Source organism: Ovis aries, chromosome 3 (genome assembly GCF_016772045.2).
Source record: "Ovis aries strain OAR_USU_Benz2616 breed Rambouillet chromosome 3, ARS-UI_Ramb_v3.0, whole genome shotgun sequence".
Taxonomy (NCBI): Eukaryota; Metazoa; Chordata; class Mammalia; order Artiodactyla; family Bovidae; genus Ovis; species Ovis aries.
This window is the reverse complement of record NC_056056.1, coordinates 32,401,507-32,631,455: the sequence shown is the minus strand read 5'-3', so window position 1 is coordinate 32,631,455 and position 229,949 is coordinate 32,401,507. Positions and strand designations below refer to the sequence as shown.

Below are 229,949 nucleotides of genomic sequence, written 5' to 3'. Positions count from 1 at the left end.
CTTCATGTACATTTTCATGCATTTTCTTTTTTAAAATGTAAAAAAATATTTTATTTTTAATTGGAGGATGATTGCTTGACAGCGGTGTGTTTGTTTTTGCCATGCAACAGCTTGAATCAGTCTCAAGCATTTTTGTATCCTGCTTCCCGTGAGCCTTCCTCCCCACCCCCTCCCCATCCCACTCATCTAACTTGTTGCTGGGCTGGGCTCCCTGTGCTCTATAGCAGCTTCCCACTAGCTGTCTATTTCACACACGGTGGTGTGTATGTCGATGCCACTCTCTGAATTTATCCCACTCTTTCCTTCCCCTACTGTGTCCACAAGCCCATTCTCTACATCTGCATCTCCATTCCTGCCCTGCAAATAGGCTCATTGTACCATTTTTCTAGATTCCATATATCTGCATTAATATACGATATTTGTTTTTCTCTCTCCGACTTTCTTCACTTTGTGCAACAGGTTCTAGGTTCATCCACCTCACTACAACTGACTCATACTCATTCCTGTTTATGGCCGAGTAATATTCCGTTGTATATAGGTACCACGACTTCTTTACCCATCCATCTGTCGACGGGCATCTAGGTTGCTTCCACGTCCTGGCTATTTCCTTAGCATAGCGTCCCAGAAGTGAGACATCTGTGGGAAGGGGCAGGCACATCGGCAGTATGGAGATGCAAAACCAGACTGATGTTCAGCCAAGCTGCTGCAACCTACTGACCCCCACCCACGCCCAGTCAACTGCAGCTGTTATTCAGTCACTAAGTCGTGTCATGAGTGAGAGTCCCTTTTTTTCCCCTCCCCCAGCCCTGGGTATCAGCACACTTGAACATTTCTGTGGATCTGGAAAGTGGGAAATAACTGTCGTTGACTCACTTTCCCACTGTGTCCAGTGTGGACGTGGTGGCCGGGACTCCGGAGGCGTCTTGGATACAGTGGTTGCACCTTGCTCTGTTTTTTGTTTCTGGTGACCTCCTTGTTCACACCCACTGGTGCTTTGGTCTCTCTGAAGCGTACTGTCAGCCCTCAGGGAACAGGCTGTCTTTCTGACCCCTTTCCTGGTCTTTACAGAGAGCCCAACTGCGTTAAACACTCAGCTCCTGCTTTGCTTTAGACTCCCCGAACCCCTCCATCCTCCTTGCTCTGCGTTTGTCCCCAGCAGCTCAGAATCTCACTCTCCTGTCACCTGTAGCCTTGAAAGACTGATGTCAGTTGAAGCCCTCTCTTCAAGGTCATGGATTAGAGTATTTCCAAAGACCAAACAGACTTTGCCCAGACCCCCTGAGCCCCACATTGAGGCTGGGCCCTTCTTCCTGTCACACCAGGGTCCGTATTGTGACCACACACTCCCTCCAGATGGTGACACATCTTTACTGAGGCGCCTCTGGGGCAGAAGACACAGGACAAAGGCCTGAGGTGTGATGAGACGGGGCTCAGCTGCACCAGCACCGACCCTTCAGGGCCCTGTCCTTCACTCCTTGGCATTGAAACATATATAACATCATATAAGAAACTAATCGCCAGTCCAGGTTCGATGCAGGATACAGGATGCTTGGGGCTGGTGCACTGGGATGACCCAGAGGGATAGAACGGGGAGGGAAGTGGGAAGGGGGTTCAGGATGGGGAACATGTGTACACCCGTGGCTGATTCATGTTGATGTATGGCAAAACCAATACAATATTGTAAAGTAATTAGCCTCCAATTAACATAAATAAATTTAAATTTAAAAAAAAAAGACAAAGTCTTGACCTGAAGGATTATTATGGGGTGGGGGGGGCTTCAGACACGACGGCAGATGTGAAAGAGGGAGCACTGTATTTATTTTGTGTGTCATTCATTTAAAATTTATTATTAATAAAATCGCTTTCTCACAAAAGGACTATATGCTCATTTTAGAGAATTTGGAAAATTTAGAGACAAGCGAAAGGAAGAAATCAAAATTTCCCGATAGTCCCTGAATAAGCACCGTCAGCATGTGCTGTGCATCCTCTGGAGCGTCTGATTCTCTTCTGTACACTCTGTCAAAACGGTGAAAATGGTGTCAAAACACCATAGCTACTGATTTATCACTTGCTGTTTATTACTTAATAACAGCTTGAATGTCTTGCCACATCATTACAGAGTTTCATATTGTGGGAGGGACTTCTGGACCCTCAGGTCTGCAGCAGCCTTCTCATCCACTTAGATTGCCGGCCCTGCCCTCTGGCCCCAGGTTCCTCCACCCCCCATTCTGGGCCATACATATGGCCAGTTTCAGGACTGGAGGAGGGTGTGTGTCCTTTTCCCTCCCCTCAAAACCTTGAGGTGTGAGTCTGTCCTTCCAGATGGCCAAGCAGACTCCCAAGTCAGGGGAGCAGGGGAGGTGGGTTGCAGAGGAGAGACCCTAGGGTCTCTGAGAACTCCTGAGAGGCACCCCCATCCCAGCCTCCCTCCTCCCTTCCTTTATCCCCAGTTGCAGGCCTCTGCTCTTCACATCCCATGACCCTGGTCTGGCCATCATTAGCGTCTAAAACATTCACAGGGCCACGAGTCACCGGGCTCCCAGGCCTTTGTCATCCATCCACTTGAGTGGAGCGCAGTGGGCTGAAGGCCGCGGACACAACAGTAAATGGCTCCCCGCCTGTGCTGATGCAGCCCCTTGGGCTCCCCTGAAAGCCTCTCCCCTCCTCCAACTCACCGCTCCTCCAGCTCCATCTGGGAAACCTGCCTCTTCAACTCAGGGCCCAGCACACCACCTCCCCTCTCAGCTCTTGAGCTTTTTAAAAGCAGCAGCAGAAGATGTACCCCTTTTGTGCTCCCCCACCCCAACCCCCCCACTGCTATGCCCCCTCCCCCCGCCCCCTCCCCATCTAGGCCTGCGGAACGGAGGCAGCAGTTGCCCAACGAGAGGCCACGTCTTTGTCAGGGGAAGGCAGGGCCTGGTGGACCCTCTCTCTCCCTCTGGCTTCAGCTGAGAAGCCAGGGCCCTTTGATGACATTTGTTTCCTCTCAGTGATGGTCCCACGGCCCGTGTCTTCAAGGCCTGGATGGCAAATGGTCCCCAGAAAGACCAAGTCATGATTAGAGCTTGGAATTTTCAACCCCACTCTTCACCCCTGAGAGAAGGGAGAGGGGCTGGAAATTGAGTTTCCTGCCTACGTGAGGAAACCTCCATAAAATCCCAACCGTGCAAGGTTTGGGAAGCTTCCAAGTGGATGAACACACCCCGACTCCATAAGGACAGAAGCTCCTGTGCTCGAGACCCTCCCAGACTTCACCCTGCGTATCCCTTCATCTGGTTGTTCATCTGTGTCCTTTATCATACCCTTTAATCAGCTGGTGAAAGTGTTTCCCTGAGTTCCGTGAGTGGCTCTAGCAAATGAATCAAACCTGAAGAGGGAGTCACCAGAATCTTCGTTTTTAGCCAAACTGGACAGAAGTTGTGGGGAACTTGGGGACCAAATGCTTACAACTGGCATCTGAAGTCGGGAGGCAGCAGTCCTGTGGGTGGGACTGAGCCTTCAGCCTGGGGGATCTGACACTGTCTCCAGGCAGCGAATCAAAGGAAACTGTAGGACACTCGGCTGTTGTAGAGAACACCACCAGCCATGTGTGGGGAGAACCCCCCACGTATTTGGTGACCGGAAGTGTTAGCAGTGAAACGTTCGGTGAGAGTAATAAAGGAAACACACAGGAAAGAGCAACAGGAGGGGAAAACTGGGTGGTTTTGCTTGCACAAAGGGATGAAAGGTCACATCTTTGTACCTGGAGGATTCCCTCCTCTTTAGCTATGTTGAAAGACGATGCATTTCTCTGTAGTCACTTCTCTTTCAAAAAATCACCCCCTTTTTAGTAACCATTTATACTGAGATGTAATTCACATCCCATACAATTCACACACTGTACAATAAAGTGACATTTGTAATATTCAGAGCTGTGCAACCACTACCACAATCAATTTTAGGACATCTTCATCACTTTACAAAGAAACCTCATACCCATTAGCAAACACTCCTTATTTTTCCCAGCATCCTCAACCCCTGGCAACTAAGAACCTACTTTTTGTTGCTACGGATTTACCTCTTCTGGGCATTTCATATAAATGGGATCTCATTGTATGTAGCTTTTACTATCTTGTCTCTTCTTCCAATTAGTATAATGTTTTTAAATATTCATCCATGTTGTAGCATCTATTTTTACTTCATTTCTTTTTGTTGCTAAATCATATTCCATTGTATGGATATACCACATTGTGCTTATTCACCAATTGATGGACTTTGGGGATGATTCCACTTTTTAGATTCTATGAATAACACAGCTATGGATATTCATGTATAAGTTTGGGGGTATATATCTGGGTTTGGATTTGCTGGGACATATGGTAACTCTATATTGTTAAAAGATAAACCAAGCCATGTTAACAATTTTAAGAGTTTACTTGAGCAAAAATTAATTCGATTAGGCAGCATCCAAATCTAGCAGATAAAGAGGACGTCTGAGGAACTGTCCAAAATAAAAGACTTTGGGAGTTCCTTGGTGGTCCAGTGGTTAAGAATCCAATTGCCACTGCAGGGGACGTGGGTTCGACTCCTGATCTGGGAAGATTCTACTTGCCTTGCAGCAAGTAGTAGTGTACTGTGACTACTGAGTAGTGTACTCAGTAACTACTAAGCCTGTGCTCTAGAGCCCATGTTCTGCAACAAGAGAAGCCACCACAATGAGAAGCCTGCAAACTGCAAAGACTCAACGCAGCCATAAATAAATAAACAAAACATAAGGCTTTTATGTCAGAAGGGGTTGGGGACAAAGAGATTACACTAGCAAAAAACAGGTTGGTTACTGCAAAGTTACTTCCCTTTAGGGGATGGCCAGGGTTCATCAGGCAGATGACCAAATTAGTGCTGGTCAGGTGATTTCTGAATTCTTGATTGACTGGTTTAAGATCCCATTTCTGGGACAGCTGAAACTAATTAAGTTTTGGTTTGGGGACATGGAGCTTAGCATAAGCAACTCCATCTTGGGCCTGTTGTCTTGTTTTTAACAAATGCTTAACTTTTGGAAGAACTGCAAACTATTTTCCAAAGAAGCTACATTATTTTGGTATGGTACGGACCTAACAGAAGCAGAAGATATTAAGAAGAGGTGGCAAGAATATACAGAAGAACTGTACAAAAAAGATCTTCATGACCCAGATAACCATGATGGTGTGATCACTCACCTAGAGCCAGACATCATGGAACGCAAAGTCAAGTGGGCCTTAGGAAGCATCACTACAAACAAAGCTAGTGGAGGTGATGGAATTCCAGTTGAGCTATTTCAGATCTTAAAAGACGACACTGTGAAAGTACCACACTCAATATGCCAACAAATTTGGAAAGTGCAGCAGTGGCCACAGGACTGGAAAAGGTCAGTTTTCATTCTGATCCCAAAGAAAGGCAATGCCAAAGAATGCTCAAACTACCACACAATTGCACTCATCTCACAAGCTAGTAAAGTAACGCTCAAAACTCTCCAAGCCAGGCTTCAACAGTACGTGAATTGTGAACTTCCAGATGTTCAAGCTGGTTTTAGAAAAGGCAGAGGAACTAGAGATCAAATTGCCAACATCCGCTGGATCATGGAAAAAGCAAGAGAGTTCCAGAAAAACATCTACTTCTGCTTTATTGACTATGCCAAAGCCTTTGACTGTGTGGATCACCACAAACTGGAAAATTCTGAAAGAGATGGGAATACAGACCACCTGACCTGCCTCTTGAGAAATCTGTATGCAGGTCAGGAAGCAACAGTTAGAACTGGACATGGAACAACAGACTCGTTCCAAATAGGAAAAGGAGTATGTCAAGGCTGTATATTGTCACCCTGCTTATTTAACTTCTATGCAGAGTACATCATGAGAAACATTTGGCTAGAAGAAGCACCAGCTGGAATCAAGATTGCCAGAAGAAATATCAATAACCTCAGATATGCAGATGACACCACCGGTATGGCAGAAAGTGAAGAGGAACTAAAGAGCCTCTTGATGAAGGTGAAAGAGGAGAGTGAAAAAGTTGGCTTAAAGCTCAACATTCAGAAAACGAAGATCATGGCATCCGGTCCCATCACTTCATGGAAAATAGATGGGGAAACAGTGGAAACAGTGGCTGGCTTTATTTTTGGGGGCTCCAAAATCACTGCAGATGGTGATTGCAGCCATGAAATTAAAAGACACTTACTCCTTGGAAGAAAAGTTATGACCAACCTAGGCAGCATATTAAAAAGTAGAGACATTGCTTTCCCAATAAAGGTCCATCTAGTCAAGGCTATGGTTTTTCCAGTAGTCATGTATGGATGTGAGAGTTGGACTATAAAGAAAGCTGAAAGCTGAAGAATTGATGCTTTTGAACTGTGGTGTTGGAGAAGACTCTTGAGAGTCTTTTGGACTGCAAGGAAATCCAACCAGTCCATCCTAAAGGAAAGTATTTCTGAATATTCATTGTAAGGACTGATGCTAAAGCTGAAATTCCAATCCTTTAGCCACCTGATGTTAAGAACTGACTCACTAGAAAAGACCCTGATGCTGGGAAAGATTGAAAGCAGGAGGAGAAGGGGACAACAGAGGATGAGATGTCTGGATGGCATCACCGATTCAATGGACACGAGTTTGAGTAAACTTTGGGAGTTGGTGATGGATAGGGAGGCCTGGTGTGCTGCAGTCCATGGGATTGCAGAGTTGGACATGACTGAGCGACTGAACGATACTGATACATTATTTTACATTCCAACCAGTCACAAAACTCCCATTTAGTAAATATACAGAACAAAGAGTAAATATACTATAAGATCTTATTTACTATCTTGAAATGAAATTTATACATAAGATAACCTTCCCACACCCATCATGAATAGAAAATATGTCAATATAAAGACCCAACTACTGTGTAAAGGAGAAATAAAAGGAACATAATAGATACATTAAAAAAATGTGATCCTGGACTCAAAGACAGGCCTTCTTGGGTGACTTAGAAACTGGCCTTGGAGGTGGCTCCCCCAGAGTGTTTGCCGAAAGCTGGAACCCCAGCCCCATATCTCTGGCGTCAAAGACACTGGCCCAGGGGACGTTTTGAAGGAAACCACTTTCATTTCATGTAAAGGTTTTGGCCAATTTGTTTAAAAAAAAAAAAACCCCAAAACCGCCTTTCAGACACCCTTGCGCGACTCAGATCACATGCTCACACGCGTGTGCAGGTGCAGATGCGGAGTCACGGACTTGCGGCCACAGCAGGGCAGGTCACGATGCACCAGCTCGGTGCGGGCCTGACGTCACTCCCTCGGGGCAACCGGACATGGGGGCTCTCTGGGGCACAGGCCGGCTGCTTGAGGATTTGCTGTCCAGGTTGCTTTGAGGAGAGCGTGGAAATGGAAGTCAGGCCCCCAGCAGGCAGGGCGCAGAGATGGCACTGAGCTGAGTGCCTGTTAAAAAGGCCACTTCAGCCCCTTCCATGCAGCCATTGTTGGCTCGGGAGGAAGAAGGACGGTTCCGGGGGCTCTGAATGCACTAATGGATGTGCATTAGCAGCGTCCTTCCTGGCCACGCAGCACTCTCCCCACCTCCACCCCTGGCTGGAGAACTCGGCATTCTTCTGGAAAAGTGGCTGTCATTCTGAAGGCCCTAACAAAGGCATTTCCCCACAAAAGGACCATTACGACCACCACTGTGTCAGGCGGTGACTGCTGGTGCCTGGGTTCTGGAGTCTGTTGTGCTCTCAGTGTCCACGACACCTTCAGCAAGACCCCACCTTCCAGAAGTCTGCTCTGGTTGCAGAGGAACAACTCCTCTGTTTGAAAAAAAGGAATTAGGGTAGGGAGCAGTTCTTTTTTAAAAAAATTACTTACTTTTTCGCTGTGCTGGATCTTCACTGCTGCACGCAGGCTTTCTCTAGTTGTGTTGAGCAGAGGCTACTCTCTAATTGCAGTGCGTGGACTTCTCATCGTGGTGGTTTCTCTTGTGGGCACAGGCTCTAGAAGTCTGGACTCAGTAGTTGTGATCCACAGGCTTACTTGCTCCGCGGAATGTGGAATCTTCCCAGACCAGGGATGGAGCCCGTGTTCCCTGCATTGGCAGGTGGATTCTTATCCAGTGGACCACCAGGAAGTCCCAGGGAACTGTTCTAAAGGAACACACACGTGGTTCCATGTAGCCATACACTCGTGAATAGAGTGCCAGGGAGGAGAGCCTGAGATTTCTAACCCAGGACTGTGAACCCAAACTCACAGACCCCTCTCCTGGGGGTGTTACAGGGTATAGAGAAGCAATTGCAGGGTGCTCTTTGCCTGGGGCTGGCCACCTGCAGGCTGCTGGACCCCCAAGGTAGCTCTGACCAGGAAGAGAGTAGATAATTAGTCAAGGGACTTCATGGGCTTCCTTTGGAATTTGGAGAGGAGAGAACAGAGAATTGACTGGCCCCTGCAAGGGGATTCAAGTAGAAATTTAGAGAAAAATAAGACATAAGGGAGACCCAAGAGACTGATGAACAGAAAGGGCTCAGCTCCTTGGCCCGGCGGCTCTGCTGTCTCCACTCTAGGCCGTGTTCTGTGAGACTAGTTATCATGCACTACAGAGTTTGACTCTAGATCTGAGCTTAAAACCACAGAACATCGGGGACTTCCCTGGTGGTCCAGCGGTTAAGACTCTCTGCTCCCAATGCAGGGGGCCCTGGATCAATCCCTGGTCAGGGAACTAGATCCCACATGCCGCAACCATGAGTTCTTAGGCTACAACTAAGACCTGGTGCAGTCAAACAAATAATTAAGTGTAAATATTAAAACAAACAAGCCAACATAGACCATCAGGCCTGGAAGGGATTGAGGGGCCCTCTTGTCCATGTCCCTAGTCCCAGGCTCTGTTCAGATAAAGAGCCTGAGACAGGGCTGGGGCTGGAACCTGGGTGGGCTGCCCTCCTGCTGCCCCTGCCTGTACTCTTGACTCCACTTTGGGCCTGAAGGGGGCTGCAGACCAGTTCCCTAGAGGGTCATGGACACTGGTTCCCCAGCGCCTCTGACCCTGCCCCCCTGCCCCCAGCATCCAGGGCATCTAGACGGAGGCCCAGGAGGTTGCAAGGGTGCAGGCATTAGCGGATAAAAGCAGTCTCAAGAGTGTCTTCATGAGCCTCCTTTGGCTGTAATAAAGCAAATTAAAACCCCATTCAAAGGTCAATTGAAATCGCTTCCATTCCCATTCTTTGCACAAATTGATTCCTCTTTGCCCTTGGGGTCAGACTGAAAGCCGTTGAAATGGTCCAGCCACAGTGCTGAATGGGGGCGTGCAGTAAGTGAAAGGGGCTCTGAGTGGGAGTGTGTTGCTGGGGATAAAGGGGGCTGGTGGGACCCTCCCCCAGTCCCTGGGCCATCTGGGGCCCAGGAGACCTTCTCTTTCATGGTGCTCCAGACTTCAGGGTCCTTTGTTAGAGACTAGCCCTACCTCTGCTCCCTGACTCCCATCAGGCTCCCCTTGGAGGAATTCATAATTAGTGTTTCTATTGACAAGAATCTAATGGTATTACAATAATAGTTAGAATGTCTTGCATTTGCTTATGAGTCTATTTACTTATAGCTGTGCCAGGTCTTAGTTGCAGCATGTGGGATATTTAATTGTGGCATGCGGGCTCTCTGGTTGAGGCACACAGGCTCAGCAGTTGTGGCAGGCAGGCTTAGATGCCTTGTGGCATATGGGATCTTAGTTCCCCAACCAGGAATTGAACATGCGTCCCCTGCATTGAATGGTAGATTCTTAACCACCAGACCACCAGGAAAGTCCCTGCTCATGAGTCTTAAGCACTGTGGGCTGAAGCTTTGGAGGTGCCCAGAGAAACTCAAAGAAGTTGAATAACTTGCCCAAAGTCACAGAGCTCGTGGTTTCTCCCTCCAAACCAAATTGCCCCTTAGGCTTCTCCAGATCACTGAATGGCCCCACACCTCATCCAGCTGCTCAAGACAGAAATCTTTGAACCATCTTTAACCTCACCTGCTCCTTTGCTTCATTTCCACATCTGCTCCAAGTCCTATTGATTCTGACCCCCCTCCCCCTCAGAGGCCATTGGTTGCTTGCTCTCTGGTTCTCGATCCATAAAAGCTGTCTTTTCAAGAAATTGTACTGGATCCTGTCATTCTGTTGTTTAAAACCCAGCAATGGTTGCCCTCTGTGCTTGGTATAAAATCTAAGTTGTCATCTGACAACCTTCACAGCTTCCAAGGCCTGGCGCCTTGTGTCCCTCATTCCAAGGATTGCTCCCCTTCCCTGCTTCCTCTCCAGCAGTGCCAGGAACCCCTTCTCTTTTCTGCCCCAGGGCCTTTGCACACTCTTCCTTCTGCTAAGAAGCCTTTCCCCTCCCCTTCTTTCATAGTCTTTATCACTGTTGTTTAGTTATTAAGTCATGTCCCACTCTTTCTCTTTTGTGACCCCATGGACTGCAGCCTGCCAGGCTTCTTTGTCTATGGGTTTCCAGACAAGAATATGTGTTTATCACAACTTGAAATTATTTGTGGACTACTTCATTATCGACTTCCCTTTAGAACTGAAGTCCTCTTGGGAGCATAGACCGGATCTCTTCTGGTACACGGAGGGGTCCATAAACATTCCTCACATGAATGAAGCCCCCAGCTTGGCTCTGAGCCACACTTTCCCCACAGCTCAGGAAGCCCCGTGTGAGCGCCCACTGGGGGCCTGGCACTGGGCAGAGGGCATGTTGAACAGCAGCTGCTTCACAGTCATGGTGTCTCAGCCATTCCCCACCTGACCCATCCCCTTTCTGGTCCTCCTGGTCCACTCCCCCAGCGCCATGCCTAAATCCTGCCTGACTTCCTCCTCTCATCCTCTCTGCCCAGCATCCAGTCAGACCCAAGGCCGGGCCTTGGTCCTTTTCTGACCCTTCCTCCCTGGGGCCCTTCAGCTTGTCTCTTCCTCTCCAGGCTCTCCGCACTGTGCCCTCCCTTCCCTCCTCCACAGCCGGAGGGTGTTGGGACCTGACCTGAGCCATGATAGGCTCGACGGACCACACTAGGCCTAGGCCTCAGGTTCTTGTAAGCATGAGTCATAATTCTGGGAAGCCCCACCAAGGTCCCCGATGACACCAAGGTCCCCGATGACACCAAGGTCCCCCCCAATGACGCCAAGGTTAAGTCAATCACCACGATGACCCAAGGTTGAGTCAATCACCACATGCCAACTACACTACTGCTGAGAAAAAAGACCACCTGTATATAAGCAGCTGTGATTCAGAGCTCAGGGCTCTCATCAAGACTCCACTGTGCTGGATGAGACTTGAGCCCTAGCTCAAGCTAGCAATAAACCCCTTTATGCTTTTGCATTGCTATGGACGTCTTATTCTCTCAGTTTTGGGGACTCGGACACTGGGCATAACATTTGGGGGCTCATCCGGGATACCTTTTAACTGAGGGGAATAACACCCTCCTGGCAGAAGGGGTTCCTTAACCTGAAAGGTCAACCTAGCTGGCATAAGGCCGAGGCCCAGCATTGTGCTGGGAAGTCGGCTGGCTCTATAAGGGGATTACACCTAGCTGACGTAAGGCCGAGGCCCAGCATCGTGCTGGGAAGGCAGCTGGCTCTGTGGACACCTTGTTGGTAAGATAACCTCAAGGGAAAGGAAGTTTCAGGGGGGCCCAGGAAGACCTAGTGCTGTGTTCTCAGCCAATGTGTATTTGTTATCTGTTTGTTGTGTCTGTGTGAGTGCCAGCATTGTCTCTGCTCTTTATGTGTTCATTTTGTCTCCTGTGTTCTTCTCTGTCATCATGGGGCAAGCAACTTCTACTCCTTTGTCCCTTATGACTAACCACTTTTCTGATTTTAAGTCTAGAGCACGAAATCTATCGGTGTTGGTGAAGAAGAACAAACTAATGATTTTTTTGTTCCACCGAGTGGCCTGCCTTTAATGTCGGCTGGCCGCGAGAGGGAACCTTCAGCCTGCCTCGTTGACCTTTTAGAAATCCATTCTTTTCACCCATAACCCCACTTGGGATGATTGTCAGCAGCTATTACAAGCGCTTTTCACTACAGAGGAACGCGAACGGATATTGTCAGAAGCACGGAAAAATGTTCCAGGGGTAGATGGGAGACCTACAACGCAACCTAATCTGATTGATGAGGGATTCCCCCTGATGCAGCCCCGATGGGACTTCGAGTGCGCTGAAGGTAGGGAGCATCTCTGAGTGTACCGCCAGACTCTCATGGCTGGTCTCCGAGCAGCCGCCAAAAAACCAACAAATTCGGCTAAGGTAAATCTGGTTAGGCAGGAGCCAAATGAGAGCCCGGCAGCCTTCCTTGAGAGATTAATGGAAGCTTTTAGGCAGTATACCCCCATGGACCCACAGGCCAATGAGTCACGCGTGGCAGTTATGCTAACATTTGTGAATCAGGCAGCCCCAGATATCAGGAGGAAACTGCAGAAAATAGAGGGATTAGGGGAACAACCCATACAAGACCTGGTGAGGGCAGCAGAGAGGGTTTTTAACCATAGGGAAACTCCAGAAGAAAGAACAGAACATGTTAGAGGGAAAGAGAGAGAGTTCAGGGCCAAGGAAAACCACAGGAATCAAAAAGAATTAGCCCAGATATTCTTTGCAGGGGTGAGACAAGGAGCTAATTCTCAGGGAACTAGTAAAGTCAGGCTGAGAGATGAAAGAAAGAGACTAAGAAAGGACCAATGTGCATATTGTCAAGAGTGAGGACACTGGAGAAGAGAGTGCCCTAAAAGAAAACCGGGGGAAAAGCCCACCAGGGAAGAAGCACCTTCCCCAGGGGCCCACGTCTTATATGCAGGAGATGATAGCGATTAGGGGGGTCAGGGCTCAGCCCCCCTCCCTGAGTCCTGGGTAACTATACATGTGGAGGGGAAACCAGTCGGCTTCATGGTGGACACGGGGGCCCAATACTCAGTCCTTACTCCTCGTCAAGTGAGAAAATTTCTTGGGACTGTTGGGTACTGCAGGCTATGGATCTTGGGGTTTGCTGAAAAGGCCCAGCCATTATATGAAGGGAGCAAAGAAAGTAAAAACTGGACTTGGACTGAGCCAATGAGACAGGCATTTCAAGAACTTCGGCAGGCTCTGCTGAAAGCCCCGGCCCTTGCTCTTCCTAACCCGTCTAAGCCCTTCCAACTGTTTGTGGATGAAAAACTGAGAGTAGAAAAGGGAGTCTTGATGCAGCAATGGGGGCCTTGGTAGCGACCTGTAGCCTACCTCTCTAAAAGACTGGACCCAGTGGCCGCAGGGTAGCCACCCTGCCTCCGAATCATTGCAGCCACTGCTCTCCTGGTCCATGATGCCGACAAGTTAACGTATGGACAACAGCTCCTGGTCTACACTCCCCATGCCATTGAAGGGATTCTCAAGCAGCCCTCAGAGACTGTAAAACCCCCATATTGACTGTGAGATTGCCACCCCCGGAAATGGGAACCCTGCCCCCGACCCCTGAGTATTCCTCTTCCGATCTAAGCTGGATTCAAGAAAATGCCAACTGTCCAGAGGGCAAAGATGGATGGTATCGAGACCAAAATGACAACTTGTTGCTTCCGGCTAACTTGGGTCGACACCTTTGCACACACCTACATCAGACCACCCATCTGGGAGAGAAAAAGACTCTAGCACTCTTACTGACAGCATGTCTGCAGTTTCCCCGACAAAAGGCAACTATACAAGACATAGTCCATGCCTGTAAGGCATGCCAGATGATGAGACCAGGAAAAGGACAGCACACAGGTGTAAGGTACCGGGGAGAAAGGCCAAGACAACACTGGGAGATAGATTTTGCAGAGGTAAGGCCAGGCAAGTATGAGTACCATTATCTGTTAGTTCTGGTCAATGCTTTATCTGGGTGGGTAGAAGCATATCCCACTAAGAGGGAAACAGCAACAATGGGAGCTAAAAAACTCCTAGAAGAGATAGTGCCTAGGTTTGGGCTGCCGATAACCATTGGCTCTGATAATGGATCTGCTTTTGTGAGTCAAATTTTTCAGGGACTGGCCTTAGCTCTGGGGACCAAATGGAAACTACATCGCGAATACAATCCCCAGAGCTCAGGACAGGTAGAAAGAATGAATCAGACTCTAAAAGAAACTTTGGCAAAACTGGCAATAGAGACTGGTGGGAACTGGGTGACTCTCCTTCCCTTCGCTCTCTTCCGAGTGCATAATACCCCCTACAAGTTAAACCTAACCCCCTTTGAAATTGTTTATGGGGGGCCCCCTCCAGTGTGTCCTATCTTCAAGGGAAGAATCCAGCTGCCTCCTTCATTGCGGCAGTTCCAAAAAGCTCTATTGGCCTTAAGCAAGGCACATGTGCACATCTGGACTTTACTCAAAGACATCCATAAAGGCCAAGAGAAGGGAACAATTCCTTCACACGACATTGGTCCAGGGGACTGGGTTTGGGTCAAACGGCATCAAGTCAAGACATTAGAGCCTAGATGGAAGGGCCCTTATGTTGTTCTTCTTACTGCCCCTGCTTCCCTGAAGGTCGACGGCATTGGACCTTGGGTGCACTGTAACCACGTGCGTTGTGCCACTCCGGAGGAACAAAAAAGGCCCAGAGAAAATGGAAGGTGACACCGCATTCTTCCAACCCTTTAAAGATGAAGCTCACCCGTCGACAGGACCCAGATGAATCACCCTGGACCCTCAGATAGAGGAAGATTCCTCTATATGATCAAAAGACAGGGGGGAATGTTGGGACCTGACCTGAGCCATGACAGGCTCGACGGGCCACACTGGGCCTAGGCCTCAGGTTCTTGTAAGCATGAGTCATAATTCTGGGAAGCCCCACCAAGGTCCCCGATGACACCAAGGTCCCCCCCGATGATGCCAAGGTTAAGTCAATCACCACGATGACCCAAGGTTGAGTCAATCACCACACGCCAACTACATTATTGCTGAGACAAAAGACCGCCTGTATATAAGCAGCTGTGATTCAGAGCTTGGGGCTCTCATCAAGACTTCACTGCGCTGGATGAGACTTGAGCCCTAGCTCGAGCTAGCAATAAACCCCTTTATGCTTTTGCATTGCTGTGGACGTCTTATTCTCTCAGTTTTGGGGACTCGGACACTGGGCATAACAGAGGGCAGAGAGCCCCTGCCCAAAGCCTGCTCACCTTCCTGCCATACTGTGTGCTTCCCATGGGCCCTCCTCTCTGCAGGGCCGGGGTGGGCTGGATCCTGTTTTCTGTCCCCATTTATCAGCCCTCCCACCCCCGTTTCCCTCATTGAGGATCCACCTCTGCTTTGCTCTCTCACCAGGAGGCCTCCCTCCCTGGCACCCATAACGCACTTGGTGTCCTCTCTTCTGAGCTCTGAAAGAGGAGTCATGGGGCGCCAGAGTTATTCCAAAGCAGCCCGTGCCCCCTGAGCCACTTGCTATAGCCAGGGAGGGTTGAGCTTCTTCCTGCTGTCCCCGCCAGACATGTTCACGAAGGGACAGGTGCTGGGCTATTTCTAATCCAGTCACATTGTGAGGAGGGAGACCACCTCTCAGGTTCAGGTTCGCGTAGCCTACAGAAGAGGTCTGGAGAGTATTTTAGAGGATTGTGAGCTTCTGCACTTAGGCTTCAGAGGGGCTCCCTTCCTCAGGCACTGCCTCCAGCCTTCTCTCTGCAAATAACTCTTGAGCACCAGTTCTGACCAGACACACTTCTCATACACTGGTTTGGGAACTGTCCCCTTGCAGGCCAGGGGCACCAGCTGAGTGGGCCTGAGGCCTCCCCACCCACCCCGTGACCCAGACCATAACAGGAATGAAGTGCTCCCTCCGGCAGAGACCCCAGAAGGGCCCAAGGAGCCCTGAGAAGGCACGGTGGTTCTGACTCGAGATGGGACTGGCAGCCTCCTTGGCTTGCCCACTGCGACTTGGAGCATAGACTTGGATTGAAGTGAAGAAGGGTGGCCAGGATGGAGGTGGGAGTCACTCTGACCCTCCAGGCTTGAGTCGATGCTTGTCCCAGAGTTTTCAAAATGCAAGCCTTGTCCCAGAGTCTTCTTTTCCCCAGTGAAATGGTCCCTATTGCCTGGCCCCAGGGGCCTGGAGGCTGGGGGGCCAGGCCACCCTCCTTGTGCCCCCTCCTGTGACGGGCTCTTGTCCACCCGGTGCTTGCTGCCTTCCGCCCAGCCCTTCCTCTCCCCGCGGAGGCTGCCTCCACACCTGTCTCTGTTACGCACTCACACCCTGGTGACATCTCTTTTCCAATTAAACCCTCAGAGGTGAGAAGCTGGGGTGACGAGAGGAGCCCTGGCCCTATGCCCACAGCCAGGTGTAGACGCATCACCCTGCCCCAGGAATCCTCACCGCAAGCCCTCCGAACAACACATCTGCTCCCCGCCAAAGACTCATGTCGGCTCCGGTCTCCTTCCATCTTTTGCTCCTTCCCTTCTTCCTTCCCTCTTCCCCTCTCTCCCTCCCTCCCGCCTCCTCCCTCCTTCCTTCCACCCAGGCAGTTTCTCTTGTCACCAGCACTTCCATGATAACAGGGATAAGGGCTAACTAACGCCAGGCCCTGCTCTACCATTTTTACTTGTATCACCTCTTTTCAGCCACATGACAGCCACATGGGCGGGAGCAGTCATTTCTCTTTTTGCAGATAGGACACCTAATACAGAGAAGCTGGGAATTTGCTCCAAGTCACCCACAGCTAGGCAGTGGGTGAGCAGAATTAGGACCAGCTGTTCTGGCTTCAGAGTTGTGCACTTTTTTTTTTTCTTTTTTGGCACCATACACACACACAAAAATCTATATTTTTATATTGGATGGGGGAGTAGAAAAGAAAGTAGCCCCTATACTGGGCCCTATTCAGTGGCAGCTTCTTGTTCCATAAGGTTAAGGAAGACTTTCAGGAAATAAAAGTTGTTTGGAAAAATCCAGGTGGAGTTGCTTTGTATGTTGTGATGGGTTGAAGGGATGAAGTGAAGTGTGAAGGACCCTCGCACCCTCCATCTTGCCTCAGACTATGTCCTGGAACCCTGGGGGCAGAGAAAGCGCCACTCTCATTCCTGCTTCTTGGGATTGTTGACGGCCACGTGGTGATAGAGAGCGACAAGCAAGAAGAGCGACACGCCCAGCATGTTGGCGAAGATGGCGAACTACACATCTGTGATCATGTTGATCAGCTGGGTTCAGCTCCCCAGAGCTGTGTTCTTAACCCTGACACCACATTGTGTCATCCACATGACCTCAGATGGGGAGAGTGTCCGTGACTTCTTCCCTGACACTGATGCCACCTCTTAAGTATTTCATGAAGCTGCCTCTGTCTGTTCTCCTGCCCCACTTTTCCCACTGCTGGCTGGACTGGTCCCCAGGCCCTGGAGCAGAGCACTGGACTCTGAATCACCCCTTGCTGGCTCCAGGCTCCCACTCCTCTGATCATCCTCCTCACTGCCACAGAAAGCTGGTCCTGCGGCTCCTTTGACCCAATCGCTGAATGGTCCCCAGCTCCTCGCCTCTGGCCTCTGACCGTTTCCAGTCTTTTCCCTCTCTCCCTCTACCACCTGTACCAGCATTCTGTGACCATAAGGCTTTTCCTGCCTTGAGGCCTTTGCACATGCTGTTCCTTCTGCCTGGAATGACTTTCCTCTCTTCATCCCGGTATCAAGACTCAACCCACCTCAGCATCCCTTTCTTGGGGAAGCCCTTGCTGACTCCCTCTAGCCAGCAGAGCAAGTCACTTCCTGATGCATGTTTGGGAGGCCTGAGGCTCTGTGGAAGCAGTCTAGCTCCCCTAAGGCATGCTGAAGAGGTCACATGGCTAGACTGCATGGAGATAGATATGTCTGAGGATCCCCAGCTCTCCTTGCCCCCAGCTGAGTCTTCCCAGTCAGGAACCAGCTACATGAGTGAGTGGCTTCAGATGACTTGTAGAAGCCAGGCTTTGAGCTGCCCAAGCTGATGCCAAGTAGAGCAGGGATGTGTAGGCCCTGCCAAACCTTGGCCATACTGCAGATTTGTGAGCGAAATAAATGTTGTTTAAAGCCATCACATTGGACTTCCTTGGAGGTTCAGTGATTAAGACTCTGCACTTCCAATGCAGGGCATGTGGGTTCAGTCCCTGGTTAGGGAAGGTCCCACATGCCATGTGGCCAAAATGTTAAAACCAAATAAATAAAATTGGGTCTCAGCAAAAACAAACAAACAAACAAAAAAACCATCAAGTTTTGAGGGTAGGTTATGATATAGTATTAAATAGCCAGAACAAATATTATTAACACTCTGGTATCTTTTCACTTTTTCTCTATTTCTATTTCTCTCTATTTATAGTCATTCCCTCCATTTCTGTGGACAATTGGTTTCAGAACCCCCTTAGATACCAAAATCCACAGATGTTTGCGTTCCACAGTCAGCTTCCCCTATCTGCAGTCCCACCGCCATTGTCTAACCACGATCACGTAGGACAGTCGCACATATTTACTTAAAAAAATAGGAGTATAAGCGGACCCGTGCAGCACAAGGGTCAACTGTATATTCATGTTTTATCATGTTTCCTCCCCTCAACATACAGTGGTTATTTTTTATGTCTAAACATCTACTTTATTTTGAGTAACTGCAAAATACTCCATTGCATAGCTTTACCATAATTTTTATAAGTATACTCTACTGTTTTTATAATTACACCCTAGATGTTTAGTGTATTTCATTGCTACTATGAACAATATTGTGTGAATAGTCTTAGACAGCATTTAAAGGATAACTGTAAGATATTTCCTCAGGAAATTTTGGGTTAAAAGGTAAAGACTTTGGTACAGAATCGCTCATCTTCCCATGGCTTTTCTTACAAGTCTCCTGTGTCTATATCTCCTCCTTTTTTGGAAGAGGAAAGCATTCCACTGCTGGGAAGCCAGGTTCTTCGTCTGAACCTCACTCTACTTAAGACTTGGATCATTTGGTTTTTCTGACTCTCATCTGCAGCATCAGTTTTCCCTTCTCGACTCTATTATTCCCATCAGCATGCAACCATGTCCTAGTAACTCTCTGCCATCTTTATCCTACGTTCTATATTAGATTTCTAGAAAGAGTCTTTTTTTAAAGCCAGGATCAAAAGTAGAAGTAGTTAAATTCACAAGATTAATGGGGAGACTTAAAAAACATATATATATTAGTAACTAATTAAGATGATAAATAATCAGAAAGAATATAGGTATAGAAAGGATATAGAATATTTGAGAAATCATATAATACATATTCTTTTGAAGTTTACATAAAGCATTAATCAAAATGGGCCATATGTTCATCCATTAAGCAGTTCCCCCGATTTCAAGGGACTAGAAGCAAAGTATGTTCTTTGACCACAGAGGAATTATGCTAAAATGTAGTTTCAAAACAGATCTAAAAAACCCCCAGTGTTTGAAAGTTAAACAGAGCACTTCTCAATAACCTACAGGTCAATTAAGATATTTCAATGAAAACAAAATATTTTAAACCAAATGGTAATAAAAATATGATATATCAAAACTTGTGAGATGCAACTGGAGCTATACTTAGAAATTTATAGCCATAAATACACAGGTCAAAAAGAATAAAAGTTGAGTATCAATTATCTAAGTAAAAGCATTTATTTATAATATCCAACTCAAGAGAATAGAAAGAGTAGTTAATTAGAAATTAGAAGATAAGAAATTATAATAAAAGTGGAAATTTTAAAAATAAAAAAGTAAATGTAACAGAATATCATCACCATTGAAATTCATTCTTTAAAAATACTAATAAAATTGTAAGCCCCTAATAAAATAAATAAAAAAGAGAGAGGATCTATTAATAAATTATCAGTATCAGAGATAAAAGAGGACCATAGAGATTCCATAGATCCTAAGATGATAATAAGAAGATATAATAAAAATTTCAAGCCAAAATATTTTAAAAATTTAAGTGAAATGGACAAATACCTAGAAGTACTAAACTTACACAAAGAGAAATAGACAATTGGAATAGTGTTATTTAAGTAATTGAATCTGTAGTTTAAAGCCACTCAACAAACAAGCAACCTTAAAGACCTAGATCCAAAACAAATGTTTCAGATAACATTTAAGGAAGAGATAAACACCATTGTATACAAACTCTTCTATTAAATTAGAAAAAATGGGAGTCAGTGGAGGGATTTCCAACTTGTTTTAGAAAGACAGCAAAATTTTGACACCAAAACCTAACAGGAATCTTACAAGAAAGGAAAATTATAGGTTGAGCTCATAAACATAGATGCAAAAATATTAGATAAAATATTAATAAACTGAACCCAATGCTACATAATGGTAGCACATCATAATCAAATTGGGCTCATAGAATAGGAATGCATGGTAGGTGCAACACTAAAAATCAACAATGTAATTTACCACATTATCGGGGAAGAGAGGGATAAATCATATTATCATCTCAGACAATCAGAAGCACCTGCTCTAGGCTTTCAAAGAGAAGCTAGTGATACAACGAAGCAAGGGCGGTGACATCCTTTCTGTGACATCAGTCAAAATGGGAATGGCAAGCGCCCAATCTGGACTTAGAAGTGTCATCTGTGTCCAATGCCTGACTTTGTGGCCTCTTGTTCCCAGAAGTGGTCTGTTTGTCTTTCTCATTGGATCCGACCAGTGGCCATGATTCCAGACACCCTTTTTCTCTGCCCAGTTTTGGATCCTGGTTGCCCAGCTTTCCCAGTGATTCTAAATGTGATTCAATAGTCTGTGAGTTTACATCCCCTAAAGTTGGTTCTGCTGCACCTAACTAAGAACCCAACTGACAGAGCAGGACAGAAGCTGGGTCAATCTGAACTTTTCCCAGTCTGGCTCTTTTGCTACCATCAGCTGCCTCTTAAAGTTATAAAAATAGTACAGAGAAAAATGAGGATCTCTGATTGAGAGGGCTCATAAGCCTGGCAGTGGCAGGGGTGGGGCAGGAGTGGCTGGAAGAGGAAAGATGGAAAACAGAGTGAATTTGTTCCAGCTGTGCAAGCTACATATACAGATAAGATGAGTGTGGGCTTCTCTGGAAAAGAGATGATCATGTTTCATGTCTTGGAAGGACAATTGACCAAGGAGATCTTCAGGGAACTGGTGATGATGGATAAGCTAAATCTTAATGCAAGAGTCTAATTTTCCCAGGTGGTTGGAAGGAGAAAGGGTGTTTTAGGAAGGAATAGCATAGACAAAGAGGTGAGGCCTTGAGAAAATAGTGTTTATGGGAATGTGAATGCTGTGAATGGTCAAAGTGCCAGGAAACAAGATAGAGAGGGAAGAGATGCCCTGGAAAGAAGCCAAGGCCAGGTAATAATACCTTATTTAACTATTAAGGAGCGTGAATCTCTCCTGACTCCAAAGAAAAGGATTGCTGAGTATAAAGCCAGTGTTGCCAACCAGAAATTCTCAAGGGTGTCCTGAAGTCCAAAAGAGCATCTGGGAATAAAGAAATTTCTTGCAAATGACACATTAAGCAAGAACCTTTTTGAAGTCCAGTTTAGTTCCAGCACTCCTGTTCACCCCCACTGCTTCCCACAATTTGCTTTTGCTTCTTTACTCCAGGTTAAGGTAGAGACTCCTCCATTGCAGTTTTGAGTGCCATTCTTTCCTCCTTGGCTTGACAGTAGGGCCCTCCAATTTGTAACAGAGGGATTGTAAGGACTCCTGACATTTTCTCATCACAGTTTCCAAACGTTGGGGAAAATCAGAGGCATCACAGACGCACTCCCTGGGTGGTGATATTTACCTCCAAATGAGAAAAAGGCAGATGCCAGCCCAAGCAGGCACACAGGTAACTTCGCCCTCTCGTTAATGATCTCAGCCGGCCGGCCAGGCCAGCCCCATACCGGGGTGCTAAGCCTCCCGCTCACCGAAACTGGAGACCCAAAACCATCCTTAATTAAGTTCTTTCCTGACGGCTGCCAGGTGTGCCCTTCAGCAAGAGAGTGTTAATTCCAGCCTCCGGGGGACAGAGATCCAGACCCCTTTCCAGGCACGTCTGCTCTCCAGCTCAGCCGCTACCTGGAAACCCCCTCCCGCGCCCCCACGCCCCCGCCCCTTCCTATGGACGGGGGAGTTGCCTGTTACGTTACAGCTGCCGGGAAGTCCACTCAACGTCTAGCGCCCACCCGGGCGGGCCCCGCAAGTATATAAAGACCGCGGAGAGCGAGTGGGACAAGACGGCGCAACGGAGGAGAACGAAAGGAAGAAAAGTGACCGAGAGGCCGCTGAACATCCTCGCCCCGGCGCAGCGGGAGCCGCCCGAGGCAGCTTCCCCGTGACAGGTAAGGGCGCAGCGGCGGGGAACTTCAATCTTATCCCCGGATCCCCTGCTCCGGGGGCCTCGGGATGCTGTCGCCCAGCTCCGATCTCAGAGGCATCTTTTGTCTCGGCGCCGTCCTGAATTCTTTGAAAACTTTCTGTGCTGAGCGCGGCGTGGGAAGCCGCTGGTAGCGGAGCGGCGAGGACCGGCCTCTCTGGACGGCCGGAGAGCCGCAGCGACGCTGAAAGTGGTGCCTTTCAGCAGCTGGCGGCCGCGTCTGTCCTGGGCAGAGGAACTCCTGAGGAGTCCTATCCGTATTCTGGGGAGATTCCAGGAGACCCAGTCTTTTGGGACTTCTGATTTGCCGGGTAGGTGTCACTTCTTAAAAGATACGGTATACCCTAGCGTAAATTGATGTTGGAAACGGGGGCAAAAGAGAAGAGGCTAAAAGTGACAACAAACTCCCTGCGTTCAGACTTCTTTGAATTCAGACTTCTGAAACTTCGTTTCCCTGCCCACCTTAGCGCCCCCGACGTGGCTGCGCTTAGAGAATGACACCGTCTGCTCTATATGAGCTGCTGGTGTTAAAAAGAGGTGGCCCCGATGGGAACTGTCCACGGTCCTGAACCACCCCGTCTCTGCTCTCAATAGGACCGCAGAACGGACCTCCAATCCCGCAGACCTTAGAGAGCAGGGCAGCAGCAGCAGCCGTAGGAGGCGGTGGAAGCTCAGGCAAGATGCAGGCTCAGGCAAGGTGGGTTCCCAGTGAGGGAGGGAGAGTCTGCAGAGCATTTGGATCCCCCAAATTCTTCCTGTATAAATGGGGAGCTGGTGGTTCTCACAGAAGTGCTGGAAGAAGCACTTGTTTGTGTTGAGATCTACAGATCACGGCTTATTTAATGATGTAATACTCCTTTGACATTGTTTTAGGACTTGATGGGTGTGTATCATGGTATCAGGACAAAACTCTGCATCTCTGTTCCTCTAATCTCTTACAGACTGGCATGGCCAGTGTGCAATATTAGAGGGCCAATTTTAGAGGGGGGTGGGGGACAGAAGGACTGGGAGTGTGGGATTAGCAGAGGCAAACTATTATATATAGGGTGGATTAAACAACAAGGTCCTCAGTATCATCCGATAAACCATAATGGAAAAGAATATTAAAAATGAAATTAAATAAAACAAAATATGTTTTCTTTAGCTCATAGAGAATTCACCAACACATATGAATTCCTAATTAGTGTAGTTCTATTATAAAGTTAATGTCAAGATTAGCAAATTACAAGTTTATATTCATTTTTCCAAGCTTTCAATTATTCAACACTCCTTACAAAAAGCACATTTGACATCTACCTATTATTTTATTGCTTTAAAAACATGCAATGTAATATTTGTTTATTGTAGAAAAATACAAAATATACATGAGCAGAAAGAAGATAAGTTGCTTTCAGGAAGCTACCTAGTTTTTTAGCAGGAGATTGCAGCTCTGAGACGTGGTGAGTGAGGATGTTATCATGTTGTATTATATAGCCCATGGGGCAAGAGAGGAAACACTGTCTGAGACTTTTCAGGAAGGTCTGATATCATGAGGTAGGTTTTTAGAAAATGGAAGTCATCTCAGACTGGCCAACTTTGAGAAGAATTGAAATATAGTTGAGGGGATTGTCAGATCTGTATGACTTTACTTTCTTCTCTACTAAGATGCTATTTTACACTTGTCCATAGTATATAAGGCCTTCCTACGTGGCACTAGTGGTTTAAAAAAAAAAAACAAACCCAATTGCCAATGCAGGAGATGCAGGAGCCTTGGGTTGGATCCCTGGATTGGTAAGATTCCCTGGAGGAGGGCATGGCAACCCACTCTAGTTATTCTTTCCTGGAGAATTCTATAGACAGAGGAGCCTGAGGGGCTACAGTCCATGAGTTTGCAAAAGAGTTGGACACAACTTAGTGGCTAAACAATAACAACAACATAGTAACATAAAACTACCACTTTTCTGCTTCTCTTTTAAACTTGGGCATTTTTTTCTGACCAAAATGTGCTGTGTGGTCTCAGAGATTTAACACAATTTACCTTGTCCATCAAATTCAGGCTTTGTACTTGAACTGGAGCACCAAAAGTCTACAACAGGAGCATCCTGTCCTCGGTCACAACTGGACACCAGGTTGACCAATGTTCTCCTAGTTACCCTGTGATGCAGATAGGCCAGCTCACTGGCTACCAGCACCATCTAATGGCTGCTCTGAAAACACTCGGGCTGCGCTTGGCAACCATTCAGAAGGGAGCCCTTTCGGCTCAGCTTTTGGGAAAAGGAGTGGGGTGGGCCAGAGAGAAGGAAGTGGCTTCCTGAAGCAGACAATGAGAGGCAGGGGAAATTTCACTTCCAAAGCTGTCTCTATAAAAAAGATTTGGCTCATGCCTTCACAGATAGGAGATTCCTTTGGGCAAATATTTTTAAATCAGAAGAGACAATTAGTCATCTACACCTTAATATAAATTTCTTATTAGATTTCTTCCATAATGGCTGGGTTGAAAAGATCTAAAATCTAGAATGACTGTGGAGTGCATGGTAACAGAGCTTAGGGTCATTTTGGAGGGGAGACCTCTGTGAGGGGTGGCAGGGCAGTATGAAAGCTAAAGGGATGGGGAAAATGTTGGGCACAGTGGGCAAAAGGCAGCATTGATTCTCCCTTTTACTGCATCTGGATCTCTTTAATTAAGCATCTGCCCAGTGGTGCTTCCTGATTTCTCTAAGAAAGTGTCTTTGGCAGGAGTTCATGATGTGATGTAGTTCCCTTCTGCTCTGTGTGATCATGTCCTTCCTTTCCACACCAACAGCATCTTCAGGTCCAGCTATTTCAGACTACATTTGAGAGACTCAGAGAACAAGAGGAAGTCTGATGTATATTGCACTCAGGAGATGAACTTGTTTCAAATGGGGATCTACTTTAAAAATAAATCTCCAAAGTCACAGGGGTCTGGGAAATAGTGATTCCCTGAGTGACTTATGTACAGGACATCAAACTAGGTTGGCTGAGGTTTTGGCTTGGTTGGACAGTTTCATTTGCCATTATGCAAACCTACTAGTCATAGGAATTGGAGTTCCTGAGGAATGATAGAATCCTGGTGGAGAGGAGTAGACCACCTCGAGGAGGAGTTTCACAGTCCTTTGTCTTTCCCAAGTTACTCCTTGAATCTGGAGTGTTAGAACTTTAGTTTCCTGAAGATGGGGAAATAGAAAAGCTCAGTGACGGAAACAAGAGAACTTGGCCATACCTCATTGTGAAAAACCCAAGTCATTTGTCTCACTCTGTCTCAGTTTCCTCATCTCTCAAATAAGGGGCCATACCAAACGACCCCCAAAATAGCTTCCAGCCCTAACATCCTTTGGTGTCTGATTTTTAATAGAAGATAAAGGGAAAATTGTGCAGTTTACCCAGGTCCCACTGCCCTCTTTATTACAACTCACACGACCACCCTGCACACCAACCTGCTCCTTGAGCTGCTCTTGTCCTCAAAAAGCCTCGAGCTCCACAAATGAGAGTATTGTTAATGTTGGCTCATGGTCCTTCCTGATGAGTGGCCAACATTGTTCTGCTCCTTGCAGGGGTCCCACTCATCTTGTTTGCCTCTGCAGAGCCTCAGCCTGCCTGGAAGATGCCGAGACTGTGCAGCAGTCGTTCGGGCGCCCTGCTGCTGGTCTTGCTGCTTCAGGCCTCCATGGAAGTGCGTGGTTGGTGCCTGGAGAGCAGCCAGTGTCAGGACCTCACCACGGAAAGTAACCTGCTGGTACGTGGGCTGTGGCCGCCATCTTGATTTGGGTATCAAATGGTACTGGGGTGGGGACAGCACAAAGAAAGGAGCATGCAAAAGGGGAGATTCATTTCCAGAGATATGGCTAACTCAATCAAGGGCAGGAATAGACCTCTAGGGCGAAGTAAGAATTGGGCCAAGGAAGGGAGGAAGCAACTTCAGGGAGATGGGTCTGGTCCATAATGTCTTCTCGATTTTCTTTACTTCCTGCCCTGTCTTCTTGTATAGAGAGCCACTCTTTTTAAACTATTTAGAGATAGTGCTATTAAAATAAACAACACTAATGATAGTAATAACCATAATTGCTCCCTCGACTGACCCTACCTATTCTTTCAATCTTTTAGCCTTCAAATTATTCCTTTTTAGATGACCTCATATCACCTTCCATTTCCATTCCATTTTTCTTTCCTTATATCTGCTACCAGTTACAAAGTCAGGAAGATAATACCACAAACCAGCTCTAGAAGGAAAAACTCAGGTGCCATTTTCCACTAACTGGTGCCAAATGCCTCCTGCTTCTCGAGGACTGACCTTCTGCAGCCTTTCCATAGCATCTCAAAGCCCTTTGTGCCAGGCTGGAACTCCCTGTAGGTCACCATAGCTTGCGTGTGTATTTGTTATTATTTATTTGTATTGGGAAGTATAAATGAGGAACAATACCAGCTCAAGGCTACAAGAAACACTTCTGGTGGCCATGACTGAGTTCCAACCTACTGCCTGTACCTGCCTGGCGAGGGTGGAATGCACACCACTACATTCTGTGTGTTTTGTCAGCAGAGAAGCTGAGTTAAGGTGGAGAAAGACTTTCTCAAAAACAGAGCAGGTTGCACGTAGAATATAAAATAGAAGTAAAGAGCCCAGGAATCCCATGAGCTCTGTTTCCGAGAGACCCAAGACACTCTTGATTAGAGACACCCACTGCACAGTCTTTCCTGTTGAGAGCTCACCAGGGAAGCAGCACTGGCGGTGGTCAGAGTCTGTGGGTTCTAGTCCCAGTCCCAGTTCTGTCAATGGGCGGTGGAACCTTACCAAGTTCCCTTCTCCTCTCTGAGAAATTGTGTATCATTATATGTCCAGGGGAGAGAAGTATGAGATAATTTGTTTCTCACTGTTACTATTCTGCAGTGTTATAATTCTAAATTTCTGGAGTATGAAGTTCCCAGCTCAACAGAGTGGGTGGGATCCTTCTTTTTCCTCCTTTGTTGTCCCGAGTATCTGAAAACTCAAGGCTACAGCCTCAAGATCATTTTCCTAAGCAAATGTGTGCCACAATTGTCTAGTCACAGAAAGCAGACAGGGCTCCACGTACAGGACTCCATGACCCCTGCGATGGAAATAATCCTGACTTCCTATCCTTCCATCCAGTTAGAAAGGCACAGGGAAGTGAGTCGCCCCCTCCCTAAGCTCACTGATTGAGGAAAAGACAGGATCAGCTTGGAAGACCTGAAAGAACCAGAGAAAGTGCCAGATGGGTGTGGGCAAGTTTGGAGGGAGATGGCTAGGGGAGGGCATGAGGTATGTTTACAGACCACTGGGGTACGGCTGACACATTGAAACTACAGACCCTGGAAGCCAGATTTCTCCCAAATTTCAACCCAATGCCCTTCCCAGACTCAAACTGAACCATATTTATTTCCTCAATATTCATTAAGTGCCAACAACTCCCACCCACCTGCCATTTATTGATGAATTCCTATATATCTGGCTTATAAAGTTTAGGACGTTTACCCTACCCACAAAGTGAAGTTGCTCAGTCGTGTCCGACTCTTTGCGACCCCATGAACTGTAGCCTACCAGGCTCCTCCGTCCATGGGATTTTCCAGGCAAGAGTACTGGAGTGGGTTGCCATTTCCTTCTCCAGGGGATCTGCCCGACCCAGGGGTCGGGCCCGGGTCTCCCGCGTTGGCAGACGCTTTACCGTCTGAGCCATGTCACTCTAAAGCAGAGATGGGGACTTCCCTGGTGGTTCAGTGGTTAAGAATCCACCTGCCAATGCAGGGAAGAGGGGCTCCATCCCTGGTCTGGGAAGATCCCACATGCGGACAAGCGACTAAGCCCATGAGCCACGACTACTGAATAGACTACCCACAAAGCTACAATGCAAGTACACCAGAAAGTGGGACGGGGATTTTGTTGTAGCTGCCGGGCAGGGGTACCAGGAGCCCAGGGGACAAAAAAGGCGCTGTCCGAGCTGAGTCTCAGACGTCTGAGGAAGCTCAGAGGTGGGAGTGGTAGATATGCTCTGCAGTTAGCCCAGTAGGCCCAAGCTCCCAAGCGCCCAGTGGGCGACCCCGCACGTGCGGAGGGAGTGGGGGGCGCAGGCGGCTAGCGTGAGCGGCGGGGGAACGCCTGGAATGGGTGGGGCCTGACGCGCTCGCCGCTCTCCCGTAGGCGTGCATCCGGGCCTGCAAGCCCGACCTCTCGGCCGAGACGCCGGTGTTCCCCGGCAACGGCGATGAGCAGCCGCTGACTGAGAACCCCCGGAAGTACGTCATGGGCCATTTCCGCTGGGACCGCTTCGGCCGTCGGAATGGTAGCAGCAGCTTCGGAGCTGGGGGCGCGGCCCAGAAGCGCGAGGAGGAAGTGGCGGTGGGCGAAGGCCCCGGGCCCCGCGGCGATGGCGCCGAGACGGGTCCGCGAGAGGACAAGCGTTCTTACTCCATGGAACACTTCCGCTGGGGCAAGCCGGTGGGCAAGAAGCGGCGCCCGGTGAAGGTGTACCCCAACGGCGCCGAGGACGAGTCGGCCCAGGCCTTTCCCCTCGAATTCAAGAGGGAGCTGACCGGGGAGAGGCTCGAGCAGGCGCGCGGCCCCGAGGCCCAGGCTGAGAGCGCGGCCGCCCGGGCTGAGCTGGAGTATGGTCTGGTGGCAGAGGCTGAGGCGGCCGAGAAGAAGGACTCGGGGCCCTATAAGATGGAACACTTCCGCTGGGGCAGCCCGCCCAAGGACAAGCGCTACGGCGGGTTCATGACCTCGGAGAAGAGCCAAACGCCCCTTGTCACGCTGTTCAAAAACGCCATCATCAAGAACGCCCACAAGAAGGGCCAGTGAGGGCGCAGCGGGCAGGGGCCTCTCTCCGCGGAAGGTTGACCCCGAAGGCCTCTCTTCTGTCCTCCTGTCGCCTCGCAGCCCGGGTGAGGACTTGCCCAGGCAGTGATGGCGCCAGGTATCCCGACTCTTAAAGCTGTCTGTAGTTAAGAAATAAAACCTTTCAAGTTTCACGAATATTGACTGGGTGAATTAAAAATGCATTTCCATCAAGTAAAGGGCAGCACGTATTGGAGGGGCTATAGTGGTTTCCATGTGACTACGTGTTAGTATGTTTAACAGGATATACTGAGAATCAAAGGAAAGTGTACTTCCTTCCCGCCCCTAGCAAATGGGTCTACTAGGGTCAAATAAGGTGATGGCTCAGTGTGCTGCGTTTCCCACTCTCCATCGAGTGCGGAAAGACTGATCAGTCAGCTGGTGATTCCTCTAAAAGACAGGATTCCTCCTGTTACCCTGGTTCCCACCTAAGTCCAAGAGCCAGTGGGACACAGATGAGCCCCCAGTGGAACTAGGAGGTCTCTGGGCTCCCAGGTGGGATGCTGTGGTTAATGCCTATGTGGATCTAGCAGTCTGTGAGAACTTGGGCAAGTCTCTGAACGTCTCCAAAGTTTAGTTCTCTCATTCCTTCCTATTATGAGTGCTATGTGATGGTTAATGAGAAACTGGAGAGGTCATCATCACTGAGAGGCTAAGTGTGAGACCTGAGGGTTGGTATGGTTCAGATTTGACTGCTCTCCCAGGCTACCCTCAGACACTGTCAAACACAGGGTCTCACCCACATAGACATATACCCATGGAGACACATCTGTAGAAATACAGTATGCACAGATGCTTCTTCCAGCCTCTGGGGCTCAAGATTGAAGTCTGTCTTGACCTGCTCGTGTCATGCCCGAGTTCTCTCCTCCCCAGGTTACCCAGTGTCAGCCTTCTCTTCATGCTCAGTGCTCTCACTCAGGCCTCAAGTAGCCTAATAGCTTCCTAACCAACTGGTATCCTGGCCTCCAGTTGCTTTTTCCCCAATCCATTGTACGAATTCTCAATATTAATGTATATGTACAAAATCTTGCTTTTGCCACGTTAGTTGGCTCAAGATACAATCACCCCACCCCGACTCTTCCATCAGTTCCAAACAACTGGGCATGACACATACAAGGGCCCTTCTCTGTCAGTTTCACTCCTTACCAAACTCCACTTCCCTGGTTTTATCACTTCTTCCATCCTTCTCCATCCTCTGCCTGGAATTCTCCACCATTCCCCTCTATTTTGAATGTTACACTGTTTTCAACGTGAATCCAGGCTCAAGTCCACCTCTGCTGGGAAAGATGGGATGTTTTGCAGCCAAGGCTGCTCATTTTCAGGGTTTCTGCAGTCAGCTCCTCTGCACTGAAGAGCGAGCGTGCTGTCCAGCTCGGATGACAAGTTTCTTACTGCAGACACATATTGTGCTCTTTTCTTTCAAGGAAACTAAGCTCCAAAAGGGCAGAGGCCAGGGGTTGTGTTTATTATGTCCCCAAGATGTTTTCACAAAGTTGGGGCCACTGGTTTGTAGTCACACGTTCACAGAGTGCACACACACAGATGCATGTTGCCATGTCAACTGCATCAGTGGGTGATACAGATCAAAACCGGCTGGGGAATATTTCTGTATGGCACTTCCATATTTATATTTTGATATGGACGTTCACAATTAAAACTGGAATACACCTGGGAAGTCCTGATATAAAGGGAACAAGAAAGCCAGACTCAAGATAAAGTCTCCCTCAATGTGGGTTCTATGAAATGGGGTTGTATCCTAGTCGCTGTAATAAAGCAATGTCCCAGGCCTTCCCATCTGAGGATGCTCCCACGCTGGGAATCCTGGGCCTCCTGTTTACATCTTTGTAGCATCCTTTCACTTACTCCCGTTCAAGGCAAGTAAAGTAATGGTAGGTGGGGGTGGCTAAATGTCAGTGGTTAATGCTGGTGGTATTTTCAGATCCTGTTTGCATCTCAAAACACCATTTACTTTAAAGAAATCAAATACACAACTGTGTGGTGACAACATTAACATTTATTTGAAAAGGGCACTGGGAATTCACAACTAATAGTCCTAAAGAATAATCTTGCTAAGAGTCCTTCTTCCTACATACCGAACGTCACCCCCCCCAATCCTTCTTCCCCTTCCTTCAAATTGGATTCAGTGAGTTCAAAATACAGAAAACTTCCACAGGCACTAATTCTGCACTCACATATAAATACATCAGCAATTATATACAAACATTGTCAACTATGAACTACATTATACACACATGCAGACACATGGGCACACACACACTCAACCAGGTCATGAAGGTCTTAAGTGGACACAGACATGTTATAATGTATGAGTAACGCTGCAGCATCTGTGGATTTACAGCTCTGCACTCCATAGGCCAGAATCAACAGCCGTGGAGGAAGAGCTCAAAAGGGGACGGTGATGGGCTGGGGCCCCAAGGTCCCCTGAAGGAGAAAAGACTTGGTCAACCTGGTTGGTGATAAAAGACAGAAAGGAAAACAGACCACAGAGCCCTCTCACAGGTCTGTGTCCCCTCCCTGCTCCCCCAGCTGGCAGGCCGCGCCACCACCGTTCTTCTGCAGACCAGTCCTAGGCCAGATTTGGGATAAAGGGCATTTTAACTAGAAGATTTCTAGGGTCATGAGATGAAGAAGTAACACGCTGCCCTAAGCCTTCTCCCCAGACATAAGGCAGATATTTTGTTTCACCACAAGCTGCCTTCCAGGGTCTGTGGGTCCAGAGAATTGGGTGTGGCCTGCCTTGAGGAGCCTCCCTCCCTTTCTACCGTCAAACTTAATATTCAGCCTAACAGCTCAGGTCTAGTTTTTTTCCCATAAGCCCCAACTGGCCAGCTGCCATTTCATGGTCATGAAAAGGAATTGGGAGAAATAGCCTCACTTCTCAATGAGACAGCTTCTACCCAGGGACAATAGAATAGTATCTGGAAAGGTTTCCTGACCCAGGGGCCCCAAGTGAAGCCAAGAGGTCTAGCCTTTTAGGCATCAAAGCAACTGCAAGGCTGTTCTGATCCTTAAGCCAGTTGAAACATACCCTTTGGGACTGAGAACACCAGGGCAAAGGGCAGCGCCTCCATGACCCCTGCACTTCAGGCACTGTAGATGGTCCCAGCCCTGCCTTTTAACTGCTCATTCATCTATACTGATGCTTGAGGTGGAGGGCTGGACAGAGGAGAATGTCTGAGGACTTTTCTATTTCTTCTTCTGATCCACCCAGGCTCCTTCTCTGGGGAGGAGGTGTTCAGAAGTCAAGAAATCATTTATTTCCACTTTTCAGAAAGAGGAAAATGGGAACAGGCACAGGCCATGGTGGATTCCTTTGCAAGGAAAACCAGAAGGAGCCTCTAGGGTCATAATGGGGCTCTCCTCTCAGCTGCTTCTGACACACTCATGTGACTCCGCCAAGTTCAGTGAACTTCCAAATCCCCAGTACATCCGTGCTACTGGGTTCTGTCAGTATTTGAGCCAATGGGCCCTACTCCTTGCCCATGAAGTCTTTAGTGGTTTGGGGGAGCAACTGGTTTGGATGGCTTTGTTAACTCAAAATCATAACACAGAAGGGTAGCAAAGAGGGCTGGTCACTTGACACAGTGTCACTAGATTCTGTAGGGTTTGGAAGGCAGGAAGAGTGATGCTAGGCTGAAGGCCTGGGTACCCACCATCCTCTGCTTGGCTTCTCTCCCAGGGCTTAGGAGGGCCAGGGGAGGGTGAAGGAGACTGCTTAATTTATCATTGAATTGTTTGAATTAATGTTCATCTCCTCTGATTCCAAGGAATCTTTGGCCAGAAGCCAGATTCTACAGCATGTCAGCAGGCAAGACAGTATTTCACTGAGTATGACTTTAAATTGAAACTGAGAAGAGGGCTACTCAAGATGCAGTCAGGTCTCCAAAAGCAGCACATCTCTGCTAGGCAGTGATGGCATAAAGAGAAAGCTGTTTCAGACAGAGGAAACAGCAGTGGAGTGTATGAAGACAGACATCCTACACCTTTTCCTTCCTCTACACCTTTCCATCCTACACTCTATTCCCAGGGTGGGGATGAGGGAGAGACAGTAGATGGACCTGGAGGTCTCTGGTTCTGGGGCTGGCACTAGAAGGAGGCTCTAGGGAATGACTCCCAAGTCCCAGAGCCAGGACCCCCAGGCAGGGCTCAGAGTACAGATGGCACAGGGTGGACCCCACAGTCAGAGAAGCATGAGAGAGAAACAGGGCCTCATGTCAAAGCCGAGCAGTGGAAGAGCCAGTGAAGACATGATTGTGGTTCAAGATTTAGATTTTCTCCAACAAGACATCTTCCAAAGGTTACTTGTCTTCAAGTTTGTTTCTAGTTATTTTAATCTTGGTTTCTTAATAAAGAGATATTAAAGTAAAGAGAGACCTCAGTCCATGCTTGTAAAGTTGGGTTGAACATTAGCCAAAAGCCATAGCGCAGAGCCAAAGGCCATGGTGGGAGCAGGGGCCACCAGCCCCCCTTGGCCCCAGAGTCGTGTAGACCCTCTGGAAGTTGCAAGCTTGCAGCACAGAGGCAGCAATCAAGGCAGGAAACTACAGGAATGAGGGTCAGACAGCCCCCCTATCCAACAAGTTTACTGCACATGCAGTAAGAAAGTACCTAGGTTCAGAGTCTCCTGGTTTGGGCAAATACACCTCTCTGTTCTGATAACCAGGCTCTCACAGTGCACCTGTGCTGGGCCATGCACAGGGGTGTGATCCGAGGGGGTCTCAAGAAGACTGCCCTCTCCTTAGCAGAAATGGCTTGCTTCTGACCTCACCTCATGCTGTCTAAAGCTGTACCCTCAAAAGGGGTTCCTTTGGGTCAAGAAATCTACTCACTCTCCCTCTTTTCAAAAGCAGTTTCTCCAGGGAGGAATCATTTGACAATTCTCCCCTTCCTGTGAGTCATATCAGCTCAAAAGTTATAGGAGGTTAGACTGGAAAAGAAGCAAAGGGCTCCCCTGGGCCAGAGGGTGCTTCCCCAGGAAGAGGCCCAGGGGAGGTTCTGCCAGAGGTGACTCACATTGGGATCTTCAGGAAGAAAGGCATCAAAGAAAGAGAATCAACTCGGGAGAACATCCCTCTGGACAAAGGAGGCGAGACGCTACAGAGGGGGACAGACTTGCCCACTTCTGCCTGCTGCTCCCCTACAGGGGGCCAGCAGTTGGGGAGCAGGAGCCCCCTCTATCAGCGGCTTCATCCTCTGCTGTCCCCCACTCCCGCCATGGGGTGTCTACCCCAGCTCCTGTTATAAGGGCTCAATATTAACCAACATTATAAAGAACCAAGGAGAGGCGCAGGGTGAGCCAGGGAGTGGAAGAGACATCAAAGATTTGGAGGCCTTTGGTCCCTCAAATGGGGAGGAGGTGGGGACGCTCTGGAGGAGATCAGCGTCCCGTTTTCCAGCTCCCACACACCACTGCTTTGCAGGAGGAGCCGGCCTCGCTTCCTCCTTATGTCTTCAGCTTCCTGTGTCTCCATCGAGTTCCCTCCTGGGGGAATGGGAACTGTGCCGCTCCCTGCCCAGGACCACCCGCCCCCCCCCACCCCCCGCGTGAAAGCCATCACTCACTACATTAAGCACAGCTTCCTGGGACCTCAGCCTCTCTCTGGAGAACCTCCCCTCCACCTCTGCCCCCTCACTTTTGGCCCCGGGCTGACAGAGGAGACAAAGGGCACAGGTGGTATGCTTTTTGGCCCCAGAGGGGCAGGTGGCCGGATCTCCCTCAGGGAAGACAAGGAGGAAGCAGGGAAGGGAGGGGCCCATATGAGGTGAGGGGGCCCGGGGCTCCACCTTGCTTCACTGGGGAGGTGCTGCTGTCCAAGGTGCTTATTCTCTGAGATCCCAGTTAAGATTTCCATATCATAGGGATGGGCTTGAAGGCGAGCTCCTCCCTCAGACCCTGCCCCTCGGAGAAGCTGTGTCTTGAATTCAGTATACGCAGAGATCAGGAAACTTCATCTCATAGACAGGGATCGAGTGGTTCTGAGGCTGGCCGTAGGCTGCAGTGATGGTTCCTGATGGGCTTGGAGGGGGCCTGGGGCAGAAACACAAGGAAGAGAAAGACATGAGGGTCCAAGGGTCCCACCTTGTGCAATAGGGCAGCTGATTGATTTCTCTTTGACTAGGGACCAGAGATTTTGTCACTCCGTGGGTTCCAAGGTTTCAAGCTGTTCTAGAATCTTCAGCTTGAAGTCAAGCTTCATAGCTGGTTCTATAGTAACTGTTGCTTTAGAAAGTAAAAGCACTAGCTTGGGACACTAAGGCCCCTGGCTCTTTTCCAGGGTTCACTGAGCTGTTTCTTTCTCCCTTCAGTCTCTGTTTCCTTACCTGGGGAGAGCTGGTGGCTGAGCCCTGGAGACAGAGGCTGGGGGCAGGGAGGGCTAAAGACAGGTGTGAAAGGAGGACTTGTGGGGAGGGGTACCTACAACTGGGCCACAGAGGTGGGGATCCCCTGCCCAGAGCTGCCACTTACCGGATAGTGATTTCAAAGATCTGATTGAGTTTGCTCTGCAGCAGTGATGCCTAGAGACAAACAGAGAAGCAAGTGAACTGGGGGCTCCCCACACCTTGACTCCCAAGCCTACTGGTCCAGCATGCACTGGAGGTACAGGGCAGCTGCAATCTTAGGAAAGAAACTGCTGTGAGCTTGTTTCCAGTGCTTATCAGTGAACCCTAACAGTGAGTACAGATCAGACAGAGGGGCCCAGCAAAGGCCTGCCGGGGACAGCACAGAGGCCAGGCAACCCCAGAAAGGACTTCAGCAGCAGTTCTGGAAGGGCCCTTAACTCCTCCAGGTGAGGCAATAGGGCCTGTTGGGAAGAGTCTGGAGGTTTGCAGCTGGTTCCAGCTCTTTCTTTAACTCCCAAGGAGCAGCTGTGCAAAGCTGGTGTGTTAGGGAAGACACTCTCTCTGGTCCCCTCTGGCTCCAACTAAGCCCATGGACACAAAGAGTGAGACTGCACTCAACTCTGAGCTCACAAAATAGGCACCTCTCAAGATAGGATAAGAACTTAGTATAATATAGATCCAGAAAAATCTGTATTATACTTACTTATATTTTTATATACCATAATGCATATTAGTATAATTATTAAAACATATGAGAGGTTTGAATATATGTATATATATATTAGAAAGTTATATGTATTTTTATGGGGAAGAAAATGTACAATAAAGTATGTTATCTGTAGACTTCAGATATTTACAATTATGTTTCATTGTTACTAAGATGGACCCTGGGTCTAACAAATCCTGGTCTATCATTTTCAAGAAATGTTTGCCCTCCTCCCTTACCCAGAGACATCAGACTGTCTTTCTACTTATCTGGTGCCCTCTCATTTAAATTTCTTTTCCAAGGCCAGGCTGTTCCATTCTACCCACCAGCGTCCCCCAGCTGGAAGCGGCCCAGTGGCGAATGCTGGCCATCTTCCCTGTGCCACAGCCCCTCCTGTCATCTCTCCATACTGTGACAGTCCTAATGGCAACCTCACAGAATTATGAGAAGGAGATAAGCTGATAAATGGAAGATGCTCTGGTGAAGAGTGAGCGCTACTTATGTTCTTCCTCTGACGATTATTATTATTATAATCTGTTCAGTACAAGAGGCACTGAGGTCAGGATTTCTCCCTTATGTGAAAATTGTGACGTCTGAAGGGGTGTATGACTAATAGGCTTTTGGTTCATGGGAAATCAATGCAGTGTTGGGCTCTAAGCCCTAGTGTCTGGTGACAATGGTACCGGGATCTCCTAGAAACTCAGTCCTGCCCTGGACACACATCCTGTGTCCAGTTGGTCCTGGGATGGGCCCCATTCCACCTCACTTACCCGGGCCCCGCAGTGCGCTGCAATCTCCTCAAAGGGCGCCTTCTGGAACTTCTCCACCACCTGTCGCCGCCGTTCCCGCTCCTGCTCCTCAACGGCCACGCTGTCCACTGTGGTGGAGAGCCAGGTCAGCACGCGGGTCCTGCCCGCTGTTGCGGCCCCAGATGGCCACCAGCTTTCCCCTCTGCCAACGAGGGGCAGGGTGGCATGGAGGGCGTGGTGCCTCCATGCCTCCATCACTTGGCCTCGGAAGGGCTGGACCCTTTCCTGATTCTGCCTGAGGGCTCAGCCCCCTTCCCTAAGAGTCTGAAAGCTAGTTAAGTAGACCCTTAATCGGGGCTAAAGCTCCATGTAGCTGCACTTGCTACTGGGACTTTCTCTCTCTCTCTTTTTTTGGTTTGTCCTATCAGAATTTTATTTTTCAAAATGATGATTCACTTCCCCACTCACATAAATGTATTGTATATTCCCACTCCTTTGAGACTTTAAATAAAATGTTTCTATCTTAATCAAGAGTTAACTGACATATAACATGGTATAATTTTAAAGTACCAGATATTATGATTTGATACAGATATGCATTGTGAAATTATTACTACAATAACATTAACTAACATATCTGCCACTGGGACTCTTAAACTAAGCTTCTGGAGCAGGAAGTACTATGGGGGTAACATGAAAAGGGACATCAACAATGGAAAAGCCAGTGAAAAACCCCTGTGGCAGAGAAGTCTGAGGCCATTTAGTTTAAGGCTTCCACATATTCCTCGTGGCCCCCAAAATGAAAAAAAAAAAAAAAGAGAGAGAGAGAGAAAGGTATGAAATGTGTTCATCACGCCCAGCTTAAGAAGACAGAGCAGTGAAACATTCAGAAAGAGCACCATGAATGACGACAAAAGTAAACACTTGTTATCAGCAGAGAAATTCTCTAATTCAGGATACTTCGTAATCCAATAATTCAGATGAGGTAATAATACTGTATTTTAAAATCCACTGCCATTATTAAATATTAATAGGATTTGGTCTTGATAGCTTTCATTGATCAACTTGCTCTTTTGTATCATACGCCACCAAAAAAATTGTCAAAGTATTTATACAAATTAAAATTCCTTTTTCACCTGTCTGATTGGCCATAACCCTCAACCAGCTACCTTTAATGGCAACCATCAGTAGAAAATGGGTTCCTGGCATAGGACACTGATCCCTGTTAAGAGAGGGGGACTATTAATTGCAGCTTCGGTAGTTGTGAAGAATTTAGAGGAAACTGCCAGCCTCTTCCCTGACATCTGTGTGAACCACGCTTGGGAGGGCAGCAGACAAGTCGCAAGCACACCCACACACACCCCAGGACCCAGCCCCATTTGCCTCTCCCCAGGGGCCTCCCACTCACCAATGGCCTTCTTCAGCGTCTCGTAGGTGATCTCCTCGGCAGGCACTCGCTGGGGGAGAAGGGACAGAAGTGCACAGAACGCTCAGGAAGGTGGAGGGGGAGGGGGGAGGCGGCAGCCTCGGCTTCCTCAGTTACCTGGTAGCCCCTTCACTTCTCAGAAGACCGTCCCAATGGGCAGAAACTCCCTCAGGATACCTGCATTCTTACCAGGGTCTCTGGAAGCTCTGTGCCTCTGAGCAGGCACAGACCCCCCAACTGAAGGGGAGCAGTGAATGATGGAGGCTAGTTCCTCAAGAGCCACAAGTCTCACCTGAAAGAACTCACCTTCCCTTCCCTCTCCCCTCCCTCCTCCCAGAGTGTCCACTTAAGTCCCCTGGGAAGAAAACACTGTGATTCAAACAAGTCTTCAGAAAAACGTCACAGAAACTATTCGAAACAAGAGAAGGCGGTTAGCAAACATAATCTCATATGAAAATTTCAAAAACTGACTAACATTTTTGTTCCCTTGTGGCTCAGCTGGTAAAGAATCATCTGCAATGCAGGAGACCTGTGTTCAATCCCTGGATTGGGAAGATGCCCTGGAGAAGGGAAAGGCTACCCACTCCAGTATTCTGGCCTGGAGAATTCTATGGACTGTATAGTCCATGGGGTTGCAAAGTCGAACATGACTGAGTGACTTTCACAACAACACGTGTAGGATTCTCGGCGAGTCACTCAATTGCAACTGCAAAGTATGCTACCATAGAGAGCAATCGTTTCACTCTGAAGACTCAGTCACTGAAGGTTTATTCTTTGTATGTACATTCATCCATCCGTTCACCCATCCATCCACTGTCAGTGCTGACCAACATCAGGTGGCGACAGGGATCCATGCGGTAGTGAGAGAGTACAGGAAGACAGATCACAGGGTAAGGGCAGGTAGAGGGAAGCTGATGGAGGAGGTGGCCACAAGCTGGGCAAGGAAGGAAGGGAGATTCATGAACGTGGAGGTGGAGAGGAAGGGTGATTGCAACATGGGATTCCATACTAGCAAAGACACGGAGATGAATGAGATAGCATGGGGAAGACTGAATACCAGCCAGACGGGAGGGGAGACGAAACGCCCAGGCACTCCTGACTCCAAATGGCTCTGAATGCCAGGCACTGGGTTGGGAATTTGACCAAATCAGCATTTGTTGATTGCCTGCTATGAGCCTGGTATTTGAGGGTTACAGGAAGTCACTGAGGGACGCTGGAGGCGTGGGGAAGGGGCATGGTGGGCTGGCTTGTAGACCTGGCTTGTGGCCCACCTCCTCCGTCAGCTTCTCTCTACCTGTCCTTACCCAGTGATCTGTCTTCCTTTACTCTCTCTCTACCGCATGGTTCCCTATCACCTCACCTGTGAATATCTGATGTTGGTCAGTACTGACAGTGGATGGATGGGTGGATGGATGGACAAAGAATAAACCTTCAGAGTGAGTGAGTCTTCAGAGTAAAAGTGGAAAAGGAAGTGAAAAGCATGGCAGAGGATGGAGGCCCCCACACTCCTGCTCTAGCTACTCAGCCATCACTGGGCTGAGCTGACTCTCAAAGAGGGGGAGGAACCCATGTTAGTGACAGGGAGGCCAGCAGGGAGCAGGTGGCTATGTACCCAGGGGAGCATTTCTCTTCCTTCTGCTGATTTACTTTATTTATCTATTTCTAAGGGTCTCTCGACTCTTAGGAAGGAAGAATTATAACTATGGAGGGGACAGCAGCCAACTACACTGTGGTCTTAACACGTGTGAGGCTTCCAGCCCTGTAGAACTGGAAGAGCCTTGGAGGACACCTGGCTCAACGTCATTCCGCTTCTTCAATTAGCCTGAGTCAGAGCTTGCTTCCTTCCAAGGGAAGCTTCCAGACAAGCCTCGAAAAGCCCAGCCCTGGAGGTGTGCCCCGGTAACTGAGGAGTTGAAGGAATGGCTGAGGGCATGGTTGGGGGAGGCTTGATCTTGACCCCATTGATTTGTCTTTGCCCCAAGCCCACTGGGGAGAGGCTAAGTGTCCAAGCTGCCCTCCACGGCTATGCCAGGCTGTTCATGCTGAAGGACTCTGCACATCTTCTTGTCCCAATTCCACCCAGATGTGTGTCCTCCTCACTTCTTGCTAAGTTCCCTCGTCTCTATTAATTCCCTTAATTGGCCGTGAAATGTGAGAGCCACTCAGTCGTGTCCAACTCTTTGCCACCCCATGACTATACACTCCATGGAATTCTCCAGGCCAGAATACTGGAGTGGGTACCCTTTCCCTTCTCCAGGGGATCTTCCCAACTCAGGGATCGAACCCAGGTCTCCCCACATTGCAGGCGGATTCTTTACCAGCTGGGCCACAAGGGAAGCCCTTAATGGACAGAGTCGCCATTAAAAGCTTCTGTACTGTGGGGAGGGGATAAATTGGGAGATTGGAACCAACATATACACACTGCTATATACGAAAGAGGAATGCAGGAGACCCTGGTTGATCCCTGGGTCGGGAAGATCCCTGGAGAAGGAAATGGCAATCCACTCCAGTACTCTTGCCTGGAGAATCCCATGGAGGGAGGAGCCTGGTAGGCTACAGTCCATGGGGTCACAAAGAGTCAGACACAACTGAGCAACTTCACACACACATATATGAAATAGAAAATAGTATAGCATGGGAACTATACTCAAGTCTCTATAAAGGCCTGTATGGGAAAAGAATCTAAAAAAGAGTGGATTTATGCATATGTACAACTGGTTAACTTGCTGTACAGCAGAAACAAATACAACATTGTAAATCAACTACACCCCAACAAAAAAAAAACTATAAGGAAAACAAGTGTACTGTGTCCCGAAGCTTCTGCTCCCTCGAGAGGCCTTTCTCCCTCCTCTCTGTCCTGCCCCCATTTCTTTCTCATTTGAGGGAAAAAAACTTGGTATTTCCACTATGACTCCTTATTCTCTCTTACTTGTGGGTACATCTGCCTCATTTTATGAGGCAGAAGTAATAATGGCAGAAGAGATACCACATGTTAATTTAAACAGAAATTAGATATTCACAGTCCTTAAGAGATGATAGAAGAAACAGTGATCTTTAAGCTACATCTTTCTCTTTAAAAAGCACCTTTCTTGACATATCTGGAAGAGACATTGTGAAAGCTATTTTTGCCTTCATCCTCTACGTGGGGCCTTCCAATTTCTAGCACAGATCAGGTTCACCTCCGTCGTGAATGGGGAATGACAACCAGAAAAACTTTCAAGACTGGTTTTTAGAACAGCCTCATGGGAGTGTATGGAGGTTCAGTTACTTTTTCCAGATGGATGGAAATGTCTAGGGTATATATGACCAGAGTCAGAAAGAAAACAGGGCTTACTTGAGAAATTTACCTTCCATGCATCCTTAAATGCATAGTGCAGTTAAGGGGGCCTGGATCACGGAGTGTCTGACCACCTGGCAAAGAGGTAGAACCAGTCCCCTCCCCCAGGGATGCTGAGCTTCTCCAGGACAGCAGATCAAGAAGGGGACACTCACCTCCTCCTTCTCTGGGCTGTTCCTTGATTCCACCTCCACCTGCAGGGAAATGGTCTCTCCAATGCTCTTCCTCTTGGATAAGCGATCCTCATCTGGGAAAAGAGAAGCCCGGAAGCTAGAGTCCCCCAGCCCTGGAGAGGGAGCCAGAAGCATGCCTCTAGCACCATCTCCCATCTTCCCACCCTCCTCCAACCCCTCCAGGCTTGGCTGGGTCCTCAGAGGGCTCAAAGGGATTATTTATACCCTGGGGGCTACAGCTGGAGTTTATAGAGGGCTTTGAGGCTTCTCTGCCCCTCTTAGGCTGGTGAGTTTTGCTCTTCAGGGCTAAGATTTTGCAATCATTGATGAGCACAAAGAAGCTGCTTATGACTAGAAAGCATGGTCGTCGCCTGCTAACAGCTCCAGCAGCATTTGCTCCTATGGACATTTTCCTCTTCCCTCTAAGGCAGGTATTGTTAACATTCCTATTTTACAGCCAAGGCAACTGAGACTCAGAGATGCCAAGGGACTCAGCTAAGAATTTTCAGGAGGGAAGTTGCAGAGAACTGGGTCTCTGACTCTGTAGTCCATGGGCGCTCTTTACAGCACAGTGGGGGCGTCTCCCACAGACAAGCCAGGCTATCTCGTGGGCCAGTTATTCCCAAGGACCCTGCACTGAGGGGAAGACACACAAGCCAGGCTATCTCATGGGCCAGTTATTCCCAAGGACTCTGCACTGAGGGGAAGAGGTGGGGATGCTGAGGATCTCATCACAGATTTCCAGTGTGATATCCAAGTTGCCGCGGAAGGTGACAGAAGGGCTCACAGGTCCCTTCCATTCTGGCCCTTACCTGGCCAAGAAAAGCCAGAGGCAGGCTTGGAAGTGCTTGAGCAGAGCTCCTACCTGTCAGCTGAGGGATGTACGGCACACAGAGCCTGTCGGCATTGTAACCGCTGCCGCCCAGGACTTCACTGATCTTGCTCTGGCGGAAGAGCAGCTCAATCACCACTCCGTCAAGGTTGTGAGTCAGCCTGGGAGACAGAAAGTGGGGAGAGGCATGTGAAGGCCCTGGGTGACCAGGCTGACTTCCGGAGGCCCTTCCGTATTATAAACGCAACGCTCAAGGGAGTGCCCTCGCGGCCCAGTGGCTTGGATTCCAGGCTTTCACTGCCGTGGCCTGGGCTCAATCCCTGGTCGGGGAACTGAGATCCTGCAAGCTGTAGCAAGGTAACACTTATTATACAAAATGACAGAGGAGCGAAAGGAAAAAAAAAAAAAACACACACACACACCTGCAGTCCCACTTCCCAGAGAGAACCATATCCACATTTTGTGTAGGTTCCCGTGATCATACACATTTATGCACACAGGCAAACATTCCCCCGCCCTCCACAGTCCTGTTCCAGGACCTATTTTATTCACCTATTATGCAGTGACTATTTCACATGAACTGCTCTTCCAAAACATTGTGGGTGGGCTACCAGTTGTCTAATGGTATGGACAGGCCATAATTTATAAAGCCATCCTCTATTATGGGATATTTTGTTTTTTCAGAATATCTTTTCCTTGAGTTCCCCTGATGTTGAAGTGACGCTGGCCGCTTGGATTGGTGGAGAGGCTTCTCCAGGATATGTTCCCCTGGGCTTGGCCAAAGTACCCAGAGGCTCTATCCCATACTCTATCATACAGCACATTGAGATAGTGCAAGGTGGGGATCACGGTCACATGAGGGGGATTAAACTTGACCCAGGACTTCTGCGTCACAGGCAGGGTCCATTTTCTGTCTGTGAGCTCACAGAAGCCCGAGTCTCTGGCCTCAGATCACCCCCACTTTCTTGCTCAGATGCCCTGAGAGTTTCCTTGACCATGTCCCCGCTGTGATGCTCACCTGGGCCTCTCCACAAACACGTCCTCTGGAAGCATGTATGGGGCCTCTTTCTTCCTGGTCTCTATCACCTGAGGTTTGGGAGGAATCAAGAGAAGAGCTGAGTTCAGTAGGGAGAGGGAGATGCAAATGGGCCAAGGAAAGAGCTCCCGCCCCAACAGAGCACTTCCTTCCTCCCACACAGTCCCTGGCAGAGCACCCAGAGCTGAGGGAGAAACTCAGACCAACCAAGACCTCGGGGCAGCTCAGGAAGCCCAGGAGGACTGCTCAAGCTGTCTCCAGTGACACACGCGCACTAAACGTCTGCCATAGGCAGGGGACTTTGCTCCCAGGAGAGTCAGCGTCTTGCTCCCATGTCCTATTCCTGTTTTCTGTTTATACATGAGAGAGGAAGCACAGATCGCACTGTTCCCCAAACCCAGAGGCACCGCAAAGCATCCTGATGGAAAGTGACACAGTGAGTTTCCCTCATCATCCTTTGCAAATTTTTAACAAGAAAAGTGACAGCTATTAAGATGGTGAGACGTGGGAGGACAGTTGGCATCAAAGTACATGCAGGAGGTGAGGAAGCCCCGAGGCGACTGTTTGTGCTGAAGAGGATGTCAGCATTGCTTTTCCTGTCCTCCTGGACCAGCCCACGGCTGGCAAGGTCCTGCTTCGTTCAGGCTGGTCTTTGGCACAGCAAAGGTGCTGTAGCACCTTCCTCCATGCCCCCCAGCGGGTCAGGTTAGCCGAGACCTAGGCTTTCTTGTTTACTTTTGTTTTGCTGGTGTAAAGTTAACCCTACATATGATATCATTCTACAGTTCAGTATGTTTTAAAATATCTTTTTGCAATAACTGAGAACATTGGATTGTAGACCGGCTATAAGATAATACCAAGGCATAATCAGTCATTTAATTAATACTTTCATTATGTAAATAGCATAGCAATTGAGCAGGAAGTTGTCCATATTTTTTTAGATATGAATACTGATGTATTTAGAGGTGAAATGACGTGATAACCAAGGTTTGTTTAAGCATATTTCAGCAGAGGAAAAGAAAGAGAGACAGATGAAGCAAATGTGGAAAAACCTTCATAAGTGTTTAATCTGTGTGATAGCTGTGTGGATGTTCACTACCCTACTCACACTGCTTTTGTGATGTAACAAAAATACTTATTAAATGTAGTTTCAGTCCCAGATGACCTGAGAGGTGTGTACATGTGTGCTTCTGGGAGTGAGGGGGGGATAGAGGGGCAGGAAGTACGGGGTGGGGGGCAGGTAGCAGGCTGGGAAGAGGTACAGGATACTGACTATGTCTGATCCCACCCTGCTATGTCATGTCCTGCAGTAGGAGATGCTCTGCTCGGAATTTCTCATCATTAGTTCTCATGCCTGGACTAAGCACGGAGCTCATACAATTCAGCAAAAGGTTTTTTGGGGAAACCCCAAGTCAAGAGCCTCCTGAGCTCTTGGGGTCATGAGGACACCAACCTCATGGATGTGCTGGCAGAAGGCAGGCACTGTCGTGAGTTGGCTGATAAGGTTCAGGTAGGCGGCGCCCAGTGCGTAGAGGGCACAGCGGTTGTAAACAGGCAGGTTCTCCTCATTGACCTGGGCCACATCCTAGGACAAGACAGAGGGGACAACCCATATGGGTGCCCACTCTCCACCAACCTCTCCCAACCTCCCTTAGAGATGACCCAACATTCTAGACGAAGTCTCTTCCCGCATTTGTCCCATAGCGTTCTGGGGGACAGAAGTCACTGAAGCAAACGGTCCCTAGAACAATCCATGAGCTGGATGCCCATAAGTACTTGAGGGGAGATGCGATAACCTCAATGCCCACTTTGCAGTTCCAGCTGTAGCGACCTTGATTGTCCAAACCCTCATGAATCCCCACTTCAAGGATGATGTTCCCTTCATTACAGACCTCGGATAATTCTTGGAGGACTGGATTCACACGTTAAATTGACAAAGCTATGAGAGTCACTAGGGGCTGGGACACAGAGGAATCTCATACTCTAGAATGAAGACTATCATAGCATCGGGGTTGGTCTTGCAGGATTTAGCACCATCAAGCAGGTAGCTAAAGAGTCTCCCTGACAGAATTCCCAGGTTCACCACCACTCAGAATATGATGCCCACTTAGCTTCAGGACTCTACAGACCCTGGCCTTTGAGGTCTTAAGAATCTGCTCCAATTCTTAGTATTCTGGGGAGTGTATTTTCACCCGGGCAGACCTTGGAAGTCTAAACCCTATCTAGCGCCACACTGGCTGCCTGGGAGTCATGACGGGGACTTGTTGAATCTCTAGGTCCCCGAACTTGGGTACAGTATGGGGATTATATATTTTTAATAAGTGTTTAAGGCAATTCTGAAAGCACAGCCAGTTTTGGGAACCAGGTGACGTTTAGATAAACAAGTTTGTTTGGGGATCACTCCTTCCCTGGGAGCTCAGCTGGTAAAGAATCCACCAGCAATGCAGGAGACCCCAGTTCAATTCCTGGGTTGGGAAGATCCCCTGGAAAGGGATAGGCTACCCACTCCAGTATTCTTGGGCTTCCCTGGTGACTAAGATGGTAAAGAATCTGCCTGCAATGAGGGAGACCTGGGTTTGATCCTTGGGTTGGGAAGATCGCCTGGAAGAGAGCATGGCAACCCACTCCAGTATTCTTGCCTAGAGAATCTCCATGGACAGAGGAGCCTGGCGGGCTACAGTCCATAGGGTCACGAGAGGGGCTAAGAGTTGGACTGAGCGACTAAGCACAGCACCAGGCTATGACTACTCTCTTGGTAATCCATGAAGCCTCATTCAGGCCTTGCAAGAATCCTGAAATACTAAGGGTGAGTGATGTTTTTGAAAGATCCTGTTCCCTGGGTCTCCTTTAGTCTGAGGATGGGTCAAAGCCATGAATTCAGCATTCTTTGGTGGTTACCCCAGCAGGACCGTGGTTTGTGGTCTTCAGAGGAATGGCCGACCAAGAATGCAACATACCTGGGCTCCAAAACATGGTAGTTAAAACAGTGGCCACTGGGCACTCTCATTAGTGCTTGGCCCAAACAGGTCCCCTCCCCTGACCCTAACCTCTGTGTCCTGCCCACACCAGGCCCCACCTGGACGGCCAGCACCAGGCGGATGAGGTCCACCACCACCTCCTCATTGGCCAGCTCGATGCTGATGAGCGCCAGCAGGCCGTAGAGCGCCTCGTAGTGCTTCCGTATGTTCGTTTCCTCCTTACAGCTCAGGTAGATGTGTCTGTAGAGCTGCTGGGAGTGCTGGAGAAGTGGGTGAAGGTGGGAGCAAGGCCACGGTGGATGGGCACAGGAGGGGCCAGGGCTACGGAAGAGCAGTCTGAAGGGGGTGGTGCAGCTCCACCTCCTTCCTCCTGTACCCTCCCTCTCCGCCCTCAGGGACAGGCTACCTTTAAAGCAGACCCCCGGGAATGGAGCACATGTAGGAATATGTGCTTAGGGAAGGCGGGGCCAGTGAAACCAGCAACAGAAGCTGCTGCCCAAACATAGGGGAAGATGGCCAAGCAATGGTCCTCCTCTGGCTTGGGATGAGTATGACCTGGGGGCTTGACCCCCTAGAGGGGTCGGCTGGTCATCCTGACGAATCATAGACAGGAGGAAGCGGGCTCTGTAGGCATGGCCAGTGGTGACTTGGGGGCTGGAAGGCTGGGGTCCACAGGGCCTGACCCACCCAGGTTTCACTGTGTCTTGAGGTCACGCTTGCTAACCTTCTTCATGAAGATGGTGTCCTGCCGGGAGCACTTGTCCACTTTCAGCTTCAGGACAGAGATGTCACTGAGGGTGCTGCAAGGGGACGTGAGGGGTCACCTGAGCCCTGGTGTGAGGCCAGCAGGGCTCACGTGGTATCCCTGAGCCCTGCCCCAGTCCTTAGTTGTATCAATGTCTCCCTGTGTCCTCCCACCCTTCTTAGCCTGATCGCCACTTTCGCTCAAGTCCTCAAGCTCCTGTCTCATTTTTTTCTTAAATACTGATCCAGATTACCTTCTTCTTCACTTTCTTTCGTCCCTTTCTGCCCCGAGTCTACTGATAACCCAGCATCCTCTTCTTCCCTTCCTACCAAAGAGCTCCCGTGAGTACCTGCTCTTTATCTCCCAAATCTCTACTCCCTCCCTTGCTCCTTTAGACGCAAGCACCCTTTCAGTCTCCTGCCCTCACAAGAACCTTGGGGCCACGTCCATGGTCAACTCCCTGGTGAGAGGTCCCCGATGAAGATCTGCACTGTCCTCCCACCTGAGTGTGAGACCCTAATGGGAGCCTTCTTCCCCATCACATACCAAATTGAGGTGGGGGGAGACCCTAAGTTCACCTGATGGTAGAGAACTTGTGACGGTTGCCATGACGATCAATGAAACTGATGAGAATCTCTAGAACGAAGAGACGGATCTCTGCGTCCTCCATGAGGGCGGTGGAGAGCAGGCGGTCAAGGAAGTTGCTGGGCAAAGCTGACATCATGTTGTTGCTCTGGAAGCCAGTGGATACCTGCAAGAGAGTCCGGGATGACATGCCTAGGAACACTGGTCCTCCTGGCAGCAGTGAGGAGATGGAGAAGCAGCCAGCAGGAGCTGGGTCCCAAGCATTCATCCTCTCTAAACATCTCCCAGTCCAGTTCCCCCTGTCCTTCACTGTAGGCAGCTTTGGGGAACCCTCCAACATCTACTGAGGCGACCTGCTCAGCTCAGTTTAGCTGAGCAGATGGGGACAGTATCCAGGGACATTAAGCTGCTAAAAGCAAGCAGAGGGTGAGCACTGGAGGGGAGCAAGAAGCCAGAGAGTATCTGAACCTAAAGTTCCAGCCCAGTAAGGCACACACGGTGAATGTTCACCATAAACACACTTCATCAGGAGCACGGACAGCCACAAACAAAAGGAGAGATAGTGGAAGAACTTACAGCTGGGCCGACGAATTAGAACCCACAGACATAGTCACAGTCAGAGAACACACATAGAGTTTGTTTACACCTCTTCTAGCTAGGCCATGATGGTGGTCTTTGGATTAAAGCCTGTTGGCATACTGAGACATCTCATCCGTGATATTGTCAAAAAGCAGCCAAACAGATTTATTGTTAAGTCCGTATCGCAAAACAATGCCTTTGATGATTCAGCAGGCCCTTGAGGCTCTGGTAAAGCCTGGTGACATCAGTGTTCACTGCAGTGGTGTGTATTTAAGGTGTGTCCCCAACCACCACCTTGGTAAGATGCTGGGTACAAATCAAAGAGGGTAAACTCAGCAAAGAAATGGCAGGAATACATAGACCAAGGAGGTAGCCAGATGCGGGTGTCAGCAGGAAAAGCCTTTATAACAAGGGGTGACATGAAAGGTGTGGGCTGGGAAGGGGGACAGTAGGCCTGATCAGGAGCGAGGGGGCTGTGCTGACTAGCATGGTTAGCGCAGAGACAGGTTGGGGGTGACATGGAAGTTCTAGGGGAGGGAATGGGTATGGAGGGTCTTCCAATTTCAATCTGAGAAGTTTGACATCTGGATGTACATCAATTGGAAACTGAGATTGACTCTTTAACAAGGAGCAACATTTCTAGAAAATTCTTGGTTGAATTTAAGATTGGTAAGGAGGGAGGGGGAGAAGGCAATGGCAACCTGCCCCAGTACTCTTGCCTGGCAAATGCCATGGATGGAGGAGCCTGGTAGGCTGCAGTCCATGGGGTCACTTTCATGCTTTGGAGAAGGAAATGGCAACTCACTCCAGTGTTCTCGCCTGGAGAATCTCAGGGACGGGGAAGCCTGGTGGGCTGCTGTCTATGGGGTCGCACAGAGTCGGACACGACTGAAGCGACTTAGCTGCAGCAGCAGTAAGGAGGGAGGGAGAAACCAAGAGAGTAATCTAGTTGTGAAATGTCCAGAGTTTAGGCCAGGGCTGTTCACAAAAATACCTGAGGCACCTGTTACAAATACACATTCTAGGACCTCACTCAAACTGATGGTTCAAAGTCTCTAGGGACTCTATATAGTAAACAAGTTGGTCACGGGAATGGCATTTGAGAACAATAAATCTAGGCTCCAGTGATGGCTGCAAAGATGGAAAGAAGACAAATGCAAAAATATTGCTAAGTGAAGGGTAGGGGCGGAGATTCCCTGGCGGTCCAATGGTTAGTTAGAACTTGGCACTTCCACTTTTGAGTCCCGGGTTCAATCCCTGGTCAGGGAACTAAAATCTTGCAAGCCACATTGCATGGCCAAAAAATTTAAAAGATAATTTTAAAATTAAATTACCTAAAATAATTATAGTTATTATTTTTAAAAAACTGATAAAGGGAAAGATGGTAACTGGGAGATTGAGGTGGGCATAAATGCCAAGGGAGAAACAGGTGGAGGGGACCTGGTGAGGTACTTGGAAGGAGAAAGGGCAGGGACCAGGAGATTCCATCTCAATCCAGAGATAAGGTTTGAGTGACAAGACCATCAGTAGCTGAGAAGGCACCTTTGTGAAAGTTAGAAACAGGTGTCCTGCCTGCTCTGGATAACCCAGCCTTGTGGGTGCCCAGCCTGCCTAGTGAGTGGAACACAGGTTAGAGTCAGTCCCCTAGTCACCCCTTTGGCTGGGCATGTTTGTGCAGTGTGCAACCTGCACAACAGAAAGTGATTGCCTTCTATTGGCCCCTTGGAAGGAGCTGCCTCCTGCAGAGGCAGAGCAGGAACGGGGACAGAAGAGGCTTACCTGAAGGAGGGATTTCAGCAGCATGATCTGGGTCAGTCGATTCCTGTTCTCCCTATAGATCAGAGATACAGACGATCACCAGGATGGTGGTGCAGATACAGACGACCCCGCACTTGTGTGCCCAGTTCTGTCTTGTGATTATATTCTCCATGAGGCTAAACTTGCTGGGTTACCCAGGACAGTGACTTCCAGAGGAAGGACGCTGACCAGCTAGTGGTAAAGTACCAGCCTCTCAGTGCAGGAGATGTAAAGAGATGCAGGTTCAATCCCTGGGTGGGGAAGATCCCCTGGAAAAGGTCATGGCAACCCACTCCAGTATTCTTGCCTGGAGAATCTCCATGGACAGAGAAGCCTGGTGGGCTACAGTCCATGGGGTCACAAAGAGTAGCACACGACCGAAGCGACTTAGCGCACACACACCCCTCAAGGTGGGCGATTGTTACTGATGGGACAGTCAGTGGAGTTACGTAGGATCCAAAGGCCCACGAAAGGCTGCGGAGGGATTTGCGAGTAGAATGAGAAAAGACGTGTGAGGGCAGAACCAGGAAAGTTGAGGTGGAAAGGGAGAGAGCCGAGAAACGTGGGAAGGGGAGTTGGTGGAGTCTAAGAAGGGAGACGAAGGCAGGGTAGACTTACCCAGTCCTCCCCGTCTCCATGGGGTGGTGCAGGGAAGGCAGTGGAACCTTGCTCATGATGAAGAGGATCACCTCGGAGCGCTGGTAAGTAGGCAATGTGCTGGCAAAGGAGCCTGCGGGGAAATGACAGAGGAGAGGGCTGGCTCTGGTAAGGCTGGCAGCTGCGGGGAAAAGGCGGGGGGGCCCTGCTCAGCCTTTCAGCCGAACAAACTACTGTGAGGAGTGCCAGCCGACTCTTCCAGGCTCCTATCCCTTGACCTGTTATTCCCGTGGCTGTGGCGACTCTTCCAGGCTCCTGTCCCTGACCTGTTATGCCCGTGGCTGTGGTGACTCTTCCAGGCTCCTGTCCCTGACCTGTTATTCCCGTGGCTGTGGTGAAGGTGTGGGACCTAGAGGGGATGCTCCAGTGGCACTGGAGCAGGGAGACTCTGAGCCCTTAAGATCACGTGTGGACTTCAGAGTGTCCATGTGCATACTATAGCTTTCTCCCTGTCCTCTTTCCTTCCTTTTGTCTTTCTTTCTCACCCCTCCCCTCCAATACTTTGGCCACCTGATGCGAAGAGCTGACTCATTTGAAAAGACCCTGATGCTGGGAAAGATTGAGGGCAGGAGGAGAAGAGGATGACAGAAGATGAGATGGTTGGATGGCATCACCGACTCAATGGACGAGTTTGGGAGTTGGTGATGGACAGGGAGGCCTGGCCTGCTGCGGTTCATGGGGTCACAAAGAGTCAGACACAACTGAGTGACTGAACTGAACTGAACTGAACCCCTCCACGTGGAAGGATCAGGTAGGCCTAATGGGGACTGGGGTGCAAGAAGAGCTCGCCTCTCTTAGCCTCTGATCTGAACTCCAGGCTGAGAAACCCAGGGAGATTGTTCTGTGATCTGACTCAGGCCTGGCCCCAGGGACGATGTGAGCTGTGAGCTGTGAGCACCGTGGGCTGACTCCACTTCTTCCAGTGTCCGTGCATTAACACCAAGTGCGAGCATGCGTGCTTAGTCGCTCAGCTGTGTCCGACTCTTTTCAACCCTGTAGACGGCAGCCTGCCAGGCTCCTCTGTCCATGGGGATTCTCCAGGCAAGAATACTGGAGTGGGCTGCCATGACCTTCTCCAGGGGATCTTCCCCAACCCAGGGATCGAACTCAGGTCTCCAGCATTGTAGGCGGATTCTTTACCAGCTGAGCTACCAGGGGAGCCCCAACGCGATGTTGAGTGGACGACAAACCTACAAAGCCAGGGACTAACATCCTTGGGGGAACGGGGACCGCCCATCTACCCCTCCTACAGCAGGTCTGGCCCGGCCGTCCCCTTCCCGGGGCCCACGCCCCTCCCGGGGCCCACCTATAGTCTTGATGACTGCCTCCTGGAACATGCGCTCTTCGTGTTCCTTGATGATCTTGGTGCCGAGGCTGATGGCCCCGTCGTAGCTCCCGGTCAGAGCGTAGTCGATACTGAGCCGCAGCTGCCTCAGCAGAGTGTTGAACATCTCCAGCACTGTGGGCCCTGGGCACAGTAGGGTGGAAGACCTGACATCTGGGGCTGGCACTCCTGGCTCATTGTTCCCTGCCCAGGCTTACCGGGCAAGCCCAGACCCACTTCCAGCCAGGGGCTTCCTCTGCCCCCCCGCCCCGCACCTTCCCTGGCTGAGTTCTCCTCCTGAGGATAACCGCTCCGACACCTCCCTACCCTTGCCCTTTTCTGGAAGGAGGGACAGCCCACCGCTAAGGGCAGTGCTTCGTCTTTGAGGGGGTTCCCAGCGCCCGTTCCGCTCAAGATCCCCCCTTACCCACAGAGCCGGTGGCAGCGATGACGGCAGCTTCCGACAGGACCTCCACGATGCCAGCCCGCACCGTGGCCGCGCTGCGGCTATTGGCATCCAGGTGGCTCAGGAGCTGCTGGATAACCAGGTGGGAGTGCTGCGGCTGGGGGGGAGGAAGACGTGCTGGTCCCCAAACAGCAACCCCCCCAACGTGGCCTCTGAGCCAGGGCAGCCCTCCAGGAGGACCCAAAGTTGTGTGGACAAAAAGTGAGGTTCCAAAGCTAGCGGGCACTAGAGGTGGCGCCCAGATACCCTGGCTCCTCTTCCTGAGTTTCTCCCCCATCCTTGGTCCAAGGAGGAGTTGAGTCAAATCCCAATGAAGACTTGGATTTCCACGTATTTCCTGGGCCCTTTCACTTCCAGTGGGTCAAAAGTCAGTTTAAAAATACTGTCTTCCTTTTCATTTCCCCCAGGTGCCAGGCCTTAAAGTAAGGGCCACAAGCACTTTAGTCCAGTGCTGCATAAAGTGTGGCCCATGGTCTGGTGCCAATTCAAGACCTGTCTGATTTACATTTACATTTACATTTACATTGAGCTGAGGACAGAAACTGAGAGCAAGTGTTGAGTGAGCAATCTGACAAAGCCACGGCAGCCAATTATGGTCTGTGGGCTTGTATTTTGCATGAGGCTTTCACTTACTTTTTCTGGGAATTCTTTTCATGTTTTATAAAGTATAAGTCTGTGACATATTAGAAATAAAATGGTTTAAACCAGTCCATCTCCACGACTAGGTCAGGCAGCACCAGTTCAGACGACTAGGGGCTGGCTTTCTCCAGGTGTGCACCATCCCGCTCCCAGGAGTACCCTTGGCCAAGGGCACAAGCTGAACCTGGAGAACCATCATACCTGAATTGAGTACATGATGATTTTAAAGCAACGGATGGCGAACACCTTGGGTTCCCAAAGAGAGTGGTTATCCAGATGGCTGTGAGGGAAAAAACGTGGAGAGTAACTATGAAATGCAGGTGATGCAAAGAAGGAGGAGAAGCTTGGTGGGAACATAACCCGTCCTGAGAGACCCAGTCCCTCTCAAAGCTTCCAGGTAAGTAGCAAGGGCTTTCAGATCAGGTTAGAGAAGCGGAGAAGGCAAGGAACAGGGGGTGGGGCAGTGGACTCAGGAATGAAGCCGAGCGCCTTCCTTTAGCCTTGGGACTCCTCCTGCCAACTCCTCTCCCCAAAACTGTGCTTGGCCACTACGTGGTAGCTTTTGATGCCACAATGCAGAGGAACATGGGCACAGAGAAGGGACCAACTTGGCTGCAGCCCCTCAACTGTGACTTCCCTCCTCCCGAGTCAGCAAGGAGGTGCTGGACCTGAAACAGTTCAAAGCTGGAGGCCGGGGGGTGGGGGGTGGGGAAGGGGAACACTCACATGAGAACAGGCTTGATGGCGTTTTTGATGTTGCCAAAGGCAGCCCGGCCCAGCAGTTCCCGGAGGCACCTCTCGGCTAGCTCTGCCGGGTTCTCTTTCTCCTTCTCTGGTGCTTGGAGAGGGGAGGGGGACCGGCTGTGGAAACACACAGCCCGTGGGTGAAGAAGGATGGAATGCACAGTCTGAGAGTCAGCTTTGTGCAGGCTTTCTGTGCTTCCCTCATGCAAACAGACCCAGGAGGACAAGCAGGAACTTGATGTAGGCTGTGTGAGGTCACAGGGGCATGGCCAGGCTCTCAGAAGTTAAATGGGGTAAAGAAGCCCAGAGTGGAGGAAGATGGCAGGAGGAGGGATAAACTTATTTTTCTGGACACCCTAGGGACAGGCCTGATGGGTCTCTGTGGGAAGGAGCACCATGGACCTGGGGAGGTGCAGACCACAGGTATCTCCATGCCCGCAAGGCTTTGGAAGGGACAAGAGATGAGATAAGAAGAGAGGGACGCAGGCAGAGTTGGAGAAAGCAAAAGAAAAGGGGAGAGAGGAGCAAGGGCAAAAAGCAGGAAGGGAAAAAGAAAGGCTCAGGAGGGAAAAACGGGTGCTAGCTTGGATGTGACTCAGTGGTACCCGAGTCACAGGGAGGGGGCTCAGATCTGGACGGGAGTCCCAGGATTCCTCATCCTTAGACCACCTGAGACCACCAAGGAGCTTGTCAGAGATAATGCTATTTCAGGAACAACCACCAGAGGGCATACTAAATTTCCCAACCAGCTCTAGTTACATAGTATCAATGGAAAGAAAGTGGGGAACTCAAAAGATCTTCACTTGGTGTCATGCACAGCAGAGGTGGACAGCACCAGCAACCTTGCTCTCCATCCCATTTCACAGAGGGGAAGAGAGCAAGTGGCATGAACAGGATGAATTCATGTCTGGGGGTTCCCAGATTAAAATCTAGTATCTGGAGCTCATGTCAAATGGCTGTTGGCTAGTGGGCATTTTTTAAGGACCTGAAACACCATTAGGAAGTGAGGGAGAAGAAGGGCCCTCCTCAGCAAATTGAATCATGTTGTTCAGTTGCTAAGCCAAGTTTGACTCTTTGCAACCCCATCAACTGCAGCATACCAGGCTCCTCTGTCCTTCACTATCTCCTGGAGTTTGCTCAAACTCACGTCCATTGAGTCAGTGATGCCATCCAACCATCTCATCCTCTGCCACCTGCTTCTCCTCTTGCCCTAACTCCCAGCATTGGGTTCTTTTGGTATTTAAAAACTTCCTTGTCCTGCTGCTTCTTGAAAGACTGAGGAAACCCGACTCTTGGTTCTTTGTGTTCAGCACACACTCACCCCAGGGAGCCCAGCACCATTGCTGCTTTTCCTTCAGGAATGCAGACCTTAAGGGGTACGGAGGGCTGGCAGAAGGCCAAAGCCAACGTTCCCAAGGAACCAGCTTTGGATGCGCTGCGGAACAAGCCACAGACGCCAAGATCCCTGGCCTTGGAGCTGGGTTTTACCAACCAGCCCCAGCTGTATGGTTGCTGAGCACCCGGGGAGGGCTGCAGACTGGCCGTGCAAGCCGCTCCCTCGCCTGCTCACCTCTCTGCCTCCTCCACGTGTTGCAGATTGAAAAGCAGTGATGGCACGATCTTGTCCATGTGCTGTGGGTCCCAGATATTGGCCTGCAGTTCGTCATTCACCGTCTTCCTCACCACCCCTTGCAGACCTTTGATGCCTGACATTCGGATTCTGTAAAGAGAAGGGAGACAGGGCCATGGTGTCTGCAAACCTTGGCAAGTCCAGCTTCTGGGACAAGGAGGGGAGCACAGCGAGGGGTTTACAGATGCCCATAAAGGCAGAGGGGAGCCCACCTTCTACTCTTTGTGTGACTGGGCCTCCTGGCTGGCTGCCTGAAAGCCATGTCTTCTAACTTGTCTTGGAGATTCCTAGACTGCCCTTGCCCTGTACCACCCAGGTTTCATCCCTAGGGTGCCAGTTTTCTCCAGGCTTCTTAATACCCAGCTGGGTTTTTTCCAGCTTGAGACTAAGACAGAAGAGCCCAAAGGGCTGCCAAGAACTGACAAGGCAGAATAGGGCTGAGGGCAACTTACAGGGGGAAGGGATCTGGAGGGGGAGGCACAGAGCTGTAAGGCTCTCGGGCACAAGAGGGTCTTGGCTGGGACCAAGCTGGCTGAGAAATCAGAGGAACATGAGTAACAGCATAGAGGGGACCCCTTTTGCACAGGTCCAGTCTCCAATGAAAGTGAAAGTCACTCAGTCGAGTCCCACTCTTTGCGACCCCATGAAATTCTCCAGGCCAGAATACTGAAATGAGTAGCCTTTCCCTTCTTCAGGGGATCTTCCCAACCCAGGGATTGAACCCAGGTCTCCATTGCAGGCGAATTCCTTACCAGCTGAGCTACAAGGGAAGCAACCGAGTAGCCATCATAGTCAACAAAAGAGTCCAGAATTTAGTACTTGGATGCAATATCAAAAACGACAGAATGATCTCTGTTCGGTTTCCAAAGCAAACCATTCAATATCACAGTAATCCAAGTCTATGCCCTGACCAGTAATGCTGAAGAAGCTGAAGTTGAACGGTTCTGTGAAGACCTACAAGACTAGAGCTAACACCAAAAAAAGATATCCTTTTCATTATAGAGGACTGGAATGCAAAAGTAGGAAATAAAGAGATACCTGGAGTCACAGGCAAATTTGGCCTTGGAGTACAAAATGAAGCAGGGTAATATTAAGAAGAGGTGGCAATAATACACAGAAGAACTGTACAAAAAAGATCTTCATGACCCAGATAACCATGATGGTGTGATCACCCACCTAGAGCCAGACATCCTGGAATGTGAAGTCAAGTGGGCCTTAGGAAACATCACTACAAACAAAGCTAGTAGAGGTGATGGAATTCCAGTTGAGCTATTTCAAATCCTGGAAGATGATGCTGTGAAAGTGCTGCACTCAACATGCCAGCAAATTTGGAAAACTCAGCAGTGGCCACAGGACTGGAAAAGGTCAGTTTTCATTCCATTTCCAAAGAAGGGCAATGCCAAAGAATGCTCAAACTACCACACAACTGCACTCATCTCACACACTAGCAAAGTAATGCTCAAAATTCTCCAAGCCAGGCTTCAACAATACGTGAACTGTGAACTTCCAGATGTTCAAGCTGGATTTAGAAAAGGCAGAGGAACCAGAGATCAAATTGCCAACATCTGCTGGATCATCGAAAAAGCAAGAGAGTTTCAGAAAAACATCTATTTCTGCTTTATTGACTATGCCAAAGCCTTTGACTGTGTGGATCACAACAAACTGGAAAATTCTGAGAGAGATGGGAATACCAGACCACCATACCTGCCTCCTGAGAAATCTGTGTGCAGGTCAAGAAGCAACAGTTAGAACCAGACATGGAACAATGGACTGGTTCCAAATAGGAAAAGGAGTACGTCAAGGCTGTATATTGTCACCCTGCTTATTTAACCTATATGCAGAGTACATCATGAGAAATGCTGGGCTGGATGAAGCACAAGCTGGATCAAGATTGCTGGGAGAAATATCAATAATTTCAGATATGCAGATGACACCACCCTTATGGCAGAAAGCAAAAAAGAACTAAAGAGGCTTTTGATGAAAGTGAAAGAGGAGAGTGAAAAAGTTGGCTTAAAGCTCAACATTCAGAAGACTAAGATCATGGTATCCAGTCTCATCACTTCATGGCAAATAGATGAGGAAACAATTTAAACAGTGAGAGACTATTTTTTTGGGCTCCAAAGTCACTGCAGATGGTGACTGAAGCCATGAAATTAAAAGACACTTGCTCCTTGGGAGAAAAGCTATGACCAACCTAGACAACATATTAAAAAGCAGAGACATTACTTTGCCGACAAAGGTCCATCTAGTCAAAGCTAGGGTTTTCCCAGTAGTCACGTATAGATGTGAGAGTTGGACTATAAAGAAAGCCGAGAGCCAAAGAATTGATGGTTTTGAACTGTGATGTTGGAGAAGACTCTTGAGAGTCCCTTGGACTGCAAGGAGATCAAACTGGTCAATCCTAAAAGATATCAGTCCTGAATATTCACTGGAAGGACTGATGCTAAAGCATCAGTTTCAACTCCAATAATTTGGACACCTGATTTGAAGAACTGACTCACTGGAAGACACTGATGCTGGGAAAGATTGAAGGCAGGAGGAGAAGGGGATGATAGAGGATAGGTGGTTGGATGGCATCACCGACTCAATGGACATGAGTTTGAGCAAGCTCCGGGAGGTGGTGATGAACGGGGAAGCCTGGCGTGCTGCAGTCCATGGGATCGCAGAGAGTTGGACACGACTGAACTGCACTGAACTGAGTAGCCACTGTGCTGAGCCAGGTGACAGGACGGCCCTGCAAGTGGGGGGGGGGCTCTTTCCTGGCTGTTTATTTCATCCTGAGGTTCCTCTTTTTAACCAAACATTTTTCTGATTATAACATAATACATGCTAATTATAGAAAAGTGCAAAGATGATTTATCTCCTGCCATCACCACTTAAAGATAATTATCACTGGCATTTTGGTGGCCTGCTTTTCTTCTGTGTATAATATGTAATAGAATAAAGAACCTGCTGCATATCTAATTTGTATTGGCTTTTTTCACCCATAGCATTCTATTACAAGCACTTTCCTATATCATAAACTCACAAACATGTTGAATGGTTACTTGATACACTGTTATGAGTTTCTAAACTAGTTTCCTATTGGTCATTGGTTGTTGGTAAACTTGCTTCTGTAATAATGCTACAGTGGACAGCCTTGTACAAAGTACTTTGTTGTTGGTGAGTTGCACAGTTGGAGTTGCTAAGCCAAGTCTGACTTCACTACATTCCAAATCATTGCCGTGAATAGAATTACTGAGTTGAAAGATAAGAAATAAAAGGCTCCCAATTTTGCCAGATTCCTCCCCCACCCCCATCATACAAGCTGCAGGAGACGGCTGTCCTTACTGTTTCTGCCTCAGCACTGGGATCTCATTTTAAACAACTGCTCTAATTTTGTAGCTCAGAAAAATCCTCCCATCTTGTAGCCATTTCAACTCCTGTACCCCTTATTGGAGTTGAGCAGTTTTTCTAAACATTTAGTTGCCATTTGTAACTTCAACTTTAGTCTTAAGTGCTGTTGCCAAGGTTCAGTCTCTGGGTAGGGATGATCCCCTGGAGAAGGGAATGGCACCCGATTCCAATACTCTTGCCTGGAAAATCCCATGGATGCAGGAGCCTGGTGGTCTACAGTCCATGGGGTTGCAAAGAGTCGGACACAACTGAGAGGCTGAGCACATGCGCACCAGGGTGCTATGCTGAGCTTTTAACCCAGAGAACATAAATGGGGAGTGGGGTTTGCCTAATGCATCAAGATGCCCTGGCCCAGGACCAGTTAGGCCGCTGGCAATGGACACAGATTCCCTAGGCAAACACTCAGCTACTCCCATCCTGACCCCCAGTCAGCACCCTGAGCCGAGGCTTTCCAGATTGGAGAAAAAATTAACTGGAATACAGTTCTGTTAACTATTGTTGGCTTCAGGTTAAAGGTTCTCCCTCGTGCAGTACAGAAATAAATCCCAGACATGCTGGACTCCTGTCCCACCCAAGAGAGTCTGGCTGGCAGGGAAACCAGGCCTTGGAGGTGGGAAATTTTCTACTCAGGGTTTCGCTCTTCATGACTATGAATTAATTTTTATTCACTCTTTCAATTTCCCCAGAATCCCTTCCACATATGAACACATTTCATTCCATGACACCCGGCGCTGACTGACTGGGACTGAAGGAGAAGCAGCTTCTTACTGCTCCTTGTAATGGGCTTAGTGGAGATCTGCCTGCATGCAGGGGACCTAGAGAGGGTGAATCCAAGGGGATTACACACACACACCCCACACCCCTATTTACGAGACCCAAGGATAGTTCTTAGAAGGGAGCTCTGGGCTCTGCAAAGGCTGCGAAGGACCAGGGGAGAGCTCCTGGAGAAGGGATGCAGGGAGGTTATGGATGGGAGACAAGAGGAAGGGAGAATCAATTCTCACCCCTCAGCCTCCCTTCCATGGGTGGCAGGTGCCAGGCTGTGGGTGCTGAGGGCACTACCCAGCTGTCAGGAGCAAACCTCAGCACCCTTCTCCCAATGTTCATTCATTGTCCACGTCATCAGGACGGGGTGTGACTGTGCCTTCTCCTCTCCTACCATGGACTGCGTATATGTGCATGGTTGCATGTGTATGGGTGTGTGATTGTGTGTGGGTTTCCCTGGTGGCTCAGACTGTAAAGAATCTGCCTGCCATGCAGGAGACCCAGGTTCAATTCCTGGGTCGGGAAGATCCCCTGGAGATGGGCATGGAAACCCACCTCAGTATTCTTGCCTGGAGAATTCCATGGACAGAGGAGCCTGGAGGGCTACAGTTCATGGGGTTGCAAAGAGCCTGACATGACTGAGCGACTAATACAACAAGACACGTGGGTTTGTGTAGTGAATGTGACTGTGTGTGTGGCTGTCATTGTATGTATGTGTGTGGTTGTGTGTGCAATTGTGTACTGTGTGATGGTGTGCATGTATGTGATTGCGTATGTGTGTGAGTGTGTGTAGAGCGGCAAGACAAGTGACCCCTGCCCTCCCTTTCCCAAAGCAGGGCTCTGCCTGTGTGATCAGCATCCCTTACAGTCACACCTGGTTACCTTTCTGCCTCTTCCTCACCTGCTTCTGGACACACCCCACCTGCACCTGCTTCTGCCTCTTCATAGCCATCTGGAGTGAGCTGGCTGCTGCGGGAATCAGCACTGGGGAGACAGGGGGCTCCTTCCTTCCCTGACCCGCACTGGCCTCACAGAGGCACTGCAGCAGCTCAGCCCCAAGGACCCCCTGGCTGATTCCAGAGAGGGGAGACTGGGGAGCCAGGATATTGCAGGCCAGTCACACGGGTCCTGCCCCAGAGCAGTCCTGAGGCTCAGAAGCTTTGGGAGCTGGCAGCCTGGGGGATGGAGGGGTTTGCGTCCTGATGTTCCTCCAACCCAGAATATCAGCCATGGTTTGCAAGCTGGTCATTAAGGGCACACGGGGCCCCCTGACCCTGCCATCACACATCATGTGGCACTCCGGGTCCCTTGGGGTGCTGACGTGATGCAGGAAGGAGCCAGCAGCTGAGTTCTGGAAAAAAGCCATGGAGAACTGGTCTCCTGTGGGCGTGTAGACCACCCAGCCTCAGCCTCCCAGCCCCTGCCTCCTCCGACTCCTGAAGCTTTGTCAAGTGAATGGCTCAGCCCTTCTCCTTCCTCCCTCCTCCTTTTCCATGGTTTCATATCACCTCCCAGAGGTGATAAAGTACTCTTCATAGGCAGGGGTTTACTTTTCATCCTTTGCACCTCTCAGTTCCAAGGATGATGCTTGGCACAAAGCACCAACGTACTGCTTCATCGGCCTGATGCTGTGTCGTGATTTGTCTATCTGTGTCAGCCTGTACTTGTGTGAATGTCTCTGTGATGTTATTTGAGGGGTTTAATTTCTATGTCAATGAGTCTATTTCTGTGAGTGAAGTATTTTTGTGTGAGTGTGTGTGCATGTGTGTGTGTAAAAGTGTGCTCTGTCATTTAAGAAGTTCATCTGAGAAGCACTTATTCCTTCATTCACTTACTCAACAAGTATTTCTTGAGTGCCTGCTGCTCTGCGGGCACTTAGCATGCTTCAGTGAATGAAAGTGATTCCTGACCTCACAGAGCTGACATTCTAGTGGGGAGAGACAGACAATGAATGAGAGACAGATGCAAATGATGAAACATGTTTGAAGGGGAAATAAAAACAGAGCAGGGTAAGGGAGAAAGGGATGGGGTATGTGGGAATTTTCAGGGGAAGGCGTTGTTGACAAGGGGGTATTTGAGCAAAGCCTGGAAGAGGTGAAGGAGTGAGCTGTACAGATCCACACAAGAAGCATTTCAGGCAGAAGAACAGACAGTGCAAAGGCCCTGTGGAATGTGCCTGGTGTGTCTCCAAGGCAGCAGGGAAGCCTGTGTGGCTGAAGGGGAACGTGCAGTGGGAGAGGGGATGAGATGAAGTCAGGAGGGCAGCAGGGATTGGCCAATGTGAGGAGTTTGGCTTTTTATTTTGGGGTGTATATTTGTGGGCTTCCCTGGTGGCTCAGACAGTAAAGAATCTGCCTTCATTGCAGGCGACCCAGATTCAATCCCTGGGTCAGGAAGATCCCCTGAAGAAAGGAATGGCAACCCATTCCAGTATTCTTGCTTGGAGAATCCAATGGACAGAGGAGCCTGGCAGGTTACAATCCACAGGGTTGCAGAGTCAGACACTACTGAGCGACTAACACTAACACACTGTTTTGATGGAGAGTGGAAAGCGGGAGTATTTCTGGGGTGTTTAAGTGCATGCACTTCTCAACAGAGAGCGTGTGTGTGTGTGTGTGTGTGTGTGTGTGTGTGTGTGTGTGTGTGTGTGTAAGCGGCTGGCTCTCAGACTGGGCTCAGAGGACCATGACCTTACACCTCACTCTGTATTCTGTCCCTTGAGGCCGTTCCTTTAGAAAACACGTACCGTACTGGGAGCACAGCTCCGCCCATGCACTCACCTAAGTCCCGCTGGGAACCTTTTCCCTGCCAGCAACACCAGAGCTGTGGTAAGTGCGGTAAAATTAGACACGCAGTAGGGGCTGGGAGCTCTGGGGACCCGCTGGTGCTCCTGCCTTATACTCACTTAGTCTTGATCTCCAAGTCCTCGTGGCTGGAGTGGCACATCTCACTGAAGCGAGACACGAAGAAATCGTAGCTCCGATGGTAGGACGGGGTGTCCTCCTCGATGTTGGCGAACTTCACAAACTGTGTGTGGAAGAGGAGAGGGAGAAATGACAGGAAGGTGACCCGCCATGCTCCCCACCTTTGGACTCTGGCACTTGGTGTCCCCAGACCCTTTGCCATAGGAAAGCCACAGGCTAACACATCTCGGGAAACACACACACCCTTGGATCCAGCTCTAGTCTGCTTCCCAGAGCACACTGTGAGATTTGAGAACCAAGTTCTGGAGATCTGAGTACCAAATTCTGCTCCCCTTTCTTTTCTATATGAGACAGGAATCCCTGGCCCTTCCCTGCTAGGTGAGCAGAGAATGGAAGAGAAAAGGGGAGCTCTGTCACTTAAACTCCTGTTCCCATTAACATCCAGAGCTGCCCCAAAAACACAGGCTGAGAGGCTTCGCAGAGCAATGCTGCAACTGAGCAAAAGCCAATCCTAAAGCATAGAGCACCTCCCTAGAAGACATTCTGGGAAATCAGGGCAAATCTGAACTTTGATTAGAAACCGTAACTACGTTTCATTGTGAAAATTTTGAGTATGTGTTGAAGATGCGCCATTTCAGTTCATTAAGTCTTGCTCAGCATTCTCAGCTGCTAGATCCCTTCTGCCATCGCTGTGCTGCGAATTTGCAGTTCTAAATAGGGACTTGATTTCTACCGAGCCCCGCAGAGAAGCGAGAATCACAGACTGAGTGGAGTTAAATTACCCAAAATGAAATATAATTCTTACAGCTTATTTTGCTTAGTACTACAAACAACTCTAAACAGATTTGATTTAGACTATATTCTCCATTATTCTGCCTTGTACTATTATTCAATTTTTACAAACTTTTGTTGGTTCAAAAAAGACATACTGTTATTACTAAAATTATCTCGTTAGTACACTCTCACAATATTCAGTATCATCAACCTGTTGTCCCCATTTAAATACTTAAAAGTTGTTAATAACTTTTTTGGGGATGAAAATTGGCAACCCACAAGCATTCTTAATTATTATAGCATTTTGTTCTTGCAGTAATAAATACACATTTATTTTCTGCTGACTCAAAGATCTCAACATGCAAAGCAAATAAGGAAATCTTTCCTTCAGAGATACATCTAAAATGTATATATGTATTTGGAAGTGATTATTCTGCTATTAGCAACAAATCCAAATGACATTGCTTGATTTATTGATGTCATAATGCAGAAGTGTAGTGTTAATCCATGTGATCACAAGATCATTGATTAGACATAAGTTCGGGAGTTCCAGAAACAACGATAAAGCTGTGGTTTGGCTATGTGATCTTCCTAAACCCTGCAGGCTAGAACACAAAGTCAGGCCGATACAGAGTGAGGGAAAGTCGCTCAGTTATGTCTGACTCTTTGTGACTGTATAGTCCATGGAATTCTCCAGGCCAGAATATTGGAGTGGGTAGCTATTTCCCTCTCCAGGGGATCTTCCCAACCCAGGAATGGAACCCAGGTCTCCGACATTGTGGGCAGATTCTTTACCAGTTGAGCTACCAGGGAAGCCCAAGAATACTGGAGTGGGTAGCCTATCCCTTCTCCAGTGGATCTTCCTGACCCAGGAATTGAACCAGGTCCTGGTGGCTCGGAGGGTCAAGTATCTGCTTGTAATGCGGGAGACCTGGGTTTGATCCCTGGGTTGAGAAGATCCCCTGAGAAGGAAATGGCAACCCACTCCAGTATTCTTGCCTGGAGAATCCTATGGACGGAGAAGTCTGGTAGGCTACAGTCCACGGGGTCGCAAAGAGTCAGACACGACTGAGCGACTTCATTTTCTTTCTTTCTCCTGCGTTGCAGGCAGATTCTTTGCCAGCTGAGCTACCAGAGTTGATACAGAGGTTGGAGCTAAATATGGGTGCATCGCTGCTCTTAACCACCACGGAGATGGTCCCAGGCTTCACTCCCCGAATCAGAAGCCTGGTTTGGTCCATCAGGTGAGAGGAGTCATGCAGCTATGCGGTTCTAACTACAGATCTGCCTCTAACTGGCAGGAGGACCTCTGAGTGAAGCATTTGTCTTCTCTTATGTCTTGGTCTTCCCATGTGAGAAATAAGCAGCCCTTCATTTATTATAGTTCTTTCTTTTACTGATACTCCATCTACTTCAGATATGATAAGGCAGTTTAAGATAAGTCTGTGTATGCAAGAGTGTGTGCCTTTCAAAATAATTGAAACAAGACTGAAGAATAAAAGAGGCCAGTAATAAAGAAGGAGACATTGTTAAAGAAAGACTTGGTCCCTGAGACTTCCCTGGTGGTCCAGTGGTTAAGAACTTGGCTTCCAGTGCAGGGGGCACTGGTTTGCTCCCTGGTCAGGGAACTAAGATCCCACGTGCCCTGGAGCAACTAGCCCACCTGCAGGCAACTACTGAGCCTGTGCACTTTAGAGCCCAAGCTCCACAACAGGAAAACCCCGAGCAGCGCAATGAAGACCCAGCACAGCCAAAATTTAAAAGAATAATAAATAACTAAAAAAAAAGAGACCTGGTCCTAAATATATATTGACTGTGTAGACCCAAATATGTATCAGGAGAATGAATAACTTCATGGTCACTGGTGTGGGAGTTGATAGGCTATGGTGTTTAGAACATAGAGGTATCATACCCTAAGCATTTTATATGTATCAGCTATTTCATTTCATAAAATGACTCTAATTTAGAGAGAGATTATTATTCTTGCTTTGAAGACAAAGAGACTGGTCTCCACAAATGTTACATAATTGCCCAGGGTCCTGCAGGAAAAACCCGGGTATCAACACAGAGGCCTCACTGCAGGTTTCTCCAGCAGAGCTCTGCCCAGAAAACCTCCGGCTTTGCTCTTGATCCTGGCTTCCTCTAGCGCCTCAGACCAAACGACCCAGGAGCATTGCTCTGGGGATGGGGGCAGCTGTCAGGGGGAATGTGCAGAGGATGAAGACACCACTGGAGAGGACCTTGTGTAAACCAAGTCACTTCAGTCATGTCCAACTCTGGGACCCCATGGACTGTAGCCCACCGGGCTCCTCTGTCCATGGGGATTCTCCAGGCAAGAATACTAGAGCGGGTTGTCATTACCTTCTCCAGGGGATCCTCCTGACCCAGGTATCAAACTCCCATTTCTTATGTCTCCTGCATTGGCAGGCGGGTTCTTTACCACTAGCACCACCTGGGACGCCCAGATGGGGATCTTTGTTGTTGTTCAGTTGCTCAGTCGTGTCTGACTCTTTGCGACCCTGTGGACTGCAGCATGCCAGGCTTCCCTGTCCTTCACTATCTCCTGGAGTTTGCTCAAACTCATGTCCACTGAGTCGGTGATGCCATCCAACCATCTCATCTTCTGTCGCCCCGTTCTCCTCATGCTCTCAATCTTTCCCAGCATCACAGTCTTTTCTAATGAGTCGGGTCTTCGCGTCAGGTGGCCAAAGTATTGGAGCTTCAGCTTCAGCATCAGTCCTTCCAATGAATATTCAGGGTTGATTTCCTTTAGGATGGACTGGTTGGATCTCCTTACAGTCCAAGGGACTCTCAAGAGTCTTCTCCAGCATCACACTTCAAAAGCATCAACTCTTTGGTGCTCAGCTTTCTTTATGGTCCAACTCTCACATCCGTACATGACTACTGGGAAAACTTCGACTATATGGACCTTTGTCAGCAAAGTGATGTCTCTGCTTTTTAATACACTGTCTAGGTTTGTCATAGCTTTTCTTCCAATGAGCAAGTGTCTCTGTCTCTGAGGCCCAGAACTGCCCAGGAGGCTACAGCCTCCCAGCTCAGGCTGATTATTCCATTGCCTTGCTCTCTAAGATTCTTGCTCTGTTACAAGATCTGGGGACGAGATTGTACTTGATGCCATCCACAGGGTGTGAGCCCCATTTATTACATTATGAGTGGCATCAGGGCTAATAAAACAGCCACTTTTTGGTACCAGGATCTCTGAGCATCCTTGGGAACCTTTGGTTTGGTAGCTTGATAGGAGGAGCTTCCCTTCCCCAAGTCTGAAAGTTGGACAACAGAGATGATATGGTCAGGGAATGCTGGCCTGAGTATCCCCATGGGTGCTGCTCCAATAAAGCCCACCTTAAGCTGCTCCTGAGTCCTCCAGCACTGATGAGAGGAGGCCAAAATGGAAACTTTGGTAATCGTGGTTCAGAGGATCAAATCGAAGGGCCCTGGTCATGGGGCCACACTCACTGTAGAAGTCCACGTGGGAAACATGCCCAAAGCTGGCTGAGACGGGGGCTGAGACTCTGGGCTTTAAAGCAGAGCCTCCATTCCTCCTATTAGAGGCAGAACAGTGTCATGATTATGAGAAGAGGTTTGAAGCCAGACTACTAGGAGGCTGATCTGAGGCTCTCTGTGCCTCAGCCACCCCATCTGTACAATGGGGCTAGCAAGAGCAGCTACCTCATAGAATTGTATGACCAGTCCATCACCGGTAACAGTTGCCACCCCATTTTTCCCACAGTGGATTTTGGGCTTGCTGTCTGTACTTAATGAGTTTCCACTGGGCCCCTGTACTTGTGTGACCCACTAATGTTTTTAAATGCCTGAAACAGCAGGAACTTCCTGTCAACTTCATGCCGATCACTGCTAGTTCATACCTTAAGAATGGCTTTCGTTAAAATGCTACTTGTCTAATGCATAAAAAATAATAAAGTAGGGCTTTTTGTTTTATTTTTTAAAGACATTGTCACGATGAGGAAGGTCTCCATAGCAACAAATTGGAGACTGTGAAGATGTGACATTTCAAAGGCCATGGGCACTGCTAGAGCCACCCTTTCATGATCAAAGTTTCAGCTCTTCATACGCAACAAAGGGTGCTATGCTTGCAGGAGTTGCTCACCCACCCTCTGGCACAGGCAGGAAAGAGCCACAGTTGAATGAAAACTGAGAGTCACTAAGCGGTTGGGTCAATAGAGAGAATGCAAGCTCCAAATATTGACATTGCAAAACCTGCCCTCCCTGGGTCTGGAAAATAGAAGCTGAGCTGCTGGTCGGCCTTACTTCAGCGCTAGCCTAGTCTCTCCAAGCACAAGCCAGCCTCCTCTTTTCTGTAGTTGGATATCTGAGCCACACAATTTCCTGCTGTCAACAACAGAACCATGGTCTAAAATACTGGGTATTGAGAAACCCCGACTCTTTGGTGGATCTAGGACTGCAGGCCTTTTTACTCTGTTCACCTTCATAAGAAGAAAGTTGTTTTGCTGCACTAAGATGAACCCTAGTTGGGAAAGATCTCATAAACCGCACTTACCTTTTTTTAAAATTAGAGGCTAATTACTTTCCAATACTGTGATGGTTTCAGCCATACATCAATATGAATTGGCCATAGGTATATATATGTCCCGTCCCTCTTGAACCCCCTACCGACCTCCCCCCCATCCCACCCCTCTAGGTTGTCAGAGAGCACCAGCTTTGGGTTCCCTGCGTCATATAGCAAACTCCCACTGGCTATCTATTTTACACATGGTAATGTGTATGTCTCAGTGCTATTTTCTCAATCATCCCACACTCTTCTCCCACTGTGTCCAAAAGCTTGTTCTTTATGTCTGTGTTTCCTTTGCTGCCCTGTGAGTAGGATCATCAGTACTATCTTTCTAGATTCCATATATATATATATATGTGTGTGTGTGTACGTGTGTGTGTGTGTTAATATGTAACATTTGCCTTTCTCTTTCTGACTTCCTTCACTCTGTATAATAGGCTCCAGGTTCATCCCCCTCATTAGAACTGACTCAAATGCATTCCTTTTTATAGCTGAGTAATATTCCACTGTGTATATGTACCACAACTTCCTTACCCATTCATCTGTCAATGGACATCTAGGTTGCTTTCATGTCCTAGCTATTGTAAATAGTGCTGCATTGAACATTGAGGTAGATGTGTCTTTTTCAATTATGGTTTCCTCAGGGTATATACCCAGTAGAACCACACAGTTTGACTTTAACATCCCCTATCCATTCTCCCATCTGCTTTTGTTTATAGCTATAAACAAAAGTCCTGGGAGAAGTTTTCCTTAAAGCCGAAGGAACAGTCGTACTGTGACATGTTGCTGCTGCTGCTGCTAAGTCGCTTCAGTCGTGTCCGACTCTATGCGACCCCATAGACAGCAGCCCACCAGGCTCCCCCGTCCCTGGGATTCTCCAGGTAAGAACACTGGAGTGGGTTGCTATTTGGTGCCCTGCAAATTGTCTGACTGCCGGCCAAGGTGAGTCCCTCCACCTAGGGCACCCTCCCCTGTGTGCATGTGTGCTAAGCCACTTCAATCGTGTCTGACTCTTTGTGACCCTATGGACTGTCCCACCAGGCTCCTCTGTCTGTGGGATTCTCCAGGCAAGAATACTGGAGTGGGGGGTAGCCATTTCCTTCTCCAGGGGATCTTCCCAACCCAGGGATTGAACTCGTGTCTCTTACATCTCCTGAAATGGCAGGCAGGTTCTTTACCACTAGCACCACCTGGGAAGCCCTAGGACACCCTCCCCTGTCTACCCATAGTACAGCTTTCCTCCTTCAAGATTCTTTGCAAAACTGACGGTGGTTTTAAAAACTCCTGGGAAAGCCCAGTGTTGCTGCCCGAAAAGGTGACCTCTCTGGTCCCAAATAGCCCCACGTGCTAGCCAGCCTCCAAGGCCTACACTTGGGAAGTACAGACCCAGGGAAGCCCGGGCTGCTTCTGCTCTGAAACCCTCATCATTTGCTGGGCCTGACCCCTGTGTCCTGAGCTGTTCCCCCAGCATCACAGTGCTGCCCCCATCTCCCTTCATGGAACCCACATTTAGCCTGCTGGTTTTTCAGCAGTGCTGATTTCTACCCTGGTGTGGGAGACAAGAGAATTTCTAGTCTATAGGTGACAGTTAAAACCACAAGAATTGATGAAATTGTCCAGAGGGAGCACACAGAGAAGAGGATAGAGCAGTAACCTTGGAGACCACAGACATTTCAGGGGGACGTGGAGGAAAAGAATCACTCAAGGAAACTGTCTTAGTTTCCTATTGCTGCCATAATAATTTAGTGCTGTAATAAATAGCACAATTTAGTGGCCTAATCTGACACAAATTTATTACTTTACAGTTCTGGAGGTCAGAAGTCTAAAATGGGGGCTTGCCTAGTGGTCCAGTGTTTAAGAATGCACCTTAATCCAGGTTAGATCCCTGGTCCAGGAAGATCCCACATGCCACAGGGCAACTACGCCAGTGTGCGATGACTGCTGAGCCAGCAGGCTTAGAGTCTGTGCTCTGCAACCAGGGAAGCCGACAGTGAGAAGCCCGAGCACAGCAACTAGAGAGAGCCCGCATGCAGCACTGAAGACCCAGTACAGCCAAAAATAAAAGTAAACGAAAAAAAAGTCTCAAATGGGTCTGTAGGGTTTCATTCCTTCTGGACGCTTCCAGGAGAGCATCTGTTTCCTTGACTTTTCTAGCTTCCAGAAGCCACCCACATTCTTTGGCTCATGGCCCCCTTCCACCATCTTCATGGCCAGCAGAGGAGCATCTTCAAACTTCTTTCTCTCTATTCCTGATCTGCTATCTGACTCTGATCCTCCTGCCTCCCTCTTAGAAAGATGGGAGCACATGGAGAATCTCCTTATCACAAGATCCTTAACTTGATCAAACCTGCCAAGTCCCTTCTGTCATCTAAGGTACATTCATGGGTGTCAGTGATTAGGATGTGGATATAGGTAGGGGACCATTATTTAGCCAACCATAGAAACTAAGAAGGATGGGCCAGGTGGGAAGAGCTGGGGTGACAGGGCCAGGAAGTCAAGGGAGTATGAAGAAGGTGCAGTCAGCAGGGAGAAATGCTACCAGAGATAGAAACATCAGCTGGAAGTTGAGTGAAGAATGGGTTGTTTGCATGGTTTCCACAGATTTCTAAGTGCAATAGATAGTAGATAGTGAAGTCACTCAGTCGTGTCCGACTATTTGCAACCCCATGGACAGTAGCCTACTAGGCTCCTCCGTCCATGGGATTTTCCAGGCAAGACTACTGGAGTGGATTGCCATTTCCTTCTCCAGGGGATCCTCCTGACCCAGGGATCGAACCCGGGTCTCCCGCACTGTAGGCAGACGCTTTACTGTCTGAGCCACCAGTGCAAAGACACACACACAAAAACTTTTACAACTGAGAGAGTTGGCTGTCACCACCCTAACTTGGGATGGCACTTAGCATCCATAGAAGTGGGCTGCCAGACACTTTTGCCCCTTTTAGATGCTCAGTGCCCAGCACTCTCCATGAAGCGTTATGCCCCAAAGGTATTTAACTGCATCCAATCAAACATTCAGACCAAATTCTAGTCTGTGGGAAGTATAGGAGACAAGAGAGCAAAACGAAGAACACCGCAAGGAGATGTCAGACAAATCCAGAATGTGGGACTTTCTACAAAGTGATGACCTGGCCAACACCATGAAAAATGAAGAGGGATGGGAGAGGGGTTGGGACAGGTTAAGAGACATAAGAGACACCGAAAACAAAATAAACATGTGATCTATACTGAATCCTGATTTGAAAGACAGTAATACAAGACAATGGGGGGACTATGAGGGAAATTTGATTTTGAATCAAATAATTTTTTAAAATCAGGGAAAGATGGCAAGTTTTGTCAGGTGAGCTGAAGGTGGTTCATAACTCTGTGGTTATGCAGAATGTAAATTTTTTTTAGTTTTCTTTCCCGTGTTTGCTTTGTTTCTTTCGTTTTATAGTGGAAGTTTTGAACTTATATTTAGACTAAGGGAAGGAATCAGAAAAAGGGGAAGAGTGGAGACATGCAGAGAAAAATCATGGATGTAGGGAGATTCCTGAGGAGAAGGGAACCTTCGGGGAAGAAAAAGATGGATACAAGTTGAGGGACCCCCAGCAGATAGTCCCCGTTTGCTCAGTGAACAGAAGAAGGCAAGACCACCTCTGAGACTGAGGAAGCAGATTCAGGATGGTGCTTGAGGAGACAACAGGAGGTCTCTAGTGACCACTGAGAAGATGAGAGAAGGCGGTGGTCAGAGAATGGATAAGGAACCGCCGTGAAAGCCCAAGTCAACTTTAAAGCATGCATCTGTAGATGCCCCAGTCCTCACATCAGGCAGTTTTCTGAGGGTGGTTCTCTGAGTGGGGCATTTGGGTGCAGAAGGCAGGGCATGACTGCAGCAGGTGGACAGGAGCCTGGTTCCTGCTGGCTCCTCCTGGCGGGGAGGCCAAGAAAGGGAGCCTCAGAGGGAGCTGACCCTGGGTAGAGGGAAGGGAAGGCGTCTGAGAGGTGAGGTCTTGAAGCGGGGAGGGTGGTTTCTTAGTGGCTCAGATGGTAAAGAATCTGCCTGCAATGCAGGAGACCCGGGTTCAATCCCTGAATTGGAAAGATACGCTGGAGAAGGGAATGGCAACCCACTCTAGCCTTCTTGCCTGGAGAATTCCATGGACAGAGGAGCCTGGTGGGCTACAGTCCATGGGGTTGCAAAGAGCCGGACATGACTAAGCGGCTTTCACATTCACAGAGCCTCCAGGCAAGTCACAGCCCCTCTGCTTTACCGGGAGGAGAGACCTCCCCGCACCGGGTCCTGACATGCTTCAAGAGCTTCCCTCCCCTCCCAAGGGACTCGCTTCTGTGCTGCCTCTGAGTGTTCTTGCCTTCAGGCTGGGGTGCAGTGTAAACACAAAGGGCTGTATGCCACAATCTGAGATGAAAGCACAATTGTTAAAAATTTGGGTAAAATTCACAAAACAAAAAGCGAACCCTTTTAAAGTGCAAAATTCAGTAGCATTCAATACATTCACAATGTTTGGCAACTAAAGCAGAACCCCAAAAGGAAACCCACATCTTGGTCATCCATCAGTCACTTTCTATTCCTGTCCCCCCACCCACCCCAGCCCCTGGCAAACACTAATCTGTCTTCTGTCTCTATGGATTCACCTATTCTGGTATCTCATTGAAATGGAAATACAATATGTGACCTTCTGGTTGTGCCCACCTTCTGGCTACTATGAATCGTGCTGCCAGAAACGTTGGTATACAAGTATTTGTTTGAGTATCTGTTTTCTGTTCTCTTTGGTACATATCCAGGGAGTATTGCTGAGTCATATGGTAATTCTGTATGTTTAACTTTTGGAGGAACCAATAAACTGTTTTCCACAGTGTCTACACTGTTTCACAGCTCTGCTAGCAAGGTACAAGGGTTCTAATTTCTACACATCCTCACCAACATGTCATTTTATAGGATTAAAAAAATATACAAACAACTTAGTGGGTGTGAGGAAGTATCTCTATGATTTCTGACCTGCATTTCTGTAGTAATTAGTGATGCTGAGCATCAGTTCATGTGCTTTTTGGACATTTGTATACCTTCTTTGGAGAAATGTCTACTCAAGTCCTTTGCCCATTTTTAACTGGGTTTTCTTTTTGTTGTTGAGTTGTAAGAGTTTTTCATACATTCTGGTTACTGAGCCCTTACTGTGTATGAAAATCACAAACATTTTCTCTCATTCTGTAGTTGTCTTTAGTTCTGTAGTGTCCTTTGATGCACAAAAGTTTTTAATTTTGAAGAAGTCAAATTTATTTATTTTTTCTTGTTGCTTTTGTTTTTACTATCATATTGAAGAATCCGCTGCAAAATTCAAGACCATAAAGATACATCCATATATTTCTTCTAAGAGTTCGTTAAGTTTAACTCTTATATTTAGGTCTTTGATCTATTTTGAGTTAATTTTTTAAAAAAATATTCATTTGTTTATTTGGCTGCATTGGGTCTTAGTTGTGACCTGAGGACATTTGGAGTCTTCCCGGACCCAGGACTGAACCTACATCTCCTGCACTGCAAGGCGGACTCCCCACCTCTGGGCCACCAGGGAAGTCCTTGAGTGAATTTTTATATATGCTGTGAGGTAAGGATGAAAGTACAAACTTTAAATCCATGATCCTTCATAGTATTTTGTTATTTATACTAGGTTCATTTATTAGATCGCTTATGTAAATAACCTCAGCATTTTCATATTTAATATTTTCAGTTTATCCTTAGAGTGACCTCAAAAGTCAGAGCGCATGGTCACTGCACTGTTCCCAGAACTTACATTTGGACCCACCAGGCAATAAGGCAGGTGTGCAGAAATAAATCTCTAAGCAAATAGTTGAGCTTAGTTGGCTCCATCATCTCCTGACTCCTGATCCCTCAACGTCACCTCAAGTTCAGATATTCTCATTAAAGACTTGAAGGCATCAAATAAATTTTAAAACCTATACTGCATATGATATGCAGGAATGGTATTAGCAAAATCAGATTTTTTGGGGGGTGATGAATTTCAGCACAGCTTCAAACCTTGGGGTGGTCAAGCACAGGCTGGATAAATATCCATTAAGAAAGAAGGAAGAAACAGAGAGAAGTCTCAGGCTTGGAGAGCTGGAAAGAGCATCTTTCTGCTAGCCAAGGTTGCCTCTGAAGCTGAACTCTGAACCTCCTGCAATTATCTGACTCATTTATAATCACCTGTCCTTATATAATCTCCACTGTCTGCAGTACACTAATCATTAGTCAACTGCTCTCTTGCTAATGCAGTGATTCACTGTGATGAGGAATTGAGGAATTTGCAGGATCTGGAATTTTCAAGGCTGTTGCTAACAAAATGCGTACCAGGGGCCAGGATGTGCTGCAGGGAACTCTGGGGCTGGCAGCCACCTGCTTCTATATCTCCCCCTGGGGAGATGCCGTGCGGACACATTGATGAGTGGTTTATCTTCCATTTAGATGTTCTTTTCCAGACTATAGTTATCTTAAACAGGACAAGTGAAATGGTATCTGAAGCAGTTGCCAGGGCAACATGACAAAAGACTTTACCCTTGCTACTGTATATGTAATTTATCAAAGGCAGCTGGTTCACAGAGAGAGGAAAGAGGGGAATAGGTGGTTAGTTTTGGTCTTTGAAAGAAGAGTTGAAAGACCATCTTCTGGTTAAATCAACTTAAGAAGAGGAAAGCAGTTGTGACCTGTGCAATAAAGATTCAGAAAAGTCAGGTTGGGAAAGCTAAGAGCACAAACCTTAAACTTTCCTTTTTTTTTCTGGTGATATCTGTAAAATAGTTGCATGTCAGGGCTTTCAACATCAAGCTGCTTGAAGGCCTAGAGCTGAAAGTATTCCCTGAAGGGAAAGGAACTGAGAGAGACAGCAAGAGATTGAAGAAAGCAACTGGGATATTCAAGCAGGACAGATGCTTAGGAAGTTGGGAGCTCGTTTTTGTTGTTGTTTAAACTTTTTATTTTGTATCAGGGTATAGCTGATGAACAGTGTTGTGACAGTTTCAGGTGAACAGCGACCAAACTCAGCCATACGTATACCTGCATCCATCCTCTCCCAAATTCCCCTCCCATCCAGGCTGCCACATAACATTGAGCAGAGTTCCATGTGCCATACAGTAGGTCCTTCTTGGTTACCTATTTTAAACACAGCAGTGTGTACATGTCCATTCCAAACTCTCAAACTATCCCTTCAAACTTGGGAATTCTTGACACAACTGATAGTTCTTCTCTCCACACACCAGAAGCAGATAGCAGCCACTTGTTCAGGGATAAGTTATGTTACAGAGCTTGGACTGAGTCCAATCCACTCATGGTATCACTGAAAAGCTAGGCTCATGAAAGATAACCTTCTCGAGGTTACCCAGCTAGGAAAGGGCAGAACTAAGCCAGAAGCCCTGCCTCCTGCTTCCCCGTGACCTTTCCACTTACCTGATGCCTCTGTCCTGTGAACATCAATGTATTCTATCTTTGAAAGAAGCACAACCTGGACAGCTTTCAAAGTATGCCCCGTGGAGTCAGGGGCCAAGCTTCGAGGGTGCTGGGCACCGCCTGCTCTCAAAGGAATACCCCCCTTTCTACTTTAATATCTACTGGGGCCCCACCTATAATTATTTAAGGGAAAAATCATTTTTAAACATCAGAAAACAAATAGGAATGGATCATAACAAAGCTGACCCAGAGGTTCTGTCCCACTCTCCCCACCATGCCCACTCTCCAGGGCCCCTCAGACCTCCTTACCGAGTTGGTGCCGAGGATCTGCAGATTGGGTTTCTCTGACTCAAGCAGCTTGGCCACCATCTTGAGGAAACTCTCCACGAAGAGATTGATGCTCTGGCAGTGACAGGCCATGAGCAGCTGGTCCAGCGCCTCCATGGCGATGCACACGTATCTGGGGAAAGCAGCGCCACCACCATCACTCAGCCTCATGCTGAGTACTCAGTGCTCATCACAAAGTATTCAGCCTCACCACTCAATCACCTGCACCACATGTCTGGGACAACCTCGATGGCAGTGCAGTGACCACCTGCGCAGCATCCAGCTAATACAGCTCTTCCCAGGTTGCCATGTCTGGACAGCTGTTCCATCAAGTACCCACTCCAGCCCAGCACTGAGAAGCAGAATGAAGCAGAGCTGCAAGGGAGCCTAGAGGTGAATTCATCAAGCCCCTTATTTTACACACGAAGAATATGAGGACAGACAAGGTATACCATTTCACGAGGAAATTTGAGCAGAAAGAAAACCTAATAACCCCTATCCTTTATTCACAATTCTACTTTCAGAAACAGCAAAAAAGAGGACTGAACCTTCTGCCTGCCAGCCCTTTAACCACTTGATAACAACAATCTCTTTTACTATGTTCTTCTCTTCTCCATGCTAAAAATACCCAGCCCTGGGAATTCCCTGGCAGTCTAGCAGTTAGGACTCTGTGCTTTCACTTCTGAGGGCCTAGGTTCAATCTCTGGTCAGGGAACTAAGATACCCACAAGCAGCATGGCATGACCAAATTAAAAAAAAATTAAATTACATTGAAAAAGTTAAAATACCCAATCCTTTCCAGGCTAGTCTTTGTAGGACAACCCCTAATTGTGATTGTCTTCAATGCCTCTCTTAAATCCCAAGAAAAATGCCACAAATCAAATTCCTACTGAGAATTAGGGATACATGCCTAAACTCAAACCCAACATTTATCCCACAATAGTGACGTAACGAGCATATGGTCAGGTAAGGCATGTCAGGAAAGATACATCCCCTACTTACAAAGTATTTGCATTCTAAAGAAAGCAAGGCAGACATACACAGAAAAAAGGGTTATTTTTAACTTCTAATAAGGCAGCCTCAGCAAAGCTAACCTGGTTAAAAATGTTATAGTTTTCATTAAGGATTTAGGTGTCTGGGGCAGAATGCTAGATGTCTCCCCTAGAAACTATTTTTGCCCTTCTCACTGGTTATTTAGAAGTTTATCTGAACTGTGGCTGCTCATTGGGAACATTTCCCAGCCTCTCCTGCTGCTAGGTGAGGCCACATGACTTAAACATTGCCATTAAAATGAGGGGGAGTGATGCAAGCGGTGTCGAGCATCATTTGCTTGAAAAACAGGCTTGCCCTGTCCTCTGAGTCCTCTCTTCTCTCTTCCTGCTGGTTGTGGAGTGGGGGCAACTGGATGGCAAGAGGTGAAAGCCCCAGATGACCTTATGGAACAGAGCCCATTGGCCCAGACTGGATTATTGCTTGAGAGAGAGAAAAAATACTTCTCTACTGCTGGTTGATTTTCAGTCTCTGTCGTGTCCAATTCTCTGCAGTCCCATGGACTGCAGCACGCCAGGCATCCCTGTCCTTCACCATCTCCCGGAGCTTGCTCAAACTCATGTCCATTGAGTCAATGATGCCATCCAACCATCTCATCTTCTGTCACTCCCTCTCATCCTGCCCTCAATCTTTCCCAGCATCGGGGTCTTTTCTGAGTCAGCCGTTTGCATCAGGTGGCCTAATTATTGGAGCTTCAACTTCAGCATCAGTCCTTCCAATGAATATTCAGGGTTGATTTCTTCTACTGCTGGAGCCAGTATATTTAAGTCTCTTTATACCTAAATAACACAAGTATCTGACAATCAGATTTAGGAGTGCTTTAGAAACCTGAGGGCACAAATAAAAGTAGAACCTGAGCAATCCAAAGCAACTCACAGGCAAGAGAAGTGAGGGCTGAACATGACTGCATCCTGCAGGAGGCGGGAGTCACTCGAGACTCTGTGGATTGCGGAGTGTGGCTCACGTGCCTATTACAGGGCGGCAATCCCTCTACCCGCAGAGTCAAACCCCATGGAACAGAAAAGTACTTCCTGATATAAACAAAATGCAGGCCAGACAGAGAGAGTGGACAACTCCAAACCTACCGGGGTGCTGAGGAATCAGGCTGATGCCTCTAAGTCAAAGCAAGTAGGAAAAGGCCTCTCTTCAAGAAGCTGCCCAGCGTCAGGTTTATAGGCCATGTATATAATAGGGGATGAATTAAAAGATTCATTCTAAGGACCTCCCTGGCAGCCCAGTGGTTAAGACTCCAGAGTTCACTGCAGGGGGCACAGGTTCAATCCCTGGTGGGAGAACTAAGATCTTACCCATGCCAAAATAAATTAGTAAAAATTGAAAACAACTTAAGATACTAGTATCTTAAGTTATTAAAATCTTAAGATCTTGCAGACCCAAGCCTGGCACATTCTGGGTCTACCGTGTAGGTCATGAAGCAGGCTGACTCTTGCAGGGTTGAGGGAGCAGCCTGGGGTGGGGCCCTTCCAAAGGGCTGGCAGGGAAACATGCACATATTCTGGCAATGAAACACGGCAGCTGAGAAATGGGAGCAGGCAGCAGCATGGAATTCTCTTCTTCTATGAATCATCCCAGAGCATGCCAGGTGACACAGTGGTAAAGAATCTGCCTGCCAATGCAGGAGCTGCAAGAGACGCAGGTTCAATTCCTGGGTTGGGAAGATCCCCTGGAGTAGGAAATGGCAACCCACTCCAGTATTCTTGCTTAAAAAATTCCATGGACAGAAGAGCCTGGCGGGCTATGGTCCATGGGAGTCACAAAGAGTCAGACATGACATGAATCATCCCAGCGTCCTTCAATATAAAGGGTTTCACCATTATTTTACAGAGTTTAAATGAGGGAAAGGAAGGGACGGGGTGGGGTTTGGCAAGAGAAGAAACTAGAAGGCCTCCCAAACCCCAGAGCTTAGATTGCTGCTTTTCCTTTTCCTGTAAAAAAATTCCCAGAAAGTCCTGATAAGGAAAACTGTCCTTTGCTAGCCAGGGGGAGAAAAAGAATTGTCTAATTACCAGGAGTGGAAATTTTGATGGAAAGTGAAAATTATGGTAGAAGTGAAACTGAAAAGTAAATGAAGTTTAAGTTCCCTTCTTTTTCTTGAAGATTTTTGTTTTCTTTTGATGTGGATCATTTTTGAAGTTTTTATTGAATTTGTTTCAATATTGCTTCTGTTTCATGTTTTGGCTTTTTGGCCAAGAGGCATGTGGGACCTTAGCTCCCTGACCAGGGGTCAAACTTGAACTCTTTGCATTGGAAGACAGAGCCTTAATCACTGGACCACTAGGGAAGTTCTAAAGCCCTGTTATTTGAATACATACATGCTGTGTGCTCAGTCACTTCAGTTGTGTCTGACTCTGTGTGACCCCATGGACTGCAGCCCGCCAGGCTCCTCTGTCCATGGAATTCTCCAGGCAAGAATATTGGAGCAGGTTGCCATTTCCTTCTCCAGCGGAGCTTTCCAATCCAAGGATCAAACCTGCATCTCTTAGGTCTCCTGCATTGGCAGGCAGGTTCTTCACCACTAGTGCTACCTGGGAAGCCCCTTTGAATACACTCTCTTTCAATCCTCATCTTTAATCCTAACACTAGGGAAGGAAGGACTGTAATTGAGAACTTAAACTTTTCAAAGTATCTCAAAAGACTAGAAGTTAGTGGGATCTTGGAACCTCCTAGTTTAATGCTCACTGCTTTGGTCCTATCTTACAATAATCTTCCTGGGTACGTCCTATGCTTTATATCCATAATCTCAAAGGGAGAGAGCACAGGCTTCTCAGGGTGATGTTCACTGAGCAGGACTGGGACCAGATCAGTCTCAGCGGAGATCTAATCTGAACTTGGGATCCTGAAAGGGATCCAGTGTAATAATAGTTCTGAGAAATGGACCTGACTGGGTTGTTGGAGCAGGGTGGGGAAGGTCGAAGGTGAAGACTAACCTAGGGGAGAAGGCCTAGGCAGAGGCCTAGGGGAGAAGGCCTAGGCAGAGGCCTAGGGGAGAAGGCCTAGGCAGAGGCCTAGGGGAGAAGGCAAGAGCGGCACACAGACCACAGCAGCAGGGGATGACCAAGGGTCTTGGATCCACTAGTAGGGCTTCCCAGCAGAAATCAAGGAATCTGGGATGGACTGGAGTTCATGGGCAGTAACTGAGGTTAAGAGTGGCCAGTTAGTAGGTTACAACAACAGGAACTCAGGGTCATGGGCCAAACAAAGCAGAAGGTGAGTTATAACAACTGAGAAAAATACGCAGGGGGCCTGGTGCTGGGGAGAGTCAGGAAGTTCCTTGAATTGAATTCTAGAATAAGCAGCTGCTTCTGCTTCCCTGGTGGCTGGGATGGCAAAGAATCTGCCTGCAATGCAGGAGCCCCAGGTTCACTCCTTGGGGGAGGATCCCTGGGAGCAGGAAATGGCAACCCACTCCAGTATTCTTTCCTGGAGAATTCCATGGATAGGGGAGCCTGGTGGGCTACAGTCCACGGGGTTGCAAAGAGTCGGGCACAACTGAGCTACTAACACTGTCACACTTGCTGCTTGAACACCTCTCATTCAGCAAGGAGTGGCCTTAGGACCCTCTGGGAAAGGAGGAGCCAGCATGCAAGGTCTAGGAACCAGAGTTGGTTGGAAAGGAGTGCAGATACAGGGTCAGAGATGGGGACCAGCTGGCAGAGAGAGGGGGCAGCTTTAGCTGGGTCAGTCGTCGACTGAGAATCACTCAGAGAGCGGCAGTCTTGACGAAGAACCTCTCATTCTGGGCAGTCTGAATGTATGCAGTCAAGTTCTCCCTACCGAACAGAAACTTCCTGGTTTTAGGAGCCCAGAAGCAGGGGTTGACGTCAGCCAAGGAAGGGAAGGATGAACCTTCCTGTCTAGTAGGAATCTGCAAAATCTCTGTCTGCAGGGTCAGCTCCACTCTCTAACAGGGTTCAGAGTCCCTCTGGGGGACTGTATATCTCTTGGGAGCCCCACTAAGTCAGTACCAGGCCCAGGCTCCTGGGGAAGTAGCTCAACTCTTTTGGCATGGGTGTCTCCATCCTCCAGTCACTGGGGAACCTGACGATTCACTTTTTTAAATAATTTTTTTTTTAGTTGACTTATTTGGCTGCACCAGGTCTTAGCTGTAACACACAGGATCTTGGATCTTCATTGTGACATTTGGGATTTTTGTTTTTTGGTTTTTTTAGTTATGGTGTTCAAACTCTTAGTTGCAGCATGTGGGATCTAGTTCCCTGACCAGGGATCAAACCCTGGGGCCCCTGCACTGGGAGCTTGGAGTCTTAGCCACTGGACCACCAGCGAAGTCCCAATCTGACAGGTTCCACTGCAGCCTTCTACATGTGGTCATTGCTCTGGGGTCACTCAACCCCAAGTCTCAGCCACAATTGCTGTTACCTCCCTTGCTCTTCAGTTTCTAGGGGTGTTCTAGCAACTGGGCTGAAATGAAAGGAGGAAAATAGGAGGAATTCTTGCTTTTTGTTGCTCTGCATCTCACTGTCCATCGTAGCCCACACCAAGGAGAAATACCTTGAAATTCTTATCTTATTCTCTCCCCGCCCACACTGAGTTATCACCCCTGATGCTAAACACATGCCTGTCGAGGAGGGTGGTTCTACCACTTGGTCCAACACCCAAAGTTCTCATGTATATGGTCAAATCATAAACACAAACACCTGAATGATGGCAGGGAGACGGCTCCTCACACCATCTCCCCTGTCTGTAGGTGAATATTTTGCTACTCCAAAGCTGCCATCAGTGGTTAGGACAATGGTGATGAGTGCGGAGCTGGGTAAGGAAACTCGGGGAAGAAGCAGGAAGAGACCCAGAGAACAGATCTAACAGATTTCTCTTCTCCCAATGTTTATGATTAAAGCCCCCAGTGAGGCCATCAAGGCTTTAAATACTTAGACACTGCAATGGCTATTTTTAACAGAATGATGCCAATTTTGAGTGATAGTTCTGAGGGCAGTGGAATGCTTCTAAGTGGCTCTGCTAGCTACAGGACATTTTTTACTGAGAGAACCAGCACTGCAGAGAGGGCAGGCAAAATTAGTATTAAATGTTTAATGTCATTGCTTGCATATTAGTTTCAGGTTCAATCTAGGATAAAGATATTTTTATTGTACTTGCTTGAGCCTGCTTTATAATATGTCAAGGCGATTTATATAATCAGCATGTTCAGTATATTCATGCCCTTTTTATTGAGCATGTTAACCTAATTTTATTATATTAATAGAAAGGGATATAGAAATGAATTGTTTTCAGTCTTGTTTTTCTATCAGGGGTAGCTTGATGTGAGAGTGGCTGGTGGGTCCTATGGAGGGTGGACCTCTATACACTGTCAGCACAGTGCATATTCTCACCCTCTGGTTCTCACTCCACCTTCCTCATCAGGAGGAAAGGGCCTTGGAGGATGGTGGGGGTGACAGGTGGTACCTGGGGGGCAGGACAGAGAGAGTCCAGGGAGGTAATCACGGCAAAAGCACAGAAGCCAGAGAGTGAGGTGGGGGGTCATTAGCTAGTCCATCTGGAGGAGGTGTAGAGCAGCTATGGCACTTGTGGTGGGTTTGGCTGGGGTTAAAGGCAGTTTGGGGCTTCCTTGGTGGCTCAGTGGTAAAACATATCCGCCTGCAATTCAGGAAACATAGGAGATACAGGTTCAATCCCTGGGTCAGGAAGATCTCCTGGAGGAGGGTGTGGCAATCCACTCTAGTATTCTTGCCTGGAGAATCCCAGGGGCAGAGGAGCCTGGTGTGCTGTCACCCATAGGGTCGCGAACAGTTGGACATGATTGAAGTGACTGAGCACGCATGCAAAGGCAATTTGGGGGCAGGTAATGGAAGACCTTGGAGAAGGCAATGGCACCCCACTCCAGCACTCTTGCCTGGAAAATCCAATGGACAGAGGAGCCTGGTAGGCTGCAGTCCATGGGGTCGTGAAGAGTCAGACACGACTAAGCGACTTCACTTTCACTTTTCACTTTCCTGCATTGGAGAAGGAAATGGCAACCCACTCCATTGTTCTTGCCTGGAGAATCCCAGGGACGGGGGAGCCTGGTGGGCTTCCATCTATGGGGTCATACAGAGTCGGACATGACTGAAGTGACTTAGCAGCAGCAGCAGCAGTGGAAGACCTTAGAAGCCAGGCTGAGGAGCTTGGATTGGAAGCTAAAGGAGCCAGGAAAGTATAGCTTTGGGTCTGTTTTAATGATCACAGCTAGCAGGATTGATCTGGAAGGGCGAGAACAGGAAAGATGGGAGGCAGGGAGACTATTTCCAAGGCCACTGCAGTAACCCGGAGTCTGCACCAGGAAAAAGGTAGGAGCAGAGGAAAGTAGGGGATGGATATAAAAGGCGTCATGGAGAATAGAACCAATGGGACTTACAGACAACTGCCCTGGATCTGCTTTTCCCTCTGTCCCATCAGCAGCGCCACTAGAAACATCTTAGTGTTCCCTTTACATCCACCCCACTCCAGATCGTGACAGTAGGTAACAGACATGTCTCTCCTGCAGTTGACTTTTTCATTGAGGACCCCAAGTATTGCCCTAAAAATATAATATTATATAATCTCTGAAAATCTCTCTCCCCCTCTCATACTACTTACCCATATCGATGACGACCCACGTCACGGATGAGCCTTTCAGAGAGGTAGGCGCCAATGCGATCAAGCTTTTCAGGAGCTGAGAGGGCATAGAAGGTCAGCTTCTCCATGTTGGTCTTCACCAGGCCATCCTGTAAAAGACAGGTCATCCTCACTGTAGCCATGTGATGGCTAGAAGAGTTCAAGTCCAAAGGTAAGTGATCATTCAATTTAATCAATGTTTAACAGAGTGCCCATCATGTATGTGACAGGTATCATGTGGGTTTCGGGGATACAGAGATGATTAAAACATAGACCCCGCTCTCTAGGAGCTCACAACCTAGCCCAAAGTGTGCTAGCTATAAATAAAAACGGTAAGTGATAGAAATGTACATGTATGTGTGCATGTGTATATGATATGGGTTTACACACTTATATGTATATGTTCATGAATGCATAGATATGTGTGTGAATGCGTGTGTATATGAATGGATGACAAGACTTCAGTGAAAGCAACCCAGAATTAAAATGTTTTGGATCTCCAAAATCAAGAAGTGAACAGAAAGAAGGCAGCTCTATTCTATAGCTTTCAGGGAATAGTCCAGAGGATGCTGGAAATGTGACCTCCCCAACCCCTGCCCATCAAGAAAAGGCCATTGATTTCTAGAGAGCAAGTCAAGTACATCACACCTTGACATTTCTGAAACCACATGACCCACATTGCAGTCTGACAGTTGAGTGGCGGCTTGGAAACCAAGAAACCAGGCATCTCGTGTGCCCACCTGACACCTAGCAGATACCCGAGGGAGCACACAGAAGACCATGAGCTCCAGAGCCAAAACCCAGGAAGGGAAATGCTCACACCTGATGTCAGGGAAATAGTACCCTCCAGAGAGTTAGTGGCTCCAGGAACTATCACTCAGAGAGAGACAAGTGAGAAAGATGCTCAGCAGCAGCCGGAAGCACCAAGACAAACTTCCGAGCCCTCTGCAGATCTTGCCTTCAGAGGGGTCCGAAGATCCTCAGCTTTCAGGCTTCCAACTGCCTCTGGTCACTGACAGGGCTGCGGCTGTGGTTTCGGTGTGTCTGAACGGCCTTGGGGGGCTCGCCTCTCCTTGTGGCAGCCCCTAGGGCCCTGGATCGGGTGAGACAGTGAGAGGCACACTGGTGGCAGGAGATGCGACCCACCTCGGGATCCTCAGGGAAGATGTTGTCCACCAGCCTTTTGTACCTGGGGCGCAGGGCACCGCAGCAGCCGCACACACCTGGAACAGCAACGAGAATGCCCTGTGAGCTAAGCCTCCTGGGGCCAGGCTGGGCGGCTTCTGAGAAACCAAATCCAGACTGGAAACAGAAGGGTCCCTCTGTTAGAGCACCAGGGCCTCGGTCCTTCCTGCTGTTTCTCTACCCCTCCCCCACTCTAAGACATTGCTTTTCTTGTTTGGTGTCTTTCGCTTGGGGATCAGGCATAGGTGCCAGCAGATTAGAATTAGTTCAGGAAGCCAGGCCATTGAACACACATGTTGCGCGCATCTGCGTGTGCATGCACATGCAAGCACACACACACACACTCTGGGCCAAGACTATATAAAACTGCCTCCTGCAGCCCAAGACTCTTCCCCAGGTCCTAGGAGATCATCCAACTGGGAAGGGCGGTTACTCCACCTACCCTACCCTCTAGCTTTCTGTCCACTTCTTCTCTATCTGGTCCTCAATCTCCTTTACCATCCTCTCTCCTGGGGCCACTTCTATTATAGAATGTTATGTGAAACTATGATAAATTAACATTGCCATTAATTATTAACCTTTGAAAATGCATCTTTAATACAGCGAGACCACGGTGTTTGAAAGCCGTGGTTTTGAGAGCTGGAGGGTTTCCAGGGGCCACCTGGTCGGTGGTTCCCAACACCAGCCCTCTCCCACCACAGGAGATTCTCACCAGTCTGGGGCAAAACAAAAATCTAAGATAATGTGGGCTTCTCTGGTGGCTCAGTGGTAAAGATTCCTGCAATGCAGAAGCCGTAGGAGACTCGGGTTTGATTCTTGGGTCGGGAAGATCCGCTGAAAAAGGAAATGGCAACCCACTCCAGTATTCTTGCTTAGGAAATCCCATAGACAGGGGAGCCTGGAGGGCTGTAGTTCACGGGGTCACAAAGAGTTGGGCACGACCGAAGTGACAGCGAAAGAATAATGTACATTGTCAGAAAGCTGCGGACTGATGTGAGCTCCTTTGTGAGAGAGTGTTAAGAAATCAGTGATAATAGAACAAACCTTGGGAAAATAAAAACTTGATTCTAGAGGTCCCGCCGTAAAAAGTTTTCAATTAGAACCACTGCTCTTTTCCTCCCTTTCATCCTCGGCAGACACCTCCCTTGGCATATCCCAGCTGCACCCTCCAAGAACTGGGAAGGGGGGCAGTGACCCCTGAAGGAGCCAAGAGGATGGCAGGGAAGGGCCTGGGAAAGTCCACTCCCTTCCAAAATAATTGCCTTCTCACTCTACCAATTAACGCTTAATTTTTTTTGTACAAATGCTCTACTTGAAACGCAAAGGTGCCCTGGAAGAATCAAGCCTACAGGTCATTCAGAGAAGAATGAATTACTTTAGTGGGAATTACTTTAATCACACAAAGAGCCACAAACAGCTTTACAGTGGAGAGAAAAGCTGTTGGGGGGTGGAGTGGGGGGCACTGGGAGGGGGTCAGGGGTAGGCGGCACCACCAGGAGGAGGAAGGAATGGGGCAGTCTGGGCTCCCAGAGAGACCCGGGTGTTAGGGGATGGGCATGTCCCTGGGGAAATGGGGCACTCCAAAGGCAGGATATCAGATTTCTGATATCAAAAGACCACCAGGGTCCCAGTGTGTCCCCTAGTCCCTCACCCACCCCAGGCACAAGGAGGATGGTAGAACCAGTCCACAGCTGCACACTGGCCTCTGGGTTCCATCTTTCTGGGCTGAACTGGCACTGATGTCGCCTCATCTCCTCCCTGCCCACCTGGAGAGAAGGTGTGAGGGCTCCAACTGGCTGGCATCCAGGGCAGCTCCCTGGGGGGACCCTAACCCTGAGGCTCAGGATTGAAACCTGCCCTTGGGCCCTCTGCCCACTGCGGCCATCAGTGCACTTCTTCTAGGATGCCCCAGAGCACGGGCCCTGCGCGCTAAAACAGCAACATGGATGTTTGCATCTTCAAGGGAGTTAGAACTAGAGACAAGGAGAAATTAGAGCCCCCAAGCCCTCCAACGTCAGTCCCATTTTCAAACCTTTCTGAAGGACCCATGAGCTGGGACCTGCCCTGCACTGAGGCCAAGCTCACGGTTGTTAGAAACCCAGACTTGTCTGAGAAAGCACAAGCCTATTTTGGGTACTTAGGGTATAAATCTCCATGCAGGGGTCCCTCTTCCAGCACAGAGGCCCCCAGAAGCCATAAGGCAGGGGGAACCCATCACATGGAGGCCCGGGCATTTCCCTCCTGCGGGGAGAGGTGAGAAAACTGTAGAACAAGAGAGGCAAGCAGGTGCCCGGTCAGCAGAGCTGCCCTGCTTCTGGGTGCTTCCGGACCTACAGGCTTCCTTGGTGGCTCAGACGGTAAACAATCTGCCTGTAGTGCAGGAGACTGGGGTTCAATCCTTGGGTTAGGAAGATCACCTGGAGAAGGAAATGGCAACCCAATCCAGTATTCTTGCCTGGAGAATCCCATGGACAGTCCATGGGATTGCAAAGAGCCAGACACGACTGAGCAACTAACTTGACTTACATCCTGTGATTCCTTCTTGTCCACGCTTTCATTCCAGCCTCCTCTTACTCCTGGAGGGCAGGGGCTAGTTGAGGCCGAGTGGGCAACAGCATAGTTTCAAATCAAATCCTGGCACTGCCACTTCTCAGATGTGATGCTGCGCAAGGAGTGGCATTCTGTGGGTGCGGGTGTCCTGGTTTAGCGCTTGGGGCTGCTGTGAGGCCAAAGTGAGTTTATGCTGCAGAGCACTCAGGGCAGATCACCACCAGCCGCCCTTCCTTCCACATTCCCCAGCCCAGGGCGGCAGAGCCCTTCCCAGACTGCCAGCTGGTCCATGCTGGCTGGTACATCTTAGTGCAGCTTCCCCACCATTCACTTACTCAGTAATGGTGACCAAGGGAAAGGGACAACTGGAGGCCTAAGAAGTGAGAGTCCCAGAACATTCCTTCAGAAGACCTAACCTCACTGGCCTATGGGTTTGCAATGATAAATTGACCTGAACCTCCAGTCACTGCCAGCCGGCTTCTCAAAGTCAACATTCCCAAACTTTCCTGCCTCAGCATCAGCTCCACAAACCTCAATGCCAATATGACGTATTTCCAGCATACACAACAGACCAGAGTCAAATGCTGTTGAAAGATAAAGCAAGAGGCTCACTGGAGAGAGCCCACGGGACTGGCTGGCTGTTGGAGGGTCACCAGGAGAGCAGCTGTGGTGGGTAACTAACAAGCACTCTTCAGAAAAAGGGTCTGAGGACAAATAAATCTATGAAGCCATGCACACCAAATCCCTCATTTTAGATTCGCAGGCAAATAAGCTTACTAAAGCCTCTGAAAAGTCATAAGGCAAAGAAATCTATTTAAAATTTCAAATCAACACCTCCCCATTTTTCACTGTTATAAATAGCAACATGATGAATACTTTTAATATTCTTTTTTGAAGGCATATATATTGCCTACTCTATGGGAGGGCTTCACAAGTGGCGCTAGTGGTAAAGAACCCGCCTGCCAATGTAGGAGATGCAAGGGACACAGGTTCGACCCCCTGTATCAGGAAGATCCCCTAGAGGAGGCCATGGCAACCCACTCCAGTATTCTTGCCTGGGAAATCCCATGGACATAGGAGCCTGGCAGGCTACAGCCCACAGGGTTGCAAAGAGTCGGACACAAGCGACTTAACATGTATGCACTAGATGGGAACACTGCTGTAAATAGAGTACATTGGAAACAGTGCTGTTTTTTTTTAGGTCTTGAATAGGATTTTATTTTAGAAAAAAAGAAATAATTAAAATAAGTGGATTATGTTTGAAACTTAACAAAATGAAAAGAGAAACAGAGTTAAAATATGAGATGTTAAGGAAACAGAAAACAAATAGCAAAATAATCACAAAATACGACCTCATTATTTGAAAATACTCATAGGCAAACACCAAAAGATAAACATTGCCAGTTATCAAAGAAAAAGAGATACACCAAATAATAAGTTTAGGAACAAAAATGGAACATACACGGGGAAAAAGTGTTGAAAAAGGAACACCTTAATATCAGATGAAATGGACACTTTTTAAAAAGTGTAAAATTATTAGTGAAAATGGCCCAGTAGCATACTTGAATAGATCAAGACCAAAAAAGAAATCCAAATGGTATTATTGATCTGGCTCTACAGGAGCCACCAAGGTGACTGTTGTCAACTCTTCAAACAACAGGGGTTATTGGTGGCAGTTTTGCTCCATAAAGTCACTATTAACAGAAACAGTGCTAATTTTGGAGTTTAAAAGGTTTTGAGTTCAAGTCCCAGTTCTGCCATTTGATCTTTGAGACTCAGTTTTCTCATTAATATAATAAGAGAAGATTTTCCCCTAAGGTACAGTCGTATGAGTGAAGTCCCAGACCATTTGCAGTAGAATCTAGAAAGGGAGAAAACACCTTGAGCTCTGCTGGTTGGGAGAAGGCTTCTCAGGAAAGGACAGACAAGACGATGAAGGGCGGGAGTCACAGGGCAGTGGCTGCTTTACATCTTATGTGTCAGTTCAGTTCAGTTGCTCAGTCATGTCTGACTCTTTGCGACCCCATGGACTTCAGCACACCAGGCTTCCTCGTCCATCATCAACTCCCAGAGTTTGCTCAAACTCATGTCCATTGACTTGGGGATGCTATCCAACCATCTCATCCTCTGTCATCCTCTTCTCCTCCTGCCTTCCATCTTTCCCAGCATCAGGGTCTTTTCCAATGAGTCAGTTCTTTGCATCAGGTAGCCAAAGGATTGGAGCTTCAGCTTCAGCATCAGTCTTTCCAATTAATATTTAGGACTGATTTCCTTCAGGATACTGGTTTGATCTCCTTGAGTCCAAGGGACTCTCAAGAGTCTTCTCCAACACCATCATTCAAAAGCATCAGTTCTTCGGTGCTCAGCTTTCTTTATGGTCAAACTCTCACATCCACACATGACTACTGGAAAAACCATAGCTTTGACTAGATGGACCTTTGTTGGCACACTAGATGGACCTATGTGTCAGACACAGTGCTGAAATACTTTACAAGCATCAACTCATTAAGCCTACAACCCCGTGGGGTAGGTATTGTTTTTATTCCTATTTTTACAGATGTGGAAGTTGAGGCACCAAAAGGTTAAGTTACCTGCCTAGAGCCTCATAGTTAATAAGTGGCAGGATTTGAAACCCCAAAATCTACCTCTAGAGACACTGATGTTCTTAGGTACTATTCTAGGGAAGGGATGCATTAGCTAGGGAGCTAGACCAGGCTTATACAGAAAGGCAAGGACCACTAAGGCAGTCCATCTTGAAGGAAACTGGAGTATGTCATCCCAAATATGCCTCTTTGACATAAAAAACTGTCTTGAGCTGAAAGCAATTAAGTGGCAGCAAAAGGCAGAAAAAGCTCCCCCCTTTTTGCCTAAAGACAGGAAATAAATGTTTCTCTTACTTTAGTGACCAAACAACGACAAACTGGAGGCAGATTTTTAAGAAGTCACCAGAGAAATCTGCAAACAAATCTTGTTAAACTAACCCTTATCCAACAAGGTCCGTCTAGTCAAGGCTATGGTTTTTCCAGTGGTCATGTATGGATGTGAGAGTTGGACTGTGAAGAAAGCTGAGCACTGAAGAATTGATGCTTTTGAACTGTGGTGTTGGAGAAGACTCTTGAGAGTCCCTTGGACTGCAAGGAGATCCAACCAGTCCATCCTGAAGGAGATCAGCCCTGGGTGTTCTTTTGGAAGGAATGATGCTGAAGCTGAAACTCCAGTACTTTGGCCACCTCATGCGAAGAGTTGACTCATTGGAAAAGATTCTGATGCTGGGAGGGATTGGGGGCAGGAGGAGAAGAGGACGACAGAGGATGAGATGGCTGGATGGCATCACTGATTCGATGGACCCGAGTCTGAGTGAACTCCGGGAGTTGGTGATGGACAGGGAGGCCTGGCGTGCTGTGATTCATGGGGTCCCAAAGAGTCGGACACAACTGAGCGACTGAACTGAACTGAACTGAACCCTTGTCCTCCCACTTATTTCTTCAGCCTTCACTACCCACAGCTCAGTTCTTCACAAATGCATTGTTTCTTTGCCTAAAAGGTATAAAATCTCTTTGCTCTGGTCACTTCTTCTGGTCACTTTCGTTCTCTTGAGAAGGCTTCCATGCACATGTGAGAATTCAATCACATTTGTCTGCGTCTCTCCTGTTAATCTCTCTGTCAGCTTCATTTTCAGACCCAGCCAGGGACCCTAAGAGGGTCAAAGAAAACTTTTTCCTCCTCTACAACTGCAAACTGTAAAGAGCACACTCATCATCTGGGGATCTTATCAAAATGCAGATTCTGCTTCAGCAGACCAAGGCTGGGGCCTGAGGCTCTGCATTCCCACCAGGCTCCAGGTGATGCTGATGGCCCTGGTCCAGGGACCACACTTTGAGACTGCAAGGCACCAGAGCACAGCAGCTAAGAATTTGGGCTCTGGAGTCAGGCAGGCTCAAGTTGAAACCTCAGCTCTCCTAATTTCTTACTTGTTTGATCTTAAGTTACTTAACCTAAATCCAAGTTTCCTCATATGAAAAATGAAGATGATATGGTTCCTTCTTAGAGGAAAGTAAAAGAAAGTGAAAGTGAAGTCATTCAGTTATGTCCAACTCTTTGCGACCCCATGGACTGTAGCCTATCGGGCTCCTCCGTCCATGGGATTTTCCAGGCAAGAGTACTGGAGTGGGTTGCCATTTCCTTTTCCCGTCTTCTTAGAGGGCTGGAGATTAAATGATAGCATCTTCCTGGATTCTCTCTTTTTCTTTTTTTCCTCTAAATTTCTAGAAGGAAAAATACAGAAGACCAAATTGAGGCCAGACTGAGCACAGCCTTGAACAACAGGCTGAAGCGGTTAGATTTTGCCTGGATGAACCATGAGCTCTAGGAACCTCATGAATCGCCCCAGGTGAGGGGCAGATACCTGAACTGGGTGATATCAGAAGAATCAGCAAGACATGAGGGGTTCTGTAGGAAAGAAGAAGAGGAAGGTATGAAGCATGACTGCGGGCTTTCTGTTCCAGCGACTGGAGACCACAACCCCCTTGACTGAAATGGAGGAGACGGAGGTGGCTGGGACTAGGGGAGTGGCGTCAACTAGTTCGGATCATCCCATTAGTCGTGGGGAGCGCTGAGACTCATGGGAGAGACCAGGCTGAAGCTCTGAGCATCACTGGCGCTCAGTGAGCACTGGTGCATCAGCGAGGACCTGATTGCTCAGGGGAGGAGGAGCAGGATGGAGGAGCAGATCCCCAAGGATGGCTGCCTTGTCCACTTTCTCTGTCACTTTCTTCCTGTTTCCCCCACCCACTACTTTCCTATAAAGCCTTTCACCTTTCTTTTTCTCATTTCTCTGCCTGTTCCCCAAGGTCCTCCAAGCTAAGACATTTGGGGACTTCAAGCTGCTCACAATGACCCCAGAAATACTCCCTTATTAGCCCCCACTCCATCAAAATCCCTGTCTGATTATCTAATTCAAGAGATGCTGGTAGCTGATCAATAGTCTTCCAGAAGGTTTATGCATTTTTCTTCATATACATTTATAAAGGCTTGAAGCCAAGTAAAATAATGTCTAATAGTTGAACTTTGAAAAAATTTAGGTAGTGGAGAGTATTTACATGAGGAAATCAGCATACAAGTGTCTGAAAACTGTTCTGCTATGTTGGGCTCTAAAGTTTGTTATTTGACGTTTTACATACCCAGGTTTAAGAAAAGTAAGAAGCGAAGTTAATAGCACTGTTTTGGCCAGGGGTTGGGGGTGGAGCAGTCTAGAAAATGTTAACCACTTTTTGTTTGTTTTTAAGTAATCACAGTAACTTTCAAAAGAGGATGAGGGTAGACAACTATGAAGCCATAGAGCTGACCATATCCTAATTTAAGGAAAGAAACACAAGAAAGGATCATTGAGGGAAATAAACCCAAAGCGATTTACCAATTTAAATCTGCTCTACTTAGAAAGCAGATGATCAGTCATATAAGTAGAGATTTGGAATCTCAGCCAGAAGGCAGAAAACCCCGAGTGGCACCGAAAGCTTCCTGGGTAGGTAATCAAAGCAGCAGATAAAGGTCTCCTCTCTGATAAGGCAGAGAGTCTGAGGGCTTGGTCAGGAACCCCCAGCCTCTGCATGCCACAGCAGCTCAGGAGGTGACCGGAACCCACAGGCACCCCTCGAAAGCTTCCCACCAGAAGAAGGTCATTGCAAAGTAGCCACAACCAGGCCAAGGGAAAAGAAGCCCAAGGAACAGAAGATATTTAAAAGGAATTGAAAACAGTTCTTTGTTACGAGAGATTGTGATACATTCTAGCATATTTCTTTAGTCCGGCCTCTAATGGTATCTATCCTTAATGTTCATACATAGAAGTATATGGAGTTCAACTCACAGCCAAGTGCCTATTAAAAGAACCTTTTAGATTCTGAGCCATTTTATCTCTAAGAGAGAAGCACTCTCTACTATGGCCTTCTCCCCTTCTCTGGGGATCAGGTCTGGCAGATTAAACCATGGATGCCAAAAGTAAATTTAATAACGATGCTTTTCTGTCACTAGGACTTGTCTTACCTAATATTTTTATACCTATTTTTTAAGAAAGAGAGGGAAATGTGATATGGCCAGTTTCACTAGTAAATATACAGCTGCTCTGGTTTTACTGAAAAATCAAATCAGTGAGATTAACAGAGTGTCTAATGACACTCAGTGGCTTCATTTCAGTAGCTTCCTCCAACTTCGCAAACTCTGAGAATCTTTAGACCTGCCCCAGTCATCTCCCTATAGTTCATCCTGCCCCAACCTCAGAGGCCTCCTTGCACACCATCTGGCTTCAGGACCCTTGACTTAATATTACCCACCAGGAGGGTTTCTCTGTGTTTCCTCCAGGCTCCCACGCTCATTTCCCTCAAGGGTTTGCCCCAGTGCCACCTAACTAGAGAATTTCCCCAACCACCATCCTCCTTTAATTTTCGATCTCTATTTCCTTTCGTAGCACTTTTAACCGATCAACATCCTTCGTCTGTGTCCACACTCTGTCTGCCCCCTTCGAAGGTAAGTTCCTGGAGAGCAGGAGACATGCCTATTTGACCCTGTGCATCCGGGAGCCTGAACAGGGTGTAACCTGTGGCGGGGAGGTGGGGGGCAATGGTCACACACGTCTGTTGAATAAAGGAAAGATTGTGTGATTGGGAGAAAAGCGATCATGGATTTCAAAGTCAGTAGGGGAAAGGAATGGTAATCTACTCTAGTGTTCTTGCCTGGGAAATCCAACGGATAGAGGAGCCCGGTGGGCTACGGTCCAGGGGGTTGAAAGTCAGATTTGACTGAGCAACTAACACTTTCACTCACTTTAAGGGAATGACAGGGCATTTAACAAAAGGTCCCCGGGTGCTCACAAGACCTTGTCCTGGGAGGGCTAGGGGAATGTTTCTATTGAGAACCGTTGGCTCCAGTTCCTGAATCCTGCCCAGCTTGTCTTCTGGGGTTGGCACCTGAGGCTCAGAGCCAGGCTCGCTGGGGCCAAACTCCCTCCAGGTGTGTGAGTGGGGGAAGGGGGTCTTTGGGTTCCATTGCTCTGCCCCTGCCTCCCGCTGGCCCTCTGCCTGCTAGCCCCAAACCCCCACAGCCCCGCTTGCTGGCTCCAGTCCAGCCTGCTATCAGAATCTCCTCCTGTTTCCGAGGAGGGGCCCAAGGAGATCCTCTGTGACTCTGGCGCATGGCCAGAGTAAGAAGCCCTGGCCCAGCTCTCTGCCTGGCGGCATGCGACGGCAGATCTCATAGTTGCTGGCAGCGTCTGTGGACTCTGACCTCTCACTGGCCGCAGCCGTGTGCTCACACCTCCCGCATGCCGTTGCCCTGGCCTCCTTTGCTCCGCTTGCCTGATCCTGTTTTTTCGACTCAACTGACCCCTTGATCAGAGCTTACTCACTACCTAGGGTGATGGGAGGCTTGAAACAAGCAAATGATCTCAAAATACCAAGCACATCATGCTTCTAAACATCCAGGCCACTTCCCCTCCAATTCCCTATTTCTAACCCAGCATCGTCTGCCAGGCCCCCTGAGATATAATATTAGATTTTTTAGATTGACTCATCGCTGATCCAGCCTCTGTCATGCTGATCTTTAATACCTAAAAAATACCATGGTTTACCACCTCTGTGCAAAGCACTAGGCCAAACACTTTATAAATATTTTCATATGTATAATACTCATAACAAAGCACTAAGGTATGTACTATTATTCTCATTTTATCAAAAAAGCAGGATCAGAGAGGTCAGATGCCTGCTCAAAGTCACACAGCATGTGCTCTTCTGCAATGTGTATATGTGTGTGCACTCAATCATGTCTGACTCTTTGCAAACCCATGGACTGTCCCGTGGACCCCCACCAGGCTCCTCTGTCCACGGGATTTCCCAAGCAAGAATACTGCAGTGGGTTGCCATTTCCTTCTCCATTTCTGCAGTAACGGTCCCCTAATTTTTTTTCCCATCACGTTCCCTCAAAATAAATCCTCAACAGTTTCTCAGCTTCACCTTGCACTCTCCTTTGCCACAGCTGCCGTGCTAGGTCACCTTCTTGACACCTGATATCCAGTCCTTGTGAATGCCACTGGGCCCATTTCCTTGCTTCCATTCATTCCCTGGGTAGTTTTGAGGTAAATCTTTGCTTGATTTAGTTTGCTGCACAGCCAAGCCGTGAATGTGGCTCACCATTCCATTACACGTCAATCCTGCCACTTAGCACTCAACAAGGGATGCCCTGGAAAGGTGGGGGTTGTTCTGCCTTCACGTCCTTCCTCTTGGCACAGCTCTTGTCCAGCAGCCAGAAGTCACGGCAGAGTCCAGCTGTGAGAAGGACAGGGTGGCCTGAGGAGCAGACTGAGGGGGGCCATGCAACCATGCTGAGGCCCACAGCTGCAGAGGAGAGGATGTTCAGGTGATAGGGACCAGGCAAAAACTGGAGACGGTAAAGGAGCAGGGGAATCAGAGCCCCAAGAGTGTCCTGGGGGCCTAGAAGTCATCACACTGGGTGGGGTTGGGCGGCTGGCAGACCCCAGCTCCTGCTGAGTCCTCCTTAGAAGACCTTCATTAATAACACCCCCAACTCTAGGCTTTATTTCCCCTCTGCCAGCTAACTTCTGTACACCCCTTGTACCATATTATCTTTCTTTAGAAATTAAGTAATTAACTATTTTTGGCTGTGCTGGATCTTCATTACTTAGCATGGATTTCTCTAGATATGGAAAGTGGGAGCTACTCTTCGTTGTAGTGTGCCAGCCTCTCACTGCGGTGGCTTCTCTTGCTGCAGAGCATGGGCTTTAGAGCAGGGCTCTGCAGTTGTGGCACATAGGATTTGTTGCTTCCCAGTATGCAGAATCTTCCCAGACCAGGAATCAAACCTGTGTCGCCTGCAATGGCAGGAGGATTGATTCTTAATCGCAGTGACACCAGGGAAGTCCAGTACCATGTTATACTACACAGTCTTCTACTTGCTTCCTGCTTGCTCAAGCTGTTTTTCAGTGAATCGTATTTTCTACCCCCCAGATAAACTGTAAATTCCTCAGGTCTCATTTCCTCCCAACCTCAGTACAGTATTTGGAGCCCAGCAGGACTTGAGGAAAGCTGGCATGACGCGTGATGCCTTTGATCAGCGTGAGATCCAGGGAAGTCACCTCCTCTCCTAAACCTTGGCTTCCTTTTTATAAACATCAATGCCATTATCCCCATTCACCAAGAAAAATGCCTTTTTGCTCAAAATAGTTCATATTTATTTTCTTAGCTTTACAATCCCCTTGTAAAGGCAAGGGCTGGACTTGCTCGTCCTTACCAAAGAAAACTGAATTCTTTTTAAACAATTTACAATAAAACTTAACCCACAGCTAATGGCACAGACACTCCTTTGAAATGAATTGGAGGAAACAGAACAAAGTTCAGACAGAAAGGGGCGTTAGATTCAAGTACCTCCCATGAGGACCAGGTCTTGTGTCCAGCTGATGTGAACTGAACTTTAGCACTTTGTACAGTATTCTTGCTGGGTGGGGTGGGGAAAAGGAAAAAGTTTGAAATAGATAGGTTCTGCCATCAAAGAACTTACTCTCTAGTTTGGGACATAAAACCCACCCACATTTAAAGTCAATGATATTTCACAATGAGACTAAGAAGCTCCAAAACTGAAGAAATCTCTGGGAGTTTGATGAGTCCAGGAAAGCTTCCTGGAAGAGGCAAGACCTGAGGCGGAGAGAGCTGGTAAGTACTGGTCAACCCATGAAAGGAAAAGTCAACAGGTCTTCAAAGGGAAAAACTTTAAGAAAATCATAAAGGTTCTCTTTTCTGTTTTCCCCTTTTCCCTTATTTCAGATTTTCAAATGAATACATGCTCATGCATATAAAAGTGTAAAATAGGAAAAAAATAAAAATGAATGCAAACATCACTTGTAATCGCACTGTTTGTAATTATTAACATTTTAATGTATTTGTTCTAGTTTCTGTGTTTATGCATATTTTGAAAATATGCACATAAAATTGGGCTCATATAGCATTAAAACCTATCTTCTTATACTGTGCCTGTCATCTCACTAAATTTTTTCAGAACCTCATTTCAGAGGTTACTTATTATTCCATCTTTTGACCAGATCCTCATGGCTGTTTCCAATTTTTCATTATTCTGAATGATACAGTGATTTGCCTTCGATAATTAAAGCCAGAAATTGTACAGGGAGAGCCTGATCTGGTTTTTTTGGTGATAAGGAACTCAAGTGGCGCCAGGTGTCTGAGAGGCCAGCAGTGCCGTGGAGGGGGCATCTCTGGGCACCAGGACCTGGTTATCTTGTCCAAGGATGATTCAGGATCGAAAGACCAAGAGGAGGTGCTGACGCAAACGTGTTTGGGGAATGAGGCAGAGTCCGAGTTTCCAGACAGATTTTATTGGAAGTGGAATTAAGCAGCAGCTGAATTCTCCCTGGGGAGACAGTTTGGACCAGGCTGTGTCTGAATTCACCGACAACCAGTAGCAGTCAGTAGCCTGACTTTTTCGAACTCCATCACTTCCAATACGCTCACTGCTTTCCGGCCAATCTTGGCTAATCTGATTGCCATCTTAATTGAGAATGGGCATTTAAAAACAGAGAAATGTGTCCAGTTGGGCTTCTATTCTTTACGAAATGTAAGCTTCCCTGGGCTTGGGTATCATACTTCAAGCAAATAATAGATAAACAGAATGTTTTTCCATTCCTTGTCTCTTGGAAACACTAACAGCAGGAAAAATGTATCCCAACTATTTTCAGGAACCAGGCAGCCTAATTTCCAACCCTAGTTTCAGCTCTCACAAGCTGTGCAAACTTAGGCAGGGTTTCAAGCTTTCTGTGCCTTGGACTACTCATCTGTAAAATGGGAACAATAGAACCTACTTCATAGGTTTGTGGTGAAGCCTAGAAAAGGTGCTGGAGAAAGGATAGGCTACCTACTCCAGTATTCTTGGGCTTCCCTGGTGGCTCAGCTGGTGAAGAATCTGCCTTCAATGCAGGAGACCTGAGTTCTATCCCTGGGTTGGGAAGACCCCCTGGAGAAAGAAATGACTCCTACTGGTTGTCGGTGAATTCAGACACAGCCTGGTCCAAACTGTCTCCCCAGGGAGAATTCAGCTGCTGTTTAATTCCACTTCCAATACTGGCTACCAGTATTCTGGCCTGGTGAATTCCATAGACTCTGTGGTCCACGGGGTCACAAAGAGTTGGACATGACTGAGCGACTTGCACTCACTCACCTCATTAGATAAGGTAACACAAGTGAAGTTATTAGAACTGTTCCTGGCATATAATAAGCATTAAAAAAATAGTAGCTGTTATCATCATCGATACCAATATGGTAGTTATTATTAAAATCTCTTCTCTAACTTAGGAGAGAGAAGGTGTGCTAAATTGCTTCAGTCATGTCCGACTCTTTATGACACTATGGACTATAGGCCACCAGGGTCCTCTGTCCATGGGATTCTCCAGGAAATAATACTAGAGTGGGTTGCCATTTCCTCCTCCAGGGGATCTTTCTGACCCAAGGATCGAACCCTGGTCTCCTGTGTCTCCTGCACTGGCAGGTGGGTTCTTTACCACTAGCGCCACCTACGTAGGAGAGAGAAGGCAGGATAGAATAAAAAGGAATTTTAGAGCAAGAACGGCCCTTAAAGCCTTTTGTTTTCATTTTATACTTGGAGTGCACAAACAGCTATTAAGAAATCTAAATCCAAATCCACATAGACAAACATGACCTCTGGGATGCCCAAGGACAAATCTCCGAGTAGAAGCACAACTGATTGGGGTTATTCTGACCAACGGCAGCAGCTACCATGTTTTCAGATGGTCTGTGCCAGGCACCACCCTACGTGTCTCACCTGCGTCCATGCATTTACTATTTACAAAAGTCTATGAGGTTGATACAAGTATCCTTGTTCTGTAGATAGCACCAAACCAAGGCTCTTTCAACCTGTTGGCTTGTAGAAAATAAAGCACCGAGTTGATAGGTAAAAACAGAAATGAAAATACAATCAACAGAGATGTGGATCAAATAATCAGGATCATTCTAATTAAGTGCTACACATCCACAGAGTAGGACTGCTAAGAAACGGAATTGGAACATGTCAGAGGAGGCTAATTTTGACAAAACTAGCCTTTATAAGACAAAAAGAGGGCTTTCAATTGTGACAAAAAGAGGGCTTTCCATGAAGCAAGAGGGTAGAAAGAAAACACTAACAGTTCCTGAGTGCTTATTATATTATGTGCCTAACTTAAACACTTTCCAGTTTTTTTTTTTTTTTAATCCCATGAAGTATTATCACTTTCTAGGGGAGAAAAAGCAGAGCTCAGAGAGGTTAATTAATTTGCCCAGGATCACTCAGGGAGCAATGCACAAGGCCAGGAACAGAACAAGGAAGGCCCTCTGATTTCAGAGCAATACAATTTGAAGTGAGAGTAAATATGTTAGGCAAGGATATGAAGAAAAAGTACTTGAGTAGAAAATGATAAAATTTATGTACAGCTGATGATGGGGGAAATCTGAGCCAGCTCTGTGGACGGTATCCACACCGATTTCCTGGAACTGATACTGAACTATCCTTGTGCAAGATGCTAACATTGGAGGAGGCTGTGTGGAAGGTACGGGGGCCCTTCCTGTACATTTCTTTGCAATTACTTAGGAATCTATATTTCAAAATAATAAATCTTTTTAAAATTATTTATGGCTGAGCTGGGTCTTTGCTGGGGTCTTTGTTGCCATGCTCTGGCTTTCTCTAGTTGCAGGGCGTGGGATTCTCACTGCGGTGGCTTCTCTTGTTGGGGAGCATCGGCTCTAGGGTGTGCGGGATTCAGTAGTTGTGGCCCGCGGACTCAGTTGCCCTGCAGCATGTGGGATCTTAGTTCTTGGATCAGGGACTGAACCCATGCAGGGCAGATTCTTAACCACTGGACCACCAGGGAAGCCATCAAAATAAGAAGTTTTTTTTTAAAAGCATGGCATATAGGACTTCCCTGGTAGTACAGTGGGTAAGAATCCACCTGCCAATGCAGGGCACACCACTTTGATCCCTGGTTGGGGAAGATTCCACTTGCTGCAGAGCAGCTAAGCCCATTGCCACAACTACGGAGCCCGCCCACCTAGATCCTGTGTGCCACAAGAGAAGCCTGGGCACCACAGTCAAGATAGCCCCCGGTCACTGCAACTACAGAAAGTCCGTCAAAAAAAAAAAAAGGCATACAACGAAGGCAGAGTTCACCTCCTTTGAGTGGAGACAGTAACTAGTAGAGGAACTTGACACAGGACTGATCTGCTCGTGGGGTGGGGAGCACGGTGTCACACCAAAACCTCTCCCACAAGTCCTTTGGGTAGCCAGCCAGCCCCACACTCAGTTGCCTACAACTGGAGGGAGAAATAAGGTTTGCCAACACACATACTGAGCACCTATCACGGGCCCCTGTTGTGCCAAAGGCTTCCTGGAGATGTGAAGTGTTACCAAGACACAAGTCTGGCTTTTGGGGCTCTTACAGTCTAGTTGGAGAGAAAAGGCGCCGTCAATAAAATCTAAGCTGGCCTGGGTGTACTTTTCTTGAACTTTCTCAAGGAAAGTTTCACATGTTACGGCAGCGACTCAAAGGTAAGAGCACGCTCCCTAGGCTGGATTGGTTAAGGAAGACTTCTCAGGGGCAGCAGAATTTCAAGAGCCTTAAAGAAAGTTCTACAGTGGCTATAGTCCACAGGGTCACACAGAGTCAGGCATGACTGAAGTGACTTAGCACGGGACTATGAGCTGTGTGACCTCAGATAGGTCATCCAAGCTCTCTGCTGATTTCTTCCTCTGTGGGAGATGAGCAAGGCACCTAGCATGAGCTGGTGCACAGTGGAAAGTGGAAAGTGAAGTCGCTTGGTCGTGTCCCCATGGGCTGTAGCCTACCAGGCTCCTCCATCCATGGGATTTTTCAGGCAAGAGTACTGGAATGGGTTGCCATTTCCTTCTCCAGGGGATCTTCCCGACCTAGGGATCAAACCTGGGTCTCCCACATTGCAGGCAGACGCTTTACCTGCTAAGCCACCAGGGAAGCCATCACACAGTAGGCACTCCATAGAGGTGAGCTCTCTGGTCCCTTCATCCTATTTCATAAGCATTTTTCCTGTTGCTGAATTGTCATCAGAACTATCATTGTTAGTGTGGCTCAAATTTCCAGGGAGAAGATCTATGACCATTTACTGAACTGTTTCCATATTATTTGACATTTACCTCATTTATATTTTCATGCTATTAAAAAATAAGGTTGACTATGACTGATTCATTGTTGATGTTTGGCAGAAACCAACACGATTCTGTAAAGCAAGTATCTTTCAATTAAAAAATAAATAAACTTAAAATTAAAAAAATAAAAATATAAGGTTGAAATGAGGGTGAGTACCTTACAGACTGTTTCACTTTCTGGATTATCTCCTAGGATAGATGTTCACAATTCAAGTCAAGAGATATGGATATTTTTAAGACTTGAGACTTTGAACTGCCTCTTCAGGAACAGGAAATGGCCAAGACTAGGTCGAGAGGCAGTTTCAAGCAGAAGTCTCTCAAGTCCTTAGGATACAAGAAGCTCTGACTGCCCAGGTAAGGAATCCAGATTTGATCTTCTAGGTAAGGGGGAATTATTTGAAGGTTTGTTGAAAAGGAGGTGTAAGAGGATGAGATTAGTGTACTCTAGGAAGACCAATCAAGAGTAATATCATCACTGGAGTTTGAGTTTAGAGACAGCGGAAGAAGGAAGGCCATCAAGAGGAGCTGGAACCAAGACGTAGGGAAATACAGGTGGTGGGAAAAGAAAGAGCCAGATGATGCCAAATCTGGGACTTCCCTGGTGGTCCAGTGGCTAAGACTCTGTGCTCCCAATGCAGGGGGCCTGGGTTTGATCCTTGGTCAGGGAACTAGATCCTGTATGCCACAACTAAGACCCTGCTGCTGCTGCTGCTGCTAAGTCGCTTCAGTTGTGTCCGACTCTGCGCGACCGCATAGACGGCAGCCCACCAGGCTCCCCCATCCCTGGGATTCTCCAGGCAAGAACACTGGAGTGGGTTGCCATTTCCTTCTCCAGTGCATGAAAGTGAAAAGTGAAAGTGAAGTCACTCAGTCGTGTCTGACCCTCAGTGACCCCATGGACTGCAGCCTACCAGGCTCCTCCGTCCATGGGGTTTTCCAGGCAAGAGTACTGGAATGGGGTGCCATTGCCTTCTCCAAACTAAGACCCAGGGCAGCCAAATAAATAATTTTTCTTTTAAAGGAGCTGGAATGAAGACATAGGGAAATATGGGTAGCGGCAAAAGAGAAAGGAAGAGCCAGATGGGCCAAACCTGAGTGAGAACAACCCACAGCCATGACTGACAGCACAAAGGTGGGGGGAAGGGTCCGGAGCTTGGAATTAATGATAGAAATGGGGATGTCTCACCCTCCAGCGGTGGCTTCCTGCCCACACTGGTCTTGGAAATGGGCTTAGAAACTCTTCCTGCCACTGTGGAATGACAATGCCAGTAATATCACATCACCACAGTGACATGCGAGGTTGGGGACCGGCCATGAGAAAAGGTAGATTAGGGCCAGAACACCACCCAGTAAAATCAATGCACCGAAAGCCGATTACAAATCTGGAAGGCAAACAACAGAGAGAAGCCTGTAGCATTGCACTCTGTTTTCTGATGTCTATTAATCATAGGCGTGCACTACCACCATGATGTTTGCAAATGAAGGAACCCAGTGTAACTTAGCCAGGTGGCTGCAACGCATTTGAATAAATAACTTAAGTGCAAACCTTACTGGCATACTTTGGAAGACCAGGTGACAGCATGGAAAAATGCCTAGAGTGGAGTGATGGATGAGAAAGGTATATATGCACAAAACTATATCCACAGTATGGTCCAAGCTATGAAAATTAAGGGCTTCCCTGATAGCTCAGCTGGTAAAGAATTCGCCCGCAATGCAGGAGACCTGGGTTCGATCCCTGGGTTGGGAAGATCCCCTGGAGATGGGAAAGGCTGCCCACTCCAGTATTCTGGCCTGGAGAATTCCATGCACTGTATGGTCCATGGGGTTGCAAAGAGTCGGACATGACTGAGAGACTCGCTTTCATATACTTTCACATGAAAATTATGACTAAATTAGGACAGGGGATTTGGAGAAAAGAAAAACAGCTTGACCTGCTGGTGTATCAAACCACAGGGAATTTTCTCCTTGATTTTCATTTCCATGAACATTTGGATATTTGCAATTCCCTCTTGCCTCAATTTTGCTTGTCTGTAAGCTTGGAGAAGGAAACGGCAACCCACTCCAGTATTGCTGCCTGGGAAATCCCATGGACAGAGGAGCCTGGCAGGCTACAGTCCGTGGGGTCACAGAGTCGGACACGACTGAGCGACTGACAACAGAGCCTGGTGAGCAGGGTTTGCTTTCTCTGAGCCTCTGCTCCCTTTTCTGGGCTCACTTCACTCCTCTCTCCTTTTCCAGCTCTTTGCTGCAGAGGGAACCACGCCCACTCCTGGCTGTGATGGGGCATTTCTAATTTAAAGGATGCTATGGGCTGCTCACCCTTTTCCTCCTCCATTTTTCATTTCAGCTCAGCCATCACTAACCCCTCCAGGGTTGAATTACTACTGGGAGAGGAAAAACTTGCTGTGGAATCTTTAATAACTTTTATTTCAGCACACTTTGAAAAGGGGAGTGGGGTGGGGGGAAGTATGGCCTGAGATAAACTGTGACCGCCACAATGCGCGACGGCTTCTCTCCTCACTTTAATGTCACTGACTCCCAGCCATCCCTAGGGCCTGGGCCTCCTTTCCCTCAATTAGAAAGTGACTCTGGTACAGATCAGACAATGAGTCTTTGTTTTACTCATTGCTCAACACCCAGTATCAAATGCTAGCAAATACACAGATCTTTAAACCGAGTTATCTTATCAGTATATTTGTGTCCCAAGATGGGTCTAGCGAACACGGTTCAGGAAATCTAACTGAATACGAGGCACTCAACATTCCAGATTGTCCAAGTCCGCACTGAACTCAGCTTGTAGATGGATGCTGTCTGTGCCTGTCATCCTCAAACTGTTATTAACATCTCAGTATTTTCAGAGCTCATCACAGCCTGTTTGATAAAATCTAGGTTTCAGCTTCTCAGCATGCGGAGTGAAAACAAAGATCAGAGTAGAACACAGCTGCCAGCTTCCTACAAAAAAGTAATAATAATAACAAAGGCGCCCCAACACTGTCTCAGATACGGGGGCTGGTAGGTCACATCAGCTCTGACCCTGTACGGCAGCCCAGGAGAACCAGTGCTAGGAGGTTCACAGAGGGAATATCAGCACTTTTCCTCTCCTTGGCTCAGAAATCCCATTCTTAGTCCTGGCACCTGCTCATATGTACAAGGAAGCAGATATGAATGAATTGGTGGCTTTGTTTGGAATAACCTAAATGTACCTCAATAGGGAAATGACCAAATAGACCAGGGAGCATTCATGCAACGGACGCTGGGCAGCAGTTGAGATGAATAAAGCAGAGCTGACAGCGCCACTCTGATAGCTCTCCCTGATGTCATGTGTGTGAAACCCTCACTGGTGCACGTGTAAATATGTGCGTGAAATACGCTGTGAACGCACAAAGAAAGACCTGTAAGGTCACACACAGCAGGGTCATCAGGGTTACCTCCAGCGTGGAATGAGGAGATGAGGGAGACACCAGTCACTCGTGGTTATTTAAATCAAACAAAATTTAAAATTCAGTTCCTCAGACACACTAGCCACATTGTATGTGTCCAATAGCCACAGCTGGCTAGTGGCTACCTTATTGGACAGTGTAGATAAAGAACATTTGCATCATCTCACAAAGGTCCTTGAAAAGTTCTGATTTCAAGCTTTAGTTTTTATTTGAATTTCCTTCCCCAACAAAAAATATTTTATATTACTTCTCACTTAATTTAAAATAAATATAATTTTTAATATTCATCCCATTATTTTCTTTGGGATGAAACCCCACACAAAATCTGATGGGAATCACTTTCTGTTCAAAGATATGGAATCCAAGAGTTAAACACACACACACACACACATGGACCATTTTCTGTACTTGCTCAGCTTGGTTCTCACTGGAGCTGATTAAAGACCTGGCATAATCTTATTTATTCATGCACACACCAGGCAAACAACACAAATGAATTGAGTCCACTGGACATAGATGGGGAAAAAAACCAAAAACAGGATGCACAAGTCCTCATCCCCTTGGGCATGCTGTCAAGCAGCCATAACAAGAGGATGAGAATCACTTGAGTCAGAGAGCCAGTGTGCTGGGACATCAGAGGGTGGAAGTGTCATTTCAGCTTAGGTGCTTCCCAACAGAAATGGGGAACAGATAAGATGGTGACAAAGAGAAGGGAGGGCCTTCCAGACAGGGGGAACAGCATCTGCAAAAGCTCGGAGGAGCCAAGCCCAAGTCCAAGAGAGCCTTTGAGAGAAGTCAGTAGACCAGTCTGTCCAGGGCTGCATGACGGAAGCTGGGGTGTCAGGCAAGGGTCAGGTGGTGAGATGCCCCCGGATGCAGGGAAGCTGGGGTGTCAGGGAAGGGCCAAGCGGTAAGATGCCCCCGGATGCCAGGCCAAGGGGGGAGGACTGTCATTACACTAAATAACAACCAGGTCACCCTTTATTGTGCTTTACATTACACTAAATAACAACCAGGTCACCCTTTATTGTGCTTTACAATGCATAAGGACTCTACTTCCAGTGTCTAGATGGTTGGGGCATGGCCAGGAAGTCACGAAGACTGTGACGGTCCTGGCAGGAGAGTAAGACCAGACTCTGAACAGGTATGTGCAGCTGGGGTGTGACGCACGTGGGGAAGTCACCCAGGGTGAGCCTGCAGCGCAGGCAGGCGGCACACATTCAGTCTCCGCCCCATGGCGAAGCAGAAATAAGCGGAAAGGGGAATCAGGAGGAAGCAGAGGCTTCTGATGGGCCTCTCACCAGCCCCAGAGCTGAGGGACGACATTTGGGAGCAGGACCAGAGATGGGCTGGGCGGAACGCAGGCTAACCTCAGCCTCTCTCCCTTCCTTTACACAAGAGGGCCACCAAACAAAGCTGACAGCTGAAGGGGGAGTGGAGGGGCTTCCTAGGAGCCACGTTAGAGACAGAAATGGCCGGGCATCTTGGCTTTGGCACAGCATCCACCATCACAGAGGAAGGCGAGGAACACAGAGGGCACCGGGCCACTGCAGTCTGGGGCAGGGAGTGAGTTTCGAAAAGTAGAAAAAGTCCAGAGAGGAAAAAAAAAAAAAAAACCAGTGGGAACTGAGAAGGCAAAGGCAAAGGGCCCAGCAATCAGGCCTCAACTGGTGATCTTCCAGACAGGTTTTCAGTAAGTTGACCTCAGAATCTCAAATAAAATGAGCCAAGTGGGGAATTACTTTTTTTTTTTTTTTTTTTGGCTGTCCTGGGTCTTAGTTGAGGCATGCAGGATCTAGTTTCCTGACCAAGGATCGAATCCAAGCTCTGTTGCGTTGAGAGCCCGGAGTCTAAGCCATTGACCACCAGGGAATTCCCGAAATGACTATTAAGGGAAGAGAACAGGTAATCTCAGCTTCCATGACTGCTGGTTTAGAAGCATCGGGAAATATTATATGAAACATTGATTTAAAAACAACACCACTGACAGTGCTTGGTCTGCCTCTATGTGGTTTATGGGAACACAGGGCTTCGGAGGCTCAGCCCTTATCAGGTGTGAATAATTGAGGAAATCCAGGCTGCCTCCAAGATCAGCAGCGGCACAGGCCCTAGGGCTGAGGGTAAACTTCTGAGGTGGCTTTGAGACCTTCTGCTTCCACTGTGGCCTTAGGACCCTGGAGCTATTTTTATAGCTTTGATGATAGAATTACTGCTAACAGAACATTGTTGGCATTTTATAATTTAATTGGTACTTACTTTATAAATTTTATCAGTACAAGCAGTGTATTGGTTACATATATGGAAGGACGTACTTTGTGGGTCTTTAAAACTGAGTGAATCCAAATAAATGAGATCAAGGCGGGTGGGGGTGGGGCGGGGGTTAATAATGCTTTTGTACATAGCTGTCTGTAAGGTGTTCTGAGCTCATGATAAGAATTTGTTCATCTGAAATTTATCCGTCTGGATATCTACAACTCAGCACATTGAAGCATTCACTTTTTTTTTTTTTTTCTAAGAACATAGAAACTATGGGGTTAAGAAGCCTTCTGATGAGTAACTCATGCCCTCAAAGAATCTGCAGCTCAGGGAGTAGAATCCATCACGTGAAAACAATACAGTGTTAAAAATTTCACTGCTGATTTGGTTTAAGTTTGGAGCTAAGAACCATACACCAGGACTCGGGATTTACCGTTTATGCTTTCCCCATTCCTATGATATTTATATGTCCAGTTTCCTACTATGGTCACCAGGCAGCCTATAAAAAGTAAGGTTACTCACCTCTATCTTTCCAACTGAACGCACTGTATCAAATATAGAAACTGGAGGAAGCTTCATTGTTACGGAGCCAAAATGATTGAGAGCAAGAGTGAGTGCTTTAAATATACAGATGAACTAACCGATTTAAGACGCAGACTCTTAAAGGCTAAGATTCCAAGATCAATCATTCAGAAGTCCAAATATATAATCAGAGAGTCTGTCACAGCATGAGCAGTGGTGCTGGAACACAAAACAGGCACTGTGCCCGGAGCTGCTAAAAGATAAAGCCAGACCATGGGGTGACCCTGGCGCCAGAGGGGAGTTTCAGAAGCAACACTTCTGAAATGCAAAACAGAGTTAGGAGCAAGCACCAGAATTCTGCAAAAACAAAACAAGTGCTAGGTTGAGCCACACTAAAACTGCCACGTAAGCAGCAGTCCAAGCACAGCCAAGATCCATTTTTAATGACGCAGTTCGAGTGCACATGGGCCTACTGGGTATATACCTGCATGAACAGTGTCCCTCCAGCAGGGCCTGCCCACATTGCAAGAAGCAAAAAGCAGACAGTGTGAAAAAGCAGCTGAACAGGCTGGGTCCTGAAAGCAGAAACCCAGCTGGCCAGGGACAGCTTCTTAAAAAGTTATGAATGAAGGGTGGCGATTACATTCTCTAAATCAGACCCTCAGCCTCTGGAGGGGTGGCTCTGTTACTGCTATGTTGTCATTAAAAAAGATCTGTTGATAGTAAAATATGTATTATGACCTCTCCTATTAACATCTACATCAGCTAACATTAAGCTCGCACTTTGCATCTGGAACTGTTAAGAGGGTTGAATGAATTATTTTATTCAATCTTCCCAGCAACACTGAGGTGGGATCTATGTCCCCATTTTACAGATGAGCAAAGCAAGGTTTAGCACAGTTGAAAAACTTATCCAAAATCATACAACTGTTACCTGGGATAGTGGGATTCAAATGCAGGCCTATCTGACTATAGCGTTTTCACACTTCACCCCAGGGCTGCAAAGGAGATACTGAGATTTATCCACTCTCATGTGCCATTAGATAAAAAAAAATCCAATTTTAGCTAGGGAGATGTAGATCTTTGTTCAGAGACATCACAAGCCAGCACAATATTAAGAAACAGGTGAATAATAAGGCTCTTAAAAGGCTATGCGTTTTTAGGAGAATGACATCCCTGGAAGGTCACAGAAGCTCCAAGGAAGAAATGGGAAAATCAGTCCTGCACAAACACCCAGCCCTGCTTAGCCATTTGCCGTGTCTGTGCTGATGCTCAGACAGGGCTGCAGGCCTGGTCAAGCCAGCCTGTGTTCTGTCTTTAAGGTCCAGTGAGATTCAGCAATGCCATTGGCAATGCTCAAAAGGCCTTGCACCAGATGGCTCTTTTTACGGGCTCTCTGCCCACTGCCCAGCCGGCTCCATCAGCCTCCCAGCTGCCAACGCCAGGCTGGACTTCCTGGGTCAGCTTCTTCCACTCTCTGCTCAGTATGTAAGTTTTTCAGCAGTGTGTGCCCCGACCAGCAGCTCTCAATGAGCGCTTTCACTGGGGTGCTGGGGACCCTGCTGGGCTTCGGGTAAGAGCTCGGTGCTGGCTGGCGCAGATCCCTGGCTGTCTTCTGGCACACCAACTGCCAGCGATGCGAAACAGACCCGTGATTGTTTGCAGGCCTTTTTCCTTCTTTCCCCGGCTTTCCTGCTGTCTTATTGCAACATACTTCACACGCAGTAGATGCACAGATCTTACCAGTTCAGTGCTGAGAGTCTCAACAACTGTTTGTACACTTGTGTAACCACCACCCAAATAAGAGAGAAAACTTTGGGATGTCCCCAAAGAGTTCTCTTTTCAGCCAACCCCTGCACCCAACCACTATCTGATTTCTAACTTCTATCAGTATTGATTTGGTTTTGCCTGTATTCTTGCCTAATCAGAGATCCAACTGCCAACATCCACTGGATCATAGGAAAGGCAAGAGAACTCCAGAAAACATCTACTTCTGCTTCATTGACTACGCTAAATCCTTTGACTATGCGGATCACAACAAACTGTGGAAAATTCTTAAAGAGATGGGAATACCAGACCACCTTACCTGGCTCCTGAGAAATCTGTATGCATGTCAAGAAGAGACAGTTAGAACTGGACATGGAACAATGGACTGGTTCCAAATTGGGAAAGGAGTACATCAAGGCTGTATATTGCCCACCTTGCTTATTTAACTTACATAAACAGTACATCACGTGAAATGCTGGACTGGATGAAGCACAAGCTGGAATCAAGATTGTGGGGAGAAATATCAATAACCTCAGATATGCAGATGACACGACACTTACGGCAGAAAGCGAAGAATTGAAGAGCTTCTTGATGAAAGTGAAAGAGGAGAGTAAAAGAGCTGGTTTAAAACTCAACATTCAAAAACTAACATCATGGCATCTGGTCCCATCACTTCATGGCAAATAGATGGGGAAACAATGGAAATAGTGACATTTTCTTGGGCTCCAAAATCACAGCAGATGGTGACTGCAGCCATGAAATAAAGGATGCTTGCTCCTTGGAAGAAAAGCTATTACCAACCTAGACAGCATATTAAAAAGCAGAGACATTACTTGCTGACAAAGGTCTGTCTAGTCATAGCTATGGTTTATCCAGTAGTCATGTATGGATGTGCAAGTTGAACTATAAAGAAAGCTGAGTGCCAAAGAATTGATGCTTTGAACTGTGGTGTTGGAGAAGACTCTTGAGAGTCACTTGGACAGTAAGGAGATCCAACCAGTCCATCCTGAAAGAAATCAGTCCTGAATATTCATCGGAAGGACTGATGTTGAAGCTGAAAGTCCAATACTTTGGCCACCTGATGCGAAGAACTGACTCATTGGAAAAGACCCTCATGCTGGGAAAGATTGCAGGCAGGAGGTGAAGGGGGACAACAGAGGATGAGATGGCTGGATGGCATCACTGACTCGATGGACACAAGTTTGAGTAAGCTCTGGAAGTTGGTGATGGACAGGGAGGCCTGGCATGCTGCAGTCCATGGGGTTGCAAAGAGTCAGACATGACTGATTGACTGAACTGAACTTGCTTAATTATATCTAAAACATAATTAGAAGATGTTCGATAACAATCCACAGGCCTTTGATGATGAAAAACACTTTGGATCATAACTATGATCTGCCATTAAAAGACATGCTTACTATACAACATGTGAAAAATATAAAATAAGGGCGTTTGTATGTGTGTGTGTTATTTTATTTTAAAAAAATTTTAATGGAGCATGGTTGACTTACACAATTTTGTATTAGTTTCAGGTATACAGGAAAGTGGATCAGTTACACACACACACACATATATATATCCACTCTTTTTTTAGATTCTTTTCCCATATGGACCATTACAAAGTATTGAACAGAGTCCCCTGTGCTCCACAGTAGGTCCTTATTAGGTATCTATTTTAAATAGTTTGCATATGTCAATCCCAATCTCTCAATTTATTCCTCCCCCCATTTATTCCCTGCTAGCCTAAGTTTGCTTTCTATATCTGTGACTCTTTTAAAAACTCTTATCAACTCTTCTAAGAACTTTCAAAAATTAAAAACAGAGCTACCATATGATCCAGTAATTCCATCCCTGGATATATACCCAAAGTTTTTAAAAGAGTTTAAAAATCACCTGGGATCCTATCACCCAGAAATAACGACTATTAGTATTCCAGTGGGTTTCTTTCAGGGCCAGTACACATGTATCGATGACAGGTTCTCTAGCGTGGCATTAGCTTTTTTTGTAGATAAATAAAGCTTGTTGCTGCTGACCTCAGAGCAGGTCATTTGGAGTTGCCTGTGTAAGAGACAGCTCCACCAAAAATCAATCTGCAATTTCAAGCACCAACTCTTGTGGTTCACTTGGGGCCAATATCTGAATTCACTTCTTGTTTTCTTCAGTGGGATATGTCTGACACTCTTTTTCCCACTGGCAGTCATATGACCTCTCCTGGTACCTCAGTTTTACTTCTCAGAAGGACAGTGGCTAGCTCCTTGAGATATACCTTGAACTATACCTCTACAATGTGAATAACGCATTTGCCATTAAATCAGACCATCTATGGGCTTCCCAGGTGGCACTGTTGGTAAACAACCTGTCTGCCAACGCAGGAGACAGAGGAGATGCAGGTTCGATCCCTAGGTCGGGAAGATCCCCTAGAGGAGGAAATGGCAACCCACTCCAGTATTCTTGCCTGGAGAATCCCATGGATAGAGGAGCCTGGTGGGCTACAGTCCATAGGGTCACACTGACTCAGATACGACTGAAGCGACATAGCACACACACAGATTATCTGCAACAAAATCTCCAAACTGGACAATCATTTCTCTAGCTACTTTCATAAGAATGCAGCCATAGACATGCCCTTGATATTACATAGATTTTCTTTGAAAGATGGTACTTTAATAACATTCTTAATTTTAAGTTGGAGGAGTTTTCTAAGGATCCCAAGAATATGATGGTGTTAGTTGCTGAGTCTTCTTTTATATACATCCCAAGCAACAAGGTAACCAATGCTAGGTCATCTTCCCAGCATGAATTATGCTCCAGAACTCTTTTCATCTCGCAAAACACTGTACCCATTAAACAACTCTCCACACCCCATCCCCTCAGCCCCTGGTGACCTCTGTTCTGCCTCCTGCCCATGAAGCTGACTGCTCTAGTATCTCACATGAGTGAAATCACACACAGTGTGTCATTTTGTGACTGGTTTACTTCACTCAGCACAACGTCCTTGGGGTTCATCCCTTTCATTGCACGTGTCAGGATTCCCTTCCTTTTCAAGGCTAAATAATATTCCACTGAATGTGTATACCACATTGTGTTCTATCTAGATATATTTAGCTAGCTTCCACTTTCAGCTGTTTCTCATGATGCTGCTGTGGGCATGGGGGTACTGTATCTTTTTGAGGCCCTGCTTTTGCTTTTTTGGGTATATATCTAGGGATGGAATTACTGGATCACACGGTAGTTCTGTTTTTAATTTTTTTCAAAAACTGCCATGCCATTTTCCATTGTGGAAATTATTTCCATTTTACATTCCCACTGGCAGTGCACAGGATTCCAATTTCTGTACACACTCATCAACACTTGTTATTTCCCGCTTTTTAAAAAAATATATAATAGCCATCTTAATCAGTGTGGAGTGGCATCTCACTGTGGTTTTGATTTGCATTTCCCTAATAATTAGTGATACGGAGCATCTTTTCATATATTTGTTGGCCATTTATATATTGTCTTTGAAGAAATGTCTGCTGCTGCTGCTGCTGCTGCTAAGTCGCTTCAGTCGTGTCTGAGTCTGTGCGACCCCATGATGGCAGCCCACCAGGCTCCTCCATCCCTGGGATTCTCCAGGCAAGAATATAGGAGTGGGTTGCCATTTCCTTCTCCAACGCATGGGAGTGAAAGTGAAGTGGCTCAGTCGTGTCGGACTTGTCTATTCAAGTCCTATTCCCATTTTTAACCAAGTTGTTTTTCTGTTGCTGAGTTGTGAGCAGTCTTGATATATTCTGGATAGAATTCTCTTATCAGATACAGGATTTGCAAATATTTTCTGGGTTGCCATTCCATGGGCTTCCTTGCCACTCTGTTGATGGTGTCCTTTGGTACATCAAAGTTTTAAATTTTTATGTAGTCCAATTAATAACGGTGTTTTAAATAAGAATACATTTGGTCTAGAAGAAAGAAGTGTTGGAAAAAAATCCAGACCTGGGTTTTTTCTTAGTTATGCCACTTAATGAGCTGGATGACCCTGGACAAGGCATTTAATTTCTCTGAACTTCATTATCCTTCTTTGAAGACTGTGTCTGTTAGTCGCTCAGTTATGTCCGACTCTTTGTGACCCCATGGACTGTAGCCTGCCAGGCTCCTCTGTCCATGGGACAGAGTGGGTTGCCATTTCCTTCTCTAAGGGATCTTCCCAACCCAGAGATTGAACCTGGTCTCCTGCATTGCAGGCAAACTCTTTACCATCTGAGCCACCAGGGAAGCCCTGTATGAAGATGGGAGAGGGGAAAAGAAGCCACATAAGGCTTTTGTGAAATGTGAATGCACACAGAGCAAGAATCAGAGTGCCCAGCACTTGGAAGACACATGCCTCTTCTCCACGCCTACCGCAGCATACTTGTCAGCAAGTATCAGCTCATTCAACAGGACCCCAGGACAGGCACTGTTCGAATTAACAAAGGGATCATTATCCTGGTCTTATCAATGAGGAAGTGGGTGCATGGCCAGGTTACCTAAAGAACCCAAGACCACAGCGCCTATACAGTTACCACTTAGATCTTCTGCTATGGGTATTCCCCTCACTCCTGGTCCCTGCTGTCTCACTCACAGGACAGACCAGTTGCCCCAACCCCGGTGCAGACATAAGAACTGGGAAACCCTTAAAGACCATCCAGTCCAGCTCTCCCAACTTACAGATGAGAGAATATGAGGGAGGTTGAGAATCTTGCCCAGATTCACAGAGCAACATTGCCTGAGTCACCCTGCCGGCCAACCCTCCCTGCCAGTGTGGCAATGAATGCCCTTGAGAGAGCAGAAGGGAGGCCTTGTTTCAGGTCCAGCACCACCCACTCCTCCCCGGAACGCTCAGCCCTGTTCTCCTCTGACAGTGTTGTCTGGGGGAGAATAGGACATTCTCAGCAGTGCTGGAGAATAGAATAGCTTTGGGGGTGAAATTTCTTAAGACAGACAGACAACTGGACATGTTTATTTAGCAGCCCCTAGGTCCAGGCCTGCTAGGAGGGCCAGACCTCTCTCGGGGGTTGAGGAAAACAATAGGATGACGCCGGTATTTTTTCCCCTTCCTACCCTGCTGTATAAGGCCCCAGCCAAGGTCAGCACACCAATTATCGTAGGTGCCCTTGCATTCCAGCCTTGAGATGGAAGGAGCACAAGGGAGCAGAGTGCTTTATCCCGGAACATTCTGGCCAGTGCTTCCAAGCAATGAGAAACAGACATTTCATTGCTTTTGCTTCAAAAGGCCTTTTCATCTTTCTTGTTTCATGAAGGAATAATGCACAGATGATATGAATGGAAATCAAACTAAAAATTTTCCCATAATTATGCCACTAAGTAACCTTGCTTTTTGAAGAAAATGATTGTACCATTTATTCTGAGATCCACAAACCAAGAAAGAAATGTGTAGGAATGACTCTCTAACTGCCTTAACCATCTCATCAGTAGGCCAAGTGGTTATTTCTCATGACTAACACCATTAAAATCTGGAGGAAAAACCAAGTGGTTATATTCTGGCATATTCTTTATTCTATAAAGAATATTTTATTCTATACAAAATTATGATCTATGCAGGAAGGCATAGTAAGATGATAAAATATTATTGTCTCTGACCTTGGAGAGATTCCTCAGCCCACCATCACTGGTTTCTTGGAAACCTGGATTGCCACATATGTATGTATACTTGGATGAATGACACATATAACTATTTTATAGTTCAATGCAAATATCTGAGCTCTTACTACATACCGGAGATTTCCCCTAGGCGCCAGGAAAAACAAAGATTAAGATAGAGGTTGTGTCCTCAAGAGGTTCACAGATCTGCTGTGTAAAGAAATAAATGACATTTAGTGTGACAAACACATGATAAAAATAACAGCAAAGTATAAGATACAGTTGGGGACACAAAGAGGGCTTGGCAGAGGCTGCAGAGCTCTGAATTTTTTCAGCATCCATCCTGTATGATTCAGCTCCAGGAGCACCTCCCGCACAAGTAGTGAGAGGCTAGGAGTGATGCTAGGAATGCATTGCTTTATTACAAGCAGGGCCTTTCTACAGATCTTCACTCAAGATCTTTATAAAGGTGCTTGTACCTTAGAGGTTCTGATTTATAAATGCTATTTCACATACCATTCACCTAAAAACAAAGTTGGGACATGGAGAAAAGTCTTTCTGAATAGTTATGATGAAGCTTGGAGCCCTACCAAGCTACCAATCTCCTGGTTCCCAGGTGCTTGAATTTACCTGAGTCATTCTGTAGGGTAAGGAAAAAGTTGGCATTTGAGCCCAGAAATCCTAATTCTCAGATTTATAGGCAGACTTCAGGATGCGCATTAGGGCACTGAGCTTCCAAGTCCTCACCAGGCACCCATATTCCTAGATGTAAAGCCACAGCTAAACTACGTACAGGCTACTGAAATATTCTGTTTATAATTCTCTTGTGGGGATATGTACTGTTTGGCATAAGACACCTGTCAACGCCATCAGGTACAAAAGCAGTGTTTTAATCTCACATGCAGTTCTGTGAACACTTGCTCAGGAGACAGTGGAGAGAATGAACTTCACCCAGCTGCGTGACCTTGGCCAGATGATTGGTCTTCCGAATCTCTAGGTCCCTAGCTCAGCCACTGACTTAATGAAGTCCATCACCATGACAGTTGTTCTGAGTGCTTATACTGCACAAAATGACTAAACATAGCTACAGTTTAGTAACACATAAGGATTTAGCATGTTCTGAGGACTTAGATGAAGATGTCATTCCTGTCCTCTTTGTGGTCTAAGAGATTTTCTCATCTATCTGGTACAGAGATGAGAGGGACACAGTCATGGCCCACCAATCTGCAGATGGTCCTCTAGGAGACAAACAAGTGCTCAACAGAATAGGTGTTATATCCCCTCTCAGGGCTCCCATCTGGCAGGCTGACTTCCCAGAGTCAGGGGCTCAGCTTGCCAATTCTGCAGCAGCTCTCGGGTTTGCATTTTTATTACCCAAAACTTCTGTCTAAGGATTTTAAAAATACAGCTGAAGTATGACATATGTATCTTTGTAAGCAGGGATTATCACTGTTTCTAGACAGGGCATGTTCATGCCCCAGAAGAATCCACAAGAATTACTCAGATGGTAATAATATACCCCTTCATAGGTACCATGTTTTGTAAAGTAAATACATGTACAGGGACATTTTCTCATTTGACCCCTCTCTCAGATGTTGCTACTGGTAAAGAACCTACCTGTCAATGCAGGAGAGGTAAGAGATGAGGGTTCCATTCCTGGGTCAGGAAGATCCCCTGGAGGAGGGCATGGCAACCCACTCCAGAATTCTTGCCTGGAGAATCCCATGGACAGAGGCACCTGGTGGGCTATACTCAATGGGACCGCAAAGGGTTGGACATGGACATGACTGAAGTGACTTAGCCTGGAGCATGCCCATACAAAGCAAATTAATTATCCCCATTGTTACTGGGGAGGAAATACGCTCAGAGAGAAGAACTAGGCACCTATGGCTTGCAGGTGGCCACTGGGGACTTCGACCACCACCCCTCTCTCACACACACAGCCCAGTCCCAACCCCGCCTCTCAGAGGCAGCAATCACTGCTTCTAGACTGGATGGATCTGAAGATGTAGGGAAGGAGTTCTAAATTCCGGGACAAACTATCAGAAAAGCAGAAGCTCCTCCCGTGAATGAATGTCTCAATCTCCAGAGTCTTTCTTGGTTCTCCAAGCCCTGACCATGGACCATGTTGTTAAGAACACTGCAAAGCAGGCATATGTGTGACTCAGTGGCGGCTGACACCCCACCCTGTCTACCCATCTCTCTCTCTCTCTTTTTTTTTTCAGATCATTAATTTTATTTTATTTTTTAATTGAAGGATAATTGCTTTACAGAATTTTGTTGTTTTTTGTCCAACCTCAACGTGAATAAGCCATAGGTATACATATATCCCTTTCTCTCTCTCTTTCGAGAGGCCGCCCATGCTCCCGTTTTTCATGACGTCCCTGGCATTTGCCTTCTGTCTTCCACTCTCACCAACTTACTCTCCTGACTCCTCTCTTACTTGCCCTTTCCTCATCTAGGTCCCAAGACTCTTCCTGGGGCCCTTTCTCTCTCCAACAAAGTAAACAGTCATAAAGCAGGTGGGCAGGCTGCCAAGAAGCAGAGGCTCCAACCAGAAGTGACAGCTCCCAGCTTCTCTGCTGACTGGCCTGTAACCAACCAGAAGGCATGTCCCCTCAGGAGTTCATGTCTGTTGTGTGCAGTCTCCTCTCTCCCCAGATTAACATGTGCCACTCTCTGCGGTGCAGGAATCTGCAAAGGAAAGACCCATATTCTCTGAAACATTTGGAATATTCTAGGGACAGCAGTGTCGGAGTAGGGGTGGGGTGAGCCCACAGTCTGGAGTTGGAATGCTGAGGTTCAAATCCCAGTGCAAACGCATAAGTGTGCAGCCACAGGTGGGTCACTAAAACTCTCAGCATCTCAATTTTCTCATTTCTAAAATGAGGATGATAATTCCCAATCCTCAGAATTTGGGGAGGATTACTCTGATGCTCAGAGGGATTGGGGGCAGGAGGAGAAGGGGAAGACAGAGGATGAGAAGGCTGGACGGCATCACCGCCTCGATGAACATGAATTTGAGTGAACTCTGGGAGTTGGTGATGGACAGGGAGGCCTGGCGCGCTGCGATTCATGGAGTCACAAAGAGTCGGACATGACTGAGCGACTGAACTGAACTGAAAATCAATAAGTGCTTTCAAATTCTGATGCTAGAGAAGACTGCTGGAAGTCTTTCAGACTGCAAGGAGATCAAACCAGTCAATCCTAAAGGAAATCAACCCTGAATATCTGGAAATCAACCCTGGAAGGACTGATGCTGAGGCTGACGCTCCAATACTTTGGCCACCTGGTAAGAAGAGCCGACTCATTGGAAAAGACCCTGATTCTGGGAAAGACTGAAGGAAAAGGAGAAGGGTGCAGCAGAGGATGAGGTGGTTAGATAACATCACCAACTCGATGGACATGTATTTGAGCAAACTCCAGGAGACAGTGGAGGACAGAGGAGCCTGGTGTGCTGCAGTCCATGGGGTCACAAAGAGTCAGAAATGACTTACCCACTGAACAACAAAAAAAATCAGTAAATACTTAAGTGCTTAGACTACTGCTTGGCACATAGTGGTGCCCAATGAATGGAAGCAAAGTTATAAAGAGATAAATTTTAGAAAAGGCCTCTAGCTTAGGGTTCATTCATTCAACAAGGATGAAAGAGCAGGTTTTTGAGCATCTGCTCTTTACCAGGCAGTGATCTGTGCCCTAAAGATGCAGTAGGGAATAAGAGAAGTGAACTGTGGGAAACACAGACAAGAGGAATATTAGATTGTGGTCAATGGCTGTGCAGTGAATTAAAATATAGTAAGTCCCCTACATACAAGTGAGTTTGGTTCGAAGAGCAAGTTCATAAGTTCAACAAAGTTAGCCTAGGCACCCAACTAACACAATTGGCTATGTAGTACTGTACTGTAATAGGTTTCTAATAGTTCTCACATAAATAATACATACATAAAAAACAAACACAAAAAATTAACATTTTAAATCTTAGAGTACAGAACCTTGAAAAGTACAGTAGTATAGTACAACAGCTGGCATCCAGGAGGTGGCTCAAGTGAACAGGCAAGAAGAGTTACTGAATGGAGGAGGGAGACAAGGTTGGAGATGGTACAGCTGAAGGATCTTCAGCAAAAGGAGGTGGAGGGAAAGCGGCAATTTAACTCATGACATGATGGCACAGGTTCAGGTTCCTTGCTGGAACCAGATACACGTTTGCATCTTTGAAAGTTTGCAACTTGAAGGTTCCTATGTAGGGGACTTAATGTAAGGCAAGCGAATGAGAGGGATAGACAGCTTCCATGGATTGTAGAGGCAAGAATAGCTTCTCCAGGGAGCAAATTCTCAAAAGACATGCGGAGTGACATTCATCCATGGAGGGAGAAAATAACATCCACAGCTTCAAAGGTGGGCAAGAGCCTCAGCAAGTCCTGGCTTATCCTAACTAGGAAGGAAGCCACGAGCAGAGTCTGCGGCAATTTCTGAGGGAGGAGTCAGAACCCACAAACTCCAATTTGGACTAGTGTTCATACTCTACCAGGGGCTTCCCTTGTGGCTCAGCAGGTAAAGAATCTGCCTGCAATGCGGGAGACCTGGGTTCAATCCTTGGATTGGGAAGAGTCCTTGGAGAAGGAAAAGGCTACCTACTCCAGTATTCTGGCCTGGAGAATTCCATGGACTGTAGAGTCTACGGAGTTGCAAAGAGCCGGACATGACTGAGCGACTTTCTTTCTTTCTTTTCTTTCATACTCTACGAACTGGGATACAGCCAATGAGGGGAACTATATTTTCAAAAGAAAAATAGAATTTAGGTCAATACTTTTGAAATATCTCCTCCTTAAGGAGGAACTCGGGGAGGAATTTATCTTAGCATCTCAAAAAGCTGTATTTGTCCTAGACAACTGCATTTTTAAAAGTTTTATAGACGCCATGAGTTTTGCAAATGACTTTTCTCTTGTGAGCTACAGGAAGCTCAAAACTGAATTTGCAACAGGGCTAGGTGGTAGGTACTTTTTCCCTGAAATGACTTTATTTCTGGCTTTTTTCCCTCTCTTTTACTCTTAGATTTTCTTTGAGTTGATCTCTTTATTTATTGTAGCACAGGTGTGTGTGTGTGTGCATGTGTAAAATATATGCTCCAAATCCTCTTTAGTACTAGCTGCTGCTGCTGCTGCTGTATCACTTCAGTTGTGTCCGACTCTGTGTGACCTCATAGATGGCAGCCCATCAGGCTCCCCCGTCCCTGGGATTCTCCAGGCAAGAACACTGGAGTGGGTTGCCATTTCCTTCTCCAATGTATGAAAGTGAAAAGTGAAAGTGAAGTCGCTCAGTCCTGTCCGACTCTTAGCGACCCCATGGACTGCAGCCCACCAGGCTCCTCCATCTATGGGATTTTACAGGCAAGAGTACTGGCCTGGGTTGCCATTGCCTTCTCCATAGTACTAGCTGCTGCTGCTGCTGCTGCTGCATCGCTTCAGTTGTGTCCGACTCTGTGCGACCCCATAGATGGCAGCCCACCAGGCTCCCCCGTCCCTGGGATTCTCCAGGCAAGAACACTGGAGTGGGTGGCCATTTCCTTCTCCATGCATGAGAGTGAAAAGTGAAAGTGAAGTCACTGAGTCGTGTCCAACTCTCAGCGACCCCATGGACTGCAGCCTACCAGGCTCCTCCGTCCATGGGATTTTCCAGGCAAGAGTACTGGAGTGGGGTGCCATTGCCTTCTCCATAGTACTAGCTAGATTATAATAAATGTACTGTTTGAAGTAATTTAGCACCTATTTCAAAATAAACAAACTATTTTTTATATCTTGTTATATAACCCACATTTTATGTACCATGGGAATTTTTTAAGTTTCAGTTCACCTTATCCCCACCTGCGCCCACTCCCACCCACCCACTCCCATCATTAATTTTTTTAAGGGGCAAACATATTCTACTACATATGCACAGTTGTAACTGGTCCAAAACTTTCTCACTCCTGCAGCTGTAGCATGTATCTCCCTCTTTTCTTCATCTTCCCATCATCCCCCACTCCCCGCCCACATATATTCTGCACAGCGCCCCCTAGTTTTCATTTCTTTAAAGCATCAGTTGAGCAAAAGCAGCCATTTGACAGTTTCAAACTCTTCCCTGGCTCCTACTGCTCATAGGGATAGGTGAAAACTCCTTAATCTGACAAAATCTCCTTCTCATCACATACTTCGTCACCTAAACTCTGCCCAATCCCAGGTAGCTCCCCTAACTGTCCCTGGATGTCTCTTCTTTCCCTGCCTCTGTGCACTGACACTGCTCTGTCTACCTGGCACGCCAGCCCCCACCCCCGGGGACCCATCCTCACAGCCCTCAAAACCGCACACAAATGCTTGCTGTCCTCTGAAGCTCTCCTAATGGCTCCACTTCCCAGGGGTCTCTTCCAAATCAAAATGTTGCTGGCTGACTATTTGAAGAGTAACTCCATTCCACCTTGCAAAACTGCATAAGTTTACTGACCCTGTCTCTGTATTGTTTAACTTTTTGCAGGTCTTTACAACTCGTTTGCCCACTGGAATTGGCATCTTTTTGATGCTCTGTGTAGTATCATATAAAATTGATACTCCACAAATACTTGACAGTTCATGTCTCTTTCCCTTCAAAATACAAAGCACAAAGCAAATGACAGACAAAAGGTTAGATGCTCAATAAACTAGTCATATTCATATGATAATTCACTAAAACGCAAAAGGTTAGAAAACATAGGAAGTGTTTAACTTCACTAGTAATAAAGAATACAAGTTAAAATGTTGTTTGCTATCAAATTAACAAAGATAAGGAAAAAAATCTCAATCTTTAAAGCTTTTGAGAGTGAAAGGAGTTAGGTACTGTCATAACTGCGGGTATAATCAATACAAATTGAAAACAATTTGACAATATGTAAAAGCTTTAAAATGTCTGTACACATTGGTGTATGTGTTCATGCATGCAAGCTAAGTCGCTTCAGTCGTGTCTGACTCTTTGTGACCCCATGGACTATAGCCTGCCAGGCTCCTCTATCCATGGGATTCTTCAGGCAAGGATACTGGAATGGGTTGCCATGCTCTCCTCCAGGGGATCTTCTCAACCCAGGGATCTAACTCACATCTCCTGCAGTTTTTGCATTGCAGGCAGATTCTTTACTGCTGAGCCATGCGGGATGCCCCAACTCACTGGAGTGTTAGAGACATATTCCAAAGTCCAGAGAAAGCCCTGGGCACCAGGGACTCCTCCCAGGGTTATAATACTGAATCTTTATGAATAACTTAAATGTACAATAAGGAAATTATATGTCCATTAAGTGGACTGTTACAGGGCATTAAAAATGGCAGCCAATGATTCTGTGTTAACTTGGGGCTGGGGGAATGCTTATATGTAAAATTAAGTAGAAAAAAATAAAATACCAGATTATAGGAAATTAATAATTCTAACCACATAAACAAATGCATGAAAGAAAAGATATCAAAACAGTAAAAGCAGTTATACTTGCTTATAGTTTATTGTGCTTTCCAGGTTTTCTAGAAATATTGGATGACTACCAGAGGGGGGTGTGGAAAAGATGCTTTTCTTTCTTTTTTGGCAATGTGCCGTGGCTTGCAGGATCTTAGTTTCCTGACCAGGGACCGAATCCGTCCCCACCCCCACCCCCACATCCCGCAGTGAAGTGCAGAGTCCAAACCACTGGATTACCAAGGAATTCCCAAAAGATGCTTTTCAAGTAGATTTTTTTTCTTTTCTTTATACCAGGAACAGCATCACAAGCACCACTATTGAGCTTTGAGACATAAGTTTTCATTTATTTTATTTTTGCACCTGTTTTAAAACTAAGAAACAGAGAGACGAGAGAAAGTTGAAGAAAGGGAAGGAGAGAGAGTGTGAGGGCAGCTCTCTGACCCTGATTAATCCTTGCCATGAAACAAGCATTGTCATCTTGGAGAGCCAGGAGACAGGCTCAGAAAGTCAAGTTCAAGGTTACCTGAGGGGCAGAGGCACCATCACAACCAGGCTACTATGCCAGGATCAGGCAAGAGAAAGAGAAAAGAAAGGGCAAGGCAGGTGAGCACAAAATCTCAGGGGTAATTTATAGAACAGTATAAAAGGGTGGTTCTAGTGGGTAAGATTGCAGGTGGTTTTTTTCCCCTCCTCATTTTTCCAGGTTTTCCATAAGGTGATATGAACTTTTTGTTTTTATTTATGTGCAAGAAGAAAACTGCAACCATTTGAAATCACTGAACTGTGAGCAACAAGACAGAAAATAGGCTCTACTCATCCCGAATCCCCTCCTAAGGGGAATACAAGGGTCGGAGGGAAAGGGGGGAGTAGTCTCACAACCCTGACTTGAACCATGTGCTGCACCATGGGGCCGCATCAGGATTCAGGGGACGAGGGTGGAGCATGTGTGCCTATGTGTATGTTGTGGGAGTCTCCTGTGATGAGGAGCAGCAGCATCCATGGAGCTGTCTGCAAAGGTGAGCTGTTGGTGAGTCAGCGCCCCCCTGCAGGTCTCCCCACCATCCACAAGTCACACACAAGCACTCTGTAAGGGACATTTACAGGAAGCTGTGTGCCATGGCTGTTTTCCCCACGGTCAGCTTTCTGGATCACAAAGCATGAAGAAAGGCATGTGTTGGGGATGGGGCAGCACCTAGAGGTGAGGAGGGGTTCGTTAGGGCAGCTTTAGTTTTAGGGGAGGGGCCACCCAGACAGGGGTTCCGGGAAAAGCCATCCCAATTGTCTTCAGGTCCAGCTGCCCTGATTCCAAAGGCAGCATTTCTTAGAGAGCTTGGCCTCATCTCGGGGGTCAATGGGGGGCTTCTAGGTAAGACCACTGTGGCTTCATCCCCAGGGAAAAGGTTAGGGAAACTTTTAATTATGTAATTCTAATATATACACACACACAGAAAAACCTAATTGGAATCCATTTTTTGCAGAGTATTTGCCCACAGTCTTCCCACCCAAGTATAAAGTGCTTTCTATTTTCCCAGGTTCCCTGTTAATCTATGTTCATAGGTATAAACAAGATTGTGGGGAGTCACCTGTGACCTTTCGGAGAGCCATTTCCAAAAAGTGACTGGGGTTTAGGAATGAGTGATGGTTCAGAGCAGCATGGGTAAGTCTGGTGAAGGGAAGCCGAAGTAGTTCAATGGCTTGAGTGGTTAGCTAGGTCAAGGTGACTCGTGTGTTAAAATGGGAGGTGGGGGAGATGCTGCAAACACACATCTTCAGAAGCCTCAGAGAGGAAGAGAGAAGGGCAAAGGCCCAGGAGGACCTGAAGGGCACAGGCTCTTGAGTGATTTGTCTTGTAAGTGCAGAACCTCCTATAATGCACTGTCACATCCAGGGGCCAGCCCTGAGGCTTGCACAGAACTGGGGAACACATGGGTATCTTGTCATTTAATACAGAGATGTGATTCCAAGAGACAAACCCACCTGTCTAAGGTGAAATAGCCATGATCTGACTGGGTTGAGATGGGCTGATGCCAGGTCTAGGATTCTTTCTGTTCCAGATGATACTGTGTCCTCTAACAAAGACAAGGGACCCTTATTCACCCATAGATGGGAGGAAGAAGATGGGGGAAACTGAGGACCCAGACAGACTGAGATGTTGAGGACAGAGGGAAGTGAGGAAGAGACAAGAGGGGAGATGAAGATCTGTCCAGCATCGCCATGCAGCTGAGAGGCAGCAGTGGGAGTGAGGTTATGCACGTTGATAATGGATCCCGTAACCAGGTACATGGTCAAGGGACACCTTTACCTAAAGCTCTTAAGTGACTGTTGGCTCCACACGGGGGCCTCACTGTCCATCAGTTAATGAAATCCCTGGTGGCATTTTCCTAATGAGCACTTACCTAGGGCATTAGGGGAGGGGTGGGGCAGTGGGCTTGGAAACCCCCATTTTCATTTTGCCATTTTCTATATAACTGTGTCACCCTGGATAAATCACTAGAAAAATAAGAACCAAATATAAGAAGTCTATTATTCTACACCTTCCCAATCTCCCTATTCACTTCTTATTTCATCACTTGACTGCCTCTGAGGACAGAATGATTGAAAGTATGACGTGGACCTTTTCTTTTCATAAGCATCAAGAAAATACTAAAATCCAGGCCAACGAGCCCTCCCCTTGGAGACTGGGTACCTCTCACAACTCCTGAGACAAGGCTTTGCACTAAAACTCAGTAGTCATCTCCCAACCAGCACTGGCAAGACTCTGCTGCAGGCAACTGCCCAGAGGATTCCTTCATTATAACCCTTCTATGAATGATTCAGAGGTGAGCACTATCACTGTTTGTGTCTGGAGGAATAAGAACATATTATAAAAGAGACCTGAAAATCTGTGATGTATCCAAAAATAGCACCCAGATACGCCAGCTTCCCGGCTCACCTTTCTGTACCATCCAACTCTTCCTTGACTTGCTTCACACAACAGGGGTAGATTGGGACCCCCCATCGCTCAGGTGTCCTGGGATCAGTCATCAAACAGTCTTGGACTGAATGCTGCCAGGTGACCCAGCAGAACTAGCACTCCTAATTCCTACCCACTCTGATGGGCCTTGTCCTAACTCCTTCCCCACTGCAGGTGCCCCTGCAGTCACATGCTTTTGTCAAGTGATCTGCAGCCTTAGGCTGCTCACTCTGCAGAAAAGAATGGGGAGGGGGGGGGGGGGAACAGAGAGTAAGAAAATATAGCTGTCTCCTGGGAACCTCACAAGCTTCTAGCTTATAAAACATAACTGCCTTGCTACCATTTCTGCAGAGTCCCCACTGGCCAGCAGCACATGCTCCGAAGTCAATCCCCTCCCACTCTACTCCCCAACCTCGGCCTATTGGGAGAGAAAGGATACTTGCTGAAGGGACCTGCTGATGTTCCCCATGGTTCAGAAATGCACATGTGTGACCAAAGGGGGCAGGAGAGGAGGCTGATCATAAGGTGGAGTGTCTCTAAATAAAGAGGCCCACCGACTGCTGAGCATCTCTGCACTCCATTCTCAGCTTCCTGTGCCTCCAACAAACTTTGTGACTCGGTGTTTGCAGAGTGAGGCAGCCAAGCAGACTCGGTGATGGATTAAATCCAGAATGTGCTTTTCTTCCAACACTCACCCCTCGGGTGCCACCTGAGCCCCTACCTGGCTGCGGGGGTGGGAGCTGAGCATAGCTCCCGCTCTTCTGCTGGCCCTAAATAGCTACCAGAGCCTGAGGTCTGACGACTTTGGTCCATGGGTATCCTCTCTCTCTTCTCTGTCTCTGTCTGTCTGTCTCTGACACACACACACAGCAGCTGGAGGCTCTATAATGCAGTTGATTTCTAAACTGGTCTGGGTCTCCCGTGCTCTATTTCTCCAGTCTGCAATCTGGACCCCCAGTGTTCTTTTCTTCACCCACACTGCCACCAAACCCAGAGGAATTTCTGGAAATTTTTAAGGCAGAGCAGGGCATCATGAGGGTCTGGCTAACTGTTGCACATCAGTTGAGGGGATGGCCGTGGAAGGGGGCAAGAGAGATCGGGTGACAGACAGAGGTGGCCACCCAGAGCTGCCTGGCACCCTCGGCAGCGTCTCTCCCCTTCAGCATGGCCGAGGGCATATCCGGAAGTTTGGGAGCTTGGGTCCCACGGGCGGCAGGGGAGGGCAGAGGCCAGGTCCATCCAGGGGCGGCGAGACCTGTCTCCCTCTCTCTGGCCAGCCCTCTGCACCGCGGGCGCCGCCTCCCACATCCTCGAAGCCGGCACAGGGCAGCCAGTGAGCGTCTCCCCGCAATTCCGGACCGGCTTCCCGCATAAAACTCCCCAGTACAACCTGCTTTTGTTAATTCTGCAAATGCTGTCACACGACCACCTCCACCAACACCCCCGCCCCCCTGGCACCAAGGGAGACTCGCTTTCCCCAAAACCCAGCTGCTTCGGATCCCCCGAGCCCCGCCGCACCCCGACGGACCACCGCCCACTCGCCCCAGAGCCCTCAAACAAGCGGCCCGAAGGACCACAAGGACCCCTGGGTCTCCGGTCCTGAGCATCTTTGTCCTCCCAACGCAGGCGCGCGCACACCGAGCGACAGAGAGAGCCCAGCCGGGCACCGAGTCCGCACCCTCTGGCCTCGCCGGGGCCCCGCAGGGGGACAATGGTCCGCGTCCTGCAAGTTTGCCAGCCCGGAGGCAGAGAGCCCTCCTTACCGTACATCTTGGCGGGGCGAGCGCCTCCCGGGAGGCCGCGTCGCCTGCAGCCAGCCCCCGGTGGCGCCGGCCTTTCATTCACAGCCGGGTTGGCGGATGGCGGCGGGCGGCGAAGGCCGGGGCGGGGCGGGAGCCGGAGCGGGTTCGGGAGCGAGAGCTGGGGCCAGACGCGCGAGGGCAGGGGACGGGAGCCGCGCGCCCATTCAGCAGCCCGGGCTGAGCGCGGCCGGCTTCCACTCGGGTTTCTGGGCTGGGCTGCGCCGAGAGGGGCGGAGGCTATGCTAATATTGTCCCTCCCCCCGGGCTCAGTCACTGCCTGGCCGCCCCGCCCACACCCTACCCCGCCCCGCCCCCTGCAATTCCCACTCTCTTAGAAACCCAGATCCCTAGAAGCACCTTTCCCAGGCTGTCGCCCCCAGGTGCTGGGTGGAGCGTTTTCCAGCGGCAGCGTCCCCTACGGGAAGTGACCCGTCCTGCTCCGGTTGGAATGCTTAGGCCGACAGCTAAGATCTCTCGTAACGTGCGGGGTCCGAGGGTCAGCAGGGGTGCTGGAAACTGCAGATGTAGCCCCTCCCCCAAATTTATCCAGAATACGTTAGCTAAGCCAAGGGGCGCCAGGAAGAGGAATTGTGCGGGGAGTATCACCCCCTCCCTTGGCCCCCTTAATAACCCCGTTCCCTAATCAAGCCCTTAGCTATTACCCTCCCAGCCACTCTCTGGTCAAGCGCTCACTACCAAATCGCGTCCTTCCCGGGCCAGGAATGCAAGAAATGCTCCCCGTCCTACCCCTCAAGCACTGCAGGAAGTCACTTGCTCTTCCTCTCCCGGATTCACACGTGTAATTCACATGCTCCGTGTCCAGGATACTCTCTACCTGTGCCCCAGGGATCACTCTCTGGACTCAGATACAGACGGGCAGAAGGCTTATGCCGATAGCCTGAAGACAAATTCTAGCCCAGCTCAGGGCTCCCCTAAGGCTTCTCACCCAGCCTCCATTTCACATCTACCGCATGATTAAAGGGGTTTGTCCTCAAAATTCTGCTAGTAGAAGTTCCCGTGATGCTGGGAAAGATTGAAGACGGGAGAAGAAGGGGATGACGGAGATGGTTGGATGGCATCACCGATTCAATGGACATGAATTTGAGGAAGCTCGGGCAGTTGGTGAAGGACAGGGAAGTCTGGTGTGCTGCTGTTCATGGGGTCCCAAAGAATCGGACACTACTGAGCCACTGAACAGTAACAACAGAAGTTAAGGAGGAGAGATCCTTAAAGATCCGTTGGATCATTGAAAAAACAAGAGAGTTCCAGAAAAACATCTACTTCTGCTTTATTGACTATGCCAAAGCCTTTGACTGTGTGGATCACAATAAACTGTGGAAAATTCTTAAAGAGATGGGAATACCAGACCACCTGATCTGCCTCCTGAAAAATCTGTATGCAGGTCAAGAACCAATAGTTAGAACTGGACATGAAACAACAGACTGATTCCAAATCAGGAAAGGAGTATGTCAAGGCTGTATATTGTCACTGGCTTATTTAACTTATATGCAGAGTACATCATGCAAAATGCCAGGCTGGATGAAGCATAAGCTGGAATTAAGATTTCCAGGAGAAATATCAATAACCTCAGATACACAGATGACACCACCCTCATAACAGAAAGCAAAGAAGAACTAAAGAGCCTCTTGATGAAAGTGAAAGAGAAGAGTGAAAAAGTTGGCTTTAAACTCAATATTCAGAAAACTAAGATCATGGCATCCAGTTCCATCTCTCCATGGCAAATAGATGGGGAAACAATGGAAACAGTGACAGACTTTCTTTTCTTGGGCTCCAAAATCACTGCAGATGGTGACCGCAGCCATGAAATTAAAAGACGCTTACTCCTTGGAAGAAAAGTTATTATCAACCTAGACAGCATATTAAAAAGCAGAGACATTACTTTGCCAGCAAAGGTCCATCTAATCAAGGCTATGATTGTTCCAGTAGTCGTGTATGGATATGAGAGTTGAACTACAAAGAAAGCTGAGCACTGAAGAATTGATGCTTTTGAAGTGTGGTGTTGGAAAAGATTCTTGAGAGTCCCTTGGACTGCAAGGAGATCCAACCAGTCCATCCTAAAGGAAATCAGTCCTGAATATTCATCAGAAGGACTGATGTTGAAGCTGAAAGTCCAATACTTTGGCCACCTGATGCGAAGAGCTGACTCATTTGAAAAGCCCCTGATGCTGGGAAAGATTGAAGGCAGGAGGAGAAGGGGATGACAGAGGATGAGATGGTTGGATGGCATCACTGACTCAATGGACATGAGTTTGAGTAAACTTTGGGAGTTGGTGATGGACAGGGAGACCTGGCGTGCTGCTGCCCATGGAGTTGCAAAGAGTCAGACATGACTGAGTGACTGAACTGAACTGAACTGAGACAGCATATTGAAAAGCAGAGACATTACTTTCCCGACAAATGTCTGTCTAGTCAAAGCTATGGTTTTTCCAGTAGTCATGTATGGATGTGAGAGTTGGACTCTAAAGAAAGCTGAGCACTGAAGAATTGATGCTTTTGAATTGTGGTGGAGAAAACTCTTGAGAGCCCCTTGGACTGCAATGAGATCAAACCACTCCATCCTAAAGGAAATCAGTCCGGAGTATTCACTGGAAGGACTGATGCTGAAGCTGAAACTCCAATATTTCGACCATCTGATGCAAAGAACTGACTCATTGGAAAAGACCCTGCTGCTGCTGGGAAAGATTGAAGGCAGGAGGTGAAGTGGATGACAGAAGATGAGATGGTTGGATGGCATCACTGACTTGATGGACATGAGTTTGAGTAGGCTCTGGGAGCTGGTGATGGTCAGAGAAGCCTGGCATGCTGCCATCCACAGGGTCGCAAAGAGTTGGACACGAATGAGCAACTGAACTGAAATGAACTGAACTGACTCTTAAAGATGATATCACGTCTCTAATTTTAGTGAAGAGGAACCTGAGGGTGTGAGAGGTTAATTTGTGTTCTTTCCCTTGGTACATTGAGCTGTGTGTCCATAGGCCAGTCATCTCCCTCTCTGTAGCCCCTTCCTACAGGGCTGTTAGAAAATTTATATAAAACTTATGTAAGTACACATTGGCACTCATGTATACCTTTTCTTTCCTTTTTCACCCAAGGCAGAGATAGAGCCAGGGAGAGAATCCAGGTCATTGGACTCTTGGAACAGTGCTCTCTGTTGTATCCCAAACCCATGCTTCCCATTTCTCTATGGCCTCACCACCCTCTCCCACTCCCTTGATGTTTCCACATTTTGTACCTGTCCTTTTGTCTCTTTACCTCTCTTAGCAGCACATGCAAGTTTTAGGGGCCCCACGGGAAATTCTGAGAAGGTTCCTGGAGCTCACATTTAACAGAGACCCTCAGGTGGCTCAAAGAAGCTCATCTTCTGTTGTTCAGTTCTAGGATCAGGTCAGGTGACTTTGAGATTTACTGAGAGTCACTTATGCCCTTGAACCAGGGCAGAAGCAAGAGAGTGGAGTCTAGCTTGGTCTGGACACATAGAGAGACTCCTACCCCTGCAATCTGTGCAACACAAAATATATTCATTAAACAATGGTGTCTGCATCACAGTGGGAAATGCAGTGTCTGGCTTTAGAGTGAAATCTCTAGCAGAGATGACAAGACAAATATTGATACAATATTACATGACAAGGAAGAATATGGTAAATTGTGCATAAGAAGCACAGATCTCATTTAGACGTACAATATAGCACAGACCTAATTTAGACTTTACAATATAGACCCTATTTAGGCCTTCAGAGGGCTGATAGGCTAATTCATTCTTTTTATCAAATACTTACTGATAACTGTTTTATCTGTTTTATACAGTGGAAGGTGCTTAGGAGAGGGGAGACATGCAAAAATAATAATAAAATGTAAATAATTACTATGGTGAAGATCCATAGAGGAAGCAGAGTAGAGCTTCAGGAAGGAAAAACATTCACGATGGGCTTTGAGGAATGGGTAGGATATTAGATGTGGAGATAATGTAAACAGTAATAATTTCAGCCAGAGGGACAACAGTTTGCAAAGGTCAGGACGGTAGAGGGGAGAGAGAATGTGAGACACAGCCTGGAGTTTCATCTGGTTGGAACAGAGTTAAGGATGAGGAACAGAAGTGGGAAAGGAGGGGAATTCCCTCGTTGTCTAGTGGTTAGGGCTCTGCACTGTCACTGCTCTCACTGTTCGAGTTCAATTCCTGGTCCGAAAACTAAGTGCCCACAAGCTGCTAAGTAGGAAGGGAGGCAAGAAAGGTGGTCTGGGGCCATATCGGGAAGGCCTTGAGCACCCAATCCAAAGGTTTCCCTGTTAGATTGAAGGCTGGCAGATTTAGCAATTAAATTTGAATTTTGAATAAATAAGGAATAATTTTTAGTGTATGAAATATGGGAGACATGCTATACTAAAAAATTTTTTTATCTGAAATTTAGATTCAACCCATGTTTTGTCTGGCAACTTTAGTTGGTACCATCCTTTGGGAAAGTGATTCTGGATCCTCATAACTAAACCAGGCCTGGAGTGGTCCTCCCCCTCCCCCCAACCTGTATTCCCAATTAGATCCCCTAAGGGCCCAGGGATGGAGTCACTCTGGCCAGCCTGCACCCTTTGCTGGGGTGCTTTGGCCTGACCACTCAGGTCCCTCTGGGTCAATACATTCGGTGGTGAAGGAATCTGGCCCATACCCAGCTTCTCTGAAGTATAATCAAGATGTTTAGATAAAATATATGTTGTGATAAAAGATGGTGTTGTAGAAGGCTAGGGTAGTGATGTTACATACAGGGAAGCTGGAACACAATCTTCCAGCTCACAGGTCAAAACAAAAGAGCAAGGACTTCCCTGGGGGTCCAGTGGTTAAGAATCCACCTTCCATTGCAGGGGATGCAGGTGCAATCCCGTGCCCCCTTTCCTCAATTTTACCGGCATTTGCTCTTCCTCTTCACCTATATTTCCCTCCCTCATTACTTGGGTTTGGACTGGAGAATGTCTTGGGCTGAACAGACCAAAGCAGTTGCTCTACTTTCCACCCCATTCCTGGGCCGACAGCAGTGCACCTGCTGTGGCAGCCACAGCCTTCAGAGCCCGGAGGCCTCCTGGGACTGGTTGGGTCAGGCCAGAGGAACTTGCCTTAGAAAAGCTTATTATTCTTTGGCCAAACTTGCCCTGATTAGCACAGTCACTCTGAACAATGTCCTTTGTTGCGCAGCTCAAAGGATCCCCTCTGCCGTGAGCAAGCACCACAATTCCCAGTTTCCTTTCGAACCAGAGACTCAAGCGCCCTGCGTAACAGAGAAAGGCAGACTTAGAAGTGGGAAGCAGTCTCCCACCATCACACAAAACACAGGTCCCTCACTTGTACCCAAGATTCCATGCCAACAGGCCGGTTCTTTAGTCCAAGGCTTCAGCTTCCTGAATCTCCAGCCTCCCACGGCCCTCCCTCCCTACCCCCCACCCCCACCTCAACTCATCCAAGTCTGCGCAGAAGCTTCTCATCTCCCCATCAGTCACAAAACTGCAGCAGCTCTTGCTTGGGTACCAGCCTTGAGTGGCCAACAGCTTTAAAGGGCCTTCCAGAGGGATGCAAGAGGGAAGAAAGTGACAGCTCCAGGGAATTCAGCTTCAGAGAAAATATGTCAGGAGACCCATTGAAGGGCTGAAGGAGAACCGGAGGGGAGAATGAGTCCCTGAGACATCAGGTAGCTGATTTGCTGTGAAGCCTGAAATAGTCAGGATTCCTGACTCCAGGCCTGGTGACTTGAACCCCTGGCACCTCTCCCTTAAAGCGGGTACCTTGACCTACTTCTCAGAAGCCGCAGGGAAAGAGCAGCCTATAAAAACTATAGCCAAATACAGTAGCAGATAAGTATCCAAGGGCCAAAGACAGCATCTCCACAACACAGGACACCTCAGGAGCTGGGTCAGGGGAACATACTCTTGGCCAGATCCCTGAGATCTGCTTTGGCTTGAAGGGGAGTCTAGAGGGGGCACAGAGCTGCCTGCTGCTGGGAGAGTAAGACCTGAGTGTCTAGGGTGGAGAAGGCTACTGCAGACAGATTTTTACCTCCTCTAAACCAGAGTTCACCAGAGAGTTTGTGAAGTTTGAGATATTGATTATTGACAAGCTGAGGTTTAAAAGTACTAAGTCAGATCTCTGGCGGCCATCCTCCTCTCTGCCTTTTGTTTACCCTGTGTTTACTCTCCAGACAGGTCAGGCTCCCTTCATTGGCTGCAGCTCCCTATGGTCCCTGGGGAAGAGTTTCCTCTTCTACTTGAAGCTCAAATCCATGTCCATGTTGCTTCCAGTTAAGAAGCTCAAGCTTTATCATGCCCTTAGCCTGACTCTTCCATCCTTGCACTCTCTCCTTGCTCCCAGCTGTTGGGAGGCACCTACTCCCCACTCTTTACCTCCCATCTCCAAGTGTGATCCTTGCCCTCACAGGGAGACCCAAGCCCACCCACACTCTGAATGACTCGAAAGCCCATTTTGTGTCATTTTCATTTACTGATAGATGTGACTTAGAAAAGAAAACACAGGAAAATGGACAGCTGGGGAAAGGAAAAAACATATAGTTGGTCAGATAGATAATCTCAGAAGATCAAATCTGGTTTTCCAGGCCATGGCTAAGGAGATCTGCATCAAACACACCACAGCCAGAAGGAACAGGCTTGACCAGAGGCTGGCCAACCCGGCTAACTGCTACTGCTAAGTCACTTGAGTCGTGTCTGACTCTGTGCGACCCCGTAGACGGCAGCCCACCAGGCTCCCCCGTCCCTGAGATTCTCCAGGCAAGAACACTGGACTGGGTTGCCATTTCCCTCTCCAATGCATGAAAGTGAAAAGCGAAAGTGAAAAGTCAAAGTGAAGTCACTCAGTCGTGTCCGACCCTCAGCGACCCCATGGACTGCAGCCTACCAGGCTCCTCCTTCCATGGGATTTTCCAGGCAGGAGTACTAGAGTGGGGTGCCATTGCCTTCTCCCAACCTGGCTAAAGAGTGCTTTAAATGAAATTGGGTGAGAGGAAGAAAAACACCTCCAGAAAGTTGCAAACCTGGCTACTGGGGAAGAAAATAGAAGATGATGCTGAACTCTAAGACCTGAAAGTGGCGCTGGGGGAGGAAGAGCCCCAGGACCTCAATGGGGTCAGACGCCAACACTCCGAGGGAGTTACCCTGGCCAGTCTGAGCCAAACCCTGGCTTCTTGGCTGTGTCTACTCACTGCCTTGCAGTGGCTGTGGACCTTGAAATCACCCCTCATTCTCCCCCAAATGATGCTGGTTTACTTGCTCAGCTTTTGGCAGCCCTGAAGTTAGAAACCCCTGGCTCCTTTTCCATTCCCTGGACTCCGGAGGCCACAAGACTCCTCTTTGATAATCAGCCCAATTATCAGCTTCTAAATCTCTAGCCCAGTTTTCTCTTTGCTGGCTCAGGGATGACAGCTCATTTTAGTCTCATGACAGGATGCTTAGCAATTCTCAGGTGAAAATAATGGAGAAGCTCAGACATCTATTAATATATACCAACACGTATGTAACCAAAAAAGTCAATTTGATTTTGAACCTGTTAATATCTGATGCCTGTTAGGTCAGGAAGACTTGTGTTCTAATTTACAGAACATGCATTTATTGAGAGCCTATTACATGCAAGAGATTCTGTAAGATGCAGTGAAGAGAGAGAACTAAGAATATCCTTGCCATCGAGAGAAGTGACAGTCTAGGAGAGTAGGTAAGTAAAGACAGAATAATGACATGTCAGAGGAGAGATAAAAATAGTCCCAGGATGTAGATTCTGAAAGCTACAGAATGCAGCTTTAAAAAATTAAAAAAAAAAACACAAATAAATAGAAAGACATCCATGTTCGTGGATTGGAAGATTTAATATTGTTAATATGTCCAGGGACTTCCTTGGTGGTGCAGTGACTAAGACTCTGTACTCCCAATGCAGGGGGCCTGGGTTCAATCCATGGTCAGGGAACTGGATCCCATAGGCTACAACTAATGGTTTTCATGCTGCAACCCAAGATCCCACATGCTACAATGAAGATAGAAGAATCAGTGTGCCACAACTAAGACCCAGTACAGTTAAATAAGTTAAAAAAAAGAAAAGATGTCCATAGTATCTAAAATGACCTTCAGATGCAATGCAATCCCTATTAAAATTCCAATGGCATTTTTCTCAGAGGTAAAAAAAAAAAACAAAACCTAAAATTCTTGAAATGTGTGTGCTAAGTCCCATTCAGTCATGTCTAACTCTTTGTGACCTCATGGACTGTAGCCCGCCAAGCTCCTCTGTCCATGGGACTCTCCAGGCAAAAATACTAGAGTGTGTAGCCATGCCCTTCTCCAGGGAATCTTCCCGACCTAGGGATCAAACTCAAATCTACCTGAATTGCAGGCAGATTCTTTCTTGTCTGAGCCACCTGGGAAGCTCAAATAAATATTACCAAACATATATATATATATATATATATATATATATATATATATAGAAAAGCTGGATCCACCACCTGAAGGCTGTGGAGGCTGCAAAACCCAGGAGCTATTCCTCCTGCAGAGGTTGATGCCCTTGAAGGTGGTAGTAGAGGTCACGGCACTGAGAAGCAACGCAGGCTGGCATGGGAGCCAAGCACTGGAAGGGTCTGATTGAAGGGTAGAGAACAGTTCCATACCCTAGAGCCAGCAACCACTGCAGGAGCCTCTGCCTGAATCAAATATTTTCTAACGGAGTCTGGTTTTTAACTTTTTGAATTTTATTTTTTAAAATATATTTTAAGTCAAATGAGATCCCACTAGTTAATTATTTATTTTGGTACTGAGGACCCATGGTTAAAAACAAAACAAAACAGAACATGAAGGTGTGAAACTTCTGATTATCATGCTGACCTTGCTGCCCTAGATGGAAATTATGTCCCCATATCACTAGCAATTAAGCATCAACATACAGCCTCTGCTGAGCCAGGATCTGTCCATTGTAATTGAAATGAGGGGGGAGGGAGCTTTGCCATAGTAGACATCACAGGCATTCCTGGCCTACTTAGAATAGCCACTAAAGCACTCTCTAAGGCTTCCTTCATGAGCATTCTCTGGGCTACCTTAGAGACACAGTAAGAGGACATGATAACTGTACTCCAATATTTCTGTCTTCCAAGGTCTTTGAATTTCATCCTCAACTTTATACTCTACTATACCTCCGCTTTGTTTAGCGTTTTCTCCTGTGACTAGGTTTTAGGCAAGCCACCAAGAAAATATTTAGAAACACTTCCAACTACTCAAGCCAACAAGTTAAATTCAAATTTCTAGCAAATACACCCTTGTCGATAAATTCAGCCTGAATCTAAAATGTTGGGTTTTTTCCTCTTTAGAAAATCCATCCCCATGTGTGTTTCCCCTGTTTTCTTGTAAATTAGCAAGTCTCGGTGTGTGGATGCTTGTGTGGTGTGCACCTCGTCTGCAGAATGTGTGATCAGTAATCCCAGGTTATCCTTTATAATTGGCCTCCCTGAGCGTGCTGGTACCTAATTTTAGTCAAATGTTTGGAGTTAATGAGGAGGGAAGGGGGTAGAGAATAAGGATAATCGGCTTCCTTCTGCTCGATAACTCCCTTTGGTGGCGCTTCACATAAAGCAATAATAGCCTCATTAAACAAGGGGCAGATTGTGCTTGGACTGGTGATGTGCCCAGTGAGGTTTAGGGGCGCAAGGGTCCACGAGTTCTGCAAACATTCACATGGATCCCCACTGTAGTTCTTGAGGGGCAGCACTTTCTTGATCAGTGCCCGTTCACATAAGTGACCTGGTGAGGCTGCGGACTCAGTGGGCTTGGTCATTTGACGACTCATGGACTTTGGCTTTTAGTTACCTCTGTTCTGTGAGAAATGAGTTTCTTTTTTAGCACAGTCTTAGAAAATGTTACAATTTCTATTATGATCTGGAAATCTAAGAATTTGAGCTTGTCTTTTATTTTTGTTTAAGTAAACTAGATCCAACAGAAGAAGTGACACCATCCATAGTCCTTTAATTCTTTCTGACTTTCCTGTAGTTTGGCAGGAGCAAATAGTTGCTTCTAATGAGCAATAATCAAAGACTTTATTTGTCTTTTAATTTTTCTACCATGGTATGTCGTGGACATATCATCTCTATGCTGTATACTAACATAATGTTTATTGCTCTCAGTCTTAAGTAATCAGCTAGCATAGTCCCTTTCCTCAAGGTCCTATTGCCTACAACTGTCTCCCAGCACCAATTTTTCTGTATTAGTCAAGGCTCTTGATCCAAATAGCATAAACTAACTTTGGCTAACTTAGGCAGAAAAGAAATTCATCGGAATGGTATAGGATCACAGAGTCAATGGGAAGCTCAAGATAAAAATCCAGCCAGGAACCAAGAGAGACGGAGCGTCCAAATACAGTCAAGATTATGCCACCAGAATAAGGCCACCATCACTGGCACCACCACCGTTGGCTGCTGTGACTCTTGGTGTCACAAAGGATGCCCCCTCCCCATATTAATACTCTAGACTTCTCTACTATAGCAACAATAGAAGTCTCTCCTTTCCTGTCTTCACACCCCTCCCTCAATATTAAAAATCCTGTGCAGTAGCATCTGACTCACCAAGCTGAAATCACATGCTAATACCTTTGGGAGAGAACAAGAGCTGTCCCCTTTGGTTTCTACAGTGGGAGGTGGAGTTCTGTTTCCCACATCTTTTTTTTTTTTTTTTTTCGGCTGTATCATACAGCATGTAGAGTTTTATTCCCTAACTAGGGATTGAACTTGTGCCCCTGCACTGCGAGCATTGCGTCCTAACCACTGGACCACCAGGGAAGTCCCTCCCACATCTTTTGGATTCCTTTAAATGAGAAGGGTATTTGAATGCTAGGGGTCCCACTGCATTCATCCCAGAAAAAGTCTACTGTAATCCTTAAACAGAAAGGATTTAGAACAAACATTGCAAATAAAGAATTAAAGCAACATAATTGATTAAAGCTACTTATTTTAATACATTTAATATTTAAAAATCTATTCAAAACTGATAATTAAAACCTCCCATATCTAGACAAATTTCTTTCTAAGATGTTAAGAAGACAGACTTGGAAAATGGATTGCAGAGTAACTATTGATAAACCTTAAAAATTCACGAGAAACTAGAGAGGATTTGAAATAGGGTTGACCTTGTATGAAAGGAAAGAGTAAGTTCTGCTAATTACCAGATTGGTGGTGAATATTGACAATTAATAGAATCCCCTGGTTAAACAGAGTTGCTTGCTGTGAACACCTAGAAAATAATTAAATGAACAGTTGGAGCCAGTATGAGTTTGTTAAGGACAAATCAGTGTAAATGTTTTTCTTTCCCTTTTGAATCAATTAATAGATTTGTAGACCATTGGTGGAAACAGGAGGCTGTTATAAAGATTGTTAACTTTAGAGTTAAAAATACCTTCAATATGCTATTAGTATAGAAGTAAAATATGAAAATTATAGAAAAGGTAGATAGAGTTTTCTAGTTTAATAACCCTAACTATTATGCGCTTCCTTCCCACTGAAAAACACTAAAATTACAATAAAGGAACAAGAAAGATAAAAATTCATAAAGATAAAGTGATTAGGAGAGGAGATAAAAAGAGCAGTAATGACAACAAATGTCTGGAAGGTGAAAAATAAATGGATGAGTGGTAACTGATTTGGCAGAGGAAAAAAAAAAGCTGAAAGCAGGTGCGTACAGAAGATGCCAAAGAAAGAAAGATAATTTGGGCAGCAGAACCCCAGAAAGGCTCAGGAAAAGGCAATATGAACCTCAGACGTAAGTAGTAGAGTTAAAAACAGAAGAACCAGGTATACGCCCTGCCTGTTTACATTTCTAATAATCATTTTAGTGAGTTGCTTTTAAATATAAACTAACATGACTGAGTGACTTCACTTTCTCTTTTCACTTGCATGCATTGGAGAAGGAAATGGTAACCCACTCCAGTATTCTTGCCTGGAGAATCCCAGGGACGGGGGAACCTGGTGGGCTGCAATCTATGGGGTTGCACAGAGTCGGACACGACTGAAGTGACTTAGCAGCAGCAGCAGCAGCAACAGTCAATCAGACCTTTAAGAAAAGCATCTAACATGAAGGACAGAGAACAAAATACAAAACAAATAAACAGTAAAAGGGACTTGTAGGATATAGAGACAAAAGAAAACTTTACGTTTTATATCACCAAAGAGAGAAGATTTTACATGCATGAAAGATGACTTATTTTACACGGCATTTGTAGAACCATATGAATTTATTATACAGGCAAGAAGCAACCAACTGGGAAAACCTCCCACATGTAAGAGCACTCTTGTTTTGTTTTACGTATTGGCATTTTTAAAGTGTCTTTAACTTTTTTAAGGGCTTTAGAGTTAGACTGTTTTTTAATTACAAGCAGCAGAAACTAACCCTGGATAACAAAAGCAAAAACGCAGTTCATTAGAAGGTAACAGGTAGTTCACTACATCAAAAGCATAGGTGACAAATCAGAATCCGAAAGGGCAGAAGCCAAGGGTGCTCTGGGCTCCTGGCAGCAGAAATTAAGAGCCATTTGGATCAGGGCATGCCTGCTATGATGCATCTGTTCCAACTTTTCTTTGGTGCTAGAAGACAGAGCCAGCCCCACTGTTCTAGGTTAGGCCAGGTATACACCCTCCAGCTAGGGAAGCAAGAGATACTGTATTAGATAGTTTAACTAAAGGTACCCCAGTGAGAAAGGGAAATTTCCCCCTAAGAAAATCAGTGATATAATCAGAAGAGGGAATAAAAATCAGAGTGAAAACCACACCAGATTTCTACAATATCTATAGCTAAAAATAAGTTTGGAAAACTACGAATCTGAGGAATTTTATTTTTTTATTTTGCAATAGTAAAGAGTAGTCCATCGAAAGTATGTACAAAAAAATGTATTAATCAATGACCTCTTATTGGACTTTAAGGTTGTTTTCTATTTTTTGCTTTTATAAACAGTGCCTCAGCAAACTTGCTTAGAGCCCAATTTTTGCAGACATCTTTATTAAGGAGTGGTCATTTTGGTCATCTTTATAGAACATTTATAGACAAGTTGGGAACTTGTAGGCTGAGTGGGTTACATATGAAAAATGTTGCTGTTCATTGATACTGATTCACAGAGACTTTTCTAAAGTTATGTTGATTTTGCCTTGGCCTTTTTCTATTCAATAACTTAGAAAAATAATTTTAAAGAGGAGAATTTTTAATATTTATTTATCTGATTGCATTGGGTCTGAGTTGCAGCACATGGGAACTTTGCTGTGTCATGCCAGATCTTTCATTGTAGTGCTTGGGGTCAGTGGTTGTGACACTCAGCAGTTGTGGCATATCAGCTTAGTTGCTCTGTGGCATAGTGGGGATCTTAGTTCCCTTACCAGGGATTGAACTCACATCCCCTGCATCGCAAGGTGGATTCTTAACCACTGGACCACCAGGAAAGTCTCTCCTGTTCAACAGCTTCATGGATGATTTAAATATAACATTGAAAGACATACTTACCTTACAGATGAGGAAGATCTAGGCATAATAACAAATATAGTAGAATGTTATCAAACTTTAAAACGATCTGTATGAGCTAAAACACTTGGTCCAAACCAACAAAATTAAAACTTATAGGAACAATTAAAAAATTCTGTATTTGCTTTTAAAAAAAATCAACTGTCCAAAGACAGAAAGGGTAAGTGCTATTTGGACAGAAATTCACACAGAAAGGTCTGAAGGTTTTGTTAAATGCAAGGTCAATATAACTCAACAGTATGATATAGCTGCTAAAAAACAAAAACTATCCAAGTGTAATCTTAGATTATATTGAAATTAGTAAAAATCTAGATCTTGTATGGTGTTAGCCCCTTGTAACTTTTGCCATGTGAGACTAAATAGAATTTGGGGTTTAATTTTGACTGGTTACATCTCAGAAGACTGCATTGACTGGTTTGATGCAAGATCAAACTAGTCAATCCTAAAGGAAATCAATCCTGAATATTCATTGGAGGGACTGAGGCTGAAGCTGAAGCTCTAATACTTTGGCCGCCTGATGCAAAGAGCTGACTCATTGGAAAAAAAAACCCCTGATGCTGGAAAAGATTGAAGGCAGGAGGAGACAGGGATGATAGAAAACGAAATGGTTGGATGACATTGCCGACTCAATGGATGTGAGTTTGAGCAAGCTCCAGGAAATTGTGAAGGACAGAGAAGCTTGGTGTGCTGCAGTCCATGGGGTCACAAAGAGTCTGACATGATTGAGGAACTGAAAACAACACACCTCAGAAGAGATATCAACAAAATGGAGTGCATCCAGAGAAAGGCATCTGAAAACTATAACTTGCTGGGTGTTTACTATGTACTAGGTGCCATGCTGAAAACATTTAAAAACTTCTGAAATAGGCATAAATTTATACCTATTTTACAGATGGGAAAACTGAGTCATAGGAAGTTAAATATCTTCCTCAAGTTTACACAACTGAAAACTGGGACTGAAACCCAGTAGTACAACCCTAGAGACAGCTGTCAACCACCCCACTCACTGCTTCTCTATTTTGTAAAGCAAAACACACACCCCCAACATGTAAGTGTGATTTGAGAGACTCCGGGCTGATCCTCTGCAGAGAAAATTTCACTGGTTTGTTGGACAGTACAAACAGACTGATGCACTTGACTTTTATAGTTCTTTTATGTCTAAATATAAATATCTAAATATTTCACAAATTGAAAGTCAGCTGAGAAAAGATTTTGATAAAAGAGAGAATTGCTAGACAGAACTGATGCATTCAACAACTATTTACTGAGTACTGCAATGTACTTGACAACGTGATAGGCCCTGGTAACAGAATGTTGAAAAAGGCTATTATTTCTTTGCCCTGAAAGAGGTAACCTCCAATAAAGCACTGAAAAATAGAATAAGTGATATTAACAAGTGAAGTTGATGAATAAGGAAAGAAGAAGAACTATGGGATCATATAGTAGGGAAACCTTCCCCAGTCTAGTGGGGTCAAAGGTTGGGGGTGGGTGTGTATTTCCTTGGGAAGTGAAGGCCAAGTTGAAACTTGAAGAATTAAAGACTTTTCCCAGAAAAAGGGAAAAGGAAAGAATTTTCCAGCAAGCAGAGCTATTCAGATAATTCCAGTAAGAGACAGTGATGGCTGCAGGGTGAAAAGAGAGTGGATTTTCTGAAGAATGTCATGCCTACCATTGATCAATACTTGAGATTATTTCGAGTACTTCACAGATATATACATCCTTTTACTAATTGTGTGTTTATTTTAATATATATTATAAAAATATATAAGGACTTCCCAGGTGGGGCTAGTGGTAAAGAACCCTCCTGCCAATGCCTGGAGAATACGCATGGACAGAGGAGCCTGGAGGGCTACAGTTTACGGGGTCTCAAAGAGTTGAACACCACTGAAACAACTTAGGACACACGTACAGAAAAATATATAAGTAGCATATCAAGCCTGTGATTTCCCAGATAGGATTGTTTAAAATGAAATTTAGGATGGTTAAGACACTTGAGTTTTAAAAAGAAAGTCAATTAAAATTATTAACCAAAGAATGATACTTGTGGCATTGTATTTAGAGAGCACTTGCTGGGGAGCTAGGCTGAGTTAGCTGGCTGTACCACATGGCCCAGGGTCAGCCCCGCCAGTAACAGTCTTGTCCTGCCTCCCCTTCCTCCATCTTCCTGGACTCTTTCTCTACGCAATGTTTGCCCCAGGTCTTGTCCTCCTTTGTCTTGTTCTTGATATTTCTTTCTCTGCTCATGTGTAAAGAGCTTTCTCTCACCATCTCTTTATCACTGGGTTTTACAGCACTCTAATTCAGACTGTTAATATGAGTTTCAGCTCTCTTAATAGCATTTCCTTTTTGATATAAAAAATTTTACCCCTTTATTTTAAAGTTTTATAGATGTGTTTATATAAACACAGTGGTAAACAATTATCTGGTAGTTCCCACACTCCTCCCACCACCCCCGACTCCTGTTCTCAAGCCCACCTGTACCTCTCGGTCCTTCCAGCATCACTGTGGATTCTCATTCCAGGACGTGCTATCGACACCTTAGCAGAATTAGAGCTCAGTTCCAGTGGTGATAACCTACTGCATTCAGATGGAGCACAGCTGAGCAGGATGACTGGGTCTGTGAATGAGGTTCGGTGTTTGAACACGCTCCTTGCGCACTGCTGCTGGAACAAAGCATCCACTCAAATGCCACAACTCCATATTCCAACAAGGATGTAGAAGAGGGGCTGTGACACAAGCAGAACGTGCAACAGGGAATACTTAACATGCAAGAGAAGGCAACACACACAGAATCGCACTCCAGTGACCACAAAGATAACCCTCTGTGTGGAACCAGGATCTATCTCACACCTCTAGCCTCTGGCCCGGGGAAATGTGCAATGCCTGGTTCAGGTTCAACACCAGGGAAGGGAGACAAGTGTGTCATTGCCATGGTCTGGAGCAAGCAGGTCTGAGTCCTGGAAACATGCTTCCCTTTCTCCTTTCTCCCTGTGACCCACAGGCAACTCTGGGAATAACCAGTTGTGGCCCCTAGCCACATGGTTTAAGGGACAGCCAGATATTTAGTTCTGAGATATCACGGTGACTATTTTGGAACAAAGAGGGAAATGAAAAAGCAGAGGGCTGGTAGCAATATCCCTGGACACTGACCACCCACTCTCAGCCACACTCCCTATGGTGGAGGCCACGTTCCTGGGATGTCCCAGGTTCCACTTCAACCTTGAGCCAATGCTTTTTTGCTAATATCAGAGGATTCAGTGGTAGGACTTACAGGGGTCATATGGAGGTTTCCAAGAGCAATAGAAATCATTGGGAAAGAGACCATGAGTAAATTCTGTTACAACCCTTTTAAAAAAAATTTATTTAGTTTTTAATTGAAGGATAATTGCTTTACAGAATTTTGTTGTTTTTTGTCACACCTCGACATGAATCAGCCATAGGTATTCACATATCCCCTCCCTCTTGAGCCTCCCTCCTATCTCCCTCCCCATCTCACCCCTCTAGGTTGATACAGAGCCCCTGTTTGAGTTTCCTGAGACATACAGCAAGTTCCCATTGCCTACCTATTTTATATATAGCAATTAATATCTAAAAATACATCAGATAGGGAATTCCCTGACTGTCCAGTGTTTAGGACTCTGTGTTTTGACTGCTGAGGGCCCGGTTCAATCCCTCACTGGAGAACTAAAATTCTACAAGCTGAAAAGAGCAGCAAAAAAAAAAAAAAAAATCATATAAAATATTGTAACTGAACAAAGTTTAAAAAAGGAAGACCACAGAATGTGAAAATGATTCATGGAAAATACAATTGATTGAAGTTTACATTTCTAAAAAATCTAGATCTATGAAAATTTATACAGCTAATCCTTAGCTTCTACTTGGCAATTGGTCAGAGTAGAAAAGAAAAAGAATAGACTTTTATACACAGAAAAATAGATAGAGACCAATGATAGAAATTAGATAAATTATCTAACTCTAGATAGAAATTAGGTAAATACCAAACAGCTCAGGGAATCTATTATATATTTATAGTATAGCAAAAGTGAAATAATAAAAGCCAGCATCAGTGAGATTCAAGTAAAGAATACAAAGGGAAAAAGCATTTGCACAAAGATGTATTGATAGTGTTACTTATGATACTTTAAATAATTTAGAAACAACTCCTAAAGTTCTCACAATAAAGATATGGTTGAATAAGTGATGACATGTCAATAAAATGGAATATTATGTAGCCATTAAAATAGTAAGGGTGATGGTCATTGAAATGTGTATATTTGGAAAAAACACAGGAAAACAAGGAATATGTAGGTAAAAATTTCAAGTGAATGTGCACATTCTAATGTGGGTTAGAAGTGATTTGAGAGAGGTGTACTTGGTTTATGGGTTTCCTTTTCTGTAAAGATAAGTGCATAATAGAAAGTGTATATAGGCATGCATCATGCAAAAGATGAGGTGGGAATAATTTCTTTTTTCTCCTTGCTTCCCGGGGAAGCCATAAGGATGAATTAAGCGGTTTGAACTTCTTGGATGAAAACATTAAATGCTTGAATTGGTGAATGATTCAGGTACTTCCTTGGAGACATCAGAGAATATCCATCTGTCAACTGTTATGATGTTTTAATTTAATTTAATGACTTTAAAAAACACATGATTCTGTTGTTGTTTTTTAAAGATTCTAGAATGTATCCCCTCACATGACTCCCCCACGCCCTCCATCATACGCACACATCCACAGTACATTAAAATTAGAGCTTATTATTTGGCATTAGTAAGAAAGGAAGAGACGGAATCTCCAAAGTAGTTACCTAATGTGCCTCCACACCTATCATATTTAATTCATTTCCTTACTCCTCCCACTTGGCTCTTCCCTGCTGCACACGCATCACACACATACACACACACACACACACACCCTACAAATTCCACTAATGCCACCCAGAAGTGGATTCTGTGGATCTGTTACCGACCAGGGTTCTTGAACTCCTTAATCAATAGAAACTGGTAAGAGGCCAGATGAGAATTTCAGGCAAGTCTTTATTGGGACTCGTGCTAGAGCATGAGGAAGCAAAAACAGGTAACAGGTGCCCTTGCTTGCTCCCTGAGTTGAGCAGGGTGAGGGCAAGCTCCTCCCTTGAATGGGCTGCAGGTAGGAGAAGAACCATGGGTTGGGCCAGAGCGCTGGCTTCGATGGTCTGCCCACCCCTCCTGTAGATCTGTATGCGGTATGGTGCACAGTACCCTGTTCTGGCTCACCATACTTCAGAGTTGGCAGTTGGGTTTTTCGTCTTTTTGTATCTTGCTCATAATTTGCCCCAACTGTGTATGGACACAGTTATTTTTACTCCCTTACAGGTTTTTTTGTAGTCTATTGTTTGAGGAGACATTTGTCCAGGTATAAGACCTGCAGCAAAGGGTCCCAGGTTCCAGTTTCCAGCCTATCTCAGCTCTGCCATTAATGATATGGTACATAAAACTGAGAAATTCCAAGTCTCTTTCTTTCTTTTGTCCTGTACCTATCCGGGTTTTCCCAGTACCAATGGTAATGTAACAGGCCAGCCTTGCCTCAGAACCAGAAAATAATGGGCAGAGTTGCAAAATCATTTGGAATACACTTTATATGAAAACAGTGAATCTTTAATTATAGAAGGAGATAATTATATTATTACCATATAATGATAAAACCATATTTAAACATTGAATTTTATCATTACATTTCTCAAAAACATAATGTGTTTCATTATATTGAAAACTATGAAAAATAAGGCTCCAAAATGACATCTGATGGTTGTAAAATTCTGCAAAAGAAACTACAGAATGGCGATCTGATACATTGCCTCATGAGAGAGTACTCAAGATACGTTATTAAGAAATCAGAATACAAAATAATGTATATGATAAGAGATCAGTTTTGCAACATACATAGTGCATTCATAAAATTTAATAGTGACTGTCAGTGAAATGGTGGAATTGTAATTTAGATTTTCTTCTATATAATTTCTCAGATTATAGAAGGAGATTTTTACTTTTCTCTCATAAGTGTGTGCTAGCTTTATCACAAGAAGAAAATCAGAAAAGTTATTAATAGAAAGCAATACCAAGAGTCTGGGAAGAAGCCTTGCCATTAGGTCAAGGGGCAGCTGGGTCAGGAGCCAGCAGCTATCACAGCTCCTCTTAATGGAGCAGAGGTCAAAGAGGACTTCATCTGGGGAGGGACAGACTCTCAAGAGAGGGTGGCCAAAAAGGGCTGGAGAAATCAATCAGGACTGGAAAGGTAAAATGGTAGATGAGACAAAAGCTCTTTAAGGCTTAGCTCAGATGGCTTCGAGGAGCATCAGTAAGGAAGCTTAACTGTGACTATGCATTTGGAGGACTTCTGCTGCTATCTTCTCATTGTCAGAAAAGAGCCTCAGAAAAGCTCACCTCATTCCCTCAAAGCTACTCCACAGCTCCCTGCCACCCAGGGTGGTGACTTAAGTGCTCTTGTTATTGTGATTGCTGCCACTGTTCTCATGATGAAAGGATATCACATAATCTTTGACCAGGACTGGAAATCCTGACTGGGGCTGCTTCCCTGACTTCACTGCAGGTGGACCCCCAGTGTTATTCCAGACTGGGATGGATTCACGGTATTTCTGTAGTTCTCTTGGCTCTAAACTTGCTCCCCCAAACCTACTGCTTGGGTCTTGGGACAAGCTCTCATTAGCTTGTCTCCTTTTCCTGCTTTTTCTACTCCTTTTTGTAAATAAAAATTAATTTGCCTTTGTTTTTATCAAAGATAAATTCTCCTTTTCATTCCCATAGTGTTTAAATCTACCAATAAAGCTGAAAAAATAGTGTAAGAACTCTCGTGTATCCCTCTTCTAAATAGAAAAATTGTTAATATTCTTAGAACCTAATCCTCTGCTTGGCTTTCTGCAAATTCTCAAAATGTGTTAGTTGAATGACTTTCCAGAGATGAGCAAAGGTTTTTTGGAAAGAAGGTGTTTTTGCCAGACATTGATGGATGGGTTGGATTTGGGTCAATATTTTTTTTTATTTTGTACATGCCTTTCATATATATGTAAGAGCATCCATGTTTAACACACACACACATATTACATATTTTCTGTCACCATTTGAAATTAGGCTGGAGACTGCAAGACACATCACTCCTCAGTTCTTCAGCGTCACCTAAGAAGAAGGCATTCTCTCGTATAGCTATGATATAATTACAAATCAAATATTATTGCTCAGTTGTGTCCAACTCTGCAAGCCTGTGAACAGTAGTCTGCCAGGATCCTTTGTCCATGGGACTGTCCAGGCAAGAATACTGGAGTGGGTTGCCATTTCCTCCTCCAGGGGATCTTCCTGACCCAGGGATCAAACTCACGTCCCTATGTCTCCTGCACTGAAGGAAGTTTCTTTACCCGCTGAGCCATAGAGGAAGTCCTATCACACCTTAAAAAACTACTATCTAACATTTAGTTCACATTCAGATTTCCCCAATAGTCCCCAGAAATTTCTTTTATAACCATTTCAAGTTTTTGATTAAAGATCTCATCAAGGGTCACATATACATGTGGCTGTTGAGTCTCCTTAACCTCTTTTGATTTAGACCAGAACCTTCGCATTTTGTTTTTATTTATGTTTTTCATGATGCTGAAGTTTTGAAGAATTCCAGCCAGTTTTCTTAGCTAATCTCCCATGTTCTGGATTTGTCTGATTATTTCCTTATGATTAGATTCAGATTAAACACCTTTAGAAAGGATACTTTTGATACATAGGGGATGTTCTGTGTTTCTTAACACATCACATCAGAAGGCACAAAACATCAAGTTGTCCCACTTTGCTGAATTTGACCTCTAGGTTAAGGTGATGGCCACCAGATCTTTCTATTGCAAGGGTACGGTTTGCTCTTTGTAATTAATAATGCGTAGAGAGATTCTTTGAGACCATATGAATATCTTAGCATCTGTTGATAATAATAATCCTTGCCTGAACTGGGGTTGCAAAATGGTGCTTTTCCTAATTGTCTTCTCTTATTAGCTGGCATTCTCTGTCAAACAGAAGTCTTCGAGTCTCATGTGCTCTCCCACAGCCGTCTTCTGACAACGCCTCCTGCCTCCAGTCTGGCTCACTTCATTCCATCTGCTGCCAGAAGCAGCATGTTTAATTGCAGATCTGGACACATTCATGCCCTGTTTAAAATCCTTCAGGGATAAGCTCAAATCTGTGATCTGGCCCCTCTTACCTCTTCAGATTCATCTCCCTCTTCAGCCCCTCATGTTCTCCACTCAAACTATCTACACTTCTCAACCACAGCACCTCACTTAACACCTGGGTCTCTGCACTCCCCTCATCCCTCGACCTGCGAGACCCTTCCCCACCCTCCAACTTCATCGGACCCCTCTCTTGTGTTGCTAGCTCTGGCTCATGCACCAGCCCCTCTGAGCCTAAAGTTGAACAGGTGCTTTTTGTGGGGAGCTCTCGTGACACCTGTGCACACATCTATCATTGCACAGGTGACCTCAAGTTGAAAATGCTTGCTTGTCTTTCCCACCTGATTGATGCTTTTTGTGGGAAGAGGTTTGTCTTTCATTTCTGGAAGACGAGAATCCAGCATGATGTCTAGCATTAAGTAAGGACTCAGAAAATGTTTCCCAACGAAGAAACTCACATTGCCTCAAATTCTTAAGTAAAGAATGTGACCAGCTTCCAGAATAACTAGAATATATGCTCTTTTAAGGGCCAAATTCTAGTCTTACAGATCTTCTTTTTGTGCACCCCTTTCACCCTATTGCTTGCTCATTAGAATTAGTTTTGAAGTGACTAGGCTGATACTTATTTAAAAAAATATATGGCTGTATTATTTTTTATCTGCCCAGTATATTTTCCTTTTGAGAATTGCTCCTCTTCTGCCTAACAGGAGGGCCAGTCCCTTGCCTGGTCTTCCCACACTACTGGGCTTGTTCAGTTCAGTTCAGTTGCTCAGTCGTGTCCGACTCTTTGCGACCCCATGAATCGCAGCAAGCCAGGCCTCCCTGTCCATCACCAACTCCCGGAGTTCACTCAGACTCACGTCCATCAGGTCAGTGATGCCATCCAGCCATCTCATCCTCTGTTGTCCCCTGCTCCTCCTGCCCCCAATCCCTCCCAGCATCACAGTCTTTTCCAATGAGTTAACTCTTTGCATGAGGTGGCCAAAGTACTGGAGTTTCAGCTTTAGCATCATTCCTTCCAAAGAAATCTCAGGGCTGATCTCCTTCAGAATGGACTGGTTGGATCTCCTTGCAGTCCAAGGGACTCTCAAGAGTCTTCTCCAACACCACACTTCAAAAGCATCAATTCTTCGGCACTCAGCATTCTTTCTTCACAGTCCAAATCTCACATCCATACATGACTACTGAAACAAACATAGCCTTGACTAGACTGACCTTAGTTGGCAAAGGAATGTCTCTGCTTTTCAATATGCTGTCTAGGTTGGTCATAACTTTTCTTCCAAGGAGTAAGCGTCTTTTAATTTCATGGCTGCAGTCACCATCTGCAATGATTTTGGAGCCCCCAAAAATAAAGTCTGACACTGTTTCCACTGTTTCCCCATCTATCTGCCATGAAGTGATGGGACCGGATGTCATGATCTTCGTTTTCTGAGTGTTGAGCTTTAAGACAACTTTTTCACTCTCCTCTTTCACTTTCATCAAAAGGCTTTTAGTTCCTCTTCACTTTCTGCCATAAGGGTGGTGCCATCTGCATATCTGAGATTATTGATATTTCTCCCAACAATCTTGATTCCAGCTTGTGTTTCTTCCAGTCCAGCGTTTCTCATGATGTACTCTGAATATAAGTTAAATAAGCAGGGTGACAATATACAGCCTTGACGTACTCCTTTTCCTATTTGGAACCAGTCTGTTGTTCCATGTCCAGTTCTAACTGTTGCTTCCTGACCTACATACAGATTTCTCAAGAGGCAGGTCAGCTTGTAACATGAACTAAATGTTTAAGGACTTATTTTATCCTCCTTGCCACAGTGGTTGATTCAAGTAAGGACAGTTGGTCTAAGCCAGGCCCATTAGAGCCGTCCTGGGACTTTTGAAGAAGCTAGTGAGAAAGACAAGCAAGGAAAACAATACAGGAGTCATTGCTGATAGAGTCCCCTTTGTCACAAGTTTGAGAAGAGGCTACATGAGAATGAAGCCACCACAAGGGCAAAAAAGTCAACAAAAGGGAGATAGAACAGGTGACATTATTTAAACCCCTAAACCCAGTCACATCTGAGGAGTCATGTTTTGTGGTTTTTTAAACCATACTGTTGCACATATTAATTTTCCATATAATTGCTATATAAAATTCCATTGGACACTATTTCTATCACTATTTTTATCCAACATGCATTAAAAAAAATTCAGATTTGGCAATTTTAAACTCTGCCCTAGCTGTTACTTTTTAAAATTTATTTTTATTGAAATATATCTGATTTACAATGATGTGTTAGTTTCAGATGTACAACAATGTGATTCACTTATGTGTGTGTGTATATATATATATATATATATATATAGGTTCAGATTATTTTCCCTTATAGGTTATTACAAAATATTGAGTGTAGCTAGCTGTGTTATATGGTAGGTCCTTGTTGGTTATCTATTTTATATATAGTAGTGTGTATATGTTAATCCCAAACTCCTAATTTATCACTCTCTCTCCTTTTCCCCTTGGTACCCAAAGTTTGTTTTCTATGTTCATGGGTCTGTTTCTGTTTTGTATATAATTCTATTTGCATCATTTTTTTAGGTTCCACATATAAGTGATATCATACATATTTGTCATTCTCTTTGTGGCTTTCTTCACTTAGCATGATAATCTCTAGGTCCATCCTTGTTACTGCAAATGACATGATTTCATTCTTTTTTATGGTTGTGTAATGTTCCATTGTATAAATATACCACATCTTCTTCATTCATCTGTTGATGGACATCTAGGTTGCTTCCGTGTCTTGGCTATTGTAAACAGTGCTGCAGTGAACATTGGGGGTATATGTATCTTTTCCAAGAATGGTTTCCTCTAGATATATTACCAAGCATGGGATTGCTGGATCTTATGGTAGTAAAGAGTCATGTTTTAGACTTCCTGATACATGAGTAAACACTTCCCTTCCCTCTTACCCTGTAAGTTGACAAAATTCTGACAAACATATAAGATCTGATTCCATGACATTTCGTATTTAGTTAGCAAGTAAACTGAGATGAAGAATTGCTCCTTTGTTTAGTTCTTTATTGATATTTGAGAAATTATGTAGAGATGGAATCTTAAGTAAGTTGAAAACCTGGACTTTCATTTTTCTGACCCTTGCTGCCAAATTCCTTCCATAGGGAAGAGGCAGAAACCTGGCTCAGAGCAGTGAAGTGAGACAGAGGAGAGCAGCATTTCTCCCTTCCAGCCTATGTCCGTGGTTCCCCCAGTGCCCCAGCAGGTATATCTCTGTCAGGCAGGAAGCCACAACCTTCCAGCCATTCTCAGCTTTTGTGCCCCCCTTCAGGTAACAAAGCACGGATCCCAGTTCTGCCCTGAACTCGCAATCTAAGTTAAAGAAGACACACAAGAGCGATGACCGTACGTTTCAAAAGAACAGCTTGGTGAGCTGAGGGAAAGGAAGGAAAAGACACTTAGCTTCTTTGTTGCCCGTAGGATGGGATGGTGAGAGCAGTTTACTTCCTCTGAGTCCCCTGGTTTATGTAATTAAGTACCTGGGGATTCCAGAGCATTACCTCATAGCAAAGATTAACAAGTACCAGGAGCACTGATCCCCAGAGGGCCTGGGGGAGGGGTGTGAAAGAGGCACCAGCAGAGAGAGGGAGGGTTAAGGGCCAGGCACAGCTGGGGGTGGCCTCTCCCTCCTTCTCTTGGCTGTCATGGGGACTAGCAACACCACAGGCTTAATGATTAGCTTAGTGTCTGCACTGTGGGTCGTGTTCAGAGGTTTCTCCCGGCAGGCAGATTCCTGCTCCGTTGTTCCACCTGTGCACCTGCCTGGCCTCCGCGCAGCCCAGCCCCTCCTGCCTGCCTGGCAGAGCCACTGTCTGCTTCCAGCACTAATTCTCCCATTGTCACTGGTGTCACCATCATCGCCACAAGTCCAGAGGAGCCAGGCTGTGCAGAGAGGGCTCTGCAGTCTCCCCAGGTGCCCACAAAGAGCCAGAGCCGCCTGCACACAGCTCTCCGCAGCCAGGGAAAACCAGGGGAGGGCTGGCCCTGTATCCCTGACTAATGATCACGCCTTCAAGACGGATGCAGCCGGTGACTCAAACTGTGGAGGCACTGCAAATGGAAAAGAGTGGGAGGGAGTAGAGGGACACGGAGGAAAACACAGATGGGGGGAGGGAAGAAGAAGAGAAAAAAAGCAAAGGAACCAAGGTCTCTGAACTTTGAATCTAGAAAGGGCTCTCATGCCCATGGCCTCTGCAGTCATTAAAGTACAGCATGATGGCACGAAAGACCTTCATACAGCAGTCTAGCAGTCCAGTTTGATGTCTGGACTTTGGAAGAAAAAGGGAACTGAAGTTATTAGAAGATACTACTATAATTGCGACTACTGTAACGCAGCACAATGTAACATATAGTGTTTTATGTAAATTCAGTGTTATATAGACTATGAGATCTTCAAGACAAGAGCCATGATTCCTTTTAAGTTAGGAAACTAATAATATATATCAAAACGGTTTTAGTTTGGTCCCATTCCAAGAATTTAAGTCTGGCCAGGAAGAATATTTATAGACAAGTTTGGTTCAATTTTTCCACAGGAAGTTGTTATGTCTTGGGGTATATCATTTGATGTATATTATACCTGATTGCTTGTAATAACAAGCTCTGTTATAAGAGGGGATTTGCTTTGTATGGGCAGTGTGTATGGACACATAAGTATCTATGTGTATGTGTGTGCATGTGTGTGTAGACTATAATTCTTCAGTTGTATTTAAAAGTTCATTTAATATTTTAAGACAGTTGTTTCAATCCTGTAAGACTAACATTAACTTTTTATTAAAAATATTTGTAACATACTGAAATGAAATTCATAAACAATGTAACCTGCATAATCACATGATTTCCTAAAATTGATGTATATTCGTGACTTAAAAAGGGCTTCCCTGGTGGCACAGATGGTAAAGTGTCTGCCTGCAATGCGGGAGGCCTGGGTTCCATCCCTGGGTTGGGAAGATTCCCTGGAGAAAGAAATGGCAACCCAGGCTAGTACTCTTGCTTGGAAAATCCAATGGAAGAGGAGCCCTGTTGGCTACGGTCCATGGGGTTGCAGAGAGTCGGACACGACTGAGTGACTTCAGTAACAATAGTGTGTGACTTAAAAAAGCAATAAATAAAAGTAACTTATAATAAAACAAATTGTATTTTAATACATAAATACTCAGACACAGCTTAACTAAAGATATAGTAAAACAGGCAAATGTTTGTGCCTATACGTGATGAATAAGTTTGCATTTAAGAAAAGGAAGATAATACTCATCTGAATACTGTTGATCTTTCATCTTTGTAGTTACCATTTAGAAAGAAAGGTTAAACAAATACGCTTCTGCATATGGTTCTACGTATGAATCAGACAGACACAAATACAGGCTGATACGGGTGTATTGACTCAAATACCACAAGCAACGTTGCCATCAGTGACGTGATATTCTGAAACTCTGAACAGCTCTTGGTAAAACTCCCAACAAAACAATATGCAGTCTTCTCTCAATCTAACTAGCAGTTGTATTTGAGGAAAATTCAGTATATGGTAAACCACGTAAATGTCTTGTGCCTGTTGACGAGATGGTTGGATGGCATCACTGACTCAATGGACATGAGTTTGAGCAAGCTCCAAGAGATGGTGAAGGACAGGGAAGCCTGGCATACTGCAGTCCATGAGGTCGCAAAGAGTCAGACACGACTGAGCGACTGGACAACAACAATATGTAAAATAGAGTTCACAGCTAGGCTTAGATAAGCACAGAAGGGTTTGTGCCTATGTGAATTTCTGACAGGCTTGGAAAATTATGTGGGAGGTGGGACAACTCTCCATGTTCAGGCTGTCCACACACTGCGGGGTGTCCAGCATCTCTGGCCGTCCAAGCCCCTGGGGCTCCTCAATTATTGTGGCAACCATAACACACCCACAGGTCCAAATACGTCCCAGGGAAACTGTTCTTCTTTTTCAAAAGTGTTTTGGCTATTCAGGGTTCCTTGAGATTCCATATGAATTTTAGGATGGGTGTATCTATTTCTGCAAAAAATAAGTGTCACAGGGATTGCATTGACTCTGTAGATTGCTTTGGGTAGTACTGACATCTTAACAGCATTAAGTCTCCCAATCCATGAACATGCATTCTTTACACTTATTTTTCCTGAGCCCTTTTTGAATTTTTAACTATTGGAACAAATCTTCTTTTCTTTGTATCTGATTTTCTAAAATCTAGGACACTGGTCTGTGCCCCAGATACACCCCCTTTCCCTCTAGTTTCTCACCACATCTGCATTAGGAATCTGTTTTCTCTATTTCCTGATAAACTGTTGGCTGGCAGGTCAAGAGTCTATCAGATGTCCTTTCAGCAAACTAAGACTTCCAGCAGGGATGCTAGTAAAGAGATTCCAGAATTAAATGAGATGTTAACTAACTTGCTGATATAAACTTCTCCAGCTCTAAGATCCTAAGATGTATTTTATCTTTCTTTTAGACCATGAGTCACAGATTTTTTTGATAGCATTTAATAAATATTAGTAAATATTTTGGGCTGCCCAGGGGGCCCTAGTGATAAAGAGTCTGCCTGCCAGTGCAGCAGACTTGAGACCCGGGTTCAATCCCTGGGTTGGGAAGATCCCCTGGAGAAGGTCATGGCAACCCACTCCAGTGTTCTTGCCTGGAAAAATTCCATACACAGAGGAGGCTGGTGGGCTGCAGTCCATGGAGTTGCCAAGAGTCAGACAGGACTGAGCACTTGACACCAGCAGTAAATATTTTAGACTTTGCTGGCCATATAATCTCTGTTGCAACTATGTAACTTGGCCAATGTAGCATAAAAGCTGCCATCAGTTCAGTTTAGTTCAGTCACTCAGTCGTGTCTGACTCTTTGCAACCCCATGAATCACAGCATGCCAAGCCTCCCTGTCCATCACCAACTCTCAGAGTTCACCCAAACTCATGTGCATCGAGTCGGTGATGCCATCCAGCCATCTCATCCTCTGTCGTCCCCTTCTCCTCCTGCCCTCAATCCCTCCCAGCATCAGTCTTTTCCGATGAGTCAACTCTTCACATGAGGCGGTCAAAGTATTGGAGTTTCAGCTTCAACATCAGTCCTTCCAATGAACATGCAGGACTGATTTCCTTTAGGATGGACTGGTGGATCTCCTTGCAGTCCAAGGGACTCTCAAGAGTCTTCTCCAACACCACAGTTCAAAAGCATCAATTCTTCGGTGCTCAGCTTTCTTCACAGTCCAACTCTCACATCCATACATGACCACTGGAAAAACCATAGCCTTGACTAGACGGACCTTTGTTGGCAAAGTAATGTCTCTGCTTTTGAATATGCTATCTAGGTTGGTCATAACTTTCCTTCCAAGGAGTAAGCATCTTTTAATTTCATGGCTGCAATCACCATCTGCAGTGATTTTGGAGCCCCCTCCAAAAAAAGTCTGACACTGTTTCCGCTGTTTCCTCATCTATTTCCCATGAAGTGATGGGACCAGATGCCACGATCTTCGTTTTCTGAATGTTGAGCTTTAAGCCAACTTTTTCAGTCTCCTCTTTCACTTTCATCAAGAGGCTTTTAGTTCCTCCTCACTTTCTGCCATAAGGGTGGTGTCATCTGCATATCTGAGGTTATTGATATTTCTGCATAGAGCCATGTAAAGAAGTATGATTATATGCTAAGTGAAAAAAAAAAAGCCAGGCATAAAAGGCTGTACATTGTATGATTTCATTTGAAATGTGAAGAATGGGCAAAGCAAATAGAGACAGAGGGTAGATTAGTGGTTTCTAGACTCTGTATGAGAGGGGAGAATGGGAAGTGATGATGAGTATCTTTTGAGTGTAATGGAAATGTTTTCAAATTAGATAAAGGTGCTGTGTGCACAACTCTGAATATTTAAAAAAATACTGAATTATAAATCTTATTTTTAAATAAATTTTTATTGGAATATAGTTGATTTACAATGTTGTGTTAGTTTCTGCTGTACAGCAAGGTGAATCATCTGTACGTATACATACATCCTCTCTTTTTTGGATTGCCTTCCCATTCAGGCCACCACAGAGCACTGCGTAGAATTCCCTGTGCTGCCCAGTAGGTTCTCATTAGTTACCTGTTTTATACATAATAGTGCATATATGTCAATCCCAACCTCCCAGTTCATCCTGCCACCACTCCCATTCCCCATATGGTATCTATACCTTTGTTCTCTATGTCTGTGTCTTTATCTCTGCTTTGCAAATAAGTTCATCAATTTCATTTTTCTAGGTTCCACATAAAGGCAATATTATATGATATTTGGTTTTCTCTTTCTAACTTATTTCAGTCTATATGATAGTTTCTAGGTCCATCCATGTCTCAGCATGTGGCACAAGTTCATTCCTTTTCATGGTTGATTAATATTTCAAAGAGTCAGACACGACCGAGCAACTGAGAACACACACAAACACACACGAAAAACTCCACTGTATATAGGTACCACCTCTTCTTTGTCCATTCCTCTGCTGATGGACATCTAGACTGCTTCCATGTCATGGCGATTGTGAATAGTGCTGCAATGAATATTGGGGTACATGGATCTTTTTGAATTATAGTTGTATTCAGGTATATGCCCAGGAATGGGATTGCTGGCTTATCTGGCAGTTCTATTTTTAGTTTTAAAGGAACCTCCATACTGTTTTCCATAATGGCTGTATTAATTTACATTCCCACCACCAGTGTAAGAGGGTTCCCTTTTCTCCGCACCATCTCCATCATTTATTGTTCATAAATTTTTTGATGATGGTCATTCTGACTGGTGTGAGATGATATACCTTATTGTAGCTTTAATTTGCATTTCTTTAATAATTAGTGATGTTGAGCATCTTTTCATGTGCCTCTTGGCCATCTGTATATCTTCTTTGGAGAAATGTCTATTTAGTTCTTCTGCCCACTTTTTTATTCGGTTGTCTTTTAGATATTGAGCTGCATGTGCTGCTTGTATATTTTAGAGATTAATCTCGTGTCTGTTGCTTCATTTGCAAGTATTTTCTCCCATTCTGAGGGTTGTCTTTTTATTTCGTTTAGGGTTACCTTCACTGTGCAAAACTTTTAAGTTTAATTAGGTCCCATTTGTTTATTTCTGTTCTTATTTTCATTACTCTAAGAGGTGGGTCAAAAAAAATCTTGCTGTGATTTATGTCAAGGCATGTTCTGCCTATATTTTCCTCAAGAGTTCATCCATTTTGTTACTGATGGAACCTGGGCTGTTTCTAAGTTTTGACAATTTGTTGTTGTTGTTATACATATTTATTTTTTACTTTTTTTAAATTAAAAAAATTTCCCATCAATCCCAGTCTCCCAATTTGTCCCACTCCCTTCCCCCCTTGGTAACCTAAGTTTGTTTTCTACATCTGTACTTTTTTTTTTTTTTTACTATTCTTAATGATGCTGCTAGGAACATTCTTATACAAACCTTTTTGTGAACACATATTCTCTATTTCCTTGGATAACTACCTGGGAGTATTATTGCTGAGTCCCAGGGTATATACGTGTTTAGATTTATCAAAAACTGTCAGATTTTCCCAGACTCCCACCAACAGTGTATGAGAATTCCAGTTGCTTCAAGGTGAATTTGACATTTTAATCCCTCAAATTATCTATCTATTCTGCTGTACTTTCTTTATAGAGTAAAGAAGCTTCACACCAAACTAACAGTGTTTCTTTTTTAATGTCCAAGGATACCTTCTCAGAGGGGACCCTGGAAATTATCACTTGGTTCGTGGAATTTCTCTGCCTCCAAAATTTTTCACTCCTATACTCCACTGTGTTGACCATGCGCTGAGCATGACTCAAGTACTTTTCTCAGATCCTGACCTTGCCCTTTCCATAAAGTGCTTGGATTTCTGGCTGCCTTTCACCTGAAGCAGCATTTCCAAAGCCTGCTTGACAGCATATACCGTGGCAGCTGCAGACTCCCAGGATCTGGTCTGCACCATGAAGCTCAACAGAAGCCTTGAGCTGTCACAGACCTCCTCTCCCCTTCTGGCAGACAGTGAGTTAAAAACTAGAGCCTGCTTTGCAACTACCCAGAGGGATTTTTTTTTAACTTCCTCAATTTAGTGTGATTATTAATTTGGTTCTGTTTCTGGAAACAAATAGCCAGCGCTAAGCAACCCACTGTCTTCCATTTGTAATTCTGATGCTGGTATCTTTTCAGAAGTGTTTACTTTTGCAGCTGTATGGCTCTCTGCTCCTCTGCTTCACATTTTCGTTGAAAATCTTTTTGGTCAAGTTAGAAGGTCTGCCCTGAAACACAGTCATCTTCATGTTAATGAGGAGCGTGCTGTCCCTTGCCAGCATTCCTCAGAAGATGTAGCGCACGCGCGCACACACACACACACACACACACATCCAATGCTGTTCTTCGGTGCTCTCTAATTTGCTGTTTGTTTTGAATATCTGTGCTCCTTATTATTTTCTCTTTAATACTTGTTTTTGGAATTGTCAGTAGCTACACCCAGTGCAAAATATGAAAGGTACAAAGAGTGTTCAGTGAAAAGTCTCCCACTCTTATCTCTCAGCCCCCATCCCTTTCCTTGGGGACCCACAATTACCAGTCTCTCTGCATGTTCAAAATCCACAAGTATGTACACTTCTTAAACAAATGAGAAACCCACTCATTGTCTGTGGTGACATTGGTCTGTGCCTTGCTTTTTCCTTATCTATCTCTTGGAGAGCGTTTGCTATCATCAATACAAAGCTGTCTTGTTCTTTTCACTAGTAGCCTGTCACTACGTGTGTGCATGCTCAGTCATGTCTGACTCTGCAACCCCATGGACTGTAGCCCACCAGTCTCCTCTGTCCATGGAATTTTCCAGGCAAGAATACTGGAGTGGGTTGTCATTTCCTACTCTAGGGAATCTTCTCAACCCAGGGACTGAACTTGCATCTCCTGCATTGGCAGGCAGACTCTTTACCAACAGTGTGTACCATACCAGAATCCAAAACCTCCTGATGGACAAATAGGTTGTTACTGATCGCTTAGATTTTGTTTTCATGACCAAACCTGTTAACCAGATGAAGAGAGGTGAAAATAGCTGTCATGAACCAGCAACAGTGTCAGGGTTGCCAGCTGATCCTGTGAAGTTTTATCAGAGTGTATGACATTTCCCACACAAACCAGCTGGTGAGTGTTTAATGATGCTTGGCAGGCTTTCTGTCAGATCTTGGATGCATCCTCAAGGAGACTGGCTACCTCCTGATGAGGTATTGCAGGCTGACATCTGGTCAACTCTGAATATCAAATCTAGCTTCCCTTCTCTCCTCTTTTTTTCAATGCTTGGTGTGATAAATTAGAGAAATAAATGACACCAACGACAAAGAGCATGAGAGTTTAGAAGCAAGAAATTTGTATAAACTGGATAAGAACAACAGCAAAAAAGATTTTTACAGGCAGTGTTTGAGGAGGGCAAACCAGGGGTTGGTAGAAAGGTAAAATTTGTGAATTAAAAGCAAGAAAAACAGAAAGAGCAAAGAGAGGGGAGGCAATAGCCCAAATTCAGAAGATAAGGAGAAGGCCAAACAGACTGGAGCAAACATTTCATACTGAGGAGCAGTGGCAAATGAACTGAATACATGGATGGTAAGCGCATCCTTCATCTTTGAGGGTCTAAAATAAGTCTTGCCATGTTATAGGGCACATTTCCCCAACTTATTCTCTTTTGTCTGGAGTGTCTTAATTATTGGTCACCTGTTCTTCCACATAATATGTAGAATCACCTTGCCAGGTTCCTTTTGGGACTGCATTTGTAGTGGCATTGATTCAAGAGATTAATCTGAGAATAGACATCTTTAATTTTTAAATACTCAAGAGATTTCATTTTACTTCTCAGAAGATGCCTACAAATAATTTTTCAGCCCAAAGTCAAAGATAACCAAGCACAGAAGGGAATAAGGCATCAGTGAGGTGCAGCAGAAACAACTGGCAAAGACTTCAGACATAGAACTTTCAGATACAGATTATAATATAAATATGCTGCTGCTGCTGCTGCTGCTGCTGCTGCTAAGTCACTTCAGTCGTGTCCGACTCTGTGCGACCCCATAGACGGCAGCCCACCAGGCTCCCCCATCCCTGGGATTCTCCAGGCAAGAATACTGAAGTGGGTTGCATAAAACCATTATACAAATTTATAGTTTAGATCCAAAATACAAACTTTTAAGCAACCCCACAAATGTCCTCTTATACAGATTCCAGCTAAGTGTAAATTCTCATTAACATATTTTACATCTGATCACATGTATGCATATAAACACACGAAATGACAAACTCATTCACAAATGTCCTTACATATCATACACCCAAAACTACACACACCAAACTGACAGAGGCACAAGATGAAAATCTACACACACACGTTCACCAGAGCCAACACATTGGTATACACATAGATTTCCGTACATACACTTGCATACACACATTTCTATCTTGATGTATCCAGAATAAGTCTCAAAATTTAACAAAGTCCGACACATATTTTCCCCTAGGGGCAAATTTCAACCCACCCTCTTTTTTTTTTTTTTTTTGGCTTCATCATGCAGCATGCGGAATCTTAGTTCCCCAGACAGGGATGGAAACTGAGCCCCTTGTAGGGGAAGCATGGAGGCTTAACCATTGGACTGCCAGGGAAGCTCCATTCACCCACTTTTTAAAATAATTCTTTTAGATTTATTTATTTTAAATTGACACATGAAAACCCATGGCCAAATCATGTCAGTGTATGGAAAAAAACACTACAATATTATAAAGTAATTAGCCTCCAATAAAAATAAATAAATTTTTAAAAATTAATTTATTTATTTTAAATTGAAGGATAATTGCTTTACAATACTGTATTGGTTTCTGCCATAGATATACATATGTCCCCTCCCTCTGAAACCTCCCTCCTCATCCCTCCCCTCTAGGTTGTTACAGAGCCCTGGTTTGAGTTCCCTGAGTCATACAACAAATTCCCATTGGCTGTCTATTTTACATATGGTGGTGTATGTTTCCATGTTACTCTCTCCATTTGTCCCACACTCTCCTTCCTCCCCCAACCCCCGTGTCCATAAGTCTGTTTTCTATGTCTGAGTCTCCATTGCAGCCCATCCACCCACTTTTAATCTGTCCTTTTGTGGACCTAGAAAATCAGATAATGAAGTGATACAATGATGCTTAAAATTAGAATTAATAAGCTCCGAGCTAGAACCTGAAGAACTCTGCTCTAAGTAAAAGTGCTTTTGCTTTAATGCACAGACCCTGAAATGTTCACTCTGCTACTCAAAGACCTTTTCAGGCTGTGCCCTCAGTAAGATTCCACCTTAGAGCTGAGGTAAAGCTTAAAGTTAGTGAGGGGTTATGTGCCTTGTCCAGAGAAGGCCTTTTCTATTGCAAGTCCCTGCCAGCCCTACTTTCCTTCTGGGTTGAGTAAAACGGAAACTAGTCACGGGGAGGGTAAGCTGGAACCAGTTATGAAATGCATTCCTGGGAAGTCATGACAAGCAGTAGTCACAGTTGTCACAGGTGGACAGTGGTCCTAGCAGGGAATGGCTGTGGCTGGAGTGGGATCTGAAAATATAGCGAGAAGACACTTGTTTCTTTGTTGTATATACTGCTTCCCACCACACATTCTCTGTCTGGTTTCCATGGACACCAAGACCCATCATAGGAACAGCACAAGAAACTCTGAGCAGAGAAAAATATCAGACCAAGTCTGCGTTTTTAACTCTTAAACCCATGTGAAAATTAGGTAGGATTTGTTTTCGTAAACTTTTTGTATTGAAGCGTAACATCGTATGGAAAAGTGCACAAAACATTAGCGTGCAGCTTAGTGAATTTTCACAACATGAACCCACCTTTGTAGCCATCACCCAGATCAAGATACAGAACATGACTAATGCCCAGACCCTCTTTACGCCCCAATTCATTCACTAAGCCCCCAAATAACCAGAATCGTGACTCCTAACACCATAGATTAGTTTTATCTGTTTTTGTGCGTATGTCTAGTCACTCAGTCGTGTCTGACTCTTGCGACCCCATAGACTGTGGTCTGCCAGACTCCTCTGTCCATGGGATTCTCCAGGCAAGAATACTGGAGTGGGTTGCCATTTCCTTTGCCAGGGGATCTTCCCAAGCCGGGAATTGAACTCAGGTCTCCTGCATTGCAGGTAGATTCTTTATCGACTGAGCTACGAGGCATAGTTGGAATCATCTAGTACATACTCCTCTATATCTCGTTTCTTTAATTCAACATTATATTTATGCAAGTCATAGCAGTAGTATAGTATTATATAGGGAAAATATAGTATTCCATTGTAAGAATCTGCCACAGTTTATTTATCCATTCTGCCACTGCTGGACAAATGAGTTGTTTCCAGTTTTTGACTAATAGTACTGCTATAAATACTCCTATGCCAGGAACATATAGCTGATAAAGAATATATATATATCTAGAACATAAAAAGAATTCTTACAAGTCAATAAGAATAAATAAACTCAATAAAACATTGGATGAGATAATTGAACAAGTACTTCATGTAAGAGAAAATGGCTTATGAATATATGAAGTCACCCAATCTCATTAGTCATCAGGGATAACAAATGACCATTAGACGCTACTACAAGCCTATAAGGAAGGCTGGCATGAAAAGACTGACAAAGTTGAAGACTACGGAGAATTTGGAACAATTGGAATGCTCATTCCCTGTTGATGGGAATGTAAATTGATAAAGCCACTTTGGAAAACTATTTGGTAGCACCTACATGCCCTATGACAAAAGAATTCAACCCCAAAGAAATGTGAACATAAGTAAAGTGCTGCATGGCATGTAGGGCCTTAATTCCCCAACCCCAAGGATAGAACCCACGCTCTCTGTAATTCAAAGGCAGTATCTTAACCCACTGGACCACCAGGGAAGCCCCTGAATGTAAATACTATGGTAGACTTTTCCTGTAAAATGTTAAGAGTTGCATTAAGCTGCTAATAGGCATGACTAGTCATCAGCAGACAAATCACTTTAAGCCTTCTTTCTATTGTCTACAGACTCAGCATAGTTCCTACTTTTTACGATTATTCACAAATTCTGTCAACATCCCTGCTGAAGGGTATGTTGAGGTAAAGATCTGAGAGAGCTGGGTAAAAAGCAGAAATGTAGAGACTTCCTTCTTTCTTTCATTCTATTTCCTGTCACTTCCTTCTTCCCGCTTCTCTTCCCTCTTTCTTTCTTAAACTTTCTATCAGGCTATTGGATGCCATTAACTGCAACTAGATATGCAAATAGAAACTTTGGTTTGTGCCAAAATCTCTTCTCCCTGGTAACCAGATCATTATGGCTGGAGCACCCAGAAATCTGGGGAAGAGCGTTTTAGGCAGAGGGAAACGAAACACAAAGCCCATGAGATTCAGGGACTTCCCTGGTGGTCCAGTGGTTAAGACTCCATGCTTCCCCTGTAGGGTGTGCGGGTTTGATGCCTGGTCAGGGAACTAAGACCTCAGATGCCACACGGCATGTCCAAAAATTAAAAACAAACAATAAAATGTCCGTGAGGTTCAAATGAACTCGGCATTCAAAGAATGGGAGGAAGATGGCATTTGAGCTCTTTCACTCTAGTAATTCACCTGGCACCCTAGAATGTCTCTCAAGAAATCTGCACTTTGCTCTGAGTTCAAATTCATTGGTGAAGCCAAGGCAATTTTCTCCCTGTCTGTCACTGAGTATCACTTGCCACAAACTCCTCGCTACATTCCACTTCCTGTTGGCATCCTTGCTTCATTGGTTTGGCACTTTCAAGATGGCTTGATCCCATGGCTGGCAAATTGGTGTGAGCTGTCATATGGGAGCTCAACTGTGGCTGTGGATGGGGGTGGGGTGCCTCATCTCCTGTCTATGGGGGCTTCTTAACAATTAGAATTCCAAAAGTGAGCATTCCAAGAGAACTAGAAGAAAATCACACTGCTTTCTATTATCTAGCTTTGAAAATGTCATTAACATCACTTATACCCCAGTCATAAAGCCACCCAGATTCAAGGGAAAGAAGACGTAGACATCCCCAGCAACACCTCTCAAGGGGAGAAATGGCAGTCCCATTATAAGAATATTATATAGGAACCTTGAAGACATTATGCTAAGTGAAATAAGCCAGTCAGAAAAGGACAAATACTGTGCGATTCCACTCAAATGAGGTGCCAAGAGTAGTCAAATGCATAAGGACAGAAGGAGAATGGTGGTTGCCAGGAGCAGCGGGAAAGAGGAGGGGAAACTGATATTTAATGGGGACAGAATTTCAGTTTGGAAAGATAAAAAAGATCGGGAGGTGGATTGTAGTAATGGCTGCATACAGTGTGAATGCACTTAATGCCACTGAACTGTATACTTTAAAATGATCAGAATGGTAAATCTTGCACGTATACCCTATGGGATAGGAAATATTGTTTCAGTCACACAGTCCTATGGATGATAGTAGGATGAGGCTGTAGCTGTCTGTCCTCTGATGGAGCGCAGTGCATGCTTAGAACTAAAATCTTGGAACTCACATGTAAAACAGAAGGGGCTAGTCAGAGTACCTTCCCAGGTCCTTGTATTGCTCAGGAGAAACTCATTCCATGCCAGATGCTTCTCTAAGTTTTTTTTACTCCTCTCCATCATCTTCCTGATTATTATATTACCCTTCTGAATCCCCAGGTCATTGTTCTGCATTTCTTTCAGAGTTTATAGTTATCAGCGGGAGACTTGGTCTATAGAGATTTTCACTGCCAAACTAGAAAGAGAGCTTCTCAATAAATTGAATCTAATAGAAAATTATTCAGTATGTGTATTAGTTTTCTGTTGCTATATAACAACAGCTTCAAACATTTAATATCTCACAGTTCTGTAGGTCAGAAATGCCGGCAAGGAGTACCTTGTTCTCTGGATCAGAAATCTCACAAGGCTGCAATTAGGGTGACAGATAGCTGTGTCCTCACCTGCAACTCAAGAGTTCCTTCGCATCTTATGCAGGTTTTTGGCAGAATTCATTTACTTGAGGTGGTAGGATTGAGGTGCCCGTTTTCTTGCTAGCTATAGGGATTCCCTCTCAGCTCTGAGAGTCCACTAAGGTCTTTGTTATGTAGCCCCTTCCATCTTCAAAGCCAGCAATGGAGAACCTCCCTCACACTGAATATTTTTCACTCTCTGAATACCTCTCACCAGAAAAAAGCTCGTCCCATTTAAGAACTTTCGTTAGCAACCTTCCCTTAACAAGGGCTTCTCTTGTGGCTCAGCTGGTAAAGAATCCGCCTGCAATGTGAGAGACCTGGGTTCCATCCCTGGGTTGGGAAGATTCCCTGGAGAAGGGAAAGGTTACTCACTCCAGTATTCTGGCCTGGAGAATTCCATGGACTGTATAGCCCATGGGGTCACAAAGAGTCAGACACAACTAAGCAACTTTCACTTTAACAACCTGAGGTCTGGCCCAGGGAGATTAATTTCCCTATCTTAAAAACAACTGAATCTAATCACAAGAATACACCAAACATAAATTGAGGGATATTCTAAAAATAAATTCAGATTTAAAAAAGACTGAAGATATATGACAACTAAATGATGCTGGATTAGGCTCCAGACCAGGGGTAAAAAACGTGGTTACAGAAAATACTATTAGAGTAAATGGTAAAATCTGAATAAGGATTTTTGAGTTTGATCAAAATTTCCCACATGTTCTTGGTTCAAGGTGCCCTCAGTGTCTCAGTAATTTTTTCATGGTGTTCCTTGGCCAAAAAAAAGAAAAATCTAGTTCCAAACAACTTATTAAATATTTATGCTCTAACAATTTAGTTGCCATTTGAAAAAAATATTACACATAAACTGAAAGAAAAATGGCATTTTTATTTCAGTCTTAAATAACCACAATTATTTACTAATGGGATTTAGGCAGCTATTGTGCACTGCACAACTTCTCAAATCTTGGACTCAGTTTGGGTAAGACCACCCTCACTTCCTGTTCTCATTGATTTTTGCACTGTACTTTTTATCACAAACACTGAAAAAAACCCAGCGTCCCAAGTATATGATATTTCCAAGAAACATGGCGCCATCTAATGTTAAAGCTGTGCATAACCTCAAGTGAGTAGTTTTGCTTGCCTTTTGAAAGTTCAGAATGTATTAATAAAATATCACACAGATACCCTCTATGAATTCACCGTGGTGCTGTGGGGCACCCAGTGCATAGTTTGGGAACCACAGGATTAGACGATGGTTTTGTGTTAATGTTACGTTTCCTCCAGTTGATAAATATGCTGTTGCTATGTAAGAGAAAGTCCTTGTTATTTAGGAAATGCACATCAAAGTGTTTATGAATAAAGAAAGACATCTGCAAACTACTGTCAAACGATTTAGACAAATTGTGTGTATATTTGTGCACACCTAGTTAGTGAGCACAACTGATATAGGAAATGAGCAAAATATTAACAAGGAATCTGGATAAAGGGTTTACAAGATTTTTTCCCCACTATTCTTGAAATTCTTTCAAAATAAAGATTTCTAAAAGATGCAATACAATACCATATTTCAGGGTGTATATACATATATAGTAAAACAATATTTAAATGCCTGGAAATTAGAAGCGCCAATTCAAATAGTTGTAACGTTTCGTAGAGTGGGAAGAGGGATGTACATTTGGGGAAGAGTACATACACTATTGCAGATGTTTTATTTCCTAAGGTAAGTGGTGGACACTACACAGATATACATTAATCATTCATATCTTTAAGTATGTCTGACATACTTCATAGTTTATTTTAAAGAATAAATACATAGAATCTGGACTTCCCTGGTGGTCCAGTGGATAAGAATCTGCCTGCCAATACAGGGGACACTGGCTAGATACTTGGTCCAGAAGATTCCACATGCTGAAGGGCAACTAAGCCTGTGTGCCACAACCCCTGAGCCCACGCGCTAGGGCCCTTGAACTGTAACTGCTGAGCCTGTGTGCCGCATTTACTGAAGCTGGAGCGCCTGGGGCCTGTGCTCTGCGACAAGGGAGGCCACTGCAATGAGGGGCCCGCACATCTAGAGACTAGTCCCTGCTCTCCACAACTAGAGAGAGCCTCCACACAGCAATGAAGACCCAGTGCAACCAAAAATAAAAGTTAATTAATAAAAAAAATGTAGAATCTTTTGTAACAGATAAAACATAAAAAATATGAGTAAATGAAAGCATACCACTGTTGTTTATTGGGGATTACCATTTACTTCATGGGCAGCCCTGACTGCCACTACACACCCATGTCATGCCAACATTAAGGATTAAGAGGGCTGACTCCGGAGCTCAATTTCTAATCCCCATACTATATCTTCCAGCTCCATACACAGTTAACATACTTCTCTTTGCTCTTTTTATCTTAGACTGGAAGAGAAAGCTAACTTTCTTGCTTTTTCTGCTTTAAACTAATTTAACACAACTAGTAAACAATACGGCTATACATATTCAAACCTTGAAAACATCAATATGAAGAAATGATAATAAATTTTCATCTTTAGCACATTTCACTGCTCTCATGCTCAACAGTATTATACCTAATGTCTTTAATAGTTGAAGATTTGACGTTTTGCAATTATACTTCCACAGTATCAGTTCTATTAGACTGGTCAGTATGGCAGAAACCAACACAACATTGTAAAGCAATTTTCCTCCAATAAAAAAATAAATTAAAAAAGAGGAAATAAAAGAAACAGATGTTTATTGATTTATCAAATCATACTGAGAGATCAGCATGAAAATGGAAAATATTCATGGAGGTCTGGAAAAATCAGTATAAATCCAATTCTTTTAAGCTTTAAACTATCAAAATTCTAATCAGGACTTATATTTCATAATTGCAAAGAATTTTAGAAACTTCATCGAACTAAGTTACATTACTTGTTTACTATGGAAACAATCCAAAATAAGCTTTTTTTTCTTAATAAGCATTTAATGTTTCAAAATTAAATTTTAACATTAAAATACTTGAAAAATCTAACTTAAAATAACTGTTACAAAACTTTGAGCCTTGTCACTATCTTCCTGTAATGTATTTAAAACGTTTATAGCTATGTGTGAACAGAAGCAATGCTACCTTCCCCCTCATAATTTAGTGGGAAAGTGGCAGCCATTCTTTTTCAGGGCACTAAACAAACTTTTGTCAAATTCTATTCTTCTTCTGTAGCTAAATATATTGACCCAAAAAGCGACAGTTGCTCAAACTGTTTTCTATTCTAGAAGATGCTTTCCGAAAAAAAAAAAAAAAAAAAGAAGAAGATGCTTTCCGTCTCATCGCTTGGAATGAGAAAAGTGGTTATCTCAGAATTATTATTTTCTTGTTATATTTTCAGCTAAAGGTGAGAACAAGATGGGGGTAAATGTGGATGAGTAGCAGGGTAACGAGACAAACTGAGCTCACAGCTACAATCACACACACCTTGACAGAAGTGAAAGTGTAAAAAAGGTCTAATCTGAACGTTCCACCTGCAGGCTAGAAGTACATAATAGGGACCCCGAGGGAAACATAATATTGGAAGAGGGGGTCAGTGGATGCGCCCATGGGTACTGAAGACTCCACAAAAAGTACACCAAAACGGACCGTGGTCTACTTGGTATATCCGCACCGATGGACCTTGAACTAATCCGTAATTTCAGCTACTTCCAGCCTGGGAATCTGCCTTCAACAGTCAATAAATTTCTAACACTCGGCTACGAACCTAACAAATTTCTAGGTCCTGAACCCCACCCTGGGCACAAGGTCGCATGCTCCATGAAGTGTAAAACTCCGCCACCTCCCGCGAGGCCGCCTTCCTGCCTAGGGACGCTGCCGGGCCAGATCGCGCGACCCTAGGGAGCAGCCTCAGCTCTGGGGCCTGGTGATGACGTCACGCGGCCCCTTGCTAGCATCGCGAGACTCTCTTCTCCCTCCCCCAGTTCCCTACCCTCCCAACCGCCAGCGCCCGCTGCCAGGTAGCGGCGGGGATGGCGAGCCGCGGAGCCGGGGCGGTGACGAGAGCAGCGGTCCCGCCATTGGACGAGGAAGCCTGAGGGACGGGCCAGTGTGGTGAACAAGCAGAGACCGAGGCTGCTGGCCCCGAGAGAGCGAGGGCCATGGAGGCCAGCATGCCGAAGCGGAAGGAGCCTGGCAAGTCCCTGCGCATCAAAGTCATCTCCATGGGCAACGCCGGAGTGGGAAAAGTGAGTACCGCGCTGGGAGGGGCGGGACCACAGCGCGGCGGAACGACGTGCCGATTGGCTGGCAGGGCGGCCACTCAACAGCCTGGTCGCCCGGCCTCCTCCCCGCCCCTGAGCAGGCCTGGGTCTCCGGAGGGATATGGCTCCACGGGGAAAAACTCTCCTGACCTTTTTGACCTTTGGGTTGCCCCGCTCTGACACCTAAGAAAGTGTCTCGAGTGGCCTCTAACCGTTGACTACATCCCAAAGAGAGAGGAGGCCTAGGTCCTCATGTCAGATCGTCTGCTTGGACAACATATCTGCGTTCTGGGTGACCCGTACAGGACTTTGAGGTGGAGAATAAAAGTTTAGTTACCCCAGCAGAGCATAGGAGCTGATAACTTACTGGGCTGTGTGTGAGGATGGGGATTTGTAAAATTTACTCTGTAGATGTGGAGCCCAGAATCTACATTTCATTTGTAAGAGAGCGTAACTGATGCTGAAGTGTTTCACAGGGAGGTGCAGTGGATGTCAAGGAACTTGCTCTATTTTGTTTTGTGTTTATCTCTGATAGTGTCACCACATGCATTATCGCAAAGAAGTCTTAGATCCACTGTCTTTTTCTATGGTGCGTCTACTGGCTATCAGCTCTAAACTCTCCCGTAGTATTGGGGGTAGGGAGGGCAAGAGGTGAACGGAGGTCTTTATCCCCACGTGAATTCTAAGACCGCCTCTTCTTCATCCAAATTGTCTCTTCTTCAGGGTGAGTGGAAGCTGTTAGTTAAGAACCTTCCAAGGTCATCAAATCAGTGACTGAGACAGAATTAGAACCTGGGTCTTCACACTTCCATTGCAATGTTCTTTCCATCATTGTTTAGTCACCAAGACTTTTGCGACCCCATGGACTGTAGCCCGCCAGGCTCCTCTGTCCGTGGGATTTCCAAGGCAAGCATACTAGATTGAGTATTTCCCTCAATTTCCCTTTCCAGGGGATCTTCCTAACCCAGGGATCGCACCCGCATCTCCTGCATTGCCAGCAGATACTTTACCACTGAGCAACCGGGAAGCCCCCCTTTCCAATCATTATTTGCTGTCAAAATCAACTCCTAGTAGGATCTACATGCCCAGAGAGCTGTTAATGGGAGTGTTTATGCCAAAGACCTGCACGTAGTTGATGCTCAGTAAATGTTTATTAGTGTCTTTTCTTTCCATTTAGTATTATTTTGTATTGTTTATATATCTATGTATATGTATGTAGTAACATAGCTGAAAGTCAGTGATTACTGAATGTAAACTATGTGCCAGGCATTGAAAAGAAAAGAAAGACCTCTAGAAGGTCATATACTAAATACTAAACTAGCTAAGTGAGCATGCTCACTTTTAAAATTTTCCTGTGCTTAATGATTCAACTTTAGAAATAGCTTAAAATGTCCAGTGTCAACCACGTTCATGTAATACAGTTCTAGATTTATTAACCAGTGCAGTTAGGGAGAAAGAAATAATGTTTGAAATGCTGAAAAGGAGAAAGCAAAATTGCCATTATATGTTAATGATATGATTGTTTATCTGAAAACCCAAAGAGAATTAACTGAAAACCTATTAGAAACAATGAGACAAAATTAATATATAAAAACTTACAGCTTTACTGTATCAGAATTATAATTTTTGGACTATATAATTGAAAAACTGTTTTAATTTACAATAATGACCAAAATAAAGTGCCCAGGCTTAAACTTCAGAAGATATAGGTAGGTCCTAGGACCTGTTATAAAGAAACATTTCTATAGAGACATGCAATTACTTAGATAAGTGGAAAGGTATGTGTCCTCTTAATTAGGATCACTCCAATATTTTGGAGATGTCAGTTCTTTAAAATAATCTACAAATGTCACTCAGTTATAGTTAAAACATCAGTAGTTGTTTTCTTCAGAAAACAATAATAATATAAGGTAATATAATAATAATAAAAGGTACTAAAAATCCTTATGAAAAATTAAACATGAGACTAACCAAGAAAATTGAGGAGAAGAAATGAGAGGAAACTAACACTATCAGATATTAAAACATATTTTAAAGTTACTAAGCTTTTCCTATTGATACTGGAAAGTAAATACAGAGACATTAGTGAAACAGACTGGAGTCCAGAAATAAATCAAATGTATAAGGGAATTCAGTTTACAACAAAAATAGTTAAACTGGGAAAGTATGGGCATTTAATAATACTTTTGTTACAACTATTTACTGTTTGGTCGTAGAGTGGATTCCTTTTGAATGCCTTTCTCAAAAATAATTTTTTTATAGATGAAATATTTAAGTGCAATTAAAAAATGTTTGAAAAAAAATGTTTGCCTTAGTTATAAAAGTAAAACATACTCATTTTAAAGAATTTAGAAAACGTAGGAAGATATACAAATAAATAATTTAAGGTTAAAAAGACATGCCCTAGTAAATAATCCTTGGCTCAAAGGACAAATCAAAGCAAATGACAAAATAACTAGAAACTAATAAAGGAGAGAATCCATGCCAAAATCTTCAGGGCAAATTGAAAGCAATCCTGAAAGGAAAATGAATTATCTAACTCATTTCTAAAAAGGAGACATTAAAAACTAAAAGAATTTAGTAGTTGTACAACTTTGTGAATATGCTTGGAACCACTGAATTGTATACCTTAAAAGTATGAACATTATGGTATGGTATGACTGAATTTTCAAAAATAAAGGAACTTAAACTTAAGACAGAAGAAAAAGGGCACCAAATATGAGAGAAAGAATTCCCTGGAAAGGTTAATGAAAAAGAAAAATGCCTAAAATTTATTTTAAGAAAAATAGAGAAAGCAAAAAATTACAAGATTAGTACTGAAAATCACATTCTGGATGAAATTAAAAGAAAGATTAAAGAATACTGCATATATTCAGTTCTGTGGGAACATATTTCAAAATACAGAGAAAATGGAGAATTTCTTAGCAAAATATAAATTACCAAAATTGACTCAAAAGGAAGTAGAACACCCAAGTGACCATTCACACAAAAATTTGGAAAAAGCAATTAAAAGATTTACTATCCAAAAAGGTATCAGGATCAGATGGCTTCATGAAAAGTTTTATTTAAGCTTTAAATAACATATAATTTCAGTTACTTAAGTTATTCCAAGGCAAACAAAAAGATGAACAGCACTCCAGTTTATTTATATAAAGTCATGGTGACTTAAATAGCAAAACTTGATATAATCTCAATAAAGAAGAGTATATATACTATTTTCATATATGCATACAAATGCATAATTCCTAAATATCCATGAATAGAATTCAGCAGCATATCAAAAATTTTACTATTAGCAAGTAGGATTTATTCCCGGAATGCAAACTTGGTTCAACATTAAGAAGTTAATCATAATAATTTGTTTATATTCTAAACCCTTTTTCTGTTAGACGATGTGTCTTTCTTACCAGTTTTTCTGGTTTGAGGATGTTAGAGTTATTAACTTTTTGCCAGCTGTATGAGTTACAAATATTTGCCCCAGATATGTTCTTTTAATACTTGGTGTTTTGCCATACAATTGCTTTCATTATTATTTGTATATACTCAATTATGCCCATCTTTTTAAAAATTGAAATATAGTTGATGTACAATATTATGTTAGCTCCGGGTATGTTACACAGTGATTTGACATTTACATACATTATGAAATGATCATCACAAGTCTAGCAACCAGCTGTCCTCATATGAAGTTATGCAATAATATTATTGGCTATATTCTTCATGCTGTATAATACATTCTAGTGGCTTACTTCTTTTATAACTGGAGGTTTGTACCTCTTATTCCTGTTTACCTATTTCACTTCCCCATCCCCTACCCCTTCTGGCAACCACCCATTTGTTCTCCATATCTGAGTCTGTTTTTGTTTTGTTTGTTAAGTTCCACATATAAGTGAGGTCATATGGCATTTGTCTTTCTTTGACTTATTTCACTAAGCATAATACCCTCTAAATTTCGTTCATGTTTTCACAAATGATAAGGTTTCATTTTTAAAATGAAAAAAATAAAAATTAAAAATTTATTTAAAAAATAACAGTAATAGTCCATTATGTGCATATATATAAAATATATATTTATACCATATCTTCTTTATCCATTCATCTATGGATGAACACTTAGGTTGCTTCCATATCTTAGCTATTGTAAATAATGCTGCAGTGAACATCAGAGTTCATATATCTTTTTGAATTGGCATTTTTGTTTGCTTCAGGTAAGTACCCAGAAGTGAAACTGCTGGATCATATGGTTGTCCTATTTTTATTTTTTTGCCAAACCTTCATACAGTGTGTTCCATTGTGACTGCACCAGTTTACAGTCCCACCAGTGTTGCACAAGGATCCCTTTTCTCCACGTCCTAACACTTGTTATTAATTGTGTTTTTGATGACTAGCCATTCTTACTAGTGTAAGGTGGTATCTCATTGTAGTTTTAATTTGCATTTCCCTTATGATTAGTGGTGTGTTTTTATGTATGGTGTGAGAAAGTAGTTCAGTTGATTCTTTTACATATAGCTGTCTAGTTTTCCCAACACCATTTATTAAAAGTGGTGTGTTTTCCCATTATATATTATTGCTTCTTTGTCATTGATTGACCATCTAACTGTAGGTTTGTGTCTAGGTTGTCTGTTCTGTTCCATTGATCTATGTATCTGTTTTTGTGTCAATATCCTACTGTTCTGATTACTGCCATTTTGTACTATAGTTTGAAATCAGAGGGTATACCTCCAGCTTTGTTCTTTTTCAAGATGCTTTGACTATGCTTTTCTGTTTTTTTTTTTTTTTTTAATAATGGTTTCTGGGTTTTCTGTCTTGGTTGAAAAGGTTTTCAGATGTTCTACATATATTGTGTATTTTCTTCTGAAATTTTTATTGTTTTATTCTGAAATACTTGAATCACAAATTCACCTGTAATTATCACTTTTGTCACTTTTAAATTTTTCATGTATAATGGGATCTATTTCTGAGCTCTCTGTTCTTTTCTACTAATCTACTTGTCTATTCTTATGCCAATATAAGACCCTCTCAATTGATTTCAAACTATGTTTTAATACCTGTCAATGCAAATTCTCACCTCTTTCTACTGCCCTGTCCCTTTCTTGTTTTTTATATTTCAATTAGTTCTTCTCAGATAGCTGTTCTTTCATATGAATTTTAGAATAATTCTATCACCTGCCTCCTGAGAAATCTATATGCAGTTCAAGAAGCAACAGAACTGGACATGGAACAACAAACTGGTTCCAAATTGGGAATGGAGTAGGTCAAGGCTGTATATTGTCACCCTGTTTATTTAACTTATAGGCAGAGTATATCATGCAAAATGTCGGGCTGGATGAAGCACAAGCTGGAATCAAGATTGCAGGGAGAAATATCAATAACCTCAGATATGCAGATGACACCACCCTAATGGCAGAAAATGAAGAGGAACTAAAGAGCCTCTTGATGAAAGTGAAAGAGGAGAGTGAAAGAGCTGGTTTAAAACTCACCATTCAAAAAGTAAGATCATGGCATCTGGTCCCATCATTTCATGCTAAATAGATGGGAAAACAATGGAAACAGTGACAGACTTTATTTTCTTGGGCTCCAAAATCACTGCAGATGGTGACTGCAGCTGTGAAATTAAAAGACGCTTGCTCTTTGGAAGAAAAGCTATGACCAGCCTAGACAGCATATTAAAATGCAGAGACATTACTTTACTGACAAAGGTCTGTCTAGTCAAAGCTATGGCTTTTCCAGTAGTCATATATGGATGTGAGAGTTCGACCATAAAGAAAGCTGAGCACCAAAGAATTGATGCTTTTGAACTGTGGTGTTAAAAGCTCTTCAGAGTCCCTTGGACTGCAAGGAGAAAACCAATCAATCCTGAAGGAAATCAGTCCTGAATATCCACTGGGAGGACTGATGGTGAAGCTGAAGCTCTAATCCTTTAGCCACCTGATGCAAAGAACTGACTCATTGGAAAAGACCCTGATGCTGGTAAAGACTGAAGGTGGGAGAAGGGGACAACAGAGGATGAGTTGGTTGGATGGCATCACCGAGTCAATGGACAAGAGTTTAAGCAAGCTGTGGGAGCTGGTGATGGACAGTGAGGCCTGGTGTGCTGCAGTCCATGGTATCGCAAAGAGTTGGACACAGCTGAGCAACTGAACTGAAATTAGGGAGAAAAAAAGATTCAAACCTTAAGATTTTAATTGAAACTGCTTTTAAAAAGAAAAGTGCCTAAGAATCTACTTAAGAGGAATAGAGAATGCAAAAAACTCTCTCTATATTTATGTTATTTAACTTAGCTTGTAAGATCCTAAGGCCCAGAAACCCTGTTTCTTTATAGGGAGTGGTTATTCATACTATTAATTAAATTTGTATCTCTTTGAATACTTAGGACTAGTGTTTAAATTGTCTACTGGAGTTAAAGGACTTGCAGGTCCCTTAATCTCATGAATAATTTAGAAAAAGGCTGTATTTATTTTTCTACGATATTGTGAGAGAAAACATTTGAAAAGTGCTTTCAAGCTATAAAGTGTTTTTTAAAGTGTAGCTTCTTAGCAGTAGTCATTCCAAAGAAGTTTTTCCTTCGGTTCCCAGTGAGCTTATTAAGTACTTTTTAAAGCAGCTGTCCTATTTAATTTAGATTGAGGTTCATCAGGAAAGTGAGCAGAATAAGCTTCATCACCAGTGCATCAAGTAAATTATGTTTCATAAGTGCTAGGGATTGCTATTAATGTACAAGTCATTTTAAATCGCTCTTTCATTGGTACTGAGCTAATCACTCAGATATGAATATGCAAGATAAAAGGAGTAAAATACTTGAAGGTGCCTGCCTTCAAGTAGTTTACTGTCTAGCTGAAGAGATAAAATTATGTACAGGCAAAAGATAACAAGGCAGTGAATGATAACAAAAACATTGTATATTATGCCAGCCTGAGGAACTCTGCCCATGGCAAAGGTCATGAGGAAGGAGGCTTGGCATAGGCAAAGGCGTGATCAAGCCTCAGGAAACCCACTGTTCCCGAGCATCTAACCCCAAAACCAGAGTCTGTTTTATGCTCTCACCTACACCTCTGACTTTACAGGGGGCTCTCCCCCATAACCGTTTCTCTTGGAGAAGGAGTAAACGCGCAGCTCCAAGGCAATAAAAATTCCTGGGCGTGACAAGAGTGTTTCAGCTTATGGACTCCTCTGAAGGTTGTCTAGCCTGCCTGTATAGGTTGGTCCGGCCACATGTGATTGTTTATAGCCTCCCAATCTGAGAGGCACGAGATGTTTTAGACTTACTAAAGGCAAATTCTTTTGGGGAGTTGGAAATTATTAGTATAATGGGTTGGTTAGGAATTATATTGGTGAAGGGTTTTTCATTTGTTGTGTCAATAATTGCTGCTAATTCCCTGCTCTGGGTGGGACAAGAATGTCTCAGGTCAAACCTCTCTGCTGACAGACTAGCTTGTGTGACAGGATTATCCATATTCCTGCCACATGATTGTTTACTACCTCTTAACCATAAACAGCACAGAGAGTTTTGGAGTATTTTGAGAGTCTTAATTAGCATAGGACTTTTTCTTCTTATTGAGTCAATGATTGCCGCCAGGCCTCCATATCCTTAGGCACCTGGGAATATATTAATCAATGTATTTGGACTATAGAAAAGGAAATATGATAGTTTTTGATGTTAGCAATACTAGACTTTTTGAGTTAATGGATTTTCTCTTTTGTAATAGATCACTATACTTTGTTATAAATCACTGTGTCCTTGCTATGTAAAAATGTAACTTTATCATATCTTAAGACTAAATAGATCTTAAGGGGAGCATTGGTGAAAGGATTTTCATTTGTTGGGCTGATGTTTGCTGCTAAATCTCCATGTTCCCTACCCTTATGATGAATATAACTAGCATATAGGAGAAATAAGTATTAACCTTTAAGCATATAGGAGAAATAAGTATTAACCTTTAAGATTAATCCTGTTAACCTTGGGTTAAATAAATTCCTTTCTTGATTGTAACTCACTACACCCTCACCCTATAGGAATGCAACTTTATTTGGAGGGTGGTTCCTGGTTTAAGAAAAAACACCCTTGGAAGAAATAAGTTTTTTGGTTATCAGAAAGAAAGGATCATAAAATGTCAGCAGGTCTCACTCATGGCCAGAAGATGATGTAATATCCCTAAGACCTTTTTTTTATACAGTTATGTGAAGCACCTGATTTTGATAAAGGTCAGGACTGCTGACCCCCGCGTGACTCTGTATTCATCCCTATGTGTAACAAAAGGTATATAATCAAACCCAAAAATAAAGAAATTGGATCAGTTCCGGAAAGACTGATTCCCCCATGTCGCTTCTTTCTTGCTCCCGTTTTTCTGGCTGAATTCCCATCTGGAGCATGGATGCTATTCCACGTAATCTAAGTTATTCAGCCTCTTTTTCTCCACTGATCTTCCTACTACACTATCCATTTGTAATCTCTCTATATCTGTGATTAAATATGTATTTTTCCAAAGATGCCAACTCCGTCCCCACCTTCGAATCACCCTGGATCCACCGGGGCTGGACCCCGGCAATATATATTTATATATACATCTATATACACATGTAGTTTATGTTGGAGGAGTTCAGATGTAGGCAAGATCTCTTATAACCAGAGTGCTTAGGGATAAGTAAGATTTGGAAAGAAGGGAGAAAGCTCCTTCCAAATAGGAAGGAAAGTAATGACAAGAGTCAGGAAGTCAGGCCTGGAGTTTGACAGAAATGGAGGATTTATATTAAAAGAGTTTAGACAAAAGACAGATTAGGGTCAGATTATAGAGAGTCTTGAATAATGGACAGAGGAGTTCGGATGTTGAACTCTTGGCAGTGAGAAGCTGCTGAAGATTTTTAGTTAGAGAAGTGAAATAATGTTAGCGGTATGCAGTGTTGGTTGAAATTGGGAGGGAAAGGAGGCATAAAGACCAATAAAAAATTTCCTGTAGTTGTACAGGAGTAGATAATGAAGACCTAAACTAAAGTGGTATCAATGGGAATTAGAACGAAGAGAAAGATCGAAGAAACAGTCAAAAGAAGATTTAGAAAAACTGAGTCAGATATGACTTTAATAATTTAATCCTCTGTAATTGGGAAAATGGTATTATTAACGGAAACAGATGTCAGCAGGATGAGCTGTTTGCTGTTTTTATGTATAAGATTAGTTCATATTTGGACACATGGAATTTGTAGAATGGTTGGACATCTAAGTAGAAATTAGTCTAGTAGATATTTGGAGATGTGGATCTGGTCTGGGGAGGGAGGTCGAGATAGATATTTTGGTGTTATTATCAAAAGTATGTTGGTGTTATTATTGAGTAGAAGAGGTCTTCAAAAGAAGAGAGAACAAGGATTGAGCACTAAATTGAAAACATACCCATATTTGGTATTAAGGGAAGAATTTTAAAATAATTTTTCTTTAAAAACTTCACCTTTAGTACTTGTTTCAGTTATTTTATAATTTCGGCTTTTGAAAAAGCTTTGTCTCATAGGGGTAGATGAAGAAACCGTAATGAAGAAATGTGCTTATTTTTTATGGATTCCAGAGTGTCTTTACTAAAAGCTTTTTTTTTTTTTTTTTTTTTACCTTTTTAGAGCTGTATTATAAAGCGATACTGTGAGAAGAGATTTGTGTCTAAATACCTTGCAACAATTGGAATTGACTATGGAGTCACGAAGTGAGTACATACATTGTTTCCTTGGGCTTGTAAATCACATAGAAATCCAGAACCCCTCTAAACTGATCTGTCTTGAAATAGAAATTCTGAAGATAAGTTGGTACAGAGAGGAACGAGACCTTTACAGACAGCAGTGATCATGTCATTCGTGCATCATGGAGCACGTTCTGTTCGCCAGGCCTTCTAAGTGGGATGTAGGGATTGGTGATGGGCAAGTCAGCACAAAGCCTGACTGGCAGACGTGGCTTTTCAGGAAGCATGTGTCTATGTAAGCAGGTCCTGTTAGCAGGTGTGTTTTTAGGGAATTTTGAAATATTTACTCCAAGAATTTTAAATATTCTATGAAAATTTTTCTATCAGAGAACTTCATTTTAGTGATCTTTTTATAGCCTTTTGAAATCTAGCAAAAATGGTCTGGGAAGAGTGAAATTAGGTATCAGTGGGGATTTATTTGAAGGTGGATTGAAGATGGGTTGAGCTTGGGGACACAGAGTCACATTAGGAGGGAAATACACCATGGAAGAGTAGAATGGAGGTAGATAGCTCATCTCCAGAGAGGGAGATTCAAGTGGCCAGTATTCTGACCCCAACCCGCCCCTCCCTTCTCTCTCATTACATTCTCGCACACTTAACTCTCCATGCACACCGAATTCGTGCAGTCATACTTTTCTTTCTCACTGCCATCCTTCATTCTGTCTGCCTGAAATGTGCTTTCCCCTCATCTCTCCCCCTGTCAATCTCCTCAAGCTCTAAAGTATACATGTTCCCATGAGACGTTCTGAACATCCCCTTTATCGGTCAGGACTCATTTTAGTTGAAAATGACAGTTGTATTAAAATTGTCTGCTATTCATAGGTGTTAGCATAAATTGTCTTGTCTTATTATTTGTATGTGTTTAATGTCTCCTGCTAGATTATGAGCTCCGTGTCAAGAGGCTATTAGAATAAATAATCTCCAAGTGCCTGGTACAGTGCTAGTATACAGTCCATACTCAATAAATAATTATTGTTAGGTAAGATACAGCTAAAGAGGAAGTTTGCGACATTAGAATATGAGGGCAACATTCAAGAAGGTAGAACTACAGTGGTGAGGGGTATCTGTACTTCAGGGCACAGGATTTCAGTGATATGGTAGTATATCCTGTTTAAGGCAGTTTTGTTTTGAGTCCATATTAGTAGCTAATTTATTTACCTAAGAAGCGAGAGTTACCATGTTATGCCATAGAGCTGTGGTTTATTCAATAGACTATAGTCATCTCACTATCTGAGGAATATTGGTTCCAGGACCCCCTGTGGATACCAAAACCTGCCAATGTTCAAATCCCTTATATAGAAGATAGTGTAGTACTTACTATACACATTCTCTCAATACTTCAAATCTTCTCTATATAACTATAATACATAATAGAATGTAAATACAATGTTAATGCTATGTAAATAGTTGCCACTTTGCAGCAAATTCAAATTTTGCTTTTTGAAATTTTAAGGGTTTTTTTTTCCCTGAATATTTTTGGTCCAAGTTCAGTTGAATCTATGGATACAGAACTTGCAGATACAGAGTGCTGCAGATACAGAGTGTTGATTATGCTCTGTTTTTGGTTGAAAATTTTTTTTTGTCCTTTGGTGAGGAAGAGGATATGGTTGACAGAAACCTAACTCAAGTCAAAAAAAAAAAGGAGAGAAAAAAAATGCTATTGATCCATTCACGTAATCCAATCATGAGGATATAGCTGGGTCTCAGAGATCCCTGGAACTAGGGAGGGATTTCACAACATGTCTCTCTCTACCTTTTGGCTCCCTCTCCACAGCTGCTAGTACTTCTCAGGCTTTCTAAAACTAATCTCAAATTTAAAAATCCCAGTCCATCAACAGATGAATGGATAAGAAAGCTGTGGTACATATACACAATGGAGTATTACTCAGCCATTAAAAAGAATTCATTTGAATCAGTTCTGATGAGATGGATGAAACTGGAGCCGATTATACAGAGTGAAGTAAGCCAGAAAGAAAAACACCAATACAGTATACTAACACATATATATGGAATTTAGGAAGATGGCAATGACGACCCTGTATGCAAGACAGGGAAAGAGACACAGATGTGTATAACGGACTTTTGGACTCAGAGGGAGAGGGAGAGGGTGGGATGATTTGGGAGAATGACATTCTAACATGTATACTATCATGTGAATTGAATCGCCAGTCTATGTCTGACGCAGGATGCAGCATGCTTGGGGCTGGTGCATGGGGATGACCCAGAAAGATGTTATGGGGAGGGAGGTGGGAGGGGGGTTCATGTTTGGGAATGCATGTAAGAATTAAAGATTTTAAAATTTAAAAAATAAAAAACTAAAAAAATAAATAAATAAATAAAATAAAATTTGCAATCACATAAAAAAAAAAAATAAAAAAAAATAAAATAAAATAAAAAAAAATAAAAATCCCAGGGAAAGTTTTGATTGTTCAGGTGGTGACAGGCATCTTTCCCCAGCTCTGTTAGCTGTGGCCAGCAGAGTGGCATCAAAAAAGAAGATGGGAGAACCCATTTAAACCACAGATGGCAGGAGGAGGAGAGACACTCTTTGAGCAGTCAAAACAATGGAAGCTCACTCCATCCTTCAAATCACAGTATGCTTAAGAACTACTTGCAGAGTCTGTAAAAGTGAAGATTCCCAAGCCTCATCCAGTAAGATTCTGATTTACTGGGGCTGAGGTGGGGCACAGGACTCTACAATATAAACACTCTCCCCCTCATTCCATAATTATGATTTAGGTGGTCTTCAGGCCACAGTTTAGGAGAGCACTGGCTTGAGGTATTGAATTACCGTTTTTCTTAAAGTAATATCCTCTGTCAGACTTCTGAAGTAAACTGCCCTGTTTTGAGTTCCAATTTGTAAACATAATTTATGTTTCTTCCTGATTTTATAAATTTCAGTTCCATCCCTTGTCAGCTGCTATGTGACAGAACTTTCTGATAGGAGTTGTTATATAAGATCTTCTCCAGAAGCTCTCAAACTCTTAAATATTTTGTTTTGTTTTGCTGTTCTCACATCCTTTTATGAGACAGATCCTGAATTCACAGTTGTCAAAATGAAAGCAAATGTGCATCTTAGAACTGATGAAATATGGCAGAGAATTCAGGACTGAAGAAATCACGATGAGTAGTGGTTAGTCTGATTTAAATATACAAGTAATATAAAACAACTGTAGGAATTATGGTTTCAGAATAGAAAGTACATGTTATAAACTTGGACAGGGAATTATAATCATAAACAAAGTAGGAGGTAATATAGAAACAATGAGAGTACGTGCTATTTCCTTGTAGTCCACAGAGGGAGTCCTACCAATGCTGTCTGAAGCACGTTACTTAAAAAACAGAACTCTAATCTGTTGATTTATTGTTAATAATCTCTATTCTTAACCTTAGAGGAATCTTTTAGGAAATGCTATTTCTGTAATGAAGAACATTTATATTTAAAACTCAGTAATTCCCCCCAATTTACTTCAGTTTCTTTTTCTTTCTTTTGTTAAACGCAGTGAAAATTAAAATTTTCTTTTATTTTAAATTAATATAATCCCAATTTTGTAAAAAAATATTGATGTTTATCATTCTTATCTGTATATAAAAAAGAAGTCTACAGTGATGCTCATCTGTTAATGAAGGTTTTTCTTTCTGGGTAGTAGGCTTTGGGGTTACTTTTAAGCTTTCATCTTTGTACTTTTCTTTAGTGTTTGAGTTATTTATAATGTTTCATTGATTCATTTTCCAGTAGTGATTTTTCTCTAGAAAATAAAAGGACTAGGAGCAAGAATGGTATGAGGTTAGCAGTAGTTAATTCTAATGTGGATGGTTGTTATTTCCCTTTTCTTTTCTCTACTTCCAAATTTCTGAAAACAGATTGACTGTTATTCTTGCTCAAGTGAAGATCATAAGAAAGTTGAAAAAACATCATTAAAATAGTAATACAACTTTGTACTATTTATTTGTACCATTTATTGTACTGCATGGTAACAAGCACAACCAGTAGTAATTAAGATGTCATACTAAGTGAAGTAAAACATTTTGTTTTTCTTCATCTTGCTCCTACTGTCCAGATAAATTTGTTTTAGCAGCACAGTAATAGCTACCGTTTGTTTTGTACGGGGTATAGACTGAACTGTTGTGGTAAGGTGAAGCTAAATGGGACTACTTGTTCTAAAAAAGCCTCTTTTAAATTTCATACACATAACCTTTTGAAATTCATAAGCAACATAAATGATATTAACATGAGTACAGAAGCCATGACCCACTTTGGGATTGTTTTCATTTGAACATTTCAGGGTACAAGTCAGAGACAGAGAAATCAAAGTTAACATCTTTGATATGGCTGGAGATCCCTTCTTCTACGAGGTAAGAAAGCCTTTTTGAGAAAAACCTATATCCAGTATTGTCAATGGGTTGAAGGAATGCTCCTGAATTATCAAAACAACCAATATTCAATTCACGTGTAAAAATAGGTAAATTTAGCCAGTGTTTGTGCCTTAACTTAATGGACATCTGTTGGTCTTTCGTACTGTCTCCTTAAATAGTGGTAGGAAATTTTGTTGCTAATCTTTCAAACACTTAGATAAGACATTTTAACCTTAAAAAGATTGTTGCTTTTCACTTGTGCCTTAGCCTAGAACACGAAAAGATAATTACATTCATCCTGAGGCTTAGGAATTCAGAAGGGAACCCTTCGTAGCCGGATGCTAGAGGGATTTTCCAGGGCACTCCTCAGTCATGTGTCCTCTCTCCCCAGAAGTTAAAGCAGCTTCACTTCCTTTCATCTGCCTATCAGTCCTCAGTACTCTCAGAGTGAATCTCATGGCCATTCTCTTTTGCTTTTCCTCCCTTCTGTTTTTCCTTTTCCATAAGGAGTCTCTTTACTCTTTCTAGTTTGGCCATTTCATTTCTGCTTTTGTCTTTATTATTTCCTTCCTTCTGCTTCCTATGGATTTATTCTACTCTTCTTGTAGTGAAGAGAGCTTAGGTTATTGATTTGAGATGTTCATATTTTCTAATGTATGAATTTGGTATTATAAATTCTCCTCCCAGCACTGCATAGCTGTATCCCACAAATTTTGGTATGTTGTATTTTCATTTTCATTTATACACTTCTTTTCAAAATTTCCCTTGATATTTTCTGTTTGACCTATGGATTATTTAGAAGTATGTTGTTTAGTTTCCAAGTGTTTAGAAATTTTCCTGTTATCTTTCTGTTACTGATTTCTAGTTTGATTTCAGAGAACATACTGTGATCAGAGAACATACTGTATGATTTCAATTCTTTAAATTTTATTGAGGTTTTTTTTCATGGCTCAGGATGTGGCCTGTCTTGGTAAACGTTATGTGGGTGCTTAAAAAGAATGTGTATTCTGCTATTGATGGATAAAATTTTCTATAAATATTTATTAGATCCTTTTGGTCAGTTGTGTTGAATTCTTTTATATCCTTGCTTTTTTTCTGTTTATTTGTTCTGTTAGTTGCTAAAAGAGGGGTTTTGAAGTTTCCAGCTGTAACTGGATTTGTCTATTTCTCTTTTCAGTTTTTGCTTCACATATTTGCAGCTATCTTGTTTGGTACATATACATTTAGGATTGCTTTGTATTCATTATATAATGTTGTTATTGTATACTGTCCGCCTGTGTCTCTGATAATTTTCTTCCTAATGTCTATTTTATCTGATATTAATATAGACATTTCTGCTTTCTTTTGATTAATATTTGCATGATACATCTTTTTCTATCTTTGCACTTTCAGCCTGCCTGTATCTTTATATTTGAAGTGACTTTCTTAGAGGATAATACATAGTTCAGTCATTTTTTTTTGAAGTATTATGCCAATTTTTTGTCCTTAGCCCATTTATTTTTCTGTAATTATTGATATGTTAGGGCTTAAGTCTACTATTTCATTTTTTGTTTTCTATTTTTTATTTCTACTTTCTTTTTCCTGTCTTCCCATGGGTTACTTGAATGCTTTCGGAATTCCATTTTGATTTGTCTATAGTGTTTTTGAGTAAATCTTTCTGCATAGCTTTATTGGTAGACACTCTACTACACTACATGTTATCACAGTCTACTGTTATTAGTTTAACAATTTTAGTGGGGTGTAGAAACTGTTCCTCCTTTTATGTCCCTTTATCCTCTCCCATTTATAATTATCTTCAATATTTTGTCTACATACAAGAGAACCACAGTAGTATTTAATTTTTGGTTAACTGTCAAACATAATTTAGAGAATGAGAGACAAGGAAAGCATATTATATTCACTCATATTTTTGCTTGCCCTATTCTTTCATCTTTTGTTGTGTTCCTATTGCAGGAAGGGGGGCCCCTTCCAGGGCCCGAAAGGGGGCTCTTGTCTAACACTTGGAAAGGAATTGACTGAGGAGACACATGTGCTGACAAAGCAAGAGACTGTACTGGGAAGGGGTGCCTGGGTGGAGAGCAATAGGGTAGGGGAACTCAGGAGGACTGCTCTGCCACATAGCCTGCAGTCTTGGATTTTATGGTGATCGGATTAGTTTCCAGGTTATCTTTAGCCAGTCATTCTGATTCAGGGTCCTTCCTGGTGGTGCATGCATTGTTCAGCCAGAATGGATGCCAGCGAGAAGGATTCTGGGAGGTAGTAGGACACGTGTTGTCTCCTTTTGACCTTTCCCAAATTCTTCCAGTAGGTGGTGGCTTGTTAGTTGCGTGTTCCTTACTAGGACCTCTTGTTGTGAAATAACTCACACAAATGGTTATTATGGTACCTGGCCAGTGTGGGTGCTTTCAGTTAGCGTGCCTCCCCTAACATTCCAAGGCTGCATCTATTTAGAAGACTCCTTTAGCCATTCTTTTAGTGTAAGTCTGGCGGCAACAGATTCTCTTAGTTTTCCTTGATTCTCTTAGTTTTCCAAACATTCCTTGAATGTTTTGGTTTCCCTTTGGTCTTGAATAATTTTTTTTTTATTGCAGGTATGGGATTCTGGGTTGATATTGTTACCAGACCAAACTTGGGTCCGCTTGCCCTTGCACAGTAAATTCAGTTCTACTGACAATGGGTTATGGTGAAGGAAAGTACAGTGTTTATTGCAGAGTGCCAAGCAAGTAGCTGGGAACTGCTAAAACACAGAACAAAACCCCAAATTCCTAAAGGGTTTTTCAAAGCATTTTTAAAGGTGAGGGAGGGAGGGTTGCAGGGTATGACATCAGCTGTTGCACAATTCTCTGATTGGTTGATGGTGAAGTAACAAGGCAGGGGTTGGCATTCTCTATCCTTAGGCACCAGTAGGTCTGGGGGTGCTTCTTGCTCTTGGTCATTAAGTAGTTCATTTCTTCCACTGGTGGTGGTTTTAGCATCTGTAAAACAGCTCAGGAAGTGTGCATCAGATACTATTATTTAGGTATTTAAAAGAGGAGCTATAGCAGAGGATGTGGGGGAGGAGTCTGTCCTGAAAATGCTTCCATGGGGTTCTGCTCAGTTACAATTTTTCTTCTTTCTTTTTTTGCAGCATTTGAAAAATAGTGTGCTTCTTTCCTCTGGCCTCATGGTTTCTGCTGAGAAATCTGCTGTCATTTGAAATGTCTTTTCCCCCCACTTTGCTTTTTTAACATCGTCACTGGTTTTTTAATATAAGATCAGGTCCATTTCATCTTAAGCTTAGAAATTTCTGCTGTAAAATTGTTTCAACTCTGCGTTAAGAAAGCAGCAGTGTTTTAAGCATTGTATTTCGCGGGAAAAATAGTAAATATCACAGAAAACTTCGTACTTTGCTGTTTACTCTAATTTCTCTTGAACTGTGTAAAAGTTCTTTCATGTTATATAAGAATCATTTCTCCTCGTATGATTATTTTCCTTTTCTTTACTTATATTTCCTTATCATTTGTTGTTTTCATGCCAGCTCTTGTACTCCCTGAGCCTCTTAACCCCAACAATTTCAACACTCTCAGGGAAGAATGGGGTTTCTGACTGAAAGATTTATTGGGAAGGTTAACTTAATTACCAATAGGTTCAGAGAGATGTCATTTTCTTTTTTTTCTTCTGACTGCTTTCATGGTTTTTTTCCTTTGTCTTTAGTTATTAGAGTTTTAATTATGATGTCTATTGGCATGGATTTCTTTGAGTTTTTCCTGTTTGGGGTTTTCTCAGCTTCTTATATCTGTAGGCTTCCATCTCTTGACAAATTTGGGAAGTTTTCAACCATTATTTCTTTAGTACTTTTTCAGTGCTACCATATTTATCCTCTCCTTCCTGGACTCTGATCTTGTTATAGTGTCACAGGTTCCTAAGGCTCTGCTCTTTTCCTTTTTTCTTTTCTTTCTTTCTTTTTTTTTTAAAGTTTATTTCCTCTCTATTGTTCAGATTAGGTAATTTTTATTATCTTCCCTTCTGTTTCACTGATTCTTTGCACCATCTCCTCCATTCTGCTGTTCATCACAACTCCTGAGCTTTTTATTTTAGTCATTCTGTTTTTTCAGTAATTAGTTTTTCTAAAATTTCCACTGTGCCTTTGCTTGAGTAGGTGCAGGTAGATAGATAGTGTTTTCCTGAGGTGTCAGTTTGGAGGAGAGTGGTTATCATGTAAAGTTCTTTGTCGTTCCTGGTCTTTCACTAAAGAGAGCAGCCTTTTGTTAGGCTTTTATTGGTCCAAGTTGTACTTTTGCAGCTCTAAATTTTGGATACATGAGGAAAAGAAAACCCGGGAAACTCACTGCTGTGTCATTCCTCAGGTCCCAAGGTCCCTTGCTTGTCTGCCTTCTTCTATCCACTTTCCAGAGTCTTTTTATGTATGAGATATATAGATATATAGATATATATATGGTCCAGAATTTTACTTCTGCTTAGAGGAAATAATAGGGAAAAGTACATCTACTTCATCTTGCCAGAGGAAACGTAATTTAATGACTATTTAATCTTCCATCTTGTGACACCCAGATATTTAGGTAAAATGAATTCCTTTTGATTGTGAAGCCTTATAATGGTTATATCAATTTCACAAGTGTAGAATATTGTCAGTGAAAAAGGCATGGAGGCTCTCAGTGACCAGAAGTTTGACATAGATTCTGACTATCAGAAATGCTAACATTAATCTTAGGTTACACCAGAGTTATGTGAGTGGAGAGTCAGGAGATGCCCGAGAATCACTGTGTCCAGAGTTCTGTCATCATAGGATCTCTTTCCGTAGCATTCCTGATTGATGGCCGTCATTCATCTACCAGACAGCAGCATGCCAGTTTCTGTGCTGCAGACTGAGAATACACAACCCCTGTTTTCACGACACATAAACATGTCAGAGAAGACACATGTTAAACAGAGGACAGAATGCTTGGGAGCACTTAGTACCCACACCTAGCTTATCTGGGAAGACAGGAAATCCTGTTGAAGGAAGCAGCATTTAAACTGGGTGCTGATGGAGAAGTAAGAGTTATGTAGGTTGGTGGGAATCCAGGGACAATATAAGTCACGGGACAGTTTTGAGTGGTGCAGACCCCAGGAGTTTGAAGAGTGATTTTCTTTAATGATGGGGTCTCACCCCTTCACAAGTTAATCCTTTAGAGTTAAAGACTCCATATTAACAACTTCTCTGTTGTGAAGCTGCCTTCCTTTGACTTTTGCCTCTGATTCTGGCCTTGTTTTTGAAGCAACATAGACTGAGGCTGTGCTTCTACAAGAGACCTCCTAATATTTGTTAATTTGCTTCTTTCAAGGTGAAACATTTTTTATTCTCACTACCGCATCCTGTTGGATAACCCCTAGTGAGCTGACAGGGAGCTGAGAACTGAGCACAGCCTTCCAGATACTGTCTGACTAGTGATGAAGACTGAGTCTTCTGTTACTTTCTGTCATTAGACACTAGAATCTTACTAATGCAGCTCGCAATTTCAATAGCTTTTTTTCAGCAGCTCACAGAAATAGAAATATAATTAACAGAAGTGCCTTAAAATCATCACTTCTGAAGTACCTTTTCTCCAAAGAGCCTTGATCTCTCCTTTTTTGTCAAATGTTTGCTGTCTATAGCTCAAACCCTCCTTTTTGACAAAGCCAAAGCCATCATCTTTCTAAGCCCTCAACTGACCAGCATACCCCATTGCTCAGCACATGCCTAGTGAAGCACCCACGTTCATCCTCGGGGTCCCAGGCTTCCTCAGATCCTTAGCACCTGTTCTGTGTTGGAGCTTCCACTGCCACCAGTCCAACCCACCAGGTTAACCCAAAGGACCTCCTGAGAAAAGATGGTCCCTCAGTGTGTCAGGTAAACTGATCTCAGAGGGAAGTGTCAGAGAGGGGACTACCGCCCAAGAGAAAGGTGGCCTGTGTCTTGCCATGAGTCTTGTTTCCCCTCGCATACACAACTGAATCCTGGGGTTTATTGGAATGAGTTAGTGGGTCTATAATAACTTTCTGAGGCCTGAGTGATATTAAACTAACAGCTTTCTCCAACCTACAGGCTTGAAAAGTGTGCCATCTCTGCTTTAAAGTTCAACAATCCTAGTTCCCTTAGCATCCTATTTAATTGAACTGTGGATTAAGTCTGCCAGGACTCATAGTAGACTGCTCTTTGGGGAGATAAGAATAATAGGATTCTAGGGCACCACTGAGGCATCCACGTGGACCTAAGGATACTCAGGTTTGAGGTAATAAAGTCACTTACTCAAGGTAACATAGGTAGATAGTTGCTGAACCCAGAATTGAGCTTGAGTCCTTTGAAAGAGAAATCCATTGAGCTTTTTAAATTCTCTTTTTATACACAAATCTCACTTTGGACAGCATGATCTCTGCTGTACTTTACTATATTTCTGCTCTTTGCTATAGCACATTCAGCCATTTGATTAAACAAATATGTGTCAAATATTTTTACCTGCTAGGCCCAGGGACTGACACAAAGGTGATATGTGCCTTCACACCACTTATAGTCTAGTGGGGAAGACAGCTAGCTATGCCACTAACTATGAAATTAGACAGGAAGTGACATGAGTGCTCTTAGAAGTACAAAATGCTGTGGTATTCCAAGGGATATAGAGGTTGCATTCTGTTTTGCAAGTGGAGGGGACCAGATGGTGAAAAAGGGAGAAGAAAAAGCTACATGAAAGATACAATATTATAGCTTGATCTTGGAAAGTGGAAGATGAAGAGGTGTCCATTTCCAGGTGGAATTAGGAGGGCATAGGGCAGGTTTGGGGAATGAGACTATCCAGTGTGAAGTACAGGAGATGGGTTGGGGGACAAGGCTGAAAAGTGAGTGGAGGACTGTTCAGAAACTGTTAATGTCAATTATAAGGGTTTGAACTTTGGAGAGTGTGCACTAGAGAAATAGGAAAGAATTTTTGAGGCAGGGCTTTAAAAAAGATACATATGCACAGTATATAGTGTTGCTAAGGAGATTGCTTAGAAGACTTGAGCAGTCGTGCAATCAAGAGATAATACTGGCAACGAAAATGGAAAGGAAGTGATAGTGCAGGAAGCATGGTGGAGGCAGCTTCTGCAGAATTGTTTGAGCAGAGGGACAGGAGCGCAGCAGAGGCTAACACCAGGCTCTCAACCCAAGTGACTCAGAGAAGGGGGTGCTGCTGTCATCACTAGAAGTTCAAGGGAAGGAAAAGTGTAGGAAGGAATGAGGTGGAGGGTTTCCTGTTATATGGTTTGAATCTGAGGTTCCAACAGGACATTCAGCTGGCAGTCTAGAGCTACTTGGAAATGCAGGAAGCACAGATGAAAGGACTCATCTTGGAGGTTCTCACAGTTGAAACTGTGCAAGTGGTTGACTTTGCTGAGTTGGGGAGAAGGGTAACAAAGAAAGGACGAGGGCCCAGGACAGGGTTTGGGGAACTGTGGCAGCACACTGGAGTGGGAGCAATGGAAGGAAGAGGAGTTGGAAGAGAGATGGGTTAAAGAACCTGGAGAATGTGACGTGGGCGTCAGGCAACAGGATTCCGGATGGAAGGGAAAGCCCCACTGTAGCTGCTATGGGAGGGCTGAGGACACTGAGTGCTGAGGGGAAAGGAAGCCTTCCTGGTCTTCACGATGTTAAATTCACTCTGATTATGTTGGGTTGGATTTTAGAGGATAGCTTCCTATGTTTCTGTAAGGTAAGAGGCACTTACATTCTCTGCCCAGGTGTCTCTGCTCAGAAACCCATAGATACTTCATGCCAGATGTGTGAGAGAAGTCTTTGTTCTTACCACATATCCAGCATAGGTCTCAGTACTTAACCAGATTTTTCTGAAAAGAACACATAATGCATGGCCTCTGTCAAGATTCTTACTCGTATTTTGGCCTGAAACCCCTAGTCTGTCAGTGTGACTCCTCATCCACCTAGCTTGTCACGCTAGCGCCTCTCCCACTTCACACCCTGCACTTCTGCTCCCTCTTCCCAGAAGTGAAGATACGCCCCAGAGGCGAGTTGCCATGGCTGATAAGAACCTCAGGGAGTGAATGCAAGGAAGGAAGGGAGAAGGTGCTGATATTGTTTCCCAGGCACCATTTAGGGGCTCTGCCTTCTTGATCTCATTTACTCCTCATAATAACCCTGTGAAGTAAGTAGTACTATCCCCATTTTACAGATGAGGAAACTGAGACGCAGGGAGTTAAGGGACTTGCCCAAGGTCGCACAACTAGTGAGTAAGTGGGAACCCAGATCTGACCCCAGGGCCTGTGCTGTTTTCCACTGCTTATGACACAGACACTCAGAGTTCAGAGTTCCGGAGTTGCTGGTGAGACCCAGGAGTCCTAGGGAGGTTCTGCCCAGCCTCCTGGGAAAAGCCAGCTTTTGGATGTGATATGTAAATGGCTATACCTTGTTGCTGAGACTGGTGTCATTTTTGCCTTAAGTTCTTTTTAATTGTTCACTCATCTTCCTCGTTCTTCCTAAGAAGAACTTCATGTAATTTGTGTTCTTCTTAAGGCCTGCTGATAACAATTAAAGATTGATTGCCTCTGAGGAGTAGAACTGGAGGTGAGGAGGGACAGGGTAGAAGGCTGTTAGATCCATTACAAGTCCTTCTATTCGAATAGACTTTTTTTTTTAATCATGTTATTTTGATTTTATTAAAAGCCCTCCAAAGACCAGTAGTACAATTAGTAAACAGTGTGAATACACACAAGAACACACTTTGCTAAGTTAATGACTGCGAGAGATACTTTTATAAAATCACAGTATCTACATGTCGTGCATCTGTTTTTTTGAAGGTTCGTAATGAGTTTTACAAGGACACACAGGGTGTGATACTGGTCTATGATGTTGGGCAGAAAGATTCCTTTGATGCCCTTGATGCATGGCTGGCAGAAATGAAGCAAGATCTTGGACCTCATGGAAACATGGAAAATATTGTATTTGCAGTGTGTGCCAACAAGGTAATTGTTTTGGAGATGAGATGCTCAACTTCCTAGGTTCATTATGGGAAGAGTGCAGCTCTGAGTTTTGGGGAATAAATAAGAAGAAAAAAATTATGTAATCTGTAATGTTAAGAATCAGCAGCTTTTCAAAACATATGTTCCTAAAACAAAAACAATTAAGAAACAAAACCTGGCGTGTTACCCAGTTTTTTCTGGTGCCATGTTTGGGAATGGATATTGGTGAGGGAGCTGGAGAGGTGGAGCCTGGTAATCAGACTCTGACCTGACTGGAGGAGGGGGCAGAAGTTAGGTGGAACGTGGGCCGTGGAAAAGCAGACCGTGAGTGGCAGGTGTGATGGAGCCGACTTCCACAAAGATAAGCAGCAGCAGCCTTCTCAGGAGAAAGTGCTGGTAGCAGGCACTTGTGGTTTGCCACAGAGAATCAGTCCATATTTAGTGCTAGTAATTTTTTGGTCCTGGTAATTTTATATACTGGTGCTGGGGTTCGCTTAAGAACAGTTTTTGCCTCAGCAGAGGGTTGACAGAGACCTCACTGGGCTGGGCCTATTCTAGAGGGACAAGGTTGGAATCTTCTCTGCTGCCTCCAACTCTCAATTTCAGATCGACTGTGCTAAGCACCGCTGTGTTGATGAAAGTGAAGGACGTCTTTGGGCTGAAAGCAAGGGGTTCCTGTACTTTGAAACTTCGGCTCAAACTGGAGAAGGAATCAATGAGATGTTCCAGGTAACCTAGCATTGTATTGTTTTAGAGTTTTTGTGTCTGACCATACCGAATTTTAGCTTAATGATGAGGAGCAGAAAGTAATAGAAGTTTCTTATTAGAATAAGCTGTTTCTTTTCAGAAGCAGGTAAGAAAGAGAGAACGGGAGAGAGAGGGTGGGAATGAGTGTGTGTGTGAGAGAGACAGAGAAAGAGGGAGATTTGCCTGCCATCTCCTTTAGATCAGAATTATCCACTTATCAGAATTACTGGGAAATTCTTCAAAATACAGATTGCTGGGCTCCAGGTCCACTGGAAACTTAATGTTTTGTTGGAGCTGAGGAATCTCGATTTTAAAAAACCTCTCTGGGTGATTCCTCTGATTTTCAAGTTTAATAACACTTATTATATGCTTACTTAAATGGGAGAAAGATTTTCTTTAAAACCACGTTTGGTTACATTTATATGCATAATCAAATGAAAGTATTACTTTGGCAAAATTGCCTTGCCATAGCTAATATAATCTTAGTTTGTAGCCCTTGAGGGTACAGTTAGAGAGAGACCAGGAGACTATCATTGCAGAATCAGTAGTCATATGTAAAAGTTCCGTCTCACCAATCAAGTAGGCAGGAGAAGGATGCAATCTGAGTAGATGGTCACTTTTTAGAACTTGGGCTTCCCTTGTAGCTCAGCTGGTGAAGAATCTGCCTACAATGTGGAGACCTGGGTTCAATCCCTGGGTTGGGAAGATCCCCTGGAGAAGGGAAAGGCTACCCACTCCAGTATTCTGGCCTAGAGAATTCCATGGACTGTATAGTCCACGGGGTCACAAAGAGTTGGACATGACTGAGCGACTTTCACTCACTTTTAGAACTGAATAATCTTGAAGCGCTTTAAGGGGCACCTAGAGGGCAGTGGTGACCCACTCCTGTACTCTTGCCTGGAAAATCCCATGGACGGAGGAGCCTGGTGGGCTGCAGTCCATGGGGTCGCTGAGGGTCGGACACGACTCAGTGACTTCACTTTCACTTTTCACTTTCCTGCACGGAGAAGGAAATGGCAACCCACTCCAGTGTTCTTGCCTGGAAAATCCCAAGGACGGCAGAGCCTGTGGGCTGCTGTCAGTGGGGTCGCACAGAGTTGGACACGATTGAAGCGACTTAGCAGCAGTAGCAGCAAACAATAAATTAGAGTCAACTTTTAATTCTAGTTTCATTTGGAAGTAAGTGGTGGCATGAATAATGCATTTTTTCTTATGAATATATCTGATATTTTAGGAATTTTTAGCATTTCAAATAATGTAGCTATACTATAAAGAGTTGTTCTTAATTACCGAGTGGGATTTCATTTAATCTTTTGTACTGAATCTCCTTCTCACAAGATGTCATCCCTCCTACTAGAAGACAGGTTTTATCCTTGGCTGACAGACTGAATTTGGCATCAGTAGCTTCTATTTCAAGACCAAACATGGTTGATGCTGTTTTGCCACTTTTCTAGCCCTTTGAGTACATAGACCCTTGTGAGTATGTTCCAATATGTGTACAGTAATGATACTTAACCATTGGAATAGTACTTTACAGTTCTGGAGAAGTTTACCTGTTTCATCTCATTTGAAACTCTCAACAATGTGTGGCAGGTATCATTCTCATTTCAGATATGAGACATCCAAGAGTAGTAGTGATTTGTCCAAGAGGTATAAATAACTGTCTCAATGTCTTTCAGCACTTTAAAGATATTTGAGTTTTCCTGTAGCCCTTGAGACTATTTTTTTTCCCATTTTTCCTCTGTGTTTTAGATCACACAATCTCTATTGATCTGATTTCAATCTGTTAAATCTATCAAGTGAAGTTTTCAATTCACGGCTTTCCAGTTCTAGAATTTGTATTTGGTTCTTTTGTATAGTTCCCAGTTTTCTGCTGAGATTCTCTCTTTACTCATTTTGAACATATTTTTCTTAATCTCTTTGAAATATATAATAGCTGCTTTACAGTTTTTGTTCAATATCTGAACCATCTTGGGTTCAATTTCTATGGACTACTTTTTTTCCTGACTATGGATCACATTATTGTTTCTTTGTATGACTAGTGACTTTTTATTTAACACCAGACATTGTAGATAATACACTGTAGAGACTCAGTTTGTTCATTTTCCTCGAATGTTGATTTTTGGTTCAGCAGGCAGTTCAGTTATTGACAGATTACACTGAATTTGTGTAGGCTTCACTCTTTTGCTTTAATAGTAAGGCTCAGAAGGAAGCCCAAAGTGTGTTCAAAGCTCTTCTGATCTAATTTAGCAGGACTCAGCCTCCAAATTCTGTCCCTCTTGCAGATCTTGTTGATTCTTGGTTTTAGGTTTTGTTAGGCTGAGTCTGCCTCCTAAGGCATATCCTTTTTGTGGCATCTCAGCTGGGTGCCAGGGGTATGAATGAGGTGTTAAGGGTGTCCCTCTACCTTAACTCTCATGAGTCTCTCTCACTATTGAGTCTTTCCCCCCTCTCATGAGTCTGTCCCCAGGGAGTCTCTCTCACTAGAGCCAAACTCTAGTATCCCCAGGATGGCTCTTCTCCTCACACTACTAGTCAGTTCTGTTCTCAATCTCTCAATAGTTGTTATCTGGTAAGCCTCAGGTGATTTCATCCTCTATATGAGCCTAGCCATCAGCTGCAAACTAGTAGGGAACCCCCACATGGATTTCTTGAGGCCCAGCTCCCTCCTATCCAAGGCCCTGCTCTGCAGATTCCAGCCACGTCAGCATCCTCAAGCTCTGACCTCTGCCTCCTTAGCTCAGTGGGACTTTGTGTCTTCTTAGACTCCAGCACTCTGTGACATGGTAGGAAATGGACTCAGATAAAAGACAAAGGAGCAGTCTTACACTTGTTGTCCACTACCTGGAAAGAGTTGCCTTATATATTTACTTTTATAGTTGTTTGGCAGGATGTTCCCATGATTCCAACATGGCTGGCACTCAGACAAGGAGTTTGAAGAGACTTTTGACTTCAGTTCCAGTATTCTGTATATCACACCATAGCTGGCCTTCTATTACATTACTTGTTATGACTAAATCCCTCAGAAATTTGTGAGGGTTTATATTTTAGGTTAACTTATAGACTAGTAGAAAACCTTACTGATACATGCTGCTGCTGCTAAGTCACTTCAGTTGTGTCTTACTCTGTGCGACCCCAAAGACTGCAGCCCACCAGGCTCCCCCATCCCTGGGATTCTCCGGGCAAGAACATTGGAGTGGTTTGCTATTTGCTTTCTCCAGTGCATGAAAGTGAAAAGTGAAAGTCGCTCAGTCGTGTCCGACTCCCTGCGACCCCCTGGACTGCAGCCTACTGGGCTCCTCCGTCCATGGGATTTTCCAGGCAAGAGTACTGGAGTGGGGTGCCATTGCCTTCTCCACAGGCAAACATCTGGAAGCTATGTTTCCTATTAGGTTGCTTTTATTTTTTAGATAAATCTAGGGTAGAATTAGTGAATAATTAGTCTGTTTAAAAAAAAAGGCTAATAAAGAGTATAATAAAACAATTCTATAAGTACTTAGAAGTAGTACTTTCCTGCTGGTTCAGTTTAATAAATACTTTCTTTGTTTCCTATTACTTAATAGATACTTTATGTCAGGAAGGAACTTGGTTTTATCTTACACTGTTAGCACAGAGTAATATTAAGATAGACTAAAACTAAGTCAGCACTTGTCTTGGAATCTAGCAGCTTTTCCTTTGACACCCCTTTTCACATGTCAAGGTTTCTTGTTTAGGTTGCCAAGTCGATTAGCTGATACTGGAGATAAGAAAGAGGAGTCAAAGAGAAAGAAAAAAATTTAGATGATAATAGGAACTATAGAAATAGCTGAACAAAAAAGGAGAAACGACTTCCCTGGAGGTCCAGTGGTTGAGACTCCACCTTCCAGTGTGAAGGTCACAGGTTTGATCCCTGGTCAGGAAACTAAGGTGTTAGTGGGGCTGCACCCCACATTCCTCGGGGTGCAGCCAAAAATTCAAGAAAAGGAGGAAGGGAGATTTTAAAAAATGGAAGAATGAGGAGATAAGTCAATTTAAAAGTCAGTTCAGTCACTCAGTTGTGTCTGACTCTTTGCGACTCCATGGACTGCAGCATGCCAGGCCTCCCTGTCCATCACCAACTCCTGGAGCCTACTCAAACTCATGTCCATTGAGTCGGTGATGCCATCCAACCACCTCATTCTCTGTCATCCCCTTCTCTTCCCACCTTCAATCTTTCCCAGCATCAGGGTCTTTTCTAATGAGTCAGTTCTTTGCATCAGGTGGCCAAAGTATTGGAGCTTCAGCTTCAACATCAGTCCTTCCAATGAATATTCAGAACTGATATTTCCTTTGGGATAGACTGGTTGGATCTCCTTGTCCAAGGGACTCTCAAGAGTCTTCTCCAACGTCACAGTTCAAAAACATCAATTCTTCAGCTCTCAGCTTTCTTTATAGTCTAATTCTCACATCCATACATGAGTACTGGAAAAGCCGTAGCTTTGATTAAATGGACCTTTGTTGGTAAAGTAATGTCTCTGCTTTTTAATATGCTGTCTAGGTTGGTCGTAACTTTCCTTCCAAGGAGCAAGCATCTTTTGATTCCATGGCTGCAGTTAGCATCTGCAGTGATTTTGGAGCCCCAAAAGAAAGTCTGTCACAGTTTCCACTGTTTCCCTGTCTATTTGCCATGAAGTGATAGAACCAGATGCCATGATCTTAGTTTTCTGAATATTGAGTTTTAAGCCAACTTTTTCACTCTCCTCTTTCACTTTCATCAAGAGGCTCTTTAGTTCTTCTTCGCTTTCTGCCATAAAGGAGGTGTCATCTGCATATCTGAGGTTATTGATATTTCTCCAGCAGTCTTGATTCCAGCTTGTGCTTCATCCAGCCCAGCATTTCTCATGAGGTACTCTGCATATAAGTTAACTAAGCAGGGTGACAATATACAGCCTTGACGTACTCCTTTCCCTATATGGAACTAGTCTGTTGTTCCATGTCCAGTTCTAACTGTTGCTTCCTGACCTGCATACAGGTTACTGAAGAGGCAGGTCAGGTGGTCTGGTATTCCCATCTCTTGAAGAATTTTCCACAGTTTATTGTGATCCACACAGTCAAAGGCTTTGGCATAGTCAATAAAGCAGAAATAGATGTTTATCTGGAACTCTCTTGCTTTTTCCATGATCCAGTGGATGTTGGCAATTTGATCTCTGGTTCCTCTACCTTTTCTAAAACCAGCTTGGACATCTGGAAGTTCACGGTTCATGTATTGCTGAAGCCTGGCTTGGAGAATTTTGAGCATTGCTTTGCTAGCGTGTGAGATGAGTGCAGTTGTGCAGTACTTTGAACATTCTTTGGCCTTGTCTTTCTTTGGGATTGGAATGAAAACTGACTTTTTCCAGTCCTGTGGCCACTGCTGAGTTTTCCAAATGTGCTGGCATATTGAGTGCAGCACTTTCTTTTAGGATTTGAAATAGCTCAACTGGAATTCTATCACCTCCACTAGCTTTGTTTGTACTGATGCTTCTAAAGGCCCACCTGACTTTGCATTCCAGGATGTCTGGCTCTAGGTGGATGATCACACCATCATGGTTATCTGGGTCAATAAGATCTTTTTTGTATAAATCTTCTATGTATTCTTGCCATCTTTTCTTAATATCTTCTGCTCCTGTTAGGTCCATACCATTTCTGTCCTTTATTGTGCCCATTTTTGCATTAAATGTTCCCTCAGTATCTCTAATTTTCTTGACGAGATCGCTAGTCTTGTCCTCTATTTCTTTGCACTGATCACTGAGGAAGGCTTTCTTATCTCTCCTTGCTATTCTTTGGAACTCTGCATTCAAATGGATATATCTTTCCTTTTCTCCTTTGCCTTTCTAGTATTTTCTTTTCTCAGTTATTTTTAAGGTCTCCTCGGACAACCATTTTGCCTTTTCCCATTTCTTTTTTTGAGGATGGTCTTGATCACTGCCTCCTGTACAGTATCATGAACTTCCATCCATAGTTCTTCAGGCACTCTGTCTATCCAATCTAATCCCTTGAATCTATTTCTCACTTCTGCTATTTAATCGTAAGGGATTTGATTTAGGTCATACCTGAATGGTCTAGTGGTTTTCCCTACTTTCTTCAATTTAAGTCTGAATTTGGCAATAAAGAGTTCATGATCTGAGCCACAGTCAGCTCCCGGTCTTGTTGTCACTGACTATATAGAGCATAATGGAGCAGGCAATGGCACCCCACTCCAGTACTCTTGCCTGGAAAATCCCATGGACGGAGGAACCTGGTGGGCTGCAGTCCATGGGGTCGCTAAGAGTCAGACACGACTGAAGCGACTTAGCAGCAACAGCAGCAGCATAGAGCATAAATTGGATTAAAGATTCACTGAGCATGGCCCCACCCATCAGAACAAGACTCAGTTTCTCCCTCAGTCAGTCTCTCCCATCAGGAAGCTTCCATAAGTCTATTATTCTTCTCCATCAGAGGGCAGACAGAATGAAAACCACAATCACAGAAACCTAACCAATCTGGTCACATGGACCACAATTCAGTGAAACTATGAGCCATGCCGTGTAGGGCCGCCCAAGATGGATGGGTCGTGGTGGAGAGTTCTGACAAAATGTGGTCCACTGGAGAAGGGAATGGCAAAGCACTTCAATATTCTTGCCTTGAGAACCTCATGAACAGTATGAAAGGGCAAAAAGATAGGACAGTGAAAGATGAATTCCTTAGGTTGGTAGGTGCCCAGTATGCTACTGGAGATCAGTGGAGAAATAACTCCAGAAAGAATGAAGAGACAGAGCCAAAGCAAAAACAACACCCAGTTGTGGATGTGACTGGTGATGGAAGTAAAGTCTGATGCTGTAAAGAACAGTATTGGATAGGAACTTGCAATGTTAGGTCATGAATCAAGGCAAATTGGAACTAGTCAGACAGGAGATGGCAAGAGTGAACATTGACATTTTAGGAATCAGCAAACTAAAATGGACTGGAATGGGTGGATTTAACTCAGATTACCATTATATCTACTGTGGGCAAGAATCCCTTAGAAGAAAGGGAATAGCCATCGTAGTCAACAGGAGTCTGAAATACAGTACTTGGATGCAGTCTCATAAATGAGAGAATGATCTGTGTTCGTTTCCAAGGCAAACCATTCAGTATCACAGTAGTCCAAGTCTATGCCCCAACCAGTAATGCTAAAGAAGCTGAAGTTGAACGGTTCTATGAAGACCTACAAGACCTTTTAGAACTAACACCCAAAAAGATGTCCTTTTCATTATAGGGGACTGGAATGCAAAAGTAGGAAGTCAAGAGATACCTGGAGTAACAGGCAAATTTGGCCTTGGAGTACAGAATGAAGCAGGTCAAAGGCTAACAGAGTTTTGCCAAGAGGACACACTGGTTATAGCAAACAGTCTGTTCCAGCAACACAAGAGAAGACTCTACACGTAGACATCAGCAGATGGTTGATACTGAAATCAGATTGATTATATTCTTTGCAGCCAAAGGTGGAGAAGCTTTATATAGTCACCAATTTAAAAGTAGCTGTAATGTATTAAATTAGTGTTTTGAGTGAAGTTATTCAACAATAATAGTGCACAAGGCGTGAAATATGAGCAGGATCACAAAATAATTTTCACTTTAAAAAACATAAAATAGGAAAAAATAATAACAGTTTACAGAATAAGAAAAGACCTATAAGCATATGAAAAGATATGCAAGCTCCCTTATAATTAAAGAAATGGAAATAAAAACTGTGAGATAACATCAGATTGGTAAAAATGAAGATGTATAATAATGCCCAATATTGAAGAGTATGGGGAAGTAGGCATTTCCATTCACTGTGATGGGAGTATAAACTGGTATAGCCTTTTTGTATGACAGTTGTCAAAATCAGAAAGTAAAATGTATACACACTTTTATTCAGCAATTTTGCTTTCAGAAATTTATTCTGAAACAGTATCCCCACAAGTGTGCAGAGACATGTACCCATAAAAAAATATTCCCTAAAGCACTGTGTGTGTGACGCAAAACTGGAAACAGTCGACCTGTCCGAGAAGAGGGAGTTGATTAAGTAAATTATGAGCACAGTCAGTCACACAGTGGAATACCAAACACTCATCAAAAGGGAGGAAGAAAGTGTCTATATGCAGCTAGAGAAAGATTCTAAGATTTATTATTACGTGAAGAAAGTTACAAGGTGCTCAGCAGTGTGTTTAATCTGCTCTCTTTTATGTAAATACTTTGGGCTTGGATATGTGTACTGGTACTGAGAGAAAATTATTCTGGAAGGATACTGAAAAAAATGTATTAACAATGGTTTACCCCGAGGAGAGGAACTGGAGGGGCAGGGAGATAGTTTTCATTTTACATTTTTTCTATTTGAATTTTTCTAATAATATTTGTATACTAGTTTTTAATTTCAAGTATGACTGAGAGTAGGATCATAGGCTATTTAAATTCTTATACTTTTTGCGTGCTTAAATATGTACATAATATACATATATGTTCTACATATATGTATTAGTATAAAAGAGAAAAGGTATGTTTGCTTTATTGTGAATTTTAAGTTATTGGATTATATTAAAATTCTTTAAGTTGATGCCTAGAAAGAATTCCTATTTTCCCCAAATCAGTTCTCCTCTGGGATGTGTTTTCTTTTTGCAGACCTTTTATCTATCCATAGTTGATTTATGTGAAAATGGCGGAAAACGTCCTAACACAAATAGCAGTGCTAGTTTCACCAAAGAACAAGCAGACACCATTCGCAGAATTCGAAGTAGTAAGGACAGTTGGGACATGTTGGGAGTCAAACCTGGGGCCTCGAGGTAAGCAGTGCTCTCAGGTCCTAGTGCTGCCTTCTGTTATAAAGATTCAGTCATCAGGATATAGTGTGATATCTTCCTGTAATGGGCTAGAAATATGAAGATGTGTGGAAACAGATTACTTAACACTACTCCTTCACCAAATTAAGTGAATACCAAAGAAGGGAAACAGAGGGCACGATGGCCTGGTGTGGGGACGATGTCGTGTATCTGTTGTGTGAGTACCTTTTGAAATGGTATGCTCTTCTTTTGTTGACCAAGAGTCTAGAAACAAATGTAACCTCAATATATACACATATAATCACAAAAGAGAATTCTTAAAGCTTAGAATTTTTGAAAAAGAATGTTAGCAATCAACTTGTTGAAACACTTCATTTCATACGTGGGAAAACTGGGACTCAGGGAAACTAAAAACGCAGTCAGGGACTCCGGGAGTTAGTGGTGGAATTAACCCTGAACCCTGTGTGTCTTCCTGTCTCTGATTCTGTGTCTCTCAAAAATCATTGTAGTTCCTCATCTGTGTGTGTTTATATTAAATTATTTTATTTTAGCCAAAATAATTATTTTGGAGAAAAAGAAATACAATCACTACTCTTCATGAAAGAAATAAATCGTTACCTAGTACGATTATGTAACTTTTCCCCCAGTCTTATTGAAATATAATTGACATACAACACTGTATAAGGTTAAGGTGTATAGCATGATGATTTAACTTACATACATTGTGAAACAATTAGCGAAATAAGTTCAGTGAACATCCATCATCTCATAGAGATAAAGAAAAAAAAAAGTTTTTTCCTTGTGATTAGAACTTTTGGAATCTACTCTCCTAAGAACTCTCAATTGTTATCTCACTTTTAACTCTATAATAATACTGTTACTATGCGTATTATTGGAGTTCTCAGATCTTTTTATTTTGCACCATAGCTTTCCTCCCTATGTTTCTCCCTTTCTACTTTTTCACCTTGATTCCCAGAAAAGAAAAAAGTACATCTCAAAACTGCTTTATCAGCATCAACAACATTAAGTATCTCTTCTCCATTTTGGTCTCATAGCATTTCTGCAGGTTCAGAAGAGAAGAGGGGATGGGAACAGGGAGACAGTTATTGGTCACCCTTGACTTGACAGGCGTTACTAAGGATGCTTTAAACACCTGACGAAATTCAGATGACCTTGCAGCATAAAGTTAATTGGTGGCTTTTGGGGCTTCCCAGGTGGCACAGTGGTAAAGAATCTGCCTGCCCATGCAAGAGATGCAAGAGACTTGGGTTCGATCCCTGGGTGGGGAAGATCCCCTGAAGAAGGGAACGGCCACCCACTCAGTATTCTTCCCTGGAGAATTCCACGGACAGAGAAGCCTGGTGGGCTACAGGCCATAGGGTCACAAAGAGTCGGACACACCTGAGCAACTAATATTCCTTTTACTGTTGTGTATCAAATTCAGCTTTTTTGTTGTTTTGGCCTTTCCCTTACTGACCCTGCTCCCTGGCTGACTTTATCCGCTGTTTCCTCCTGGAACTACATGCCGGCTCTCCGTTCCCTCTCTGGCCTCTAACAGTTCTCTCCCTGCTGCTCTGTGTTTCCCATCACCGGATCAATTCCTGAACCCCATCTTCTTGCAGAGTCCTCCCCAAGGGGCCCTGCCCTTATGGCCTCTTGTCCTCATCGCTTCCATCAGCAATTATTTGCCAAGTGCCAAATGCCTGTGAGGCGCTAAACACTGTCTGTTTTCAGTTGATCATGTTTGTATACTCACTTTGTATTGTCTGTGTTTCTACTTGAATGTTACGTATTATTTGTCCATTGTTTGTTTCCCAGTCCTTTAGTCTCACCTTTGAGAACGGGTCACGATAATTTCAGATATGCTTACTGCAAGAGGTGTTCTGTTATCCAAGCAGCTGAAGTGCAGTGGGCAGAGGGTGGGGGCTGACTTCCCTACTGACAGAGAGCTCTGCTTTTTCTTTGCAGGGATGAAGTCAATAAAGCATATCGGAAACTTGCTGTGCTGCTCCACCCTGACAAATGTGTAGCACCTGGTAGTGAAGATGCCTTCAAAGTCGTTGTGAATGCCCGAACAGCCCTCCTGAAAAACATCAAGTAGAAAATAGGAAAAACAGACAGGTGTAGGCCTCGAGTCCAAACAGACTTTCTCTGGTGGTAAAATAGCCAACATGGGTTTTTCCTCCACAAAATTCTTACAGCCCTTTTCACTCACGTGCTGTCATTTGTAAACCAGTAATTTGGGTGCCTGTTTCCATGTCACAGACATTTTGCAGAGAGACAAAATGAAGAGAACTGAGTGCCACTTATACACTATCGTTCATTTTCTATTTCTGAATGATGATAGATTTTTTTTTTCTCATGAGTTGGTAAGCTCTGTCAGTATAGCATCGCTTAGGCACTTTGCTCAGGAAAGTCCACGAAGTTTCTGGAAGGATAGGAGGATCTTTTTGCTTTTCCTTTATTAAAAAACATTCATCATCAGAGGAAAAAAACAAAAATGGAAGCAAACATAGCAGAACCCCTGAAAGTGTGTGACCTTGCAAGCAAGTTGCCCCTTTACAATAAGTTTCTTAGATGATAGTTGCAGCATCAGTCTGCTTAATTAATGCATGAACTCTTGGCAGCCCTTCGGAAGTGAAACAAGGTGGTGCAGTCCTGAGCTGAGTGGCCCTTTTTTGACGTTCACTCTGTGCCCCTTCTCCATCACCGGGGGAGAGACCAGCCAGTCTTGAGCATAGAGGTGGCAGTAGCCGCAGGTTCTGGTAGGCTGGCTGCTGCTGGACCTGCCCCTGGGTCTGAGGCCTTTCCCTGGCCATGGGAGTGCTGGTAGCTGTAGGGGCATCTTCACCTAGGAGTCAGGAGTCAGATCCCAAGACAGAAATGCCTGCAGGTCAAACTGGATTGTGCACACATCCCCAGAGGGCATGACCCGCCTAGTTCGGTCGTGTCTGATGCCCTAGGAGAGCCCCCATAGGAGGCTTCTGCCTTTCCTTGTTGCAGCAGCATTTGCCAAGACAGGTGGGAGAGACAGGGATGCGTGTCAGCCGGGGGCCTCCCTTCGCTTCCTCATCAGTGTGAGCTCCCCTTCCCTCTTCTGTTCCTGCCTTATCTCTTAAGGTACCACATCTGCCACCACCGCTCTCTTCTTGAATCCCCGCCTTCCGGCTATTGCCTCCTCTGTCCTGTGCAGCCTTTGCCGGGGCCTGGTAGACCAGAGACAAGTATAGATCCTTTGGGTGGTGGACAGAGAGATCTTAAGGCCTGTGTGGGAAGAATCTGTTACTTTTGTGTAGGTTCCAAATTTCTGATCAGTAATACTTTTAAGCTGCAGATTCTGAAAATTAATTTCACATAGAGAAATCCATTCTCTTGCCATCGTCTCTCTCTCAGTATCCAAGAGATGGATGAAGATCACGCGTCAGGACTGGCCTTCCTTCCAGAGCTCACAGAATAGTGTCACCGCGTGGCACATTACACCATCGCTGTCATGTTACTCAGATTTTTAGCTGTGACCAAGCAGCACTAATTGGGGCTTTAAAGTATATGAAACTTTGCCATCAGTGAATTTTAAACAGCTATCCCATATTGATTGCCAAGTAGCATTCGCATTACCCTACCTGAGAAGAAAAACCACTTTCATTTAATTCACACCCACTGCAGCCTTCTAAACCCTTCCCTGCTCCAGAGCAGCTTCTCTTTGTGTGGCTGCCCTTGGGTGGCACTGAGCTGGTTGTCAGGAAACCAGAGCATTGTTTTCTAGTAAGAGTTTTCATTTTGATATTAAAAATGCTTTTTTTTCTTAGTAAAATTGAGATATGAGATATGATTTTTTGTGGGATTTTCCTTCATTTTAACTAGTTTCTGGGCCTGTAAAACTCAGGCCAAAGTTCTTCAGGGCTTTAATTTTGCTGTAGGCCTTCATCATGCCTAAAGTGACAGACATAGATCTGCTCTTGTGGCAGAACTTAGGAGTCATATGGATGAAGGACCGTGCGTGGTGGTGTCAGCCCGCATTGACGTGACGGCTCACTTGTGTATGTGGCCCTGTGTAAAAACTGGTGCCAGTTTTCATCACTGTCATTAAACACTAGATGGGTCACCTCATTCAGCTACATTGTGCAGGTGAGCAGTTATAGCAGAGAGAGTTCTCTAGTTCTTCTATTCACATCCTTATGTAATGAGTGACTTGTTGACATTTAGCCTGATCTTGATTCTTAGGTCTTGCTCAGTTCCCAGCACCTTGATTACTCATGTTAAGAATGGCTATGTACTGCTTCATTTATGGAAAAGAAAGAAAAGAAAGTTAAAGGTTCAGGGTCCTAGAATTTTTCTGATTTCCCTAATTCTGAGTAGAATGTCAAGAAGTAATGAAATGAAGCCTGATCTGCAATGAAAAGTAACTTCATATAAAATTTTACAGACCTCTGTGCATTAATTTAAATTCTTGGTACAAATGTATATTTTTTAGTTCAAGCTTATTAAAATTCTTCAGCCAGTTAGGATTGCACAGTACATCAGTGAGAGTAACAACTAGCAGAATAATTTCAATGGCTAAAGAAAATTTTATACAGGATCTTGTTTTTTTCAAAAAAGAACAAGAAGTTTGAACAGCTGTTATTCAAGAAAAGCCATTTCTTCTGCATCTGAGTCACCAAGAATGAACACTTTAAAAACTTGTTAGAAATCCCTGGAGGCTTTTGAAATTAATCGCCAACCTACCTAAGAACTTTAAAATACACCATCCTTTTGTTCCTCTGTTCCTCTTCCATGGCTCCTTTTGAATCAGTATTCTCAACTGTCAACGTGTCTCTTACTTCAGCAGTGTCGTTTATTTCTTTGCATAAATGTGTGCTTGTCTAGGCTTGGAGATACTGTGCTGCTTCCCAAGATAAATTGCTCTGATTCTGTAGATCGCACTCTGTTCTTTAAGGCTCACATTTACCTCAGGAAACTCACTTTAGCATGTTTTTTTGTTGTTTTTTTTTGCATTGAATTTTCAAATGGTAATTATTTCTTTATACTGGTAAACTAGTACCTAATTTACTGTTCACTAAGTGAGCCATAGATAAGGCAGCTAAATTTCTGAAAGAGAGAAAATGGGCAGCCCTTGGTTGCTGTGAATCAGTAGTAAGGTCCCTATTTCTCAAAGAACAATGACAGAATCTCAAGGGGAAGGAGGTATTTCGGTCTCATGTTAGAAAGTGTGGGGGGCGTGTGTACATTGCCTTTGACAAGGTGTCAGTGTCTGTCCCCTAAGCAATTTCAGTGGGCCCTGGAATGTCACTCCCTTCTCCACTACACTCTGTCTAGCTCACTCTGAGTCTGATTACATTTTTGTGAAACTTTTGCAGAGAAATTAAGCCGCAAAATGCAGCTAACTTCCTTCCATTGCAAGTTTTACAAAGGGAAGAGGGGTTCATATTTCTCATGATAGGTACCTAGCACAATTGTAAGAGACAGTTACTAATGTTTATATGTTGGTGTTTCCATTAAGCATTTCTAGAGGAGACGAAAGCTTAAACTTGTGGTGTGGATGAGTTAGATCGTGTCTGACAAGCAGTGCAATATGAAGCTGTGCAATAAAGGCTGTGTTGTGAAATGAAGCGCTGGAAAGCTGGACAGTTCGGGTTAGCTTCCTGCAGCAATTGCCAGCAGGATGGTCTGCCCTTGGCCCAGGAATGCAGAGTCTCTAAAGAAACCCTTTGCTCTTATGAGGTAATTTATGTATTTGCTTTCTGTTGAAATAATGGAAAATGTTAAAGCTAACAGCTGTCTATGTCTTGTACAGAGAGTGTCATATGTATTTAAGTTGTGTATTTTTATAAAGTAAAGCCAAATGCCAAATGGTCTGTGGGCTGCACTTATTTGTTGAGACACTGGTCTTTAACGCAGAAGCCAGTTGTTAACAGCTGAGATCATAGATAAGACATCTTGCTTTAGTTGCCAGTGGGTAAAACGGAGGAAATGGCATTCAGTGGTCCCTCAGGCTGTTCTAACCTTAATTCAGTTGTGATGAAAGTCTTTTGCTCTCTTAAAGAAAGATACTGATATTATGTTTTCCTTTTTAATTCAAATGAAACTATTGTTATCACATTTTAATAATGCAAGTCTAATTCAGCTAATTAGTCCCTAAACTACAGGAATCCTTAAGTAACAGACTATGGTGAAGGCGAATTTGAAAGTAAAAGCCTTGTAGGGCCAGCCCACAGAAGGCTTCAAATCAGAGCTCTAATTTTCATTGTGAATGACACTCACTGTCACCTGAGAATGCGCTCCACTCCTGGGGAACCACTCTACCATCTCCACACTGCTGACATGTGCTAAAGCAGAGCTGCCAAATCCTCCTATGACCTCTGCCTTGCTCCTTGGTCACAGAGCTTGGCCTGAGAGATGGGAATGTCACCCAAGCTCTGGAGAAGGAAATGGCAGCCCACTCCAGTATTCTTGCCTAGAGAATACCACGGACAAAGGAGCCTGGCAAGTCCATGGGGTCGCAAGAGTTGGACACGACTTAGCGACTAAACCACCACCACCACCACCTGAGATCTTTCTAGTTGGAATCTAGGAAGACAGACTTTCTCTCAGGACAGAAAGATGGGAGGAGTCCTGCTGATGCTGGCAACCGTGATTCCAACCTCATGGAAAAAATCAGAGCGAATGAAACAGACATTCAGAAAGAGACCGTATCCGTATGGCAAAGATGTTCCTTCCAGTTCCCAGGGTCCCCTGAACTGGCTGCTCTAAAAGCCCGTCACCCACCCCAGAATCCTCCCAATCAATCTCCACTCCCCTGTTTTCTGCTTAAGTTTGTTGGAGTTTGCTTTCTGTTACTCGCAACCAAAAGGATATTAGAAAATAATAGACATTAAGGGTCATAAGCAGAAATGAGAAAGCTATGGTCTGTAGACTGGTGCAGTACTTGATAAGTGAAGTGTGACAGTTTAGATATTAAGTATATCCAGATACTTGGTGTTTCTGTTTTAAAACAATAATAACCAACTGTAAAACTGAGAAGAATTTGGTTTACTCATTTTGTTTCAGGATCAATTTAAGATGCACAATTTTATCTAGCTTTTTTGTTTCCTTTTGATCCATTGCCTATCAGGGGCACTTGTAATATGGTAAATTTCTAATCAAGCTTTATTGTTAAAACAGTCATTCACCATGCATTTATTGAGCACCTACTATATGCCAGGCTTTGTTCTAGGCACTGAGGATATAACATAACACAGAATCGACAAAAATCCCTGCCCTGTGGAGCTTCATTCTTGTTGTTGTTCTTTTTAATTTGCGGAATTTTGAAGAAAGCTTCATTTTTCCTTATAGGTTTATTTCTGAAGAGGCAAATTTGCATTTTTTTTTTTACTGCTCTTTAAGATATGCAATTTTGCAATTAATACTCTGATTGCTGCTACATATGGAAGACCATGTAGGTTGTTAAAATGCTGTATTAATTTTTTTCTTGAGAACTTGACCACTATCATTATACGGAGTGGTTTTTCCTGTTGACCTGGAGGACACAGTACTAGACTTTAGGCGTTTCTTTATATATGTTTTATATTAAATAATTAAAATATTAATATCTTCCCCCATAGCAGTTGATAAGGTTGTGTTCATTTTGAGGGGAAAATACCTAGAATCTCAGTTGTTGTTTTAGTTAAGTAGTGTTTACCTCTAATTTCACCCAGTTAAAATTCTAATTAGCGGCCTGTTCTAAAGGATGCTTGGACTTTAGGAAAAATTATTTCTCTGTGCATCCTAAACAGATAGAGTCAGCAGATGCAGCCCAGGAAAGCACTTGTACTAGGGAAGAGAAAGTAAAAGTCTATGACTGAGAAAAATCGAGGTGCTGCATGCCTCAGATACCAGGATGTGAACATTCTGCTGGTTTCAGAATAAGAGAGAAAACAAAAAGGTTCATGCAATAAATACTAAAGAGAGAGGCATCGTATTAGGATAAATTTATTTAAGCTTACACTTTTAACATCACTACATATAAAAGCAACCTGCCAGGCAGTTACTGCCTCCTAGGGGAGATGTAGGTCTTCGCAGGTAGCACCAGTGGTAAAGAACCCACCTGCCAGTGCAGGTAGACATAACAGATGTGGGTTTGATCCCTGGGTCAAGAAGATCCCCTGGAGAAGGAAATGGCAATCCTCTCCAGTACTCTTGCCTGGAGAATCCTGTGGGCAGAGGAGCCTGCCGGGCTACAGTCCATAGGGTCGCAAGAGTCGAACACAACTTAGCAACTAAACCACCACAGGGGAGATGTCAGCGTTTATATGAGAAGATGCTAAATCCCCATGCTGTTCCCTCCTGCTCACAGTGCTGGTGGGGAGAGCACCTGGCCCACGAAAGTGATCAGTTTCAAGAAAGGTTAGCGCTTCTGCCAGGCACTCTGGGCTGCTGGCATGCTGGACAGGGACTCTTTAGTGAAGCGTCCTAGTGAAAATTTAGATATAAGGAAAATCAGTAAGGCTTTGTGTGGCGAGGCACAGAGCCAAGCTGCTCTTCATAAGAAATGAACAAAACTTCCAGGGGTTGGGGCTACCTAAAGGAAAAGGGAGAAAAACTTGGATGAGCAGGAGCTGAAAGCTAGGGTACAAAGAAGGATTATTAGAAAGATCTTAGATATTAAAAATTATTAGATAATCCTAGAAAGACAGCCAATGAGAAGTTCCCAGTGACAGAAACAATCAAAGGACTTTTCAGAACATGCTTTAGTAATGTTAGCCACATTTTATAGATAAGAAAACTGAGGCTCAGAGAGGTTAAGTGACTTGCTCTAGGTCAAACAGAAAGCTGTAAAAATCCAAGCTTACCCAACTTTAGAACCCAGGCTCTCATTGTACACTATCAGCCTCACAGTCCAAATTTTAAAGTACTCTGCTTCATATTCATAAGTAATGTTGTACCTGCTTTACCATGTTACTTACATAGATATAAATAGGCCTGCCTTTTTGATGGGGTTGCTTTTTTTTTTTGGTTCTGGATCTCATCAAAAGTGAGATCATATTATATATACTTTTATTTGTCTTTCTCTTCTCATTCAATAGTACCTCATAAAAATCTTAAGTCAGTTGGTTTAGATTTAATTCAGTTTTTTAGTGGCTGAATAATAATAATTATGTTGGTATGTCGTAAATAATTCAGCCACACAACTTTGTTTCTAGCTTTCTGTCACTACAAATAATGCTGCAATTTTATCCATGTTTGTATGTTTTTATGAACTAGCAGAGTTTTTTAATTAACTTTTTCAAAAAATTGAACTGAATAGTCAATGGAAGGCTTAAAACTCAACATTCAAAAAACTGAGATCATGGCATCTGGTCCTATCACTTCATGGCAAATAGATGGGAAAACAATGGAAACAGTGACAGACTTTATTTTCTTGGGCTCCAAAATCACTGCAGATGGTGATTGCAGCCATGAAATTAAGACACTTGCTCCTTAGAAGAAAAGCTATAACCAACCTAGACAGCTTATTAAAAAGCAGAGACATTACTTTACCAGCAAAGGTCTGTATAGTCAAAGCTATAGTTTTTCCAGTAGTCATGTATGGATGTGAAAGTTGGACCATAAAGAAAGCTGAGCACCAAAGAATTGATGCTTTTACACTGTGGTGTTGGAGAAGACTCTTGAGAGTCACTTGGACAGCAAGATCCAACTAGTCTGTCCTAAAGGAAATCAGTCCTGAATATTCATTGGAAGGACTGATGCTGAAGCTGAAACTCTAGTACTTTGGCCACCTGTTGGGCAGAACTGACTCATTGGAAAAGACCCTGATGCTGGGAAAGATTGAAGGCAGGAAGAGAAGGGGGTGACGGAAGATGAGATAGTTGGATGGCATCACCAACACGTTGGATAGGAGTTTGAGTAAGCTATAGAAGTTGGTGAAGCCTGGCATGCTGCAGTCCATGGGGTTGCAAAGAGCAAGACATGAGTGAGTGACTGAACTGACTGAAAAATTGAAGTATAGTAATAAACATTGTGTTTGTTTCAGCTATACAGCAAAGTGATTCAGTTATTTATTTCAGATTTTTTTCCATTATAGGTTATTATAAGATATTGAATATAATTCCATGTGAATAGCCCTGCATTTTTAAAAAGACCACAAATGTACAATTTTCCTCATTAATGGTCCAAGTTCAAATTTTTGTGCTTAGGAATGAAAAAAAACCTCTTTCTGAGGTGTGCCCAAGCCAAGAGGGAGTTAACTTGACAACTTAAGTTAACAGCAAATTAAAATATGGAATATGATACATCTGGATATTTATTAACAGGGTTATTTAAGTGAAATTCTGAACAAACTGTGGTAGAACCCTCTGATGCCTGCAGAACAACTTGAAAATTATGTCTTAAGGGATATCGGCTCTGAGAATCTTAAGAAATAACTGGTGGGCAGAGACAGATTCCTTTATAACACCTGTCAGCCTTATGATTTTGTTTCTGGGTGATTTTCACATCCCTAACTTATTCTTTTGTCATCTTTAGAACTGAGAAGCTATTAAAGGGCTGTTTCCCTCCCTCGCTCCACCCCAAAGCTTAGCATTTCGCACTAGAATCACTAGCATTGCAGCAGGAAAAGCTGCTTTATATTCACCATACTGTGTAGAGTGACCAACTGGGTTGTGGGTTTTAGGGGATGGGGTCAGGTTGGCATGACTTTCTTTTTAAAATATATTTTATTGGAGTACAGTTGAGTTACAGGTTGTGTTAATTTCTGCCATATAGCACAGTGATTCAGTTACACATACTTAAATATGCATGCTTTTTCATATTCTTTTCCATTATGGTTTATCACAGGATATTGAATATAGTTCCCCGAGCTGTACAGTAGGACCTTGTTGTTTGTGCCTAGTCGCTTCAGTTGTGTCCGACTCTTTGCGACCCTGTGGACTGTAGCCCGCCAGGCTCCTCTGTCCGTGGGCATTCTCCAGGCAAGAATACCGGAGTGGGTTGCTATGCCCTCCTCCAGGGGCTCTTCCTGACCCAGGGATCGAACCCGCTTCTCTTATGTCTGCTGCATTGACACGAGGGTTCTTTACCACCAGCGCCACCTGGGAAGCCCCCCTTGTTGTTTAGCCATTCTGTGTATAGTAGATTGCATCTGCTAATCCCAGTGGTTTGACTTTCTGCCTTATGCTTATCTATATTATTTGAGTTCTCCCAATGAATGTCAACTACTTTAATCATCTAGAATGTTATATGAAACCAAACACTAAATATAGCACCTGATTAAAAAAGAGATTCACTCTGAAGCTTGTGTGGGGACTCTACAGTATGGACGCTCTGGGCTATAATTAAATCTTACTTCTTTACATTAGTAGAAACTTCAGACTAAAACAGAAAAAATGCTTTTAGTAATTTAGAAGTTTTTTAAAAGCTAATATAGCATCAGTGCTCTCTGGCTGGAATTTCAGATTCACTTACTATAGTTACGTATCCGCAGATAACACAGAAGCAGTGGAATTGAAGTCACAAGGCCTGAGACAGAGGCTTATCTGTTAACAGTGTTGTGTGAGGGGCCCCCTTCTGAGGCTCGATTCCTCCATTATTAGATCAGGTTGATTATACCTGTGGCCCTTTCTGGTCTTCCCAGGTAGCACTAGTGGTAAAGAACCTACCTGCCAATGAGACACAAGAAACATGGGTTCAATTCATAGGTCGAGAAGAACCCCCAGAGAAGGAAATGGCGACCCACTCTAGTCTTCTTGCCTGGAGAATCCCATGGACAGAGGAGCCTGGTAGATTACAGTCCATGGGATCACAGAGTCGGACACGACTGAAGCGACTTAGCACATACACGTGGCGCTTTCTAAAAATCATTATGTTTTGAGATTTTACAAAAGCAATAAATACTAGGCCTCCATATCTCTTGTATATAATTCTAGTGCAACACTCCTACCCCCCAAAAAAAGAAGAGGAAGGAAAAGAAAAACTAATTTAGAAAAAAGTTAGTGAATTAAGTTTTTCCTGAAGTTAACAATAGGCATTGTTGAACCTTCTCATTTCTTTTGATCAAGAAACCCTAAAATTCTTGGAACTTGAAAATATGATATGGCATCTCATTTTACAAAGGCAAATGTCACAGGTCTGAAATATTTAGTAACAAAACAATAAGACTCGGATGTTCAAAGATAATCTTTATTCTTGTGAAATGGAAGTTATCCTGGCTCCCAAGCTCACCATTTTCATCAAGGACAGGTAAACTTAAAATTTGCCTTCTAAGGTAAGTTACTCATTTCTGGTTTTAAACATGATCAACTTGAGATTAAAACTCAGTAAATGCAATGTCCCCACCTCCCCCTCATACTTCCACTACCGCCTCTTCCCAGGGGAGATCTAGAGTTGGAACAGGGCTGCCTTACCTCGCCTCTTTTGGCCTTCTTGGCATCTTTCTTCCCAGTGGCCTCACCGGCTCTAGCTGGTCCCACCTGGCCTGCCATCTGCTGATGTCATCATGGTCCCAGCAGGGCTTCCAGATTGAAGGTCCTGGCACTCATCCTCCTAGGTGTCCAAGCTGAGCCCAGGCTCTTCTGCTGCCTGGTCCTTTAAGCACCTCTACGCCCTGCTCACCTGGGCAGTCAGTAACATGGACCACTTTCCCTCAGCCCAGCAATGAGGCACAACAGCCCCTCTTTCAGTCATCGCCACTCTATGCCAAGCTTCCCTGGTAAATTGCAATGCTCCCAGACTACACCTTGGAAACCACCTTGAACTTCTTTATCAGGCCGAGGAGTTTATGGTGTGCTGGTAAACTGACTCTAGGAGGCGGATGAGAGCCCTGGTTTGTGGGTTTTGCCCCAGTTTTCATGGCATAAATACTCTTTGTGGTTGATTCCAAGTTGGGAAGAGATGCACCAGTAAACTTTCATGAACTGTGATGACAGCAAACTCCAGCTTAGCTCTGGGTTTACCTGCAGAAAGTGGTGGAGGCAGGGTTTTGTGCATCCTCCAGTGTCTAAGCTCTCCTCACACCCCTCAAGAACCTCTCCTTTTAAATGATGCAAATGGTCTTACAAAACGGAAAGAGGGCCAGACTTAGAAAACGAACATTGTTGCTGGGGGATGGTATATAGTTAGGGAGTTTGGGAAGGTCATGTATACACTTCTATATTCAAAAGGGATAACCAACAAGGACCTATGGTATAGCACATGGAACTCTGCTCGATGTTATGTGCCAGCCTGGATGGGAAGGGGGTTTGTGGGAGAATGGATACATGTATATGTTTGGCTGAGTCCCTTCACTTTTCCCCTAAAACTACCACACGTTGTTAATCAGCTATACCCCAATACAAAATAAAAGGTTTAAAATTTGGGGGACAAAAAGAAGGTCCTCTATCTCATCCCTTCAACCAGATGGTTAACCCTTTGGGGCAGGGTTTAAGATTCAGCCTCAAAAAAAAAAAAAAAAAAAACAGATTCAGCCTCATCTCTTACAGCACTTGTCACAGTGACTTGCGGGAGGCACTCATTAATTCTGTTGACTGATTACAGTCTTTAACAATATTGCTGTTAAAGACTGAAAACCTCACTCCATTCTCCCTAATAGAGCCCTAAAGGTGACTCGCTTCATGTGATTTTTCCCTACAGACCGGATAAAATTAATCCAGTGCCCCAAAGATATTTATTCCTGCACTAGAGTGTATACCCACCACATTGTCAGGGAATTTTAATACAGCAAGGCTTGGGGTTCTGTAAAATGCATTTTAGGGGGTTTGGTTGAAATTAAACTAGTGTATATCATGATGTAAATTACTAGGTAGGAAGATTGGCTTAACTCACTAACAGCCTCTGGTCAACATCATCAGTGGGTATTAAGTCTTTGATAGTCTTTTAAAACCAAAGTGTATGATTCATTGCAGCAAGGATGGATTGAACACCTGCTATTTGCGGAGCATGGTGGGTGCTTCAGGAACTGAGAAACTGTGTAGGACAATGATTCCCAAAGTGGGAGCTGGGACCAGCAGCCTGAGCATCACCCAGGAGTTTGTTAGAAATGCCAGTAATTCTTGAGCCCCATCCCATACCTATCTACCGGATTATTGGGGGCCCAGCAGTCTGTATCTAGATAAGCCCACAAGAGGAATCTGGTGTGTAATGTTTGAGAGCCACTGATAGAGGACAGACTGCTCTGAAAGAGCATAGAGTATATTGTCCCCTGACATCCCTTCACTAAATCTCTCCTGCTTAAGTTGACCAAAGTGGTAGGAAAGAACGCATGTCTTGTAGAGAGAAGGAGGTCCTGCGTTCAGAATCTGGGTCTGTCATTCAAAGCTCAGTGACCCTGGGCACCCGTCTTTCTTCTCCGAGCTTCTGTTGCCTTATCAGTGAGTCTCTTAAAGTTCCCTCTGCTCCCCAAATTCCTCCCATCTGTTTCGTTTGTGCAAGTCTGCAGGCTTCTCTTGTTTCACTCATTTCCCTTTCTTCTACCAGCCCTGGGCTGTGCCCCTACTTCTAGGGCAGCACCTTCAGGATGACAGAGAGGGACTCTATCTAAATAACTCTAGGTTTTCAGAGATGTACAGCTCACACCGGCTTGGCAGTGCTGGGCAGCCTCTACCCCACCCCCCACCATCTTCATGTGTCCATTTCACCTTAAAACTCTTGCTGTCTCCATCACTGCTTTTCTGGGGTGACTGTGCAGTGTTGCTGCTTTAGGAGCCTCTGGCTGAGTCCGACCTTACAGAGGGCACAACCTAGTTACCTCTGCCTTCAAAAATAGAAAAAACTGGGGAAGTAACACTTTCCCGCAGGGGTGTTTCCTGCTCAAACACCTACTTTTCAAGCTTTTTGTTGCCTATAAGATAAAATCCAAGTTCCTGTCACTTGTTGAGCCCTTACTATAGATCACAGACTTCCTCCGCAACTTTAAAGTATTTTACCTGACTCTAAAATGACCCCTCGAGATAAATACTCTATCCCCGTAGTATGGATAAGGAAATACGCTCTTTAAAAGGTTGTGTCACTTGCCTAGTACTGCAGCACTGCATTGTTGCTGTGTGATCTCCCAAAGAGATGTCCACCCAGAACCTCAGAATGTGACCTTATTTGGAACAGTCCTTGTGGGTACAGTGAGGGTGAGGACCTTGAGATGAGCACATCCTGGATGAGGTGGACCCTGAACCTAATGACAAGCCCTGAGAAGAGAAGGAGGAATCAGTGAGACACCAGAGAGAAGGAGGCCCTGTGAAGACAGAGCAGAGATTGGAGCTATAAGGACCCGGGCCAGGGAATACGAACTGTTGCTGCAGCTTCAGAAGCTTGGAGAAGGGCAGGGAATGGATCCTCCCAAGGGAGCAGCCTTGTCCACACCCTCCTTTTGCACCTGAGGCCTTGAGAACTGTGAGAAAACAGATTTCTGCTGGGACTTCCCTAGCAATCCAGTTGTTAAGACTTTGCCTTCCAAGCAGGAAGTGCAAGTTCAATCCCTGGTTGGGGAGCTAAGATCCCACGTGCCTCATGGCCAAAAAACCCAAAGGTAACACAGAAACAGTATTGTAACAAATGCAATAAAATGGTCCACTTCAAAAAAAAAATCTTACAATATATAGATTTCTGCTGTTTTAAACCACCCAGCTTGTAGAAATGTGTTATGGCAGCCCCAGGAAACCAAAACAACCACTGAGCTATTTTAAGAGTGGAATGTGGGTTCAGACTGGGGCCTGACTATAGCACCCTGCTCCACACTGCCTAACCCAGCCTCCCCTCCCTTTGTCCCCTTACCCCCCTCCCCACCATTCTCCCCCTCCACCCCACCCCCAGTCCGGGCTCAGTGGACTTCTCGGTGTCCTCAGGGTCCTTCTGCTGTCCACGGCCTGTGGCTTTGTACTTGCTGCCCCCTCATCATGGCACGCTGTTGTGGACTCAGTGTTTGTGGTACCCTCCAAGTGCATTAAAGTCCTAACCCCCAATGTCATAGCATTTGGAGTTGGGGGTATTTGGAGGTAATTGGGTTTAGATGAAGTCATGAAGGTAGAGACCCATGATGGAATTAATGTCCTTATAAGGAGAGGAAGAGACACAGAGCTTGCTCTGAAGTCCAAGCAAGAAGGTGGCTGTCTGCAAGCTAAAAAGAGAGCCCTCCTCAAAACCTGGACCTGCCAGCCCCTCGATCTCGGCCTCCAGCCTCCAGAACTGTGGGAAAGAAATGTCTGTCACTGAAGCCCCCAGACTGTGGCATTCTGTTATAGCAGCCTGACTGGACGGAGGCACACGCCCTCTCTTCCTCCTCGCAAATTCTTGCTGAACTTTTATGTCCAACTCAGATACCTCCTCCTCTGAAATGTCTCGAGACTCACTTCTGCTGCCCAGGCACATTTCATAGATTTTCTCCTCAGCTGGACAGGGGTCTCTCCAGTGTATTACTTCTTGGCAGACTAAGACCTTATCTTTTCTTTGTGTTCTTGGTTGCCTAATAAAAGCATAGTCAATGTCTGATAAGTGAATGAATGACCTTTGTTGCTGGACTGTGAAACAGATTGAAGATCTTTCAACCACGTGTTTTCCGACTGACTATGAAAGAAGTCACAACACAACTGAATGTTGGTTAAAAGGAGCCTAATGGAGAGTAAGAAAATAAGGAAAATATGGGTGCACTTAGCATCCAACTATGTTGCTCATTAACCCGTCAAAGCTTGGCATAATTTCCTCAGTGAAACTTAAGTATTTTCCAGGTTTATAGAAGTTCCTTGGAAAAGTGACAGGAGAGTTGGCTTTGTCAGGAATCAGGCCTAGTCCATGAGGGCCAGCAGAGTCAGTAGTGTTGGAGGCCTGTCCAATAGCCATTTCTCCTTCTTCCTTGTTGGTAGTGTCTGTCCCCCCACTGTGAGGCTCAGGGTGAATCATGAGTGATTGAAGCCGTTTATGGTGGTACCAGTTCTTCTAGTGACTGATTTGGAAGTGGGTGCGTGACCCTACTCTGGCCAAAAAGACATAATGGACATTCTAGGGAGCTCCCAGGAAAGAATTTCGTCCTCCTGAAAAGGGCAGCATGGGAGGAAACTGTTTGTCTCCTTCTGTGGGATAATGTATCTGTGTATGATGCTAGACTGTGGTACCAGCTGGCCAAGACGGGGAGAGGTAGCCTGTGATGGCAGAACTGATTCCCTAAGGGTGGCAGGGCAGAATCTGGAAAGCAACATGCCCCTTACAGATGGGTTTGAGCCACCAAATAACTAACCTTAGACATGTTCTAACCAAAGACCTGTTATAGAGATATTTTCTCTACCGTTAAGCCATTGTGAGTTGAGTTTGGGGTTACTTAGGACAGAAATAATCCCAACAATTCTAATACAAGTTAACTACCCAAAAACACCTCTGGCCCCACTCCAGGAGAGATGGCTGAGAACTCTACCATTTGTAATTGATTAAAGAAAAGTTCTGTATGTTAAATTATAAGTTTTACCCTTGAGAGGGATTAATCACTGAGCTTTTAACACCTTAGCATTTATTCATTTATTCCTAAGCATTCCTTCCTCCATCAAGCATTTATTAAGTGCCTTTTCTATGCCAATCACTCTGTTAGACTCTGGGATAAAACACACACACACAATGAACAGTGAGTATCAATGTATACCTAACAGTCAAATCCTTTATATTATTCTCTCTAAAGTTATTTAAATGTATTTTTTGTTTGTTTAAAGGCATTTTTGAACTTGGGCTTGACTTAAAAAGAATTCCCACTTACAGCTACACTAATCCAAAATCATGAAGAAGATGAAAAGAATGTAGATGACTTGTGGGGAAGTTTTATTAAGAGAAGCAAAGAAATACAGACCCCTAAGAACCTGCCCTGAACCTACAGCCTGTTATACAGAGTGAAGTCTCTGACGGCACGAGAAAGAAAGAGCAAGAGGCCTCCAAGCCAATAGAAGAAAGACTGACTCAACCCTAACAGCTGCTAAAAATAGCAAAGCAGAGTTATAAGCTTTCCTGTCCAAACAGATGTAAAGCTGGCAGGTAGTCTGGGGCTAATAGTGAATGGAATGGTCAGAGCCATCTCAACCAGAGACCCTCACAAGGGGTTCTGATCCTCGCTCAGCTATGAGCAGAGCCATCGCTGGCTTCCCACTTGGCAGGGCTGGGTGCATGGAAAGCCAGAGGCACCAAGGAGGGGAGGACAGGTGAGAGACGGAGTTGCTCCAACCCACCCTGAACCCACTTCACTGAAGTGAGTTTTAATAAAGCGAAAAAAGAATTTTTTAAAATAAGAACTATAATTTTTTTTTAATGGACCAAGTGTTTGTTCTGGTTTTGGAAAAGCTTAGCAGATATCCCTGAATATAACACTTTCAGAAAGATGCTGGCTCTGCCCAGTGTCCCCCATGTGGCAAAGGAAGATTGGAAGAGGGGTGGCAAAGCTTGTTAGCTAACTTATTTCCACCACCCCTTGAGTATATTGCATCTTACCTTAAGAATGTGAGAGGGAAAGTAATGCCAGTGTGAGTTATTTAATAGTTATAGAAATCACTATCACTATCAGAAGCACATGGATATGATTAATCTGCTCATGTCTAACTTGAGTGTAAGTCAGCACACCAGCAGGGCCTGAGAACTTTGTGGAATGAATCCTTGAGAGTGTTACTTAAATCTGGACCACTGTCTTCTGGTAATTATCATTTTGTGCCTTCTTGTCCATTATTCCTTGATGGTCTCATCCTTTTTTGAACCACTTTCTATCCCAAATCAGCTATAGCTGGTTAGGACGTGTCATTCCTCCTGCTTTGCTTTCCCCATGGTCCAATGCTAACTTGACCCCTAGCCAAGCAAGGGGGCAGGCTTTGGAGGGTTATTCCCCCATTGATGTCCAGTGAGGCTGGGCAGGTCAGATTGCACAGCACAGCCTGAGGTCAGACATGTGGGTGTAGACTTGGGCCATGCCCTTTACCAGCTATGGAACCTTGGGCAAGTTATGAACCTAGTCTCAGTTTTCTCATCTGTAAAATGGACATATAATCATCTTTCTGCCATAGAACCATGAAGATTACATGAGATAAGTAGGTTGGGACCCAACCAAGGAATATCCTGGATGCTAAAGATTTTAGACTCTGAATCTGAAGGCAGTAGGAAAACCACAGACACTTTTTGATGAAGTAAAATTGTCTGAACTGTGTGCGCTTCTGGGAGATATGCCAAAGACAGCAAAAAGGGGGTTTGGAGAAGAATCTTGGAATGAATCCCACGAACCTCAGACATCCAGTCTTCTGTTGGGCCCATAATGTCCTCTTGATCCCAACCAGCCATCATGGAACAATGCCAATTAGGTGACATGGAAGGGAGAGGGACCCACAGAAGGGCCTCTTCCTTCCCAGCTTTACCTTGCGCTAGAAGATTTCAAGGGCTTCTTTTCTCTTACAAGAAAGTACCTTTTCAAATGAGACTTTTAAAATGCTTCACAGCCTCCAGATTTTACCTGCTAGTGCTTTTAGTGCAGCATCAAGAGTAGAAACCCTGCCTGGAGAGCACGTCAGCAGCCTCGCCTGATCAGTGGAGTAATGTCTCCCCAAACTGTCCTCATCCTGGTCTCCAGAAGCTGTGATGATGCTGCCTTATGTGGCAAAGGGGATTTTGCAAATATGATTAAGAGCCTTGATGAGATGATACAGGTGGGTCCAAGCTAATCACATGGGTTCTTCAAATTGGAAAACCTTCTTCTGGCTCTGGGGTGTGACTATGGAAGAACGGTGAGAAATGCACTGTTGCTGGCCTTGAAGACTGGGGAAGGGTCCCTGAAGGAAGGACTGTGGGCAGCCTCTAGAAGCTGGAAAAGGTAAGGATTTAAGTTCTCCCCTACAATCTCCAGAGAAAATGCAGTTCTACCAATGCTGTGGTTTTTGCCAGTAAGTCCCATTTTGGACTTCTGACATGCAGAATTGTGAGCTAACACACCTATACCGTTTAGACACTGAGTTTGTGGCCGTTTATTATGGCAGCTGCAGAAAAGGATTACACTTACCAGGGAGCTGCTCTGCCCTCAGCACAGGGCAATCAGCAGTTTAAAAACCAAAACAGGATCATTGTATCAACAGAACTCACATGCTATGGGAGAGAAAAGTGTTAGTCGCTCAGTCATGTCCAACTCTTTGCAACTCTATGAACTGTAACCTCTATCCATGGGATAAGAATACTTATCCAGGCAAGAATACTGGAGTGAGTAGCCATTCCCTTCTTCAGGGGATCTTTCTGACTCAGAGATCCAAACCCGGGTCTCCTACATTGCAGGCAGAGCCTTTACTGCCTGAGTCACCAGGAAGTATAGGTATGGAAATGTACAATTGGATGCTTAGTTTCCTGTGGCAGCCAGAACAAGTTATCACAGCTTGGATGGCATAAAACAGAAATGTACTCTTTCCCAGGTCTGGGGTCCACAACTGCAGAATCAAGGTGGTCAGTAGTGCCACACGCCCTGGAGGCTGGAGGGGAGAATCCCTCCCCGCCTTCTCCAGCTTCTGGGGGCTCCAGGTGTTCCCTGGCTTGTGGCCACATCCCTCCAGCTTTCTGCCTCCATCACCACAGCACCTCCTCATCTGTGCCTGTCTTCTTTGTGCGTCTTCTAAAGACATCAGATTTAGGGTCATCCAGGCAATCCAGGCAATCACCACTGCAAAGACACGTTTTCCAAATAAGATCACATTCACGGGTTCCAGGGATCTGGCCATGTACCTATCTCCTGGAAAGGTGGTGACAAGGAACCACGCAGCCCACTACAGATCTCCAAAAATGACTACTGTTCCTGGAGGACAACTTCAAGGGAAAATGACATTGAGCACTTTACAAGTATTATCACATGTGGTCGCCTAGCACATTGCTAGGTGGGGGACAGGTAGGAAGATGGGGATAAGATCAGATCTGGATTTGGAATGATCGATTGCCCTAGTTGGGTAGTAGAGAATGGGTGAGGGGAGGAGAGAGGAAGAATAGGGTCAAGAAATGCTTCCCGAGTCCTGAGATGGGACGCCAGGCCAGGGAGTGGCTGCTGGAATGGTTTAGGTTTGAATATCTGCAGTGAGGGCAGGGAGCCAGCCCTTCTCGAAGCCCCTAGCCTGACCCCCTAAGAACTGAGCTCTTTTGAGTATTGGGACCAGAAAGAGAGGCACTGTGGAGTGGAGGCCTCCATCTCCTGTTGGCCTGGGCCTTGTCACCTCTCAGTGTTCAAAATCTTTTTCTGCTCCTTCAAATCCCCAGCAGGCTAGGAGAGGCTCGTTAGGGCATATTTCTATGGTGCCTCTTCCCGGAGGGGCCCTGGCTCAAGTGCTTTTGGAAACGTGACATTTCCGTAGAGGCCTTGGGATTACTCAGCATCCACATATTGCTTTGCACTCCTTGGGCATGTATCTTACTTGCCCCAAATTTAACCTGCCTGGGCCTCAACTTCCTCAGCCAGGCTGAAGCAGAATAAGTGTCTTCCAGCTCTGACATCTAGGGAGCCATGATTCTGCCGGATGCCCCTGGCCGTAAGCTGGGCACTGAGTCTGAGATCACAGTGTCCTGCCCAGAGCACACTTCTGAGGATTCCCGCTGGAGCTGTGCCGGATGCCCCTGGCCGCAAGCTGGGCACTGAGTCTGAGACCACAGTGTCCTGTCCAGAGCACACTTCTGAGGATTCCCGCTGGAGCTGTGCTGTGCACCACCTGGAGCACCTGGAGTCCAGCCCTCCTTTGCCCCTCCTTGCTGTGGGCTCCGGAGCAAGTCCCCTCTCGTCTCTGAGCCCATTTCCTCACCTGTAAAATGGGGACCTGGGTAGTACCCAAGTCATAAAGCTGAAGGAAAGAACACCACAGAGCCTCGAGGCAGGATCCCACAGGAAACAGGGTCACTGCCCACGACCAGTGCGTGCAAGGGGATGAATGGTTGGTATTAAGTTGATGTTATTTCAGAAGCAGGTTATGCAATAGCTGCTGTTTCAAATGCTGGGCTGGAGGAGAGCTGGCCCAGCTCAGGAGGAGATGCTCACACCCAGGATGGAACAGACCCAGAGACACCCCCGTCCAGGGAAGAGAAGGTGGTCCTCACTGTGCTCTCTGCCCACCCAGAGGCCCCAGGAAGGGAGCAGAGCACTGGGGCTGTCAGATGGGGGAGGAGGAGATGAGGCCGGAGCCTACCTGCTAGGGCAGTGTGGCTGTGCCCGTGAGACGTGTGCATGCTCACCCATCACACTCATCACACACATGTACTCACACTCATCTCACATACGTAACTCTCACTGTCACAAACTCTAACACAAAACATGTACTCATACACTCCGAAACACTCATAAGCATACTTGTACATGCTCACAGTGGTCCAACAAGTGACCCAGGGGAGGGGCAGAGCCGGGGAGACCTTAACATGGACGCAGAAGCGACAAGAAACAGAGAAGGACAGAGAGACACAAAGAAGTGACATTCGGGCTGAATGTCAGAGAGGAACACCACAGTGGGGTCAAGAGAGGGACCCAGATGTAACCACAGGCAGGGCCCGAGGGAGACGGCAGCCCAGCCTGGTTCTGAGTAGGTCCTGCAGGAACAGCAGCACCAGAGTGGTGGGTGCGACCTGGCCAGGAGGTGGCTGGTAACTCCCATTTGACTTGTTCTGTAGAGACTTGCCAGCCATTCTGCTGGCCTTTCCGGGGAGCTCAGATGGTAAAGAATCCACCTGCAATGCAGGAGGTCCAGGTTCAATCCCTGGGTTGGGAAGATCCCCTGGAGAAGGGAATGGCAGCTCACTCCAGTATTCTTGCCTGGAGGATTCCATGGGCAGTGGAGCCTGGTGTGTTACAGTCTGTGGAGTCGGACATGACTGAGTGACTAACACACACACTGATGCCCTTGAGCCCCATTTCCTAGGGGGCAGTCTCTGTTATCCACCATGAGGATACTGAGAATTGGGGAGCTGGAATCATCTGTCTGAGTCCCCTGCAGCATCCAGGCCAGTGCCCACAGTTGACTCCAGAGGGTTCCTGCCCTCCAGATGAAGGCTCCGAACCTCTGAGCCAGAGAAGTCGGTGAGGGGTCTGGGCCCTGTAGGAGACATCCTCCCGGCCCACCCATCTACTCTGCAATTGCTGCAGGTATACCCTGTAGAGTCCTTGCCTCTCTGCACAAGTGTCCTGTTTCCTGCCCCACTGCCCACCACTCAGCCTCCCTGAGGCTCACACTGGCATGCCTGCAAGTACTTGAGAGTAAACCCACTGGCCAGGACCCCTCAACCACTGCAGGATGAAAGCAGACAGATAAATACTATCCCCCCCATCCCACTCCAGTCATCCAGCCAAACATGCCCAGGTGCCTTCTGCACGGCTCCTCAGAGGGTCCCAGAGGGACTGAGCCCCACAGCCAGCGGCAGGGACCACTCCCGCGCACACCCTGTATTTACCGGCTTTCCTGTCTTCCCTCCCTGGGAGTCACTCTCTCAATTAAACCACCTGCACACAGGCCCACGTCAGGCTCTGCTTTCAGCTGAGGCCCCAGTCAGGGCCCTCCCCAGGGCCCAGCACCAGGGGAGCTGGGGATCTTCTCTCCTCCCACTTCTCTTTCCCCAGGACTCTAGGGTTCTGCTCTGATCTATTGTTTGCTGGATTCAGGAGCCACCGCTTTTCCCCGGGGGGGGGGGCGGGGGGGCACACCACTCTTGTTTATCCAGTAACCATTAATTCTCAGCAATCATCTCTAGTCTCAAACCGTACAAACAGAAGTTGCCTTTGGCAAACAGTTATCCTATCTGAGTGGATCCTGGGATCGGCTGGAGGTTGGGACGCCCTCCAAGCTTCTAGCCAAGCCCGTAATTCTGTCTTCACTTTAGGACATGTGTCATAGGCAAGTCACCCACACAGCCATTCATGGTCTTGGGTTGTGTGGGTGTGTGCATGTGTGTTTGCAAGATAGATTTACTTTATCTTTTGATTGTAAAAGAATGCATGTCAGTTGTCCAGATAATGCAAGACGCATAGCATAGAAACTGAAAACACTTCGATCCCTTTTCAGTTGAGTGGGGTTATTCTTATTTTTTTTAATTTATTATAATTTTTATTTTTGCCCCACAATGCAGCATGTAGGATCTTAGTTCTCTGACCAGGGATCAAACCCACACCCCCTGCATACCCAAAATGGAAGCTTGGAGTCTTAACCACTGGACCACCAGGATAGTCCCTGCGTGCGTGTGTGCTCACTCAGTCGTGTCCAACTCTTTGAGACCCCGTGGACTGTAGCCCACCAGCCTCCTCTGTCCATGGGGTTCTCCAGGCAAGAACATTGGAGTGGGTTGCCATGCCCTCCTCCAGGAGATCTTTCCATTCTATGGATGGAAACTGCATCTCCTCTGTCTCCTGCATTGGCAGGCGGGTTCATTACCACCAATGCCACCTGGGAAGCCCAGGATAGTCCCTAGTTATCTTTAATTTACCCCAGCAAAGGACACATTCAGCATCAATGAATAAGGCCTGTTGGTCCTCTCAGGGACAGCCAGGTGCACTTACACAGTACCATTTCTCCTTAAGGAAATCATCCACTCATTCAGTGGCTGTTTTGAGCACCCACCAGGTTCCACATTCTGGAGAAGCAGCCACGAGGGAAACAGCTGAGACTCTTGTGGCCTCACTGTCTGTCTCTGACTAGCTCTGTTTTCCCTGACCGTCTCTCTTCCTCGGTTGCCTCTGGCTTCAATGAGGGGCTGCAGCTGCCCTCCTGGGTTTCCCACGTTCATAGGGAAGGGCTGTGCATATGATCCAGGTTGCAGAATGGGGTTGGGAGTGTACTGTCCTGCTGTTGAGCCTTGGCAGAGGCTCCAGACAATCTGATGCGCCCCTCTAGTCCTGAAAGGCCCCGTTTCAGGTGGCCTGTGCTCAGCTGAGGGTCTATCTTCGTGGACATAGTACCCTGGCAGAGCTGGCAAGCATCTTGAGAGCGCGGGCAAGGTGGCTCCTCTGGTCTTTGCTGATGGATGCCTGGGCCGGCTGGGCATCCTGGGTGCTCTCAGCACAGGTCTGTTAAACAGGTGGCATGGCTGAGAGAGGAGGATTATGGAAGGCCAGGAAGCGTCAGCAGTCAGGGTAGGAGGGGCCGAGAGATCTCTCTGTGGAACCTGCTCCCTTCACAGGGTTCGTGGGGAGGAGAGGCCAGAGCATGGGGTGGGAGCAGACTCATCAGGAAACCCACAGGGCCCAGGGCCTTGCCAAGTGGGAAGCTCCACAGAACCCCAAGAGTTGGCATGTGTGCCAGGAAAGCAGGAGGGATTCACAGAAGGCACCGTGTGCTTGTCCCTTGAGCCCAAGCAGGCTCAAACAGTATTTATCAGCTTTTTCTTTTTCCTTTTATTAACACATGTATCTTGATTGTGTTGGTGCTAGTAAAGAACCCGCCTGCCAATGCAAGAGACATAAGAGATGCAGGTTCAGTCCCTGGGTTGGGAAGATCCCCTGGAGGAGGGAGGGCAACCCATCCCAGTATTCTTGCCGAGAATCCCATGGACAGAAGAGCCTGGCTGGCTACAGTCCATAGGGTCGCACAGTCAAACACGATTAAAGCAAGAGCATGAGCACTTGGTTAAACATAAAAACCATGCCTCCTTAACATTGTGTAATGATTCAAAATTCAGAAAACTAAGATCATGGCATCTGGTCCTATCACTTCATGGCAAATAGATGGGGAAACAGTGGAAACAGTGACAGACTATTTTGGGGGGCTCCAAAAGCACTGCAGATTTTGACTGCAGGCATGAAATTAAAAGACGCTTAATTCTTGGAAGAAAACTTCTAACCAACCTAGACAGCATATTAAAAAGCAGAGACATTACTTTGCCAACAAAGGTCTGTCTTCCAGTAGTCATGTACGGATGTGAGAGTTGGACCATAACGAAAGCTGAGTGCCAAAGAATTGGTGCTTTGAACTGTGGTGTTGGAGAAGACTCTTGAGAGTCTCTTGGATAGCAAGGAGATCCAACCAGTCTATCCTAAAGGAAATCATTTCTGAATATTCATTGGAAGGACTGATGTTGAAGCTGAAACTCCAATACTTTGGCCACCTGATGCAAAGAACTGATTCATTTGAAAACTCCCTGATGCTGGGAAAGATTGAAGAGAAGAAGGGGATGACAGAGGATGAAATGGTTGGATGGCATCGCTGACTCAATGGACATGAGTTTGAATAAGCTTTGGGAGTTGGTGATGGGCAGGCATGCTGCAGTCCATGGAGTCCCAAAGAGTCAGACACAACTGAGCGACTGAACTGAACTGAATGATTCAAAATAAATGTTTGAATTCCAATGGGGAGAAATGCTGCTTTATTGAAACTGTTGTTTGCTGTTTAGTCACTTCAGTCTTGTCCACTCTTCTGCAACCCTGTGGACTGTAGCCTGCCAGGATCCTCTGTCCTTAGGATTCTCTGGGCAATACTTGAGTGGGTTGCCATTTCCTTCTCCAGGGGATCTTCCTGACCCAGGGATTATTGAAATTACCCTCCTCCTAATTTGATGTCATATTTCTCACCTTTGGAAGCAAACCCTGACAGGTTTGAGCTGAGATTAGTAGTTTTTTGTAGTTAGTATGAGAAACAGACAGAAACAGCTGTGATAGGGTCAAGCCTCTAATGAATCTGCCCCCTGAGGTTCTGCAAAGGGCCCTCACAGATGATCTCAAGAGATCCAGGAGTCACCTTCATCCAGGGCCTGGAGGGCTGGGTTCCTCTCTCCTCTTACCCAGTTCTGCCTTCCCCAGGGAGCCCACCCTGAAAGGGCTGGCGTCCTCAGCAACTCCCTTCCTCCTCCCTCCACATAGTTTCTTGTGTTTCAAAACAACTTATCTCCCTTCTCTCCCTTTATGTAAATTCCTAAAGCCTGTGGTTGATCTTGACAAGACGTTTTGTCAAATCCGAGGAAAGTAATTTATGCTGTGGTGTAAGAGATTGGTGGCTTCCCTGGTGGCCCAGAGGTTAAAGCGTCTG

General features: G+C 45.0%; 3 protein-coding genes and 1 pseudogene across 12 annotated transcripts; 2 read left to right on the top strand and 2 right to left on the bottom strand.

Annotated features, from left to right (window-relative positions):
- Nucleotides 1-16,741: 16,741 nt before the first annotated feature.
- On the bottom strand, nt 16,742-17,109 carry LOC101109158 (dolichyl-diphosphooligosaccharide--protein glycosyltransferase subunit 4-like; annotated as a pseudogene).
- Nucleotides 17,110-22,121: 5,012 nt separating this feature from the next.
- Nucleotides 22,122-29,246, top strand: POMC (proopiomelanocortin). 3 transcript variants are annotated; one of them, XM_042245192.2, is made up of 3 exons: nt 22,122-22,229; nt 25,846-25,997; nt 28,413-29,246. In XM_042245192.2, exons 2-3 carry the CDS (start codon nt 25,866-25,868, stop codon nt 29,070-29,072), a joined length of 792 nt encoding a protein of 263 aa, XP_042101126.1. In that variant the 5' UTR covers nt 22,122-22,229; nt 25,846-25,865; the 3' UTR covers nt 29,073-29,246.
- Nucleotides 29,247-31,102: 1,856 nt separating this feature from the next.
- On the bottom strand, nt 31,103-127,709 carry EFR3B (EFR3 homolog B). Of its 7 annotated transcripts, none has more exons than XM_004005730.6 (23): nt 127,458-127,709; nt 84,868-84,944; nt 83,704-83,831; nt 76,030-76,180; nt 62,941-63,062; nt 55,815-55,964; nt 54,227-54,361; nt 53,702-53,780; nt 52,823-52,958; nt 52,378-52,539; nt 51,033-51,144; nt 50,397-50,448; nt 48,032-48,204; nt 47,433-47,508; nt 46,807-46,968; nt 45,184-45,315; nt 43,713-43,780; nt 42,728-42,855; nt 41,845-41,936; nt 38,335-38,383; nt 36,948-37,054; nt 35,596-35,645; nt 31,103-35,157 (listed from the first exon to the last, which is right to left on the bottom strand). In XM_004005730.6, the coding sequence occupies exons 1-23, from the start codon at nt 127,462-127,464 to the stop codon at nt 35,052-35,054; spliced, it is 2,454 nt and encodes an 817-aa protein (XP_004005779.4). In that variant the 5' UTR covers nt 127,465-127,709; the 3' UTR covers nt 31,103-35,051. The 7 variants fall into 7 exon arrangements, with proteins under 7 accessions (XP_004005779.4, XP_042101807.1, XP_042101808.1 ...); XM_042245873.2 differs by having other exon boundaries at nt 52,823-52,931; XM_042245874.2 differs by having other exon boundaries at nt 52,823-52,928.
- A 42,478-nt stretch (nt 127,710-170,187) lies between these two features.
- On the top strand, nt 170,188-208,875 carry DNAJC27 (DnaJ heat shock protein family (Hsp40) member C27). Of its 2 annotated transcripts, XM_004005728.4 has the most exons (7): nt 170,188-170,453; nt 180,069-180,151; nt 184,471-184,540; nt 193,343-193,507; nt 194,111-194,233; nt 202,871-203,031; nt 204,997-208,875. In XM_004005728.4, exons 1-7 carry the CDS (start codon nt 170,367-170,369, stop codon nt 205,127-205,129), a joined length of 822 nt encoding a protein of 273 aa, XP_004005777.2. In that variant the 5' UTR covers nt 170,188-170,366; the 3' UTR covers nt 205,130-208,875. The 2 variants fall into 2 exon arrangements, with proteins under 2 accessions (XP_004005777.2, XP_042101806.1); XM_042245872.2 differs by lacking the exon at nt 202,871-203,031.
- Nucleotides 208,876-229,949: the final 21,074 nt, after the last annotated feature.

Bases quoted from the DNA above. Each gene is read 5' to 3' on its own strand.
- EFR3B (XM_004005730.6), bottom strand. The intron at 53,781-54,226 runs GTGAGTGTTCCC...TTTCCCTCACAG, and splicing joins GCCATCAAGCCTGTTCTCAT to CCATCTGGATAACCACTCTC. The intron at 42,856-43,712 runs GTGAGCATCACA...TCTGTCTCCCAG, and splicing joins GTGTTTGTGGAGAGGCCCAG to GCTGACTCACAACCTTGACG.
- POMC (XM_042245192.2), top strand. From the start codon at position 25,866: ATGCCGAGACTGTGCAGCAGTCGTTCGGGCGCCCTGCTGCTGGTCTTG. The intron at 25,998-28,412 runs GTACGTGGGCTG...GCTCTCCCGTAG, and splicing joins CCACGGAAAGTAACCTGCTG to GCGTGCATCCGGGCCTGCAA.
- DNAJC27 (XM_004005728.4), top strand. From the start codon at position 170,367: ATGGAGGCCAGCATGCCGAAGCGGAAGGAGCCTGGCAAGTCCCTGCGC. The intron at 194,234-202,870 runs GTAACCTAGCAT...TTCTTTTTGCAG, and splicing joins GAATCAATGAGATGTTCCAG to ACCTTTTATCTATCCATAGT. The intron at 203,032-204,996 runs GTAAGCAGTGCT...TTTTCTTTGCAG, and splicing joins GTCAAACCTGGGGCCTCGAG to GGATGAAGTCAATAAAGCAT.